This window comes from Pseudorca crassidens, chromosome 11 (assembly GCF_039906515.1).
Source record: "Pseudorca crassidens isolate mPseCra1 chromosome 11, mPseCra1.hap1, whole genome shotgun sequence".
Lineage (NCBI taxonomy): Eukaryota > Metazoa > Chordata > Mammalia > Artiodactyla > Delphinidae > Pseudorca > Pseudorca crassidens.
Window position 1 is genome coordinate 16,831,418 of NC_090306.1, and position 243,793 is coordinate 17,075,210.

Genomic DNA, 243,793 nt, shown 5'->3' on the forward strand with positions numbered 1-243,793 from the left:
CTCCTTGCAGTAGGAAAACTAAATTATTACAATTTGGTGGACCAATGCTTATGACGTAAACATAGTGGTCTAGAGACTGAGAACAGTCCAGCCTTTTCTAAAATTTTAGAACCAGAGAAGCAGTAACATCTATTTGTCAGCAGGACCACGACATCTTTTTTTCCGTTGAGCACAGACAACACAGAGCTCTGCTCATTCATTTTAGGTAAATAGCTAATCCTGAAAAATTCAGGATCATTATCACTGTGAGAATGGATTCATAGTATCCTGTTAAAAATTATAATTGATTTTAAATTAGTTTTCACTATATCGTCCTAGAAGCCAAGTAAGCAAGACTGAATGAACAATATAAAGCTAAGATGTATTTTTCTATTCCAAGTCATGAAAGATAATCACAAATTATGCTTTCTTAAGTAAATGAACTGATAAGGGAATTAAACCTGAGGTCAGTCACAATGTCAATTTACCAAACACCAAACTTGTCAAATTTACTAAAACTTTTTATAAGGAATGTTGTTTTTAAATATACATATACTTTCATTAACTACATTTTAAGGAATGTTCAACTTGTCGAAAGCTGAGTCCTAGGCTTATTTGGTGATTTTATGACTATTTTCAAATAAATTTTCTAATAAATATTAATATAAATATATTAAGAATAAGTTCTAATAAGGTAGTATTTTTTAACATCTTTATTGGAGTATAATTGCTTTACAATGGTGTGTTAGTTTCTGCTGCATAACAAAGTGAATCAGCTATATGTATACATATATCCCCATATGCCCTCCTTCTTGTGTCTCCCTCCCACCCTAAGGTAGTAATAAAAGCATAATAAAGATGACTAAATTCTCTGAAAATATTCTTAGTTGTGAAAAATATATTCATGAAGAATATAATTAGGGAGAATGCATTTATGAAGAATATATTTATGTAAAATGTTTTTCATTGGGTATTTGAATGTATTCAAAAAGAAAATATTCATATTCACTTAATATAGTCAATAAATTATGTTTATAGGAAGGCATATACAGAACCATTTAATATGCTTATGCTGATTATTCCTTAAAACAATATATCTGGTAAACTAGTAAATTTAGAAATAGGCTATTCCACAAATGAACTTCAGTACCTTGATCTTTGAAGAATTCACCTACTTCCATGAAATGATGGCAAGAGGGGAGTATATATTGAAGGGCCATCAAACACAGATACATTTTTGCTGAGCACAGGATGTAGATCAAGGATGAATTATTATGTTTAAGAGAATTTGCGTTGGTAGTCTGTACGGTCAAATCAAATTGTAACTGCCAACTATGTGACTTTGTATTGAGAAGATATGACCTCCAAAGAAAACATATGGGGAACATATGTGACAATTTATTTAATTTATTTTACTGAAGTATAGTTGATTTAAAATGTTGTATTAATTTCTGCTGTACAGAAAAGTGATTCAAATTTGGTAATTTGAATTGGAAAGAAGTTGACTGTTAAAAGGGAAACAACTTTGAAGAAAACTTGTATATATATATTCTTTTTCATATTCTTTTCCTTTATGGTTTATTATAAGATATTGAATATAGTTCCCTGTGCTATACAGTAGGACCTTGTTGTTTATCCATTCTATATAATAGTTTGCATCTGCTAACCCCAAAGTCCCAATCCATCCCTCCTCCACCACTCCCCTTCTTCTTGGCAACCACAAGTGTGTTCTCTATGTCTGTGAGTCTGTTTCTGTTTCATAGATAAGTTCATTTATGTCATATTTTAGATTCCACATATAAGTGATATCATATGGTATTTGCATATATGACTATTTTTTAACCCAGTTTCAGCAAAACCTTTGGTATAAACATCTTCCCAGCAATGATAAATATCTAGTTATTTTAAAAAACAAAGCAAAAAACTAGTTAGATTCCAAAGCAGTTTCCCTTTGCCTGGAATTTAGCCTGTTGTGTGACCCAAACTCCAATATCATCAGATACTGTATATTCTGAATCTGCAAAGATATAACCAAGGCTGTCTGCTCCACTCCACTGGAAAAGAAACACCCACGTTTTCCAATACACTTCATTTGGAAACAAGATGAGCTAGCAAGCCATAAACATGCCATTGTGACATTAATAGTAGGTTCATTGTATTTTATGGTAATTGCAATGTAAATCCACCTACGTAAGGTAGAGCATTTCCTTCACTCCTTGTGGGAAGCTCTTAGTAATATGACTGATCCCAAGTTCAGACTTATTTTGAACTACAGGGGGAAAAGCCACTATTTATAGCCCATCTGTCAAGACTGTTTCATTTTGAAAGATGAAGAGTGTTTTAAGGTACAGAGGAATTGTCATTCTTCTGGTAATTTGAATTGGAAAAACGTTGATTGTTAAAAAGGAAACAACTTTGAAGAAACCTTGCTTAAAACTTCATTGTTGGTACATAAGTTAGCCCAAATTGATCTGTTTCCTCAAGAGCAATTTATTTGGTACAAAGGGTGCAAAGCAGTGGGTTGGGTATTGAAGTGAATCAGTAACCTCAGACCAGTTCATGAGCTTTTCTACCTGCATTTGCAATAATTGTCTGTACTTCACCGTTAGAATGTAAGTACCATTCTTACTGATCAGAAACGTTCCTTGCTTCATGTAGGTATGTCTCAGGTGTTGCCCAGCCTATTGTTTTACCATATTTTTATACCCACAATTCCCAGCTGGTGCTAAATTTGGAACGTGTACTACCTACCTACTACTAGGCAGTTCAAAAATGTGGATTCAAGGGCTTTCCTGGTGGCTGACAGTCCGCCTGCCGATGCAGGGGACACGGGTTCGTGCCCCGGTCCGGGAAGATCCCACATGCCGCGGAGCGGCTGGGCCCGTGAGCCATGGCCGCTGAGCCTGCGCGTCCGGAGCCTGTGCTCCGCAATGGGAGAGGCCACGACAGTGAGAGGCCCGCGTACCGAAAAAAAAAAAAAAAAATTAAAGTTTAGAGCAACAACCACAAACAAAAAAATAAAGGCTATTAATAGCAAACAAGAATCTGGGAAAAACTGAAACACATATGACATCGCACTAAAATAACAAGGTGACTAAATGTGTCCAAGGCACTCTGCTAAGAGGCATTGGGTAATGAGAAGTTAGCAATCAGTAGCCCTCACTTTGAAGCACCTTAGAAGCCAATAGATAAGACATGTAGACAATTACATGACACAGTGAACCGTGCTCCATCCATAACATGAGAGGTACAAGCCCGGAGGTCACAGAGTTCAGGGTGTGGTGACAATGAAAAGCAAGTTGTTTTGTTTCATTTGTGCAGTTTCTCAAAGTGTGGTCTCTACCTACAACATATTCCTGGGCCTCAGACCTAAAGAAAACTCTCACCCAGCTCAGGAGAGTTCAAAGTGTCTCCACAAACAACACACATCTGGTGTCTTGCACTTCCTAAAATGCCTTACAATACTTATAAACATTACTGGAAAATGTTAAAAGTTTTGGAAGGAACCGTGAATCAAGGGACTATTTGAAGCACCAACATCAGGCTTTCTTATGTCCCCAAATAACTGAGATCAGACAAATGCCATGGAAGCCCACCAACATGCCCTTGGCCTTTGGGTCTTAGTTTGTACTGATTTGAACTTGGCCTTAGGAGCTTTTCTCCTGGGTTTCAAAGAAGTCTTGGCAGTCTGTGACTTAAAATCTTGGGACAAAATCTGTAGGACAGATTGAGAGGGATTCAAGATGCCCTCAGATCCCTCTATTGTTACGGAAAATGTCAGGTCTCCAATTGCCATCAGCCTCTTAATCGCTTGCTGGGGTTTTTGTTTGATTTGGTTTTGTCTTGGTTTTAACAGTCCACCTTTTATTTTTATTTTATTTTATTTCTGGTTTGCTTCGTTTTGTTTTTATTGTGGTAAGAACAATTGACATGAGATCTACCCTCTTAAATGTCTAAGGACACAGTACAGTATTGTTAATATAAGCACGATGTTATACAACAGATCTCTAGAATTTATTCTTCTTGTGTAACTGGAACCTTATACCTGTTGAACAGTAGCGCTCCATTTCCCGCTGCTCCCAGCCCCAGGAAACCACCATTCTGCTCTGTTTCTAGGAGTTAAACTATTTTAGGTGCCTCGTATAAGTAGAATCACGTCTTATTTGTCCTTCTGTGACTGGCGGGTTATTCCCTGTAGCATAACATCCTCCATTGCATGCGGAGCTACCAGACTAAAGCTCCTTAGGGTGTTAAAGACAAACCCCTTAGAATTTTGTCTAATTGGTATCATCCACCCCTCCTGGCCTTTCCTCCTTTTGCATTTCAGGATAGTCTCTAAAAGGAAGGTTTAATGTTTTATTTCAAAGATTGACAGCTTAGAATTGTACTTCACCAAGCACTTCAGTCCAGACCTACATCGTCAAAACGGAATTTATCTCTGGAAATGCAAAGAGAGGAAAGATTAGGAGGGGTGCATGGTAGCAACTAGATACAATTCTAAGCCCTAAGGGGCTTTAGTCTGGTGGCTCCATTTCCGTAGTGTCAGTAAAATCCCAACTAATCCTGTTCTATTTTCCCAGTAACTGGATCATTACCCTATATCTCTCCCTTCATCTGATTTCAGTTAGGTCATCTGACTGAGGGAATCTCTAAATTGAACATTTTGAGTCTTCCTATTAAGGGTGCTTTTATGGCTGAGTGTGTGTCCAAAACATCACTCACTCTCAATGAGCCCTTCGTGGCTGCCCACAGGTAAACACTCCTTTTTGTCTGTCATCTGCTGTTTACACATAACACTTTGTTGTGGTGGGGCCTCTGAAACTCACTGTATATTTCCAGAATACATAGATGTTGGCTTTTCCACCCACAGCCAAAAGTCTAGTGCAACAAATAGCTTCAATCCATTTATGCTGAGACACATTGAAATAAAAATACTCTTTCCCTGTTCCTCTGCTGTTTGGTTGGTTCATTGGTTGTTTGACTGTTTCCGTGGGAGTGGGGATGGGAGGGGTACGAGTGGATGTAGGTAAAAATATCTCAGTGAACTTGGCAATTTTGTCAACCAATCAATTTACACTTAGAGGGAAACCACTAATCTTTAAAGGAATTTTTGGCATAGGTTATTAAACTTTTTTAACAGTGAAAATAAAATAGCTAGATTTCAACCTTAACCATATGCCACTTCTCTGAGCAGTGTTACAACTTAATCACAGGGTATCACTCTTTAATTATTATCAGATCTGCTTAAATAATCAAATCTAAACCAGAGTTCTTTTGACTAGACACATTATCACTTAAAACTCATCTCTATAATTATATCCAACCACAGTATTCACAACAGCAGCAAAAAACTGACTATTTGGAACCAGTTAATTTCTATCACATATCAACTTAGCTTGGAAGTTACTTAGCTTTAGATCAAATTAAAATAACACTCAAATACAAACAACAAAAGTAATATTATTTGTGAAGTGTTCCTGAGTATAAAACAAAACAAAAAATGTAAATAAGGTTTCAAAGAGCTAATAATCTGCTGAACCAAGATAGACGGTAATATTGTACAGAGGGGAAAAAAGTTAGTCCTAAGCCTTCTACAACATGGACGATTCCACAGCTTCTTTCTGTACTCACTGGGTGGTCTTAGGAAAAAACAAACTAACAACAAAAATAAAATCAAAGCTGGGTGGCTTTGGTAAGAAATAACACGTGATTGCTCTGATGGATCTTTTATGTTCTTTTTGTTCTCCCTTTTCATTTAGCTCATATTTGAAAATCTCCTATGAACAACTTAGCTCTTTCCCAGAGGTTTGCGTCAATCCCAGCTTCCAATGCTGTCAGACCTGGAGGTGGGCAGGATGCAGGACCCAGGGGCTGCAGGACTGTGTGACATCCATCCAGACATCTAAGGGACAGTGCTGATAAGTCAGTAGAGAGGAGTAGGCCAGGCTACTGGTCATTCTCAGTGGATCATTCTGTCATTTTGTAAGCAGCCCTTTGCAGGAAGCAGCTCTTTGCAGGAGGCCCTTTTTGTTGCCACTTTAGCAAATCTGTATTTTAACTTAACCTTTATACCAGGTGCCTCCACGCTTCACCAATCCCCCACCCAAGCACACCTCTCAAACCTTTCGATCACATCATGCCTCGTCTAACCTGTTGATTTGTTTCTTAGATTGAAGAAGTAGGAATGAAGAATAAATAATTAATGGAGGACTAGATCTTTTCTCCAGCTTCCCCTTCAGTAACCCTGTGAGCTGACTGCATAAACAAGATAGCATCTAAAGAAAGATCACAAGAAGTCAACAAGCCTGCGCACTATGGAAGATGGTAAAGAATCTGACCCCCTACTTCAGTGATTAACTGAGACTTTTTCCCTCTTTTTTCTCTTTAAAATCTTTCATGGCCAAGCAGAATCTTCGAAGCTGGTTCTGGGACACAAGTCCACCTTCTCCCCAGGTTGCTGGCCTTCTGAATAAAGGAAGCTTTCCTTTTCTCACCAACACTTGTCTCTCATTTATTGACTTTCAACCTGCAAACAGCTGAGCCTGACTTTGGTAACAGGTTTTTTTTTTTTTTTCTTTGTTTTTTTTTTTGCGGTACACGGGCCTCTCACTGTTGTGGTCTCTCCCGTTGCGGAGCACAGACTCCGGACGCGCAGGCCGAGCGGCCATGGCTCACTGGCCCAGCCGCTCCGCTGCATGTGGGATCTTCCCGGACCGGGGCACAAACCCGTGTCCCCTGCATCGGCGGGCGGACTCTCAACCACTGTGCCACCAGGGAAGCCCTGGTAACAGTTTGACAATGAAAATAGAGACTCCAATTTCCCAAATTTCCCTCCCCTCCAAGTCCAATCTTAGCAATAGTAATTAATTCCTTAATTTCTGTATAACTGTACCAGGTGTGGCAGTTTTGTTGTGTGACACATGGAGGTTAGACTCTTCTCCTTGCCATTTTCTAACATGAATTTGAAAAAGTTATGTAATCTCTCTAAACATTCAAGTGCTCATCTGTAAAAGCTAACATTTCCTACTTCACAGGGTTGTTTAAAGATTGAGGTATTGTACAAACATGTTCTAACACAATGCCTGACACAAAGCAGTTTCTGAAAAACACACATTTCTAATGTCTGCTTCCCTCATCCCCATAAGACTAACCTCTCTACTATATTCACGATCCCATTGCCTCCCAATTCTCTGGGGACACTATACCAACAATTATCTTTTCCCTCTCCTGTCTTACCAAACTCTCCTATCCTGCTGAAAAGTCAATAAACATTTACTGAATATGTAGTTAGTAAGTGCCAGGCCTTTTTTTTACCTGTTATCTTAACCTAACGCTAACCTTTCCTGAAGCTATTGGTTTGTCTTTCTTCTTGCCTTTATGATCAAAAGTCTGCCATGAGGCTACAGTAGGGGAATCTATATAAAGGAGGTTGTCAGAGGGAATATGAATTTCTAGATATTGTGCTCAAAATTTAAATTACATGTTCAAATCCACATTTTCCAGAAAAACAGAGCTCATTTTCCCCATCAGAGTCTTAAAAGGATGCTTGATTCTCAATATGTTAAGATCCCGTGATCTATATCAGTAACATTTCAGGACTGTCACGCTATGCCATTATACTGTGTCTGCCCATACCAAGCACTGAATGCACCCCAGTTATAGTCAGCAGTGAACTTTTACTGGCTGACCTCAAATTTCTATTTTTTAGTCTTCATCCTATGTTATTTATCTGCATAATATGACATTCATACCAAGATTTTCCTTCTTGGACTTTCTCTTTCATTGATTTCTGACATCACTTTTTTCTCCCAATAAGTCATATTTGAGCACTCCCATCTCTTCCTCTGGCCCCTATTCCTCAAAATGACTCATAAATTTTGATGTTTCCTAAGATATACTTTGTCTTAATTTATTCTTGTTGTACATGCTCTCCTTGGATTATATAATCCATGTCTAAGACTTTCTATATCCAGATCAGACCTATTCTGATATCCAAATCCATATATCTAGGTGATTAAAAAATAAATTGCATAAATGACCCAAAGAAACAATTAAATTTTTTTAAACTTCACTAGTAATTTTTTAAAATTAAGTTAATATAATCTGAAAAAGAATAGATATATGTATAACTAAATCACTTTGCTGTACACCTAAAACTAACACAACATTGTAAATCAACTATACTCTAATATAAAATTTAAAAAATTTTTATGTTAATATAAAGATACTACTTTCCTTTTTCCTGTGATTTATGGGTATTTTTTTTCTAAATAATATCCTGTGTTACCAAACTTAAGAATAAAGTGTATCCTAGTGCACTGCTAATGGAGTATAAATTATCATAAGCTTTCTAGAGGGCAATTTGACTATATAGATTGGAAGTCCTTAAAATATACATACACACTTCTGCTTTTGTAGTATGAAGTTATACTGAAGGGCCCTCCCACTAAAAGACAACTAGAACCTGGACAAATTAAGACAAACATCTTTAAGGCATGGCTAAGCTCACAAGAAGGAAAGGAAATCTGAGTGTGATGGGGGAGGCAATGAAATGAAATCTGAGCAGAGAGCCGTGAGTAAACAGTACATGAAAGAAAGTCTCTCTGGGAACAAATAATAATAGGAGTCCTGAGATCCTGAAGTCCTAAGCTCTGGGTCTGTCTCAAGGTTGGAAGCTAATGTGAGTCTCCTGTATTACCTTGACCTTCTTTGGAGCTTAAGTTATCTCAGATGTCAGCAAATTCTGGACAGTGGCAAATAAACCATATCCTCTCTAAGGGAACATCCCCAATGTGGGCCCTCAGGATTCCCACAGATTTAGTTGAAGAACATATGATCTTGGACTTCCCTGGTGGCGCAGTGTTTAAGAATCCACCTGCCAATGCAGGGGACATAGGTTTGAGCCCTGGTCCAGGATGATCCCACAAGCTGTGGAGCAACTAAGCCCATGCACCACAACTACTGAGCCCACGTGCCGCAACTACTGAAGCCTGTGCACCTAGAGACCATGCTCCACAACAATGAGAAGCAATGAGAAGCCCGTGCACCACAACAAGAGTAGCCCCCGCTCACTGCAGCTAGAGAAAGCCTGTGTGCAGCAATGAAGACCCAATGCAGCCAAAAATAAATAAATTAATTTACAAAAAAGCATTTTAAAAAAAGAACATATGATCTTATAAAATTAAGCCACTGCCACTGAGAGTCATCAGAAACAAAATACAGACCAAATTTCCAAGGAAAATATATTGAGATAATCAGATAAACAATATTGACTGACCATCTATGAAATGATTAAAAACACAACAAATGCACTGTTTTCAAATCAACCTAAAATGACTATTAAAAATGACCAAGAAGTATTTAAAACTAAAACAACTTAATCTTTGATATTAAAAACACACAGAATGGGTATCAACATATCAGATACAGATGAAAGAGATAATTTGTGAATTGAAAAATCAATCTTAAGAAATTAATTACCCAGAGTTAGCATAAAAAGTAAAAAATAAAGAAGCTATATGATGCAGTCAATAAAAGACAAGATTCAGGAACTAGACTAAATTTGAATCCCAGCTCTACCACTAACTCCCTCTGTAGTCTTGGGTGTGTTACTATCCTCTCTGTACCTCAGTTTCATCATATATTTAAAAATGAGGGTTTGTGTAAGGATTAAATAATATATATAAAATGCTTGGATCAAAGTCTGATAAATTAAGCACTATAGAATAAATGTCATTATTAATATGACAAAACTAAGACCAAACATATCTATTATATCAAGAAATACATGAACTTAACTTACTTATTAAAAGAAAGTTTTTTTTCAGATAACTCACAAAACAAATCCCCACTTTATGCTGTGTATAAAAGACACACTAAATACAAAGTTATTCGGAAAGACTAAAAGAATGGGCAATGATATCCAAAAAAGAAAAGATAAAAAAAAAAGAAATAGCAGAAGTCATGATCATAATATCTGACAAGGTAAAATTCAGAGCAAAAGGCATTAAAATTCAGAGCAAAAAGCATGTTAAAGGTACTAAAAAGAACAACACACAGTGAAGATGTGTTATGTATTTCTATGCACCCAGTGGGAGTACGGCAATTTCATAAAGCAGGAAATTCAGGATATGCAAAGATAGATAGGCAGAGACATTCAGGGAGAGAAATAAATAATAGCAACTTATTTCTCCCCCCAGTCCAAGGCATAGCAAAATGAAAAGCATAAGAAAGGATTCAGAAGACTTAAATAATGTTTTCAATAAAGGAGGTGATATGGATATATATTGAATTTTGTACCTGAATTAGAAAATACAGCTTTTTCCAAGTGCTTATGGAAGCTTTACTAAAATTAACCATATATTAGATCACAAAAAAATTTAATAAAGTCTAAAATATAAATAACACAGAAAATACCACAAAACAATAAAAGAAACTCCTCCACTGAGAAAGACTAAACAAAGAAAGAAAGAAAACCATTGAGTTAGAGGAGAGAATTTAAAACAAACAAACATTTTTGCAGAATTTCTAGAAAACAATTGTTATGGGTTGAATTATTTCCCCTCCCTCCAAATTTATAAGTTGAAGTTCTAATAGTACCTCAGAATGTAACCATATTTGGAAATGGGATCACTGGAGTTGTAATTAGTTAAGACAGAGTCATACTGGAGTAGTTTGGTTCCCTAACCCAATACAACTGGTGTCTTAATAAAAAAAAAAAAAAAAAAAAGGGAAATTTGGAAACAGAGACGTACACACAGAGAATTCAAATGGAAATGAAGACTGTGATAAGAGTGACGCTTCTACAAGCCAAGGAACCCCAAAGGTTTGCCAGCAAACTACGAGAAGGTGGGGAAAGATATAGCATAGCCCTCAGAAGGAACCAATCCTGTCAACATCTTGATCTCAGACTTCCAGCCTCCAGAACAATGAGACAATAAATTTCTGATGTTTAAGTCAGTTTGTGGTATTTTTTCCAGCAGGTTGAAAACGTCATTGCTAGTGTTTATTTAGTTGCCCAAATTCCAAACTAGACTATACTTAAGAGTTTAGTACCCAATAGATGCTCCAAGTATTACTGAATGAATAATTCAAGCATTAAAGGAGAGTAAATTAAATTCTCCTGACAGTCTCTTCTAACTCAGAGATTGTTGTTCATTTGTTTGTGTGCTTATTTTGTTTTGATTTTGGGGGAACATCAGGCCTTTCAAAAGCTGCTGATCCATATGTCTGAATTAACAGGATCTTAGAAGTCCTTAAAAATGCATCATTTTTCAAACTATTAAAACAGGACGGAAAGTATGTCTTTTATACAGAGCATACAGTTGGGATTTCTTTTGTGGGTTACCTGAAATATCCTTCTTTTAGTAAGTAAGGTAAGCCCATGTATTTCTTAATATAATAGATATGTTTGGGATTAGTTCTGTTATATTAATAATAACATTTATTCTACACTGCTTAATATTACCAAAATTTGGTCCAAGCATTCATTAAGGTAGTTTCTTGAGACACTTTTAAAATATAAAGTTGCAAGCCATTAAACACGGAACTCACCACAAAAGCATAAAAATAAAACAAAGCTCTGAGTGAGAAGGCATTGTTCATACTCCCCTAAACTTCAGCAGGAATGGGGTTAGCTCCTGTCTCTTTTCAAAATACTACTCATGAGGGGGCAAGATCAAGATGACAGAGTAGGAAGACCCTGAGCTCCTATCCCCCCATGAACATATTAAAGCTACAACTACTTACAGAGCAACTCTTGCTGAGAACCACCTGAAGAACAGCTCTTTTACAACCAAGGCTGTAAGGACTAAACCACATGGAGTTCGGTAGGAAGGGAAGAGAAGAGATTTGGTCAAGACCTCCACCCTCTTGAAGAGTGCATAACAAACTTGCTTGCTCTCAGCCCCAGCACAGAGACATCAGATTGAAAACTGCCAGGGGCTTTGACCAGCCTGCCAGAACGGCCCCGTGTGTACTCCAGCCTGCCCTGAACTCCTGCTCCAGCCTGTTCTGCTCCAGCACTTCTCCCATTAGGGCAAAGATCACCATTGCAAATGCGTGTGCACACACCAGGGAAGAAGCAGAGCCAGCTCAGGGCCAGCGCTGCCTATAGCCAGGGCAGAAGCGTGGCTCAAATTCCTTGGGCCCTGACCCTGCCTCTGAGCAAGGCAGAGACCCAGAGCCAGCTAAGATGTGCAGCCTCAGTGCCTCAAGGCCCTGGACCCACCCACAATAGGGCAGTGACCAGCACTGAACCTAGGTGAAGCCCTGGCTTGCACCTGCCTTCAGCTCTAGCCCCTCTGACTCCAGCCTTACTTCCCACCAATGTGGTGGCTGTCAGCACAGCTCAGGAGAAGTCACAGCCTATGCTCACTTCAGATCCATCTCTCCCACCAAAGCCACTGGGCACAGATAGACTGCATAAGGACTCTCCCACACAAGGACACACCTTCAAGACCAGGATAGGTAACAGTTTCACCTAATTTCATAGAGACAGAGAAATATGAGAAGACAGAGGAATATGTTTCCAATGAATGAACAAGAAAAAAAAATGGGGAAAAAAACCCATATAACATGGAGATAAAGAATTTACCTGATAAAGAGTTCAAAGCAATAATAATAATGCTAACTGAACTTGAGAAAAGAATAGAAGAACACAATGAGAACTTCAACAAAGAACTGGAAGATATAAAAAAAGAACCAGTTAGAGTTGAAGAATACAATAACTGAAATGAAAAATACACTAGAAGAAATTAACAGCAGACTAGGTGATACAGAAGAATGTGTAAGTGACCTGGCAGAGACAATAGTGGAAATCCAATCAGAACAGTAAAAAGAAAAACAAAATTTTTTAAAAATGAGAATAGTTCAAGAGACCTCTGGAACATCAAGCATACTAACATTTGCACTAGAGGGGTCTTGGATGTAGAAGAGAGAGAAAAGAGGGCAGAAAATGAGTTTGATGAAACTATGGCTGAAAACATCCTGAACCTGAAGAGGAAAACAGATACCCAGGTCTCGGAAGAATAGTCCCAAACAAGATGAACCCAAAGAGACCCACACAAACATGTATCATAATTAAAATGGCAAAAGTCAAAGGTAAAGAGAATTTTAAAGGCAGTAAGAGATAAACAAAGAGTCACATACAAGGGAATCCCCAGAAGGATGTCAGCTGATTTTTCAGCAGAAACTTTGAAGGCCAGAAGGGAGTGGCATGATGTATTGAATGTGCTGAAAAGAAAAAACCTACAACCTAAGATACTCTACCCAGCAAGGTTACCATTCAGATTTGAAATTGAAAAAGAGATAGTTCTCTAGACAAGCTTTCTGCTAAAAGAGTTTATGACCACTAAATTGTTCTTACAAGAAATGTTAAGGGGTTTTCTTTAAGTGAAAAAGAAAATGTTATAACAAATAAGAAAATATAGGAAGAGAAAAATCTCACTGGTAACAGCAAAGGTATAGTAAGGGCAGTGGATCAACCACTTAAATGAGCTAGAACAGAGGTTAAAAGACAAAAATCGTAAACTCAACTATCACTACAACAAACAGTTAAGAGACAGACATAGAAGGTGTAAAATACGGCATCAAAAACACAAAATGTGGGAGGAAGGGGAAGCAAAAAATATATCTTTTAGAATGTGTTTGAATTTAAATGACTATCAACTTAAAACAGGTAGATATAAATGTTGACATATATGAAATTCATGGTAACTGCAAATCAAAAACCTACAACAGAAATAAAAAGGGAGAGAGAAAGGAATCCAAACATAACTCTTAAGAAAATCATCAAACCACAAGGGAAGCGACTAAAAAAAGAAGAGAAGAGAGAAGAACTACAAAAACAACCAGAAAACAACTTACAAAAAGGCAATAAGTACATACCTATCAATAATCACTTTAAATGTCAATGGATTAAATGCTCCAATCAAAAGTCATAGGGTGGCTGATTGGATTAAGAAAACACAACTCATCTATATTCTGTCTACAAGAGACTCATTTCAGAACTAAAGACACACACAGAGTGAAAGTGAGGGGATGAAAAGATATATTACAGGCAGATGGAAATCAGAAGAAAGCTGGGGTAGCAATACTTGTATCAGACTACTTAGTGTTTAAAACAAAGTCTATTAAAAAAAATAAAGCAGAGAAAGACATTATATAATGATAAAAGGGTCAATCCAAAAGAGGATATAACAGTCATAAACATATATGCACCTAATATAGGAGCACCTAAATTTATAAAGTAAATATTAACAGAGAAATTGACAGTAATACAATAATAGTAAGGGACTTTAATACCCCACTTACATCAACGGATAGATCATCCAAACAGAAAATCAATAAGGAGACAGTACCCTTAAATGACACATTAGGCCAAATGGATTTAATAGATATTCATACAACTTTCCATCCAAAAACAGCAGAATTTGCATTCTTTTCAGGTGCACATGGAACATACCCTACTATAGTCTATAAAAATATCGAATCACTATGTTGTAAACCTGAAACTAACATAAAATTGTAAGTTAACTATACTTTGATAAAAATAAAAATTAAATTAATTAAATTAATTAAACAAATATACTATTTATGCCTTTTGAATCTGGTAGGACATGTGAAGGGAATATTGGAAAAGGCATTTTTCACTTTAGGGACTTAAAAATTCCTATGCTGCATTTTAAAAGATGGCAGGAAAGAATGACTACGTGTGGTGTGAAAACAATGGCAATTCTAAATTACTTTCCAGCAAAGTGATTCTGTGGTACAAAGAGGTGAGAGAGTGTGTGTCAGAAAATCACCCAGCTTGCTAATTTGTAGCTTTTTTTTTCTTTTTTTTGCGGTACGCGGCCCTCTCACTGTTGTGGCCTCTCCCGTTGCGGAGCACAGGCTCTGGACGCGCAGGCTCAGTGGCCATGGCTCACGGGCCCAGCCGCTCCGCAGCATGTGGGATCTTCCCGGACCGGGGCACGAACCCATGTGCCCTGCATCCGCAGGCGGACTCTCAACCACTGCTCCACCAGGGAAGGCCTTAATTTGTAGCTTTTTGCGTAGAAAATAATCTTACTTATATCTTCATGGTGGAGTGGAATAATAGAAGAATTATTTGACACCATGTAACACGGATTTAAAACACATTTCTAAGAATGTTTAGAACACTGATACCATCTTCACAGTATATTTGGCAATCCATTAACGAGATAGTTTTAAAACTATGTAGCAACATAAAAAATACTTAGAGAAAAATCAGTCATAACCTGGAACTCTAACACAAAAACTGTTGCTGTGTTCTATTTTCATATGTAAATACTGTATATATTAACAATTTTGTATTTTTTGTTTTATTTGTCACTAGTTCATATCTTTCAATTTTTTATTCCTTTTTAAATTTTTATAATCAAAAATTAATTGTTAAGTTTGAAGCCTATAAACAGGGAATGAACAATATTTTTTAATGTAAAAAAATAAAAAGTAAAGCTTGTTAGGAAAGAATTCTAAATATCTTCCCAAGCCGTGGAATACTTCTTGAAGGAATCAACATGCAACGTTAGACTTCATTTAATCACGCCAATCTTAAAATGATAGCAAAGAGATAAAAAGAATATGAATCCACAAAGACAAAGAGAATGAGAGAGAAAAGTTACAGGCAGAAGACAGCTACACATCTATGCAAGATGGAAAAACAACTGAGGAGATATAATGACTTATGTTTCAGTCTCCATAAGGCTAAGAGAGCAATGTTAACAAGAAGCAGTACTCCTCAGCAATAAAAAGGAAAATTGTTGATATAGAAGGCAGATAAATCTCAAATTCATTATGCCGAGTGGAAAAAAAAAGCCAGGCAAAGAGTACATTCTGTACTATTCCATTCATAGAAAATTCTAGAAAATGCAAACAAATATACAAGAACAAAAAGCACATCAGTGGTTGCCCAGCGAGGGGGTAAAGGAATAGAGGAGAATGAAGGAGTGGAACAAGGGATAAACTGCAAAAGTACACAAGAGAACTTTTTGGAAGATGGAAACATCTGTACATCTGGTTGTGGCGATGGTTTGCAGTGATGGTTTCAGGGGTGTATAAATTTGTGAAAACCAATCAAATTGTCCACTTTACATATGTGCAGTTTATTTTATTTCTATAGTACCTAAATAAAGATGTAAAACAACAATATAAAAATAAATAAAGGGATAGCTAAGGATCATCAGATACTTAAAGAAAGCTCCAATAAGAAATACAGAGACCAAAACAAACATTCAAAGGTAAACAGAAAGGAACTGAAGGAAATAGAGACCACAAAGGGACAAGAATTTTAAAAAGAGAGAGAGAGAGAAAGCTGTAAATAGTATCCTCGTAGATAAGAATGGATTTTACATCAATGAAACAAAACCGAGGTGCTATTCAAAAGGCAAGAGATCTTGAAAATTAAAAAAAAATATGATTGTCAAAGTTGATTTTTTTTTTTTTTTTGCGGTACACGGTCCTCCCACTGCCGCGGCCTCTCTGGCCACGGAGTACAGGTTCCAGACGCGCAGGCCCAGTGGCCATGGCTCACGGGCCCAGCCGCTCCGCGGCATGTGGGATCTTCCCGGATCGAACCTGTGTCCCCTGCATTGGCAGGCGGACTCTCAACCACTGCACCACCAGGGAAGCCCCAAAGTTGATTTTTAAATAGAAAAGTTAGTCTGTCAAGTTTAGGATATTTCTAAGACGTTCAAAAAACTAAAGATATGGAAAACCAGTGAGAAAAAAATACATAAGATTAAACTAATAAATCTAATCCTCAAAAGACTTTTGGAGGAGCAGAGTGGAGCGGCCAGTGTTGCCTAATGCTCTGTTTTGAAGAACAGCCAGCGGTGCAATGGAGCAGACCAGGGACTGCTCACACCTGAAACGGACCACAGAACAGGCACATACCAGAGGTGGAAGTTCAAGTCACACGTAGAAGGACAACCTCACCAAGCGATCAAGAGTGTCCACTGTGCCCGCAGAGATCTCAGCAGCAGCAAGTACCCGTGGTAGATTTTAAGGCAAAATTGACGTGGACATTCTTAGCTGAGACACCAAGAGGTGGGTAAAGCTGTATTGGAATAGCCAGGTAGCTGATTGAAGCAAAAAAAAAAAAAAAAAGCTTTATCTAGTCTTTGAAGATTCTGCCCCAGCTTGCCTTGTTTGTAGGAGAACCTGCGTCATACCTCTAACTGTAGCCTTCCCTTAGGTCTCAAGGATCCTGAAACCTTCCAGGGGACATTAGATTTGGTGGAATGGCAACCATGACTGTGGAAAGAGCAACAAGATGCTGCAGTGCATTAACTGTAGATTGAGATGTATCTTGCAAGATGGCCAAGTCTTCATTGGCATCTTTAAGGCTTTTGACGAACATATGAACTTGATCCTCTGTGACAGGAATGAGATCAAGGAGATCAGGTTAAAGAATCCAAAGCAGCCAGAGCATGAAGAAAAGCAGGTTTGGGGTCTGGGGTTGCCACATAGAGAACTTGGTTTCTGTGACTGTGGAGGGTACACCCCCAAATATACTGGCATTGCTTGGGTACCACTTGCTGGAACTACAAGAGGTCCTGGTGTTGGCAAGGCAGCTGACTGAAGTGTACCAGCTAGTGTTCCAATTCCCCAGGCTCCTGCTGGATTACCAGGTCCTGTCCGAGGGGTTGGGAGGCCATCCCAACAGGTAATGACTCCAGGGAAGAGGCACTGTAGCTGCTGCTGCAGTGGCTGCTACTGCCAGCACTGCTGGAGCCCCAGCTCAGGACTCACCAAGGCAGGGGACTCCACCCACACCTGTTGGTCCAGCAACCCCAGCTCCAGGCCTTATGGCTTCCCCACCTGGTATGAGACCACCCATGGGCCCACCAATTGGGCTTCCCCCTGCTCAAAATTCAGAGGTAGGCAGAGGACTGCTGTTTTGATTGTAATACCGTTTGGGTGTTTTAAATTGTGAAAACACACATTTGGTCAAACTAGAAATTATTTTTTTAAAGACATTTTAAAAATCTTTTACTTTTTAAAAATTTTATACATAGACCATCCATTCATATTATTTATTATATCCTCACCTGAATCCTCAATTCCCTCTCATTTATTCCCCATACCTAATCCTTTCCACATCATGTCATGACCGCAAGTATGATTTGAACCCGTTTACTTCTCTAAGTATTCTGAAGTCCAAGGCTTCATCATCTCTCATCTGGAATACTGCCTAGTCTCCCAACAGATGTCCTGTTTTCACTCTTGCCACCTTCTGATCTATTCCACACACAGCAGTCAGGCTGATGTTTTAAAGATGCTGAGTACAAGTCACACCCCTGCTCGGACCCCTTCAATAGCTCCGGATTGTCCTCTGAATAAACCCAAAGTCAGCTCAGCCTCTGAGCTCCTGCATCTTCGGGCTCCTGCTTCTGTCTCCAGCATCATCTTTCTACCACTTTCTTGTTCCTCCACTTGCATTTGCACATGCTGCTTCTCTGGCCTCGAACATTTCCCCAGCACTCTGTCCTTGGTTTTCTCTCATGCTTTAGGATTCAAGTTGAGTGCTGCCATTTTTTTCTTTCTCTCACCACCATGTCAATTCTCTCCACAGTATGTATCATTTGTAATTGCGTATTTACTTATTCACTTGCTTATCTTTGTTTCCTCCACAGGCTCTAAGCTGCATGAGACCAGGAACTTTGCTTTGTTCACTGTTGTATCTCTAGTACCTAGAGTATCCCCTGTCACAGAGTAAGTCCTTAATCACTCCTGACTGAATCAATGGAATGGATTCAGTGAATGGAATATACAATAGGACAGTTTTTCCTCAAAAGTGTACATATAACCACTGAGGAGATCTGTTTTTTTTTTAATTTTATTAATTTATTTTTTTTAGGAGATCTGTTTTTAAATGCACATTCTGATTCAGAAGATGTGGGATGGGGCCTGAGATTCGGTGTTTCTGAAATGCTCCTGCGTGATGTCAAAGTTACCAGCACCTTATTCACACTTTTGACTAGCAAGGCTAGAGGGAATATAAAAATGAGCGATAGTGATGTTTGCCCTGTAGGGAGGAGCTTAGGATCTGATAATGGAGTTCCCTCATAAAGATGATCTAAATCACCACCACCATGATGACTTCCATTGCTATAGGAAGCAAGTAAGACCTAAAATTGTTTGAGATTGGGGTCGATGTTGACCTTACCCAAACGTTATACGAGACCAACATAAGGCCATGTCTAGCTATAACAAAATCATTCAAAGAGTTGTAATAAAATACAGAATTTACAAGAAGCAATTGGTAATTCAGTCTATAGGAATAGAGATCCTTTATAACAAAGCAATATATGTCGTGGGACAGACAGATGAGAATCTGAATTTCACTTTGTCCTTGGGTAGCTGTGCAACCTTAAGCAAGTAATTTATATTCTCTGAATCTCAGTTTCATCATTTATCAATTGGGGCAAATGATACCCACCTTAGAGGTGTGCAGATGAAGTGAGGTCTCACATATCAGTTAAATAACTGTGCCTGGCGTTTGGTAGTCCTTAAAAATATCAGGTCCACCTGTTCCTTTCTTAGGTAGAAGATTATTTTCCTTATAACATTTATTTTCCAGGTGGTGAAAGAATTAATATTTGAATGTATGTTTGTCATCTTTAACATCTCAGAGGGAAAACAATTAGGAAAATAAATAAATATGTAGGTTAAAATCAGGCATTTTGGTCTAAATGAAAACCAGACCATGGATCAGAAAACTGAGTTCTGGTCCAGGATCCAACTCAAATAAACATGTGACATAGGACATATTATTTAACATCTCTGGGTCTCTGTATTATTTCTATATCATTATATATACTTTGTTAAATACATTAATTATCTTCTTATGGGAAATCATTATTCTTCAAAAACATGTGATTTTATATTTCCCTTTGGAATATCAGTAATTTCCACAGAAATACTAAAATTTCAGAATCATTGTTAATTAAAACTAGGATTGGAAAACAGTTTTTTTCCTCCTAAAATCTCTACTAAACACCCTCAAACTATATTACTCAGTTTTAAAGAAATATATGAAGTCAGAGAACTTAAAATTTTACTTGGAGAACTTCCACCTTTTCTAGATTATACAGACATACACATTTTCACTGACAGTTGGAATTTGTTTTATCTGCTATATATGATCTTAAGTTGTCATAACTTAGAATATTAAATATGACTTAGAAATTCAGGAAAAAAAGAAAAATTTGGAAAAAATAAAAAATAAATTAAATCTTTTCCTTCAAAATAATTGTGATGTTTCTATGTAATAATAGAAAAAGTCAGTGAAAAAACTGCTTGGCTACAGTTCTCTATTTAAATGCTGACAAATGAATTTACGGGTTGAAAATTATTTTTATGCCTTTAACCCTCCTCTTCCCACTTCATTATAAATGGCTTTCAATTGTCTTCTGTATATTTTTTTTAATGTACTTTGCCCTTATATAGCAATCTGCTACTGAATGTTCATGGATTTAAGCCCCTAGCATTATTTGAATTTAGGTAGACACTTCAATGTCCCTAGCTTCATTCTTTGCATATAAACATATTGTTGATATTCTTAATCACTTCTTTTTACCAATTCCTTACTACAAACGTCTCTTTAATCCATGAAAATCCACTCTGGTACTTTACAAAGATGGCAAATTCAAGTTTCTGCTGTGTGTGACACACCATTAATTCCACCAAGATACTCTGTATCTACTACGTTAACATTCACTGATGTGTTAATGTAATAATGACCCATCTGCTTCTGCTGTCTATGAGGTACTTTCTATCTATAGGGATGGAAATTAATGACAGAGTCTCTCTGAACTGCCTGATGTCAGAGCTGGGAAAGGTGTGAAGGGTACATAAGAGCTGGATTACTGATTAGCAAGTCGGGAAGTAAATGCTCCAGTGGATGCAAGCCTGGTGTTTTTCATGAAGCTTCCTTGTTAACAAAGGTATTTTCTGATATTGCTGACACTGAGACATTAAAAGGTAAGGAATTTTTTGTTGCTGGGCTACTATTATTTATTTAACATTAGAACAAATTTGGGATTAAATATATGGTTTATTTCAAAGAAGGGCTAAAGCGATAATGTTTTATAATATTAATTTCCCAGATTGTTTCAAGAAGGAAATTGGGTAAAAGAAAATTTTGAAAATATTTGATAATTGTTAAGGGACTACATCAATAAAAGTTATACAGCAGAAACTAACACACCATTGTAAAGCGATTATACTCCAATAAAGATGTTAAAAAAATAATTAATTATTTTAAAAAGTAAATACAAAATAGAGAAAAAAAAGAATAGTACATTAAGCTGTTTAACTGTTCCTTAAATTCTGTGTTCTTTAAAGAATAATGTCAGTCTGATAAATCTCTCTGATGAAACTTCTGACAGACAGGAACGGATAGTTCCAGTTTTGTCAGAAATATGCTGCTGGAACTTAGAGGAGCAAAGCCAAAACATGAAGCAAGAAAACCCAAAAGGTAGTAACTTCTGCTATACTAACCAGATTCTCAAACAAACTAGAGAAATTTAAAGCATATATGTTATATGAGGTGGAATTTTACTGTATGTTTATATATATATATATTTTTTTTTTTTTTCTCAGCTCTGGCAATATCCAAAACTTTTACATCTCTTTCTGGAAATTTAAATATATAGAAATAATAAAGAGGCAAATTAAATTTGCTAAGAAGTTAAATTTAGAAGCTCTAGTTAAAAAGCCATTTGTTCTTAGGGGGATTCTTTCTATATTGTTAACTGTTGTTAATGAAACAGAATTATAATTAAAATATTATTTTTCATGAGACTACTTCCAAGATGCTCTAAATGTAAATTAATACCTCCGAAAATGTTTTCAATAGGTAGCATGTGCATCAGGATTTTTTCAAAAAGTTTATTTTGAAAGGTGTCATTTCATTTGAATGGTAATGTTAAGGAGGTCTAAAACCTATGTAGGGTGAAAACGTTTGCAGTATTTATAACTTTCAAATGAAAAGCCTTTAAAACTGTGATTCTCCATTTATTTAAAAGATCCTTAAGTTCAAATTCATGCATATGTCATAAATAATATAATGAGGATTCATTTGTGCCTAAATTGGTTTTGATTCCATATAGTTTTGTAGATCTGAATTTATACTCTCTTAAAGACCAAGGAGAATAAGGTTACTTTTGAAAAGACTTTGCCTTAAGTCGTATTAGAACTCTTCTCATAGAATTATCTGCATCTTTTCTATTTTCCTTCCAGGTGTTTTTTGTTGAGATGGAGATGTTTGGTGATATGGAAAGATTTCTAAAACCTAAGTATAATAAATAATAAGAATCATCGGAAGATTTTTTCTTTTCATTTCAGGGCTTATCTAGTTTACAGGATGTTCTTCTCAGAACTGACTGTAATTTTCAATTGGTTTTCTTCTGGATAAAAATAACTTTAAAACTGCCCTGAAGTTTCTGGTATACTAGCAGAACAATTGAATGATGACAGGAAAATTAGCAATATTACCTAGTATTTCTGTCTATATCTTGATCTTCTCTTTCATTAGATATACTCATTTGCTAAGTATTTTTACCCAGTATGTTTTTAAGGATATTCGTTTATTATGAGGTGAACTTTGCTCAGAAATAGAATAGTATGTAACATTATTTATTAACAAATTATATATTCATGTTAGTCGTACAATCTCTTACTTTAAATTATTATTAAAAATACTTATAAACCATTCATCAATTTTTTTCAGGAAACTGAATTTCCTGGCATCAGTATGGTGTGGTCATTTTTTTTTTTAAAGGGGAGGAAGAATTTTATATCTTGAGATGTTCAACCATGTAATATTCTATAAGGCTCAAAAAAAGCTGAGAAAGCATATGTAGGAAATATCTCAAATTTTAAACACCTTTAAAAAAATAAAGCTGATGAAGATTTATTACTCAATGTCACTTTTTTCACAAAGTCAATCATCTCACTCGAGATCTTTTTCAACTTTTATACACGTATGGTAAGGGATTAAGAGGTAACAGACTTTACAAACCATATCAAAACATAGTTATGTTACTTTACACTCATGAGTGAGACGAAAGGATCCCTACCAACTTTTTAAGACTCAGTAGTAACTATCTGCCTGGAGATAATCAGAGGGCCACCAAAAGTATAATTACATGGGTTTCATTCTGGAGTTACTAGGAGCTCCCTACAGGAGCTATAACTATTAAGACCTGGGATAAGGAATCCATTTAAAACCTCTTGAGGGAGTTCCCTGGTGGCCTACTGGTTAGGATTCCAGGCTTTCACTGCCATGGCCAGGTCTCAGTCCCTGGTGGGGGAACTGAGATCCTGCAAGCCACGCAGTGTGGCCAAAAAATAAAAACTCTTGACACTGAGATGTTTTTAAAGAGAGACAATTTAAGAGTTAACGTTTGGCCTATAGTCAACATCACTGTTTAAACTCTCTTAAAGCCAAGAAGTTCCATGTGTGTGTGCATGTGTGTAAGTGGTCAGTAGTTTTAAACTAGTATTTGTTACTAGCTGGTGGGTTGGCTGGCAGGCCGGGTCTGCCTTGTAGTCAATGAGGAAAAAACACATGAAAATAGGAGTATGGTGCTTTTCACTAACCATTTCAGCCAACTTTTTCCATCTTAATGATAGTTTTGGGTGGAATCTTATATATCCTGACTACCATATTTACACGAAAAGTCCTGTTGGGGAAAGCAGGTTCACAATTATGAAACCAACAAACATAAAAGCTCTTAGTTTTTCTTTACAGTAGAATGATGGCCCTCTTAGCTAACTCAAAGAAGGTAATATTTTATTTACAATAATTTTAAATCCTATTACAGACTTTGAGACCAATTATCAGACGTATCAATTATCAGACATTTAACACATAGAGTAGTATTTCACACTTTGCTCCAGGCATTTGCCAAACATATCCTGGAACAGAAATCCCTTTTTAAAAAAAATAGATTCACTTTTTATATTTATTTATTTATTTATTTTTGGCTGTGTTGGTTCTTCATCGCTGCGCACGGGCTTTCTCTAGTTGTGGCGAGCCGGGGCTACTCTTTGTTGCAGTGGGCGGGCTTCTCATTGCAGTGGCCTCTCTTGTTGTGTAACATGGGCTCTAGGCACGCGGGTTTCAGTAGTTGCAGTGTGCGGGCTCAGTAGTTGCGGTGCATGGGCTTAGTTGCTCCGCGGCATGTGGGATCTTCCCTGACCAGGGCTTGAACCCATGTCCCCTGAATTGGAAGGCAGATCCTTAACCACTGCACCACCAGGGAAGTCTCCAGAAATCCCTTTGAACCTTCTCAATTTGATCCATATTTCCTTTATTGCTTTAAATTTATCAGTTTGAAGTGTTTGGGTCAAATTCCAATTACTGCTGTTTTTCAGGAAAAGTTTACCATCTTTTAGAATTGAATGTTCAGTGTATGAGTTACTGGTTCAATCCTTTAAAGCATTAAATCATTCTTTGGACATGCACATTGGCCATGTGTACTATACATGCAAAAGAAATAATTGAAGAGATAATATGAATAAGACTGATATACAAACCAGGTAATTCAGCCCCAAAGTTGGTTTCCTTTGCCTGAATAATTGGTTTGTCAACATACACTCACATGCAACAGATACCAGTTCATTTAATGCTGAAAGAAAAATTTTCTGTGTGGGAGATCTGAGAGTAAAAACATAAAGTTTCACTTGCATTTTTAAAATATTTACTCTTAGGCTATCTCTATACAAACTATTAATGAAGTACTCTCCATACAAAATAAACACACTGAGATCAAAACCATTGCAATTTTGCCTCAAATTATGTATATCCACTGGCTTCTGGATATTGAGTTTTTAGCCTCATACATGTATCTCTCTCCCGCTCTACACTTAACGTAAGGTTAACCAATATTTTGGTTCCTGTGGAGCTGAGAACTAAAATATTTCCCTAGTGCTCCTAACAACCAGCAAAAAGCAATGTTAAAGTTGTGTCTATTTCCAGTACTGTTATGAGAACACATTAAAACAAAAGATGGTATAAAAATACAGAGTTGGGCTTCCCTGGTGGTGCAGTGGTTGAGAGTCCGCCTGCCAATGCAGGGGACACGGGTTCGTGCCCCGGTCCGGGAAGATCCCACATGCCGCGGAGCGGCTGGGCCCGCGAGCCATGGCCGCTGAGCCTGCGCGTCCGGAGCCTGTGCTCCGCAATGGGAGAGGCCACAACAGTGAGAGGCCCGCGTACCGCAAAAAAAAAAAAAAATATATATATATATATATGTATATGTATATATATACATATATATATATATATATAGAGAGAGAGAGTTGATGTAAACTCTGTAACTAGAAAGAGAAGTTAAAATTCAAACAAATTATTTACAGTTATAATTTCTGACTTATCCATAACATTATTATGCAGTTGTTCCAGGTGGCTGAAAGAATATGATGAATATTAATACCATTGACATAAAAAGCCTTTCTGTTTTAACATTTAAACCAATTCTATCATTAAAATTGTTGAATGCATAGGAACCTAGTAGGTGGCAGGAACATGGTAATCTCCATTTATTTAGGCTAATAGTCATAGAATTCCCACACTATAAAGGTCAAAGTGCCTGAACAGGTGATAAAATTGATTCCCTTGAGACTTTATAATATCTGACATTTCTCTTAACACTACTAATTCAATGATCCCAGGAAACCCAACAAAAATTAACTAACACTACTTAATTCTTATTGGAAAGATGCAGGAAATGAATGTATATATATTTTAAGTCTACATATTCCAGATTACATATATATTTTACTTTCTAAGTCCTTTTTTAAATTGGGAAATAGATTAGTCAGTATTTAAAAGCATATAAGACAAAGACATTATTATTATCATCTTGAATATATTCTGAATTTCCAAAGAAAGGATCACACTGGGAAATTCAATACTGACTATAATGGAGGGCTTGCTATATGATTTCCAAGCTGCATCTTCAAGGTGTCCAAAAGCTCTGTCAATCATCCAGATATTTGCAAATCAAAATATTGGATTATTAATGTGAAGATGTCTCCTCTACGTTTCATCACATACATAATAGCTGTACCCAATCCTGACTCCAGGTCTCTAACCTTTAATATTTGTTCAATGTCACCAGTCATCAAATGGAAAAGCGGAAATGCTACACCGCCACTTGTGCAACTCCAACGCCTGGAAAATTTTTTAGTTTGGTCCAGCAACAACCTTGGCGCCATTTTCTCACCTACCAAGGTAGGATCCAATACATACGGCAAGAGGAATACAGTTGAGATTTTAAAGAGAGAACCACTGAATTACTTACTCCCTTTAGAGGTCAGTGCACCTCACAGTTCTTATTGTATAAATACTCTAGTGATTTGCTGTAGACTTTAACAGTGCTTCTTCATTACTGGAGTGAATATATGAATGTGTCCCATGTTTGTTGCCAGGACATATAAATTGCCATGTTAAGAATTGTTTTAAATTTGATACAAATTAAGATCCCATAATAAAAAGACAGCCTTTAAAAATGAAATATTTTGGCTGTAGATTTTTATTTTTAAAACATTTTAAAAAGTCATTACTTTGGCCTGTATCTTTATGACCTGAGTTTGAGAACAAAGGAGAAAATGGTTCCTGGAAACTTGATAAATTGTAAACAAGTAATAGTAAATTTCTAATTATAAACATTAGAAAACCAGCAATTGTAAGTACACTTGTTAAGCAATTCCTTTTTGCATTAGATTTCTGAAATGAGATAAAGTGCTGCTTAAAACAATAAATTAAAACCTTCTCCTGATTCAGTCAAAATATTTTTGTTTAATTCTGTTTTTTTTTTTTTTTAATTCTGTTTTTTGTTGTACTTGCTGGTACTAAGATGTAACTTAAAAATTTAAAAAGCAATGTCCCTGAGGGTTTCATTGGGAGTTATCGTCAGTGAGATTTTATTAAATGTACATACCCTTTATTCTGAGTGGCTTTCAGCAAGTCTTAGTCATATTCTTATACAGGGTACTGAAAAAGCAATTTATGTTCCTATTAACTATGTATTCATTTAAAAGACTATAGACTTCTGGAAATTATGTACTCCATGGCAACTTATTTTCATAGTTTAATTAACTGGACATTTCTGGCAGAGGTTCTGTTTTTGATGCCCTTTGTTTGGAAGGAAGCTGAAGTACTGAACACGAAGTGAAATGTTTTGCTTTAAGTCAGATTCTTATGTGGTATCTGCTTTTCCCTGACTCTGAGTTTCATACTTTGGGAAGTAGCATTAACTCATATAAACTGCTATCATGCTGCATTATGCATTTCTAAAGGCACTCAGCTTTTATTTTAAAAAGAAAATAGAAAAAGGAAGCATCTCAATCTTAGTAAGAATCCGACTCATTGACTTGATTGCTACATTAAAATTTCCCCTTACGAAGTATGCCTTAGATCACCAGATTATAGACTTTGTTGTTGTTTTGTTTGTTTGTTGGGGTTTTTTGGAGTATATAGAGACAGAAGATGTTATTTAGAGTGATTTTATGTCATGAATTGCATACTGAAATAAATGAGTACATAAATTGCTATTTGTGATGTTCAACTGTTAGCCTCTTTCAAAATGGATATGAGCACGTTTTAAAGTGAGTAAGGTACAATTAAATTACAATCTCTTAAACTCACTTATTTAAAAATTTTCCCAGTCGTCTACATTAAGTAACACCTTATTGCATCTCACATCTATATCAACTCCCCAATCTATCTTTCAAGCATTAATGAGATCTTAATGAGTGCATATGATATTCAAGGACATTGTATACAGCAGTACACAATTCCCAGATATAAAACAAGAAGAATTAATGTATAGTAACCTAACGACTTCTAGTGCTAAGGAGTTGGATAGAGTTAGGGTTACTATGTCACTTATTCCAACCAGGAGACTTTTGAGAAGGAAAGAGGTTATTACATTGATACAAGAGACATTAAGAGTAGATGTTATTCTAAAGTTTACTCATTACATTTATTATCAAGGTGAAACATTTGAACAAATTCAGCATTATTTCCTTAGTTGGTATTCGTAGGCCAGTAGGAGTCTAAATATATAAAGGTTGGGAATGCCTTATGTACCAAATACATCCCCTGGTTCCTCATAATTAAATAGCTTGTGAAAATAATTATTAGTTTTTCTTTATTGATGTAACTGCAAATATAAACAGTAAGTTTTGGTGACTAAGTTTATCCCAACTCTTCTCATTGTGCCTGTGGTGCATGAAATCATAAGTACTCTTGAGTAAACTTCCAAATACTTATGTCCATGCTACAAATTATATTTTATTGAAGATTTAGAAATAAAAATGCTTCTTATATTGATCATGTTGCAATACAGAGTCATAACAAAGAATTTATTTATTAATACTGCATTTAGTACTTCTAGAAATTCTCTTTAATCATTGGGAGAGGACATTCTGCAATAAGCCTCTTACTTTTCTGAAGCCTGAATATCATTACCTGGTAATATTATGCTGAGATGAAATAACACCTTTTGGTTAACAGTAGAAAAGCCTGTGAGTCTAAAGCTCCTTTGGCTGAGTGCAGGGAGAGCTTTTTATATAATGTAGGAGAAAGTATTCTTTTTCTACCCATTATTTTCCCTTTCACATACACACTACCCAAAACTATGGAAAAATCCATCTTCCTTACACTCAGTGCATCTGTAGTAGACATTATTAGTGCTCAACGACATCCTCTCCTTCCCAAGCATACAAGGGAGTATAGTTCTCAGACACTTGCATTCAGGCGGTGCTATGTGGCTCATTCTGGCCAATGAAATATTAGCAGAAATGATGTGTGTCACATCTAGGTTGACACAATAGGTTAAAAAACCTATGTGAAAAATTTCAATCTTTCTCTACTCTGCTGCAGCCGTTGCTGGTGAGGCGTCCCTCTGGCTGGGGCCCTGAGTGACTTCATGGAGAAGAACTCTCCTACTGACCTGTCTTGGACATGGAGTATGACCAAGAAATAAACTTTTGTGACTTTTTATCTACAGCGTACCAAAACAAAATAACCAAAGTCAAACTTTCATCCTACCTAATGAACGTACTTCTCCTCCTGACTCTATTATATCTAATAGCAGCGTAACCATTCTTCCACAGTAATTCAGCCTTGATATCTTGAAATTATCACCGATCGCTCAAATTCCTTGCTCCCCACATTCCAATTAGTTACCAGGAATGAAATTCTCCATTTCACAAATTTCCTACTTCACAATCAAGAAGATTAAGCCTATCTACACATTCTGGAGAATGGTAGGCTACTTGGGCATTTTCCATCTTCTGTCCTTGATATTGTGCTGGCATAGAGCTTAACTGCTCTTATCTTCTGAAAATAACTTGATATTTATTTACCACCAGCATCTTTTGGTTGACAATGGATTCAGCCAGCCATCCCCAACCTTTTTGGCACCAGGGACCGGTTTCGTGGAAGACAATTTTTCCAGGGAGTTGGTGGGTGGAATGGTTCAGGCGGTAATGTGAGTGATGCGGAGCAGTGGGGAGCGGCAGATAAAGCTTTGCTCACTGGCCTGCTGCTCACTTTCTGCTGTGTGGCCCGGGTTGGGGGGTTTGGGGACCCCTGGATTACACAATTGTGCTTTCTAAACATATCATACAGCTTATGGAAGAAGCAAGTACTATCATTTTATCCCAGGGGTGTTTTACCATGTAACTAAAAATAATTGATAAATTGCTATGGAATGTATCTTCATCATACCAGAACATATTAATTATGGTTTTCTTGATTTGAATTACTAAACCCTTTGGGAAATGAATTCCACCTCCAAATAAACTAAATATAGTATTATACAATTAAATATTAAATTCCATAAAATAATAATTAAAATAAAAATTCTAAATTTTCATAACAAGTAAGATTGAGTAAATTCCATTAAAATGGTTTTTCTGGTGGAGTGGGACAGGAGCAAATGTTTCTCAATTTATCGAAAGAAAAGTGCTCTTTCATTTGAAAAATTATATATGCTAGCATATGCTCCTTCCCCCTTATTATTTATTGATTTATAACATACATTTCATTCATGAACAAATTTCATAAACAAAATTCAAATCTCTGCCTATTGCTAAAACTTTGGAAATTTTAAAATTTTGATCATTTTTGTGTAAACATAGTAATATGCATTGGCCATTCATCTCCATGCTGCTCTTTAACCTACATTATTTGGACACCATTTCCACCGACTAAAAAGTCTCTGCTTTGAGACATTTATTAATAGTGCACATTGAGATATCGAAGAACACAGTGAGTCAGAGTTCTGTGGAATTTCCAACAGAAGAAATAAAGACACAGAACACATTAGAAATTTATCTATGACGCTCAGACATGACAATCAAACTTGAGAGTTCTGGGCAGTCAGGAGAGAGATGGATTAAGTATTCGTGCTGAGTAGGTTTATCATTTTAGGAGCCAAACAGGAGCTTAGAGTTTACATATTAACAGCCAGTTGTTTTTCTGTGAGGCTACATGTGACTAAGTTAAAATAGCTATATCATTTGGCTTGCAATTAGTATCCTTAATGTTATAAAAATTGTCACACTTTATATTGTCTGGAATTAGGACAACTCTCAGTAATTTCTTAGAAAATTAAATTATGCTGTGACAGCTAGTCATATAGCATATAGCAGCTAATGTTTTTCTTGTTATACCTAGGGAGGAATCCTTTATAATACAGTGATTTTTTTTTTTTTTTTTTTTGGCTGCTAAAGAAATCACTGAGTAACAAAATCTAGTGGAAAATTTCATTGTGCTCCCAAGGCCCATTCTACTTCTGCGCATCTACTAATGACATGAAATACACCTGTGCTGGGTTGAAGTAAAAAATGGTAGCTTCTTTAAAAATTGCAATCAAATTCTTCATTGTATAGGTGGTGTCAATAACATCTCTGATAATTTCAATCCTCCTACTTATTCATGATGACAGTGTAGAAATGCTTATGAAGTGAAAAAAAATGAACAACAGTATGGACCAGAGATTTGAGTTTTGATGTATTGTTATTGATCCAAAGTCTTTTTTATGTCTTAGAAAAGATAAGATATATACATTTCTCCTGGGACATGGGTAGAAAATCCTTCTCTTTCTCAGAGGAGGGAACCACCATTTTGCTGCTGTTCACCATGCAGCCAAAGATGGGAGATTTGCATTTGTTCCACAGCAAAGCCCCTCGGGGGAAGTATGGGACAGCTAATGAAGGTGTATCCTCATTAGTGCCATGTGGTAGGAGGACTGTGTAGCCCGGAGTCACACAGACTTGGGTGACTACTCTGAACCTCTGTCTCCTCATGTGTGACATGACAAGAATAATAAATAACTCAGAGATAGGCAGTGAGGATGAAATGAGATCATGTCAGGGATGAAAACAGCTAAGACTTTGGCTGCAAATCTGCCCTGCAATAAACGCTGTTTCCTTCCGTTTTCCTTGTAGAGGAAGCTTCCACTTTCTCCCTCTGATGTGGCATTGGATCACACTTTGTACCTGCCCACTGTAGAGGTCAGAAAGGTGCTTGAGGGAGCAGTTAATATGCTTTTTTAATAACAGAGACTCTACCCTACCTCTGAATGTCCCTATCTGTTTATCTATCTCAGCTTGTACTTGGTATGATTTAATTGGTACCCATTAATTGCTAAGCCCCACTGCCTCCCCATTTAGAGCTTCACTTATAGCAGGCTCACTATGTGTCAGACACTATTTTAAACTCATTCACATGTATTTACTCCTCATAAAACCCTGTGAAATGAATACTGTTATTTCCAATTATAAAGTAAGCCTTGGGCATGTAATTAACTATAGGTAATAATAATGTACTGTATATTTGAAAGTTGATAAGAGAGTAGACTTTAAAAGTTCTCACCACAGGTAAATAATTTGTAACCATGTATGGTGATGGATGTCAACTAGACTTATGGTGGTCATCTTTCTTAATATTTACATGTATCGAATCATTATGTTGTGAAACTTGAAACCAGTTTAATGTTATATGCCAAGTATAGCTCAATAAAAATACTATTATTATTCTCTATCTTACAGATGAAGAAACTGAGGCTGTTTGACCTTGGGCAAATCACTTCACCTTCTTCTGCCTCGGTTTGTACCAAATACAAACCAAGTCTCATGGTGAAGCCAAGATATTAACCCAATTATTCACCATTCCATATGTTCGCTTAGCACCTGATATATGGCAGACACTCTGTAAAGTGCTGGCGATGCCTCAGTAAATCAGACAGACAAAATCCCCCATCCTCATGGAGTTTACATGCTAATTTGGGGGGGGGTGGTACCAGAACTTTTAGCCACTATGTTATACCACTTCCCCCAATCCGAGGCATCTGTAAAACCTCTTATCTTCCTTTCACAACACTGTGAGGAAAACAAGAAATCAGGACAGAATTAGTGTGGGGGAAAAGTCATTATTTTCTAAGTACCATCTACATGCGCTTTATATATATTGTATTGTTCATCGTCACAAAACTCCATCAGGCAGGTATCATTATACAATTTGCTGATAGAAACTAAGGAATAAAAAATGGGCTGATACAAAAACTTCATTCTGTAAGAATAGATAAGAATGACAGGGACTTCCCTGGTGGTCCAGTGGCTAAGACTCCATGCTCCCAATGCAGGGGGCCTGGGTTCGATCCCTGGTCAGGGAACTAGAGCCCACGTGCCAAAACGAAGATCCCGCATGCTGCAATGAAGATCCTGCGTGCCGCAGTTAGGACCCAGGACAGCCAAATAAATAAATATTATAAATAGATATTTTTAAAAAAAGAATGACAGGGATTTCTTTGCCGTCTCCTAACAAGCCATATCTGTCAAAATAAAGGATAGTATCTGTAAAAGAAAATGAGCTGACTTGTCTAAGATCACACAGTTAATAAGGGTCATTCCAAGACTGGAACCGAGGTTTATCAGACTCCAAAGCCCAGGCAATTTCTCTACTTCATGTCCAAACAAAAAAACATTTTTCCCTACTTCCACTGTGGCTTATTTTGTATAGTACTCTGCCAAAGCAGTTTGTCTGAGAACTGGACAAACAGGTCAGGCAAAAGAATAATGGTGCAAGAAATATGTGTTCAGAATATAAAGAACTTTTTGCTTTTGCTTTTGAGGATAACAGTCTTTACCCAGTATCAGATAGCTTTGTCTTACTTTATTGTGTATTTTGTTTCAAGTGAAAGAAAGTTTGAAAAGTCTAATACCCTTATTAAAAATTTCCAATACTGAAAGATCACTTGTAGCTTACCTTTATCCCCTCTCCCAAACCCAGCTGAGGTTTTCATATTGACTTTTCCTTTTCTTTTTTAATTGAACTATAGTTGATCTGTAATGTCGTGTTAGTTTCAGGTGTACAGCACAGTGATTCTTTTTTTTTTTGGCTGCGTTGAGCCTTCGTTGCTGCGTGCAGGCTTTCTCTAGTTGCGACGAGCGGGGGCTGCTCTTCGTTGTGGTGCACGGGCTTCTCATTTCTGCAGCTTCTCTTGTTGCGGAGCACGGGCTCTAGGCACACGGGTTTCAGTAGTTGTGGCACCCGGGCTCTAGAGCACAGGCTCAGTAGTTGTGGTGCTCGGGCATTCAATTTTGTATATATATATATATATATATATATATATATATATATATATATTCTTTTTCAGATTTTTTTCTCTCACAGGTTATTATAAAATATTGAGTAGAGTTCCCTGTGCTATACAGTAGGTCCTTGTTGGTTATCTATTTTGTATATGGTAGTGTGTATCTGTTAATTCCAACCTCTTAACATATTGACTTTTCTATTGAGACCCATTTCTTTGCTCTATATACAACTTGGAAAATTTTCTTTTATGGTTAAATGAAAATTCTGCCAAGTGAATAAGCCCAAATCCTGTAACCAGTCCATGAAGGTCCTTCCCACGGAACTTCAGATTACATTTCACACCTCACACTTGCCCACCTCCACACCCTTGCTCACAGAATTTGCTCACCTTTCGATATTCTCCCCTCACCCTCTGGGAGTCTACATCCAGGTTCTGTTCAAATGCCACAGTCTCCAAGGAGCTTCTCCTCTGAATTTACATAGACTTTTATCTGTATTACTCTGCTGATATCAGTTTATTGAAACATTCACTCAGTCACTCAACAAATATCCATTGAGCTCACATTGGTATTCAATACTATTTAGTGGCTGGGGGTTAGAGCATACCTTGAAGAAGTTTACAGATTTACCTTGTATTTTGGTTATGTATGCACAGGTATTATTTCCTCATCTAGCCTGAAATCTAGGACAAGGGTATGTGAGTTACTCCTGTAATCCGCACAATATTTAAATCCAGTCCTTGCACATAACACATACTCAATAAATACTGATTGAATGAGTGTGTTCCTTGAATAATGAACAAGCAAATGAATGAGTAAACTTTAATATAAAGTTCTGATATCACACAGTGATGAAGTTGATAGAGTGTGACTTCTTACACTCCCTTTGTAAAACAAAAATGATAATTGTAGGGTTTTATTAAAGACTAGGAATGAAATAACGCAAAGTATGTGGCACAGTTTTGGGGTTCAGTCAGTGGTAACTATTATAGCCATGATAACTGCACACAAACAAAAGAATGATATGGTTTCACAGTGGGTACTTTTGTTATTAATAGCAAACCAGAAGGATTTAAAAAGCGGGGGGGGGGAGATAAAGGTGGGTAATAAAAGTGGGCGCAAAATGATGTAGGGAAAGGTTCAAAGAAACAAAAACAGAAATAGGATAATGAGAATAATCTACCCAAATCCTAAATCGGATTTGTATCACCGGTTACCTTTCCTGCTCCAATGACCAATGATGCAAGACACTTGTTCTGTACAATTGCATCTAGAATTACGAAAATTTGACAGAACCATACAAGATGCAGGTTCTAGAAATCCATCCTCTTTCTTCCCTGTGGGAACATTCCTTGTTATTTAGAACAACAGTTATGATCAGTAAGAAGTGGCACACAAATCCTAAAAAGGAAATAGCAGACAATATAGAAACAGCACATCTGGTAGAGTTTACCTGTGCTGCAGGTAGATTATGAGTGAGAGAAAATTCTAAAATTTCTAAAAGGATAGAATTTAAGTAGCTGGAAATGTTACCACCTATATAACAAACTCTATATTAATAAATTCAATATTTTTTAAATTGAAATCATGGACAGGCATTATAAAAAGGAAAATTAAGTTTATCAAAAAATTGTAGGGCTTCCCTGGTGGCGCAGTGGTTAAGAATCCGCCTGCCAATGCAGGGGACACGGTTTGAGCCCTGGCCCGGGAAGATCCCACATGCCGCGGAGCAACTAAGCCTGCAAATCACAACTACTGAGCCTGCACGTCACAACTATTGAAGCCCGTGTGCCTAGAGCCCATGCTCTGCAACAAGAGAAGCCACCGCAATGAGAAGCCTGCGCACCACGACAAAGAATAGCCCCTGCTCGCCGCAACTAGAGAAAGCCCGCATGCAGCAACGAAGACACAACGCAGCCAAAAATAAAAATAAATTAAATTAATTAACTTAAAAAAAATGTAGACTTAAATTTTTAAAAATCTCTTCTTAAGCACCAAGGATTTATGGTAGAGTACAGGGAAATATATTCAATATGTTGTAATCACCTATAATGGAAGATAATCTGAAAAAAATATATATATGTAACTATATAATAAATATATATATAAAACTGAATCACTTTGCCATACACCTGAAACTAACACAATATTGTAAATCAACCATACTTGCATTAACAAAGAAAAAACTATCACGACTGTTTTAACTTAATTAAAATTTGGAGATTTTTAGATGAAGAAGACTCTTCTTCATCTTCATAGGCATAATGCCCTGATTATCCTATAAACATGTGAACATGGGGTCTATGTAACTGAAATGATGAAATAATTAGTGTGAGCTTACATGAAGGCTAGGAGGCTGTGGTCCCAGCTACAACTGTAACAAAAGTGTATTCTGGTTTCACTTCCTTTATTCACTTCCTTTATTGAATACATACTTCCACTTTCAAACTATGAATTATTTGAACAAGGAACCAGTCTGGAGCAGAACTCCTATCCCAAATTAACCTCCCAAACTTTCTACAATTTGAAATTTATTCTTTTGCATTTTGAAAACTTTTTACTTCAAGAGTCCCTCATTAAAAGACAAATAAATCTCTCTTGACAGGGAAATCCTTATCACTATCACTATTACCCTAGAAGAAGTTACTTAACAGCTAGCTGAGAACAAAGGCCTAGGAGAACGGGATAGGAAGCTGCAGACATGAAAAATGATGAGGGAAGAGGCAAGGTCAACTGTAAGGAAAAGAAAAAGGAGAAGGAAGAAGGGCGGGAAAAGGCATAAAGGAGTCTTGATTAGCTTACAATTTCTGTGTTTGGGCTTTGGGACCTACATACATTTGCAACCATTTGCCTGCAAACAGCTAGGCCTGAGTAGGATTTAAAGAACCAATTCTACTTTGGTTATAAAAATCTTAAATGTTAACCTGGGTCCACAAGGTAGAGAATGCTAGCAGGACAAAACAGAGAAAACCATTTGTTTCTCTGAAACGTCCTCAGGCTTCCTCAGACACTATTGGATCCTCAGGAACTCTCTTGTTCCAGAACCCCTGCTGCAGAAAAGGACACGGAAAATAAAAGAGGCTCTGAAACAGAACCAAATAATTTCTCCTTTGAGTTCCTAGAAATTCAAACTCAGTTTCTGGAGCTTTATTTGAATTTGAGTTTAGGATTAGTATCTGTCTGTACCAGGAGAGATTGTTTAAATGTGTTCAAATGTCATAATAGTAAAGTAAAATTAAGCTTTTAAAAAATCCCCTGTTGTGATGTTGAAGAGCAAAAAGTCAACAGGACACTGAAAACTACTATGGTAAGGCCACTGGTATAGTAGGAAGGGCAGGGTTTTGGGAATCAGGCTGACCGACCTTTGCTAGGATCACAGCTCTTTTTCGAAACACTGTATATATCTCTTAACTTCTTTTAGCCTCAATTCCCTCATTCTTGGCAGAGATATGAGGATAGATATAGTTCATGAAAAGCACTTAGAATATAATTATACCTGTCTCTACCACATTTAGCAAATATTAGCTGTGATTATTATTAATTAAATTCTAGGATATGGCATGACCAAAGCATGAGGCATTAAAAAAAATTATACTACTTCACTGCTTCACATTTGACCTCACCTTGATTCTAAGACTTCTGAGTAAAAGACAAGAAAAAAGTAAACCCAGGTCAAGACGTTTAGGAAAGTCTAATAGCTACAACTGTTAAAATCTGCAAGTGTAGGATTGGTCTTCTAGAGTGTATTCACACGTAGAAGAGGCCCTTTTGTACTTTATCATTGTAAACACCATAATACAACAATCTAACATACGCTTATATGTGGTTATCTTAAGACATGAGGTGCTGAGGCTCTTTAAAATCTTTTAAATCTCATATATCTCTAGTATATGTTGTCCTTTTGGTATTTTTGAATTTAGGAGCTAAATCACCTGAAATGGATAATGCACTGCTTTACCACGAGAAATGAGTTTGGTCTCTGTGACCAGTAATCTGAGGTAAATTGTTTTCCCATCTATAATACAGGAAGGCATTCGGAGATAATGTTTACCTGTATAAAAAATAGTTATAATCAATAGTTATATTTTACTATACATTTTCATCTGGAAATTTGCCCCAGAAAAGCTTAGGTATTGTTGCCACCTACACACATTTCCTTCTAGCCTTTTCTAGGAATATATATTTAAAACTTAATTTAACCTTAGAAAATCCACAAATGTGACCATAATTTCCAGATACAGTGAGACATTACCAGGCTAAGATCCAATCTAGCAAATGATCAGAGTCCCAACTGGAAAACAGACACTTCAAATAGAGTTTACCCTCTGCCCTCTTCCTTACATATATAAACAACTTATTCTGCCATGTAAATATGACAAAAGATAGAATAGCAGATTCAAAGATATAGTCAAGTGTATATTTCTGACATTTCTGAATTTACTTATTCTGAATAAACATCGGAATTCATATAGGTAGTCCTACCAACTGGCCTCATCTAGCATGGGTTTTTTGTTTGTTTGTTTGTTTGTTTGCGGTACGCGGGCCTCTCACTGTTGTGGCCTCTCCCGTTGCGGGGCACAGGCTCCGGACGCGCAGGCTCAGCGGCCATGGCTCACGGCCCCGGACGCTCCGCAGCATGTGGGATCTTCCCGGACCGGGGCCCGGACCCAAGTCCGCTGCATCGGCAGGCGGACTCTCAACCACTGCACCACCAGGGAAGCCCTAGCATGGGTTTTAACAACAAGATTTACAGCATAAAGAACAGGAACTTATGAACCAGAAATGCCGTAAGTGTCACTAGTCAATGAAGAAACACAAAATCTCACCTACACAGAGATAAAAGGAAGAAAGTGGACTTTTTTCAAAACAAAGTGCCTCCTATGGGTTTTCATAGTCCTGTTTCATATGTTGTTTCTCCACTTTAGAATGCAAATAAAAATACACTGTCTCACTCAATCACTATATTATATTATCATAAAATAGATGAAACTACAGATTATTACTATCAAAAAATTTCTAATTCGTAAGACAAAAATGTTGGTGAACCAAGCCAATGTAGAATCCAGTCTCCATTCTCCCATACTATTCCTGCACTGTCATTGACACTGTATATTTGGATGACAATTTGAAACACCCAAGCTGCTACTGCCACATCTGAATTAATTCTAACATTGAAATCCAAGCGACCTAAATATCTCTGAAGCTTCAGAAACCGCCAAGGGACCATCTAGGTAAATCTCCTTAGGCTTCCTAGAACCAACTAAAGAGGAGATAATGTAAATCTCTCGCTGGGCCCTAAAAAGATTAGACTTCCACCTGGCATATAATAAACAATGAGATAATTGACGTAAAGTGTCAGTCTGAGAGCCTGACATAGTGTAAGTTTCAGTAATTGGGAGCTCCTGCTGCCTCTGTTGCTTACAAAGTAACTGAACAACTCAAGTCCTCAAGCTTGAGTTTCATTTTGTCCTCATCCTGCCTCTAAGTATCTGTAGTAAGTAGTTCCTAAGACAATTTCTACTCTCTTCATTTCAAATACGGGACATGTAATCCTATTTATTTCCTGATTAATAAGGGAAAAAATGGCTATTTGGAAGATTTAAAATGCTATACACATGTCTGAAATTATGATCATCCCTATTTTCGATAATAAATTCTACTAAAAAAATCTCCTGTTATAGAGTGACCCAAATTTGACTCCTGTGCTTTGACCGTCCTTACCAATTTTCATCCTATGGAATTGATGACGTGCCTCTAAAGCTAAATATGTTAGGTTGAAAGGCAAATACGAAGTATCTGTAGAAAATATTTAAGTGGAAAAGCTAGCAACAGTATCCTGGAGTCTTTCCAAAGAGAAGGCCATCGTTTTCTCAAAAGGAGGTGTTATTGAAAAAAGACTTTAAAACTGAAGTAAGCCACTGTTGTGCTCCCAAACAATATTTATATTAGAAACAGATTGCAACTGCAAGAGCCTTGAACACATGAGATTTACATGGTGATAGCAGAAAATAACCTTAGTCTTCTCCCCTCCACTGCCTATCAAATTTCATTTCACTGGGCCAGTTCTCTTCCTGACACTAAGTGGAATCTGAGACAGGTCATGCTACTTTCTGTTAACTTTCAAAAGAAAAAAAATTAAAGCCCTCTTGTCATGTTCATTCCCATAAAAAGTCTCAGTTCCGGATTACTATCTTGTTCACTTGGAACTTCACTTAAATTCAGGCTTCTTTCCTTCCACTATAACCTGTTCAAATGCTGCGGTTGGGAGAAAGGTCCAGGTTGTTTCTGTTTTCTATCCGCTTCTGCCGTCTTCTCCCCACGCCCACACACCCATCTCTTCCCCCACAGTAGAACAAGGCTGCTTCTGTCTCCTGCAGAGTTGAAACTTGTATGGGAGGAGTTAATGAGACCAGAAATGTCATCCTTGCCTCCTTTGGCCAGGACGGATATTTAAAACTGACTCTCTCTTGGACACTATCGCAGGTCTTGGGGGATCCCACCCTCCATTCACCATCTCTCATCTGCAGTGTCCTTGGCAGCGTAAATGCATGTGCCCTGACTAGTCAGGCACAACTTCTCCTTCAAATTTTGATGTGCAGCCTACAAGTTTAGCCTCTTTCTACTGAGGTCTCATCAACGCCCCATATAATCCAATCAGTCCAGATCTAAGCCAGCCGCAGACTAGCTCTGGTTGACCCACCATTGACTGGGTCCTTTTTCAACGTAGCCCTCTCTTCTTTCCACCTCCTGGCCGGCGGATCCGCTCACAGCCTTTTGCCTTTTAAACTTCTTAAGCAGGAGTCCGACACCAGTCCCCTGTGTCCTCCAAACTGCAGAGGACAAATATAAAGCACTCGGAGCAAACTTCTTAAAGCCATGCTCTCTAGGCTTGAGGTTGAGAGAAAGACGGCCCCCGCCCTGCCCTGAAATTGAAAAGGATGGTAGGCACCTGCTTCAGGAGATGCTAAAACCTTCTGTAACACTAGTCTGATTAAAGCAGTGCATCATGGGCCAAAAAAACAGGCAAACAGGTCACGGGTACAAAACTGAGTCCATTACTAGAGCCAGTAAAAATGAAAATGTAGTATTTGATATGTACTCTAAGAATAGTTTTTCAAGAAAAATAGAGTTTATTTAACAAATGATATTGATATCATAATTTACTCTCTATTGGAAAAGAAAATAGAGTGCCAGCCCTGTCTAAATATCATGTTTAAAATTTAAAAAGCAATAGATCAAAGATTTTAATGTAAAAAAATTGTTTTTAAAAAGGAGAAAAATGTTAGGATTGAGAAAAACTTCTTCAAAAATACAAAAAAAAAAAACCTAAGAAACTATAATGGAAAAAAACTGCAAAGTTGACTTCATCAAAATACAAATTACACAAAGGTACAAAGGCAAAAAAATACCATAAATAAGGTTTAAAAGAGGGAGAGAGAGAGAGAAAGATGGAGGAAATGTTTGAAATATATATAAGAAGCAGGGGGTTATATCTTTGATGTAAAAAAAGAACTTCTACAGATTGATAAGAAAAGACAAACATGGGTATGAGCTGAGGTTCATAAAAGAAGAAATGCAAATAGACAAAAAAATTTATAGAAAGCTTCTGTAAAAAATGCTAAGTCTCACTAGTAGACAAGGAAATGCAATTCAAAACAACACAATACCTTCATTTTTTTTCATATAATAAATTTGCAAATTTTTAAAGATTTTAACATTCAATGGAATGGGGTAGAGAAATGGTAGGGTTGTGAATTGCAGTACATATTGTTTCTGTGATTTCACTTTGGGAAATCTATCCTATAGAAATAGACATATTTCTAAGAAAAAATAGGCCAAGAATGATTGAGGTACATGTGCTGACCCAGAGGAATATCTAGAGTACACAGTTTAAATGAATACAGCAACAGGTCAAGTTATGTGTATAATGATGATCCTATTCATGTGAATAAGAGTAGCGGGGAGCGTATGTATATAAATACATACAATTATATACATTCTGTATAATTTTTACATGAACATAGAAAGAACCGTAAAAGGATGTGCACCAGATTGATTTTGTCCTTTTACACTTTTGTGTTATTTGGCTTAAAAAAATAAATTTCTCATTTTTGAATTTTGAAAGAAAATGCCAATGAAGTGTGTGTGTGTGTGTGTGTGTGTGTGTGTGTGGTATAGACCTCTAATGCTCTAGGACTTCAGGGGAGGGAGAGAGGTATATGGAGAACATGCGGCTTGATCAAAACTTGAAGGATGGACTTGGAGGAACTGGATAAACAAAGGCGGAATTTTCAGACCTTGGAAAAAGCAGGAAGGAAACATTGTCTGGATCATTTAGACTCACTTCAAATATTCCAAACCACTGGTAACTACATATTGGAAAAAAATCAAAGTATATCTCCACATGCTTACCTGTGAACAAGCAATAGTGTTACTATTACACGGTCCTGCATTAAATAGAATTGTCACTATCAGGAAATTATAAACAAGGTAATTAGAAAACCCAAGGAGTCTTATATTTCCCAATACTAAGCCTACCTTATATTTTTTCCAAGCAGAAGTGACTGAATTGCAACCCACAACAACCCAAATAAATGAACTCCTTTTACCTTAGCATTCACCATCATCTTCATTCATTGCTGCCTCTATAGTGTAAGATCATCAGATTTTTTAAAATTACGTATTGAGTAACAATATAAATAAAGCTCTGCACACATTTGAGCTGGAGCTTCTTGCTCTCCAGAGAATCAGAGTTGGAAATAAAAGGATCTCTGTTTTACATAAGTTTTAATCCTTCGGTAAAGTTTCTTTGGTTCTAAGGGTTGCATAAAACAGGTTAGAGAAAAGATTAGTCAGTTGGAACCAGAGGCTCCTCCTTACTCTCTTGTTTTCTTTTTTCTTAACAGTTAACCCTTATGTGGCCAGGGCTCTGACTAAAATATCATGTTCAGAGACTACAGGAGAACTCAGTTAATGAGTTCATGTTACTTAGCTAGCTGACCCTCAGTTTTCTCAGTTTTTGCTTTTGTGCTTTAGCAAGTCTTTTGTAAATCAAAGAATGACTTACTGGTTTACTCATTCAGTAAAGTAAGGTGTTAATACATTGAGCATGAGTTCAGTTTCCTGTGTGACTGGAAGACATAAGAAAAGATGATATCAAAACAGGAATAAACTTGGAAGCACAGAATTGCTGTAGACAGGAACATTCATTTCTACAGGGTGCTACCAACATTTTTCAACAGCAGACTGATGTGAGAAAACCAACATTTACCAATGATTCTATCAGTAGCTTGCTAGCTGAATTGGATGAGTGAAATATTAGGGACTGTGTCAGGTGCTGAGGTGGTCATATTCAGGTGGAATTTGAGATGAAGGGCAGAACATAGTTTGGGTCGATATGTTAAAACAGGGAGACATAATACAAATGCTTTGGGATGCTTAAAAGCACCAGCTGGACCCAGCTCCAGCACTGATGAGTTGTGATCTTGGACAAGTTCATTAGCCTCAGTCTTTTCATCTGTGCTATGGGATAATTATAGCACTGACCACAAAGAATTGCTGAGATTATAGTTCTTTCTTCCAACAAATATTTGTTGAGTGCCTATTCTAGGCTGAATACTATTCTAGGTACTAAGGATATAAAAATAAGCAAAGTAGTTTAAATTTCTACTTTGTTAGCTCTGATTAAAGGAAAGAAGAAAATAACCAAGTCAACATAATAAGATTAAGAGGAACTCTTCCCTTTACTGGGCCTATTTCATAAGTATATTTTTAAAAGTGTAAATTGTATATAGTGTGTGTGTATGTGAATACTTAGCAACCAATTCAGTTAGAAAATGTTTTCCTACCCAAATAATATTTAGTAATTCTCAGATATTACTTGTACTGCTCTTCCGCCTCGAAAGGTGAGATTTCTGTCCTTGTTTTCAAGTGTGTAAGTATCCTGAGGAAAGGATGGACACAAAAATATTTGCCCATCCTGCAGCTCTATGGACAAAATCTGGGAACTGCTTCAAAAGTGGGAGGCAGTGGGGCAGGAAGTGCTCTGATCCCTCCGGCCACCTCATCCACAGTGGAAATGGAAATTCCAACCTTTCATTTCTCTTAAGAAGCCCCAAGAGGCAGGGCTGTTTTCTACTGTCTGATAATAATGATAGCTAACATTTACTTACTGTCCGTTATGTGCTACAGGCCATTCTCCGAAGTGTATTAACTCATTTAATCCTCTCAACAAATTCGTCAGGTCGCTGGGGCACAGGCAGGCTTTAATGTCCTCCAGATCAGACGGCTGGGAGACAGAAGAGCAGGGATTTAAACCCAGCAGCCAGGCTTCAGAACCCAGCACTCCACTGCCTCTCAAGAGGTGACATTAAGTTAGTAAACAGGTGGGAAAGAGCATTAAATAACATGGGTTTGTGCCCCGGTCCGGGAAGATCCCACCTGCCGCGGAGCGGCTGGGCCCGTGAGCCATGGCCGCTGAGCCTGCGCGTCCGGACCCTGTGCTCCGCAACAGGAGAGGCCACAACAGTGAGAGGCCCCCGTACCGCAAAAAGAAAAAAAAAAAAAAAAAAAAAGAAATCACATTCAGTATTGGGAGCCGAGCCTGGGTGATGGCAACAGCGCCAAGGACTCTGTTTCACCACTGCTGAGGAGGGGTAATGACCTTGGGTAGATACTCAAAAAAGAGATGTTGTTTCTTAATTTAAAAAAAGGTGGCTGATAGAGACAAGCAAAAGAAAACTACGTTTATGGCCAAGGGGGCAATTATTAGTGTTTTGAAAACCCTTTCTCTATTGTTATTTAAGTCCATTTGTTGTACAATCACAGTTATTTTTGAGGATGTTGGGCAAGACCATCTAAGTTAGGGGAAAGTTACTTTGCTTAAAAACTTACCAGAATAGTTAAGGTCCTGGAGAAAATAATCCTGATAAATAAATAAATAAAGCCCTAGCTACTGGGGGTCCTTGACAGGGAGTTGTCACAGAATTTTCTAAACATTTCCCTACAACACCTCCATCAGGGAATCCTTCAGGTTGTCTCCCAAACATTCTGAATGTTTGGAATGTGTAGACCCCTCCATGGCTGCTATCAGCGCCCTTATCCAAGACATTGAAGGTCTCGGGCAGGTCTCAGGCCTGGACTGTCACAATAGCCGTCTGGCTCCGCTCTTGCTTCCTGTGCCTAGCCCTTTCTCTAGGCTGTGGACAAATCGATCTTTTAGAGACACAGATCTGATCGAGTCATTTCTCTGCTCACATCCTCCGATGGCTTCCCATTTCCGACAGGAGACAGTCCTATCTCCTGTCTGCGCAGATAGCACTGGGTGAGGCCTGTCTCTGCTCAGTGCTCCGGCCCCCTCCCACCCACGTCTCTCTTCCGTGGTCAGAGCTCACCCTGCTCCCACTACCTCGGTCTCCTTGCCAGTCTTCCAATGCACCCTGCTAGCTGTCTTCCACCCTAGAGCTTTTGTACTTGCTCTTCTGGAGTGCCTGGGGGGCTCTGTCTTACATCTTTACACAGTTGCTCATCTTAATCTCTGAATTTACGCTCAAGCATTATTTCTTCAAGGGCTTTCCCAGACAATCCCTCCAAGCAGAGGCCTCTGGACACTCTCAAAACCCCATCCCTCTGTTTGCTTCTCTTCATGGCTTTTATACCCTCCAGAAATTACCTTGGGAAACTGTTCCATAAAACCTTTAGATGATCCTGCCAGAAGATGGAGGAGTAGAGATGGCAGGTGGGCCGGGGGTGAGGGTAAGGGTGTGGTTCAGGCAGGGGAAAGGGGTGTCTTGGGACATTAGCAATGGGATTATGTTTTCTTTTGAGAAAAGTGAAGATACATAAACTTGTATTATTTTTTTCAGAAGTGTAGTTCTCCAAGGCTTTGAACACTCTAGGAGATAGTTTATACATATTGCAACAAAAGAAGGAAAAAGAACACGCAATTCTCTGCAACATTATTTATTTATTTATTTATTTATTTATTTATTTATTTTCAGTACACGGGCCTCTCACTGTTGTGGGAGGGGATGCGCGGTCTCCCTGGCCTCCTCAGCACTTTGCTGGGGAATCCACTAGAGAGAACACTAGAACAATTCACTAAATTGTTCACAAAGCAAGTCACCGGTCCTTTCTCTGTGGGTGAAAGTCCAGTGTGGTCGCTATCATGTTGAAGACATTGGTCCCGTAAGTGGCCAAATAAAATCTCTAGGTGGGCAGATGAATTAGGAAAGCAGGCAATGAAGATGTTTTGGCTACCCTTTTATTGTGGGATTTGTTTTCTTTTTTGCAGATAAGACAGAGCTGCGTCACTGCAAAAAGTGAGCTTGCTATGCACTCTAAAAAGTAGGATGAAAAAATAATACGTCCAAAGAGCCTCAAAGATCCACAGAGCTGTCCTAAAACAGTGTCTGAATGGCTGGTAGAAGACAGCTTACTTTTGTTTTCAAACAGCTTCAAATGTATAAACACACTGGCAAAGAATATGTATACAGAATTTGTAGATCACCCCCAGAAAGGCACCTTGGGTTCTGATAGCATTGATAAGTCCCACTCCCCAGAGAAAACTGAGAAGCCTCCTTTCAACTCTGAAAAGTAGAGCTTGCTTTCCCTCAAATCCTTATCCCAAATTTGCAACAATGGAGATAGTGTTATTTGATAATAAGTCCACTGTAAAGATTTCTGTAGTGTGGACCACAGAGTTCTGTTTCTTCTCACGTTGGAAGATGTGGCGACTGTTGGGAGATAACTCATTAAACCCTAAGGTCTGGCCTAAATACCATCTTACCATGCTGGTAAGCATGCTGTAGGGATATCCCTCTACTATAAGATAAAGAGACTCATCATTGGATGGATAGTATAGAACAGGGGTTCAACAAACTATGCATGCCGGCCAAATGTGGCCTGCCACCTGTTTCAGTAATTTATTTTATTGGAACATAGCCGTACTCAATCACTTAAATATTATCTATGGCTGCTTTCATAAGTACAATGGCAAGCCTGAACAGTTGTAGCCAGCAGAGCCTAAAATATTTACTATTTAGCCCTCTGCAGAAGAAAGTTTGCTGACCCCTGGTATAGGACAATGCTTCCGGTAGTAGTCGTGCCAGTTTGGGGTAGCGTCAGCAGAAGTTCTGGTGAAAATTGGGACCTGCAACTAAACAGATAGCAGTGTGAAGTACTGGAATGGATTCATGTGTGGCTAGTGACCCACCACCATCCTTGCCTCTGAAAACAACCTTTGAGATCACAGTTATGCCTCTGAGTTGTACAGTACAGAAGCTTCCCTCAGATTCTGTACATTCAGTTTATGTCTCTCTGAACATCAAACACATTGTGTGTGTTCTTTTCACACCGTTGCACAAGTTCTTTCCTGGCCATGAACACTGATAAGTCAGGCATGGTCCCTCATAATTGTTTTCTGCTCTCTATTTTTAAAATGTGGAAAACGACACTTTTAGGAAATCCTTCATTTGGAAAAAAATTTGATTTTATGGACCTCTGAAACACAGAATTAGATTAATCATACTCCCTGCTTCACAACTTGGTCTCAACATTGTCCGTGCATGGTAAGCTCTTATTTGTAAAACCTAGAACCTTGAAATAAACTACATCTAACCATGTGGTTTCCCCCACCAACCCACCTCCTGTCTCATCCAGTCCAAGGTAACCGTCCGCCTGAGTCTTGTGCTCGTTGTGAATCTTTTGCTGATCGTTACCTTCTTTCATTTTTATATAGTTTTGCATTTATGTATAATTCTAAAGAGAGTGTGTGTGTGCTTTCGTACATGCATGAAGGTGTTTAATTGTTTTAAACTTTGTAAAGAGAGCTTCAGGCTGTAAGTAATTTGAGAGGACTCAATGTTTTCACTTATTGCTATGATTCTTCCATTTTGTTGCATACTATGTCATCAAAGTTAATTTGTTTTTATTGCTACATAAAACTCCATTGGGTGAATGTACCACAGTCAAGTAGTCATCTACTTTCCCTTTGATGAGCATGTGGGTTTGTGAGACAATAAAAAATATACATTGGTCCTGCCCCTGGTTCATGGCACAGAGCTCCTGAAACCCTTGCAAATTCCTAAGTGTTAAGAACACCAGGAGCCTCTTTTGTTCTTTTGAGGCAACTCTGGGAGGGTTCTTGGATGGCTCCTGGACAGGGACTGATCATGGGAAATACCAAGCCATGTTGAGAAGCTCAGAATTTTCAGCCCTACCTCTCATCCTCCAGAGTGGGGAGATGGGCTGGAAATGGACTTAATAATTGATCATGCCTACCTGAGGAATCCTCCATAAAATCCCAAGAGCAGTGGTCCCAAGAGCTTCCAGGTTGGGGAACACAGCACACCAGAAGAGTGACACCCCAACTCCATGGGGACAGAAGCTTCTATACTTGGCGACCCTCGCAGACCTCACCCTATGCATCTCTTGTTCCGGCTGTTCATCTGTGGCTTTTATCATATCCTTTAATATACCAGTAAGAGTAAGGAAGTCCCTGAGTTCTATGACACATTCTAGAAAATTACTCAGTCCTCAGGAGAGGTTGTGGGAACCTCCGATTTGTAGCCAAATGGACAGAAGTTGTGGGTGACGTGGGGATCTACTAGTTGTGATTGGCAGCTGAAGTAGGGAGGGAGAGTCTTGTGGGACTGAGCCCTGAGCCTGGGAGATCTGATGGTCTCTCCAGGCAAATAGTGTTAGAGTTCAGTGAAATTGTAGGGCTCCCAGCTGATGTCACAGAGAATTGCTGAGTGTGGGGGAAAAAATGCCACATATTTGGTGACCAGAAGTGTTAGAAGTGAGGTACTCTGTGTGAGTGTGGCAGAAGTTTGAAAGTAAAGGGGACACACAGGAGAGAAACACAGAAAGAAAGAACTAGGTTTTACCCTACATGTTCTTATTTTAGGGCCTTCCCATTTATTGCCTGCCACCTTGTCCCTGCCCCATTGTCTAGATGCTCTTCTCTCAGACATGCACCTAACTCTCTCACCTCCTTCGTGTCTTAGCTCAAATATCATCTTTTCAGTGAAACCTACCTATGGACCTTAATTAACGTTGTAAACAGCACATATTATTGATCTCACTTTCCTTGTTCTAATTGTTTTCCATACAGTTAGTGCTTTTTAACATACAGCCCCATTTATTTATTTATTCATTTTTAAAATTTTATTATCTGTCTTTTCCTGGTGGGGCAGAAATTTTTGTCTGTTTTATTCACTGATATATCCCAAGTGCCTGGAACAATGTCTGACACATAGCAGGTACTCAGTAAATATTTGCTGAATGAATAAATGTAACAATTAAAAACTTGCGAATGACGCTAGAATGGTCATACTGATTTGCATTTGCATAACCTAAATGTACTTCTCTTAAGTCATTTGATTATATTTTTCATTATAAAAGTAAAATATGCTTATCAAGCATATTTGACTAATTTCGGTTAATACAAATTTATGAAACTGAAGAAATATATTCAGATTTAGGAATTGACCATGTTAAATCATTAAATTGAATCCATGATAATTGGGAAGAAAACAAAGCCACTGTCTTGGAAACAGTTACATTTGTATAGCTATTTGATACCCCAATCAGATCTAGGCATAAATAGAAATATGCAGGTATAGATCTAAGAGTAGACACACAGGTAATATATATTATCAGATGGCCATGAGCAGTGGTCTGCTTCCTGCTCACTGCTAATCAGCCTCAGTGTAGAAAGGGTAACAAATCAAAATCTATGTCTGATAAAATATGTCATGCCCTCTCACAAAGTAACTTTACAGAAAGATTAATTAGACTGGATTTGCAGGAGTGATTAACACGAATTGACACCAGTGTGGTCAGGAATGGAGTATGGACGTCAAACTGTCAGCAAGGTCCCCAAATTATAAATCACACCATGCTTACAGCAAAATGTTGGAGATAAATCGCAGTGAGAAATGTCACAATAAATCAGTGAACCCCTTTGAACTAAAAGCCATTTATTTGGCTTTGCAAATGATTCAGAATGGTGCCTTCAGTTTTGTATACTTTCAAATAGCACATTGAAGAGAAATCAGAGATGAGTAATAGGAATAAATATGGCTTTAAAGATAGGATGTAATTGGAGTGACTCAAATGTTTCTGTCCTAAAGTAATTAAATAAATGGGGGCTAGGTGAGGATTATATTCAGCGATAAGCACAGAAAAACAGTAGTGGCTTAAACATATAGAAATTTATTTGTCTCAAGTAACAAGAGGCCTGGAGGTAGGCAAGCCAGAGTTTAAAAAGTGACTCAATAAAGCATTAAGAGAAGGATATTTCCATCTCTTCCTTCCATATAATTAGCAAATATATCTTCATCTTCATACTTTTTGTGTGTGTGTGTGTGTGTGGTACGCGGGCCTCTCACTGTTGTGGCCTCTCCCGTTGCAGAGCACAGGCTCCGGACGCGCAGACTCAGCGGCCATGGCTCATGGGCCCAGCCGCTCCGCGGCACGTGGGATCCTCCCGGACCGGGGCACGCACTCACGTCCCCTGCATCGACAGGCGGACCCCCAACCACTGCGCCACCAGGGAAGACCCATCTTCATACTTTTGATCTTGTGGTTACAAGATGGCTGCTCTATGCCTAATCTCACATCCACCTTCCACACAGGAAGAAGGAGGAAGGGAAAAGGAGAAACTAGTAGGACCTGTATCAGGAGAACAAAGGTTTTCCCCAAATCTTTGGATGACTCCCACTTACTCAGTATCATGTGGCCATCTCAGCTGCAAAAGAGTCTGGAAGGACAAATATTTTTAGGTAGCATATTGGCAATTCAAACAAAATTGGGTTTCTATTAGTAAGGAAGAAGGGAAGAATGTATATTCCAAAGGCAACCAGGAAGAGATGTGCTGATAAAGGCAATATAGAAAGGGAAGAGAACTTCATGGAGGATGGAGCTTTCAGAAACAGTGCTTGTAGGGTCAGGCGAAAGAAAATGGATCATCACAGGAAAGAGAGGAAAAGGACTGAGAGATGTAAAAGGAAAATAGGAATATTGTTAAAAGAGTTATTGGTGTTTTGCAAAACTATTAGGTTTGTAAAATGTTTTGACACATTTCTAAACTATCTTTGAATGTGAGGAAGGTAGTTACCTTATGATTCCATGAGTCATGGTCATCTGATAATTGACTTTAACATTCCTTTTCAATGGAAGCATTGATAAATACAGAAAAGGATAGTGTAGGTTCCTGGGGCAGATGGCTAGAGTCAAAGAAAAGAGGGAATAAATGGGCGTCCGATTCTCTACAAACACCAGATGCTGTAACTATTCTATAACTGATAAAACTTTAGATTACTTCAAAGATAACAAAAATGGATCATAGCACAGCCAACTGATACGTCTCTTTAAACAAATGCTGCATCTTCCTGAGAAAAATTTTCTCCCTCCATGACTACCTTTCACAGCCACAATAAGAACAAGATTTTTTGGTGTTATACAACATTTTTTTTATACAACTGTTCTTCAAAATGTCATTCATACAATAAGCGACCTGGCCTGAATCAAATCAAACATTGGTTAACTTGTATCTCCCAAGTCTTCTGATGAGAATTTCTTTCCACTTATAGCTTGATGTGTTTGGGCAAGCACGTTCAATGTGAATCATTGTTGCTAACTACGTATGAATTGTATTAAAGATCATTTTGACAGCTAAAATTCTAAAGTTTCATATAAACCTAAAAATAAGTTCAAGACTGGAGAAATTTACTTTAACTTCATATAAATCTGTCTTGGGTTAATGTAGTGAATGGATAATGCAGTATTTGCAGTATTATTTAAACAACAGAGGTTTATTTCTTTTCAAAACAGATAAAATTCACTGAGGTACAACCTAATTTCTAGTCTCAGTATTTAATATCGACTGAAGTAAATTAGCCACATTCATTTGATAGCATAATTGAACACTTTTTCTCATTTGGAGGGAAAAATATGCTTTACCTTCTTTATACCTTCATTTATTTTATGAGAAATATTAGTGATTTCAATAAACAAGTATAAATGCAGTGTTGTTTGTTTCTATTCCCTTAAAATAATAATTGGCTGTGGAAAGTATTTTATTTATTTTTGAGAAAACAATCAGAATTTCTCTATCTTCAGTGTGGCTGATATTAAAATGTTGCCTTACATACTAAAATGGAAAATAATTAATCATAAAAATAATTAAATAATAATTCCTTCAAGTGCTGTCACAGTAATTTTATACGTGGAAAGCATAGAGATTAACAAATGCTATGGAACTTAAGCAGAAACATTTTATTCAAAAATAGCATGAAACCTATAAGGCTGAAACCTAATATTTGCTATTTAGAGTATATGGAAAAGGACATGCAAGTTGTGTTATAATAACCTTTCACACTATAAAGGCATCTTTTAGAAGTTTTAATTGTGACTCAAAAAGTTTGAAAGGCTAAACAGAATTCCCAATTTTCTATAGTACAAAAGAGATGTGGATGATAAAAAAGAATTTACATTTGACTCTGGAATTGCCTTGTGGGCTTATAATTTAATAAGAGTGTCTTCTAGTGATAAGGATTGAAATTGAAATTGAAGTATGAAGCTTGGAAATTTTATAAACCTATCGCATAGAGCTGGAAACCAAAAGAGGAAGGCCGGCTATTGTAATAAAGGACCTGACTCCACCTGCAGTGTTTGGCTGCTTTCAAGCCTCACCCTTTCCCCTTCTGCTCCACAGAGGGGCAAGCTGAGGGAATTGCGTGTGCCCACCTTTGGCACTGGCAAGAAAGTTAAACCACAGCAAAACCTGGCCCACTTGTGCCGAACCTTCATCCAGGCCCAATCCCCTCACTGTAATAAAAGCAAAGTTGGTCTCCTTTCCTTGCCTCTCAAGGAAAGATCAGCTTGAGAGCCTGCCCAGCTCTCTCCAGAAAGTTCAGGAAACCTCATTATGTGAGTAATAAACCTTTCCATTTACTCATGGTTTGTATATATGTGTGTGTGTGATCATCAAATCTTGACATCCAAACCGAATTTTGAGCAGAGGTTCCATCCTGATACCATGGGGTGACCATAACACCTAACTACCCAGAACACTTGATCTAGAAATATCACAGCAAACTATTTAAGAAAGAACAGGAACATTTCATAAGGCGAATTCATACCTCACAACGGTGATCCACTGTGAGGTTAGAATCCACAGTGGTGGATCTAACCATTCTATGAGAACTCAGTCTTTGTAAGATCAGGCCTCCAGTGCTAAGTCTGACACCTCCAGAAACGGTTATTGAATATATGCTGCTTAAGTCACTATGCTAAGTGCTGGGATTAGAGGCACAGGCAAGAAAAATCGTACACGTTCAGGACATCCCTGGTGGTCCAGTTGTTAGGACTCTGTGCTTCCACTGCAGGGGGCATGGTTTCGATCCCTGGTTATGAGTCGGGGAACAAAGATGCCACATGCTGTGCAGCCAAAAAAGAAAAGAAAAGAAATAAAGAAAAAGAAAAAGATACGCTTTCCTCAAAGAGGAGCCCCATAGGGGCACACTCAGCTCTAACATGATAAACACTGTTAAATGTAATAAACTACTATAGACATTATTTCTGCCTGAGAATAGTGGGGAAGGTGGCATCTGAGCCTGCCATTCACAGACTCACAGATTCTATAAGTGGGACAAGGCAACCTGGAATAGAGAAAAGAAAATCTTGATGTGTTCAGGGAACTGGAAAAGTTCCAGAAGAAAAAGAGATGGGAAGGGAGAGCAACCACATTTCCCTTTTAGTAAGGTATCACTTATGGCAGCATGGAAGATAAATTAGAAGCAGAGCATGGAGGAAGAAAGACCCATGAGGAGCCTGTTCTAACAGTGGGAGAAGAAGGCCTAAGACAGAGCAGTCACAATCAAAACTGAAATGAGGAAGCAGAAACATTTCTGAGCCGGTAGGACTTGGTATATAGAATTTGGGGGCCGGGGGTAGAGTGTAAGAAATGCCTCCAGTTTTCTAAATGGCATGACTCTGATATTTATAAAACAAAAACAGTGTCTCACGGAGTTAAATGTGATGGGGGGGGGGGGTGCTAATTCAGCTCCCAAAGCTAAGGACAATATAATAGGTACCAAACATCCCAATGCCTTTAAGGTACTAGACCATGTTAAGGATTATAAAGTAGGGACCTGCTAAAAGGAAAAAATTGCCGGCATTAGTCCATCATATTCCTTGAGGCTATATACGAGAACGTAAAGAATGCTCTGATGACTAGAAGAAGGCTATAATAAGAATTCTTTTGAAGAGGGTTGTAGGTATGCTGTAGGAAACAACCTCTGCCCTTAACCCCACTAGCCCTAATGCATTCACAGTGCACACAGTTAAGGAGAAGGGAAGGGGATCCACCTCACCCTCCAGTCCCTGTGCCTAGCATAAGTGAGGAAGACTTCTATTTGGAGAGCTCTACAGGTATCCCCTGGAGTCTGGAGGACACAGGAAATGCCACTGCATTCAGCTGAAGGCATGGAGGTGTGGCTACCTACGTGGTCTGACGACAGAGAGAAGAGAGATGCTATGGTGTGTTAGTGTGCAATTTCAGGGTTTGCTGGGGAAAAAAAAAAGGATAAGTGAGTTTGCCAAGGGCCCATTGTGAACCCTATGTCATCTCAAGAGGGACTGAGTCTGGAGAAGGGCTGACCCAGAAACTGCAGGTGAAAGACCCCCAGTGATGGGGGGACTCTGCATGCCCATTCGAAAAGTAAAAGAATCAGCATTTTGTTTCATTTTGTTTTATTGAAGTAGAGTTGATTTACAATGTTGTGTTAATTACTGCTGTACAGCAAAGTGATTCAGTTATACATATATATACATTCTTTTTTTAATATTCTTTTCCATTACAGTTTATCATAGGATATTGTATATAGTTCCCTGTGCTATACAGTAGGACCTTGTTGTTTATCCATGCTATATGTAATAGTTTGCTTCTGCTAACCCCAAACTCCCAATCCATCCTTCCTCTAACCCCCTTCTCCTTGACAACCACCAGTCTGTTCTCATTGTCCAAGAATCAGTATTTATCAGTCACACCAGCAGGGCATCAATGGCCAGGAGTGTGCTGGTAAATGTTTAACAACTGGCTCTCTGGAAAAAAAATACACGCACACATATAAATACGTATCTGAAAAAGTACATATATATAAAGCAAATTTTACTGATATAAAGATGTATAGCACTTATTTTAAATTTTAATAATAATAATAAATATGCAATACTCTCTACTGTAAATTCCATATAGCCAACTGATTCTCTAACACTTTCATAGATTTTGCAGAATTCTTGTTCCCAAGTCAAACTATAATACCAATTGACTAATGAGTGTAATTTGAATGTTGGTTGATATTTCCATCTAAGGTAACTGGTAAGATGAAAATGAACAACAAAGACATAGGTCAAACTTCACTTGTTTATCTATGACAACTGTAATGTCTTTGCTGAATTGGATAGTTGCTTTTGAACGCTGAAATAATACTTCCTCGATTTTTTGTGCTATTCACAATGTGCCACAAAAATAACACACAACACAATTTTCATTTAATTGCATTATTAATACTTTCTCCATCACTTCCTGAAGTCTAGGCAATACAACAGAACAATCCCTGATTTGCATCATTTGCAGTTTTCCGTGGTGTAAATACACCCATCACGACCAGTTTCAAGCAATCAGCGTGACATCACTGAATGAGGCATAGGGAAGAAATGTGCGTTAGTACAACATGGTATGATATTTTCACCATATGGATAAAATAGATGTGAATAACCTCAAGAGTAGATAATGGTAAAATAATTAGGAAATGATGAGCTTGGAGTATTCATTACCTTTATTTTAATAGTTTAGTTAATTATATGTTTATATAATTTAATAGTTAACAATGGTTGCGTTAACAATCAATTTATACAATTCCTGAAATTTTAACAATCAGCTCTCACAGGACAGTGGTTCTAGCACACCACTGATTCATGGCTGTACAGTGAGGTGAGATCTTTCTTCCCCTTACTCTTTGCCCACCTTCCAATTTTAAAGCAGCTTAAAACATCAGCTATTAGATGGGAGAAGAGTTGGGACAAGAAAGCAAAAAGAAACCAACCTTGACTGCCTGCAGTTAGGTGAAACTTTAACTCGATGAGTCTGGAGTTTTGATACTAAGCAGCACTGGACTTTTTTTTTTTTTTTTGCGGTACGCGGGCCTCTCACTGTTGTGGCCTCTCCCGTTGCGGAGCACAGGCTCCGGACGCGCAGGCTCAGTGGCCATGGCTCACGGGCCCAGCCGCTCCGCGGCATGTGGGGTCTTCCCGGACCGGGGCACGAACCCGTGTCCCCTGCATCGGCAGGCGGACTCTCAACCACTACGCCACCAGGGAAGCCCAGCACTGGACTTTTTAATCACCCAAGAATGATCAGAAAAACTCTGAGGCCAGACAAGGATTTAATTTAGAGGATAAGAAAAATATGTTCACAGGAAAAGTGGTGGGAAAGAAGACTTTGCTTGTTCCCTAGAAAGTTCAACTTTTTCAATAAAACAAAAACAAAGAAAAGATCCTGAGAAGAAGATGAATCCAGTTTAGATTCATGCTGAATTTGAGGACACTGGGGTAACCTTGAGCAGATATCCAGGAGGTTTTAGAAATTTCAGGTTTGAAGATTCAGTGTAATGATATGAGAGATAGATATTTGAAAGTTAAAAGCATTTTAATCTCATTGAAGTTAAGAATGTCAATAAAATCTTTTGAGCAGAGATATAGACTGTTCAACCTCCTAAGGGCAGACAAGTTAACCATTGATCCTACTGTGCTAGAAAGTTTAAATATGTTATCCCATCTGTACCTCAAAACAACTCTACAAAGTAGATCTTTTATCTATTTTTTTAATTAAAGTATAGCTGATTTACAATATTGTTCCAATCTCTGCTGTACAGCAAAGTGACTCAATTTTATACATATATACATTCTCTTTTTAATATTCTTTTCCATTATGGTTTACCCCAGAAGACTGGATATAGTTCCCTGTGCTATACAGTAGGACCTTGTTGTTTATCCATTCAAAATGTAATAGTTTGCATCTACCAACCCCAAATTCCAAGTCCATCCCTCTCCATCCTCCCCTCCCCCTTGGCTACACAAGTCTATTCTCTATGGCTGTGAGTCTGTTTCTATTTTGTACACAGGTTCTTCTGTGCCATATTTTAGATTCCACATATAAGTGATATCATGTGGTATTTGTCTTTCTCTTTCTGACTTACTTCACTTAGTGTGATAATCTCTAGGTCCATCCATGTTGCTGCAAATGGCATTATTTTGTTCTTTCTTATGGCTGAGTAATAGTCCTTTGTATATATGTGCCACATCTTCTTTATCCATTCATCTATCAATGGACATTTAGGTTGTTCCCATGTCTTGGCTACTGTGAATAGTGCTGCTATGAACATAGGGGTGCCTGTATCTTTTGAATTTAGTTTTGTCCAGGTATATGCCTAGGAGTGGGATTGCTGGATCATATGATAATTCTATTTTTAGTTTTCTGAGGAACCTCCATACTGTTCTCCATAGTGGCTGTACCAACTTACATTCCCACCAACAGTGTAGGAGGCTTCCCTTTTCTCCACACCTGCTACAAAGTAGATCTTACACCCACTTTGCCAACAAGGAAACTAAGGCTCAGGTGGAGAAGTAACTCATTAAAGATCCCATGATTAAGAAAATGCTAGAGCCATATTTGATCCTAGGTCATCTGATTCAAAAGCTGTTAATCATTAGCTATTGCATGAAATTTCATTGTCCTTTCCCAGTTTTCAATGAGTCAGCTCAATAAATTAATCTAAACCCTCTTATTTTAGACATTTTTTTGGAATCAGCATGGTGAAGAATGGGAAGCTAGGTTTTTACTTAATACTTTATAAGTTAGAGATGAACTTTAAGAAAAGTTAAGGAAGTAGAAGTGAGATAAAGAGTGTTTTATCTCCTTCAGTTTTTCCAGATGAATCCTGGACTCCCCAACCACTGTTTTTCCCTTTCTTTTTACCATCTCCTATATTTCCCATGCTCACTTCAGCCATGAACCTTTTGGTACTCGAGATATTTCCCACTTGGGTTGCCAGATCGTTCCTTTCAACCTATCCAAATGCTTCTGGGCCTTTGAGGTTCGGTATAAACCCTACCTCCTCTGTGAAGTTGTCCTGGTCTACTCCAGGGCCCACTATTCTTTTCTACCTCTAAGCGGACACCAGAATATTTAGCGATAAACTGGTCTTTCTTTCACTCCTCCAAAACAACCACTAAGTTGGTGTACTGCTCACTCCTAAGCATCCCAGAAAGAGTTAAAAGGGAGCTGACGTTCTGGCTTCTCTGCTGCTCTCCTACCCCTCGGCATGAAGCCTCCCTCATTTCTAGACCAGCTTTCTCTGAAGTCATCTCTTCTCCAACCCCTACCCATTCCTGTCCTCCCTGAGGAATCCATGTTCCAAAGGTACCTATGTCTTAACTTATCTTAATTTAACCCATTCCACACCCAGAGTGCATTTTTATCTAAATCAATCAACACTATAAAGTGGGATGGATTGCTAGCTCTTTCTTAGTGCTCTTCCTTAACCATTAGAATCTCTAAAAGTTAAATATTCAAGCCAGTGAAGGAGGCAGCTAGGACTTATCACTATCCTTCCCTGACATAGGCCAGCTTTCAAAAGGAGAAATGTAGAGCTACCATTCCTTCTCCTTTGAGAGAGGAGCCTCCCCCTGCTTCGCTTCCTTTCCCAGGGCCACCCTCCCTCTCATCTACATCTGGTCTCTTTCCATTTCCTCTGGGAACTTGAGTTCCAGTCTGTTCTTCTCTTTGCCCTCCACAGAGAGGAAATAGCTGTCATAATATACCAGAGGATCTAATACATTTTTAAGGGACTTCAGGGAAGTCTCATGCTCCACCCACTTACTAATTCATTCAGCACATTTACATGGACACTCACGAATAATTGAAGATTCAAAGAGAGACAAGTAATCCCTGAGATGAAGGAGTTTATGACTGGGGTGTGGCGAGGGGGAATCAGACCTGCAATAGGTAAAATAAAGTGTTTTAAGTCAAGAGGTACCCGGCTCAGTCTGGAGGACATTAGATAAAGCTTCTTAGGGGAAGTGATGGCTAGTTAAACCAAAGGTCAGTGAGGATTTAGCTAGGGAAAATCACTGAGAAAGAGCATTACAGAAAGAGTTATGTGCAAATGCTCAGAAACTAAAGAATATGCCATATCCTGGAAGCTGCAAGTGTGGTTCAACCTAGCTAGAGCACAGTGAGATGAGGGAGATCGTGTGAAAAAAAAGAAGCAAGAGAAGTAAACAAGACTAGATCTATATGGGTTTAAAGTCCAATTTCCTCTTGCTAGAAATGCTTTGCTTGCTTGCTTGAGAGAGTAATTGGACTTAGAATCACTTATTAAAGTGCCTACTATTTAACTTAGTAAATCAAAACTCAATAATTATTAGAGCTATCAGTAAATATCTGTAATTAGATGTGTTAGGTTTTCTCGTTTATATAGGCTGGTTATTTCCAGAGTTTTAAAGAATTAAAGGGGGATTGATAACTGCCAGTTTTTGAGTGAGCCATTTAGAGAAATGGTACCTTCTTAATATTATAATACAACCCCCAGGGGAAATATTATATGAGACAGCAAAGGTAATAGTAAATAGTAAAACAATTAAATGGTGAATACTGTAATAATATGAATATGGTAAAAATAGTTTTAAAAAATTAGATTGGTAATATTTAATTCAGCCTTTACATGCTGCTATTTACTGAAAATTGGGGAAGAACGCTCTTTTATTTTGACAAAATGGCAAGTCTATATACTATGGGAACTTTTTGCTGAGGTCAAAATTGTAAATGGAAATAACTTCTTAGAAAACAATAGTAGTATTGCTTTTGTCTTGATTAATGTGTCTATGAAGAATGTGCTTCCAAAATATAAAATCTTAGCTTGCTAGGTTAAGGGTAGGGAAGGATTATGTTCCTTCTACCAGGAACAGTGTGAGCTGAGGCTGTGTTTAATTTCCCGCAGGAACGAACAGTGAGAGCTTCATTTATTCTAAGAACGGTCTGCCCCGTGAGAACACTGGTCTGTTTTTAGACAACCTGCCAAGCCTCTTTTGACAACCCATCTACTTTACTTTGGTTTTTGTCTTATCTTTATCAAATTTTCGTGGAAAAACTACATTCAGCTGTGGCGATGGTAACGCAAAACCCCGGAATTGCCAAGCCGCCTCTGCGCTTTAGGAAACGTAGCCCCGGCCGATACGCGAAGAGAGTAAGTATGAGCTCCCGGGTACCCGTAGCTCGGAGAAGCGCGAAGAGACTAAGTGTGAGTTCCCGGGCACCCGTAGCTCTGATTCTCAGGGGCAGGCGCCGAAAGGGGACTCCCCGCGCCACTCCCTCTCCCGGCCTGTAAACTTTTCCGGCTTCCGCACTGCAGTCCTAAAACCGCTGGAAGTTCGAGAGCATGGAGGCGGCGTGCTCGACCCCGACTGCGGGGAAGTTCGTGGTGGTCGGGGGTGGCATCGCGGGTGTCACCTGTGCGGAGCAGGTAAGGGGGGCGCGCAGGCGGCTCCGCCTCTCCTCCATCCCGGAGGCGGTGGCGCTTGAGGCTCCTTCCCCGCCAGCCTTTCCTAGTTTTTTTCCAGGTCGCTCTTTAGCCGCTTCCTTTTACCCCTCTCACTCCTTCTTGCTCCCAGGTATTAGAGACTGTGTCGTGGCCCCAGGTGATGTCCTTAGTACCTCGCAGGCTTCGCTTCCGCCTCAGGCAGGAGCGATGGCGAGCAAGTTATTAGGGGAAACGCAAAGCGGACTGAACCCGGCTCTGGTCCTAGTAATGTCAAAGCCGATGGGGAGGAGAGGGGGGGGGTTACGACTAGTAAGTCCTTGGTCAGAAAATTCAGCCCCCTTTCTTAATTAGCTGATTGAATCCCGCTTCCGCACGGCTGCCCAAGTCCTTAGTGCATCATAACTGAATGGTAAAGAAACCCTTACGTAAGTTTCCTATACTTTGGACTCCCAAGATAGAAGAGGTATCATCTCTAGTAATGTTTTTAAAAACAACCGGCAAGGGATTAAATGCAGTGAGGATATGCTTTTCTGATTTATAGTGAATAATCAGACCACGTATATACATGTACATGTATTCCAAAAGGGACTGGATTATTCTTTTGGTAAACAGTAAACAGATGTAATATTCTTATGACATCACTGATGTCATAAGAAATTGAAGACGTTTTTTCCCTTAACTTTTAATCTTTGGATGTGTAGTTTTCATTTATTCTCTGAGTAAACACCTATAATCCAGGCACTGTACTAAGGGCTGATCAGACTAATACAAACAGAGTATGGTACCTCCTTTTTAGAGACTCACAGCCTAGTGAGTCATGTAAATAAATAAATAAGTAAAAGTAAGTAAGTAAGTCATTTCATCGATGTGTTCACTACCTTAGGGATACCTGTGGAGTTGGTAAGGAGTGGATTAGGAAAAAAGTATCCTTTATTAAGGGAGTTGTCCTTTTGTCTTAGTACAGGCATACCTCATTTTATTGCCCTTCAATTTATTGTACTTTGAATATATTGCATTGTTTACAAATTGAAGGTTTGCGGCAACCCTCTCTAGCAAGCCTTATTGGCACCATTTTTCCAACAGCATTTGTTCACTTCGTGTCTCTGTGTCCTATTTTGATAATTCTCGCAGTATTTCAAGGTCTTAAATTATTATTCTATTTGTTATGGTGATCTGTGCTCAATGATCTTTGATGTTACTATTGCAAAAAGATTAGCACTCGCTGAAGATTCAGAGGATGGTTAGCATTTTTTAGCAGTAAAGTATTTTTTAATTAAGGCATTACATTTTTTAAGAACACATTTTTTTTTGCACACTTAATATTGGCAACTATAGCGTAAACATAACTTTTATTTATTTATTTTTGGCTGCGTTGGGTCTTCGTTGCTGCGTGCGGGCTTTCTCTAGTTGCGGCGAGCGGGGGCCACTCTTTGTTGCAGTGCGTGGTCTTCTCATTGCAGTGGCTTGTCTTTGCTGCGGAGCATGGGCTCTAGGCACGCGGGCTCAGTAGTTGTGGCTCACAGGCTCTAGAGCGCAGACTCAGTAGTTCTGTTGTATGCGCTTAGTTGCTCCGTGGCATGTGGGATCTTCCCGGACCAGGCCAACCCGTGTCCACTGCATTGGCAGGCGGATTCTTAACCACTGCACCACCAGGGAAGTCCCTAAACATAACTTTTATATGCACTTGGAAACCAAAAGTTTCATGCAACTCACTTTATCGAGATATTCATTTTATTGCGGTGGTCTGGAACCGAACCCACAATATCTCTGAGTTATGCCTATATAGAGGAATGAGTAAAAAGTTTACCAAGTAGACAAGAAAAGACAGACTTTCGAAAGGGAGGCAACAGTGTAATCTCAGGTGGAAAAGTGTGGCACCATCTGGAAGCAGCAAAGCTTAAAGCATATGGTTTAAGCTTTGCTGCTTGGGGAAGATGACCAGAGATGAAGCCAGAAAGCGGTAGAGACCTGATCATAAAGGATTTTATAAATCGTGCTAAGAATTTAACAAAGACTTATATAAGTAGTCAAATGATTTTGAGCAGGGTAGTAATATGATCAAATGAAAAATTTTGAAAGATGATTAGTTACAATGTGTTTGGAGCAGGGGAAGCTGGTTAATATGAAACTGGAAGGCTAACTTCAAGGTGATTTTAGTAGCATAATAGTGGAAACAGAAAGTGGGGAAATAAATTACAGAATATACAGAGGAAAGCAAGATGGAGAGAGTGATTATATTGTCAAATATTATAGAAGTACTTGGGAAAGGTGCTAAGCTTTTAAATGTTTTATTAAAGCTTTGCTTAATTTCATTCTACTAAAGGCAATTGAAATTATTATTTTATAATAAATAGAAGTTGGTTTAACTGTTAATTAAGAAGATAGTTTCTTCTCATCCTCTTCATGATAATTGTTGAGTTTAGTGTAAATGTATTTTTCATTTTAACAATATGAGAGGGGGACATTACTCACCACTACCCCATAAATATGACCAAGACCTTTAGAGGAAGAACAGTGAGTTTTTAGTTTCCTAAGTTAATAACATTATTAAAATTGCATTATCCCTGTCTCACCCCACCATGCCATATGTACTAATGCTTAGTTATTTATCATATTTTTCCTACTTGTTTTTTTAATAAGTTGGCAATTCACTTTCCATCAGAAGATATTCTCCTGATCACAGCTTCTCCTGTCATTAAAGCAGTTACAAATTTCAAGCAGGTAAGAACCTTTATATAACTTTCTTAGTATTACTCTTTAAAAAATACAATCACTCAAATAGCAGTTAGTGTAATTGTAGTATTTTAATTGTTTAAAATGACAAATGTTCTTTTGATACTCATTTTAAAATCATAGCTCAAAGTTTAAAATTGTTCAGGTTGAATACCAAAAGCACCTGGAATGGTACTGAATTTCTAGTTTTCTCTTCTTCTCTCCCATCTTTTCTGTCCCACTCAGAATTACTTTTCAGAAAATTTATCTTTTGAGGAAAGATGTTACAGACATATACATGTGTATCTTTATGCAAATATACTTGTGTATCTTTATTGTAAATGTGTGTGTATATATGTTTATGTGTTTACGAGTCAGAAGAAAAGTGCTTTTGAGGCAAGTTTACACTTGCAGATAAGTAATGTTTCAGATGTGTCATAAGCATCTCAGAACAGTTTGTAGTTTGTGAGTTTATTTTACACACTTTATAACATTATAATAGGAGTCTGAGAACATTTGGGTCATAGTATCAAAGAAAAGTGGTCTCCAAACATTTCTGATCCTGTACCTCACCTGTTAAAAACTTCTGAGCTCATATTTTAATATTATATTTATAAATTATATACATGTACTACAGTGCTACAATTGTGAATATTATAATGCCTATGCAAAAAATAAATGAATAAAAAGATGAAAAACATAAATCTTTTCTTCCCACACTGCAATGAAGACTATTAACATAGTCTTTGATTCATTAGAAGTTTTCCCTTATAATACTCTGATAATAGATTGTATCTTTTTTTCCTTTCAGCCTTTTGTCTAAGATTTATTATTTATTCATGTAAAGGTTAGAGACTTGATGTTAAAGAGGAAAAGCAACCTTCTCCTTACCCATCTCCCACAAACACACCTTTCCAATCTTGAAGTATGTTTTATAAAAGTTCTTTATATATTGTCTCCCAGGGAAGAGATCAATATACAGTTAACCTACCCCATTCTCATATATAAACCCCTAAGATTTACATAAGCCCCTAAGACCAAGGTTAATTTAGTGCCATATGTTGCTCTTTATAACCTGCCTAGAGATATGTAAGATATCTTAGAACCTTTGGTACAGCCAAAAGAACTATGGGATTGGGAGAACCAGAGAACTAATTATGGCTCTTAATTTCTAAAAGAAAAAAGTATATATTAAATTACGGCTAAGAGTACATACATGATAGAGAGATGTATAGCTGAGTCTTCTAATGTCTTTACAGAAGACTTAATTTGGTATAATGATCCCAGAGTTGTAAGACCTGAGTTTAGTTTTTGCCAATCTTTTTTTTTTTTAAGTGTTGTACAATAGAAGGAAAAGAACTTGGGTTCTAGGCCTAACTCTTATTTACTGGCTATGTAACCTTGGCAAATCTCTGTACCTGAGTTGCATCATTAGGATAATATCTTCCTTGCTTAACAAGATTGTGAGCTTAAGATGTACTAATCTATGTGAAAGTGAATTAAAATAAATATTGCAAATGTCAGTTATTCTTAGTGTTTAGAAGTCAGAAATTGCATTCTTGTTATCATTTTTTGAGCATCTAGATTATTTACCAACCAGTGTGCTAGGCACCCAGGCTATAGAGATTAAAAGTATAGAACATATGTCAAAAAGTCATTAGTGGTTATCCCTGGGGTAAAGGGAAAGTGAGATTTAAAGAGCGGTAAAGAAGGATTTTAATATTTAATCTTTATTATGTATTGTTTATTTGTTTAGTGTTAAAAAGAGCACATATTCATGACTTGTGTAATTTTTAAAGGAGAAAAAGGATTAATAATAATAATAATTCACATTTATGGAGTACTTATTATGCTGTACTTCTAAATGTTTTAAATATATTAATGTATTTAATTCTTAACCCTGTGAAGTAGGTCGTTATATTATCCCCATGTTACAGGTGAGGTAAATGGGTCACAGTGAGGTTAGGTAAATTTCTGAGGTGCATAAAGTCAGATTTTGAAACCAGGCACTTTGGCTGTAGGGCCCTCATGGTCAATTTCTCAGAATGATTACTTGCTACTGGGACAACAGATATGCAAGAAATAGTTGTCATACAATATGATCATTATCCTGATAGAGGCAAAAAAACTGAGGTAATATTCCAATACATGCATATTTATTTTTATACATAGAAAACATTGTAAAGGAGTGCCAAAGCCTGCCTTTGCGAATCAAGGAAGCCTTTACATTGGAAGTTGCATTGAAACTGAGCCTTGAAAAAAGTTTTCCAGTGTTTGTAAGAGAGCGAGTGGAGGTAGGCATGTGCCAAGGTCATGAAAATGTGTAGCTATGAAACATGCCCCAACAGGGACCAGTTCACTGCTGGCGTGTGGAGTGTGAGTCTGAACCAGTAGGCAGGGGCCAGATGGTGACGGGCTTGTGTGCCATGATGCGAAATTGCACTTTATCTAAATTTAGATATGCCAAACTGCTGGAGCATTTAGAGCAAGTGAAAAGACTGGGCTGGAGACGGTAATTTAGTATTCACCATTGTCTCAGTGTCAGTTGAAGCTACAGGCCTGGCTTGCACTTTCTCAGGAAGGACACATGCCGGGAGAAGAAGATGGGCCCAGTGGTGGTGTCCTTGGAACACTAAGCGGAGGTCAGAGAGAAAGGAGAACTTAAAAATGGCCATCCTTCTTCTTAGGCTTAGATCTAAGAGGAAAACTGTGAAAGAGCAGTAACCCTAAAGCCAGGAAGGCAAAAGTTTCAACTAAGAGGAGTGGTCAGTTGTGTCAGATCCTGGGGAATGGTCAGGTAAGATGATGGCTCTAAAGTAGCTATTTCTAGTATAAATCATTGGTGACTTTGAGACAGTTTATACTGTTTTGAGAAATTAATGGGAGGAAATTCTAAAGTGACGGTTAGCATAAACTTTTCTCTCTTGAAAAATTTGGCTGCAAAGGTAGAAAAGATAGAGTGGCAGCAAAAAGAGGACATAAGGTCTAGCGTTAAGTTGAGTTTTATTCTTTTACGGTGGGAAACACTTGAGCCTGTTCACCTGTTGAGATTAAGAAACCAGTGGGTGGGCTTCCCTGGTGGCGCAGTGGTTGAGAGTCCACCTGCCGATGCAGGGGACACGGGTTCGTGCCCCGGTCCGGGAGGATCCCACATGCCGCGGAGCGGCTGGGCCTGTGAGCCATGGCCGCTGAGCCTGGGCGTCCAGAACCTGTGCTCCACAACGGGAGAGGCCACAACAGTGAGAGGCCCACGTACCACAAAAAAAAAAAAGAAACCAGTGGGGAAGCCTGAAGATGAAGGAGAGCAAGGAATATATAACAAGGAAGGAGTCCTGAGAAGGTGAGAGGCGATGGGATATGGAGCGCAGAGCAATGGATTGACTCTGAAATAGTGGGAATGGGTCAGGGAAGGGTGGACACTAGCAAAGAAATGTCTAGATAGTGGGAAAGAAGTAGTCAGAGTTCTTAGTGGTCTCTTCATGCCTAGAAGTAAGGTGATTTACTGAGAATAAAGAGGATAGAGTAAGTTCAGGGAATATTAGAATGATGAAAGTTTGAAAAAGTCACTGACGGAATGGAATATGTTACTAAGATGTTATTGCTCTTCTCACTATGTTGACATTTGCACTGATGGTATAAAAGCAGTGGTGGCTACTTACATTGGTAGCCATTTTGTTCTTCACTGCCACACAGTTAGTGAAAAAAATAAAAGCCAGTAAAAAAACATGTTAGTTTTATTAAATCTTGACTCCTGAGTACACATCTTTTTAATATTCTGTATGATGCAATGCGATGTATGCATAAAGCTCTTCGGCATACAACGAGTACAACGTTGTCTCAAGGAAAAGCAGTTGTGCAATTGCTGAGTTGAAGATGAACTAGCTACTGTTTTCATGGAACATCAATTTTACTTGAAAGAACAGCTGACAAACTGGCTCTTCATGTTTGGAAAAATGAATGAAGTGAGCCTGTCACTTTAAGAAAACAACTGATGGTACTTGTTGCCATTATGACAAAACGAGAGCTTTCAAGCAAAAATTAGATTTTTGGAAAACTCATTCTTCACTGTGAGCCTTATAGTACTTAGACTTTTCTCATGAAATTGTTGATAATAATGAATGTGGTTTTTTATATTTATTGATATGAAATGTGTCAGTATTTGGAAGATCTCTGTTAACTTAATGAACCAGTATTGTCCAAACGACTGATGTGTGATGTTCCAAGATCCACTCAAAGTGCAGGATAAACTAATGGATTTCACAGTCACAGTATGAAAAGTTCTTGATATGGTTTCAAATTCTACATTTCATCTCTCTTTAAGAAACCATCACTTGTTGAGTTTTAGTGTGGCATCAAGAAGAATGTACAATTATCTGAAAGGGCTGCATATCTGTGTGAGACTGAACTCTCTTCATGTAGTGATACTTCAACCAAAACAACGTTGCAGTGGTTTAAAGGTAGAAGCAGTTTGAATGCAGAAGCAGATATGCAGCTATCTTCTATTAAGCCAGATATTAAACAAATTTGCAAAAATGTAAAACAGGGCTGTTCTTCTCACTTAATTTGTTTTGTTTTAGAAAAAAATATTTTTCATTAAAGGTATGTTATATCAGTGTAACATGTTTTTATTGTTACTTTTAAGTGAATTAAGAAATACTTAAATTTCTCAGTTTAATTGCTAATGCAGCAAATATTGCTAAGTGTAACTCAAAAAAACAAAAGCTCATCGGGGTCCTCAATCATTGGTAAGGGTGTGAAGGGGTCTTGAGACTAAAATGTTTGAGAACTGCTATAGCCATGCAGTAGCATTTCCATGCAGTGTTTAAGGCCAAATACCAGTCTGAAAGGTGTGTGGTACTTCTGTAGCAGACTGGGTATAGGACTAGAGAAAGCAAGTAATTTGGTCTGTGCTTGGGCGTTTTCAGGGTAATTAATGGTTAAGGATAAGAGAGCAAGGAAGGATTTGGGGAAAATCCTTCCCCAGATCCCTGGCACATCATTTGAAGTAAATGATCCACAATGGAGTCTTAGTGGGATAGGATGGAAAGTGAGTCCAAGAGGATGCTGATGACTTTGGAGAAGAGGAAAGAAGAGTCCAAAGACTAGATCACAATAAGGTTAGCTAGTAAATGGAGAGAGAGCGCTACAAGGATAAAGAAATAGATAAGCTGTTTGATTACACTATACAGAAGTAAGTAGCGTTAGCCCTAATTTTCCAGGCCAGGAAGCTGAGGCTCAGTGACTTTCTGAGTTGCCCAAGAGTGGTAGGACTAGTATTTGAATTTAGGTCTTAAAATGCAGAGTCTGGCCCTCTTTTCACTGTATATAGTGCAGTTGGCAGACTTTCTTGTTTTATGAATATGAAATAAATAGTGTATAAAAAGAAATGAAAGTTTTTTTTTAAATTCTTGAAAGGAAAAAAATTTTTAAGTATACATTTTTATTTCTTTTATCTAATACAGGTTTCTAAAGTGTTGGAAGAATTTGATGTTGAAGAACAACCAAGTACCATGTTAGAAAATCGCTTTCCCAACATTGAGGTTATAGAATCTGGAGTAAAGCAACTGAACAGCAAAGAACATGTAAGAGGGGTTTTTTCTTAATGACATTTGCCATTGTTAAATCTTGGTGAGGTTTTGCCTGCCTTCCTTTGACCCCCACCTGTTCCACCACCTCCCAAGTCTCTAGCATATAAATTTCAGTGACATTGATTTCTATTAGTATTACAAAAACTTACACTTTTTGTGAGTTTATTGGGTCATATAATTAGCTTAGCCTGGCATTTTAGGTTTTACATTCTAAATTAGCATTAACATTTATATAGTGTTCACTGTGTTTTGGGCACTGTGTTAATAAGTACTGGGATACAGTAGCAGTGATAGCAGGAACCTACTCCCGGTAGCTCTCAGTGTCATAGGGAGTACAGCCATGCGTACGTTTAATGTATGCCCATAGAAGAAAACAGTTGTTGAAATATTATCAAAGCTCTGATGGTAGGTATTCAGAAAGACTCCCAGATTGAGCAATATTTGAGCTATGTTTTAAAGATGGGTGAATTGAGTTCTCCAGGTGGAAAAGGACATTCCAGGAAGAAGAGATTACGTTACGGGTTCAGAGACCCAGAGAAAGGAAAGGGGCATGTGGAAGAGTGAGACTGTCAAAGGGGTTGGGGTGTGGATAAGTAAAGGAGATTGGCCGACTAGCCCAGAGAAATAAGTAAATAAGATTGTGAAGAGCTTTTTATGTCATGTTAATATTGAGTTTATTTTATAATCAGTGGAAAAAATAGTAAAGAGATTCTAAGTGGAGCCAGGAATGCTAAAATACTCTTTTAGGAAGATGGATCTGACAGCAGTGTCAAGGATGAACTGGGATAGAGCAGGTGGCCAGTAGCCAACAACCAAATTAGAAGGTGGTTGTAATAGTCCAAAATGATATAAGGCTCAAACTAAGACAGTCTCAGGAAAGGCAGTACCTCAGTCTCAGATGTCAGGAAGTCTCAGTGTCACATGATTAACAGTACCTTCAGATGAGCTTTAGGCAAGATAGGAAGTAGGGTTTGCAGTTGTTTCTCTAAAGCAGCTAACATTTGAGTTTTCCCTTAGGGAGAAAGCATACATGTCACATTTGAAACAAATAACTTGACAGGAAAAAAAAAAGTAAGAAAAAGTACTGAGTTTTATGAGAAAAATATTGCAAATCTGAATCCAAACACCACAGTTATTTCCTAATACTTGTAATGGTAGTACTTGTTCCATGAAACACCCATGTCAGTGAATCTGCTCACTGAGGTAGGCTCAAAAGTATACTAATGAATTGTGAGGGAACTTACATATTAGGGCATTTGAGTGAATCAGAGTGCCACACGTTTCATTTGAAAAGTGTTCTACATAACATACATGTCTGCATTCTGTCATCCATCCTTTGTATTCTTTAGTGAATTAGAAACGATGTGTTTTACCTTCGTCTCTACTTCCAAAAATTTAACAGTAGCCAATGAAAAGTTTTTGTGTTTCTTTTATAGTAGCTAAATGCAAATAATTTTTTAAATTTGGTCAGTGCCTATAACTAACTTCTGTTAGTTAAAATTCGAACCAAATTATCTAAAGGAAGACTTGTGTAACATTTCTGTATGGTTATACTGTGTTGCTTTATTGGTTTTATGTATTTGTTATGTAGCTGAAGAGTTAGAATGGGTAACAAATATTTCAGTGGGTATGTAAATGCTATTTGGCAAGTTTTATAAATCAGACACATGGCACAAGGTTAACCTTCGAAACCATTCCAGCAAAGTCTGACGTCTCTCATAGTAGCACATGCTTATGTATACCTGCTTTCTAAATGCTTCTACTTTTGTGTAGATATTCATTCAATATTAAGGAACAAAAACAATGGATCTCTGATATGTATTTTTAGATTCATCTAAATTCATTAATTCAAAATTAATATAAATTTACTTTAAAGCCAGTACATGCTAGGATTTAAGGTTAACATGTTTTTCACTTATATGAAAACATAATCCCCAAACAGCATGAAGTTTGCTGGTAAAGTGATTGTTATTTGTACTTAAGAATATAAATACTGTTTTTTAGCACTTCTGATTTTTCAGATTAAGAAGATGTATTGTGACCTCTTCTACCATTCACTACTCCCCTGTACCCATAACAGACATTAAGGTCTGATATGATTAGAATCACTAGATCTTCTTATAGTATCTTCTCATTGAGAGCAGAATGTTCATCAAGGAAATGTTCATCAGAATGCTCAATTTGAAATTTTCTAAATTTCTAATCTAAGGTCAACATACCTTTCCAAACATGAGATTCCCTTGGTTTTATCCAAAATTTTGTGGGAATGTACCTTTTTTCCCCATGGCAGAAGGACTAATTTTCATCAGATTTTTTAAATGGTTCATGCTTCTAAAGTGATTAGGAATCACTGGATTAGAGAATGCATTCTCATGCTTAGTTAGCTTTGTCATTGCTGTAACAAAGTATTGAGGGCCACCAAGAGGCAACCTTAATATATTTTTTGCTTTTGTCTTATTGAATGTTTAAAGTGCAGTTGTACCTATGTATAAATGTTCCCCCTCTCCTCTTTGTTGCTCTATGGTTTTACAGTGCATTTTAACTGAAGATGGCAATCAGCATATTTATAAGAAGCTCTGTTTGTGTGCTGGAGCTAAACCAAAGTTGATATGTGAAGGAAATCCTTATGTGTTAGGAATCCGTGATACAGACAGTGCTCAGGTAACATTTTGACATTGGGTCATGGGGAAGAAACATGAAGGTTTCTTAGACTTTTTCTACATTTGAATCAAAGTGTTCCACTTATAATGTCAATTCCTAAACTGTAGCAACAGAAGAAAGGTTTCATGACTCATAAACCAGAAAGTAGTTATAATGTTTTATTATTGCCAATTTGAGTTTAGTTTTAGTGGATAATTTATCTTGTTTTTTAATTCATGTTCTTTCCATTATGTGATATCCCAGAAGTAATGTCTATGCTGAAGGTTACAACTTACATTGCATACACATTCATTATTTTACTCTGATCGGGAGTATGTGATTTGCATCCTAAATGACGTAATGATCTTTTTCTCAAAAGATAAAGCATGTCCAAAATTTACTTCTCAGCAAAGAAATTAGTTAGTATTCAGAAGATCTTTGTCATACAGAATCATGACAGAATCCTAGAACTGAAAAAGACACTTGTTTGTTGTTCTGCTCAAGAACAGTGATAAACTATCCCAGTAAGGTGAAATTCTATCTTCAGAACCTTGTACAACTTCTTTTGGTAATTTATTTCAGGGTTCATTGACCCTTACTGCCAAAAACCTTCTTGTTTTCTAGTCACAATACTATTGTCTTACCTCAAGCTCATTGTTGTTGTTCTGTCCCATGAAGTGGTAATTGTACATTTACATAATAAGATTTTATAGTCTTGAAAACTGGTAGTATTTTCTTCTTAAATAATTAGGAATTTAGACAATATTAGAAGAACTGGATTATGTTCTTGTAAACATTTTAAGTTCATATTATCAAAGACTGAGTTCATAACTGTGTTACAGCGAGGCCCTCTACACATATGAATTCACTGAATCCTCATGATAATCCTGTGTGAGTCATTACTCCCACTCTACAGAGGCAGCTGAGATGGAGAGACTAAGAAATTTAGCTATACTAAAGTACTTATTATCAGAAGTATAATCTAAACTCATGACATTCATCTCCCTGTCCACTGCTCTTTACAGGTCTTTAATTACCTACTGTGTTCAGTGAAGGACAAAGTAGAATTAACTTCAGGTTTTTTCTTGTAAAATTTAAAGAAGTCAATTCAGTGGTTATGCATTGTACATTACAATAAGTTTTGGGGTCCATTAATAGAAATGGTGACCTGACATAGTAGGAGGTGGAATTTAGCTATTCAAGTGTCATCTTGAAGCAATGGGACTATTCTCTACTTTAGAAAGTACCATAAGAATGACTCCTGATATTTTTTTTTCTCTCCAAGTTCATTGTGATCTTTTTTGGGGGGAGGGAGGGAGGGATGGGAGGTGGAGGCATCAATTTGCTGTCTTATAACGTAATAACATTTTAAAATAAATATTAGACATTATGTGCTTCCTACTCCCAACAGCTTTATCTCTATCATCTTAATACTTATAGAGACCTTGAGATATACTCACCTCTTATTTCCATTTATAGTTGGGGAACCTGAGGTGCAGAGAGGTTAAGCAGTTTGCCCAAGGTCACCTGGTTAGTAACTGCTAGAGCCAGGGACTCTAGATCTGTGCCCTTAACCACTGTGCTGCTGTGCTTCTCGTTCCTGCAAGTTCCAAGTGCTGAGTAACTGCAAGGAAAGTGTCAACTGAGGGACTAGAAGGAAAGGAAGAATCCTGTTTCCAGGGTCTAGATCAATGTCATGTTGGTAATTGATTTGGTCAAATAGTTGGGAATGTGGTAAACTAAAGACAGGCTCTTGCTGCAATTCTGAATGTAGTGACATAAAAGGCAAGGAAAGTCAGGAAGAGGCCTTGCTATAAAGGCAGTTTGGGGTGAAACATGGAGGGAGCATTTATTATATTAATTGGGATGGTGTGTCCTGGCAGAGTGGGAAAGTGAGGTTTATTATCAGTGAAGCCTGTTGCTTCAGGCATTACCCACTATTACAAAACACTCTTTTCATTTTCTTTTTGATACAGGAATTTCAGAAACAGCTTACAAAAGCTAAGAGAATAATGATCATAGGAAATGGTGGTATTGCACTTGAATTAGTGTAAGTACCTGTATTTGAATATTATGTAAGAATTGCTCTGTGATTCATGTGATTAATTGACTAGAAGACATCTTGTTATCCTAAAATCAAAGATAAATATAATTGTTTTTCATACATTTTCAAGGGGGAAAATCCACTTTATTTTTTTAGCTTTCATGGAATTCATAGTTGCAAAATTGACCTTATAAAACATAGGAATTTCGGGAATGCTTTAGGTCTCAAAGGGTCTGACACTGATGACTGTCTAGATTTGACCCATACATGTGTTCTTATAAGCACGTACTGTACTGAAAAACAATTGAAAACGTGTACACCTTTAGAGGTTTCTGGTGATAGTCCCCGCGACTTTTTATTGCTTATACCCATCCTGCTTCACTCATGTATGGTACCTGTCTGGCCGATGAAACGCAAGTGTTTGTGAGTTCTATTTCAGGGTATGTGGTACTCCTAGCTCTTGGTTTTTGGAAGTTGGGGATTGTGAACACCTTAATGTGAAATACTGTCATCTTAAGATGATACTTCAAGTTTGGAGAACATTGAGGACCTGCTGTGGTCTGCAGAGCATTGATTCACTTTCTTTGTGATTTTATCTTTCAGCAGATGGCTGACATGGAACAGTCTAGATATTTTTCAGGCCAGAAAGTTGGGTCTGACTACAAAGAGGACAAATTTATATCAAAATAAGCAATCTGCCAAAGCCCTGTCTTTTCTCACTTTCATTCATTCCAACTCTGAGACTAGGTTTTTGCCCCTCCTTTTTAGAGGATGGTGAATCCCAGTGGAAACCTGTAAGAGTTGTTGGATTGCCTGAGTACTAGGTGTGGCAGTCATTGTTTTAATTATGAAGTTTGAGGCATTGTATGGAAAAATGCAGAGAAAAAACTAGGGAGTCAAGACCAAACTGGGCCAAGAGGAGGGAGGCATAGATTTATTGTAAGAGGGGCTTCAAATCCTTATGTACACATGACAGATTTTCTCCATCAGTTATCACCAAAAGTATGACTTAATACTATTATTATTACTATTATTCACATTGAAAAGCTTTCTCATTCAAAAATGTTCAGAGTTTCACAACATTTAAACCTATTCCTCACTTTCTTTAGGTCGCAGATTAAAGACCACATACTTGGATATAAAACACATAATTTTATATTCAGTAAACTCTGGTAGTTTAAGAAAGCTCCCATATAGTGTTATTCTCTCGGTTTAGGTTTACTGAATGATTAGGACTTTGTCTTCTCTTGATGAAAAATGACATATCCAGACTCTTTATGCTTTTTAATAGCCCCCGTGTCCCACTGAAGCTAATGTTGATTTCTTCAGTATACTTTTATTTCAGTTATTATCTCTTCTTTCCAAATGTAGGTTAATCCTTTGTTTTTCAAACATAGTTTTTCATAATTTCACAAAATTTAATACTTCTGTTTTTTAAGTGGTTTTAAAAATGAAAGCAGTATTTCCCCTATGGGTGATGACACCTTCATGCTTACACATCTTTCTGAGGACAGGTTCATAGGGTAAGAGGATTAGAGGGTGTCTCGTGAGGTACGGCACACCCAGGAGTCACTTGTGGTGACTACTTAGAGTAAATACGGCTCGCTAGTCTAGCATCAGTATTTTAAGCTATTCTGATATGTGTTATGTTGCTGTACTACTTTAAAATACAAAAAAAATGATAATTACAGAAATTTCTAGTTTATAAAAATTAAGGAAATCATTTCGTGGTAACTGTGTGCCTATATGTAAATTGACATAAAATTTATCACCAAATGTGTGTGTATTCTGCTTTCTGCTCATCAGCAATGCTGTATGACCTGAGCAGTGTTAAGATAAAATGTTCTCCAGATAATCTGACATTTAGTAACTATAAATACTCTTTGCTGGCATAGGAGAGGAGGAAAAATAAAGGCCCATTGGAGAAAGCAAGGGACTCCTTTACCATATGCCAGAAAGCATGAACATCAGGTGATCTGAAGTCAGATGTAGTAAACCTTCTTTCTTTTATCACCTGCTTATTGATCAGCCTCAAAAAGTCATATAACCTAACTTACATCAGTCTGAGATATAAAGATGGTAGTACTTTTTACCATAAATCAATGTTAAAAATTAATAACACTAATACACTCTTATTACCATTGTAATTTCAAATAAAAGTGTAGTTAGGATGACCATATATATTGTGTGTCCAGGATTGTCCCAATTCATTTGTATCAAAACAAGTAGTAATAGCAGATAAATTATAATGAACTGCAGGGACCTTGTGGAATGAATATTAAGAAAATTACATTCTCCGTGTCCAAACCTAGAGATAAAACTGCAGGTGCTCAGGAGCTCTGGCTACCTCCTGAACGGTAATGGAAGGTGGCTTCCTTGGCCATTCCTTTCTTCCTCTAAGATCCTTCATTTTTCTGTGAACTGGATCTTTCTTTGGCTAGATGGCTTGGAAACTTCTGAGGTGAAGGAAATTCACTGCAGGGTAATTATTCTGTTATAACAAAGTTAAGATTTTAGTTTCTATCTCTCATTTGCTCGTTTTTCTGTGTCCTTCCATAATGTGCTTTGAATACATAAAATATTTGTTAGCAAAGAAGTCAACTGTTCTCAATATTGTAGCTATATAACATCTATAACATCTATCCGTTCATTACTGATTACTCTATAACTAGGTAATAAGCAAGGCACTGCTCACTCCTGGGAACCCTGGCGGACATTCATATAACTATCCTGTAGAAATTGAACACTTTGAAGTGATGTTCATTGTAATGAAATTTTACCTGATATTCAGTACATATATTTGTCACGTTTTTTCAGTAAACTGGTTACATTTCTTGTATTATTCTACTTAGCACGTATTATCCTGAAAAAGTGTTACATTCCTCTTTATAATCATTCTTTCTCAGTTTGCCTTAAAATAGTTTATTTACATTTGCCTTAAGAGATAACTGTTATTTGTAGATACAAAGAGTTTTTCTTCCAACTAACTTTCATATTCCTTTAGGTATGAAATTGAAGGCTGTGAAGTAATTTGGGCCATTAAAGATAAAGCTATTGGGAATACTTTCTTCGATGCAGGAGCGGCTGAATTCTTGACTTCAAAGCTCATTGCTGAAAATCCAGAGGCTAAAATTGCACAAAAAAGAACAAGATATACAACTGAAGGTAAATATAGCATCTAGCTCATTCATTCACGGATGAAACTTTATTTTTTTAACCATATAGAAAAAGGCTATAAGAAAATTTAGCAAAAATATTTTATTTGGGGATAGGAATATAGATATTTATTTCTATTTCCTTTTGTGATATTTAAGATTTTATTTATATATATGTATAAAATATTTATAAGATAAATATATTTATATATGTGTATATATGTGTATGATGTATTTTATATGAAAAATATGTATAACTAAAACTGGCAATTTAAAGTAAATTAAGTAAACCAGCCCATCTGCATCTTTGTGGACAGATGCTCCAGTTGGACAAAACCTAAGGTAATTTTATTAAAAATGCAGTGAGTTTAAAAACAAATGCAGTTTTTTTTAGTTTAAAAGAGCTTTTTTATTTTTTTAAACTTTTGGCTTATAAAATTGAGCAAGAATTTTGTAAGTTTTGGGGGTACTAAAAATTGACAAAATTTTCAAAATTTGATGTCTAATTTTCTTACCTTTCATATTAACCAGTGTATATAACATCCATAAAACACTTTTGAGTGTTTATACACAACACTCGATTGAAAGATTACCCATTTTATAGCTCTACATCACAAAATATTAAAATTATGATTAAAATGATTAATATAGATAAGTTTAGTCCTGCTGTATGAATGTATGTGTGAAAATTATTACATTGCCTAAAAACTTCTGAACAAAAACGTAATTCTCTGCCTGGCAGTTTTTATATCATTTGGATTTTGAATTGAGTTTATCCCTTCAGGAAGGAAAAAGGAAGCACAAACCAAAGCTAATGCTGGTAATACAGGCAGTGCCTTGGGACCTGACTGGCATGAAGGGTTGGATCTTAAAGGAACAAAAGAGGTATGTTTTCATATACTGTTTAAACGTATCTAAATGCAGTTTTAAATTCTTGAACTGTTTGTTAAAGACTGGTTATAAGCCTATAGTCAAAGAATTGCTAGGTCACTTTCCTTAAAATCCATGGTTCTAGGAAAGGGCTTCAGTGCCACTTGGCCCCATTGAACTCTCCAGAGACAGAGATCTCCATACAGAGACGTTAGTGAATACACCTGTCCTATTTTAAATTAATCTTTTCTCAAAGGTCACTTTAGATGTAGTATAATATTTTAAAGGTTATTAGATAGATTCTAAATAAAATACACATTTAATATCCTAATTGCATAAGCAGATGACTTGCTTTTACTCATTTTATTTACTAGATATTTTAGTTTTTTAATAGCTGTTAAAAGGCTATGATATTTAAATATTGCAAGAAACATGCAGTCCTTATTACTGTGTATGATACCTTTTCAGCCTTCAGTAGGTTGGAAGGGGGCTGGCTTCACAGTGTATGTAATTTTTGTGATGGAAATTACACAAAGTAATTTATTCCTGCACCTTCAGGTCCTAAGATTAATGGTATTCTTAACCTGGGAACTTCAGTTTAGTTCAGTGAACATTTATTGAGTATCTCCTATCTAACTGGCATTTTACTAAGATTCTGGAATATAACAATCTGGGATATATCAACCTTTTTTTTTTAGTCTGTAACAGTTGTAATTTAAAAGAAATATACGTGTAATTATCAGGGAAGCTCATAGTAAAAAGTATGCCCTTGGTGCTACCTGCCAATTCAACTACTAGACCTCTTTAAGTACTGACTGAGTTTCTGCTTATTTCTTTCCAACAGAAACTGAGAGCCATGCTTGTGGGCATTCAGTGTGTTTTCTTTTATACTACAAGAATTATTTTTTCTGTATGTTTTTATAAGTGTATTATAAATTTTTTCTTCATCGTCAGTAACCCAGATCATTCTTTCTAGAAGTATTATAGTGACCAGTACTTCTTTTATTTTAGTTTTCTCATAAAATTCACATTGAAACTATGTGTGAAGTAAAGAAAATCTATCTTCAGGAAGAATTTAGAATTTCTAAGAAAAAGTCCTTGACTTTCCCAAGAGACCATCATAATCAGTTAGTTATAGCTGACAAAGGTAAGTGATGAAATAAGAAAAAAATAAACACTTATTTTAAAAGAAGACAACTTAATATCGCTTTATTATATTTAGAAAACAGCTTCATATTTCCATATAAAACTTAAATGTGAAAAGTAAAAATAAAACCATAATTTAATAACATAAGTCATTTTGTTTTCACTACCTAACTCTTTACATTTTCTAATAAATTGTAGAAAGCGTAACATCTTACGTAGGGCTCATGTTTTGACCGTCATAACGCGATGAGTTAATCAGAATATCTTGTGAATCAAGACAAAACATAAAAACTAAAAAAAATCTGATACTCACAAAGGTGAAGTGACACCCTCAAAATCAAACAGAATGAAATCTATAAATTTGAAACTAAGGCACAGATCTCTTAAAATTCCTATTCTACACTCCTGTGAGAATTACTCAGAAATACACTCACCCAAACCTACTGTATGGGATATCCCACTGCTCTGAATTCTTTGAATTTTTTCATAGGAAAAGAGAGTGTTAGAGTTTGAATGTGAATAATAAGGGAAAACATTGAAAAGTGAGTAACCTAGTTAGACTAAACTCTCAATGGAGTATAATCTATTAATAAAGATTTTTAAAGAAATAATTTATAAAGTATTATCAATTTAAATTTACTTTGTTAGAATTTCTATGTCTAAATTTGAAGGAAAAATGTTTAGAATGCCTGCCATAGTTTTGCGATTATACCCAAAATAAGAAGATGGCACTGACGACATTAAAAATTGTTTTAGCAGATGTACCTATAAATATTAAGAGGTGTTGTTTTAAAGTCATCTCCTGCCTTTTTCTTTCTTTCTTTCTTTCTTCTAGTCATTGTATTCACATAATGTTATAGACGGTGGTGATTACACTTGAGAATAATTTTTTTTTTTATTTTAAGAGATATGGCCCGTATATGTGGAATTGACCAATGAAAAGATATATGGCTGCGATTTCATTGTCAGTGCTACAGGAGTTACACCAAATACAGAACCTTTTCTCTGTGGCAACAATGTAAGGTGAAAATTTTTGTCCCAGTGTGAACACTTTTAAAGTATTGTTTATGAAGATCTCTAATTCTCAAGCATGAATAATTGTTCATTGTTTTGGCACAGAACTGTAATTTAAGATGACTGAAAACAGTTTAGTTTATATTCATGTCTTGATTTGCAATATTTTTTTTTACTGCTTCAAGTCCTTAAGCAGTTAACATCCCAGCCTAAGTGTCATTATTAAGGGGACATAATGCACAATTTATCTAAACGTTGGTAAGAAACTGATACCTCCTATGAATTCTTAAAAGTGATTCTTTTAGAGAAGCCAGCTTGTATTTTTTGCTTTTTAGCATCTGAAGTTTACAAAAACTAAGGAATATTTTTGTAACTATGGGTGGGGTCATCATATGGTTATTGGAAATTTTTGATGTTCTAAGAATTTTAAGAATTTGAAGTTCTAAGAATTTCATGGGTTCGTCTTAGTAGGAATTTGAGTGCCTGGAAATTCAGCTTAGTTGTCTAAACTTGGCAGTTTAGCCAACTTTTCTCATTAAAGATCAGCATATCAATGTGTAGAATTTGACTTGCTCTTTTACTTTAGAATGAAAAAGTCACGTTTCTTTTTCTTACCTCATATGCTTATGAGGAACATTGTTTAGTTTGATGTAGCAAAAGACGGTGGCCTGAAGGTGGATGATCACATGCACACGTCCCTTCCTGACATCTATGCTGCAGGTGACATCTGCACGGCCTCCTGGCAGCCCAGCCCAGTCTGGCAGCAGGTAAGCTGGCAGAGGTGGTCACAGGTTTTTATCAGAGATTCCATCTGAAAATAAAGGAACTGCTACCCGCATGTCCAGCTTTCTGGTTTTCCAACTTTTCTACTTTAAGTGGGAAGCTATCATAGAGTTTTTTTGTCACAAAAACAGCAAACAAAAAGAACACTAGAATTTTTCCCTTTTGGTAAGTGATTATATAGTGATGGAATAGACTGGGATGTCTTTTAATTTTAAAAGAATTATGATAGTTACTTTGTTTTTCATGCTCAGATGCTTATCAGCGGTGTCCAGTGGAACTTTCTGTGATGACAGAAATACTCTATATTTCGGCAGTGTCCAGTCAGGTAGCCACTAGCGATGTGTGTACTAAGCATTTGAAATGTGGCTAATGTGACTGAGGAACTGAATTTTAATTTTACTTTTAATTAAATAGTCATGTGGCTAGTGACTATGATTTGGGACAGCACAGCTTTGGATGAAAAAGTAGCAAACTGAGATTATAAACCGTACATTCTGTTTCTGATGACCTTATTCCTGTGGGAATTATTACTGAAAGACTGTTCCCATAGTAAGCAGAATTCCTCAGCCTAACAACCCCTTCTAACTGGATCTAGACCTCCTCCTGCCCCGACAGTGTTGCCTGCCTTGTAATGGTGGAGCAGAAGTGCTGGAGGAAGATACTCAGCGGCCAGAGGTGGGGTTGTTTTAGTAGGAGTAGAGACAGAGGTAGATGTTAACAGATGAAAGAACCAGTCAACGCTTATCTTGGTGAAAGACCAGCTCCACAGGTAGGCATGTTTATTCAGATTAACTGTGGAGTGTGAAGTAACTATGGAGTGTGAAGTAGTGGGAGAACCAGATGTATTCTAAGCAGCAGCTTTGTTATTTAGTATGTTTTAACATACATCAGAGATAGCATCAACAAGACAGTGATTTCAGCCATAATTCTAAAATGCTTCAAACTAGCTTGTTTTTTAGTTTTCTCTACAATGACATCCAGTGTTGTTTTTACGGCATATCTGTCCCAAACTCAATTCGGAATTGGAGTTCATGGGATTTTTTTTTTTTTTTTTTTTTAACATCCCAGCCCTCTAAGGGTTGAATCTAGGGAATATGTATATTATTATATCCTTCATGTGCCTCATACTCTGATACAGGAAGGTCCAAAAATAAACAGGGGTTTCTTACTTTGAGTGAATCTAATAAAACTTCATCTCTTAATTTGCAGAAGCAGTAAGTACACTAATTCATTTGTTTTATATAGTCCGAGACACAAACTAAAGGGACTCAGAGGCTAGAATACATTAGGTAACAGTGCAGCAGTGTAATATCGCAGGCCACTTCTGTTGGCCGTTCTCTAGTTGTTACTGTGCTCAGTTTACTCTGCTCCCTTACCGTAAGCTGCCTCTTACTTCATCAGACCCAACCTTGTTTAGAGAGGAGACTGAATTTTTTTTTAAAAAAACTATCACTTCTACGAGAAATGCTTAAAGCTCATATCCATGAGCATGGTTATTATTTTTTGCACACAAAAAGACATTCGTTACCACACATGAGGTATAAGAATGACCAACACCAGAATCAGTTGGTTAGTGTGGACTGCTGATTGCTTCTGTGGCAAAGATGATTCAATCAGTTACCTAACTAGCAAGATCTAACTGTTCTCAAGGACTGTCAAGCACTGAACCCCTTTAAGGAATTTTACTAGGTTAAGGTGATAACATTTTTCAAATGATGATAATAAAAAGTTAAATTGCATAACCTTTTTTTTTATTTCAGATGAGGCTGTGGACCCAGGCTAGACAGATGGGATGGTATGCAGCAAAGTGCATGGCCGCAGCTAGTGCAGGCGAGTCTACTGACATGGATTTCAGCTTTGAACTTTTCGCTCATGTAACAAAATTTTTTAACTACAAGGTAAGATAGATAAGCAGATTAGTGCCTTTTCTGCTCGTTAGTTTTTTGTGTTTTTTTTTTTGCGGTACGCGGCCCTCTCACTGTTGCGGCCTCTCCCATTGCGGAGCACAGGCTCAGCGGCCACGGCTCGCAGGCCTAGCCGCTCTGCGGCATGTGGGATCCTCCCGGACCGGGGCACAAACCCATGTCCCCTGCATCGGCAGGCGGACTCTCAGCCACTGCACCACCAGGGAAGCCCCTGCTTGTTAGTTTTGTAACTAATTATGATCATCTGATTTTCTCACATGAATAAACTTATATGGCTTTAATCACTTTACAAAAAATGACAAATTTCCTCATTTCTTGCAAATTTATACCTGGTTATTATTGCTGGGCTTAATCACTAATCATCTGATAATCATTACCTACCTTCTCACTATATTATTTTATAGTTCTGGGGGTTGGGGGGGAAATCTCCTCCAGATTTGTTCCCTGTTGGTGCATTTCTGAGTTTTAGTTGCAATTCACTCCTCCTTTTTGAAGAGAACTAACAGCTGTTCATACTCAAGAATGAGCAGGTACTTCCCCCTACATATTATCTTATTTAATCCTCTTTACATCACTCTGAGGCAGGATTTTTCCTCCTAATTTACCGATAAGGAGAAACACGTACAAATATATACATACGGTTCAGGGAGACTAAACAATTTGCCCAGGAAAGATCAAATTCAGCTTCTTACTAAATCTTTAAATTGTGACTCACGCCTAATGTAGTCTACCTCCTACATATTTGTATATTCGCTAGGTATTTTTAATGTTCATACAGGTTGTATGGTAGTGTCATCTGTAGAGTAAATGCATGCCATGCAAGTGTTTTCTTTGGGCTCCTCCGAATGGCACTTTTAGCTGTAAATTTTCGTGACTAGATTTGCCATTCTAGGAAAACACAAAATAACTGCATATTATGTTTCTTTTTCATAGTCATTAAAATAACTGTTTTGTCTTTCTCTATATAGGTTGTATTGCTGGGAAAATACAATGCACAGGGCTTAGGTTTAGACCATGAATTAATACTGAGGTGTACCAAAGGACAAGAGTACATCAAAGCCGTGCTGCAGAATGGGCGAATGATGGGAGCGGTCTTAATTGGTGAAACTGATTTAGAAGAAACATTTGAAAACTTAATTTTAAACCAGATGAATCTTTCAGCATATGGAGAAGATCTATTAGATCCAAATATTGATATAGAAGATTATTTTGACTAAAAAGAGCATTTCAAGAGCTACATCGAGTTCCAAATAAGACAAAAAAGTCACATGCCAATAAAACTGACTGCACTGATTTAAAGATGACCATCTGAAGTTAAAAATACGGAAATATGAAGATTTTAAAAATAAATAAAATTCTAAAGATGAAATCAGTTTAAATCATTTATTTATAGATATATTTTTTTCCTAACACAGAAGTGACCACTTAAGTCTTAAGTATTCACTTCTGTGTTTTTAAACTTAGACACATGCATTTGTGATTTAGATTTGGAGCAAATTTAACTATGTTGTTATCTACTTAGTCAACAGTGTGGTCTGGTTAATATACCAGAGCCATTCTCTGTGAAATGTCAAAGTAGGGCTGTGGTTTCAAGCAGCTTACAGTTTTATTTTACTTAAATAGAGGTGTAGCATACTTGCTAATATTATTTGTATGGATACCTTATTCCTTTTTTATTTAGTAAAATATTCAGTATAATAACATTGTTATCAAAAGACAGTTGTGTCAAAAGAAAAAAATACAACTAGTTATGGCAAGGCATAAAGAGCTTAAGATAGTTATATGAACTTACTCTCTTAAGTATTTTACATTTAAAGGGTTTTACATTAAAATGATTTATTTTTCCCTTGTTTCATACTGTAAATTTATACAGTTCATGATCTCAAAATTTCAAAAGGTCTCAAATTCTCAAGTCTTCAATACTTAAATAAATTCTGAAAATATAGCTCCATATGAATAAAATATTAATGAAATTGTCTTAAAATTAAACTTTTGATTAACTACAAAACTAATGGTGTATACATGCATAAACTTTTTCTTAGAAGATTTAGAAGCACTCAACTCATGCAGTATCAATTTTTCTTTTCTTAGCCCCTGTAATCTTACAATCAGGTTGCTGAAGCATGTTCACCGACTTCTTCTGGAAGTTACTTGGAGATTTTTCTTCCCTCTTTTTATCAGCTCCTTCGGAATGACAACTTTGAGGTGATTCAGCCTACAAAACAACAGCAAGACAAACACTGGTTAAAAATTCAGCTATTCCATTTTCTCAGGAGATTAATAATCTCAATAGTCCTTCTATATCACCTCTTTAATTAAGTGTCCAGTGGTCTTGTTTTTTATCTTCAAATTTCTTCTAGTATGCGCCCCATCTTAAATAGAAGGGGCTGTGCTGTCAAGACCGTAAAGAACACCTGACATGTCCTTAGACACACTGGTGCCGGGTGTGCTTTTGCAGGCTTGAGAGCAGTTAGTTTGTGACAGTGCTTTTCAACCTCTGCTGCACAGGCAGACTTCTCAGCCAATAGTGACCACAAGCAAGGGCAGGGTGCCTCATAACATCAGACATTAAATGGAGTCTTCACATCCCAAAAGGTTGGAAACCCCTAGTCTATATTCTTCTACTCAATACCTCTGCAGAACACAAAAGTAGGTTTTCTCTCTTCTATACCCAGATTCCAGGAAGAAAACTGACTTAATCTCTTCTTATGCTCCACTGGACCCAGGAGAGTACTAGTTAAAGAAAGGCATCCCATAGGCTTTAATGTCTCTTTCAAATATATAAAAACTAAAAATTAATAACTACCCTGAAACAGCTCTGCATGGGCTTCTTCACTTGCATTGTAATAACATGTTCCTCATTGTTCAGAAGATTAGCTTTAGGTCCTATTTTCAGATATGAGATGGTAGCATAAGCTGTAAAACTGTAGTCTTCTCTGCAGAAGATAAAGGCCAATGATCAGGTTTTGACAAATTGCAGAAAACAAACTGAAATTTATAAAAAAAAAATAAGTGCAATAATTTTAAGTAACATTGATATGAAATATAAAACTTTTAGTATAAAAATGTAGTTTACCTTTATAGAAAGTATTTTAGTTTTGTGCTTTTTTGACATACAGTAATCAAAGTTTGAATTTGTTTACTAGGTAAATTTTGCATAGCGTTTAAAAGTTCTTATGAAACAACCACAAAACCATTTGTTCTGCTGCAGTTATAAAAATGAGAATCATAAAGACAACATGAAAGGGCAAGAAATGGGTTTGTATATACTTGAGATACTGCCGTATAAGAAAGTGCGCAATAATTTTCTCCAGGGCTTCACGAGGAAGCGCGGGTGGAGCAACACCTGCTACTCTCAATTTCGCTGCACCCTTTCCCATCCAAGAGTCGATCAGTTTCAGTGGAGTGAGCTTTTCTTTCAGTTCCTCGGCCTGCTTCAGGATCTTGATTAGATCCCTGCAGTACGCTGTTATGTTCTTTCTTTCAGATGCTGTAATGAAAGCGGCATGGTTACAGGTGAATGGGATTTCAAAATTAGGGCAAGGATAGGCCGTCCTAAGTGGTTAGACTGGTTTAAAAAATAAGTCTTCACCCAGTGTGAGCCACCCTAAACACTGATTTGTTTCTATGTTCTGAGCTAAGACTACTGCTCAAGTCTCTTATCACTAGATTAAGCTACAGTCTCTGTAAGACACTGAGATTTAAGTGATGTAAAGAAAATAATCTGGTTATCAGAAGGCCTTTGGGTATGCTCTAGGAACCAAAGAGTGTCAGCCAAACATGATTATGACAAATACTTAGTGATGTTCACAGGCGAGTCAGTCTGTTCTTTATGTTACCTGATGCGTGTTCATTAAGCAATATTCTGACAACCGGTATGGCTTCCTAGGGACTCTAGTTTCATGACAAGAATGTCGTGGACAGTTATTCCCAATTACTGATACTAACACTCCGATCTATGTATCAGGCTTTTGTTAATTTGGGCAGTATAAAATAATCTAATAAACACAAATAATTTTCTCTGGCTGCAGAGTTAAAATTGTGACCTTCACTGATCAAGGCATCAGAACTCAACGAGGAACGGGTTAGTCCAGCTCTTCCAATAATACACATACACACAGGATTTTAAAAAGTGAAAAGACAGCACCAACACACTGCTAAATTAGTGTCTTATGAGTGGTTAGCCATTATCTGGATCAAAAATGATACACTATAGTCTCTATTTTGCACTATATTTCTCTTTCCAATCAGTAACTATAAAGCATCCAAGATTATCACAAGAAGTTAGCGTTCTCTTACTTAAAATAGTATTTCTATTCAGAAGGTTTTTAAACCTTTCCCTTCATTTCTTAAAAATTTAACACGTCCTCAGTGTAGCAACATAAAATAAATGCATACACGTATGGCTTTTAATTTTGCCTCTGTTTCAAAACTTTGTGTGGTCACTCTTGAATCTGGGAAATTCTATTCACACCTTGCTTATTCTTTTAATCCATTTTGGGTGTCTAATATTGCCCTCATGTATTCCTGCATATAAATATTAGCCTATAAGGATTTAAAAAACAACTCACAAATCTCTTTACAGCAATTATCACACATTTTGTTGCATGTTTCTGGGCTCCATACTTCATCAAAATGTTGAGCTATCAACACACGGCGACAGCTGCAAACATCAGAGATACAAATTATCAAATAATTAACAGTTTTAAGAACCCCTATTTTAAAATACAGAGTTATATACTGTATTAATTTCCTATTGCTGCCATAATATAACCACAAACTTGGTGGCTTAAAACAACACAAACTTATTATCTTACATTTTTGTAGGTTAGAAGGCTGACACGGGTCTCACTGGATTAAAATCAAGGTGTCAGCAGGGTTGGATTTCTCCTGGAGGCTCTTGGGGAGGATCTGTTTCCTTGCCCTTTCCAGACTCTAAAGACTGCCTGCATTCCTGGGCTCATGGCCCCCTTTCCTCTATCTTCAAAGCCAACAACAGTGGGTAAGTCTTCACATCACTCTGACATCTTATGCCTCCTTCCACATTTAAGAACCCTTGTGATTATAGTGGGTCCACCTAAATAATTCAGGATTATCTCCCTATTTTAAGATCAGCTGACTGCAACCTTAATTCCCTTTTGCCATGTAAAGTAGCACAGTCACAGATTCCAGGGATTCAGATGTGGACATCTTTGGGTGACCATTATTCTGCCCACCACGTATAATAATATTTTCCATATGTTGTTAATAGACATTGCTTTTAAAAAATTGTCTGAGATTCAGTATTTCACAACTACCGGCATACCTTGTTTTACTGCAATTTGCTTTACTGTGCTCTGCAGATACTGTGTTTTTTACAAACTGAAGGTTTGTGGCAACCCTGCATTGAGCAAGTCCATTGGCACCATTTTTCTAACAGCATTTGCTCACTTCATGTCTCTGTGTCACAATTTCATAATACTCGCAATGTTTCAAACTTTTCCAATATTATTCTATTATTATGGTGAGCTGTGATCAGTAGTCTGAATTACTACTTCAATTTGCTGAAGGCACAGATGATGGTTGGCATTTATTAGTAATAATTTTTAATTAAGTATAGTGAAAAGATAAACAGGATTGATAAACTTTTAGCCAGACTCATCAAGAAAAAAAGAGAGCCCAAATCAGTAAGATCAGAAATGAAAAAGAAGTTACAACCAATACTACAGAAATACAAAAGATCAAAGAGACTACTAGGAACACCTATTTGCCAATGAACAACCTAGATGAAATGGACAAATTCCTAGAAATGTACAATCTCCCAAGACTGAAGGAGGAAGAAATAAAAAATATGAACATACCAATTACCAGTAATGAAATTGAATCAGTAATTTTAAAACTCCCAAGAAACAAAGGACCAGGACTAGATGGTTTCACAGGTGAATGCTACCAAACATTTAGAAAAAAGTTAACAGCTATCCTTCCCAAACAGAGAATGACTTTTTTCTTTTTTTTAGACTTAAGATACTATTTATTTTTTTACTTTTATACAACTTTTAAAGGTTACTTTCCATTTACAGTTATTAAAAAATATTAGCTATATTCCCCATGTTGCAGTACCTCCCACACCCCCACCCCTATACTGCTCCTCCCCGACTCTCCCCACTGGTAACCACTACTTTGTTCTCTATATCTGAGAATATATTTTCTTAGATTCAGGCATCCTGCAGGTTCATGTACTGGTTCCCACCCTTCAGACATCTGCTTTTACTGGTTTGCACTTGATGTTTCACTAATGTGTTTACTCACTTGAGTAAGGACTCAAAGTAATGTCATGTGCTTTCATACTGTGCTTGTCTTTAATTGACAAAAGTGACAAAAAGGTGCGTGCTTACTTGCTTATATTTTGGCAGTATGACACCATCTCATAGAGCTTCTGTTGTCCCACATTCTCCATCACCACCATTGAACTTATCCTGAATATATCTCCAAAGCCATAATACAAAATACAGTCTGCTTTCATGTCATCTCGACCTGCAGTGGGAAGAATCTTGAGATTGCATAATTACTTTAAAAAAGTCAAACATGCAAAAATAATACATAAAATTTGCTGGCAATATTTCGTAGTCTAAATGTATATCTAGAAATTTCAGACAAAGCTGTGAAAGTTAATTTGTAACAGCTGCCGTCAAATTTTTTAAAAAATGACTAAAGAGATCTATCAATAATCAGCCTTACTAGCTTAAAAATGTGTCCATAAGTAATCCAGTTATTTAAATTATAGACTTGAAACCACTAATTAAAAACTCAGGAGGCAAAGATGGACATCAAATTATTTTAGCAAATATGAGAAGAAATAATTCATGACACTCCAATACAACATAAATAAAATTTCTCCATAGGCAAATATAAAACTACAAAAAAGATTTGTTTGTTATAAAAATACTAGCCAATAAAGAAGATTAAAAATACAGTATTATTAAACATCATTTATAGTGTTTTTAAAGCTCTTTAAAAATTATTTCTAGGGAACTTCCCTGGTGGTCCAGTGGTTAAGAATCCGCCTTCCATTGCAGGGGATGCGGGTTCAATCCCTGGTCAGGTAACTAAGATCCCATATGCTGTGGGGCAACTAAGCCCACGAGCTGCAATTACTGAGCCTGCGCACTCTGGAGACCACGTGCCACAACTAGAGAGAAGCCTGCGCACCATGAAAGAGCCCACACACTGCAACTAAGACCTGACGCAGCCAAATAAATAAGCATTAAAAAAAATTATTTCTGGATGTGAGTTACACGTACCTGCACGTCCACTCTCTTGGTAATAATTTTCCATGGATTTACTCATTGAATGATGAATAACAAACCTCACATCTGGTTTATCAATTCCCATACCAAATGCAACTGTTGCCACTACTACCTAAAATGTGTTAACATTTTACATATTAAGTCAAGTTAAAATACATTCAAAGGTGAATTAGGCTTCTATTGAAGATCTGTTACTTAACCTGAATTTCATTAGCTGACCATCTTCTATGAACCTTGGTCTTATCTTCTGGTTCCATATTGGCATGGTATGCCCCTGCAGGAATCCCCAGTTTCTGTAAACTAACTGTAACTTGCTCAGAGTCTTTCTGAGAAAAGCAATATATTATTCCTGTAGTAAAAGAAATGGTTAGATATATATAGTACATTCCTAGAAAATTTTTAACTCACACACTGAAGAGGCTGATAATTACAATGCATGGGGGAAAATAAGAATTATGAAAAATTCCAAGGCCCTGAACACATACTGATTTTTCAGTGTAGTTCAAGGTCTGATCACCAACTTGCTCCAGAGCAGTAGCAAGCCTGGAGCCACCAGTTTGGGTTCCCATTATCTCAGTTCTCTCTCCAACTTTATCTCCCACTACATAGTCTTTCTCAAACTGATGCCCCACAGCTCCACAAGATGTTAACAAGCATGCTATGAGAAAAGAGTTTCATGTGCAAATAAGTTTGGGAAGGTTAACAAAGTTAGACAAACACATGTGTCTCTGTTTGCAGGGCTGGTCGGAATTTCTTAGGTGCTGATACACCCTGTGACTCTGCAGGAGGAATAAACAGCTGCAGCCTTTCTCAAACTTATTTGACCCCGGAACTCCTTTTACCCATGGCCCCTATTAATATCTCCTGAAAATCCACAGAACAGTTTTGAAGTGCTACTTTAATACCAACTCTTGGCTTTAGTAACACTTGTCTCTACATTAATCCTGGAACACATGTTATACACACTCTCAACTCCATCTATACTTAGCTCATTCAGTATGTACTGTTTATTTCTTTAATGTGTCCTTTACTATAAGGAACTATAGTTTACATCCCTTTAGAAAATCACTGGTTAACCTTCAATCTTATACACAGTGGATACTTACTAAATATGTGCTGTTGATAATTAACATGTCATTAGGTCCACTCTTAACGCAATTAAGTGTAAATAAGCAAAAATAAATCAGTTTTATGACTCTTATAATCTGTGTAATTAGCAAATGCCACACCTGATTTCTAAGATCACCAAGCAAATTAATTTTATCATGATATTTTCAAGTTCTTCTGCCATGCATTAATATTTCTGGTGCTAATCTTTTTCTCAGTGTATTAGTGTAAATAACGTGCTACTTTTGGAAAGTTCTCTCTCAGTCTTCAAACTTGGTTTGTGTCTATATTACCTGATTGCCCCTTGTATCTTCCATTAATGAGCTTTACAATATCCTCAATAAAATCTTCAGTGTTTGAGGGCTTCTGCCGAACCTAAAAAAAAAGTTAACTTATTAAAAAGTAAATTAATGAGTACCATTCATGCGGTCGTTTACTTACAAATTTCAAGGCGCCGCTCTTTCTTGGGCATGGTGTTTTTTTCTATTACTCTCTCACTCGCCCATTTGACCCTATCACCTCCCAGATGCTTCTTGATCCTTATTTTTGAATTTACCAGAGATGAGGAGGCACAGAAGCAGTGAATAACTTGTAAAGACAGAGACTTAAAATTTTCTGATGCTACTTTTGTAAAAACATAAACCATGGCAAAAACAACTAGTCAGTAAGAGCTCAGAAGAATATTAAGTCTATCCTTAAAAGGACTGGAAAGTAAAAACAGCTGTGAGGTTATTTACCTTTCAAGGTTGTATATCAAATAAAATCTAAATAGGGAGTATTAGCAAATCTTTAATGGTATATTAATTTTTGCATTATTTCATAATTTCTATAGAGATGTCATTAGGGTCCTTAGTATCAATACACGCTTTCTCTCCATCCTTGCATAAGAAAGCGTGTACGCAAATTTAATGAGGCAGTGTTTTCTACTTAACCGAGCAAAGAATTAAACAGCACAGGAGATATACGAAGAAAGCATTCTTTAATAAGTCTGCTTATACTCACTTGATTTTTTTTAAACTTTTAAACATAATTAACTGTGACGTAAATAGACATAATGAAAAAGTAACCTTTCTTCTGAAATCCTTCACAAAATAAATTGACATAGGGCTTCCCTGGTGGCGCAGTGATTGCGAGTCCGCCTGCCGATGCAGGGGATGTGGGTTCGTGCCCCGGTCTGGGAAGATCCCACGTGCCGCGGAGCGGCTGGGCCCGTGAGCCATGGCCGCTGAGCCTGCGTGTCCGGAGCGTACCACAAAATAAATAAATAAATAAATAATAAATTGACATAAAAGTTACATACCTCATAATAGAGATTTGGCCGATTAAAAGAAGCTGTAAAAGTAAAACACTTTTCAACACACAGTATTTTCTGAGCATCCTTCAAGACATGGCTGGTCGCCGTTGCAGTCAGCCCAATTAGCGATGCATTGGGGAACTGCCGCTTCAAAATACCAAGGGCCTTATAATCTGTAAAAAAACCCAAAAAACAAAGTAGCCCTCTTGCTATCCTTTAAGGAGTAAATTACATCTTCTAACATGCTGCAGATAAAGATGACTGCAATTTTACTTCCACAGCCATCTATATCTAAGCTGTGGTTGCTGCCTAGCCTTGGTGATAAGACGGGCTTTACTCTACTTTTAACTGGTTCTTCAGAAACACTTCTTGGCCGTAGGTGTCTTCGATAGGGAATACCACAACATTTCCAATCAGCTGAGCACTGGTCTATACCTGCTGAACAGTGGATTCGAGAGGCAGAGTGGGAGGAGCCATAGTGTTTGAATCTATGGCAACTGACAAGAGACGAAAAGGCCATCAGTCGAAACCCTTCTACCACAGGTATCATCCAAGAATGGCAAACTCAGTAGACGCTTGGTGAGGGCATTGGTTTTTATATAACCCACTTCAGGAAAGCCGTTCTGGCCTCATATTTATTAGACACATCTAAGTCACTAGAGAAGTTGTCTATGAGTACACCCTTAAGTACTTAAACTATTTGGAGAAAAGTGAAAAAGAAATGTGGGAGAGATGGCTCAATGCTAAGGTAGAGGACTCGTATGAAAACAGAACAGAAAGTAACTGCTTGGGCAGTTGTGAAAGCTTCAAGGGAGGTAAGATCTGAGTTGGGTCTGGAAGAATCCAGCGGAAGCTCGGGAGGAAGGGAAGAAGAAGAAAACACCAGGCAGAGGAAGCAGCATGCACACATGCGGCAAACACACTGGCATGAAATCACTCGGCAGGTTCAGTTATCAGCAAGCAGTTCAGAGGGGCTAGACCACAGGGTGCTGTGCTAGATGGACCTACTGTCAACCCCAGTCGACTGGGAACTCTACTCTATTCCCTGGATGGTTCCAAGTTACAGCTGGACCAGAAGAGGAACCTGTGTAAGGCCTGGGAGGCAGGAGAGAAGCAGCTGCTACACTCTGAAGGGCCTTCCCGGCAGATAGGATGGTGGACAAATGCCAGCCTGTCCCAGTTCTTCCCCATTCCTCCTTCAGCTCTTCTTCCCAGCTGTAGGCTTCGCTGATCAACACCGGCCCCCTAGATGCCTGGCAGCAGACCCACGGAGGTGACGGCTACTCAGAGGAAACTAACCAGAGACTTCGCCTGAGCTCCCCCTTGCAGCCCCTCTGGCAATGGCCATGCCAGTTGCAGATTTCCCTACAAGCTCTGGGTGGTCCTCCCACACCAGTGCTCCAGGACTAGTCAGTGACTTTTCTCTGACTCTCCAACTCTCCCCCTCCAGACCTTCCTTCCCCAGCTCCTCCCACAATTGCGCAAAGTCTGCTTCCTAAAATAAATCCCTTATCCCTTAACATTCATAAGAGCTCGGCTTCCCTACCCAAACCCTGACTGATACTGTTACTCCAAAGAGTATAAAAAGGCAGGTTCAAGGGGCTTCCCTGGTGGCACAGTGGTTGAGAGTCTGCCTGCCGATGCAGGGGATGCGGGTTCGAGGCCCGCGTACCGCAAAATAAAAAAGAAAAGCAGGTTCAAGTAAAACTATGAACTGAACAGTTGGTTGATTCTAAGGAGCTAGAACTTTGCCCTATAGGAAATGAGGAGTCGTGTGATTTTTCAAGCAGATAAAGGACACAGTCTATGTTTCAGGAATCGTCTTTTGGTGGAAGTGTGAAGGATGGGCTGGAGTAAAGCAAAAGGCTGAAGAAAGGGAGACAAGTTAAAAGGTGGCAATGACAGACTGGAAAACTAAAAACAGTGAATATGAAATAAGGCATGACACTGAGGATAAATCAGAAAGAAAAGACTGAAATACATGAACTGGAACCCCATAGGTCCTAGTGACTATTGGGATATGGTGGGGGGAGGGTGGGGGAAGAGTCCAAGATTCATCCATTCATCACCTGGCATATGTTGAACACTTTTAACTATGTGCCAAGCACCTAGAGACGTAGGCACCAGAGATAAAGTGAGAACAAGGCAAAGGTGCTATGCAAACGGAACTACAATTCAAGCAAAGAAATCAGACAATGCAAGGAGTAAACCAGTAAGTATCTGATTATCAGGGCATGGTAAGTGGTCATCATGATAACCTTATTGTAGCTGGAGTATAACATGCGAGGGGAAATGGGGCAGAGACAAACGGGGGACAGATCACATATGGTCTTAGGGACCCCAGTTAAGAATGTAGATTTTATTCTAAGTACAAAGAGAATCTTCTGGGTAGTTTAGGGAGGGAAGTAACATGATTTGATTTGGTTGCTGGGTGAAGGATGAACTGTAAAAGGGTAAGACTGGAACAGAGACCAGCTAGGGAGCTAGTGTAGTAGACTGGTGGAAAGGAGCCCAGCTGGACTTAAGAAATAGCAGTACAGACAAAGAGAAGTGGACAAGCTTGAGATTCAACTTAGAGGTGGAGGCGACAGGACTTGGTGGTGGACCAGATCTGCAGAGGTAGGATAAGTCAGGGACAATGTGCCACCATGAAGTTACTCGTTCTCAGCTCCAACTCCACACTTCTAGACTCCGCTTTGTGGCGTTGGAGTGAGGAATCTCTGCTTTGCCAGCTGGCCCTGGAAGCACAAAGTGCAAGGCTGGGGGAGGAAGAAGAGTGCTGCTCCTTCCAGTTTGCCTCCTGTGTGTTTGCTGGTGTTCCCGGGAATGCCGCCCCAGCAAGGTTTATCCACCACTTAGCAGCAGCTGAGTACAGCTGGCAGTTTTCTAAGCTTTGGAGAACTGACTTCATCACAGGTCCACCCTATCTCTGCCTCCACAGACACCAGCACCAGGGAGCTGGGCCTCCCATAGGTCTGAGCATCAGCTCCACAAGGCCCCTCCTCTAGGTTTCTAAATCGCGTCAATCCCAACCTTTTCTTCCTGTTCCCCCAGCCCTAGGGATGGTAGTTGCTTCTTCTAGCTTCTACCTCCATGATACGTTAGTTTTCTTTTCCTTTTTTCAGTTAGCTGCTTATAATCACTTTTTACTTAGTTAACAATTCTTTACATAATGTAATGTAAATTCTCTGTGTTCAAATAACTGGTATGGCTTTTGTCTTCTGACTAGACCCTGACTAAACAGATTTGCTAAAACTGTGGCTTGAGTAAATGTGTGAGTGGTTATTAAGTGATTCTCTAAGATAGGGAAGACTGAAGGGGAAATTGCTTGGGAGAATGGGGAGGAAGAGGGAAAGACATGGAGAAGGGAAGCAAATCAAAAGTTTTTGATCAAGAAAAAAAAAAGTTTTTGATTGCACACAGCAACAGGACAAATAGTGATTCCCAGTTACAAGATAGAAGGAAAAAGAACAGGCCTTTTGGGAGGCATTTAGTTGTAGTCACGCTAGTTGAGATACACATGAAGAAAGAGAAATTTTACAATGTCTTGAGACAAGTGAAAGTGGAAATACAACATACCAAAACTTACAAGAAGCAGCAAGAGCAGTTCTAAGAGGGAAGTTCATAGCAAAAAACATCTACATTAAGAAACAAGAAAGATCTCAAATAAACAACCTAGCTTTACACCTCAAGGAACTAAAATAGGAAGAACAAACTAGGCCCAAAGTTAGCAGAAGGAAGAAAATAACAAAGATCAGAATGGAAATAAAAGAAATAGAGACTAAAAAGACAATAGAAAAGATCAATGAAACTAAGCGCTGGTTTTTTGAAAAGATAAACAAAATAGACCAACTTGTTAGCCATACTCAACAAGAAAAAAGAGAGAAGACGCATATAAATAAAATCAGAAATGAAAAAGGAGACATAACAACTGATACTATGAAAATACAATTATAAGACACTATTGTAAATAATTATATACCAACAAATTCGACAACTCAGAAGAAACAGATAAATTCCTACTAAAATCTATCAAAACTAAATCATAAAGAAATAGAAAATCTGAACAGAAAAACCACTAGTAAGGAGATTGAATCAGTAATCAAAAACCTCCCAACAAACAAAAGTCCAGGACCAGATGGCTTCACTGGTGAATTCTACCAAAAATTTAAAGAAGAATTAACACTAGTCTTTCTCAAACTCTTATAAAACATAGAAGAGAAGGGAACACTTCCAAACTCATTCTACGAGGCTAGCATTATCCTGATACCAAAACCAGGAAAGAACACTACAAGAAAAGTTATGGGCCAATATCCATGACAAACATAGATACAAAAATCCTCAACAAAATATTAACAAACTAAATTCAGCAATACATTAAAAGGATCATACACCATGATGAAGTGAGATTTATTCCAGGATTGCAAGGATGGTTCAATATCTGAAAATCAATCAATGTGATATATACCACAGTAACAAAATGAAAGCTAAAAATCACATGATCATCTCAGTAGGTGCAGAAAAAGCAAAATTCAACATGCATTCATGATAAAAACTCTCAACAAAGTAGGTTTAGAGGGGACAAATCTCACCATAATAAAGGCCATATGTGACAAGCCCACAGCTAACATCATACTCAATGGTGAAAAGCTGAAAACTATTCCTCTAAGGTCAGGAACAAGACAAGGATGCCTCCTTCTCACCACTTTTATTCAACATAGATTGGAAGTTCTAGTCAATAATTAGGTAAGAAAACAAAATAGAAGGCATCCAAATCAGAATGAAAGAAGTAAAACTCACTATTTGCTGATGATATATTATAAATAGAAAACCCTAAAGACTCCACCAAGAACCTGTAGAACTTATAAACAAATTCAGCGAAGTTGCAGGATACAAAATCAAAATACAAAAATCAGTTGTGTTTCTATACACTAATAACAACTATCAGAAAGAGAAATTAAACTAGATCAAAAAAGAATAAAATCCCCAGGAATAAATTTAACCAAGAAGGTGAAATATCTATACACTGAAAACTAAAAGACACTGATGAATGAAACTGAAGAAGACACAAACAAATGGAAAGATATTCTGTGCTCATGAACTGGAAAAATTAATATTGTTTAAATGTCCAAATGACCCAGTGCAATCTACAGATTCAGTGCAATTCCTATCAAAAGTCCAATGGTATTTTTCACAGAAATAGGAAAAACCACCCTGAAGTTTGTATGGACCACAAAGACCCCAAATAGCCAAAGCAATCCTGAGAAAGAACAAAGCCAGAGGTATTACGCTTCCTGATTTCAAACTATGTTTCAAAGCTACAGTAATAAAAGTATAAGAACATATAAATAAAAGCTATAGCTAAAGTAACAGGACAGAATAGAGAGCCCAGAAATAAACCCACGTATATATACAGTCAATAAAGTTACTACAAAGGAGCCAAGAACATATAATGGGGAAATGATAGTTTCTTCAATAAATGGTGTTGGGAACACTGGACAGCCACATGCAAAAGAATAAAACTGGACCCTTATCTTACACCACATACAAAAGTCAACTCAAGATGAATTAAAGACTCAAACGTAATATCTGGAACCATAAAACTCCTAGATGAAAACATATGAGATAAGCTCCTTGACATCAGTCTTGGCAATGATTTTTTGAATCTGAGGCCAAAAGCAATAGCGACAAAAGCAAAAAAACTCACACACAAAAAAACAAGTGGGGTTGCCTCAAATTAAAAAGCTTCTGTATAGTAAAGGAAACCATTAACATAATGAAAGGCAACCTATGGAATGGGAGAAAATATTTGCAAATCATATACCTGATAAGAGGTTAGTTAATATACAAAATATATAAAGAGCTCATACAACTCAATAGTAAAAAAACCCAAACAATTTAATTAATTTTCAGATTTTTTTGCACAGAACATGTCTGAGTAATCTGATTCAGGCTATGACTGTAGGATTCTGTTGGAGAAGCAAAGAATAAGGTTACTAAAATATACCATAGAACTGTAACACTGAGGAGTTAGTTGGGTGTAGATCCTGAAGTGGGTGCTAAAGACACCCAGAATGATGACTAAAAGAGACAAATCTGAAGCAGATGCAAATTCCTCAACAGATGTGAAGGAGAATCTGGAGGTCAGTAAACCTTTATGGCTAAAGATGGCAAGGTATAATATTTGCTAATAAGCACACATTTCAAAAGATAAAGGCAATTAGACTAATAAACACTACCATGGGGGTGAGGGGTAAAGAGATCAAAGATTCTGCCTCTTGACTCCCCTTATATTAAGGCAAGAAAAAAATGAGTAATAACTACCTAAGAAGATAATTTTAATGGAAGCAGGGATTTCCATCATGTAAAGCTGAGTAAGAAAAGCGTCCCTAGCATCAAGGGGTTTTCTAGATACAACATACATACCAGGTCTGAAATCATGTCCCCATTGACTACAGCAATGAACTTCGTCTACAGCAATTCGGGTAAATCTCCTTGCTTCATAGGCTTTTTCTAGTCTTGACATAAACATTTTGCTTTTTGCAATTTTCTCTGGAGTCACATAAATTAGCTTTAGCTTGGAGTTTTTATTTACCATTTCAGCATGAACCCATTTCACATGCTCCTGTTGAAAGGAAACACAGACACAATGATAGCAGAGCTAAGCTAGCAGACTGCAATACTCAGTGGTAAATGAAGACATTCATTACTCAGAAGCAACAGCCTTGGGGCTCTTTTAGCAACAGATGTTTACTTCATTAAAATCAAAGTAATGTCCCAGTACTAAACTTCATGGCAGCTGTGCAAACAGCATTTCAGTTACTTACTTACATCCAGACTGCTGATAAAAGAATAATCTCATTTGACAAAAAAGAGAACAAAAAAATGAATGTGAAGACACTCCAATAAGCAATTACTCCATAAAGGCATAATGCTAAATTTTTCACAATAAATGCCAAAATGTAAGCTCAATGCGATAGGTATGGTGATAAAGGTGGGTTTTATTAATTTTTTACATTATATTTGAAATCATTTCATGCATGTGTGAACTAGCTATTTTAATGATGTTATCAAATCTACTCATAATCTATTTAGGTTTTATGAAGTATCTTATTCATTAAATTTTTATAATGTGAAATACATATATTTATATATTATATATATCAGGGGTCCCCAACCCCCGGGCCACAGAACACTGCCTGTCCGTGGCCTGTTAGGAACCGGGCTGCACAGCAGATGAGCGGCAAGTGAGCAAAGCTTCATCTGTATTTACAGCCGCTCCCCGTCGCTCACATCACTGCCTGAGCTCACCTCCTGTCAGCACTATGGTGAGCTGTATAATTAGTTCATTATATATTACAATGTAATAATAATAGAAATAAAGTACACAATAAATGTAATGCACTTGAGTCATCCTGAAACCACCACCACCCCCAACCCCTGTCCGTGGAAAAACTGTCTTCCAAAAAACTGGTCCCTGGTGCCAAAAAGGTCAGGGACCGCTGACATATGTAATAAGAATAAATCTTAAGAACTAACAGCTATTAGGTTCTTAATGTTGTTGTTATTTTCTATAATATTTAGAACAGTGGATGTTGTATTTTCTCCCTCTAACCTAATTAGGACCAAAAGAAGTGGTGAATGCGATAGAAAGTCAAAATACTTTCAATCATCCCAGAAAAGCAGTCTGTTAACTCGAGATAGTCCTAGTTTTGTTAAGAAATGGCCAAAGTGTATTAAATATTTCAGCTGGTCCTAAATGTCCCAGAAATATTAGAGGAGCAAACGTAAGGCTATTTCCTCAGCAACTCTTCAAGCAGTAGTGACATGGCCTGAACTTGTAATTCTCACACCTTTCTAACTACAGTGGACCCTGGAACAACTCAAATTTGAATTGCATGGGTCCATTTATATGCAGATTGTTTTCAACAGTAAATACTACAGTACTGCGATCTGCAGTTGGTTGAATCCCTGAAATGAGGAGAGCTGACTACCAGTCACCCACAGATTTCTGACTGTGTGTACAGTTAGGGGCCCCCAACCCTCACGTTGTTTAAAGGTCAACTGTACTTTCCATTATTATTACTCTCTTTTTCAGTTTTAAAGAAGTGCAGTATGAGAAGGCAGTGTTCTCCACAGATTCATTTTGGTGAATGAGAAAGCAGTTATAATGACACAAGAGTTTAAATAAAACAAAATTATATGGGAAAAGACTAGGAGAACCAGGGCTTCCTGAAGACATAGCTGACTTTAGGGCTGGGAGGAAATATACAAAATGAGCACAGAATATCTTATAAAAGAAAGCAAAGACTCAAAAGCTATGAGCTACATTTAGGAGCCACCTTAGATAAGACTCTCACTACTCAAAGATGGGACTATTTCACCATAAAAAAAGAATAATAACTATGGATCAAAAGACATCAAACATGTTAAAAATCCGTAAATTTACAATGATACTTGGGAAAAAAAAAAAAAGAACTTATTGACCACCTTCGGAGAATGCTGGAAAACCAACTCTTTCTGAAAATTGGTAAAGAAAGGGAAAGAACTTTCAATCTGCAAAGAGTTAATAAGGAAAAAGTTCTTTTTTACAGAAAAAGTCTAGCTAATATAAGAAAAAGTGAGAATTAGAAATCACCATCTTGTAACCCCCTAATTAAATAATGCTCTAGGATAGGCAATAATCATCGGTGGCTGCTAAAAACCATTAGATGAAAAGGTGATAGAGAACTTGATAATTATAGAGCAGGCAGACATAAGCTGAACCCACTGATCAAGCTAATGTCACAAAAATATAACTGGGTTTTATATACCTTCTGAGTGATACCAGGGGAAAGTATACTCTTGCCAAAAAAAAGAAAAGAAAAGAAAGCCCAAATACAGTCAAGCTTTTAGATCTAACTAAAAGAAACAAGTGAAACAACATCACAAGAATACAGTCAGGAAGAGACGAAATATAGGAAAGTATAGGACAAAAAAACAAACAAAAAAAAACAACCTAAACAATAATTTGCGTGGGAAACAAACAAGAAATAAGGGAAACCTATGGATATATCAACCAATACAACATAATGCATGAACCTTATCTGGACCATGATTAAAAAAAATAACAACAACATTTGATGAGACAGAAATCTGACTCTTTTTATATGATGGTTTTAAAGAACTAATACTGAATTTTTTAGATGTGATAATGGCACTGCAGTTACCTTTTTAAAATGTTAGAGATACACACTGAAGAAGAAGCTACAATTGAAATGATATGATGTCTGGGACTTATCTCAAATAAATAAACCAAGGGTGGGCAGGAGGGGAAATTGGGGATATATAGACGAAAAAAATTGGTCATATGCTGATAACTGTTAAAGGTACTTAACGATACATGGCAGTTTTTATACTATTCTCTCTACTTTTGTATATTTTTAAAATTTTCAATAATATGCTTTTTAAAAAACAAACACCTTGGAAATGCTTTATTCTACAGATAAAGGTAAGAGAGTCCATTCCCAAACAGAAGAAATTCCACAGGGGTTGGGTACCTTGTTACTAATTCATTTTTTCTATTTAATTATATTGCATAATAAGAAATTCTTGCTCACTATTTTAGAATGGACACTATAAAACAGCAAATATTTCCTGTAAAGTGCCAGATAGAAAATATTAGGTGTTGTGGTCCATATCACAGCTACTCAACTCTGCTGTTACAGCAGGAAAACAGTCACAGACTACACATAAAAGAACCAGCGTGATTCTGTTCCAACAGAACATTATTTATGGCCACTGAAATCTGAATTTCATGTAACTTTCACACTTCACAACATACTATTCTTCTTTTGATTTTTTTTAACCAATTAAAAATATAAAAACTAATCTTAATTCACAGACCACACACAATAGGCAGTGGGCTAGAACTGACCTATGAGCAGTAATTTTCGACTCCAATGTAAACAGTTATCAGTTTTTTAATTTTATAAGCAACTCAATTGAACCTAAGGTTCCTATTTCAATGAAGAGTGTAAATTAAAAATAAAATACAATAAAAGCCACACACGCATACCTTAGAACTAGAAGCATTTAACATGGTAGCTGAAATTTCTAATTGTTTCAAAACCATTAATTGGTCTTCCATAAGGGAGATCAATGGGCAAATCACTAGTGTAAAACCTAAAAGAGAAAGAAATCTACTTTAAATTTTATATCACCACCAGAATGAGTTTACCTTCTTTACTGTAACTTCCGGCCCTGCCCATCAATTCAGACTGATTTTCAATGCAGCCTTAGCAATATACCAGCTATTTCTTACCCTCATTAATAAAGGAGGTAGATACGAATAAACAATAAGCCAAATAAGCAGATATAAGATAAACAGACATCTCTCACCCTATCAGTCTTACAGAAATATAGATAGATGTTATCATTTGGAATTTACTATCATTTTTAACATTTGGTATTGGTAATCTCAGTAAAATGATATAAATCAAGTCAAATACTATCCAGTTAGCTTTCCAAAGAAAACATAGCAACTTGTATCATCTAGAATGATAGTTACATAAGTATCCATTCACTTACTGCACCAGATTAATTTAGTCGGATCAGAAATCAGTGAACGGTTTTATTGACTGACAAGTTATCGTAATATATCCCCTTTCTCTGAGAACTGAAATTGTTTGCAGCAGCTACAAAAGCTATTCTACATTGTTAAAATCCTAAGTTCTTACGTTTCTGTAGTTTGTTCCTAAAAAGAACCTAGGGCAGAAAGCAGACCAGTTTAAAAAATATACTCAAGGTTACGACCTTATCAAGGATTTTACCCTCTCAATTAGTCCTCTCTCCTGTATTTTCACTTTCTCCCTCATTACTGGCACCTTCTCATTAGTATTTTATTTTATCTTATCATCTTATCTTATTTTATCTTACTTTATTTTTTGGCCACCCTATATGGCATGTAGGATCTTAGTTCCCCGACCGCGGATCAAACCCGTGCCCCCTGCAGTGGAAGTGCGGAGTCTTAACCACTGGACCACCAGGGAAGTCCCTTATTACATTTAAACACGGTCAAGTCTCTCTCAAATTTGAAGAAACCCTGAACACCTAATTCAGGGCCCCCTGTCTTTTTCCCTGCATAGCAATTCTTTCCCAGGAGTGTCCCTTTCACTGGTTCCACTTCCTCACTCCTACTCACTCCCAAACAATTGCTCTTTGGTTTCCACCCAACCATTTTACTGAAGCTGCTCTAGCCAAGGTCATATTTGAGTCCCTTGTCACTAAGTCCACTGGAACTTCCATGTCCTTATTTTATTTGACCTTTTGCCAACAGTCATCACTATTAACTACTCCCTGCTTGAAATACTCCCTTCTCCAGGCTTCTGATAACCCCATACTCTCCTGACTACCCTCCTACACTTTGCTTCTCTGTAAGGCCCTCTGTCTCTGTCTGTCCCTAAACTCTTGGTGTTCTGGTTTCTGTTCTGGGCGCCCTTCTCTTCTCACGCTGTTCTGGATGATATAATTCACTTCAATAGCCATCTGCATACTAACAGCCTCCAACCCAGCAACCTCAGGTCTCTCGAACCCAAGCTTTCCACTCAAACATCCTCCTACTCAGAGGACAATACTACCTGGATATCTTGCAGGCATCATAAATTCAACAGGCCCCACATTAAATTCATCACCTTCCCTCTCCATTCCCAAATAAGTTCTTTCTCCAATGTACCCTGTTTCAGTGAACAACTTCACCATCTGTCCCAGCCTCAAATCTGGGCAGCTAGACTATCTCTTCTCCTAGTCCTGTATCCAATGAATACCAAGTCCTACTGAACCTACCTCCTAAATATTTCTGGAATTCCTCCATCTGCTGGAATTATCCTTCTAAACCACAAATCTGACAAGTCTCTTACCTGTTTAAGACCCTTCAATAGCTTTCCACTCATCTAAGGAAAAGTTTTAAAAATATCTTTAAAGATTCTTTCCACATGTCTTGGCCTTCACTGCCTGCCACACTAAAATGATTCCAGGTTATTGAATACCCCACACCATGCACGTTCTCTCACTTTTAGGTGTGTACACACACACACACACACACACACACACAAACACACTATGGAATATTACTCGGCCATAAAAAAGAATGAAATAATGCCATTTGCAGCAACGTGGATGGACCTAGAGATTATCATACTAAGTGAAGTTAGCCAGACAGAGAAAGACAAATATCATATATCACTTATATGTGGAATCTTAAAAAAAAAAAAAAAAGAGATACAAATGAACTTATTTACAAAACAGAAACAGACCCATAGACACAGAAAACAAACTTATAGTTACCAAAGGGGAAAGGGTAAGGGAGGGATAAATTAGGAGTTTGGGATTAACATATACACACTACTATATATAAAACAGATAACCAACAGGGACCTGCTGTAGAGCACAGGAGACTCTACTGAATATTTTGTAGTAACCTATAAGGGAAAGGAATCTGAAAAAATATATATACATATATATGTATAATTGAATCACTTTGCTGTACACCTGAAACACAACACTGTAAATCAACTATACTTCAATTAAAAAAATATTAAAATAAAAAAAAAGCCACTTCCTCAGGCCTTCCCTAACAGCCCCTAGACCAGATCTTTGCACTGACTTAATTCCCTATTAAAACCTTTATCACAAAACCCTTAAAGCAATTGCTTGCAATTAAGCTGTATTCTCTAGACCAGGGGTCAACGAACTAAGGGCCGGTTGCTTGTTTTTGTAAATAAGGTTTTCCTGGAAAACAGCCACAGCCATCCCTTTACCTATCGTCTGTGGCTGCTTTCCTGCTACACTGGCAGCTGAGCAGTCGGCACAGACCTCACGGACCGCAAAGCCTCTCCCATTTACTGACTGGTTCTTCGAGGAAAAGTCTGCTGACCCTGCTCTATACCCCTGGTAGTCCCCAAACAGCAGCATCAGTGTCATCTGAGAGCCTGTCAGAAATGCAAGCTCTTGGGACTCACACTAAACTAGAATCTGCATGTTGATCAGATTACCAGCTGATTTTTATGCACGTTAAAGTTTGAGGAAGCACTGCTGGCCACTGAGCTCTGTGAAAACGAGGACCACGTACATCTGCTGACTCCAGTATCTCCAGGGCCTAACACCACAGCAGACACTCCACAAAGACCTGGGGCTCGACTCCAGGCCTACTGACTCCTTTTCTAGGGCTTTTTCTCCTACAACATGTTCTTTAATGATGTTTCAGGAACCAGATAAAAGAATGAATTACTCTCAGTCTTTTTTTTTTTTTTTTGCGGTACGCGGGCCTCTCACTGTTGTGCCCTCTCCCGTTGTGGAGCACAGGCTCCGGACACACAGGCTCAGAGGCCATGGCTCACGGGCCCAGCCGCTCCGCGGCATGTGGGATCTTCCTGGACCGGGGCACGAACCCGTGTCCCCTGCATCAGCAGGCGGACTCTCAACCACTGTGCCACCAGGGAAGCCCTACTCTCAGTCTTTAACATTCCCTCTCTAGGTGAATCCTTTAAATGTGTATTAGTGGAGAGATAAATCAAACAAAAATGCACTTGATTTTGGCAAATATAGGGCTAGACATTTTTTTTAAAGACTTAAAGATATATTCAGAGAAATAATGTTTCTTCACGTTAAATTAATGTTGATTAATACCCACCATCTGAACATAACGCTGGTAACTGGTAGCATAAGCTCTTTCCCCCACCTGTAGGCATAACGAGAAATACCTCCTTTCCAGACATTGTTACATTAATCGTTTCCAGCTGAAGTGACCTGAACTTCTGCAGTTTAAAGACATTTTGCAGAACATCTTTAACTTTACCAGACCATGGAAAATCTAGAAAGAGAAAAACAAACCAGATAGATTAGAACTATTCAGTATTATGAATGAGACACAAATGTGAATGGCTGTTTTTATAATAGAGAAGAATCAGATCAATATATAAGACTTTTAATACTATGGACAATTTAACTTTTATAATAATAATTTTGAGATCTGTTTAATTCACGATGCTAAGCAAAATCATACTTAATGATATATCATAAGAAAAAGTACATCAGAAAAAAATGACAACATTTGCCGGTGATAAATAACTTACAGAGGAGAAAGGTGTTTGGTCAGGTATTTGAAAAACAGTCTGCATGTCCATCAGGAAATTCATAGCATCATAGAAAACTCAACTATCATGAACAAAGTTAACGATTACCTGAAATTTTTGGTGTAAATATCTTGTTTAAAAATGGACACTGGAAAAAAAGGCCCACAAAAGCATTCAATTCTTTCAAGAGTTATAGTATTCCACAATTAATGATAAACAAGATGCTTGGCAAGACCCTGAATCAAGAAAGGTTTGTTCACTAGGGCAGGAGAATGCACTGCCCTTCAACGAGTTTGAATTTTTTTCTCAATTGTTTAATTTTTTCTAGTTAAAACCTAGAAAACTGAGTTAAATAAATATCTTATTTTTCCAAGCCCGATTAATGTTGCTAAAACCATATTTGGACAAAATAATACATTGTGAATAATAAAGGCTTCATTTAAAAAGAACATGGGTAAAGAATGGTCTGCTTCCAAGTTCCCCTGCCACTTAAGGAATGGCTAGTTTCAACTCTTAAGCTACTAGAAAGCACTGACCCAGGCACAATGATTTAATTCCAGTTCATAGAACTGAGAAGAAACAAAACTGGCAAAGATAAAAAGAAAAACAACAAAAAAAGAGCAAACCTTCTTTATTCCAAGAGGCAGGTGACGAATCACATTCGCTGCTCTCGCCAGCATCAGAATTCTCTAAACACTGCTTTAGTCTCTTTGTTAGGACATTTTTTTTCTGAATAAGCTCCTGTTGCCTTTCCAGAAGTTCTTGAATTTGAATGTCTACCACATGTAGCTCACTGGTTATAGAATCCAGTTCCTCACTTAGAGCTACGAGGGAGGAAAAAAGATATAATGACCAGACAGAGTTAATCACAACTTTAGGTTTCCTTATTATTGATTTTTACATATTCCTCACCATCAAAATTATATACTTACCGTAGTATAGCAGAGTGGTTAAGAGCATGTGTTTTGGAGCCACACAGACCCGAGTTAAATCTTAGGTCTTCCTCTTACTGGCTGAGTGACCTCAGGCTAAGTACCTTATACTTAACTGAGCCTCAATTTCCCTATCTGTAAAATGGGGATAATATTAATACCTAGCTTTCATAGAACTGCTATAACAAATTAAATGAGATAGCATATTGAAAGTTCTTAACACAGTACCTGGCACACAGTTAAGCATTTCATCAATAATAATTTTTTTTATTATGTTGTAGGGCAGTGGTCCAACCATCTCCTAAATCATTTCAGTAAAGTGACCAGACTTTGAAGCAAGAGGAAATTATTTAAAAGTCATACCCTAACTACTTAGCTATCATTTTACAAAAACATTCATATTTGGGTTCATACTGTGACATTGCAAGGAGTCGGTGATTATAACTACAATGATGTAACAGTAAAGAGAGAAATCAAGCATGCTACTGCAATTGGCATTACAAGGCCAGCATGCTAACTTATAAAGAAGCCTTAACTTATGACTCTAATCAGTCCAAATATTAAAGTCAAAGTGAGATTTCTTTTGATATCACATCACTGGAAGCTAGAAAAATTTTATAGATTGGTGTTTTCTAAAACATCTGCCTGCATTAATCAGTGTCCAGTTTTTGTTTTGTTTTTTTTGTTTGTTTTTTTTCTTGGCCATGCTGCATGGCTCGTGGGATCTTAGTTCCCTGACTGGGGATTGAACCCTGGCCCTCGGCAGTGAAAGCACAGAGTCCTAACCACCGGACCGCCAGGGAATTCCCAGTCAGTGTCCAGTCTTAATGCCTTTTCATGAGATGAAATCTTACAGTTATGATTTAAAATAGGATGCTCCGGTGGCTTTGTATTCTACCAACTGCCTGCATGATTCTTGGTTAGGGCTGGCCACCAAGGAAATCTGTAGGAATGAAACAGCAGCCAGGTTTACAGTCAGGAGGCTGGCATAAGGTCAGGTGTTGCTGCAGCTCACTCCCGTTGTCGCTGATCCGCTGGCTCACCTTGCTGACAGGGGGCAGAAGCAGGGGCAGGTTTACCCACAGCTTCTTCAGCTTCTTTGAATCCTTGGCTGGGTTCAAATGCAACTTTCTGCAGCAAGTGCACCAGCTCTTCTGCAGGGCACCAGCGTCCTGGAGGTCAGAGCCTTGGGGACAGTGACACATCACATGAGTCCCAATGACACACAGGTTCCACTTGGTCCTAATGCGTTTCAGCTCTTCCTTATCCTCCCACATGCCACATCCATCCTCCTGACCCTGCTGCTGGCTCTTGTGACTTCCAGACCAGCAACGGACTTCTTCACCAGTTCCCATGATCATGTAGAGACTAATCCCTGGCATAAATCCCTTATATCACTCATAATGATTCAGCTTCTCTGATGGAACCTGACCAATGTCAAATGTTGTCCCAGAGGAACAGAACCTTAATGGGTTCTCTGAATCGCTTCTGGGCCACCTGGAATTGAGTCTCTGATCTGATTAGATTTAAGGGTATTAATGACCCCTCTTTGCAGTAGTAGAAGCGATAATGGTATTCCACAGCATGCAGTAGACAAAGTTAAATTATCATCTATAGATACCAGTAATTAAGTACCTAGAGAAGGCAATGCTCTGGGTGACCAAGTGTTTGCTGTCACAGAACATTTTTGTAAGAATAATGGGGTCGGTTGGTTGCTTGTGAGTATGCTGGAGCACTTGATGAGAGAAACGCAGGGTGTCCATAAAGGGACCTCAAAGTTTCTATGACTGTCCTAAACAAAACCCTTATCTCCAGAGATTACTGAAAACAAACAAGTTTAAATTCTGCAGGTGGCTGAATTATGATACAAACTGAATTCCCAACCTCGCAGGGACTCTTCTGTTAAAGTTAGGACATTGATTTGGAAGGAGTGAGACCCTGAAATCGGGATGGGAACATATGGGCAGATTCCAATGAAGCAGGGGACCTTGAGCCACTAATTCTGCCAAGTCTTTTTTGCCCCCCCTCCCCTTTCTGAAACAGCCTCCTCCTGCCTGTTACGGTCTTTCCTGAGGTAGATGCCCTGCAAGAGCACGTTAATCACTCGAAGGATCCGCCCCCACCACCTTCCAGTGCTACAAGACCCACGAGGCCCCAGAGGATGAGATATAAAAATGTGAACTGTGAGAAAACATGACACACACCAAAAGAGTTGCATTTGCCAATATCCATCACCAGAAACTAGAGCGTATACGTGGGAACAGGTCCTAAGGCTACTAAATCAAGGTGGACAGCATACAATATTGAATGAAGCCAAATTTACTGGTGTGGACTCAATAAGAAATTCTGGATTTAGGGACTTCCCTGTTGGTGCAGTGGTTAAGAATCCGCCTTCCAATGCAGAAGACACGGGTTCGAGACCTGGTCCGGGAAGATCCCACAGGCCACAGAGCAACTAAGCCCATGCTACACAACTACAGAGCCTGTGCTCTAGAGCCCGCAAGCCACAACTACTGAGCCCGTGTGCCACAATTACTGAAGCCCGCACGCCTAGAGCTAGAAGCCACAGCAATGAGAAGCCCGCGTACCACAATGAAGAGTAGACCCTGCTCGCCACAACTAGAGAAAGCCCAGGCAGCAATGAAGACCCAACGCAGCCAAAAATAAATAAATAGATTTATTTTTTAAAAAGACAGGACACAGTCCAACAACAAAATTTAAAAAAAAAAAAAGAAAGAAATTAATTCTAGATTTAGTGTGCTAAATATAGTGGCCAGGAGTGGCTCTAATAATTTACTTAGCTAGTCCCAAAGATGAATATCAGAAAGTTGGGAGGGCTGGAGTGGCTGTTCTCTGTAAGCCAGGAATGACCATGGGAAGTACTGCCTTTGAACTAGACTACCTGAATCAACGAGAATGATGGATTCTAAGACATGGGGGCTAAATGCTGGGAATTCAGTTCACGACCAGAGGAAACGTAGATGTGGCTGCCATACCCGGCAATAGAGTAGAACAGTCTGACCCACAGAGATCTTCGGCAGTAGCTAGCTGATCGTGATGTCTGAAATGGAAACAGACGACTTGATCTGTACAGGCAGAATACAAAGGCCTGATTCTGGTAAACACAAGCCTGATTTGAATCACCGCAACGGAGACATAGTCCTTCAACCAGTTCCCAGAAATGGCCAGTTTATAGACCTAGAGTCCCTTGTATAAAGTGGAAGTTGGGGCCCTTTGAAAAAGGACTCTCCTACACAGCTAAAAATTTATGTGGTAAATCTTTCCACTATCCTTCTCCAGAGAAACTTATCAAGGTAATTGTGTACTGGGAAAAGGAAAATAACTTCTCAGAAATTATCAGACTTCAACCCTAAACTGATAATTCCTGGAGAACTAAAATGCCACGGAGATCCACCAGTCAGAGTAGGGACTGGACAAGCAAAGCCGATGATCAATGCAGTTTTGCTTGGGTGCATCATGCAGTGGGTGAGGAGGTCCTCCAACCTACTCTGTGGTTACTTCCCCAGTTCCAGCAGGCATAATTAGAACAGGTATATTCAGCAACTGGCTGAGTTCACATGTAGGTCTCCTGACCCAAGAGTAAGGACTATTATGGTAGGAAAGACCAAGTGGAAGGCAGATAAGTGTGCTTACCTATCCAAACAGTGAATAGTGCTCTTCCCACTGCCACTAGTGAAATGTTTGCTTCCCATCCCTGAAACTTTGGACTCTGCTGGTCTAGAGGTCTCAGTTAGCGAGGAAGAACTCTTCTACCAGGAGGAAAAGCAACGGTTCCATTTAACTGGAGTTGACTACCACTTGGCCAGTTTGCATTCCTCACGACAGGAAATCAACAGGCAAAGAAGGGGGTTACTGGACTGGCTGGGGGGAGTGATCCTGACCATTCAAGGGAACTGTATTGCTATGACACTGCAGAGGAAAGAAGTGTGTCTGGAATGGAGGGGATCCTCTAGGCTGTCTTTTGGTATTCCCATGTCCTCTGATTAGAGTTAATGGAAAACTACAAAAACTCATTACAAGCAAACCGCTAAGGCATATCCCACCAGGCAAGGCCCCATGACCAGGTGAGGTGCTTGCTGAGAACAAAAGGATATGGAATGAGAAGTTGAAAAGGCAGTTATAAAATAATAGCTATGACCACACGATCAGGTGAGAACCAAGAACTGCAATAGCTATAAGCATTTCTCCCTTATTTTGACATTCCTATATAAGCCAAATTTGGGTTTTTCTTGTTGCTGGTTGGTTGGTTGGTCAGTTGATGGATGGGTGGATGGCTTGATTGATGTTCCTGCTCGCGTTCCCCTAAATTCTAAAATAAAAAGTGTTAATAGTCTCTAACCTCGTATCTCAGGATTTAAGTTAGAAGATTATCAAGAAGGATGTGATTCAGCAAGAAGAGGAATGAGCGTCACGCAAAGATGAAGAAAAAGAACTCCTGTCCTCTTCGGAGGAGAGGATCAGTGTATATTTGGTTGGACCAGGGACAGCTGTATCATGTTGGGGAGCCAGAGATTTAGAAGGTGGAAGTGAAGCCGTCGCCATATCTTCCATATTTAAGAAGGTCAGTGCAAGGTCAGGCCTGGTGACCTCACTGGCATGGGGCAGCAACTGGGTCCATGATTCCAGCTGCTGCTAGATATCCTTAGGGAGATAGCAGGGCCTGCAGCTCCTCTAGATCCTGTTGGTTCTCCTCCCTTGGCTTCTCTGAACACTCAGCCAGGTCATATGCAACTCCACGGGGAAGGACGTGAGCATTTTGACAGGTCCTGCATCACCTACACTGGAGGCTCTGAGGCAATAAGAGACTGATCTAGGTTCCGGTAAGATTCATCTTCGTGGGGAGCAGTTTGTTTGGGCATTCCCCACTGCATATGCATCTTCTCTTCCTAACTGCTGGCTCCTCCAACTTTGGGCCCAGCTCCAGACACGCAGGCAACAGACAGAAAGAAAGAGCTTAACCACTTCCCATATTCACACCAAGTAGAATCCCTACAGTTAGTCCCTTCTATCTCTCATAGTGGCTCTGCTTCCTGATCAAATCCTACGTAACAGAGATGTTAATGTCAAACTACGCTACAAAGTCAGCATCATCGTACCTTAGATAAAGTCCTGATTGACTAAGAGTATAAGAAAATAGAGCTAGTTGTAATAAATCAGGGTCTTTTAATGTTTTTGTTCAAAATTATGTCACCTCTATTGCCAGCATGGACAACACATGACTTGTATTATTGGAGATGAGATTGAAAAGTGAAAGATTTCAATAATCCGTAACAAAGAGGGCTTATTACTATAATATATCTCAAGAGCACATAGTATTGAGCAGGAATCACACTCCAGAGTTCCTAAGCTTACAGCTGATGCAAGGGAGGTATCAGTCTTCAGAAACAGCACATTTTCTAGCAATATCCCATACTGAAATGAACAACGAAAGGAAAGGGATTTGCCACGAGGGAAGCCGTCAAATCCAAATCAATAAACTGCCTGAAGGCAACTTCAGAGGCATTTCAAATATAGTTCGACAAGTGGGTAGAACAATAGAAGAGGTGGGTTATTTGAAAGGGGCACAATATTGTAAAGGCAATGATTCAAAGTAAGCATCTCCTCTTAAATAAAATTTATTTATGTCATTACTCAGTTATTTTACAAGCATGGCCTACTGAGAAAGCTTAAAGTCTTGTTAAGTAGAATAACTCATTTATGCATTCCAAAAATAACTATACCCAACTGAGGCAAGGTTCCGTAACATCTCTGAAACCCTCACCTTTGTCTCTTAGTAAAGAACATTTGGATTAGCATTTAATATAACTTAAATTGTTACTATTTATTATTAACCCTTAAGCTGTGAGAATGAGTCATGAGACAAAGCCAAAATCTATGTCACTATTTTTTTCATATTTATATTTAAATAAATTGTAGTTTTTAGGGGTGGATGGGAGGATGCCATACTTAGGGAAACCATTTCTTTAAAGTTTGAAAAGAACCTAATCTTTTTACCCCACTGTTAGTGCTAGTATGTAGCAAAGGCCATATTCACTATATCCTACAAAGGACAGGAAAATACCATAGAATAAGTTCCTCACTCCTGCCATCCACTTCTTTACTGAATAGTCAGCAAGACCTCACTAATAAGCACAACAGAATCTAGCCAAGTTTATAAAAACAAGCAATGGATGGAAATATACCAAAATACCAAGAGTAGCTGCCTGGAAAAGGTCAAATGGAAGTTTTTCTTTTATACTTTAAAAACGTTTCAAATAGCTCCACTTACAGGAACTTATCTTAAGGAAATAATCAGAGACGGACACAAAGCTTTTGATTCAAAGATGTTCAATGCAACCTTTTTTACATTTTAAAAATGGAGACAGACTGAAAGTTCAACACCAACACCAAAAGTGTTAATTGTTTAATGTCACTTCAAAACAATAAAATACAGAACAGTATTAAAAATAGAATATTTACAACATAGAATTTACTTAACAATATGTCTATACTCTATATCTACATTATGTTTTTAAAAATCACATTACCAAACATTATGTACAAAACATTAAAAATTTTGTTGAAAAACAATACATCTAAATGTTACAGTATTAACCTGACTAGTGAGATTATAAATGATTTATATTGTCTACTTGATAAGTTCCCAAATGCTATCAAGAAACATATCATTCCTTGGAACTCTTTATGTATTGTTTTTTGGGAACGTAAAATGGGATCGTCACGATGGAAAACAGTACAGTAGTTCCTAAAATAATTAAACATAGAAACACCATGTTAACCAGCAATTCCACTTGTAGGTATATACCCCCAAAACTGGAAGCAGGGGCTCAAATGGATACTTGTACACAATGTTTGTACCAGCATTATTCACAAAAGCCAAAAAGTGAAATAACCCAATGTCCACTGACAGACAAATGGATAAAGAGAAGGTGGTATATACATACAATGGACTATGATTCAGCCTTAAAAAGATACATGTTACAAAACAGATGAACCTCAAAGACATGCTTAAGTGAAATAAGCCAGACACAAAAGGACAAATATTGTATGATTCCACTTAAATTAGGTACCTAGAATGGTCAAATTCACAGAGACAGAAAGCAGAATAGTGTTACCAGGGGCTGCAGGGAAGGGAGGACTGGGTTTAACTGGTACCGAGTTTCAGTTTGGAGGGATGAAAAAGTTCTGGAGGTGGATAATGGTGATGACTGCACAACAGTGCAAATGCACGTAATGCCATGCACGTAATGCCACTGAACTGTATGCTTACAAGCAGTTAAAATGGTAAATTTCATTAAGTACATTTTCCCACAATGAAAAAAAATCTGAAAAAACATCACTTCTATAATCAAAATTTTTAAAACAAGTATTTTTAAAATTTATTTTTTATTAATTTCTATTAAGACTTTTTTAGAGCAGTTTAAGGTTCACAGCAAAATTGAGGGGAAGGTACAGAGAAAAACATGCAATTAGAAAGAGAAGAGAATGAACTACAAAATGTAATCATCTCCACTAACCTGAAACGGATGCCATTCTAAAGTTGAATTGGAGAGCCAAGTTTCTTTCTAAAAGTGAAAGAAAAATCAGAGCAACAACTTTTTAAAAACAGTACTGTTGATGATGCTCAATGATAATGTCATTACTAAGCACAAAAAAATGTTAGAAAGTAAACTATATACTGCAGTGACCTTTCAATAAGGACTACATGCTTCTTCCCACTCTACATTTTTATGGAAAATTCTCTAGATTTCAGAGAAGTGTCCAAAGTCACATAAACATATAATAACAAGTATGACGTCAAGAACACTGAACAAATATCCACCAGACACAAAGCGATGTCACAAAAAAAGAGCAAAGCTTTGAGGTTAAACAGCTTTACCACTAAATTACTGTGTGATCTTAGCAAACCTAAACAACTTGTTCGTCTCAGCCCCTTTCCCTGTCTCTAAAATTGGGATGGTGTAGGCTATTTTACAAATAACAAGTTGGATAGATTCAAATATCCCAGATGAAGCAAAATCCATCAACATAATATTCAAATTAATAATTTAACATTTTACTGAATATGTGCTTTAAAGGGTTACAATTTAGACTCAATCTTAAAAGAGGAATTGGTATTCTACAGAGGGGTGAGATTTCAGAGGGAGAGAACATGAAAAGGTCAGAAGTGGGGAAAAAGCCTGGTTTGTATTAAGGAACTCAAAATATTTCTGAATGACTAAAACTTAAGAGTACACACGAGCAAGTGGAAGGAGGTCAGGTTGGAGGGTAGGAACTTTATTTAGATTGTCCATAATCTCCAGGAACACCTCCCCCAACTCTGATATGGAAAACCAATATTTTCCAAAACTAACTTAGAATGTTCTCCAAAGCTTCAGCATCACCCTACCCTTACTCAAACTGCTGACCTTATGCCCTTCCTCATGTAGAATTCTGTAGTCACCACTAGGCTGGAAAAATAAGTAGGGTCTTCTTTACCTTGCTAAGAAGTTTGGAAGGGCCACACCACTAAAAGATACTGAAGAAGGGGAGTAAACCAAGGACTTCTAATTCTTGATCGATATGAATATGTCTTCACCATTTTGTGGAAATATAATTCTCCTTCTCTAGACTGTAAGGTTCTCCAGGGGGGTAGGGATTGAGTCCCTTCACATCTGTATCCACATAGCCTAGCACAGTGCCTTGCATATAGTGCAGGCTCAGGTTTGCTGAGATTGAAAGCAGAGGGTTTTTCTATACTTATGAAACGATGTAATCTACAACCATTTTGCCCCACTATTTTAAACGACTCCTTTGATTATACTGTTAAAAAACTGCTCATAAACTCCTTTCCCAAAGGATGTGATTTAATAGCAAAAGCTATCTGAACATAAAATATGTTCAAAAATTAATGAGCTATCTATAGCATGTGTGTCAGAAGTATACCTAGGCACTGCTAAAATCCAAAACAAACGGAGACCAGTCTTGAAAATTTCCTGGGCAGACAAAACCAGCACAGACATACAAACAAAACTTAATTTAGCTTATTTTGAAAGACTAACTTGACCTGGGGCATTTTTTTGTTTCTGCCTCTGGAAATCAGAAGCAAAACTCCAACTGTTTCCCAAGGTTGCTAGGAGGTAACCACTAATCAATTCCCTATCCTTTAAGAAAATGTTAATATTATAACCAATCAGTGTGAAGAATAAACAGTCCTTACTAAACAAGCTGCTTTATAACAATATAGCCCTGAGCCTAATTCCGTGTTTCGATTTGAGTGCTCCCGGTTGGCAAACTGTCTTTTTGGTGTGTACACATGAACTTTTACTAATTACTACTTCCATGATTCAGTGGTTTTACTTGCTATATCTTAACTTTTGCAAGCATCCTCAGGAAATATTTTACAGGGTCTCAGGCAGTCATGCATGCTTGACACCAAGTACCAGGGGCTAAATCACACACACACATCCTCCAACTCCTCGCCCCCTGCGTTTAGACGCAACAGCAATTTAATAATACCCTCCCTTACCCTTAGTCGTTCCCAGTGGCGTTTCCCAGTAAACAGTGGTTGCAAATAAACAGGCTGTGGTACCCAAGCCTCCTGCACGGAAAAGGCTGGTGATAAAAAAAGACCGGTCGGCAGTGGAACGGGCCCCTAAAGGACCGAGTTCCATTAGAGCTGAGCGATGATAGAGAGTTCCATTAGAAGGGCGAGGGCCCCTGTTTCTCCCCAATGTATTGGTGGAAGGAAATGAGCCGGCCTCCCCATCAGCCAGGAAAAGGAATATTAGCTGTTTCAAAGCGGTAACGGGAGTTACCCCAGAACGTCTCCCCAGGGGGTTAAGGGACATCCTCCCCTCCTCGGTCTCCGACCCCAAAACGCCCCTGCCTCAGGTCCGCTACTCACCGCTTTCAGACGCGCTCCAACGAAAACTTCCCGCCACCAGGCTTTCCTTTCTTTCCAGCCAGGAGCATCCACCCTTCCGGGTCGGTCCTTTCAACCAATTGCAAGTAATACCCTTCTCTTATTGGTCGAGGGGTGTGGCCACCATGTGCGTCACTGAACAAAGCCACAGGTGATTGGTTGATGTTGGGAGCAGGCTTAGCCAATGGGGAACGGCTTTGAATTGGGGTGTGGGCGGCTGCGTGTTTCCGGAAGACGTGGCGGCTTTCGCCTGGGTTGTTTCCCGGCTTCGTTCTCTCGACTTTGCTTCACACCCTGGCCGCTCCGAGGTGCTATCGACGCCGCCCTCACCCCTGCAGCCATGATCTCCTTAACGGACACACAGAGTAAGTACCTGCTCCGAGGCCCCGCCTCGAGCCCCGGACACCCCTTCCTTGGGCTGGGTCTCGCCTGCCCGCCCCTCCGCCCTCCCGGGTCAATGAATGAAGCTCCGGAATGGGGGCGGCGGCCTGCGAGACAGAGCTAGGGCTGTGGGCGTCTGGAGGGCTGCCTGGAGGAAACAAGGGCTAGACTCGCGGTGGTGGACCTGGCCTGGGGGGAGAGTCGGGGTCTGGGGAGACGCCCTAGCTGGGGAGGGGGAGCTTTCGCCGAGCGTCTGTCTCGCACCGGGGTAGCGCAGCTCTCACTCCCGGGGAGATGGGCGCTTTGTTCCCGCGGGTGGCCACGAGAGAAAGTTTGATGCGCTGTGCCCGCAGCCCACTCTTGGGGACATTTCTGCACGTGACATGCTTGGGGTCCTCTACAAGTTACTGCTGGTTGTTTGGGAGGCCGAGTTTTAAATATCATCTATGATAGGCTGTTTTTGAAAATGTGCTTACGCTTAAATATTTTGAATATTTGCCTTTTGCCACTACTGGAAGCAACCTTTTAAAAGTCCCTTGAAACAACTTCACTTTTCTACCGGCTACTGTCTCCCCAATAGTAAACTCTGTGTTCAGTTAAACGATTTCTTTCGTTAATATTGTATATTGTGCTTTGGTGGCATGTTTTATTATTTTAGCATCTTTCTGCCTGCCACAGAGTTCTCCAGGCCTATCTTATCTCTAAGATTAACATTGCTGTCTGTTTTCTTTTTCTATCAATATAAAATTTCCACTTTTCTATCCCTTTTTGTCAATCTTAATAATTTTGTATTTACATTTCTTCCAGTGCTTCCTATCTTTTGATGGTCGTGATAGACTTTTTATCTCACTTTGTTTTATATGCCACGCCTTTGTTTTTCTTTTTTTAAATAACTTACTTGAATTTTAAAGATTTTAAGAACTAAACAGTCTGTTGAAATAAAAATAGAACTTCCTTTAAAAATGCCCTGTTTTAAAGTGGAGTCGTAAGGTTTGGATTCAAGTCATGGCTAACTTGAACTTCACCGAGCTAATAACTCCTGCACGCACTGCCACCCCAGTCAGGCTCCTTCCCTTCCTCAAATTGGACTGGGTCTGTACCTTGGATGCCCATTTTGGTCTGCCTATTCTGATCAGAGAAAATATAAGTATAGTCCTTTTTTGTTTGGGGTTTTTGTTTGTTTTTTGTGGGATGTTTTGGTTTACTGTTATAATAAAAGTAGCCATTGTATATAATTGTATAAAAGCATCTTATTTCAGTTTACCGTGGGCTTTTATATAAATTGTTATCCTTAATTCTTATAAGAGCCCTGTAGAGCAAAGAGGAGTATGTCTCTTATAAATTAAAGGAGGCTCAGAAGAAATTCAGTGTATAATCATGAGGAAAGTGACAGAAACAAGACTTGATCCCAAGTCTGCTGGCTCAAAAACCTTTGTTCTTTTCACGGTACCCTACTAGCATCTAAGAAGACTTGCTATAAAGCTTATTTGAAATCTACCTTAGAATGATGAAATTGTTCCATAGCAAAAAGAGTTTCAACAGTAGATATTTATCCTTTAGAATTGTGCATTGATTGTGTTTTGAGAGACTGTGTAGAATATTCAGAACCTATTTTCTTTATGATGCAGTGCTCTGTTGCTCTCAGTTGAAACCCAGAATTTAGCAGAATTGTATACATAAATTGCTAGGATTTATTTCTAATACTACTAATTACTCAGAGGAAGTACTTAATCTCTACATAGTTTTCCTATCTAACTTTCCTATCTTAGTCTGTGATTATTACATAGGTAAATATATGAACTGCTTATCCTGTGTGTAGAGATTCTTTTCTACTGAAGTCTTATAGGGACAAGTGCCTGATTTACATCCTTCCAAAAACCAAAACAAGGGGGTTGGGTTAGAATGTGGGCAGAATAAGAAGCATTCTCCTCACTTCATTAAATTGATGAGGAGGATGAAATTATACTCTTTGCTGCGCATTTGCCAAGCGTTTTAGATAAGACAGTGGATCAGAACACAAAATGATTAGTGAACCAAAAGCTCTTTGGATTTCAAATGGTGTTTGTGTGTGTGTTTAACTGTAGGAATCAGCCATCATTCAAGTGACTTGCCAAAATTATTCTGGGATCCTGATTCTGGAAGAGAAGTACCAGACCAAGTACTGATCATAGTAAATAGCAATTCATAATTGTTTTAAGGAATTCTATATTAGCACCCTCTACCTCACCCCACCCCCCAAAAACCCCACAAGATTTATTGAGGGGGCTGGAGTGGGGCAGTTCCTCTGCTGCCTCTAAATCTTTACTTCATTATGTCACATTGCCTGAAATTCTACCATGGTGTTCAATTGAGTTCTTTATTGTGATATTTTTACTTTTTGAAAGGAATGGGCATAGTAAGAAAGACAATGCTGCCTTAAAATGTCTTAAGACAATGCTGCCTTAAAATGTCTTAAATAAGATATCAGAATGCTAACAGTGATTGTCATTGGATTAAGAACAGCTCTCCTTATCAAATTTCTACAATAAGCTTTTGATTTTAGATACATTTGTTTTATTAGACTGCTTTTATCAGATTATGCTTTAAAAACACGCATGTGTGCACGTGTGTGTGTGTGTGCGTGCGTGCACGAGCGGGAATGAAGGTTTGATAGTGCACAGAGGAAGATGTTTATTTTACTGTGTATGATTCTGGTGGTGAGAGAGCAGCTCCAAGTAGGGCTTTAATAACCAGAGGGCTTGTGAATACATAGGCATAGGCAAGAATGGAATTCTGGAGGGGAGAAAATAACACAGCGAGGTCAGTTTGAGACTTTTGACCCATTCAGATCAGGGACTGTTGGGCAATAACATGCTAGTGTCCGTTTGGGCAAAAATGTTATAGGCAACCCTCTCTTTCTGTACGACACTGGATAAAGTAGTGGGAATGTTTTGGTTTCCCCTGTTATAGTTGTAAGATGTGGAGCCTAAAGACTGGATTTGAATTCTAGACGGACTCCACACCACACCCCCGTCCCTCCCTGCACCTGTCCCCCTCCACACGCACACTTGCTGATTCTGTGATCAAGGGTGAATTATTAATCTGAGTCTTCAGTTGCCCACATGAAACATGGGGCTGGTGCTACTTTTTAACACCCCAGTTTTGCTAAAGGAATTATGACATATTTGTATAAACATCTCATTAAATGTAAAACCATGTACAGACATTGTCCTTTTCCACTGCAGTCAATTTCATACTGACATCTCCTTAGTTATATTAGTAACAAACTAATTATATTAAACCTAAAGATGCTTCTCCCAGAAGTCCAGCCTACTCCAGTGCCCTTGAATTTCATTTAATCAAACATATTTAACCTGGCCAAAAAAAATCTCTAGAATAATGTAATGATGCCTACCTTGCAGTAGTATGGGGAGGATTAAGTTCTGTAAGATACGTAAAGCACCTCGTAATGGGCAATTCATGGAAAATTCTCAATACATAGTAGGCATATTGCCATATAGTTTCCTTTCTGGTGAACAAACATCTCAAAATGTGTACATAATCATTAGGACAATTTGTGAAAAGATAGAAATGAGTTGTATTTAAATAACTCAGCTGCCAGTGACTAAATCCTAACTACTAAATAGTTATTTAATGGAATTGTCCTTGCTGTTTTGTCCATATTTTCCTGTAGGAAATTATGTCCGACACCTGAACAGTTATTTGGTTAAATTCTCCTAAAGCATTTAAGCATGAAGGTATGAACCTCCAATTTTCATAAGAATTTGTGTCCGTGGAATACACTTACCAGTGTATTTATGGACAGGTACCCGAATTCTTTTAGACTAACTTTCGGAGAACAAGGCAGCTGGAATGGGAGGCAAGAGTTAACTGTAAATTGAGGTGAAGGATGTCGAAAAAGGCATAGGATGTAAATTTTCAACTCATCATAACATATTACATGGCTTAAATTTTTAAGTAGCTGTGACTTAGATTTTAGCTCTCTGGAGCCGAGGCAAAAAAGTTAAGTAACAGATCAGAAATCACTATTGTGTATTTAAAATTGTGTTTCCCAAAATGTGGCAGTTTCGGTCTGATTTATTATTTTATGCAGATAGTGCTGCTAGGTAAAATAAGGATTGGTGACTGTTTCCTGAAATCAAAACTGAAATGATCAAGGAACTAATTTCGTGGATTGTGCTTTGTAACGTTAACAGAATAGTACAACTGTAATCTTAGAAAGTTAAGACTCTTCAGACATAAAGATAAGTCTAGGGAGTGTAAAGGCAATAAAATATTAGTTTTGTATAAAGAGTAACCATAGACGTAAAAGCTTATACTTTGTCCATCACTCTATACTCAGTACCTAGAACAGTTGCTGGCATTTAGGAGTTGATCAACAATTCTTTGTTTTTGAATGAAAAAGTAAAAACCCAGAATATTAATATTAGGTAAAACAATGTTCTTTGAAATGTTAGAGAGGTTATTTTAGGACTCTTAGACTAAATATGTGAATGGATGCATAGTTGAGAGAGACTTGTAGAAGATAAATCCATAATAAGCCATGAAGAAGTTAAAAGTCTGAAAATTAACTTTGGAGGAGACGGCTTCTTGACTCAAAATGTCTCCTGTTGTCATTGTGAGAAGCAGTCTGTGCTGACCTCCCATAGCATTTCCAGTGGGTTAAGGAAGGAATTCGTTTTCAGAAGGGAAAGAAGGAACTGCAGATATTGTGCATTCAAATACTAGTCATGGAATATGAAAGGAGAAGAGGAGACAAAAGTGAACCCACATACTTATGTCTGATGCCAGAAGGGCTCTTGGCAGGGAAAAAATAATAAAACCAAAGGTTTAGATTCCTGATTTGTCTTTCTCTATTATGAATATGTTTGTGAGAAATGCTCTCTCTCATATAAGGATTAGAAATTCCCATTCATATTTTAAATTTTGGGAGTAATTTTCTGTTGTTAATTTAATTTGTTCTGGATCTTAACGAATGTCGTTATGTCAACCAGCAATGTTGGGGTCCTATTTCCTTATATCAGTCAAAAGAAAAACTGAAAATTTTTTCTTGCTTAGTTTATGAGGATCTTAATGTAACTTTACTTTTGCTGTACCCTTAACCATATAACTTATATTGCAGAAATTGGAATGGGATTAACAGGATTTGGAGTGTTTTTCCTGTTCTTTGGAATGATTCTCTTTTTTGACAAAGCACTACTGGCTATTGGAAATGTGAGTTTTTCAATATCTATTTTAACTAAATTCATAAGGAAGTTTTAACTACTAATGAATTATTGCCTGCTATGAAATCGGGGGGAAATAATTCACTGTTGCTCATGTGAAGACTCCTGTTACATCCTCTGATTTCATCAGGGGTGGAACCTGTCAGCTTTCTGTTTAAATAAAAGATAAATGCTTAATGAAGTTTTCTAATTCCATAACTGCTCTGTTAAGTGTTTGCTATGTGATTTACAATAGATTAAATCAAGACTGCCTCAAATAGTTCAAAATAGATGACTTGATAGCCCCATGTCTTGGTAAATTTGTTAATGTTTTGACTTTACACATCTGAGATTTAACATTTGCTTAAATAGCATAAAATGAACAGATTTTTAAAAACCACTTAAACCTTTAAAAAATATATCTATATTAATAATTGACCTGCTAAGAAAAGTGTGTATATTGTTTATTTGGAATGTGTACTCTGTTGTCCATGTGTGAAGGCTGTGCAAGAGTTCTAGAAATAAATAATAACCCTTCTAAGAGGGCAATAAACTCACTGAATAACGATAAAATATTTTTGAAGTGTATGTTAACATTGGGCTTTTAATTGGACATTGGAAAATATAAAGGGTAACAATTGTTCAAAATTAATGTTTTAATAAACAATAATATAAACAGCATTGGTATCTCAGAATGTGAAGCTTAACCATTAGGCTTAATAAATACTTTTGTGAAATATTTTTCGCTGAAGAATGGTTATGAAGAAAGGCAAGTATTTGGGAATAAAACCTGGGAAAACGCAGGCTTTTAGTCAATCACCATCTCTTGTCCATTGTCTGAAAACATACAAACTATAAGTATATTTGACAATGCATGGCTGTATTTCATTTCTGCTGCTCCCAGATTTCCGGAATTAATAAAACTAGGATCTTCTTGCTGGCTTTGCGTGGTTTCTTCTACTACCAACTGGGCCATGTCAGGTTTTCTCCCATCCATAGGAACTCCTATCACCCCTGATCAAGTTTTCAGAACCAGGAGTACCTTCGGTTGACATATTTACGGGCACCTTCCCTCTCTTGCCTTGCCGCTCATCTGCTTGACTAAGCCATCGCCATCTAGCTAAAGCTGGGGAAACCACTACAGAAGCAGATGCTGCTGGGTGACACCTAATCTTTCTTTGTTTCTCTTTTCTTCATCTAATCAAGATAGAAGAGGACTGAACAGAGTGGGATACAACTACAGCTTTAACGTGGTTCTGCCTCTTGGTGTGCATTGTAGTTTTCTCTGGCCAGTTGCTCACATTAAAAGCCACATGACTTTTTTTTATCATATTTAGCTTTGACCTTACCCCTTCAAACACATGCAGTGCATTTAACTGCTTTTTCTGTGTTACGTTTTCCTCCTCTTCTAGGTTTTGTTTGTGGCTGGCTTGGCTTTTGTAATTGGTTTAGAAAGAACATTCAGATTCTTCTTCCAAAAACATAAAATGAAAGCTACAGGATTTTTCCTGGGTGGTGTATTTGTAGTCCTGATTGGTTGGCCTTTGATAGGCATGATTTTCGAAATTTATGGATTCTTTCTCTTGTTCAGGTAAGGCAACCATTTTATTTTATTGTTTCTCTTTAGGTAAACCATAATGTCATATAATTATTACAGAAACCCAGATGTGTTTATCAGATGCAGATGATTGCTTATGTCAGGGTATAAATTATTTTATAAAGTATTTTCAATGCAATAAGATTTATTTTGTTGGCATTTTACGGCACTCTGTTTATGTTTGGTATTTTCATCAACCAGACAGTGATAGATAGATAGATAGATAGATAGATAGATAGATAGATAGATAGATAGATAGATCGATCGATCCAGCATTTTAATATGTAGACCTGATGCTGTACAGTTACTGTCACTTGATGACACTTTCTTTAATGCATGTAGATATTAGAAAATTTTGGACCAAATACATTATGGGAGGTTTTGATCAGTTAATATTTTACAAATGCCACTTACCCAGTAAATAATAGTATGCAGTGTGAGAAAATACTTTCAAGTAAGTTGGTTTAATTATTTATTCAAGAAAGGTGTATCATTTGTCTTCTATCTGCCAAGCACCATATTGCCCACAGGAAACACACATTATTAAGTGCCAAATCTGCTTTAGAGAATCTCTCATTTCTAATATGGGAAATAGACTGTAAAGGTACCAGTAGGATGTAATAGTAATGCCATTATAGATGTTTATATCTATATAAACAGAATGTTATGAGCACAACTAAGGAAGGGATCAAATCCAGGGAGAGGTAAGGAATAACTGAATTTTGAAGTCTCTTAAAACATTCAAAACTTTAACAGGATCCTTTCTTTTTACATGGCTAACTGTTCATTTTGGTAATAGAGAATGTGTTCATTCTAAGAACTTTCTTCGCCTCTCCCAGGGGCTTCTTTCCTGTGGTTGTTGGATTTATTAGAAGAGTGCCAGTCCTTGGATCACTCTTGAATTTACCTGGAATTAGATCAGTAAGTAATCATATATTTAACAATATGTTTTTTAAACCATTAAAATAAATGTTATCTGGGGAGAGGGACAGCTTGGGAGTTTGGGGTTAGCAGATGCAAACTATTATATATAGAATGAGTAAACAACAATGTCCTACTGTATAGCACAGGGAATTATATTCAATATCAGGTGATAAACCATAATGAAAAAGAATATAAAAAAGAATGTGTATGTGTGTGTGTATACACACACACATATAACTGAATAACTTTGCTGTATAGCAGAAATTAATACAACATTGTAAATCAACTATACTTCAATAATTTTTAAAAGTTTTTTAAATAAAATAAAAATTTTAAAGATAAATGCTGTCTGATGCTCTTTGTAGAAATTTGAGGAATTGATACATGATTGATAAGTTTTTTATTATGATATGAGTGGTTGCATCGCATAGATCGTGGTTACCATGAATACCAGAGAAAATAATCATTGCTAAACCTATAGAACCTGAAATTTGGTTTCACTGTATCCATTTTTAATGTTGTTCTCTCTTTTTTCATGTAACTTGGATTGATATGCTATGCTGCCTTTCTCTTTGAGAGTTCAAGGCACTTTTCAATTAACTTTTATATGATCTCTAATTTTAGAAGCGATAATATAAAAGGACACCATTATTTCTTACAAATGTTTTCTCTCTTAGACTGTATCACCAAATGGAGTGCTTTAAGACAATTAAATAAAGCACTGTGATACTGGGAGTCAGATGATAAAATTCCGTTCCTAGCTCTGTCCACGGTTAGAACAGTCTTGTCAAATCTGTTTCTCCAGGGCGGGCAGTCAACTTCTTAAAGTTGTTTGCAGGCTTTTGTAGATGCTTCTAGAGAGGTAGTTCATAGCATTTATTGAATTCTCAAAGAGCTAAAGGTTGGCTTACCCACTAAAAATAGGTACCACTATAAGCCTAATCTCATTTCCATCCTCAAATCAGAACCTTGCAGCCCAGATAACCTAGACATTTTTTGAAGTTACCTTTGGAGAGACAATGTTGTGCTTTCTCTCCACCTAAATTTACTGTAAAATTCTAATGAATCCATGAGTGCTTTGAGAGCAACTTTTAGTTTCAGTGTGCCAATTGATCTATTTGCGATTATATAAAATGCTAGAACCTAGGCTTGTAGGGGTATATCCTGATTCATTTGCATTAATCCCCAAACTCATACAGTAGTCAATGTTGTTTATACCTAGAATGTCTTTTGAATGTACTAAAACTACTAGTTATAGAGCTGTAATCATTAATCATGTCCTTAATTTAAGGATTCTTCAGTATTTGCATAAATGGACATCCAATATTATAAATTGTGTTTCCTATTATTATTACTTCATTATAATAAATGCTTAAGTAAAAATGTGAATAATGAAATGAAAGAAAGGGTTAGATGATTGCTAGATTTTGGTAGTGTTATACAGTCACTTGGGTTATGTAACTTTTAATATCTTCACTAATTACTGTTTCAACATCTGTTTGCATCACCATCTGGAATGCTGAAGAAAGCCCAGTTGCTTTATATTTGGGGTGGAGTAACCAAAGTAAATAACCACTTACATTAATGTGTGTTAAAACTTATGTTCCATAATTATCGATTTATGCTTGCATCATTAAGTCTCTTTTTAATGTCATTGCCACTTTCAGTCTGAAGTCCAGAATACACATTTAAAGTATTTTTAGTCAGTAGCTGTTGTTAATTATTGAACTTAATGGAGCTAAATCTGTTTGTTCAAAGACTACATAGGCCCAGAAGAGATCCACAATAATGGTCAGTTGAAATACCTTATTGGGTTCATTAATGCATGAATGGCTGACATTTCAGCTTTTTATTTTTTTACTTTTTTTGTTGAGCTAGCAGCGTTAGCTTCATCTTATCCAATTTTTTATTAATTGCATTGTGTTTCTTGTATTGCACCCTTAAAGTCATATGTGTAACATGTCATGCAGAAACAACTTATAGAAAAAAAATTTTTTTTATATACATTTATGTGTCAGAAGATGGTGGTGAGTAGTACTGGATTAATCGTTGTCAGTCATACCTTAAATTTCCACAAATCTTATAAAGCTGGGTTTTTTAATCAACATTTGAAGTGTTGATGTAATATTTTATAGTGCCCTAGGCTTTCATTTAATTATCTGTTTTTCTTCTTGCAGTTTGTAGATAAAGTCGGAGAAAGCAACAATATGGTATAACAACAAGTGAATTGAAGACTCATTTAAAATATTGTATTATTTATAAAATCCTTTGAAGAATATTCAGCACAAAATTAAATTACATGAAATAGCTTGTAATGTTCCTTACAGAAGTTTAAAACGTATAGCCTACAGAGTAGCAACAGCAGTTAACAAAGAAGCAGTGAAAACAGACTTCTAACCAAGTCATCTAAGAAGTCAGCAAGCAAACCGAAGGAAATGAAATCTATGTTACAATGCATATTGAAACTCTTGAAGGGGATTTTTACTGTTTTTCCACAATGTGTGAAACACAGCCATCCTTAGAGAACTGTAGTGCCTGTTTCTTTTCTTTTTATTTTGAAGATGCAAGCACACCCATAGGCATTTGCTTTTTAGAACTGTAATGTCCTCTGCAGCAGCGAAAATATTTCCAGTTGCACTGTGTCTCTGAAAGTGGTGCATGAGTTAGATTGGATTATGTCATCGTGATATATTAAAACCAGGAAAACCCAGTGTTGATGTATGAATCACTTTTTTTCTTTTTCTTTTTTTTTTTTTTGGTAAACGTATGGTTAAAATAAAACTTTTGTGGTTCTTCTGAATCTGAATATTTTAAAGCCAGATGAAAATCTGAACTAGATATTCTTTGTTGGAATATGCAAAGGTCATTCTTTACTAGCTTGTAGTTTCTAAGTTATAGCTGACTCAGCACTTTTTCTTTCAGGAACACATTCTGGAAGTCCTCATACTTCTTGGGACTCTCACGTGAGCATCTGTATCTTTCATGACATGTAAGCATTTAACAAAAAAAGCATTCTTGGTGATGTAGGAGTCTGTTACCTAGCTCATTTCATTGAATAGTTTGTTATTTAAGATACTACATGATGCAGCCCAAATGGATATTTCCATGTTGTGATCCAGTTTTTCTTTTTCTTTTATTTTTTACAATTTAGCAGTGATTTATTATTTTGCTTTTCATAAAATTACTACTGGTAATATTTACTTTAAGATGTACCATGTTAAAAGGTTAAACTTACAGCTGTTTTTTAAGGGCTATTTACATAAGCCAAGTTTTCCCTTCTTTTCAGCTTTTTTCATAACAAAAATCAATATGCATAATGTGTGTTTCATATGATCACTCTTCATTTGAGTTCATGGAGAGAATATCTGAGTTCACATACTAAATTATTTTACTGTAATTAAACTGGCTATAGTTCTGAAAAACATGACACTACAAAAATGATGTGTTGTCTTTTCTACTGTTGCTGCTTGACAGGCAGTAGGAAACAGTAGTTGTTTCTTCATTAGTAGTTTTCCAAGGTGGCACCCTTTTGATAGATGTAGGAAGACATTTCAAGAGTCATAGTACTATTTGTTTTACCACTAATGATTATACTATTTACTCTTTTTTTAACAATTGCAAAGCTTTTTAATGTATAAAATCATAATTGAAATTTGTGATTTTTATTGACAAATGTGTCTACAAAATATATTACAGCCTATGTTATTTTTAGTTAAATATCTTGATGCACAGAGAAGTTCCAACCTTGCTCATCTAAAGAAGGAAGGACTTGGTAGATAGTCTAATGGTTCAGCCTTGTGGATTACTGTCTTTTTGGTACTGGCATTTGACTTATAATCTGTGAAAACAGATGACATTGACAAAATGAGACTCCTACCTCAATAGTTCATGGAATAATAAGAAACCTAGTGTTGTGTCTAATGTTCTTCAAAAAAGTAATATCCTTACTTGGAGAGTGTCAAATATATACATATTTTGGGGATTGACTTATACAAGTTGCCCTGTAGGACTCTGTTATACATATTTTTGACTGACCCGTATTATTTACAGTGGCTAGATAATTCTACCTTTTTAAAGCAAGAACAGTATCTGTTAATGTATGGAACATCTGTATTATTTAGCTCCTTTGTAGACATGAATTTCTATCAAAATATTCTTTGCACTGTAACAGAGATCTCTTTTTCAGCAATCTTATTTCAGAAAGCATTATTAGACATGTGTAAAGGATGTGATAATCTCCCAGTCCTTAGTAAGAGTCAGAGGCTTGGAGCAGTTTTCAGCTTTAAATGAGTCCACAGTTTATCTCAGATGTGAGTTTGGGACTGCTTGGCAGCATTGTATGTTTCTTATTCAGAACCATTGATGAGGCTCTACTTTTAAACATACTTGTCTTCTGACAGAAAGGACTGTACATCATATTGTTTCTTCCTTTCCAAAATTAGCCTTCTGTCTTTGTGACAAAAAACATTCTCTGATTATTGCTATAAAGACGGAGGAGAAGGTCTAATACTACTTAGCCTTAAGTGTTTCTGGCATTGTTCAAATGTATTTTCTGTAAACAGAAACCTATTTGGAATGTTTTCCTTTTCCCCTTATAAATTGTAATTCCTGGAATACTGCTGCTTTTAAAAGTCTCACAGATTATATGATCTAACAGTTGAATATTGTAAATACACTTGTCTTACTTCTCAATAAAAGGGTACTTTTCTATTAACTGGTGGTTGTCTCAACTTGGGCTGCTATAACAAAATTCCATAGACTGGCTTACACAACAGGTGTTTATTTCTCACGGTTCTGCATCCTGGGAAGTCCAAAATGAAGGTGCTGGCAGATTCAGTTCCTGGAGAGGGCCCTCTTCCTGGCTTGCAGACAGCTGCCTTCTCACTGTGTCCTCACATGGCAGAGAAAAAGAGAAGGAACAAGTTCTCATCTCTCTCCTAATAAGGACACGAATCCCTTAATGAGGAGCCCCATCTTGATAACCTCATCTAAACCTAATTACCTCCCAAAGGCCCACTCTCAAATACCATGATGTTGGGGGTTAGGGTTTCAACATGTGAATTTGGAGGGAACACATTCAATCCATAACAATGGTCAGATGTATTTTTATTAAGAAATTCTAAAACTTTAGCATTGCAAAATAACCCATCTCGTGTTTTGTTTTAACATCTTTATTGGAGTATAATTGCTTTACAATGGTGTGTTAGCTTCTGCTTTATAACAAAGTGAATCAACTATACATATACATATATCCCCATATCCCCTCCCTCTTGCATCTCCCTCCCACCCTCCCGATCCCACTCCTCTAGGTGGTCACAAAGTACCGAGCTGATCTCCCTGTGCTATGCGGCTGCTTCCCACTAGCTATTTTACATTTGGTAATATATATATGTCCATGCCACTCTCTCACTTTGCCCCAGCTTACCCTTCCCCCTCCCCTTGTCCTCAAGCCCATTCTCTATGTCTGCATCTTTATTCCTGTCCTGCCCCTAGGTTCTTCAGAACCATTTTTTTTTTCAGATTCTATATATATATGTGTTAGCATATGGTATTTGTTTTTCTCTTTCTGACTTACTTCACTCTGTTTGACAGTCTCTAAGTCCATCCATCTCACTACAGATGACTCAATTTCGTTTCTTTATATGGCTGAGTAATATTCCATTGTATATATGTGCCAAATCTTTATCCATTCATCTGTCGATGGACACTTAGGTTGCTTCCATGTCCTGCAATGAACATGTGGTACATGACTCTTTGGATTATGGTTTTCTCAGGGTATATGCCCAGTGGGATATAGTAGTGGGATTGCTGGGTCATAACCTCGTGTTTTTTAAATTAGCCTTATATGCAGTTTTCTTTTTTACATAATGGTCACATCTTCCATATCCAAACTGTTTAAATGTAATCATAAATAGAAATAGACTTCAGGTAAAAAAGTGAGCAGTGAATTTAGAAATTAGTGGAGAAATGCTTAATGTTTTTTTCTCTACATGGAAGGAATATATAATACTTAAGTATTTGTGACTTAAATAAAATTACTTAACGTCTGCAATGTTTTGATCTTATACTTTAGTAAGGCTGAAAACCACTGGCCAAATCTACCAGTTAAGGTACCCAATAAGAATTTGTTGAATCCAATCATTAAACTGTAAGTCTTGACTATTGTCTGGTGAATCTGTTTTTAAATACAGTATCCAGCACATCTTTCTAACATTGTCCTCTGGGCTGAAAGCTTCCAACTTCTGCTCTTCTGCTACTTGTATCCATATAGGAGGTTGGACATAGAAATGGCGTCCCCAAATCCTTCATCGACTGACACATTTTCATGGTCTTACCTTTACCAACTCTAAGACCTATTAAAAGGTCACCTCTGTTTGACTGACTAGGCCAAAACAGCTGGCCCTTCCTGTCCTCTCCTAGAACCTGCCAATTGTTTTGTGGTATTTACATGGTTTGCGAAAAGACATTCTTAAAGTTCAAAGCCTTAAGTAAAGGACAGTAAAGACACTGGCCAATGAGTGGAGAGCTTTATTTTGGATAGCAGGCCTTCTCAGTGTCCCTAAATCTCCTCCTAAAACTGCTAGCCCTTTGGGGAAATTACTTCTTCCACCCCTTTGTGAGACAACTGGCCTATGGGGCTGACTGGCCTTCAGAGAATAAAGCCAAAGTAGGACTTGAACCCAATGACCTCATCATCCTGTACCAAAACCCTCTATTCTGTTATCAGAGAGTAATTTGGATACTTGAGTATCTCAATAGCCATATTGTCCAGGTAATCTTACCCAAGATAGGAGCTGTTTGAGAAAGACGAACATCATGTGATAGCACTTACGTGTGATTTCTAAAAAACGGATAGAAACAAAACAGAAATAGACTCACAGACATCGAAAACAAACTTACGGTTACCAAAGCAGAAGGGGGGGGGGGTAGGTAAACTAGGAATTTTGGATTAACGGATACATACTACTATGTATAAAATAGATAAACAACAAAGACCTACTGTATAGCACAGGGAACTATAGTCAATATCTTGAAATATAATGGAAAAGAATCTGAAAAAATGTTTTATATATATATAACTGAAATACTTTGCTGTGTACCTGAAACTAACACAACATTGTAAATCAACTATACTTCGATTTAAAAATGTATAAATAAAGTTTAAAAATAATTTTTTAAAAAGATAGCTGTTTTCTGTGTGAACACAATAATCACTGACCTTGTAAGAATGCAGTTTAAACTGTGACAGTATTTTTTAAATGGGGCTTGGGCACGCTCCAGTCAACTAGAAGAATTCAGATAACATCAGTGATGCAGGCAAAATGATCTCCATTAAATATGCCTTTAAAAAAGGTTTTGGATCCAATTTGTACAGTACCCACTGCCGGGTCATCATATCAGCAGAATAAAATTTACTGGTTTTATGCAACAACTTTTTTTCTCAAATAAGTAACTTTTCTTAGCCAATCTCTAGGTTTAGACCTGTAAAAATCTTAAAATATTGTGAATTTAACAAAAACATTTGATTGGGAGTCAATGCCCTTTTAGAACAAACACATTCTGGCATGTTACTTTTGATAAGACTACAATATTGATAATATGTCAAAGCCATTCTGCTCACTTGTGCATATTATGCTGAAAATGGCAGCTTTGACGTAAATAATCTGTTTGTGAATTCGTTAGCGAAACTGTTACAGACAAATCACGTTCATTATATTTTCCTTAAGATGGTAAATGCAAATCACAGTTTGGCAATTTATTTTCCCGTCCCTCTTTCTAAAACCTTTGTGTGTTTTCGGTATGGAGAGGGGGAAAAGACATTTTAGTTGTTTGTTAGGGCTAACCTAATAACTGGGTTTCACTTATGAATTGTTTTAAAATATAAACACATGCATAATCTTTCTTCTGTGGCTTTTTTTTTTTTGGAAGTTGTTACAATCCTTTGAAATTAAATTCTAAACTCCTAAAACGTAATATTTAAAGGAATATTGATTTTCTTTAGATATGGTGAAAACCTTTTAGTCCTTAGTTTTTATCTTCCTCCTCTCCTAAAACAGTGGAAAACACTACATTCATGGTTCTGGCTCCTTCTTCCTGTACTTATTCTTTAAAAGGAGTAAATATTCCTCAAGTTTCTACCTACAAACTACTTTCTATATTTCATTCTCATTTACTAACCAGATCTCAGTTTTCTTGGCCGCACATGATCGACAATTCCAAACATCAAATGCCCAAACCCCAGTCTCTCTTAGACAAGTATTTACTGGTAGATAGCATCACCCCTCAAACTTAAGTCCCAAACTAAACTCATCTAGTCCCTCTCCATTATCCCTGATGTTTCTATTGTTAACCATTCTCCCAGCCATGTAGACTCTAAGCGTTAGTGTTTTTTTTTATCACTTTTTATATCCTGTAAGCTTTACTACTCAAAATGTCCAAGGATTAGTAGACTAGCATTCATTAGCATCACTTGGGAGTTTAGTACAAATGCAGACTCTCAGGTCCCACCCCAGCTATAATGAATCAGAATGTGCATTTTAACAAGATTCCCAGGTGATTCAAAAGCGCATTAATACCTGCGGAGCACTGCTCTAACGTTCCGAAGAAAGTGACCATCTCTCTCATCCATGGTACTTTAGCATATGGTGGCCACTCTGGTCCTTGTTCACTGTCTGCCTGTGTATAGAACTGTTTCAACTGGATATTGACAAATTTGGGTCCTATTTTTCTTGCCTTCCACAAACTCCCTTTTTTGCAGTTCTCTTTCCACATCATCAATTTCTCCTTCTCTGCTGATCATCCCCATCAGCACACATGTTCTGCAAATGGTCATCAAAAGAAACCAACAGACCTGGTTGATTTAAGCAAAAGAGGACTTTATTAAAAGGACAGTGCGGTTAGTATCACTCTTCCTCTAGCACTGGATGCTGGTGTCTGTCACTAGCATTGTAGCCAGGATTGCCCCCACAAACTCAAGCATCCTACAACCAGTGCTGCACTAGAAAGTATTTCTCCTACTCCCCACTTTCTTCCCTCCCCAGCTCCAGACGAGTGGGTACGTCTGATTGGTGAAGCCTGCCTCATGCCCACACTCTACCCGATAGGGAGGCTGGTAAAGAGTGTCTAGCATTTTCAGCTTCTACAATACAAGGAAGATGCTGCCTCCCACCAAGAATCATAATTTATAGTTTAGGGAATTTCCAAAGTTCCCTAAAATTGAAAGGATTCAGATTTGCTGCAAGGCTAAAAAAAAAAAAAAATAGCCCGCTTCCACCACACTCACATATCTTTTTTAAAAGTTCATTTTCCTTTCCCCCTTTTGGTGAAATTTCTCAAAAAGGTTGTCCACACTTGTCCTTATTTCCTCATATCCTATTCAACCCATCCCAGTCTAGCTTCTGTTCTCAAAAGCCATCATATTCTCAAATCCAGCAGACACTTCTTAGCTCACATCAGTTTAACCTTTCAATGTTATTGGATAGTCTCCCAGCTGCCATGGCCTCGTTCTCCTGGAATTTCTTTCTTTCCGACTGCTTCCGTTCAGCTTCCTTTGCTGACTTTCCCTCTGCTCAATCTCTGTAGGTTTGTTCTCAGAACTCTATCTCTTCCTCTCTTTAACTCCGTTCACTCCCTAAGTATTTTTTCAATCCCAATTTTTTCCTGCCTTAAAATTCTCAAGATTCTTAAATCTGATAATTCCTGTCTTTAGAAAAAAAAATCTATAGGCTGGTGACCTGTTTGCTGAGCTCTAGAGTTTACATCTGCAACTGCCTACTTCACATTTCTCCTTGGATGTCTAATATACATTTTAATTTTAATGTGTCCAAAGGCAACTCTTTATTTCCCTCTCTTAACTGCTTCTTTATGAAGTCTCTCCAATTTCAATAAAGAGTTTCATCATTCACCCATTGATTAAACCAAAAATCTAAGAGTCATCCTTGATTTATTTTTCTTAAACTCTCATATACGGTTTATCCACAAGTCCATGTTTTCTGCCTCCCAAATTCATTACAGCTCTCCATTCCTTGCAAGGACTCCCCTAGTCTAAGCCATCATCATCTTTTGCTTACAACCAAGTTGCCATTTCTTACTCTCCAACCTCAATTTACAGTGTCCTCCCCTGACACCCACACAGCTTTGGCTCCATTGGTCTCCTTCCTGTTCTTCAAACAAGCCAAGCTACTTGCCATCCCAAGATTTTGTATTTTTCTTCTGCCTGACAATGTCAGCAATACTGATTCCCACCCCAGTTTATCCCATGTCTGACTCCAGCTTATCTTTCCAGACCCCCTTTTATTCTTACCTTCCCTAAAGTAGCCCACCACTTACCTTATCACATCATTTTGCTTACTTTTCCTTTATAAAGCATTTTAAAATTCTGTAATTACCTTATTTACCGGTTTGGAGTGTTTCCCCCCTGACTAGAAGATAAGCATGATCAAAGCAGAGACTTGTCTTTTTAACACATGGCTGTGTCCCTTGAACTAAAAGGAAGGATGTCTGTTACATAGTAGGCATTCCATAAATATTTGTTAAATAATTGAATGGATAATTAAGTGAATGACTGATGTCAAAATCCATTGAGATTCCCTGACCTTTTCATTTCTACCCAAATGATTCATCTTTACTCACCGGTGTTAGCTTGATAGCTAGTTAGTTACCCAAGACAAGTTTTCTTACTTTGTTCATTTACTTTTGATTCTGCCTGGGGTTATTAATCATTTTCAATAATAATAATAATACTGCCTTGGGAAGCTAATAGGAAAATCAAAGGTCATGATGCTGATATTTTCAGAATATCTCCTGGCTGATGTGGACAGTAAATGATATTCACCCATCAATCATTCCTCTGCTTCCTGCAACTGAATCTCCCTGGAGGAGTCATCAGATCCTCTCAATCTTGAAGACTGACAGGAAGTCCCTGTGGACACTAGCTCTATGCAAAATCAGGAGGGATCCTTGACCCTAAGATTTAAAAGCCCCACCTTCAGAACAAAATTAGAAAACTCAGAGGTTAAGTTATAGTTATTGCAGCTTCTGGAAAGGGGTAGAACATGAAGGTAAGTAAAGGTTTTATATACCTGAGTTTTTTTAGCTATTTTATAAAAAAGCTGTATAGCTTTTTACCTCTTTTATGTTTAATAAGTGTTTCAGAGGCTAAAGGATAGTTAAACGTTATGCCTTTAAAATATCAGAATCATTTGATTTTACAAAGAAAAAGTTTCACTAATTCACCCAAATCCTCATTTGGGTTAAATAATAAAAATAATATATTTCTAATTAATTGTTTTTAAAAAGGAACTCTTTGTGGATTAACTAGACGATAAACTGGGGAACCCCCTTCTGCCCCACCCTCTGAGCGCTAAAACAGAACATAGCAAAAAGTAAGGGATTTGTAATTGTCCAGGCGCCAGGGAAGGAAGCAGAAGATCCTATAGAGGCACAGAAACGACTTCTTTGATCTTTTCATACAGGGATTCACAAGTCTGGTGGTAACAACCTTGACTCTTTTCCTGGTGTTTTCTTTCATGGGAAATTCGAACAGTGCTCCGCAGGTAATCAAACGCAAAAATTGGGACTCCGCGTGCTGTGTGCCTGCCTGCCTGCCTTCCTTCCTTCCTCCCTCTCTCTTTCTCTCAATTTCTTCCCCACTTTTCCTAATATCTTCTCCCTCCTTCCTTCCCTTCCCTTTCTTTCTTTCCCTCCCCTCCCTTCTTTTTTCCCCTAATAGTGGGCTGGGCAGCAACGCCTTACTAACTGCTTTCCTCTTCTCCCCTGGTTATAGAGACTCTTTGAGAGAAGGAATTGGACTCCACAAGCTATGCTCTACCTGAAGGGTGCACGTACGTTCCAAATACTTTGCTCTTCCGACAGCAATAGAGGGAGATCCGTAGGGGTGCATGAATCGGTGGGATAGATGTAGAGCTGTGGGGAGAGAATCCTATCGAGTTTGTTCCCATAAATAATCGAGGTCATCCTGGTCTCAGTTAATCAAGGAGAAAGGTTGGGGGGCGGGGGTAGATTACCAGAAATCCTCCACCCTAAACCGGAGGGTTGCTGGCTCTTGCCCAAAGGGAGACTGGGATTTCCGGGGACACACCGCCCCACCCTGGCAGGTGAGCGAGATCGCCGCCCCCTCCGAAGCTCACTCGGGGGCCCGGGGGCGGGGGGCGTGCGGACTTTTCCCTTATCCGCGCCGGCGCCCCAACCCGGGCAGTTCCGCGCTCACCGGGCCCCGCCCGCTGCCGGCCCCGGAACCCCGATCGATCGGGCCGGGTAGGCGCTGAGCCCGTGTCTCGCCTTGGCAGAGGGGCGCCGCTTCATCTCCGACCAGAGCCGGAGGAAGGACCTCGCCGACCGGCCGCCGCCCGGTGAGTGCGCGGGGGTGAGGGAGCCGCGGGCTACGGAGGACCGCGCAGGACCGGAGGGGCGCGCTCCGCCTCCAAGACTGGCCCGTGGGCCTTCCCGGGGGAGAGCCGGCCCCGCCCGGCGCCGCTGGCAGCGGCGGAGCTGGAGATCGCAAGGCCCCGCCAGTATGGAGGTGGGCGGCGGGGGCCGGGGTTCCGCTCCCGGGCGTCAGGATGGATATGAGAGCTGTGCGCCTACCCCGTCCGAGAAATGGGCCTCCCGTTTAGGGAATGATCTTTACAAGATTTCTCTTAAACGCTGTTGTTGTTGCCAATGTTGGTATGATCATCATCATCATTATTAAAATAGTGATTTGCCTAAAAACTTCAAAGAGCTCTATTATATTACTAAAAAGAACTATCAAAAGGTTCAAAACCAGAAATAGTGAAGAAGTGGGAGCCTTTAAGGATGGAGCCAAAGACTGTTTCATGATAAACCTTTCCATGCCATTGGATTTAAAAATAACAATACCATTCATTTTGATAAACGTTCAAGATTGTTAAAAATACCAAGTAGACTCATTTTGAAAAATACCAAACACTGTGTTGAGCACATAGGTGCTTATCAAATTTTTGTTTACCTTCTTCAAGCCTGCAGTGTAATTAACCTTTTTTTTTTTTTTTTTGCTGTAGGAGGGTAAGTTTTGTTTTCCCACTTCAGCAGCTCCCAAATTAAAAATCACGGTTTGTGTTGAATCAGGACCGTTTGTCTTCTGTCAGCTTAGATTTGAAATAGTTTTGAATATTTTGCAGTTTCTCCTTCAGTCAAATAATTGACTTAACATGTGGCCAAGAAGGTAGATTATTTTCTCAAACTGCTTTGGAAGGAACAAGAGAGAAGATAGTCCAGGCTCCAGGCAGGGTCCCATCTAAACCTTTCAGCCCAGACATCCCATTTTAAGCTCTGAGGGGGAAATTTCTCATGAGTTCTTTATCTTAATCCTCCTTGCTTTCATGAAATTCTGTGTAGTATATAGTTTAACTTTTCTTCCATTCCCTGTAATACACAACATAACCAGTTGTAAGCAATGCCTAAAGGAAGTGTGAAATGTTTCAACTTGTAAAAATCATTCTGTGTAAGGGGCTCTTTGCTGAGGGATCACAGAGGTATTTCACAGAGATTTTCTAGTATTATAGCATACTGGAATAGGATTTATCTATATGAATATTTAAATGCTAATAGAATCTGTATTTATTTTTTCATTTCTCCAGAAAGACGAAGCCCAAATCCCCAACTACTAACTCTTCCAGAGGCAGCAGCTGTGCTATTGGCTTCCTTGCAGAAACTGCAAGAAGGTATAATTATAGTGACCTCTTTTAACTGCAGGACAGGGAAGCTTTGAGTGCTTTGGGCATTCTGTGTTGAGTACAATGAAGTTGCTTTTATTTATTCAGATTTTTAAAAATAACGGTTGCCCACACCACCAGAAATTCACAGAGATGTTTATTATTTTAATACTAGCATGCTGCTCATTAAAGTGTTTCCCAAGAATGTAAAAACATTTCCTTGATGAGACTGGGGGATTTCATGTTAATTCCATAATCCATAGCCTATTGGAGCTTTTATTTCTGTTAGAACTCCAGAAAGTCCAACTTCATTATTTTATATTTGAAAAAACTGAGGCCAAAAGAGGTTTAAATAATCGCAAATCCAGTTACTCGCTATTAAAGTTTGAACCAAATGAAATAGCTGAAAATCACTGATTTTTTACTTACAAACACAGCAGTTTCTTATGGTTCACCCTAAGAGATTGGGCTAGTTCTGATTCTAAGCCTGTGTGATTTGCATTATACTATATAGCTTCTTCCATACCAGGATTAGGTGTGTTCTTCAAAGAGAGGCTCTCTGTCCATGTAGCATTAAAACCACTAATTGCATTAAGGCATCTTGTTGCACATTAGCCAGGGCTGTGGAGTGTAACAGGACTGGGTTCAAATCTTGGCCTTGTTGCTTTACTAGCTGGGTGACCCTGAGCCTTAGTGTCATTACGGGTAAAATGAGATAATGACATCCATGGGCAGGTTGCTCTAAGAGCCAAATGAAACAAAGTACGTACTTCCTATTAGCATTAACAATAGAGGTCATCAAAGCATATTCAACAGATCTAGATTTTTCCCTCTCAAAAATTGTAATGATGCCATATTTATGACATAATTTAAATGTTAAAATGTATTTAACAAAATACAGTGAGTTGTCTAGTAGTCAAAGCATAGGCTGCTGGCCTTGGGCTCTGACACTTGTGCTAGCGGAGAAAGCCTGTGTGCTCCCTGCCTGTTATTGGACGGGCCCCATCAGGGAGGGGAAGAGAGCAGGGGGCTCTTTCTGGCTTCTAGTTTATGGCTTTGTTGTGAAAAAACAAAAAACAAAAAAACCTATGAGAAGCAAATGGAAGAGAGTGGGATAAAGAGGTTTTTTTTGTTTGTTGTTTTTTTTTTTGCGGTACGCGGGCCTCTCACTGTTGTGGCCTCTCCCGTTGCGGAGCACAGGCTCCGGACGTGCAGGCTCAGTGGCCATGGCTCACGGGCCCAGCCGCTCCGCGGCATGTGGGATCTTCCCGGACCGGGGCACGAACCCGCGTCCCCTGCATCGGCAGGCGGACTCTCAATCACTGCGCCACCAGGGAAGCCCTAGAGAGGTCTTCTGAAATCAGAGAAAGTCTGCGGCTGACTTGGTTGGGTGGAGGGGATTATAATACTGAATTCAGCAAATCTGCATTTATGCCTGCTAGGTGCCAGGCACTGTGACAGGTAGAGAAGAAAATGGATTAAACAAAAGCGAGAATGAGAATGGCCTTTGCGGTGAAAAGGCAGGGTGTGAACAGTCAGTAGGACAGTAGACTGTGAGAGTCATGGCCATAGTATAGCTATGACTACAACTACTGTTACTACTCCCTCTAGCTAATAATTATTGAGGGTTTTACTATAATGCAGTGGGTCAGGCACTGTTCCAAGCACTTGATACGGATTAATACATTTATTAATAATTCATTAGTCCATAACAAGTGAATTACCTCCTAGGATTACCCACTGTCATTATCTACACTTTACAGATGAGGAAATAGAAGCACAGAAAGATTGAGTAGCTTGCCCACTATCACATTGCAGGTACATACTAGTACTAGGATAGAAGAACAGGGGGTAACTTATTCTTTATCTGAGAATCAATCAGATGGTCCATGGATTTTTACCAGAAAGAGGACATGATGAAGGAAGATGAAACTGGTTCTTGCTTATAGGGTAACCATAAGAGCAGTTACAATAGCTACAATATGGGAACATCTACTGTGTGTCAGATATTAATGCTAATCTTTATAGCCCAGAAAACTGACCCTTCCTGAGCTGTATATACTTTCCTAAGGTCCACATAGAGTGGAAGTGATATGGGGAGTTTAACTCAGGGCTGTGGGATGCTGTAGCTCTTTCAGCTATGCCCTGCCACCTCTCAGATGGATGGTGTTGAAGAGAAAAGGCCAGAGTGATGATGTCAGTGAGAAACTAAGGCAGTCATTCAGGAGTGGAGTGATGAGGTCAGTGGGAATGGAGGCTCAACCCTGAGGCATACCGGAAGGAAGAGCAGATAAAAATCAAGGTCCTCGTGTAGAGCACAGGGAACTATATTTAATAACGTGTAATAAATCATAATGGAAAAGGCTATGAAAAAAATATATGTATAACTGAGTCACTTTGCTGTACAGAAGAAATTAACACAACACTGTAAGATCAACTATACTTCAATAAAATTTTAAAACGAAAGAGAGAATCCAGAGTCAAGCACATTTTTAAAGTGTTTTTGTGAGTTTAAAATGGTGATACTGACAAATGAAAATGCCTGTGGATATAATTAAGGTTCAGTTTGAGGTGACGGAGCCTTTCCAGTGGATAAAGGTGTATAGGTCACTGGTTCTCTGCTCTCCATATGTGGACTGGTTCCATCAGAGTTCTCTGTAGAACTTGCTGAAAATACAGATTTCTTGGCCTTAGGTCCAGAGAGTCTGATTCCATACTACTTGAGTGAGGTCCCAGAATCTGTATCCTTAAGAAGTTCACTCACATTATTCTGATGATGTCAGGTTTGGGAACAACTGGAAATTCAGAGCCAGTTAATAAAGGTTGGAAACATGAAAATGGAACTCTCTCCTAGGCCTCAGATGTAGTGGGAAAAGGGCAGATAATAAAGGATTTGCCCTGGAGAATACCCAGAGATCAAGGGAAAGGGGGAAAATCGTATCAGTGAAGGGACTTCAAAAGGAGCAGGCAGAAAGGTAGGAGGAGAGCCAGAATAACAGAGAATCTAAGAAGTCGAGGATGGAAAGTTTCAAGAAAGGAGTGATGAGAAGCATCAAATACAGCAGAATGCTTAGGAAGAGTACAGAAATCAAAGGAGAAGGAAGATTGTGTTGGGTAGGAAGGGTCATTAAATCACGGTTCACAAGTCTTCTCCTCAGCCCCTGCCCAGTGGTATGATTTGCTGCTGCCTTGCCCGTCTGAAACCTTGTTTCAAGGGAATTTAGGAAAAGAAGGTAAACTGCAGAGTTAAGAGATTAAGTGGATGCTTACTGTCATGGCTTTCAGAATTCTTGTGATGAAAAGGTGAGAAAGAGTTGACTCATGGGTAGAAGATGCTGCATCCAAGGTGGTCTTTTCCAAATTCAGCATTTGGCACTCTGATTTTATTTTTTTCCAGCTGCGCAGCGAGGCATGCGGGATCTTAGCTCCCTGACCAGGGATGGAACCCATGCCCCCTGCAGTGGAAGGGTAGAGTCGTAACCACTGGAATGCCAGGGAAGTCCCTCTTACTGATTTTTGAAGTCAGTAGGAGGACAGTGAGGTTGGAGATGGATTGCTAGTGAAGTCTGAGATTTAATTGCTGGGAGGATGTGCAGAGCCAGAAAGGAAAGTGAGCTGGAATGGAGAAGGTAGAGCTAATTTTAAAGAGGAGGAGAGGGATCTTCATTAGAAACTTTACAGAAGAATGTGACTGTAGGTCTCCATTTCAAGTCTTTGTTGGAGAATAAATTCAAGTTTTTAATTATTGAAGTTTCCGAAGTGGCTTGTCTCTGATGATGAAATGGGGAAACAAAATTTTATTAGTCTAAATGGATGGGAAAGTTTTGGATTCCCATATGATAGATTAATCACTAGTCACCTTTAATATTTTTATTCTGAAGTCCCTAGGTATTATTTGGACTTATTTTATGCAGTGGATTATTATTTTAAGTAGTGGATTGTTACTTAATGGAGGATATACAGGGATGATTCCTTTCTTTTTTATTTTTTTCCTTTCCTTTAAATACTAGTATATTTAAAATAGATAACTAATAAGGAGCTACTGTATAGCACAGGGAACTCTACTCAATACTCTGAAATGACCTATATGTGAAAAGAATCTAAAAAGAGTGGATATTTGTATATGTATAACTGATTCACTTTGCTGTACAGTAGAAACTAACACAACACTGTAAATCAACTATACTCCAATAAAAATTTTTAAAAATAGAAAAATAAAATTTTTTTAAAAAATAGAGTAGCTGATAATCTGCAGTATTTTGAAGTTTGCTACCAGTTCAGGTTAAACTATGACTCAGATATTCCAACCATATTGTAACTAACTAGGGGAAAGTGGTTTTCTCTAGAGATGACCTTACATAAAATGAGGAACAGAATTTTGCCTCTGGCAGCTTCCTCTCCCTTCCCCATCCTCAGTTTCAGCCCTTCAACCCATTTTTAGTCCCAGGAATCTGCTGTCATCTCAGTCCACTGTCCCCACCCCAGAGGTGATTCTTCCTGCTCTGAAGTTGTGCAGTCCTGCCCAGCTAACAAGTGTCCCTTCTTTTTGTCTTACTTCCACCCCAGACATCTAGTTCAACTTGTAAGAGAATATGTGCAAATGTGTTCCTCTGTCATCTTTCCCAGCTAAAATGCATTTTAACAGGAAATACAGAAACAGTACCTTGATGCAAGTGAATGGTTCTACTGGTGGGTATTTTAGACATGAGGCATATTTAGAGCAAGACATGTGGCCTTTTCAGATTTCTACCAAACACACCATGTAATAGTTAAATTCACTGTAGAGATTCACATGTCAGATGTGAATTCCTCAATGCATACCAAGCTGAGGGGGAAATTTTTGAAACAAAATCAATCAAAATCCAATTTGGGGGTGGTTTCCATAGCAGAGTGCCTGAGTTGACATAATGTAGGGGGGCAAATGTTTATCTCCTGAGGTTCTCTTCATCTTATACTTTCTTCTTATAAAACACAGGGTACGTGTTTATGTTATGTATTTTTTTATCCTTACAGCTGGAGAAGAAAACTTTGATCAAACCAGATTCCTAGAAGATAGTCTGCTAAACTGGTGAAAATATACCAGATTCCATTCAATTATAGTTCTGTTCTTGTTGAAAACATGAACCATGTGAATAGAGCCTGTGGACCCTTTTTATCTTCATTTGTAATCTTAGGAACATGTGCAGCCAGTTTTATTCTTTCAGAAGCTAAAGTGATGTTGAGTTCTTAGTGAGAACATCATTGCTTTCTTCCATTGCTTCAGGTCCTGTTTAGATCGCCTTGTGTCTTACTCTTGAATTTTTTAGCCCATTTATAATTATTAGGTTGAAGACTCTTTAGAGTGTTCTTTCGTTTTGTGACAACAAATACCCATCTTGATCTAATCATTCTTAGTTGCTTTTTTTCATTCTGTTACCCACTTGCACTGTCTTACCACTCAGCAGAGAATCTCCTCTCCTTTTCCCCCTTTTCTCACCTCCAAGGAGGGTGAGGCAGGGAAGCATGGCAAGATGGGAAAGAGTAGAGTGTGATTCTTTTAGTATCCAGGAGAGGTAAGTTGTCAGGAAGGGAAGAGGGAAGGGATGACTGGGAAGAAGCCCTGTGATCAGACACTGCAGTGTGGTTGCTGAGAGAGGGGACCCTTGGTGAGACTGAAGCCAGTGGAAGGTTCTACAGCTGGAAGCTCCCCCTTGTGCTCTCCGGGGATCTCCCCGAATTCAGTTTAGAAACAAGGATCTAAAAGTTACTGGGAAATAAGCAGATGGAAACACACGCTGCTCTTGTACAAAAGAAACAAACCAGTTTTTTAGAGGTAACCCATTTTCCATGGCTAAACAGACTCAAACACTACTTACTCTAATTGACTAGAACTCTAGGCTTTATTTGACATAAAAACATAACATAAAGGCACGCTGATACAAAGTGCATGGTAATATGCCTAATTTATTCATTTTTTTAACTCAACTAGGGTTCAGTACTATCTGAAAAATAAAATACACACATACCTACAGCAAGCATATAGTATATTTATTTGGAATTACAATACGACCATCATGTTCATTATTTTTGACTTAATTACTTGAGAGTTGTTATTGATAAATGTCACAAGTAGAAAGTATTGTCCATTCTTATTGTCATCAGTATATAGCTATTAGTCAGTAGCTAAAGAATATCATTATGTGAATGTCTCTGTAACTTGGAATTACAATTTTACTGTGTTAAGTAATCAAAACCCTGCTTATAAGATTTGTCTGTATCTCATTTCATAATTGAATAATGAAACTGTATTCAAGTTAATGTAACTTTGATGTCTGCCAAAAAAATAATATGTTAGCAATAAAAAAAATCTATGTGGCATTATAATAGGTGCCTGTCATTAATTATTGTTTGATTTTAAAGTGGATTTTCTAGACAGTGTATATGTCCAGTTTATTGAGAATTATGTACTCACCTGGCATAGACTTGTACATATGGACTACTTAAATACTATGTCTAGTCCCAGAATACATTTAAAGTCTATCTTACAAAGTAATTCTTCTACAACTAGAACAATCTCAAGTATTTCCCACTAAAACAGAGTTTGTAAAAGCTGTCTAAATGACCAACGGCTGTTATAATATCAGCTACAATATTACAAGTACTTGAATTTCCTGAACGTTGTTCTGCCGTACAGATGTGCACATTAACCCAGTAGTTGCATATGCCCGGTTTGCAGTAACTTTCTATCTCTCCGGGGGTGTCTTTGCAATTCTCTTTGTTTCTATCTTGTTCAAAACTGAAATGAATAAGTGATCAGTGCTCAAAACTTTTCACGTTGTATGGCTTGTCTAAAATTGGAAACTATATGCCTCCTGTGCATGTCCATGTACTAGAATACCCCACCTCCAGATAGGACTTGCAGCCACTTTCACCCCGTTCCAGTTGCTCTTCCCCTCTTTGCCTCTATAGCCTTCTTCCCCTGTGGCTACGTGGCCTCCAGGGTGGGCTCTCAATTACTCTCTATTCCCCTGGTTTTCCCCAGTGGATGACTCCTCTCCCCCACCATAGTGATCCTAAGCAAGGAGAGAAGGTGAGAGGTTAAAATCAGCCTCCAACTAGCATTTCTTCTTTACCTGCTGATGAGAAATAAAAGTCTATATCCTACCAACCCTGAGTTACATTATTTTACCTTGGCCTCAGGAGAAAGAGGAGTTGGGAATGTAACCTGTTGGTCTCCTCCTACTGGACTATAAATCCCTTAAGGAAATGTTCACGTCTAATTTGATTTTATCCTTGCAACCACAATGTGAGGTGGGCAGTTGTATCTCCCACATTACTTCACAGAAATTTAGGATCATCCTAGGAAGTCACTTTCAATCTCCTCAAGTACACTTAACCAATCCCTCTTCTGAGACCTCCTTGTGTCCAGGAAAGCTACTAGTAGAGCACTTGTAATATTTTATATTCCCATCTGTATATGTAAAGCCAGCTCTGTTCACTCTAGCCCTTACCATGGAAGGAAGGGTGGTACAATGCATAAAAAAAGTCTTGCTGTCAGCTGGTCAGGCACACACAATTTTCCATATTTCCTGTCCTCCAATTTATGGATACATACATTATTTATTATTTTTTCTTTTTTTATACATACTTTAAGAGCATCAATTTTTTGTATCTATGTTTCTCCCAGTAAGACCATTCATTTATGCAACTACTGTGTATAAGGTGCTGTGCTAGACACACAGTCACCTAACAATCCTATTGGTTGTTCCTCACCGAGCTTTGTCAATATTGGGGAAAGAGCAACTAGACACCAGGCTTTGTCAGTCTTGGGGAAAGGACAACTAAGTGACTGGAGCAAGGGGTTGGAGTCAGGTGGCAGCAGCTGTCTGAATAGAGGACCAAGTGCAGGGTAGAAACTGATTCTTACACATGCCACTCGAAGCCAGATGTTTGCAAATCAGTCATTTCCATGTGTCCTATACCATTTGTACTCATTTCTAATCAAAGAACTAGTCTTTCATTTAAAAAAAAAAAACTTGGGCTTCCCTGGTGGCGCAGTGGTTGAGAGTCCGCCTGCCGGTGCAGGGGACACGGGTTCGTGCCCCGGCCCGGGAGGATCCCACATGCCGCGGAGCGGCTGTGCCCGTGAGCCATGGCCGCTGGGCCTGCGCGTCCGGACGGAGCCTGTTGCTCCGCAACGGGAGAGGCCACAGCGGTGAGAGGCCCGCGTACCGCAAAAACAAAAACAAAACAAAAAAACTTGAACTTTAAAGTTTTTTATTAAGAAGTTATAGCTTCTGTATAGCTCATGCTTTCAGTAGCCGTGGATCAACCAGTTACCAATCAAGAGTATCACCTGAATGCACACATTGCACCACTTTATTAGGGATCTATTTTCATGGTTATTGCAAAAGTGAAACCCATTTTATCATGAGAGCTTTCTGGCACTTAAGCAAATGAGTATTTGGATTGTAATACAAATCTAGTTCATATTTTTTTCTGATCTCCTCTGCAGAGCTTGGAGAGTTGGGTTAATTGGTATCCATTGGGCATTTTTTAAGGATTAGGCTTTAGGTAATTTATTTTCCTTCCTTACAAACCTCTAAATTAGGGGAGTTTGCAACCATTTTCCATTTTGACCTGAGTTGTTGCTTGTATCTGCCATTCTTCTACTCTCCCCTAACAACGGGGTGACAGAGCTGGAGTGCAGTTTTCCACTGGTCCTGCACCATCTGACGCACTGTCATTGTTTCTCTTCCCTTATTGCCATCAACAACCCAGCACTGAGAAGACCTAAATTTTTTTAGAGCCCCTACAGACCTGGGCCAACCAAGGTATTCACTGTGATCTAAATGTAACAACATTCAGTTGTGGAAAAAACAATCCATGAGTGAATGTGGGGTTGGGGTTTTGTTTTGTTTTGTTTTTTGCTGATTTATGTTTAACTACATTTAAAGCATTAATATGTTTAACTACACTCATTCAACAATGTCTCAGAGACATTGTCCTTATTATAATTAAGTAGACTCTCTATTTTCTTTTGGCTACTTTTTTTAAAAGATAGTTTTAAATGTTATCCTTCATAAGGCACTATTTTATAGTAGGTGTTTTTGCACATATTATCTTATTTAAATGTCTAAAAGAATTTTAAACATTATCAATGCAGTTAAATCTTTAAATACTGATATATTTATTCATATGGCTTTAACAATTTATCACCTATGGAAGACTGACCAAGTTTTCAAAAAGGCTTTCCTTTTAAACAACAGAAAAAAACTGTTACAGTCAGATGGTACAGTACAATGGTAACATCTCCTGATCATTATTTGAGAAGTGACCTTGTACATATGCATTAATATGTATCAACATCTGGATTTAGGGTAGCTATTGTCCTATGGAGTTTGACTGTCTGCAAAGCTAGGTATAAATTCATGGTTCTGCCTCATGTGAAAAATAAAAATAATCACTAAAGACCAAATTACTTGAAATATAAAGGTAGACCACATTCATAGCTAAGATCAGGATCCTTTGTGGGGGAAATGGCAGATTGCTTTAGCAGGTATAGAAGCTGTATAAACACTAAGCTAAGGGCTTCCCTGGTGGCGCAGTGGTTGAGAGTCTGCCTGCCGATGCAGGGGACACGGGTTCGTGCCCCGGTCCGGGGAGATCCCACATGCCGCAGAGTGGCTGGGCCTGTGAGCCATGGCCGCTGAGCCTGCGCGTCTAGAGCCTGTGCTCCACAACGGGAGAGGCCACAACAGTGAAAGGCCCGCGTACCGCAAAAAACAAACAAACAAACAAAAACACTAAGCTAAGGATTATGGTGATGATAACTAAAAAATCAGCATTAGGAAATGAAAATTCTTATTGCTTAAAATAACCATTTAAAAAACACTTCCAGTCTTCCTCCTTTAATTAACACTCTTCCTAGAGCCGGAACTGACAGGGGTAAAAGGAGTTGGATTTTATTATAAATTACAAAATTGCCATTCACTTAATCTCCTCCACTTTTTAGGCAGAGAATAAATCCCATTGTTATACTGAGCAGAAGAGAATGAACCATGTGACATTTTCATTTCTTTCAATAATCATTCTTACTATGTTCTCACTGAATTAGCCTGTTCGACCAGAGTGGAATTCAGTTCTTGTATTCACCGTGCAGCTTCTTCTTCCCGCGAGGAACGTGATTCAGAGACAATGGCGACTTGATATTTAACCGATCCCTTTCAGCCTCCTCTTCCTCATCGTATCTTTCATCCTCATTCTCATCCTCCACATCGCTGCTCTGAGGACTAGAGACCTGAGATCCTGAAGGAGAAGGTGGTACTGAGGAAGGCCTGGGATATTTAAACCCTTCTGTCTGCCAAAGACAAAAATAAGACACAAAACATTAGAATGGCTTTTTGATTTCTCAATGATGTACACACTTGGCATGTGCATTTAATAAAAAACACAGTTGGATTTTTTGGTCTGTTCAGGGGCTATTAACTTTGATTTATCTTGATTCTGGTCCAACCACGCTCAAGAGAGACTCCTTAAATAAATAGCTTTCTTTTATCAAGCACTGAAATGTGCCAGGTGCTATATACATATGACCTTATTTTTTTTTTTTTAATTTTTTTATTTTTTGCGGTACGCGGGCCTCTCACTGTTGTGGCCTCTCCTGTTGCAGAGCACAGGCTCCGGACATGCAGGCTCAGCAGCCATGGCTCACGGGACTAGCCGCTCCGCGGCATGTGGGATCCTCCCGGACCGGGGCACGAACCCGTGTCCCCTGCATCGGCAGGCGGACTCTCAACCACTGCGCCACCAGGGAAGCCCCATGTGATCTTATTTAATCTCTGACCAATTTGTTCTTTCCGCTGACAGAAGAAAATTGAGGGTCCAAGAGGCCAATGATTTGCCCAAGGTCAAAAGGCATGTAAGTGGTAGAGCGAAGAGTGGTTCCAGGGCTGTGATCGTCCCAGAGCCTTTAATATCAACTGCCATGATACACTGTTGAGATTATCAGTGTCTATGTCATCCTTCAGATTTGCTCAATCCAATTCCAGAACGTGAGCAGCCTGGATATTCCATGGACAACACCCACTAGAAAGGTTCCTGGAAGTCAGGCCACTTCACTGACCTTAAAATTCCACCCGTTCCTTTTATTTCAGTTAATGAGCAAACATCACTAGGTTTTAATCAATTGCCCTTCTACGTAAGATGCTCTGAGATAACTCATTTGATAAACACATACTAAGCACCACCTATGGGGCAGGAGGAAACAAAGATGAAAAATATGATCCTGCTCTCCAGGAGTGCAGACGCTTCATCAATCAGGAAGACAAATGAGTAAAATTGTTACAGCACTTATCGCTCTGGATTTCAACTATTTTTAGACATTATTATGTCATACACGTACGCTCATTTCAAGGCTCAGATACTTTACCTGAAAGCAATACCAAAAAAAAAAAAAAAAGAGCTGAGTCCTACACTTAGGGAGCATAGGAGCTCAATACTTATTATTTGAATTAGTTGAATAAATGAATGAATATAGCTGAATTATCATCAAGAGCAGTGAACACCTCTAAATAAGCTAAGCAAGTCACTCTGTTAGAATCATGGACATGGGAAGTGGAATTTGTATACTGAGGGATTTACAAAACTCTTTCACTTTCTCTATGAGCAAATTTTCCCTTGGGTTAACCTTCTAGATCTGGTCCCCAGACACCAAATACAGGTGGAATATAAGGTATTAGGCAAAATTGTTTATAGTGAAAGTGACTCCTGATTGGAAAATTACATCTGCTTTTGGAGGATCTATAAATACTTGATGAAGGTCTCTAGTGTCTGGAAATCCTTGAGTTTGATGACTCTTGTAATTGCTCACATTCCTTGTGGAGACCATAGAAGCTTATCTGTGAGGATTTACATGAGATGTTGGGTCCTGTGGGGTGTGGAACTGCTAAGCTAGAATGGATCTCATAGTCAATGATATGGGTTTCATCTTTTACACCTAAGTTTTCACCTGGTGGGTCGGGAACAGAGAAGTTTAGCTCTTGGACCGCTGTGTAGACTCCTGTAAGGACTAATTCCACTGAAGAGAAATGCCTGATACTGCCCTACTTCAAGCTGTGTTTCCTTCTAAGTGAATGTGATGACAAGTAATCTGCTCTAGCCTCAAGAATATAAATGTCTAAGGGAATATTAGAGGAAGACTCCCTGGTGGGCACTGCTGAATTTCCATGCATAAATGTTCATCTAGTCCAATTTCTCCTGTGGTGTTCGAATTCACTATTACCCTTGCCAAGTCGTCACCCTACATTTCAACATCTCCTTGGATACCAAATTCACTTCCAATGAGAGCAGGCCAGTTTATTTTTTGACAACCCTCAAAAGAATGGATGTCTAACAGAGGTTTCAGGCACTCAGGCAAGGAGAGGTTTCATATGAAAGTGCTTCTCCAGTGACATGAATTGGCTGACTGCTCAGCCTGTGTATATAAGCTAACTCTGAACTGAGGGCTTAGAGCTGGTCTGATTTGTCAGTTTCTCTATTTGCTTTGTAGCAACACTATGAAAAAGTACAATAGTTTGTGAATTTAGCTACTTCAAAATAAAAGGTATTGTTAGGACTTACCATATGTAAGACATTTAGCTTTCAAAACAAATAAACAATACATAAAATATTTACCATTGGTGGTGATGTGGTTTCCGTGTGGAATTTATCTGGAAAAGCTCTGCTTAATGTCAGGTGTCTGGCATGCTGGTAATACTATGATAGAAAACCAACCCATGGGTTAAAAAAGATGTATATTTATATATTTATATCTCAATAACCAAGTTGTTATATAAAATCTTTTTCTCCTACTTATAAATATATATTTTTTAAAGTGGCAGATTTTATTCATCCTAAATTTAAGAATCAGAAAAAAATATGACAGTTTATAGCTTTATCATTTTTCAGGGAATAAGTAAAGAAATACTATCAAAAATTGGAGGGGAAGGACACACTGGCTTTACTGAACTCTGAATTGAGCACTAAGGTGACTGAAAACACTGGTTTTACTCTATAGAGAAGCAGTGTGGCACGGAGAAAAAGACGGGGCCTGAATAATCAGACACACTGGCTTTAAATCCTGCTTCCGACCTTACGTAAGAAACATAGCTTCTAAGGGGCTTATCATCCTGCTTTCATTATAAAATGAAGACAGCAAAATTAATCTTCCTGGGTGGAAATGAGCGTGACTACTGGCATTAGTGTGTGTAGATACTCAGCTGATGGCCGTATCTGTCATTTGTCAGCCAGAGTTGAGCAGTATCTAAGCAGATACATTATGTGAAGGCAAAGTCAATTTAGTTTTTATTAAATCATCCACTGCTAAGACATATGAACGTCTGAGTATTTATAAACTAATGGCAGGATTGAAAGGAGGTATTTCCTGTACCTGTCATTTTGAGAAACAAGATTATTTCCACTCCCCACTGTAGTTGAGGAATGTGATCATATTATCTCTTAGAGTGAAACAAACTAGAGACTTTTCTCTTGATTTCCTCATCTTCATGAAACCTGTAAAGCATCAAGTTAAGCCCAGGTGATAGAATAATTAGTAAGATCATGGCTAGATGCTGCTAGACTGGCTGTTCTGGTCTCAAACTAAATATGAAAAATTGGGGTTGGGACTTTGCGAATTCACATGAAGCTCAAAGGTATTCATATTAAGTATGTGAAAACATCACTGAGATCTTAACGATGATACAGACTTGACCTTGCAGATTACACCTCGAATCAATTCTTTTATCGTCCAGTGGGATTTTTAAAGGGGTCCTCTGTGTGTTATCATAAACTTGCTTACTCTGCCTAAGTATCTCCAATCCAGAAGGTCTGAAAGCCTCTCGGTTCGGTTCCTCTGAATAATCCTCTGGCGGCGTGACTGTTTGCAAAATCCATAGAGAAACTGAGTCAGCTGATTGCAAGAATCATCCAGTGAGCGGAATCGCCTGTCAACGATGTAAATACCTGAGGCACACAAAAGCCAGAACACAAGTCAAGATAAGGCTAACCTTAAAGCATTTCTACTGTTGCTTAGGGTCTATCGCGAACTGCGTGATTATCCACTCCCTGACTCCCCTACTGCCTCTGCTTTATCTTTTCCCTTCTGAGACTGTATTTCTCCTGTGATTTCCTTCCAATGGCTCAAAATTGTCACCAACACACAGCCAACAAAACACATCTTGCTAAAGAAAATCTGGCAGTACAGGGATACCTCGGATCAGTGATCATCCTTGGGGCTGCTCACTGACCAGAATCCCCGGGGTGAGACCTGGGTCTCAGTGCTTTTTAGGTTCCCCAGTGTCCCCACCATGCAGCCACGGGTGAGGACCAGAGCTGTCAGCCAAGGAAAGACAACAGTGCTAATGCAATTCTAAAAGACCAGAGAATCGGCAATGTCCAGGCAGAGCACCCAGCCCATTCTAACTTTTCTTGCTGCTAGGCAGCCTGGACATATAGATGGTGATACCATCTGCCATCTTATATGTGAATTTTGATAACTTGGCATGGAACTTATAAAATAATTATGCTGATCGATACATGTACTCTAAAGCCATGGTTATTGTGCTTGTCACTTCTAGGTAATCGAGGACCGAATCAGTTCAGAAAAATAAAAAGGTGAAAAGGCAATGTTTGTTCAAGTTTAGCACTCCTTTTGTAGTTTGTCGTTTGAGTAATATGTTCAATATTAATATCATTCTAATCTTTTCTATGGACCATCTAATGAAATCTACTTTTAATTAAACAAGAAGTATAAAAAGGTTAATCCTCAAGATAGCGTTAGAGTCGGGCTCTGTGAAGACCCCGTGCTTTGTTTGGTTAGAGGTCCCTTCTCCCCCAGTTGGGTTCATGATGAAAATCCTCACCATATGCAGTGGGATCAGCCACGTGCTCCTCCATGAAACAGCCAAAGCCAGAGAGGTTGGTGGTCACACTGGGGATACCCATCACAGTGCATTCGGCTGCCAGGGGAAATAGACAAAGGCTTGGCTTCAAACCAGCAACAACATCCTCTTACACACGCAGAGAAGGAAAAGCCCCAGTCCACCTAAATAGCAACATTTATTTTATGCCAGGCACGGTACTAAGCTCCTTACATGCATGAACTAATTTAATCTTCTCAACCACCCTAGGAAGTGAGGCTACCATTATCCCCATCTTACACATGAAGACATTGAGGCACAGAGAGATTAAATAGCTTCCTCAACTTCACCAAGCCAGGCAACGTGGTAGAGCTGGGATTTGAAGCCAGGTGCCCAGCTCCACAGCCCTTGCTCAGAACTGCTACCCTACACTGCCTCTCTCATTCCAGCTGACTTTGTTTTTTGCTCTGTTCTAAGGTTGTGTCACTAAGTATTTGGCAAGTTTACGGGGTAAGTAAATATGTTTTGGAAAGAACCAGCTCCTCCAACATTTTCACCTCTCTTGCCACCAACCCCTTCTGCTTTCTCGGGTGCTCAGCCAGCCCATGGTTTCTTTCAATTCTCTGCCACCTTTTAGTCAAAACCCTTTTTTTAGACAATATCAGATGTGTCTTAAGACATGTTAACACACTGAAGGACGTTTGAATTGTTAACATGAAATTTATATTTTATTATGGAATTTCTCTTGGTTGGCTAGTGGGGATGGGTAGATAAAAAGAGATTTCCTCATGACCCAGGTACTCCTATTCTGCAAGTATTGCCTCTTGGTTTAGCTCTAGAGAACAGTGGTTTCCGAATTTGGGGGAAGACGGTAGAGGAGAGGAAGGTGGGACGGGGATTATTGACCCATTTGAGAATCAGATGAAAACTCTGGAACTCCTCCCCAGAAAAATTTTGCCTACAATTCTATGGAAATTCACAGATCCTTATTTCTATTAAATGCTCATTGACACCCATATAATAAAATGCCAGGGACCCATGTAAGCTCAGTACATGTTCACTGAGTGAATTTAATGAAGTCAGCATTTATCTTCACTGGGTTTTCTCAAAACACGAAACACAGATTTTAACACTTTCTGGAGTGAGAGTTAGTACAGCATAAAACAATTATGTAAAAAAAGTTAGAGACGTATCTAATATGCTAATGCCAAATGTATACCACCAGAGGTTTTGCTGTTTCTATAAATAAGGAGGGACCAACTTCTTTTGGTTAATTTATTATTTATTTATTTATTTTGGCCACACCATGAGGCTTGTGGGATTTTAGTTCCCCAACCAGGGATCAAACCTGGGCCCTCGGCAGTGAGAGCATGGAGCCCTAACCACTGGACAACCAGGGAATTCCCCTTTGGTTAATTTAAAACAGAGAATGACTCATTCACTATAGGGTACATATTTCTCACATACTTTTTTCCATCTACTTATTTTTCACAACACATTTGCTGGCCTTTATCTTAACACACTAAATATATTTCCTCTGTCATTTCATGTTAAGTTTAACTTTGTCCTATAAAATGATATTCTGGCAGAAAGACTGCTGTAAGTTAGATACATTCTCTTTTAATATAAATGACTTCCCACATTCCCTTGGTCACTCATGCTTTGGTTTTGTACTTCTTTGCTCTCAATATTTCCAATCGTAAATTATGTTACTTCCTAGAAATAATAGGAATAAGAGCCTATAACAAAGTTTTAAGTTCATCAAGTGAATTGTTTTCGTGTATCTCAAAAGATAGATACTCTATTATAAGCAATTTAAGATAACTATGCGGGCATTTCATAGGTAAGAAGACACTGCCTTGAGGGAGACGCAAGAGGGAAGACATATGGGAACATATGTATATGTATAACTGATTCCCTTTGTTATAAAGCAGAAACTAACACACCATTGTAAAGCAATTATACCCCAATAAAGATGTTAAAAAACATATATACGGATATATACATCTATATATATATGCACACTAAGTGAAACATTTCATTAGAAAAATAAAAACAATTATAAAATAAAAAAAAAGAAGACACTGCCTTCACAAAAGTGGAATTTGTGCCGAGAACAATTTTTAGAACTACAAGAGAGGTAGCTGGGTGAAGATGACTTCTCACTGTTCATCTCTGTACTATTTGTGTCTAAAACTATATGAATGTGTTATCTAATTAAAAGATACATATATCCTTTCACTTAAAAAAGAATTCTGAAATAAATTTTAGAACAATTTTAGAAACAAAAATTGTTTCTCATATTAACCTCCTTGCAGTTAATTTCACCTTCATACTAATGGGTAGGACTGGTGAAGATATAATCTTTATAAAACATTCTTTTTCTTTGGAATGCGATGAGGCAACAATTCAGATACCCCCTAAAATATGCCCAACCACAACCTCCTATACTTACATAAAAGATTATGCATTATGTCCTTGCTCTTAGGTCAGGAGCTACAAAACATAAAATGGACCCCTGGGATAGATCCAACCATTTCTACTAAGGTTTTTGTTTTGTAGTTTTAAATGACATATCATTTAGAAATGACATATTGAATATTACATACATGTGCATAAAATAATATACTAATAAAATCTGAAACACTTCACAATCTATACATGTCACATACCTGGAGTATAACCCCAGGGTTCATAGTATGATGGAAATACTCCGAGATGACAACCTCGGACAAACTCTTCATAATCCATGGGTAACAAGGGGCTGGTGGAAGATAGGAACTCTGGGTGCAAAATCACCTGAAAAGGAAAAATTCTAATGAGAAAAAAGAGAAAAGAAAGAAGAAATTGAAGCAAAAAATCTCCTACAGTTTTGTTATTTCAATATTTCAATACTGTAGAATCCTTGTGTTCTAGATTCTGGGGAAAGAAAGAGAGAGATAAGAAAAAAGAAAAAGGAAAACGTCCGGGTGTTTTTTTCTCCTCTCTCCATTCTCTGTAAATATCTATTCTGAGTACTAACTTTCCCTCAGTTTCCCAGGCCTAGATCAGAGGATAGGGAGTTATTGTATCCATTTTTGTTCTCATGCTAAACTCCTCCAACCCAGACTTTACTGACAACAAAGATTTTACTTGGTTCTCTGACTGCTGGCCCTTGTCTTGTTTCTCAATTTACTCCCACCTTGAGCAGGAAGAAGGGCAGCTACCCTCATATGCCCCAGGCATAAGTTAGCCAAGTGAAATGTAACTAAGGGCTAATTGCAAGCTACCAATGTGATGTCACTGAACTGGAGATGGGAAGAGCAGCAGTACCTCCTTATAGAATATTTCCGCCATGTGAGTACAATAGTCATAAATAACCTCAAGAGCATAGGTAATAGGAAAACGCAATAAACAACTAGGATGCAGTGAGTTTTGAGCATTACCTTTCTTTTTAGCATAATTGATTTTTTTTTAAGTTTATGTAATTTAATTTTACACACTGGTTGTGTTTAAAACTGGCCTACAGCATTTCTGAAAATTCAGCAATTGGCTCTCGTGCACTGGTATGAGTCCTTTCTTGGAATGCACAGCCTGTAATTTTCTGCAAAGGTGGAGCCCAGATACAGCCAGCTATACTTGGAAAGTTGTGAATAGAATAGCTATTTAACTGGTCACCTAGATGAATGAGTTCTATATCTCCTATTTATTAAAATGATTAATTATAAATTATAATATAATTATAATGTATAAATTATATTATTAGCCCAGTACTTTAAAATCTGATTTTAAAAATTTATTAGAAATTATTTTTAATAACTTACTTAGCTTTGGGAGGAGGCTGACAGATAACAGAAAACTGGTTTGGTGAGAACTTTCATAAAATGGGGAAATAGGAGAATTATATATATGTTTATGTATAAATTATATATTTTTAAAATTCTATTAAAATTTAATTTTATATGAATTATATATATAATTATATATAAATACATGTATATATGTATATATATATATATAATTTGAAAAAATCCCAAATTTACAGAAAAGTTGCAAGTACAATGTAAAGAGAATTAATATTTTTTCAAGAACCATTTGTGTATAAATTGCTGACTGGATGCCCATCATCCACAAATACTTAACATGTATTTTCTACAAACAAGAACATTCTCCCTTAAAAAACTAAACATAGAGTTACTATATGATCATGCAATTCCACTCCTGGGCATATATCTGGAGAAAACTCTAATTTGAAAAGATAATTTGAAAAGCACCCCAATGTTCATAGCAGCACTATTTACAATAGACAAGACATGGAAGCAACCTAAATGTCCATCAACAGGTGAATGGATAAAGAAGATATATATATATACATACCATATATATATTAATATACAGGTACATACATACTCACATATAATGGAATATTACTCAGCCATAAAAAAAGAATGAAATAATGCCATTTGCAGCAACATGAGTGGACCTAGAGATTATCGTATTAAGTGAAGTAAGTCAGATAAAGACAAACATGATATCACTTATGTGTGGAATCTAAAAAAATGATACAAATGACCTTATATACAAAATAGAAATAGACTCATAGACATAGAAAGCAAATTTATGGTTACTAAAGGAGATAGTGGTGGGGGGAAGAAAGATAAATTAGGAGTTTTGGATTAACATATACACACTACTATATAGAAAATAGATAAACAACAAGGACCTACTGTATAGCACAGAGAACTAGACTCAATATCTTGTAATAACCTATAATGGAAAAGAATCCAAAAAGAATATACATATATATATATATATATATATATAACTGAATCACTTTGCTATACAGATGAAACTAACACAACATTGTAAATTAACTATACTTCAATTAAAAAAAGAACAATCTCTTACATAACCACACTATAAGCATCAAAATCAGAAAATTAACATTGATACATCACTACCATCTAATCCTTAAATCCCATTCAACTTTCTCCAGTGGTTCAAATACTGTCCTTTAAACCAAACAACCCAGTTCACAGTCACATGTCACATTTAGTTGTCACTTCTCTCTAGTCTCCTTTAGTTTGGAAGAGTTTGAGGACTTTCTTGGGCTTTCATGACCTTAACACTTTTGAAGACTACAGTCTAGTTATTTTGAAATTTGATCTTCAGTTTGGGCTTGTCCTCTGCTTCCTCATGGTTAGAGTAAGTTATGCATCTTTGGTAGATACAGCACAGAGGCGATACTCTGTTCTTCTCACTGCATTGCATCAGGTGGCAAGGGATTTACACTTTATTCATTACTTCTGATGTTTACTTTGATCTCTTGATTAAAGTCATGTCTTTTTGGCTTCTCCACTGTAAAATCTTCTTCTGTTTCTCCTTTGTTATTAGTAAGTATATGGGGGGGAGTTATTTTGAAACTATATAAATACCCCATTCCTCAATAAACTTGTATTGGATTCATGGTTCCTTGTGTTATTCAATGGATTCTAATTCATTGCTATCTTTATTTATTTTGATACTTAAATTGTGCCTAATTTGGCCAGTGGGAGCCCCTTCAGACTGGTTTCTGTAAACTTTTGACAGATCTCCATCATTCTTTGAGCATTTCTTTGCTTTTTTGACACAAGAAGAAGTTCTAGACTCATCTTTTACTTTTCCTGCCACAGCCCTAGAAGTAACAATTTCTTCAGTGAGTCCTGGTTCCTTTTAGTGTAGAATGATATAAAGACCTGGGTGTTAGATGTGCTCATTGTTATTGGGGTGTTACAGGTCCTCTCAGCAGTCAGAGAGACACAATATACAACACACACACACACACACACACACACACACACACACGTCTATACTTAGTTTCATTATCTTTCATACTTATTGGGTCAATCCCTGATATGATCTGAATGTTATGTTCCCTCCAAAGTTCATATACTGAAATCATAAACCCCCAAAGACGGATGGTATTTGGAGGTGGGGCCTTCAAGAGGTACTTAGGTCATGAGGATGGAGCCCTCATGAATGGGATTAGTGCTCTTATGAAAGAGGCTCCAGGAAATTCTCTGGCCCCTTCAACCATGTGAGGACATAGTGAGAAGCTGCCATCTATGAACCAGGAAGAGGGCCCTCACCAGAGCATGACCAGGCTGGCAACTTGATCTTGGACTTTCCCAGCCCCTAGAACTGTGAGAAATAAATGTCTGTTGTTTAGAAGACAACCAGTCTGTGGTATTTTGTTACAGCAGCCGGAAGAGACTCAGACAATCCCCCTCCTTAACTAGTCTCTCCACAGCCTCTCTCTCACTCCACCCTCGCTCTGACACCTGCTGTGAGTGTCTCTCCCCAGTGCGTGGACCTTCCCCACCTTGCCTGGGCTCTGACTCCTTTCTATGGACTAGCCCAGCATGCCCCCCCTGCCAGTGTAGATGCCTACCTTGTGCTGACCCACCTAATGGCTTTAGAACTGAACTGTTTGGGAAGGAGAAAGAGAAACAGGGAGAGGAAAAGGAAGAGGAAAAAAAAACTTTTTTTTTAACAACAACAACAAAAGTATTAGACAACAACAGTTGTCTAATACTTTATATAAGTCACTTTCATGCGTATTACCTGATTTAATCTTAGCAACATTGTGTGATGGGGACTGTAGACATTCTCATTGTCCTAATTTTAGAAATAAGGAAGCTAAGACTTTAGAAGCATTGGTTATATCTCAGCAGATCCATAAATAGCAGACATGTTAAACTCAAGAAGGAATAAAATGGTAAAAATGTCCAAAACCAGTACCTACAAATGATGGTTTATTCAATCACAAGAATCACAAATTGGCAAAGCAAAAATGGATAAAATATTTTCCTCCACAAAACATAATTTTAATTCCTATTACATATAAAATATTGCAGTAGGAAAAGAGACCAAAGACATAGACAGTTGACGGAGTCTGGGCAACCATCAAGTCAGAAGCCCATTGTACTCTGTTGGTAAATATATCAGCAAAGGGGGATTTAAAAGACATTGTGCCTACTTTGGCATTTCCAAACTTAGGAAAATTTGTACTCTCCAAAGCCCATTTTGGAACATGAAAATATCATGGCTCGTTCGTTTTGTTCCCAGCCAAAGAGAATGACAGCACGAGTAAAATAAGAAAACAGCTGCCCTGGGTCCTAGAACAGCCAATGGCAGAAGCTCAGGGCAGACAGGGGGATTAAATGAGATCCTGTATGCAAAGCCCCCCAGCAGAGCACCTGGTTCACAGCAGTACCTGGATCAGTGGGGATAAAACAAATAAACAAAAACTTGTCGGACTGTATTTATCCTGGGAGGGAAGTAAGGTCCCAGGAAGTTAGTTTACTTTCACAGCACGGCAGCACAGGGTCCAGACCTGAAATCTGCCATCTAGAGTTTTCTCACTATACCTTGCAACTGAGGCAGGATGGATGATAAATTCAAGTTTAAATCTGAATCAAATGGTCACATTCACATAAAACACTTGTCAATCCAGTCGGAGAGTTAAGAACCACTCTGTAGCCATCTATAAATATGCAGATGATCAAATAAGTACTTATATTAACACAGGCCCTGAATTACTGTCAAGCTTTTAAAGGATGCTATTAATAAAATGAAATACCTAATTCTGAATCGACCAAAGTCTATCTCAGTGCTTTTGAGTGTATATTGTTAGAAAGGGGCTATTCTTTTATTTCTTTTGTGTGCGTTTGCTTTATGATATTAATCAGTGAATATCTGAAAATGTTCATGAGTTTAACTGCATAAACACAATTTGTATGAGACCAACTTTTTTCTCCATTCACTCTACGTAAGTCATGGACTTTTTTATATTTCTGTGCCTTTTCATCTACTTCTTTGGCCTGATGAGCCCACCCCTCTGTTATTTGCTGATGAACTTGTGCTCATCTATCAAGATGTAGCTGACATATCATCTCTTTAATAAAACATTTTATCAAACCCTGCAGGTAAAAATCAATCCTCTGTCTTCTACTCTAATCAAACTCCATTCACACTTCTAAAAATAAATGGAGTATGATGTACCAGGGACTGGACAAGTACTAATAAAAGCTAACATTTATTATGCATTTACTCTGTGCCAAGGACTGTGTTAAACATGGTACCTATGGTTTATTTAATCCTCCCAACAATTCTATGAGTGGGGCTATATGATCACCACTTTACAGAGAAGGCTGCGGTACAGGTAGATTAAGTAAACTTACACATTGAATAAGTGGCAGAGACTTAAAACCAGGCAGTGTGAGTACAGTCGTAAAGGACTTCACATACCTTTATAGATGTGCGTGGCAGCCCTGAACTTGCCACTTGGGATTTCCTTCAAGAGATCCTGGCCTGGGGATCTTGACTGACGGCCCTAAGTGCCTCACCTGTGCCTCCATCACAGTGGCTACTCCTAGCCTGTAAGACCAGCCGGGATGGGTACTGGCGCCAGCCCATTTCTGCCCACTGGGTGATTCCTTTAATGGGCAACTTTTACTTGGGGAATCTCTATCCCTATTAATGGAAATCCCTATTAAAACCGTTGCATTGAATTGTTCACAGAGTAAGGCACCCATCTGCCTGCCAACCTGAAACTTCTGGTAGGTAGAAAGGACACATGAAGATGAAACACAAAGAAAAAGTTGTTCAATAAAGGAAAATGTATGTAAGAACACTAAGATACTTAAAATAAGTCAACAGTAAACCAAAACACACACACACACCCAAATAAGAATCTTTAGTATTAAGAAAGGAAGCACTTGTAGGGACTTCCCTGGTGGCCCAGTGGTTAAGACTTCGCTTTCCAATGCAGGCGGTGCGGGTTCAGTCCCTGGTTGGGGAGTTACGATCCCACATGCCTCACGGCCAAAAAACCAAAACATAGAAAGCAGAAGCAATATTGTAACAAATTCAATAAAGACTCTAAAAATGACCCACAGCAAAAAAAAATCTTAAAAAAAAAAGAAAGGAAGCACTGTATAATAATTCTGAAATTGTGTTAGGTCTAGTTTGAGTGTACTGTTGAAAACTGTTTTTGTGGGTGCATAAGCACGCACGTGTGGTGTGTGTGTGTCTGTGTGTGTGTGTTTCCTTCCATTAACTGACAAGCCATATTAGGTGGTTTTGGACCATTGCTTTTCCCCTTTATGAGTCACTATATATAGTGTGGTTATGTGCGTACAGTTTTTGTGTAGTTGCTAATTTTTATGAATTCTAGTGTTTTGTTAATTACAGTTGACTTTTCTTTCTGCCAAAAAAAAAAAAGATAATAAGGCTGAGACTTTTTAAAAACTGGGCTGCAATCTAAGGCTCTTCCCATCTCATCCTTCCTTTTTGCTCTCTCTTCCTTGTGTCTGGCTGCACCTCCCTGCCTGTTCTTGCTTTCAACCTCTTTACCCTTCACAAGCATTTCTGCCAATAAGTGTTTTCATATCTACTCCTGTCTCCGTGTCTGCTTCTCAGAGGAAAAAATCTTAGAAAATAGGTGAGACATGATCACTGCCTCGAAGAACCCACAGTGTCTGGTGAAAGGGACACATAAATTAAAATATATAGAATTCAATGTGGTAATTCCTATAATTGCAGAAGATAGAAAGTGTCTTGAGAATACAGGTAAGGCAACAATTGTTCTGTCTGGAGTAGACAAATGTATATTGAGGAAAAGTGTAAGGAAGAGATGACTTTTAGGTTGGATCCCAAAAGAATTGTTAAAATAACAGAGACAAGGTTGTTTCAGAAGGAGAAAGTAATATCAGCAAGTACACAGAAGTATGAAAGTGTTTAATATGTTTAGGAAATAAGTTACTCGTCCATTCCTAGGAAATTGCTTCACTGTTATCACACTTTTTTAAACATCAATCTGTATTTATTTCCCTTTCTTTTCCTGAACTTTCATTTTTTTAATCCCCTCTTAACTCTTTTTTCTTTAATTTTTAATTTTATTTAGTTTTGGCTGTTTTGGGTCTTCGTTCCTGCACACGGACTTTCTCTAGTTGCAGCGAGCGGGGGCTATCTTCGTTGTGGTGTGTGGGCTTCTTATTGTGGTGGCTTCTCTTGTTGCGGAACACGGGCCCTAGGCGCACGGGCTTCAGTAGTTGTGGCTCGCGGGCTCAGTAGTTGTGGCTCGCGGGCTCTAGAGAGCAGGCTCAGTGGTTGTGGCACACGGGCTTGGTTGCCCCGCAGCACGTGGGATCGAACTCGTGTCCCCTGCATTGGCAGGTGGATTCTTAACCACTGCGCTACCAGGGAAGTCCCCCCTCTTAACTCTTGAGGTTCCCTTGGGTCAACACTTTTCTTCATTCATTCCACCTGATCTTCTAGCATGGCAGGGTCATCATTCCTTGGTCTCCACTACTGCCCACACGCCAATAGCTCCCCTCACACTGTCCTTATAAACCCCAGACCTATGATTTCTAAGTACATATTAAGCATCTCAACTTGAATATCTCACACATAACTCAATCTATCAAAAACTGAACTCCATTCGTGACATGACCCTCAAACCAACTTCTTTTGAAGGCTTTCCTTAGTTTTTAGAAAGTGTGGGTTACATACTGAAGCCCTGCCTTCTCCCTCTTTCTCACTCTCAGTGTCCACTGGTCACTGAAGTATGGTCCGTTCTGCAGGCAACCATTTCTCCCATCATTCCATTCTCTCCAGCACTTCTGATAAGGCCTTTGGAAGAGGCCCTCAGCATCCCTCACCTGTACTGTTGCAGCAGGTTCTTAATTTGTCTCCATTATATCCACTTATACCTACATTAACAAGTGAGTGCAGGATGAGAAATACATTTAAGAATAGACTATATTTTCCCAAGAAACTTTGCAGAGAAGAGTAGAAAAACATTTAGAAACATCAAGAGGAGACAGGGTTAAGGCAAAGTTTGTTTTTTCATGTGGAAAAATTTAAGAAATATTTGTAGACAGCAAGGGAAGGAGCTAGTAAGCCTACAGTATGAAGAAGGGTAAACAGGGCACATTTTCTCAGAATGTGGGAGGAAATAAGGTCCCAGAAAAACCCTTAGAATCTGAAGGAAAAGAAGTAAGAATGGTCAAAATCTATATTCGAGGCCAGTATGAAGGGACTCATATGATCTGCTAAAGGTGAAAGAAAGAAGGGACAGTGAGACCTTTCCCTTTGAAAAGATTGGTAAAACTTGTGACAACTTGATCTTGAATGCTGGTGAATGGAAGTGAGTAAGGATAAGCAATTATCTATTGCCATGTTCACTCATGTCTCCCATGTCTAGCACCATGCCTAGAACATGACACGCCCTCAGTAAACATCACAGAGATTAAACTCCACGGTGGCAGAAACCAAGTCTTATTCATGTACCTAACCCTGTCCCTCGTCATCAAAGAAACACAAGAGTCAAAAGAATGAATCGGTCAGTAGAAAATTACATAAAGCCATCATTAGCCACATTCTCTGAAACTGGAAGCTCCTCATAACTCTGCTTTTAAGTTGAACTTTATCAAGAAGAAACAAAGACAGTTCATGTTAATCTCAGAGATTCATTAATTAAAGCAATTCTTAGACTATATGTGTTTCATTAAAAATGAGGCCATTTCCTGATGCTTACTGACAGTATTGTACAATGCAAATGAAAGCTAAATTACAACTCAAAGCCATAAATAGTCTTCATTTTTTAAGAATGATACCAAAATAGTCATTCATTAATTGCTCAAGACAGGAAACAAAATAATATTTACAATATTTCTGATAGACGTTACAACCAAAAAGGGATGCTTCTAATAAATTCTCAAAAATCTATTCTGTATGATTTTGAAGTGCTCCACGTAAACAATTAGCTGTACCTTGACTCTGTCTGTACGGCTGTTGAAAAGCCCGATCCTTCTAATGGTGCTGAGGATGGGATCGGTGGAGTCATCAATCATGTTGTGAGTCGTCACCGGGGGCAAAGATTGCCGCTGAAGGAACAGAGAGAAGAAAATGTCAGTTTGTGAGAAGAATTAACAAGTGTGACTAATTTCAACAATAAGTCATTGGCGACATGATATCCAACCTTTATGCCTTCTGGTCTGAGATGCCACTAAGGGGAGGATAACAGGGTAAAGAACTTCCTTCCCATACTGTGAACACATGGTACTTGTGTTTTTCACCTGCAGCCACTCTATGAAAAGCCTAGAATTCTTGAGCGCTCCTGGGACTTCATTGGAGTAAGTGTCCTGGAAGTTTGACTCCAGATGAGCTACTCTGCTGGTTCCCACTAGGGGGCTGTCCTCTGATGCCTCGCTGTTATTGACAAGATTCCCGTGCAAGCCTAACACATTTATCTCTCCTTTTTAATAATAATTCCACTCGACTGAGAAACATTCACCTTTTCTCTATAGTGACTCCGAATTCTATGCTTTTTGAAAACTTTCGGAGGTATTTTTGGTGTCATTGTAATATACATCGTTTTTCAATTGGACATATTGGTTCCAAATGAATTTTTTAAATAGATACAAAGACAAGTTCCATGAGATTTTTTTAAAGGAGCACTGAAAATGCACTGAAGAAAGAGAACTTACAAAGGTGTCATTTAGGTAAATACCTAAGAATGACTTTTCCAGCTCTCAGGTTTAAAAATTTCCCAAATCAGCCCACTCCAATGCATTAAGATATTGATCTAAATGGACTTTAACAACTATGGGAAGTGATGGGCACTTTTTCCTTTATTACCTGAGTTGAAAAGATGGCTCTTTTCATAATTGTCAGATCGTCTCGATCCAAAATATTGTTCATGTCAGGAATTTCTCCTCTGTGGGGAAAACAGTTTTAATAATAAAAATGAAAACAGCTGGCACTAATTGAGTGCTTCCTATGTGTTAGACACCGTTTCAAGCAATTTAAAAAGAAATGTTAAGTAAACAAATGTTCCTGATGAAGCTCATAAATTCCTAAAGTTTGAGGAAGTTTGATAAAAGAACACCTTTGCTAGCATAAAAGAAAATTGAAATTAATTTTTAAAGCATTCATGTTGATGATCAGGAGGACATTCTCATTGTATTTTGCCCACCCTTAAGTACTGTGTTCTACAGTGGCCATAACTTGTCCACCTATAAGTTGGTATTTTTACCAATAACAAGAAATGATGCACACCTGCCACCATGCATCAGGAGACAACACAGCTTTCTCTTCATATTGTAACAAAATCCATATATTTTGTACATATTATTATTTTATAATACATTTTAATTTTATTTAGATTTTATTTTACTTATACATTTTATATATTTTATTTATTATTTATTTAAATACTATATATTACTTATTAAGTAAATGTGTTAGTTAACATTAATTAATATGTTAATTAATAAATATACGTTAATCTAATATATAAGTAAATATATATTTAATATACATGAAGTCAGTATATATTTTGACTTAAAATCTCATGAAGGACTTCCCTGGTGGCTCTGTGTTTAAGAATCCGCCTGCAAATGCAGGGGACACGGGTTCTAGCCCTGGTCCGGGAAGATCCCACATACCACGGAGCAACTAAGTTCGTGTGCCACAACTACTGAGCCTGTGCTCTAGAGCCCGTGAGCCACAACTACTGAGCCCACGCGCTTAGAGCCCGTGCTCCGCAACAAGAGAAGCCACCGCAATGAGAAACCCGTGCACCACAAAGAAGAGTAGTCCCCACTCGCTGCAACTAGAGAAAGCCCTGACTCAGCAATGAACACCCAGTGCAGCCAAACATAAATAAATAAATAATTTTAAAAACCCTCATGAAATCTCCCTCAGCTTCAGACTGACATATTAACCCTTAACCAGATTTCCATGGAACTAGAACCTATCTGTATATATAAATATGTTCTCATTTGTGCAAACTGTTTACAAATATTTGTCAGATGAAGGATGAAACAAAATCTGCTCACATGATGTAAAACATCTTCAAAGGCTATTAATTCTTTTATAGTTGGAACAAAATAAATACAATGTCTAAATGGTTAAGTGTGAATAGTGAAGCCCTAAACGTTTGAAGTGTTCAGTGTTCCAAGCACCTACCTTAATAATGCATCATACAGTTTCTTTCCAAACTTTTCCTTCACAGAATGTGCAGTGTCCCTGTATGAGCAGAAAGATTCACAACTTAAACAATGTCACCATTTTAAGTCTTTCTTTGCCGTGACAGTGCTGTTGTTCTGTCAGTGCAGACTTTGAAATTACAGGTCCCTTTTGTATCACCTCTTCTGTTCTCTTCCTATTGGCCAGTTTAGCCTGAGTTAAAACCTCCAGAGCTGAGGCAGCTGAACACCCTGACCAGTGCAGAGAATGTAACATTTGTTTGCTTGATGATAATCAGGAGAGGGTGGGGGGAAGGGAAGGGGAGTGGATGGAGGTATCGATGTAATATCAGGAATACGCTGATAATTGTTGAATCTGGGCTGTGGGCAGGTAGGGGAGCATTATACTAATCTCATTACTTTGACATATGTTTTAGCATTCCATAATAAAATTTTGTTTTAAATTCAACCCATCTTTAAAAATAGCTATAGAGGACTTATCCTTCCATGGTAGCTCATTCCAATGTTTCTATATTAACACAGTTTTATAGGCATGACATAATCTAACATTTAGTAGCCCAATGAGAAGAGAACCAAGTAGTATGTGTGCTATAATAATCTTAATGAAAAATAACAGGTTAAGGAAATAGATCAGAAATCATGCACTTAAAAAAATCCCTTTAGGTCTATTGCTTGAGAACATGTACAAGATGTGAGGTTACCATAGCTGTTTTCGCACTGCCTGGCCTTTCAGGGTTTCCACGTTGAAATTATTTGTCTTGGCAGGCATAATGAAAAACACCACCACGGTGACGTCACTTTTATGCATCTAATGAAGGATTAGAAAACACAACAGATCAACTATCAAAGATAAAATAAACCATGTGACAGATGGACCTTAAACTGTGAAAAAGAGTGCTTTGAATATCTTGAGATAAAAAGAATACTTATTTATGACTGACAAAAAAATTACACCCACTGTCTTGAGGCTTTTTCAGAAATTTTAATTTAAATATGGCATTCAATCAAGATTTGTCAATTAACAATTTAAAAATCCACACAGAATATTTTCATGACATCGATCATCTAAAATATAGAGCAATTGCTATTGATATCACTGTGCTTTTCTGTGGTTAAAAAAATAACATAAATATGAGCTAATATTCTTTAAAATTTCAGGTTGGAAAGTTAATGAGGATTTCGTTTGGGTTTATTCTATTTCTTACAGCTAATTTACATGGATTTGCACAAATAGATTATTTACAATTTTCTGTTAAATGTCTTCATTCTCATGATGCTGCATTTTGGTTTTTTTAGCCCTAAAGTAAGGGAACGAGCATATGCCCAGAACTTTTGGTGTGGCGGGCACTGTGTTGGGTGCTTTAAATGCATAACTTAACCCTAGCCTGGTAATATCTGCACAATAGCTATCACTCTCCTCATTAATTTCAAAAGAGAGGCTGTGACAGGGTGAGAGAGAGTCATGGGCATATACACACTAACAAACGTAGTAAGGTAGATAGCTAGTGGGAAGCAGCCGCATGGCACAGGGATATTGGCTCGGTGCTTTGTGACAGCCTGGAGGGGTGGGATAGGGAGGGTGGGAGGGAGGGAGACGCAAGAGGGAAGACATATGGGAACATATGTTTATGTATGACTGATTCACTTTGTTATAAAGCAGAAACTAACACACCATTGTAAAGCAATTATACCCCAATAAAGATGTTACAAAAAAAAAAAAAAAAGAGAGAGGCACAAGAGTTTCAAAATGTTGTCTGAGCTCCTATCAGAGGTTATTGGCAAAACTGGGGTCAACCGGTGTTTTTTTGACTCTACAATCTGCTTACTTTTCCTATTCCAATAAATACCATTGACCTGGAATTTCTCAGGAGGAAATGACATGCCAAACAGCTGTGGGAATGAAAGCATAGACTTAAAACTGTGAACAGATGAATGCTTTTGTATTCTGAAATGACTCACTCCTGAATGTGGGACACTTCACCATCTAATCTGTGGTCTCTGTCCTCTAGGACCTGATATCCTATTTGAACATTTACAGGAATAGAATAGAATAGAATAGGAAACATCCCACAAGTAGCCAATGTGCCATTAAAGAATAAATGTACTATATGGAAAGAGAATGCCTTCTTTTAATTTCTCCAAAGACTGTAATTGTCTTTGATGTCTAGAAAAAGAGAAACTGGCTTTTTCTTGACATCTAAGAATAAAGTGAATAATTAATAAAGGTATGGATAAATTGATTAATAATGTCTCTAAGCACAATACATATTTGATATAGCTGTGAGTCCATCTGTAAAGCTTGTTGAATAGATACGTATCAGGAAATACTGTGAAATAAGATTATTGCAGTTTATTCTTGAATAATCTTTCTGACCTTCAATCCTATTTTACAGGCTTGGGTTTTTATTAATGTGGTTTTAGTAAATCTTTTAGCATACTTGGTACAATGTCTGCTCTAAGGCAAGGCTAAATCTATGTCCAAGAAATAAAAACTGAACTGGAGAGCAGTACGGAGCTCAGGAAAGTTTATGTTGTCTCAGTATCTCAATAAGATTGGAATTCTACACTAGTCTCCCCTATTTTCCTGTTACTTATTCTATATTTTTATGTGATGGGATTTGAATATAAGCCAATAGCTTTCATCAGTAGCTATGACACGGTACTTCTATTTGCACAGATTTTATTGCTGGATTAGTTTGGAACCTATAAAGCCCCATCCTCCTGAGCAAAAAATGATTCCACCTTGTTGGGATGGGAATCTCCTTTCCCTCCTTCATGTTTCTTTGTGGTGGGACCTCTCCTAGTTTCACAGTTCAAGACTTTCAATCTCAAGGAAGAGGCATGGCAAGTGAGTTGGGATAGGAATAGATTTTGTAAGTGTCTTCCCCGTTCTACAGAGGAAAACTGCTTGGCTGTCAGCCGTGTTGCACATGTTCTTCTGAAGACATGCTCTGGTTGGGGAGGATGGCAATAGCCAGAGCTGCCTGTGATTGGATGTCTAATACTCAGAAGTTTAATACCAAGGTCCAATATTAGGAAGCCTATTGATGCCATACACCCAAGCCATATCTTCCATTATAGTTTTTATTGGTTTTAAAAAAGGTGAGGTTTTGTTCTCTTTGTTCTCTGTTTACTTGATTTCTCTATATTTATCTTTCAATTGTTTACAAATTCTTTGGGGACAGGTGGGAAAAGGGATGCTATATGGTCATCTTAAAAATAGCACATATAGGGGCTTCCCTGGTGGCGCAGTGGTTGAGAGTCCGCCTGCCGATGCAGGGGACACGGGTTCGTGTCCCAGTCCGGGAGGATCCCACATGCCGCGGAGCGGCTGGGCCCGTGAGCCATGGCCGCTGAGCCTGAGCGTCCAGAGCCTGTGCTCCGCAGCAGGAGAGGCCACAACAGTGAGAGCCCCGCGTACCGCAAAAAAAAAAAAAGAAAGAAAAAAATAGCACATATATAACCTATAATGGAAGAGAATGTAAAAAAAAGAATATATATATTTATATATGTGTATAACTGAATCACTTTGCTGTATAACTGAAACATGGTAATCAACTATATTTCAATAAAAATGGAAAAAGTTAAAATTAACATAAAAATATTCTTTTAGAAGCATTTCTAATAAGATTTTGCTCCTATGATTCTTGAAAACAAAATAGCACATATGTGATAAGTTTGTGGCTCTCTTTAAAATATACCTGATATCATAGACAAATACACAAGCGAACGGTGTGGCAATCCTAATATGTTAATTGAAAGACCAAAGTCACTTTTAGAGTAAGGCTGTCATTTTAAGTCTTCAAAATCATATATTCTTTTGAAATCTATTTAAGAAGCCAGAAAGTTCTTTACTTCCCACAGAATAAAGTTCTCCTATAAAAATATACTGTATGGCGTTCTAGATCATTCTTACCCTCAGCAGGAAATTTAGCCTGGATAAGGATTCTAGGAAGATGTCAGCTCCTTTGTTTGAAAACTCATACCTCCCAGCAATGAAGAGGAACAACGTTTTTTCGAGATCAAAGTCCAGATGACTAAAACAAAACAAAACAGATTCCAATGAAATAAAGCAACAGCAACAAAATGTACACATGAGTTCTGGTAAAGTACAAAGGGGACTAGGAAAGATAAACATTTACTTTAGTAACCCTGTTTTCTCTATACCCCAGATCCCTAACATCACACGCTAATTTTATTTCAGTGAAGAAAAAAAAGCATACCCATAGAAATGACCTCGAACAAAATCTTGGATCCTGGCCTTGTACGTGGCATGGAGATTTTGAAACTCATGTACTGCTGAAAATTTCTTAACATTCAATCCATTTGGAGTAATTACATCTGGAAAAGCAAAGTAAAATCATCATGAAAAAACTCTTTTGAGAGAGGGTAGCATTGTAAAAAACAAAAAAAAACAGTAGTTTTAAATCTATCAAGTTAGGTGTCTATTAACATTTCTAGTCTCTGACTATCAAAGAATTGAAAATTCATAAAAGTTTATAATAAATTGCTGACATAGAAAATCAGGACTATCTGACTGAAATAACATTGAGTGATGGGTATTATGAAATACACGAATAGCAAAAATAGTCATTGTTAGAGTTTTCATTTATTGATCACTTGCTGTGTACCAGGCACTGCTCTAAACACCTTGCAAGTAACTCATCTAATCCCTGCAACAACCAATAAAGCCAGGGTGCCTATCTGCATTTTCAGAGGCAGAAACTGAGGCACAGAGCTGTCAATAGAATCTGTTCCAGAGCACACGTGTCAGGAGGACCAGCAGCGTCCGTGCGGTCTGCTTCCACCTGTTGTAGCTTTAACTGTGCTGTGCACTAAACTACCTCTTGTCATTTTATTTTGGTCAAATGTGTGGGAAGTGTTCTGTCCATATGGAACATTGGAAAAGTAGCCCTTTAGATCTAATACATAACTGAGTCTTTCTACCTAGAAGATTTTGTTGCTTGGGCAGGGAGACATTTTTGGTTTTCCAGAATATTGGTCTGTGGTAAGAAAGAGAGACACTGCTCAGAGTATATGGTGGAAATCACCTACTGAGTTGAATTCATGGGTTATTGTATTTAGTAGCAGTAAAAACAAAAGGAATAAAAAAATTAGCACATGGCAATGAAGATTTGGGCAGTGGAGATTTGAGCTAGAAGTATAAGTATGCTATCATTCTGAAGGATATTTTACAGTTAACAGGCTATTCCCTTGAAATGCTTCCACAAAATCAACCCAGGCTTCTTGGTCATTTGTTGTGAAAAAAAAATTTAAAAAGAACTGCTGTTCTTATGATTGTTTACTAAGTAATTGGACATTTGCTACTGATCAGGATAGTGGACAAACCCCTCTTACAATGTATCTCTTTCTATAACATTTATCTCAGGCTTACTTTGAGCCAGACTTTTTTGTAGACCCTATTAATTTAATTTTCATTAAACCATATGAAGTAAGTTCTTTTCACTGTCCCCATTTTGCAGATGAAGAAACTATGGAGAGGTTATCTGCTAAGGTCAAGTAAGTACAGAGTAACAGAAGTAGGATATAAAGCCAAGGCAGCCTAGCTCCGGTGTCTACATCCTTATTCTCTATGTCAGGCAGCTGTACTGTCCACAAAGATGGAGAAGGCAAGACTGTATATGAATACCACATTATTATGACTTTAATTCCTCTGGAATTTTCTCATTGCTTCACAAACAATTAAAAATAAAAGGTGTGTCTTGACAAATATTTTGTGATATCACTTATATGTGGAATGTAAAATATGACATAAATGAACTCATCCACGAAACAGAAACAGACTCACAGACATAGAGAACAGAATTGTGGTTGCCAAGGGAGTGGAGGGTGGGGGAAGGATGGATTGGGAGTTTGGGATTAGCAGACGCAAACTATTATATATAGAATGGATAAACAACAAGGTCCTACTGTGAAGCACAGGAACTATATTCAATATCCTATAATACACCACAATGGAAAAGACTGTGAAAAAGAAGATATATATATATATATATATATATATATATATATATATATATATATATATATATATATATATATATGAATAACTTCGCCATACAGCAGAAACTAACAACAATACTTCAAGAAAATAAGTTTAAAAAAAAGGATGTGTCTTGAAATTAATTGTCTCAGTTTATTAGCCTAAAGAATTAGGTCAATGAGGTCTTTTAACATCCGTATTTCTAGTGAAGAATAACCTCCCACATAGAGGCCTACATGCAGTGGTATCCAGCACTCCAGGAAAAAGAGAGAGAGAGAGAGAGAAAGATGTTTTATTAGTAGTATTTGCCCATCTCCATGGCGTAAATACTCCCACCATGACTGATTTCAAGCTACTAATGTGAATACAGAATCAGAAAGAGATACAAAGTAACACCATTACATACTATTTCCACTGTACAAATGCAATAGACATAAACGAGAGTATTGATCACGGTAAAATGTACTAAAATAACTAGGAATTGATATTTTTTGAGTACTAATTTTGCTTTTAGTATAATATTTAATTGTAAGTTTACATAATTTAATTTTTTTCTTTTATTTATTTTTTTATACATCAGGTTCTTGCTAGTCATCCATTTTATCTACATCAGTGGATACATTCAATCCCAATCTCCCAATTCATCCCACCACCACCACCAGCCCCCCTGCCACTTTCCCCCCTTGGTGTCCATACATTTGTTCTCTACATCTGTGCCTCTATTTCTGCCCTGCAAACCAGTTCATCTGTACCGTGTTTCTAGGTTCCACATATATGCGTTAATATACGATATTTGTTTTTCTCTTTCTCACTTACTTCACTCTGCATGACACTCTTTGGATCCATCCACGTATCTACAAATGACCTAATTTCGTTCCTTTTTATGGCTGAGTAATATTCCATTATATATATGTACCACATCTCCTTTATCCATTCGTCTGTCAATGGGCATTTAGGTTGCTTCCATGACCTGGCTATTGTAAATAGTGCTGCAATGAACATTGGGGTGCATGTGTCTTTTTGAATTATGGTTTTCTCTGGGTATATGCCCAGTAGTGGGATTGCTGGGTCATATGGTAATTCTATTTTTCGTTTTCTTAAGGAACCTCCATACTGTTCTCCATAGTGGCTGTATCAATTTACATTCCTACCAACAGTGCAAGAGGGTTCCCTTTTCTCCACACCCTCTCCAGCATTTGTTGTTTGTAGATTTTCTGATGATGCCCATTTGGACTGGTATGAGGTGATACCTCATTGTAGTTTTGATTTGCATTTCTCTAATGATTAGTGACGTTGAGCAGCTTTTCATGTGCTTCTTGGCCATCTGTATGTCTTCTTTGGAGAAAAGTCTATTTACATCTTCTGCCCATTTTTGGATTAGGTTGTTTGTTTTTTTAATATTGAGCTGCATGAGCTGTTTATATATTCTGGAGATTAATCTTTTGTCCGTTGATTTGTTTGCAAATATTTTCTCCCATTCTGAAGATTGTCTTTTCATCTTGTTTGTAGTTTCCTTTGCTTTGCAAAAGCTTTTGAGTTTCATTAGGTCTTATTTGTTTATTTTTGTTTTTATTTCCATTACTCTAGGAGGTGGATCAAAAAAGATCTTGCTGTGATTTATGTCAAAGAATGATCTTCCTATGTTTTCCTCTAAGAGTTTTATAGTGTCCAGTCTTACATTTAGGTCTTTAATCCATTTTGAGTTTATTTTTGTGTTTGGTGTTAGGGAGTGTTCCAATTTCATTCTTTTACATGTAGCTATCCAGTTTTCCCAGCACCACTTATTGAAGAGACTGTCTTTTCTCCATTGTATATCCTTGCAACCTTTGTCATAGATTAGTTGACCATAGGTGCGTGGGTTATCTCTGGGCCTTCTATCTTGTTCCATTGATCTATATTTCTGTTTTTGTGCCAGTACCATATTGTCTTGATTACCGTAGCTTTGTAATATAGTCTTAAGCCAGGGAGTCTGATTCCTCCAGCTCCGTTTTTTTCCTTCAAGACTGCTTTGGCTATTCAGGGTCTTTTGTGTCTCCATACAAATTTTAAGATTTTTTGTTCTACTTCTGTAAAAAAATGCCTTTGCTAATTTGATAGGATTGCATTGAATCTGTAGATTGCTTTGGGTAGTAGAGTCATTTTCACAATGTTGATTCTTCCAATCCAAGAACATGGTATGTCTCTCCATCTGTTTGTATCATCTTTAATTTCTTTCATCAGTGTCTTATAGTTTTCTGCATAAAGGTCTTTTGTCTCCCTAGGTAGGTTTATTCCTAGGTATTTTATTCTTTTTGTTGCAATGGTAAATGGTAGTGTTTCCTTAATTTCTCTTTCAGATTTTTCATCATTAGTGTATAGGAATGCAAGAGATTTCTGTGCATTAATTTTGTATCCTGCATCTTTACCAGATTCATTGATTAGCTCTAGTAGTTTTCTGGTAGCATCTTTAGGATTCTCTATGTATAGTATCATGACATCTGCAAAGAGCAACAGTTTTACTTCTTCTTTTCCAATTTGTATTCCTTTTATTTCTTTTTCTTCTCTGATTGCCGTGGCTAGGACTTCCAAAACTAGGTTGAATAATAGTAGAGAGAATGGACATCCTTGTCTTGTTCCTGATCTTAGAGGAAATGCTTTCAGTTTTTCACCATTGAGAATGATGTTTGCTGTGGGTTTGTCATATATGACCTTTATTATGTTGAGGTAGGTTCCCTCTATGCCCACTTTCTGGAGAGTTTTTATCATAAATGGGTGTTGAATTTTGTCAAAAGCTTTTTCTGCATCTACTGAGATGGTCATATGGTTTTTATTCTTCAATTTGTTAATATGGTTTATCACATTGATTGATTAGCGTATATTGAAGAATCCTTCCATCCCTGGGATAAATCCCACATGATCATGGTGTATGAATCTTTTAATGTTTTGTTGGATTCTGTTTGCTAGTATTTTGTTGAGGATGTCTGCATCTATATTCATGAGTGATGTTGGTCTGCAATTTTCTTTTTTTGTAGTATCTTTGTCTGGTTTTGGTATCAGGGTGATGGTGACCTCATAGAATGGGTTTGGGAGTGGTCCTTCCTCTGCAATTTTTTGCAGGAGTTTGAGAAGTGTGGGTGTTAGCTCTTCTCTAAATGTTTGATAGAATCCACTTGTGAAGCCATCTGGTCTTGGACTTTTGTTTGTTGGAAGATTTTTAATCACAGTTCCAATTTCATTACTTGTGATTGGTCTGTTCATATTTTATATTTCTTCCTGGTTCAGTCTTGGAAGGTTATACCTTTCTAAGAATTTGTCCATTTCTTCCAGGTTGTCCAATTTATTGGCATAGAGTTTCTTGTAGTAGTCTCTTAGGATGCTGTGTATTTCTGAGGTGTCTGTTGTAACTTCTCCTTTTTCATTTCTAATGTTATTGATTTGAGTCCTCTCCCTCTTTTTCTTGATGAATCTGGCTAATGATTTATCAATTTTGTTTATCTTCTCAAAGAACCAGCTTTTTGTTTTATTGATCTTTGCTCTTGTTTTTTTGTTTCTATTTCATTTATTCTGCTCTGATCTTTATGATTTCTTTCCTTCTAATAACTTTGGGTTTTGTTTTTTCTTCTTTCTCTAGTTCCTTTAGGTGTAAGGTTAGATTGTTTATTTGAGATTTTTCTTGTTTCTTGAGGTAGGCTTGTATACCTATAAACTTCCCTCTTAGAACTGCTTTTGCTACATCCCGTAGGTTTTGGATGATTGTGTTTTCATTGTCATTTGTCTCTAGGTATGTTTTGATTTCCTCTTTGATTTCTTCAGTGATTTCTTGGTTATTTAGTAAGGTACTGTTTAGCCTCCATGTGTTTCTGTTTTTTACGTTTTTTTCCCTGTAATTGACTTCTAATCTCATAACATTGTGGTCAGAAAAGACGCTTGATATGATTTCAGTTTTTCTTAAATTTACTGAGGCTTGATTTGTGACCCAAGATGTGATCTATCCTGGAGAATGTTCTGTTCACACTTGAGAAGAAAGTGTAATCTGCTGTTTTTGGATGGAATGTCCTATAAATATCAATTAAGTCTATCTGGTCTATTGTTTCATTTAAAGCTTGTGTTTCCTTATTAATTTTCTGTTTGGATGATTTGTCCATTGGTGAAAGTGAGGTGTTAAAGCCCCCCACTATTATTGTGTTACTGTCGATTTCCTCTTTTATAGCTGTTAGCAGCTGCCTTATGTATTGAGGTGCTCCTATGTTGGGTGCATATATATTTATAATTGTTATATCTTCTTCTTGGATTGATCCCTTGATCATTATGTAGTGTCCTTCCTTGTCTCTTGTAACATTCTTTATTTTAAAGTCTATTTTATCTGATATGGGAATTGCTACTCCAGCTTTCTTTTGATTTCCATTTGCATGGACTATCTTTTTCCATCCCCTCACTTTCAGTCTAGGTCTGAACTGGTCTCTTGTAGACAGCATATATATGGGTCTTGTTTTTGTATCCATTCAGCCAGTCTACGTCTTTTGGTTGGAGCATTTAATCCATTCATGTTTAAGGTAATTATCGATATGTATGTTCCTATGACCATTTTCTTAATTGTTTTGTGTTTGTTTTTGTAGGTCCTTTTCTTCTCTTGTGTTTCCCACTTAGAGAAGTTCCTTTAGCATTTGTTGTAGAGCTGGTTTGGTGGTGCTGAATTCTCTTAGCTTTTGCTTGTCTGTAAAGCTTTTGATTTCTCCATCGAATCTGAATGAAATCCTTGCTGGGTAGGGTAATCTTGGTTGTAAGTTCTTCCCTTTCATCACTTTAAGTATATCTTCTCACCCAAATTCTGAATTTATTGTTTTTTTAAAAAAAATACAAAACAAAACAGAATAAATTCAGAATTTGGGTGGACAAAAAGTCTCTTACCACATGGATGCCTTTGAAATAAGGAAAATGAAAAGAAATTTGATATTCTTAATTACATATAACTAATCCAGCTCCCTGGATCCTCTCTTTTTTCTCTAGGTAGTAAAGCAACTGAGTAAAAATAGGATTTTGTAAATGAAAAACATTGTAGAAACTGAAGAACAACTGTATTGTGGAAACCAGAACTACTCTAGTCTAAAATCTCTTGCTTGGACTCACAGATGTAGAGAACAAATTAGTGTTTACCAGTGGGGAGGTGGGAGGGCAATATAGGGGTGGATGATTGGGAGGTACAAACTCTTGGGTGTAAGAGAGGCTCAAGGATGTGTTATACAATATGAGGAATATAGCTAGTATTTTGTAATAACTGTAAGTGGAAAGTAACCTTTAAAATTATATAAATTTTTTAAAAATATTAAAAGAATAAAAATAAATAAAATATCTTGCTTGGTTTTTGGAGCAGGCAAAATATTAGATTGCAAGCAACTTATCTTGGCTATGCACAGAGCTCACAGAATTGTTGTAACAGTCCAAGAAAATAACTTCTTATTTCATTCCTTTTTTGCCCTCTTGGGTATATAGGCATCTCCTGTATAGATGAAGCCTTGAGTCTTATCTGTTGTTCCCTTAAATTTTACCTAATCAAAGAGGACTTCTCAGCTTTCCTGGTGGCGCAGTGGTTGAGAATCTGCCTGCCGATGCAGGGGACATGGGTTCGTGCCCCGGTCTGGGAAGATCCCACATGCCGCGGAGCGGCTGGGCCCGTGAGCCATGGCCGCTGAGCCTGTGCGTCCGGAGCCTGTGCTCCACAACGGAGGAGGCCACAACAGTGAGAGGCCCGCATACCGCAAAAAATAAAAATAAATAAATAAAAGAGGACTTCTCTGAAACGCTACATAAAGAAAAAATCAAAAACAAAACATGCCCACCACCTCCACCTCCACTCCCTATTCCCTTACCTGATTTACTTTTCTCCACGGCATTTATTAACCCAAACATATCGTGCATTTATTTGATAATCTGGTCCATTGCCTGTCTCCTCCCTTCAGAATGTAAGCTCTATGAAGGTAGGTACGTGCGTTTATCCACTTACCCTTTCCTATTGCTTGAAGCAGTGTTTAATAATTAATTGTTGGATGAATGAATAATTTCCATATTACTTTATTGAAATGTTGCTCCATACTTAGAATTTTGGGAAATAGAATCGCCATCAGTTTGAAAGTCTAATTGTTCAGGAATTCTGAACCAAGGGTGAGTTATGATTCCTTGGGCATCTAAAATAGTACTATGGAAACAACAAGGTCCTACTGCATGGCACAGGGAACTATAGTCAATATTCTGTGATAAAACATAATGGAAAAGAATATGAAAAAGAAAGTATATATATATAACTGAATCACTTGGATATACAGCAGAAATTAACACAACATTGTAAATCAACTATACTTCAATAAACTAAATTTAAAAAAATAACAGGTCTGGCTGGACAGCATCCAGATGGCAGCACTTACAAGCTGTTTGGCTTTGGAATAGTCACTTGACCTCTCTGTGCCTTGGGTTCCTCATCCATAGCAAGGAGGGTTAATAATAGTTCTTATCTCATTAGTCTACTGTGATGATGAAATGAGATTATTCATGTGAACAAAATACTAGAATGGGGCCTGACACATGACAAGCATTCAATAAATATTATTTATCATGGAAAAATAAAAATAAAAAATAAAATAGTATTATTGGCTACCAGTCGTTGACAGCACAAAAACAAAACAAAACAAGAAAAAACAACAACAACAAAACCCCTAAAGAGCTTGCCACCAAAAAGGAATTGAATGCTGCCTCGGTGTCTTACTTAGAGTGCATATGTTGTCATCACAGTACCGTATCCTGTTTTATCATCAGGTTTTAGTACTGGCACAGCATGTACACCTCACTACAGATGTGTAGCTAGTTTAAGGAGTATTTGCTCATACTTTTATTCCAATTTTTTTCCTTAGGAAGGGCTCAGGTCTTAGTTCTAAGCTGGAAGTATATTGCAGCAATGATTAAATCCAAAAGAGCTGACACTGATGCTTCTTCGTACTTTTTTAATTTCTGAGAGATCACCATGGGAAGTCTGTTTCTTGTTGCAAGTTTATTCTACTTGTTTGAGGGTTACTGGGACTCCTTTCCAAGGGGATTTTGGATCATTCTTTGCTTTGATAAGTGGAAGTGACTTTGAGAGAAGCAATTCAGAATATAGCTTTCAGTGATATCACGTATGCGATGACTCACTATAATCATGAAGAAGGAATATGATTCTAACAACCTTGGCCAAGGGCCACCTGAAAAAGTGCTTATTATATCATAACTGAACACTCCATACCCGCCTTGTCCATATGGTATTATACAGATGCACTGTCAAAATATTCTACAGGATTTTGAGCCATTTTACTGAATGTTCTGAATGCAGTAGACACTCCTGGGATTCATTGTCTTGTGAATAATTCACATCATCACACATCACATAAGGGGACTGCTAGAAATTCCCTAAACTCCATATAATAGATTTTGAGAGTCATACCAGTTCAAGATGAATATTCTTGCAAAACACCCTCTCTGCAGCCTGGCATCTATACACTGAGTTGGGGTATAAAGCTGTGCTTAGTGTGTTTGAAAAAAGTCTGCAGGAGCTTTGGACCCCAATGACCTTTCTGGCAAAATGGCATGAAATCACTCACTGGCTAGAGTATTTTGTTTGGTTGACATTACAATGTCAAATTTAGTTCATTTATATGACACCTCTTTAAGATGACATCACAAACCCTACATATTCTAAGAAATATCCAAATTGTGAAGTTCGGGCAGATGGTAGAGTTCTACAACAAAATCAAAAAATTCTTACAGGGACATTGATTCTCTTTGTAAAATTTACATCTCTGAACAAAATCAGATGGTTTTGAATAGAACTGTGCCTTCGAGTTTTTCACAAATCCAAACCACCAAACATTAGGTGAAAGGAGGACAATGAGTGATTTTATAGTAAATGTGGGAATACATGACCTGCCGGATGTATTGGCATTCTTCAACTGGAGATAATTCGTTTGGGAGTTTTTTGCTTCAACACAGAATAAAAACTTTTCAATATATAATCCATTAGGGCAATCTTTTTTTTTTTTTTTTTTTTTTTTTGCGGTACGCAGGCCTCTCACTGTTGTGGCCTCTCCCGCTGCGGAACACAGGCTCCGGATGCGCAGGCTCAGCGGCCATGGCTCACGGGCCCAGCTGCTCTGCGGCCCATGGGATCTTCCCAGGCCGGGGCACCAACCCGTGTCCCCTGCATCGGCAGGCGGACTCTCAACCACTGAGCCACCAGGGAAGCCCGAGGGCAATCATTTTGATGTACATTATTCTCAAGTTTCAAAGCAGATATATTCAATTGCATATTTGTAATTAGTAAATTTATAATGTTGCCCTCTCTCCAATATTTTTAAAAAATCATCTTTTCAACATCAGATGTTACTTTTAATGGAATTTATGGTCAAAGTATAATAATGGGGCTTCCCTGGTGGCGCAGTGGTTGAGAGTCCGCCTGCCGATGCAGGGGACACAGGTTCGTGCCCCAGTCCAGGAAGATCCCACATGCCGCGGAGCAGCTGGGCCCATGAGCCATGCGTGTCCGGAGCCTGTGCTCTGCAACGGGAGAGGCCACAACAGTGAGAGGCCCGAGTACCGCAAAAAAAAAAAAAAAAGTATAATAATGCAGTAATAAATAAGGCTTTGCCAATTAGCATATGATAATATTATTAAAAATATCTGGCCCTATATAAGCTTTTGATCCAGCCAACATTTCCCTCTTGCTCTGGAGCTACACCCACACCTTTTAGCTGTGGTTATACTTTTAACTGGGGAAGACTTCAAGGAAAAAGAAAAAATACAAAGTAATGATGTGCTATATGATGCTTTTTCTCAGAATGCTCTTGGGAAAAGTTTTGTGCTTAATAATCCATTGGAAGTCTGTGGACCTTCTTGAACCACAAAGCATCAGGGATCTCACAATTTCTATCAGAGCCACCACGTGATCATTTTACTAGTCAGAAATGGAGTAGCTTATGGGGTTTATAGTTCTAGTAGAACCTCCAAGTGAAGTTAGCAGAAGAAGAGATGAGAGCTTGGGAAAAGTCTGATCCATACAAAATAATAATCGTTGTCATTTTCTGAACCTTTACAATGAACCAGGCACTGATCTGCATTCTTCCCGTGTAGTAACTTATTTAATCATTGCAACAATTCTAGATAAGAGATAGTATTATCATCTCCATTATGCAATTAGGGCAAAGAGAGCTTAAGCAACTTTCACAGTGTCGTACAGCTAGTGACATATATTCAACACAAAGGCATTTTTGATACTGAATTCAGGCAGTTCGGCAACAAGTCCACAGTTTTCACCCCTATCCTACAGCAATCTCCTTAAGAAAACAGGAAGTTAAGAAAATAGTATGTAGAGAAAGCAGGATCCAGAATCTGAGCACGGAGAATGTCTGCTTTTAAAAGATGGAAGATAGAAGAGGAACTATGAGAGACACTAGAAAAGAATCATATTTGAGAAAACTTAGAATATGTAATGTCATGAAAAGTAAGGGATGATAGAGGTATCTGCCACCTTTAACTTCTAAAGAATGTCAAGGAACATAAAGAAAATTACAGAATTCTGAACTTGGTGACTTTTGAAAAAGCAATTTTAGACCAAGTGTTGGAGGTTGGAAATTAGAGTTGAAGGGGCTGTGAGTAAGTGGAAGAACTATGGATTATTTTTCTAAAATATTTAACAAAAGGAGGGAGGATGGGATTGTATAGACATCTGACAGAGTAGTGGCTTCAAGAGAAACTTTTATTTTAGAATAGGAAAAAATAAAGCATTTTCGTAAGCACAGAAAAGGATACTGAAGATAGGGGAAAAAAGGAATCCAAGAAACAAGTGAGCATATTGATGTAGCAAACTCCTGTAAGAGACATGAGAGTGAGAACCCAAGTGAATCCAAGAGAACCCTTGGAAAGAAAAAAGAATAGCATAGGGTCTTGAGGCTGTCACTACTCAAATTACTTGGATTCTTCTTTTTTAATTATCTAGCGCTTTGAAATGCTTTCTCTGATATTCAACTGGTATCTGAAAGAAAGACAACTAGAGACAAGACCACAGCAATCAAGCAAGGAGGATGTATTAATTAGGACTGTTTGGTTGCAAGTAACAGAAACCTATTAACACTAAGTATAATAAGGAGGGATTTATTAATAAGATGCTGGAGTGTCTCATAGCAAAGACTTAGCTGGGCCTCAGGAATTAGTTTAAACCATGGTCTAAATCACTGTGGAAAGTATAGAGTTCTCTCTCTCTCAAACTGTTTCTGCTTCTTATTGTACTTCACTGTAGTTTAACTTTCTTTGCATCTCATGCAACATAATGGGAAAATGGGCACTGCTAACAGCTTCCAAGGTGACATTTCTGTTATACAAGAGTGCATTCAAACAGACTCATTTGTTTAGACTCCTTCGTATGAGAGCATTCTGATTGGTCCAGCTTATGTCAGATGTCTACCTCTGGACCAATCAGCTGTGGTCAGATGACAGTGTCATGTTTTAGGAACATGCCTCTTGGCATTGCAACCTCTGGATGGGTCTGGGGATAGTTCCCAGAAAAACTTACAAGAAAATCTTGGGAGAAGTAAAACAACAGGTTTCTACTAAACAGGACCAATAAGGCGATGTTCTAGGATGTAGGACTAGGGTAGTATCACTCACATTTCTGATATTTTCTGGACTTTCATTTTCTTAAAATAGAAAAATCAACTCAGCTTGCTTACGCACAGGAAGTCATTATGACAACCCAGTTCAGAACTAGGTCATTTTAAGCATAGACTATACGACAAGCACAGATTGTACACTAGTATGTTCCAGATATAGCTTAGTGTTCAACAAAGCTACTGAAAATATGTGTAAAGATTTGAGTGGTAATAGTGAATGCAATTTTTCCTCTTATTATTATTTTACGCATTTTTGTTTCAAACAAAATTCTCATAGGTCGGTGACAAACTCAGGGATAATAATTACCAGGCTTTCTCTTCAGCATGTGTTCTGCCTCTATTGCTGTTATTTCAGAAACAGTGGTGAATACATGAGCACAATGGACTGAGGCACGCTCCATGCAATACCGGTGATAAATCTGCCTTTCCCCAGCCTCTTTGTCTATGTTAAACTGTGAACACAAAACAAAACACACGCACATACACATTTGCTTACACCGATTCTTCTACACAAGCAAAACAAAATCACATATTTCTCATATTGTTTTTCTTCAAGGCTGTGTGAAATTTTATGACCACAAAAGAAATAATGATAAATTTCTGTTAAACCCATTACTAAAGCACATAGTTACTTAATGCTTACAAAAAGTGCTGTTTAGTTCATCTGTGCTTCTAAACTGTCATTTAACCCTCTATGTAAATGATATTTCCCCTTTGCTATAATCATAGAGAATTCTTGATTTTTTTGGCATTTTAATTAACCTTTTACTTATTTTATAAATGTTGAGCTAATTCCTTTCCCCAAGGTCTTTATCATATTTTTTCCATAAGCAATGAAACAAAGCTGACATTAAACTTGATACTGAAAGTAAGGATAAGTATTATCCTTCCTATTCACTAAAGGAAAGAAACCTGACAAAGAGAAAAGACAAATGCTTTTCCATGCTATATAACTCCCAACACTGTGAAACTTCAAGGAGTGTACAGTTACTTTAATTAGATGGTGTGTTAGATTGTGTAATCATCCATTATTCTGGGCATCTTAACTTTAAAAAAAAAAAGCCAAACTCCCAACAGTTACTTAACACAGTTAGCAACCGTTGCGGGCTTTTGCCATTTTGCTTAGTTACTGAATGTTATGTCTCTATAGCTGCATATGAAACTAGCAGTGTCTAAGACAAAAAAGTATATAAAGTTTCTGGCATTGTATTAGTGGGGTGCTTTTTGTAATAAAGATTATTAGAAGCTGAAGTCTATGTATCAGACCCTTCTAAGAGCGATATCGTATTTAATCCTCATAAACCAGAGACACATTTTTTGTCTTCATCTTACGTAGGGGGAAATTGAAACTTTTAGGGGTTAAGAAACTGGCCCAAGGTCACATTCCTATTAAGTATCTTAGCAGAGCCCTAAATTGATCCCAAATCAGTTTGACTCCACACCTGGGCTCCTGCCTGCTTTTGTATCAAGTAGATTCCAGCTCAATCAACATGGCAATCCCAGTAACGACTGCACCATGTAGAGGAACGTACTAAAAGAGTCTCATTACATGATTCTAGAGATTGCAACAGGGACATACCTAGAGCATTCTTTCTTGACTGTAATATTTGCAACCATCTCTCTGAAAATGTCTGAATCAAGGCTCTATATGGCATGCTTAGATCAGCTCTGTATGGCTGGTCTCATTCATTCAACCAAATCTCTCATTCAGCCTACATTTGTTTAGTAATTTACATACTTTTGTTGCTTTCGAAGAGCTTATGAATGAGAAAGCAGGTAAAAGTTGGGCAGAAATGAGTAAGTGTCTGAGTAAGGTGCAGGATCAGAGAGGGTCTGATTCATCCTGGCTGAGGAGAGAGAAAAGTATGTCATATTTATGCAATTGTTCATATTGTCAATATCACCTCTAGAATGTACGATTTTCAAGGGCAAGGAACATGACTTATTAATCTTTGTATTTCTAAGTTGATTAGATAAATAAAATGACATTTGGACTGAGGCATGAAGTTTAATTTGGGGAAAGGTTATTTTGGACTGAGAAATTTAGTTGCCCCAAAGAACAAATATATAAAGTCAAACTGTATGTGCAGAAAATAGCAAGACATCTGATGTGACTATAGCATTGGGTGTAGAATGTAGGACACGTAATAGAGAAACATCCTGGTAATAGGACCAGATCCCAGAAGTCCCTGAAGACAAGGCTAGAAATTCAGCCTTTGTCCTGAATACAATGGCAAGCACTGAAAGGGCTCAGCTAGAGGTATGGTAAAGACATAGTCTGTGTTTGAGAAAAATAACTCTGGAATGAAATGTTTCCTATTTCATTAAGTTTGGGGGAAATTAAATGAGTTAACACATATCAAATGTTTAGGAAAGTGTCTGGCATATGGAAAGGGCTTGATAATTTCAGCTATTGTTATTATTTAGTAGTAGTGTTGTTGTTATTGTAGAGAATAGTAAGATTTCACATAGGGGTAGCACTTAACATTTGAATACTATTTAGAGGTGAGAAGATAGGATTCCTAAATGAGGAAACCAAGTATGCAAAAATACAGGGAGAGGATAGCAGAGGCCTTGCGATTCCCTATAATTGAACTTGACCAGCTCAACACTTGGTCAGAGGAAAGAGTTAAAATCCACCAAACAATTGTCTATGGCTTTCTTCACCATTTTCTAATCCCAAACAGCCCTGTCCTCACTTTCCCATCTAGGAAATCCCATTGCTATCAAGAAAAGAGAGGCCTAAACATAAGAAAACTAATGCCCATCCCCTTTTTATTTAAAGCATTAGGTATCTAGTCATTATCATTGAGGAGACGATTGACCAATGGCAGGACCGATAAGAATGAATTTTGAAACATCTTCATGGAGAGTCTCAGAAAATTCATAGGCTGGCTGAAAATAGTTGCAATGCTATTTTAACTAATACATTTAAGCCAAAACATAAACAAACATCAAGGTCCTTATGAATCGGCTATTAACCAGAAATGTTTTCAGTTAATGTCTTTGAGTAGAATAGTTCTAATCTTTCTGCTTTTATCAAAGTTAAATGCTTTTATCCTTGTTCTCATTTTCCCCCGATGTCTACTTGCCTGAGTCAGAGCTCACTGAAACTGACTGGATCCTGTACCAAAGACTAATTTATGACTCATTTCTTATGTTGAACTTTTAAAAACTTTTCATATATATAATTTGGTGTTTTGCTGTTTCACTGAATTTCTAAACCTACTGTGAGCATTGGAAGGTCTGCTGTAGAAATTGATATGGGGGCCTTTCCTGTGAATAATGATTATGAGTTTTTAACTTAAAACCTAGTTCTTAATTACTTGTTATTGATTTACTAGTCACTCTGCTGAGCAGGACTTTTTACTAGAGAGATGGGCTAGGGTCTGGCTAAGCTTCCATATTTCAACAAGTGAGGGGGTTAAGCTAGGGAGATATATACTCATATTTGAAAACAGTGTGATATAAACACTGACCTTTTACTGAACAGATACAGTTATAATATATAACTATATGTTATAATAGTTTTGTTCCTTAAAAACGATTAATAAAATCTGATGAATATTATTAGTTGTTTTCAGTAATTGTTTATCCAATGCTCTTAAGTATTCTCCTGTGAAATATTTGATATGCCTCTGTAATATTTTCTCTTTCACAAAAATCAAAGTCTGCTCTTCTCCAGGAAATATGGTGGTTGAGTTTATCACAGATCGCTGGTTTGCCCTCATTAGTCTACCATTAGGAAATCTCCCTGATCTCCTGACTTTTTGAATTCCTTGGTGACTTTATTTTAAATATACATCTAATGTTTACAAATTGACCTTCAGGTTTAGCTGACCTTTTTATAGGCAAGCTCTCCTTAGGACCATTCATTGCTTTGCAAATGTTAAAGTTTGTCTGAAAGAACTTTCCTGTGCTCAAAATGTCTCTGAGATGATAGTATAATTTTCTGCCCTCATTACCTGAGTAGTATTATTCATATGTTACAAACACACACAAACATACACACACTCACACAAGCATGCATTCTGTTTCATAGAATTCTAGAGATTTTTTAAACTGGGGGAGTCTTTAGAAATCAACTTTCCAACTTCCTAATGTTCCTGATAGTGGAACAGAACCCTAAAATACTAAATTGACTTAATTGGCAACATAGATACCAAATCTGCAAAACTCCTGGCTTTATGTTACTCAGATGCTTGATCACTGTTACTGACAGGATGATGTGAGAAACATATTTTATTAACCTGATTGAACTGATGGAAAATAGAAGAAGTCAAAACTGAATGACTTTGGGTCATAGAATAAGGCAGTCTTCTAAGATAGGCAAACCCAACTGTTTAGTCAGCAAGGATCCACATCCCTGTTTTTTCTTTTCTTCAGAGATGTATTTCTTACTCGTAGATCTTTTCATTCATCTTTTTTTCATTATCTTGTACTAATTTCATCTTAATACTCTCCGAATTTATTTTGTTTCATTTATTCTTTTATTTTCATTTAAGAAATTTTTTTTAAAATTAATTTATTTTTGGCTGTGCTGGGTCTTCGTTGCTGCGCACGGGCTTTCTCTAGTTGGGACAAGCGGGGGCTACTCTTCGTTGCGGGGTGCGGGCTTCTCATTGCGGTGGCTTCTCTTGTTGCGGAGCACGGGCTCTAGGCCAGCGGGCTTCAGTAGTTGTATCACGCAGGCTCAGTAGTTGTGGCTCGCGGGCTCTAAAGCGCAGGCTCAGTAGTTGTGGTGCACGGACTTAGTTGCTCCGCGGCATGTGGGATTTTCCCGGACCAGGGCGCGAACCTGTGTCCCCTGCATTGGCAGGTGGATTCTTAACCACGGTGCCACCAGGGAAGCCCCACATCCCTGTCTTTGATAACTCTGTTTTACTAGACCCCCACAAAGCTCCACCTATAACTCACTGCAGAGTCACAGCAGAAATCTGACCTTTGCTCACTTGAAGGATGGAGGAAGTAAGGCTCATAGAACAAGTTGATGGCTAGATTCCCTGCCATGCACCTGTCACCCAGATCTGTGTGTGGATCCAGAGTCCTCACAGCATTTCCCAAGCTTCAGAGTAGACAGCAGCCCGACCTCACATCCTCAGTGTCTGACTCCCACCAGATGCCTTTGGACCTTGGGTCTATTGCTCCAAAGTGGACAGCCATCTGGCCTCTCCCTGCTACACTCTACTGCACTCTGAACAAAGTTAAACTATATGAGCTCTCAGTCACTCAGGGGAGGCTTTGTCATGAATACTGATTGGTTGAAAGGGCATTTCTGCCATCTGGATGACAGATGAAAGACGAAGGTCAATATTTCCCATCCTTCAGCTTCAAGGATCAGAGAGAAAGGTGATGAGGGGGGAAGGTGGAAGGACTAATTACCTTATCGAGGTGGTTGTAGAAATCGATGTTTGCTGCACAGAGATACCTCCCAAGCAGTGTGGCGTGAGTGGTAAAGACTGTAGCAATCGGAAGTTTCCGAGCTCGAGAAAGAATCAGTCCAGTCCCAGCCTGCCATTCATGGAATTGGACAATGACGTGTTTCCCATCGGCATGATCTGTCACCTACACCGGAAAAGAAGCTTTTAGAAAAGTTGGTGGTGTAGTTGGATCTTGCTCGTGGCCCACAGCATAAGGAACGTGATCATGCCTGTAAATTTTAGCACAATTTAAAGGGATCTAAAGACAAAGCAGGCAGATTTAGCAAATATAACGGTTTTATAGAATTTAGCTGCATGTTCATAAAGCCCATATATGTTTATGGCATAATCCTCTCTTTCAATATGGATCAAATTTATTTTTGTATCCACAGAGGGGACTCCTGAATAAATGCACAGTAGGCACTCAATAACTATTCATTAAATGGATGAATGGATAATAGCAATATTATCCTTGAAGGTTCACTGAGCTGCTGAATTAGTTGGGACCACCCACTTACAAGCTTCTATTTAATAAACAATAAATGACTTCATGTTTTAAGTCAGTCTTATTTGGACTTTCTGTTCCTTGAAGCCAAAAACATTTTAAATGATATACTATTATTTTAAGAATTTGGAACTAGGGAAAGAGATTAATAACTTGCTTAGAATCAAATAGAAATTTAATAACACACTGAGGACCCAGGTCTAATTCCAGGTCTCATTCTAACACTAGTCAGGGCACCAGTTTCTTAACCTAAAAGTTACTTTGTTTCACTAAAAATATAGCTACCATATGATCCAGCAATCCCACTCCTGGGCATATATCCAGAGAAAACCATAATTCGAAAAGATACACGCACCCCAATGTTCATTGCAGCACTATTTACAGTAGCCAAGGAATGGAAGCAACCTAAACGTCCATCGACAGAGGAATGGATAAAGAAGATGTGGTATACATATACAATGGAATAATACTCAGCTATAAAAAAGAATGAAATATTTCCATTTGCAGCAACATGGATTGACCTAGAGAATATCATACTAAGTGAAGTAAGTCAAAGAGAGAAAGACAAATATTATATGATATCACTTATAGGTGGAATATGGAAAATAATACAAATGAATTTATTTCCAAAACAGAAACAGACTCACAGACATAGAAAACAAAGTTATGGTTACCAAAGGGTTGGAAGGAGGGATAAATTAGGAATATGGAATTAACAGATACACACTACCATATATAAAATAGATAAACAATAAGGATTTACTGTGTAGCACAGGGAACTATATTAGCATCTTATAATAACCTATAATGGAAAAAATATATATATATATATTACTGAATCACTTCGCTGTACACCTAAAACTAACACAATATTTAAATCAACTGCACTTCAATAGAAAATGTTACTTTGTTTCACCCTTACAAAAAATTAATATTTACATTCCACTCCCCTTAATGACTGTTTCCCTAGTGGGGGAGTAGCATCAATAATGAAAAACACCTGTGTTCAAGGAGCCTGCCCAGAGAATTGGGAAGTCTGAAGAGTTAACCTAAGACAGCGGTTCTCATACCTAGGGTACATCAGAATCACCTGGAAGGCTTGACATGCACAGATGTGTGGCATGTGTGGGTGCTCGTGGAGGCTGGCCTCAGCCCTGGGGCAGTTGGCAGAGGAAGAGTTGGTTTCAGCAACTGATGCTAAGCCTGCATCTATCTGTCATTAGGCCAGATCCTGTCAGCAGCCTCACTCTTCTCCTACGGTGTCACCAAGACAAAGCAATAGGACCACCCCTTCACTTCCCCTTCACCTCAAAGCAGCCCTTGATGGCTGTTGGAGTTAATTCATCAGAAAGAAGTTATACTGGTCAGGGGGACACACTCCCAACATAGAGTTCTGTGATTTGTCCTTCGACCACAGTCCCACTTTTCTAGGGATGCTCTTCATTCTCCGATTTTTAAGTGAGGCATAACCATCTTGAGGTAATGAAAGGAAGAGGAAGAAATCCTACTGCCATCCTTTCAGGAATTGAGTACAGGCTTGGCTCATTCAACAAGGACTGATTTCCAATGCTTTTGGTTTTTTTTTTACATCTATGGACTATTTCACTGCTGTAGACTCCTTAGCAACTTCTGAGACCACTTCAGCCTTTAGCAAATGATTAAAAGATCTAAGAGCCATTGAAGTCGCACAAGCACTCACACATAAACAAAATCAAAGATTTCAGGCCATTTTCTACTCCCATGACGCTAGAAATCAAGTACATAGTGCATGATGTATACTGTTTTTTCTTGCATATATGTTGAATATTATCTATGTAACAGGGAATATAATTGGGTGTTTTATCCACACCATTCTAGTTGAACCTGACATGAGGTAAATACGAATAAGCATTATCATCACCCTGTTCCAACAGCTGGTATTTAGTTACGGGAAGGCTGAATGCTTTCTCAGATTCCTTTGAAATGTTTTAGGACAATTAATAATGGCATCCTCTCAAAATGGGCTTAAAGTTTAGAGGATCGTTGCTGGCCGTGGAGAGCAACTGGGCTTCTCCTCTGTTGTACGACTCTACAGTAAACAGTACCTCTTTCAAGAACCAGGCGGTTAGCGATCCAAATATCAGCATATCGTTGGCTTCCTGGTCGTGATAAGGGATACCAACATTGCATGCTTCCCAGAGGTCACCTTTCCACGCGTCCAGGTTCCGAGCCGAATAGCTTATGTCAAAGAGCACCACGTAAGGACTCCCTTCTATCAGCCACCTTCCAAAGTGCACCTGCCATGAAAGAACACACAGCCATGGAGTAATACTAGGCAACGCAAGGGAGAACAATGCATTTGGGTTTAGAAGCTATAAACTGTATTTAGAACTCAAAAGCAGATTACACAAGCCGTATAGGAAACCATAGTGATAACAGAGCATCTGATGTTTGAGCCCGAAGAGGGAATGGGCCAGCATCCATTCATCTAGAATCTCCAAGTTCCTGCACTTCATTAAATTTGGTTATTTTAAAATGAAGTATTTAGATCATGTCATCTCTGTTCTTCTGTCCTTCATTATCCTCCTGTGACCTTGAGCCCATGGTTTTAGGATTTAATATTATGGTCTACGTTTTTATGATAGAGTCATAAGGTGAACTGCTCTGTCTTTAACAACCTGGAGTCGGATATGTCTACCGTGTCACTTATTTTCCTTTATGCAACAGGACTTACAACATTTCCTGCCAGAAAAAAAGTTATTTCTCTAGACAAATGTGTATAATTTCCCTTATTCCTCCTATCAAGGAAAATGTGACACCAAGTGTTTCCCAATATGGTTGCTGTCAGAGGTTGTAACTAAATGTATTGCCCAAGATGCATTTTCTCTTTAATCTAGCAGCTCAAGGTCTAATTCTATTACCTTCATCAAATTGATTCTTTTATTCCTAAATGTTTTACCTTGTGCAAGTTTTAATGCAGTAGCTATTTCAAATTTTTTCCAATTGTAATTATTTAGTCACTTGTATATCCAAGTTTTAACTTCCCCTTTGGTCTCTATTTTTCTATAGTAATTTACTCATGCTCTTTATTTTATGTTTATTCTCAGATTACATGCAAGGCAATACCATAAATCACTTCAAACCCTTCTTGAAGTTGGCAGAAGCTAAGAGCTTCTCTCTTTGGTTATCCAGACCTCTCTAGTAAACTGAATGTGTCTACACTGCTTACATTGATGTTATGACTCCACCCAAGGCTGAATTTTACAGAACATGAAAGCCCGTTTGATCATCATTCCCTTGCCTGGGACTCAGGAATGTATGGTGATGTCTCTTTCCCAGCCATGCCTCAGTCAACATTGAAAGACCCTCATTATGTGTCAGTCGCTTCCACTGTAATTCAGTATTTATTGCTCTTTCAGATTGAGTTTTCCTGAGCCCCAAACAACCTTTCAATCGTTTTCTCTTTGGGACACTCATTGCTTTATGCATTCAGTTAACAAGTAGCTACTGGCTGCCTAATATGTGACATATGATACAGTGAGCGCTGAACAGAGAACGTAAGCTAGCTTGTCTTGACGTGCAGTGCATTCTCAGCCCTGACATGGAGACATCCTTACATCAGAAATCCATTTAGAATCTTGAGACCAGTCAGTTCCACCATGGTTTTCACCTCCCTCTTTTATCGCAAGTGCTTCAAATGTGAACCCCTTCTAACATCTCACTCATTTCATCCCAACAGCACAACATGCAACCTTCCTTACTCTCCTAATTCTCCATGTTACTCTCACGGTGATATGCTTCCATGGTGCCCTCTGGGACCTCAAGTTCCCTTTTAAACTAAATATTCTGCACCTTAAACCTTGTATATATCTCCTAGACAACACCACTGACATGGACATCTCAGTAAGAACTTCTCATTTTTTCACCCCCAGAAACTATATTCCTGGGGTGAGTAGGAAGGAAAGTTAGGAGTTTTTAAATTACACTGAAACTTTTAAAACCTTATTCTTTATTCGTATATAAAGACACCTGTGAAATTTTCCTTATGCAAATACGTTACGTTCCTTGTCCGACAAATCTCTTGGTTACTTTTCTACCTTATTCTGGGCAACTTTAAAATCCAGGATTATATCCTACACACTTACATCATAGCTATTGGACGTTACTGACTTCAAAGAACTTCATGGCAATCTTACCCTTGTCAAACTCCAAACTGTTCCTCCTCTGAAATGTTCAACCTTAGCTTTGTATCCCTTGACCACAACTACCATACTTCCACTTCTCTCACTATATTTCTCCCAGTGTATGCCTCCCTTCAAGACCTCCAGTTTCTGGAACCTCCCATTTTCTCCTGCATCATCCCCATCTTTCTCCTTTCATCCTTCCCTTCCTATCCATTTCAGACCTAACAATTCATCAACACAACAATTAATTCAGTCAATCATACAGTTACCGCTAAGACTTGTGCCACCTGGCCCCACTGCACAAATGCTGGAATTAAACGACACCAAATCTCCAACTATTTACTTCCTTCACTTCCACTCTAGCTGCTGGAGAAAGTCACAGTCGTGTATATTTGTGCCATTAAAAAGTCACGACTGGGCTTCCCTGGTGGCGCAGTGGTTGGGAGTCCGCCTGCCAATGCAGGGGAGACGGGTTCGTGCCCCGGTCCGGGAGGATCCCACATGCCGCGGAGCGGCTGGGCCCGTGAGCCATGGCCGCTGAGCCTGCGCGTCCGGAGCCTGTGCTCCGCAACGGGAGAGGCCACAACAGTGAGAGGCCCGCGTACAGCAAAAAAAAAAAAACAAAAAAAAAAAACAAGAAAGTCACGACTGTACCTTAAAAATGTCTAGAAATTCTTTTCCCTATTCCTTGAACACTTTCTGAACGTTTTTTGTCATATTCTCTTATTTTAACACTTGCCTCCTCTCAGAAGATGACCTTTAGCTCTTAAGATCATCAGAAACACTGAGTGAGACCATCCTGAATTCTTCATCAGCTTATCTCTGTTTGCATTCATCCTTTGTTTCCAGTTTGAGTGAGGAGTGAAGAACGATCCTTTTAGTAGTGCTTTGGATCTCGTTCCCTCTCCTGTCCTCAGTGATCTTAGTCTCTTCAATCATCCATTCCTTCTGAACTTTCAGCTTCTCTCTGCTCCCCCTAGATATTTCCTTTTGTCATATAAATGTGCTCACTCATATTTAAGAAAATACCAACTCTCAAAACCATGTCACTCTGAAACAACTTATTATCTTTCCTCTTCACAGAAAAATCTCATAGCCACACTTCTGTATCCTTCATCTCACCACTCATTCATTCCTCAAGATACTGCAATCTGATTTAACCCTCCTTTTTCCCCTGAAGCTGTAGTTAGCAGGCTGACCACAAATGGCCTGAATATTGCTAAACCAAGCTGACCCTGGTTCAATCCTTTGTTGATTCAGTCCCTCCTCTATACTTGAAACTCTTTCCTTCCTTGTCTTGACATCTCTATTCCTGTTGTGATGGCAGCAAATTACTGCCTTCCTAGTAGTTTAAAACAACGCAAATCTGTTATCTGTAAGATTTGGGAGCAAGTCCTCTGAAATGGGTCTTATGGGTTAAAACCGACATGTCAGCAGAGTTGCATTCCACTTGCAGTCCCTAGGGGAGAATCTGTTCTTTAGCCTTTCCCAGCTTCTAGAGGCCACCTGCATTTCTTGGCTTGTGGCCCCTTCCTTCCTCCATCTCAAAGCTCTCATCACTCCAATTTCTGCTTCCATTGTCATATCTCATCTCTGATTCTAATTCTACTGCCTCCTTTTTTTTTTTTTTTTCGGTACGTGGGCCTCTCACTGTTGTGGCCTCTCCCGTTGCGGAGCACAGGCTCCGGACATGCAGGCTCAGTGGCCATGGCTCATGGGCCCAGCCGCTCCGCGGCATGTGGGATCTTCCTGGACCGGGGCACGAACCCGTGTGCCCTGCATCAGCAGGCAGACTCTCAACCACTGCGCCACCAGGGAAGCCCTACTGCCTCCTTCTTATAAGGACCCTTGTAATTACATTGGACCCACCCAGATAATCCAGGATAATCTTCCCATCTCAAGAACCTTAACATAGTCACAACTACAAAGTTCTTCTGCTTTATAAGGTAACATATTCACAGGTTCTGAGGATTAGCACTTAGACATCCTTGGTTCTAATCACCAGCTGAACTTCTACTTTTGCAGTCTCTGACTTCTTTTTGTGTAGATATTCTAACATGTTCACATTGCCCAAGATTTGGCTCAAAACCTTTGCTCTTAGTCTATAATCTTCCACTGAATAATGCTATCAATACCCATATTGTCAACTACAATTTAGACACAAATCACTTTTCCCCAAACATCTCTATTCTATACTCTCTGCTGAGTTCCAAACCTAGTATACTTCTAGATGGATATATTATGGTTTTCACAAAGTACCTCAAATGTAACCTATTTAAAATCAAGTTCATCATCTTTTTCTAAACCAACTCCTTTCCCCTAAGAAGATGAGTGGCCTTTTCTTGTGAGTTTGTGTACATTGTGGTGTTTTCCCACAACAGTTTACTAAGGCTTGCTTAATGAAGTGTCAGACAGTATCCTTTACCTGGCAGCCATGTTTGTTCATCACGTCCACTGCTCTTCCCACAGCATCATTTACAGGTTCACATTGTTCCACCTGAGTCTTCATATTATGCTCAAAATATGGACCAAGCAGAAAGTAATTGTCTCCCCATTCATCTGCTGTTGTTTTGGCCTTTGTCTGAATCACAGTATAGATGCCACCAACTGTTAAAAAGAAAAGGTCCCATTATCATTCAGGTTAGTAGTTCATTTTAAGTGATGAAGGGATGGACACGAGTCTTCATTTTTTTCTATGTTACTTAAGCCAACATTTTTTTATTGAAGTATAGTTGATATATAATATTGGGTTAGTACTCATTTTTAAGTTAGCATTTGGGATCCATCAAACGCAAGGGTTTATTTAACTTTCTAAAAGAAAATTTTTAAGGGACATAATCAAAGAGTTACTATTTTGTTCAATTTCATGCTGGGTGCTTGTCAGAAAGCAACAGGTTGGCAGCAGCAGAGAAGTACAAATATTTCAAGGAAACCTGAAGAGACAATTGGAATAAAGCAGTACTTGGCTTAAACCTCTATCCACATGGAAGTGTCAAAGGTGAGACAAACAGCTATTGTCATGACACATGCCCTCAGCAGCAGTAATCACATTTCACCCCTTCTCCAACCGTGGTCCAAGGGGATAAAATACGACCAAGTAACAGCCACTGCTCAAATTGTAAGTCTCCCAGGATAAAGAGCCTCTTCCCTTCTAGGGACCAAGCAAGTACCTTTTGACAAGGAGAAGCTGATGGATTTTGAGGGGGGGGATGCTTGGCCCAATCCTCATGTCAAACCCAATGAAACAAATACAAGTTTTCATATGGTATTTCATTTTGCCTCTCTGGCATTGCTGCTACCACTATTAAAACACAAAGCCAAAAAATATGTATACTCTTGGAAAATATGCAGACTGTTATACCCAGCATGTTTACCTCTGGAAAACTGTCCTGGGGGAAAAATAAGAAGATGTGTGTATAAGGATATTTATTAAAGAATTATGGTGGTGAAAAATTGTAACCAACTTTAATTGAACTAGTTAACTCACGTAACCTGTCTAAGGCTCAATTGGCTCACCTGTTCAAGGGGGCTAAAACAGTACATCACTTGGGGAGGAAGGGCAGGTTGGAGCAGCAGTATTAAAAATTAGGCCTCATTGAAAAGGTGATATTTGGAGTGAGTACTTAAAAGGGTAAGGAAATCAGGCAAGTGGATATCATGGGGAAGAAATTTTTAGGCAGAGAGAACAGTCAGAGGCAAGGCTCTATTTTGGGAGCAGAGAGTCCTAGGCATTCAAAAGGAGGGGTTCAGTAAACAGGGGGGAGGAATAGAGAGGACCGAGGGGAAAAAGGCCTTCAGTAAACTAGACAGAATATTTCCCGTGCCAGCTCAAGGCAATCACCTCATATGAGAATATGAAAACAATGTGAATCAATTTCTTGAGCGATCTTTGTCCATGAACCACAGGCAAAGGAACGACTCAAGAAATCCTGTATAAAATTCCCAAGCCAATACAGATTCTGGCACCAATCATCAACCCCACTTCCAAGGACAATTTTGTTACTTGTATATTAAGAAGGAAAAGTCTTATTTTTCATCATGGTTTTTCATAAGGTATTTCAATTCTTCAGGATGTAGGGTCTGATAGCTACTGCATCTCTTAAATTTCTTATTTCAATAAAGTAGACCTTTAATAATAAATCTTACTGATAGTCATAACTGAGAGCCAAAAGGTAGAATTGCCATTTGCCTATTTTTTTAAAAGTCTGAATCACTCAAAATACACACTTTGGTAAATTGCCTTTTGAGAGGTGAGACACAAAAGGCAAATGTTAATAGTATTACATGATACAACTGGGTTCATTAATTTATAAAAGAAAAGAGCTAATGTAACTCCCAACATATAAATATTACATGTAATTTTCATATAAGCCTACATAAATGTATTGTCCTTAGAAACTTGATCTTTAAGAAAAAACTTTTTGACCATACCTAAAAGAAACTTAAACTGTCACTTGAGCAGAATCTGATAATAAGGACACTATCAATCTCAGCTCAGGTGGGGACAGCGTGTCCTCAGATGAGGACCGCGTGGGACCAGAAAGAGGCTCTGCAAACCTGCAAGCAGAGCCTTTCAGACTGCACCAGGACAGGATTCACTTAACCATTCAACCACGAATCTGAGTCTACATAAATTGATGCCAACCTCAAGGATGCCTAAATATTTCCCCAAATTCCAGAAAAATTTAGGAACCGTCAAAACCACTTGTTGAGGAAAAAAAAAATTAGAGAAATAGTTCGCAAGAGCAACTAAAAAGAAGAACTTTTCTCTAACGTCTTGGAGTCACATCTTAGCAGCATATTTAAAGGTATATATATTTATATAAGCTTTATTCAAGCCCACTGTCAATAAAAATTGAAAATCTCCAAATAATTCCTCCTCTTTGTAGACTATTTTCCTTCATGTTTATATTATCCAGGGGACTATGTTATCGGGTTCTGATGGCATACACTTATTAAATGTCTTATTCACATTTCAGGTCTTGAAAACTCTCTTTTATTTGCAACTGTGTACCTTGCCCAGAGACCTTTGAACATCCTTGCTTGTTAGATTATGTGTTGCAAATTAAAATACACTCGGGTTAATGCAAACATATTTTTATTTACTAAAGGATGTAAGGGAGAAGAGAAATTTTTCATTTCAAAAAAAATACATGGTTAGATTTGAGAATTGAAATGCAAAGATAGACACAATCAATCTGCTGCTTCTTTTTCCCATTTGAGGACTTCAACCTTGAGATAAATAGTCCCCAAATAGCCTTAGAGTGTTTACAAATACTATGGCTATGTTCTTTCAGTCTATCAGGAATAAAAACATAAAATTTTAAAAAATTTCATCCCCTATTGGTTGAGACTTGATTGTAAATAAAACTTCCCTCCTCCCAGGCTTCTCCCCGTACAGTCTTTCTATGGGGAGGTCCTCTTACTGCTATTTCACAGGTTCAAGCTCCATTTCAGGCCCTCCCTGTCCTTCCCAGATTTATATGCCAACGACTTTCCTTAATTTTCACTCTATTTACCACCTTATACCCCAAACTCCTCTCTTGGCATGCTCATGAAAGATGAGTATGATAGCTGAGAAATAGGGTCATTCCTATTTTCAAATCTGGAGTACAAACCAAAGGTTCACCAACACACATTTTTTAATGAATTGTTTTACCACAGTGTAGGTCATTGAATTTGGACTTACCCTTCACTTTCAAACATGTACTTTGTCTGTTATTGATCTATACTTTCCTGAAACAACATGGAAGCTGTCTGTAGTGTGAGGGCAAAGTATCAAGCCTTTCGTCAGAAAGAAAAGATGAGCTATCATAGCATATATGTCAATGAAGTAGCTAAAACCTCAAGTTTTTATCTAGAAACACTGCTGATATTGTTAAAAGCAGAATTCCAAGGCAGTATGGAAGGTGGACACCAACCATAAAAAGGAGATATATGTTATAATATATAAATGTAAGTATATATATATATAGACTCTTCACTGTATTTAAATGGTTAAAAGAGAATTTAGAAGTCTATGATTTCAGTGTGGATAGCTACTAATCTGACCCTCCTGTCCCAAGACACAGTTACAGAAGCAGGGGTAGTCATTACACAGTTAGACATCATTCTCTGAGGCAGCAGGTCTTGGTAGGAAAGAGATTAAATGCTACTGGTGACGATGGCCACCAAATGTTCGTGTACCTAGCAGTCAGCTGGGTCTGTGGTTCAAATCAAAGCAGCCGCAGTCCTGGGCAGTGGGAGATGATACACTAAGAGCATGCCCACAAGCACGCCCCACCCTGATTACATCCACAGCGGCAGCTCTGAATATTTTATACAGGAAGGGCTTAGTCATGGCAATCTGGATGAAAGGGAAGTGGAGAGACAGTACTCATCTTGAACGTATGTGTGTGATAAGCGTGGTTCTTACAGAGACTGTGTGTTTCATGTGGTGTGGTTCAGGATGCTTTTGACATGACATGGCCACTGCATATCCACACCAGGCAAAGAAACCCCAACCTCTAATTACAGCGTTGCCCATGATTGTAGTAACTTTGATCCATGTATTGTTTTTCTCTTTCTTCTTCTGCATTTAAAAATAGAAACATGCAATTGCTCAAAGTGAGAGCTAGTGTGAAAATGAATGTCCCCATTTTATGAATAAACTTTATAAGAGATAACAATAAGGTAACAGAGTGTTAATAGCTGCTAAGCACAGTTCTAAGTGATTTACAGTTGGTGTTTCTTCTAGTTTTCACAACACTATTAAGGAAGGTGCTATTATTATCTTTATTTTTAGATGGGGAAACTGAGACACAGAGAGGCTATGAGATGGATCCAATATTACAAAGGTAATGATGGAGTTGGGATTACAATCCAGGCAGTCTGACTCCAGAGCCCACAAATTTTAGATAGCAGTATTGTAAGTATAATTGTCCCTTGGTACCCACAGCAGGTTGGTTTTGGGGACACCACTCCCCAACCACCACTGTGGATACCAAAATCCAAGGATGCTCAAATCCCTTACATAAAATGGCATAGTATTTGCATATAACCTATGCCTATCCTCCTATATACTTTAAATCATCTCTAGGTTACTTATAACACCTAACACAATGTAAATGGGGGTGTAACTAGTTTGCTGGTACGTGGTAAATTCAAGGTTTGCTTTTTGGAGCTTTCTGGAATTTTATTTCGACTATTTTTGATCCAGAGTTGGTTGAATCCGCAGATGTGGAACCGTGGATACGGACAGCCAACTGTAACTCTATTGAACAACATACTGATGAATCTTTGAAAATGGTGGTGGGAGGGGCAGAGGGAGAAAGTGAGCAGTATCACACATCTTTAAGTCTTGGGGAAGGTGGAATCCTTTCTACTCTGCTCTCGAGAAAGGCCATTTGGAAAACAGCACTTAGGGGAAATAGCTTTTTTATTTTGGCTCTAAACATTCTGAGTTAATAAAAAGGAACCCAAGGTTAAGGGAACTTTAGAGCAGTGGTTCTCACATCAATCGCAGGGACCTTTGGAAATCTGATGAAATCATTCAGTCCTTGTCTCTGACAAAGCACGTACACGTATGAGCACACAATATACACATATGAGCACACAATATTCACATACAATTTTGGAAGGTTTGCAAACTCCTGGAAGTTCACTTTCATCAAGGTCTCCACCTTTAGAACTCCTGCCTCAGATTGCAGTAGTGGACTTGATCATAATGTTTCTACAACATCTTTCTGACTGTAGTTTTCTGAATTATTCCATGTGCCTTTTGTACCATGTAACCCAGAACTGAACTATGGTGTCCAGTTTGAGGAGGGAGCAGGGAGAAATATTATGTCAGGCAATAAGCTGGTGTGGACAAAGAATGTCACCTGCCATTTCAGTAAACAAAGGATGTTTTGTGCATGAAGTTATCAGCCACCACCTGCCCCGATGGTACACCCTGAGGGGAATTCAGGATGGAGAAAAACAGGATACTGGCCCTAGATAGTTAAGAATCATATCAAAGGAATATTTCAATCATTGAAATCAATGATTTCAATGATTTCTGCAAGCCCAGTCTCTTGCATCTTTCCAAACATAGAAAATACTTAAAGTCATTAACTTGAGATGTCTGTCTTTGTAATTAGCAGTAACCTTTTGATGTCTGACTACATGTTCATGTTTTTTTTTTTTTTCCAGCAAAAATTGCTATATATCCTGGCCCTTGCCTTACCTCTTTGGAACACTCCCTCAGAGTGAACTGAGAGGCTATAGTCTTCAGAAAGTCTGCTGAATAAAACACAGTTCTCAACTTTTAGGTTGTGCAATCTTTTTTTCAGTTGACACTGGCTTGGTGCTAAAACAAATTGCTTTTAGTCAACTTTTAGAGGAAAGCATCCATTTATTGACTAAATTTCCGAAGTGTTCACATTTATTAGATTAGCATACGTTATTTTTGACAACATTCATTAAACTCTTTTTAATGACCCTAAATATCCTCCACATGGTCATTGGTCCACAATCTACAATGATTTGGGCAAGTTTGTATAGAAGAAATGATTGTAGCAAAGAAGTTGAGAGTAAAGCTTATCTCCAATATTGGGGCAAAACTCTCCATCCTAGACCATGGCACAGTTACTTTCCTGCTAGCCTGTCCCGCAACTAGTAATAGTGCTTTTTGTGGTGTATATATACAATGGAATGCTACTCAACCATGAAAAAAGAATGAAATTGTGCCATTTGCAGCAACATGGATGGACTTGGAAGGCATTATGTTAAGTGAAATTCGTGAGAGAGAGAAAGACAAATCCTGTATGATATCGCTTATGTGTGGAATCTAAAAGATACAACAAATTAGTGAATAAAACCAAAAGGAAGCAGACACAAAGACATAGAGAACAAATGAGTGGTTACCAGTGGGGAGATGGAAGGGGGGAGGAGCAATGTAGGGGTCGGGGGAAAAAGTTATTACGGGATTATATGAAATCATGTGTGTGAAAGTTGCAAACTGTAAAGCACTATAGAATTTAAAGAATTTTTCATTCAGTTAAAAAAAAATTTAAAAAAACCACATCTGACTCCTTAACACTTCCCATTATCTAGAACTTCAATGGCTTCTCATCCTTCGTGGATTGGAAATGTAACTCCTTAAGGCTCTTAACTCACCATACACTCCACAGTCCAGCCCTTGCTGGTCTCTCTTGTCTCCTCTCATGCTCCACTCCTTTTCCGCAACTGAGTTTCCCTCAGATCATTGAACAGAGTATACTTCCTCACCTCTGCACCTTGGCATGTACAGTTCCCACGCATAGAACTCTGTCCCCTCTTTATCACCACCTCATCTCTACCCAACAGCTATTCATCCTTCAGGTGTCAGCTCAAATGTCTTTTCATCAAAGGTTCTTCCCAAGCCTCCAACTAGGTAAAAATCTCCCCCATCCCCAATAAATTACAGGCAGACCTCAGAGGTAATTGTAGGCTGTGCTCCAGGCCAGCTCAATAGAGCGAGTGTTGCAATAAAGAGAATCATGAATTTTTTGGTTTCCCTGTGCCTATAAAAGGTATGTTTACACTATACCACAATCTGTTAAGCATGCAATAGCATTTGTCTAAAAAAAATAATGTACATACCTTAATTTAAAAATACCTTATTACTAAAAAAGACTGCCCATCATCTGAGCCTTCAGTGAGTGGTAATCTTTTTGCAGTAGTAACATCAAAGATCACTGATCACCATAACAAATACATTAATAATGAAAAATTTGATATATTGTGAGGATTACTAGACTGTGACACAGAGACACGAAATTTGATGCAGGGGTGCCACAAACCTTCAATTTGTAAGAAAAATGCAACATTGGCTAAGTACAAGAAAGCGAAACAGTAAAATGAGGTCTGCCTTTATAGTCCTAGAGCACCTTGTTCTCACTCTTACACTCATTACATTTGACTACAATTGCATGTTCAATGTCCATCTTCCTACAAGTTCATAAATTCTGGAAGATTGGGAATCAATTCTGTATTGTCAAATTCTAAGCCCCTTGTTTTCCAGTGTCTGATACCCAGTAGACACTTGATGAATCTTTACTGAATGAGAGCAATAAATTTCAAGGTTAATGTGAACAAGTAGAAAAGGTTATTTTGACGTCTGAGAATTAACACCCAATAATTTAACTATGACTCTCCTGTTTGTTATATTTTACACATTTCCATTGTTTATGGGCAAAATTCTGGCAGTTAGGAATCTTTTTCCCCTAAGAAATCTTTTGTCTTCTTGGATATGAATACATTTTGTTGTTTCCACAAAACATTGTAAGATGGCTGGAGCATACTACATTCATTTTATCATGAATAAACTGATATTCAGACAGTTTAAGGGATTTTTTTCTAAGTCTTAGAAAACCCTGACCTTTTTGACTAAAGTCCTGTGTCCTTTCACCTACAGGGCACTTCCTTAGAAACTGGACATTTTAATTTTTAATGCTTGTGTGGTAATAAAAAAGAGAAGTGGACCCGGAGGAGACCTAAATGCTAGTCCCAACCCTGCCATTTGCTTGATCATTTAATACCTTGTAGGCATCCTTTTCATCTATGAAGTGGGGGAGTTGGAGTCATGATCTCAGAGATGCTTCCTATCACTGCCATGAACTGCAGGGAAGTAAAAGTTCAAAGTAAAGTTTTTCAAAGAGACTGTAGTGTCAATGTCTTGTCAGGGATGGACACAATAATTGTCCATTTATATAAAAATTTCTTAAAAATATGACCATGGGGGCTTCCCTGGTGGCGCAGTGGTTGAGAGTCCGCCTGCCGATGCAGGGGACACGGGTTTGTGTCCCGGTCCGGGAAGATCCCACATGCCGCGGAGCGGCTGGGCCCGTGAGCCATGGCCGCTGAGCCTGCACGTCCGGAGCCTGTGCTCTGCAACGGGAGAGGCCACAACAGTGAGAGGCTCGCATACCGAAAAAAAAAAATGACCATGATAAATATTAAAGGTATGTTGGAAATGATATCAATTTGGGTAAGTCACTCTGTGGGTCCCATCTTGACAAGAAAATTCCCTTCCTCTTGCATGGGAAATGAAAGAAAATAAGTATCGAAGGCAACTTGGAGGTTGAAAAATAAATGTATTCATTCCTTCATGCAAAAGAAAAAACCCATTGAGCATTTTCTATGCGCCAGGCACTGTTCTAGGCCCTGAGAGCTGCATACATGTAGTCAGGATACAAGATCTGTGGGATAGACAGTTTCACCCGTGTGTGCCCAGCACCGGGAGACAATGCCCCAGCAATGTTTGCTAGAAGGAAGGAGAGGGGCTCTGCTCAGGAGAACCCACACAGAGGTCTTCTGAACTGATTCTTGGTGCAAAAGAGTACCCGCCAGTTTTTTCCACCAATAAGCTATATCCTTGAGTTCCTGCTTACTCTGAAGAAAACGACCTCTATTTCAAGGCACAGTCTGGGATTCATATGTAGTAGAGATGGCTCTGTTCCCAGGAGCTTTGGGCATATTTAAAAACCTTGGACTGGAAAAAGAACAGTAGGAACAGCTATTGGTATAATACTTCATGCTTCCATATTAAGGTTTCTGTCCCCTTCTTCCTCAGTAAACTGCAAAGAGGAAGACTGTGATTTGTTCTCTGACATTCATTCCGTGCATTTCTAAATAAGAAGAATTCATTTTTAATTTTTAGTTTATGATTTTATGAATTTTATGAATGCATACACATGAGAGCTTTGAGCATAAGGTAAAAATCAGATTCTAAATACAATTTCTCTGATTTTGAGGTTTTGCTGGCTCTGATTAGCTAAAAGGAAGAAGTAATGTATCACATTCATGTTTATTTCAGATCCTTTAGACTACTGCAATAAACATGTCATAAAAAAAAAACAAAAAAATAAATTTCAAAAAGATGAACATGTAATAGATCACATCACATGTTATCATTTCAGATCCTTTAAATTCCACAAGTTATCACTGCCTTACCCATCAATCTTTTGGCCTGGTTTTTCATGACCTTGAAGAACTCAACCTTCAGAACGGTTCCTTTTTCTTTACCAATATTCCTTCAGTATTAGTGGTAATAGTCTTGACACTTTTAAACTAGACAATATCAATCCACGAGGAACTGTTTTTTAATAATTTTACAGATACCTTTATCATAAAAATCATTTAGGTCACAGTTCTCTGCCTTGCCATCTCCAATCCAGTGTAAGTGATACTATACCTTATTAGGAAATTGTTTTAGATTTGGCAATTTGATTTCCTTTCTTATTTTATAATTTCTATGTTTATATAGTATTGAAGAAAAAATTACATGCATTCTTCTTAATAGGAGCTCAATATTATGCCTTCTGAACTGGTTCTAAGTTAAAACTTTAATTCCAAGCTAATCTTGAATTATTAGAAATATTGTTAAATATTTCATATAATCGCTAACGGAGTGTGGGGTTAAAGTTTCTAATTGGTCCTGATCAGGCACAGTTCTTCCTAAAATAAAGTACAAAAGTGTGCTTTTCTTTGCTGAGAAAAATCATAAGACCAGAAAGGTAAATATTAACTCTATAGTCCTGTCTTGTCATAACACGGATTTCAAATTTTAATTTAAATACACATTCTCTGGCCATGACTAATATTTTCAGTTTTCTCTTCCTTCCACACATCCACCAGTTTAAGGTTTCATTGCCTTTCATTTCAACCTTGTCGAAATAGACAAGGTTACACATGATCTAAACATACTCGGTTTGAATACTTTCCTCACTCACTGGCAATTCATCCTTACTAGAGAGCATTCTGTGAAATCCTAATCTACATTCTTCAGCAATCTGTCAAATAACCACCTCAGGGGCAGTACCAACCTTTATTGGTCACTTCCCAAGCGACTTCAAAGAGCAGTAAATCCTCCACAGGGAGTCCGGCTTCCCACCGGGGAAGCCCACCCAGGGATGTCACAGATAGGGATCGGCCTCGGAGCATTCTTCCTTCAGTTCTCTGGCACTTTTGAATCCCTCTTTCAATGAACTGTAATCCTAGGAGCGGTGCACGTTGGGGACTCAGAGGTTCAGAGCTAGTAGATCACAGGCTTTGGTAGCTTCTCAGAGGAATAAACCAGCAGAAAGAAATCTCATGGCCTTCCCAGAGAATTTCCAATGGAAGGCAGAATTCTCGGCTCCTTTTACAGTCTTTCTGGGACGGTCCAGTGAGGACACTATCTCTGATCAATATCTACCCAAACAACCCAGAGCAATCACAAGTAAAACCCTCCAGTTTGGGGCTTAGGTAAGCACCCCCTGGGATAATGGAATCTTCACAGGCCGATCATGACGCGAGTCCGGACATTTAGCCCTTGTCCTCTTGACCAAACTCCTAGACTCACACAGTCATCAGTACTTATTTCATCACTTCCAATGTGATCCAGGAGTAGCAGTTCCCCTTATAAATTTTGCAGACCGCTGTACGTTACACGTAGAATTGACTGGGATGTATTTCTAAGCTCTAAATCTCTTTAGATTTCCTAAGTAAGTATTATTTTTTCTCTTGATTCCCATTTCTAGATCACTAAGAAAAATTATTTCTACTTATTTTATTCTACATTGACAAATCTAATTTTGATGAGAGGCATCGATCTTGGTTCCCCTTTCCTTAATTACTTTTCTTAAAAATTTCCCTATGAAAATGCCAGGATGTCTTTGAGTATAACAAAGAACGTAATTTTGACTGACCCATTATCATCAGACCATCATTTTAATGAGGTTGTAGAAATTAATTTTAGTCATATTTGTATAATTACCTCAAATATTATCAAATTGATAAAAAATAATTCAATGGATGTAAAAGTGTTCAAATATGGGAAGAAAATTGCAAAAGACATTAAGTTCTGAAATATGACCAGGATCTGCCTGTCAATAAATGCTATAAATATATATTTTTTCCCATGTGTTTGTATGTATATAAGCATGTATGTGCTAATTTATTTACACACACAACTACACTCTATATTGCTCCTAAAGGGAGTAAAGACATTCACAAAATGAATGTTTTGAAACCTCTTACTTTACAGTTTTAGCCTACAATCGATACGTTTACATTATTATTCCATATAGCGGCAGAATTGAAATTCACGCAAAATATCCTTCACGTTAGAACATGAGCAGAATTCTCATAGAATAGTTTGTTACTTGTTAGTACTTTTACTATTTTAATTTTTTACTATTTATTGTAACTAATCTTATTTGTTACTTCTTAGTACTAAAACTTAATGAAAGATTCTAACATTTTAGAGTTAGAAAGGTTAGAATCTTTAATAAGGTCTTTAGCCATTTTCTGTACAGGGGGCCTTACCTACTTAGGCATATTTTAATGACTCGAGATAGAGAAAACCATATTTCATTATCTGATATTAATAAATCAATGTGAATCAAGTAGATTAAAAATCTCTTCCATGATTCAGTGACGTATTTGATTCTTATCTTTGTAAATTTAAGTATATAGTTTATTATCCATTCATTCAAGTGGTGGGAAAAAAGTTAAGTGGCTAATCAAAAAATTCAAGTACTAGAATAATAAAAATAGGAGCCCAAATGATCGAAAATGACTTTCCGCTTCACAAAATGACTTGCTTGTGTTAACATAAGCCCTGTGAGTCCTGCAAATAAAAATTCCAATAAAACCAAACAGAAGGACATGTTGACAGGAAGTGAGAACAGGGTGACAGGGTTGTGATAGAGCTTGAAGTCTGCAGTGTCTAGTCTCAGCAACCCTGAGAGTGGTTCCTCCAGGATTGAACAAGCCCCAGGATAGCTGGTCCACATTATCCAAATTACACTGTGAGACTTTATTCATTCACAGTATGTGCCAGGTATCACGTGCTTGGTTGTAAGGTCATCACTTGTGAGGGCAAGTCCAATCTGCCACTTATCAGCTCTGTAACCTCAAGCCAATTGCTTAACTAAGTTTTGATATTCTTACTAAAGTGAGGATGAGATCATTTGTGTAAGAGACTTAGTACAGTGCCTGGCACTATATTGACCTCTTTAATAACTTCCAGCCTTATTTATAAGACATATAGTGGTCACCTAAAAGCTTCCCCTAAGAGCAGTGGTTACTATTGGAGAGAAGAGGAGTAAAAAGGAAGCTTACTTTTCTTGAATTTTTTTTTTTTTTTTTTTGCGGTACGCAGGCCTCTCACTGTTGTGGCCTCTCCCATTGCAGAGCACAGGCTCCGGACGCGCAGGCTCAATGGCCATGGCTCACAGGCCCAGCCGCTCTGCGGCATGTGGGATCTTCCCGGACCGGGGCACGAACCCGTGTCCCCTGCATCAGCAGGCGGACTCTCAACCACTGTGCCACCAGGGAAACCCTTCTTGGCTGATTTTAATCTCTATCTTTTCCCTGTAATAAACCATAACTGTGAGAATAACAAAAAAATAGTGAGAAGGAAATTAAGAAAAAAATGAAAATTCATATTTGGTTTCCTTGGTAAATATTCCAGCAGAGGTCACCAGATACATTTAGAAAACCACATATTTGCTTTGCTATTTGGCAATCTTCTTGGAGGTCTTTAGGATTTCAAAGGCTTGTTTAGCCTGCACCTGCATATCCAGAAAGATTCTGTTAACGTATATAGGGAGCACCTACTGTGTACTGCTATTATAGGAGCTGAAGTGATTTTCAATAATCAGTAGACAAGTTGCTGCCCTTGTGTGAACAGATAGACATTAACCATGTAAGCCAATAAACAAATTATATTATTTCCGGGGCAGCTAAGTTTCTGAAGAAGAAAAAACACAGTGGTAGAGAATGCTACTTGATAGAAATGGGTGCTTTAGCTGGGGAGGGCAAGAAAGATGACTCTGAGGAAGTATTATTTGAATTGAGACAGAAATAATGAAAAAGAGGCAACACTTGAAGATCTGGGAGAAAAGAGAGAAATGCCTTTAACTCACACAGGAACAGAAAGACCAATGTGCTTAGGGCCCAGAGCACAACTAATAAGAAGTCTGGAGGGGAGAAAGTCAGAGACAAAAGCAGAGAACAAATCATAGAAAACCTGGTTGAGAACTTGCATTTTATCCTGGTTACATTGGAAAGTCATTGAATGGTTTTATGCAGGGTAGTAATGTGATCTTATTTATGCTCTGAAAAGATTTCTCAGTTTGCTCTATGAAAAATGGAATATTGAGAAGGGCAAGAGAGGAGGAATGGAATCTGAGGTTTTGAAGCCTGCCTATCAGTCACAAATTCTAGAATGTAAGACTTTATCCCTTCCATAGATAATCTCCGGTTTTCTTCTCAATGCTATTAGAGCAGCAATGAACATGTTATTAACATTTGATCTTTTTCTTCTTAAGGTAAAGAGAATGCCTTTCCCTATATAGTTCATTTCTATGCTCTCACTTGTCCATTGTCTGTAGTGTATTATGCATGGGTTGTTGTTGTGACTACAGAAACAGGATTAAAATGGAGAATTAAATGCAGTATGTCAGGTACTGTGATCAGAATTCTTGACTTTGTGAAGTTTACATTCTAGCAGGGAAAGTCACTATGAAACAAGTAATTAAAGGACTTTGAGAGTGATGAATTAAATACATGTAATGATAGAATGAACACAACTAGATATAGAGAATGATCTCCCAAGAAAAAGAAATAAGAGGAAATCAGAAAGGAAGAAGTAAAACTGTCACTATTTTCAGATGACATGACATTATATATAGAAAATCCTAAAAACTCCACCAAAAAACTGTTAGAACTAATAAATGAATTCAGTAAAGCTAAAGGATAAAAAAATCAATATAAAGAATAAAATACTAGGAATCAATTTAACCAAGGAGGTAAGAGACATATCCACTGAAAACTGTAAGATATTAATGAAAGAAATTGAAGAAGACACAAAGAAATGGAAAGATAGTCTGTGTTCATGGATTGGAAGAATTAATATTGTTAAAATGTCCATACTACCCAAAGCAATCTACAGATTCAATGTAATCCCTATCAAAACTCTAATGGCATTTTCACAGAAATAGAACAAACAATCCTAAAATTTGAATGGAACAACAAAAGACCCCAAACAGCCAAAGAAATCTTGAGAAAGAGCAAAGCAGGGGGCTCACACATTTTGATTTCAAATTATGTTACAAAGCTATAGTAATCAAAATGTATGGTATTGGCATAAAAACAGACACATAGATCAATGGAACAGAATAGAGAGCCCAGAAATACATGCATACTGATATGGTCAATTAATTTATGACAAAGGAGCCAAGAATATACAATGGGGATAGGACAGTCTTGTTAATGAATTGTGTTGAGAAAACTGGACGACCACATGCAAAAGAATGAAATGAAACCACTCTCTCATATCATACACAAAAATTAACTCAAAATGGATTAAAGATTAAACATAAGACCTGAAACCATAAAACTCCTAGAAGAAAACATAGGAAACAAACTTCTCGACATCAGTCTTGGCAACGTTTTTTTTGGATTTAACAACAAAAGCAAAAGCAGCAAAAGCAAAAATAAACAAGTGGGACTACTTCAAACTAAAGAGCTCCTGCACAGAAATGGAAACCATCAACAAAATAAAAAGGCAACCTATGAATGGGAGAAAATATTTGCAAATCATATATGTGATAATATATAAGAAACATATAACTCAATAGCAAAAAAAAACAAAACAAAACAATCTGATTTAAAAATTGGCAGAGGATTGGAATAGACATTTTTCCAAAGAAGACATACAGGTGGCCAACAGGTACATGAAAAGGTATTTAACATCACTAATCATCGGGGAAATGCAAATCAAAACCACCAAAAGATATCACATCACACCTGTTAGAATGGCTATTATCAAAAAGACAAAAAATAACCAGTGTTGGTGAGGATGTGGAGAAAAGAGAATCTTTGAACACTAAATTGATGTAGTCACTATGGAAAACAATCCAAAAAATAAAAAATAAAACTATCATATGATTCAGCAATTGCACTTCTGGGTATTTATCTGAAGGAAATAGAAATGCTAACTGAAAAAGGTAACTGTACTTCCATGTTCATTGGAGCATTATTTATAATAGCCAAGTTGTGGAAACAACCTTAGTATCCACTGATGGATGAATAGATAAAGAAAATGTGGTATACGTATGCCCAATGGAATATTACTCAATCATGAGAAAGAAGGGATGAGACTAAAGATGATGTGTTTACAGTTTTTGGATATGCATCATATGAACATTTAAGTTCTGAAAATTAAATTATATCTGCTAGACAAAGAGAAGGTAGAACAAGAGAGAAAAATTTAAATAGCTTGAGAGGATCCACTCAGTGAGAAGAGAGGATGCCTTAGAATGAGAAGGAACTAGAGGACTGCATTTCCTACAATTGGTCTTTCCATAGTCTGAGTATCTCACTGTGAATGTGCATGAGGGTTGACACATACATTTTGACCAAGATTTTCCACTTATATGCTGGCTATAAAACCCAACCTCAGTTAAAAAAAAAAAAGCGACTCCAATGTAATCTATGCAAGAGATGGTGGCAATTTGCATTAGAGTGATAGCAATGGGATTAGAGAGAAGTGGGTAGTGAGATGTGTTTAAGAGTTGACAAAGAAGATGTGGTACATATATACAATGGAGTATTACTCAGCCATAAAAAAGAATGAAATAATGCCATTTACAGCAACATGGATAAACCTGGAGATTATCATACTAAGTGAAGTAAGCCAGAGAGAGAGACAAATATCATATGATATGGCTTATATATGGAATCTAAAAACAAAAAAAAGATACAAATGAACTTATTTACAAAACAGAAAGAGACCCACAGACATAGAAAACAAATTTACCGTTACCAAAGGGGAAAGTGGAGGGAGGGATAAACTGGGAGTTTGGGATTAATATATACATACTACTATATATAAAATAGATAACCACCAAGGACCTATTGTATTGTATACTTAATATTTTGTAATAATATATAGGGGAAAAGAATCTGGGAAAGAATATATACATATATATATATATATAACTGAATCACTGTGCTGTATACCAGAAACTAACACAACATTGCAAATCAACTATACTTCAATAAAAATAAATAAATACAATTGGCAAAAAAAAAAAAAAGACTTCACAGGACCTGGAGTTGATTGGGAGTGGAGAACTTGAAGTTTATTGGGTGTGGAGAAGAGTAGTTTTGGTACCTAGTTTGGGCACCTAGGCAGATGGTCATGCAGTGTACTAAAATCAGAAACACTGCGTGAAAGAATAGATTTACTTGAAAGATTAGGTAATAACTTCAATTTTAGACATGGTGAGTTTGAGATACCAGCCAGATGTCCAGGTTAGATATTCTCCAGGTTAGATATTCTCCCTACTCAGAACCTCAGAGGAGAGATCTGGGACATAGCTGGTAACTGAGGCCACAGGAGTAGTAAGATCCCAGGAAGAGGGAGTGCAGGGTGCAGAAACAGAGCTCCAGAAAATTCAGCTTTTATAGCAGAGGTCACAATATGGTCACCTGAATTTTACTTGGTACATATAGTGCTTAATATTTACAAAAGGTGCAATGATTTCTCAAAAAAGGGAGATTTCATATAAAACTTTGGGTTTCTATTTTCTCCTGAAAAATCTAGATCCTATTTGCATACCTTCACAATAACAGTCAGCTGGAGCTGGAGAAAGCTGTCTTCTTAACAGTCACCATAGTTACCTTAGTCTCTGCAGGGCTATTTTACTCATTTAGGTTAACTGTAAATGACTCCCTAAAAACACAGGAATCTTAAGCTTCTGATTTAATTTTTTACTGCGCACATTTGGAGTTGCTGATCGGGAAATGGCCAAAGAAAGAAGTAGCTATTCTAAAATTAACCTTGTAGTCTAAGTTGACAATTCCCACCCATGGCATTGATGATAATGAGAAAGATTTTTGACTTTGACCATTGAGATTATTTTAGTGGCAGCATAAATGGAGTCTTGTTCAGACACCCAGAACTTGTTTTTGGAATAGAGATTTTGTTTTGCTGTGCTCTCTTCCCTGGCTTTATTTTAAAAAGAGTAGCTTTAGGGCTTCCCTGGTGGCGCAGTGGTTGAGAGTCCACCTGCCGATTCAGGGGACACGTGTTCGTGCCCCGGTCCGGCAAGATCCCACATGCCGCGGAGCGGCTGGGCCCGTGAGCCATGGCCGCTGAGCCTGCGTGTCAAAGAGTACCTTTAGCCCCTGTGGATGAAGAGCTGAAAGAATAGGATTTGGGGGAAGAGAGAAGGCAGAGAGATGATCTCTCTCTGGGGAGAGAGTAAGTCACTCTGAGAAGTTCAATCAAATTTTATGATGCTTTTGTCAATGTATACCCCTCCTCCTTTTTCCCATTAAAACTTCAACAGAATCAATAGGACCACTTTTTAAAAATGTATCAGTTAAAATAATCAGAGTCCAGAGCAAAGGTGTGTGGAGTTGAGAACAAAATCTGCCAAGAGCAGAAGCCAAAGCCTGATGATACTGTGTGTTTACCAGACTGCTGGAGAGGTAGCATAGTGAAATGGTTTCAGAAAAGGGCTTTGGAGTCAGGCTAGTCTCAGTTAGAACTGGACTACGCACTAGCCTGTGACATGGGGGTGATAGTACTGACCTCATGAGGTTGTTGCAAGGATTAGTTAAGAGAGTGAATGCACGTCCCTGGTACAGTGTCTGCCAAATCCTGCTTTGGCTCAGACTCCAGGGATTGCAATCAGGATGCATGAAGTTGACTCATGGCAGGCCAGCTCGAGCTACGAAGCCGCCTCTGCCTGGTCTCCACCCAGGAAACCATTGGCTCGTTGCCACTGAGACTCCTTTTTCTCTGAGCTCTACTTGGATGCAGGGACAGTGGTGTGGAGGTTAGAAATATCAAGTTACAGGCTTACTTTTCTGACATTCTCCACCAAAATCAGGATGTAAAAGGTGGCCAAATCTTTTTACACAGGGATTTTATACTAAATATATATATATATGTGTATTTATATATATATGCAGACACTTATAAAATACAAATATATGACAAGGAGAACAAGTTACATATGTGATGTTAACTAATTTTCTTCCAAAACAGTGTTATGAAAATAGTCGATGTAGTAATATTTATTTCTTTGTTGAATAAAATGACATTCGTTGGGCTTCCCTGGTGGCGCAGTGGTTGGGAGTCCGCCTGCCGATGCAGGGGACACGGGTTCGTGCCCTGGTCCGGGAAGATCCCACATGCCGCGGAGCGGCTGGGCCCGTGAGCCGTGGCCGCTGAGCCTGCGCATCCGGAGCCTGTGCTCCGCAACGGGCGAGGCCACAGCAGTGAGAGGCGTACCGCAAAAAAAAAAAAAAAAAAAAAATGACATTAGTATGGCCGTTGTACTAAAGTGATTTCTGCCACGGGGAGTGGCTGTCGGTAATTGCCTATTTTACCTTCTAAGTCAATGCTCTGGGTAGTTAGGTGAACCAGGGAATCTGTCCTATCCAACCTTGACCATTGAGATTATTTTAGTGGCAGCATAAATGGAGTCTTGCTCAGACACCCAGAACTTGTTTTTGGAATAGCGATTTTGTTTTGCTGTGCTCTCTTCCCTGGCTTTATTTTAAAAAGAGTAGCTTTAAGGCTTCCCTGGTGGGCTTCCCGTACTTCCTCTGGGGCAAATAATTACTTCTCTGGAGTCAATACAGCATACAGAAATTGGACCTGGTAAAATAAAACTCTATGAGAAATACTGCTCACCTAGTTTCCTTACTCTGGATAGCAGAAGCTTAAGTGCAATTCAGGTAGCATTCACCTGGTTGAGATATTTAATGCATATCAGTTTCTGGAGGATTTCATTATTTAGGATTTTATGAAGACATAGGGTTAGGTAAGCATGACTGAATTCACATTATGCCATTTGTAACAGGAACAATATTTAAACACTTAAGTGTAATCTATGCAGCAAAATACAAATGAAAATTCCGATGCTAACTTCTAGTTTCTTCTTTGCAAGGAGCTGCTGAAAGCTTTTAGCTAGATGTGCATGAGAGCAAAGTCTTCCTTCTCATCATTTCTGAATCTTTTTGAGATGTCCGGGGTTTCTTGAAGCTTTCTCTAATACTTCCTAGCAATCTGTCTGTTTCATGTCACTCCCTACTAGAAATCACTATCTCGTGTCAGGGTCCGTAGTAATACTTCCAAATTTTTCATTCTGCATCTGGAAATGTTCATAGTTTAAGCCCTGAGTCCTATCACTTATTTTTCTCTTAACTATATCTCAAAGGAGTCTATTTCTCTCCTCTGCCTCTGCCACCACCATGGTCCAGGTCGCCCTCAGCTGTAACCCTTTAACTGCCGTAGCCTCCTTACTCCTCCTAACTAGACTCTCCACATTTCCTTAGCTCTCCTTCCTGCCACAGACACAAATAGTCCATTTTCCATGCAGCAGTTAGAGTGAGCATTTAAATATAAAACTACGACCATATTACTATCATACTTTAAATATCTGATTCCATTGCACTTGGATAAATCCACCACCACCAAAACAGTCAAAAACAAAAGCATCAATTCATTCGGATTCTGCTTGGAATTCAAGTAATTTTATATTGGGAAGGATGTATATCTTTATGATATTGTTTTCCCACCCAGAAATTAAAATATCTCTGTATATAAATGCTTTAGTTAGTAAATTTCATAATATATAAAATTATTTTATTATGATTTATCATTAGTCGTTTTGTAATTTTCTTCATGTAAGATTTTACTTCATTTTACTTTAATTTATTCAAGGTATTTTAAATCCTTTATCATTAGTGTGATATGTGAAATGAGATAGGTTTTCCATTTCAAGTTTAAATTTCTTCTAGTATAAAGGAAAGTGGTTGATGTTTACGGTTCTCTTGTATCTGCCATATTACATTGTCCATGGATATGCCTTTAACTCAGTGAGAGCCCATAGGATGCAATGAGATATTTTCTGGAGTTTCTAGGAAAGCAGTAGGTAGTTTTCTACTAGACCTGAGTATGAGAGGATGTGAGACTGGAGTTTTACCACCACACAGAACCTGAAAATCAAATAAATATACTAAGGAGAGAAAAGTTAGAGAGTTGGAGAAAATCTTGATAATTCTGGTAACATTTTTTTTGTTCCTGAATACAATCTTGCTTAATGTCATTTCCACTTCTAGGCTTTTCAGTTAGGTGCATCAATAAATCCTCCCTCCTTTTTGTTTTGTTTTAGCTAATTTGAAGGACTACTAACCAATAGATCAGCTCTATAAACTAGCTTGGTTGCATTTAGGTAAATCAGATTAGCACTTAGTGGCTCTTCTGCAGAATAGCTTGAGCCAAGGTCATTTCCAATGTTAAAATTATATGAGACAAAATTAGCTTTATGGATAAACGATCTATGTCAGTCCCAAACAGTCCATGAGTGTTGTATTTTGGATACTGATCTATGGAATACCTGAACCCATGAATTAACTAGTTAGGTGTTACCGGTCATCTCCTCTATTCCTAGGGAATCTTAGCGTTCCATTTTTCATGTTTCCCCAGAGAACAAAAAGACAACTGCAGTGCCGCAACTGAGTATGTGAAGACTCAGGGTTTTTTTTCTAAGGTGATTTCACAGCACCTTATTTTGCGATTTATCATTCATGTCTGTCTCCTTGATTAGATGAAAAGTTATTTGCTAACAGGTGTTTTGCCTTATGGTTTTCCCAATAAAGTCTTACAGAATATGTTACTAAATTGGGCTGCTGAGACACATACCCATAATAACATCAATAGGCGTTTATTTCCTCCTAAGGCAAAAGCAGCTTGAACGTAGGCAGTCTGTGTAGCTGGTAGAGCAGCTCCATGAAAACCAAGAGCCCAGACTTCTTCCAGCTCTTGGCTCTTCCAGACAAGGGTTTTGCTTTTCTGCTCTTGGTCCAGGACGGATGATAAATTTGAGATTATGGTATTCTCCTTCTTTTGGCATTAAAATATCTGTTCTTCTGGGCTTCCCTGGTGGCGCAGTGGTTGAGAGTCCGCCTGCCGATGCAGGGGACACGGGTTCGTGCCCCGGTCCGGGAAGATCCCACATGCCGCGGAGCGGCTGGGCCCGTGAGCCATGGCCGCTGAGCCTGCACGTCCGGAGCCTGTGCTCCGCAACGGGAGAGGCCACAACAGTGAGAGGCCCGCGTACCGCAAAAAAAAAAAAAAAAAAAAAAAATCTGTTCTTCTGTATAATGGTAAGAATATACGTTCTTTTTCCCTCCATGTCTTTATTTGGCAATATTAAAAGATGGCAAGGCTATGCTGAGGCCCCCTATCTCTTTCCACACAAGGACTCATTCCCTATCCCTGACAAAGTTTAAAAACTTTTAAACTGGTCTATGAAATTCAAGCTTGGAAATCACTGGCTTGTTGTAAATTCAGTATTCACAAATAAATTAGAACAGTGAATTACAGACATAAATTAAAATAACCTTTCTCCTTACATCTAGCTAGATGTATGATTATCATCCCAAAAGATTTTCATATTTTTAAATTGACGTATAGTTGATTTACAATATTGTTAGTTTCATGTATTGGGTTGGCCAAAAACTTCGTTTGGGTTTTCCATAAGATCTTATGGAAAAACCCGAACAAACTTTTTGGCCAACCCAATATCTAGCACCAGTGATTCAGATATACATTCTTTTTCAGATTCTTTCCCTTATAGGATATTACAAAATATTGAGTATAGTTCTCTGTGCTGTGCAGTAGGTAAGATTGAGTCATTTTGGAAATGTGACCTGAGAAACATATTTATGACCTCTGGTTTAGTCTGCCTTTCTGTAATACAATAATAATATCCTCATAATATGCTGGAGCATTAAATGAGAATGATTTTGATATTATTTTATAAATGCTAAAGATACAGAAATTTAACGATAACTAATATTTACAGCAATAGCAGCACACTGTGCTTCAGAGCGCAGGTTAAGGAGCTACAGTGCTTGGGTTGAACCCCAAGTCTGCTACTTAGTAGCTGTGTGACCTCTGTGTGTTTCAGTTTCATCTGTAAAGTGAGGAGTCAAATACTTTAGAGCAGTGATTCTCAACCAGGGGTGATTTTGCTCCCCAGGACGCATTTTGGGGTTGACACAACTGGGGAGAGGGGTGTGACAGGCATCTAGTGGGTAGATGTTAGGGATGCTACCAAACATCCCATGATGCACCATGCAGTCCCCACAGTACAGAATATTCCAGCCCCAAATAATACTGCCAAGGTGGAGAAACACTTCCTTATAGTTAGGATGACTTAGATGAGTTAATATATATGTAAATCACTTAGAACAGTAAGCACTACTTGCTTACTATCAGAACCAAGCATTGTGCTGAGTTTTACATTTTCTCATTTAATTCATACACCATATTGAAGAGGTGCCATTATTACCACTACTTCATAGGTTAAGAAAATTGAGGCTTAGGAGTGGTTAAGTACGTAACTTGCCCCAAATTGCAGTTAATCAATGAAACCCAGGTTTACGTGATAACAAAGTCCATGTTTTTAACACTACCTAAAAAACTGACCCTCAGATATTACATGTAAAGTAGAAACTCTTTGTTAAAGTAAGTCGGCTATAAGTCCCCCTCTTAACCCCCCATTATGCTGTCTCCCAGTAGCCTGGATCTGGATAATTCAGTCCAAACTTTCGTTTTTCTTCATTATCAAACAGAACCAACTCTAACAAAGTTAATCCCTACTTTAGTAAGCTGTTTTAGAGGTTCTTCCTTTTAGAGAAATAAAATGGACTTCCTTGTAAATCTCATCCATTGGTTCTAGTTCTTTCTTCAGTGGTGGTAACCTTAAAATGGTAAGGCCCATAGAATGCACAAGCCCATAGAATGCACAACACCAAGAGTGAACTGTAAAGCAGATGACGGGCTTTGGATGATGTCGTGTCAATGCTGGTTCACTGACTGTAACAAACATACCACTCCAGTGAGTGATGTCGGTAACGGGAGACTATGCATGTATGGAAGCAAGTGTTATGGGAAATCTCTGTATCTTCCTCTCAATTTGGCTGTGAAACTAAACCTGCTCCCCAAAAAATAAAGTCCTCAAAAAAAAATGGTAACCACATTCCCAGGACAACAACAAAATCATAGTACATGTTGTGACAAAGAATTGTAGTGCTGTTTGGCAAAAGAAGATGATGGAATGTAGATGATAGAATTTAGGGAAATTTATGATGTGGGGGGGGAAGAATTATTTGAAAAAACAGACTGAAATCTTTCAGAAACCATTAAAGAAGGAATTCCAGAGACAGAAGCACACTATGATAGTTAATTTTATTTGTTCAAGGACTCATCTTGCAAGCATTAAACCAAGCTTGGGCTTTGATTCTGGGAGCCCAGATTCACATACTTTGGAAGATAAGAGCAGACTGTGCTCCATGTACAGGGATGAAAACTAAAGGTTCGTGGTTAATCACACTGTAGTTTTAAGTTTCTACAGCCTAGCAGCCACAAGTCACAGGTCCTTTAGGTCCTTCTGGATGTCCCAGAGGGTGTCTGCACTTTTCTTGAGTTGCGCAACCTCATCATCCTTCAGCTTCTGGCTGATAACACTGGTTAACCCCCGAGCATTCAGGATACACGGAAGGCTCAAGAAGACTTCATTCTCAATGCCATACATCCCCTGCCACAACAAGAAAAGCAATGAGATGAGGAAATGAAACCACAGGTAAGAATGATCACAGGTACTGAGTTCGAACAGGAAGAACTGCAGGAAATTTGATAAGCATAAACTCATTCTTTAGTTTTTATCACTTACAGGCCTATATATCCCTAATACTTGTGTTTCTAATTAGATTTTATACATAGAATATACAAATACACACTATGATAAAACTAGAATTTTATGTACTTTATTGAACTTACTGATACCTCTCTGCTTCAATACACTTTAATAAAATTTGATTATGTCTTCAAATTCAAATCACATTCAAATGTGGTTCTCACTGGGCTTCTTTTCATGAAATTTTAAGTTTCTTAAAATTCTTTAGTTAAGGAGAGAATTTCAGGTAGTAGCCAACCTACAAGGTCCAGGAAAGTAGCTGGATGCCACTCAAAGGCAAGATTCTCGCAACACCCAAGAGTTGCTGAAAAAAAATCATACAATTCCCAAAACACTTTACCGGTTTGTATGAAGTCAATTACTCAGAGGGTCAATTTAACTACATAATTAATTAAATTATTTTAGTATATTAATCAAGTCAGTTTAATATTTTTTTAAATTAACTTCGAAAGTTTTTGTATATACACCAAAGTGTAGGGAATAAACAAACTCCTATATATATGCACTCTAAGACTCAGCAATTATCCAATTCTTGCCATACTTGCTTTTAATTTTTTTGCCATAGTATCAAAAACACCCCCAAAACAACAACAAAACCCCCAAAACATCTGACACTTGTGTTCTACCCCCCCAACAGTTCTATATTTACCTCTTAGTTTCTTTGAATCTACTGCAGTTCCCCCCTTACATTTTCACCCCTGCTGTTGACTTGTAGAAAATAAGTCCACTATCTTAGACAATGTTTTAATACAATTTTAATTTTATTTAAAAATAATCAATTTCTACTTAACTGTTCCATAGCTTTTGAATTAAACTAAATTTGTTAAGGTATCGAATGCTACATACATCAGAGCCAATCTATAGTTTAATATACCAACTTGAAATGAAACTATTAAACTTATTCAGATGATCATCTGAGAATATGCTGAATAAGATTCAGAGTTAATATTTAATTTGCCACATCATACAAGGGAGAAATGTAAAAATGCATTCAATGTCTGTATAAATTTTTGCTCTTATTGTCCTAAACTTCTGTTGGAAAGGAGAAAGGTTTCCATAAAACTTTGAGATGAAAAAATAACTGTGGACTGAGACATTATCTCATCCTTCTTAAAATGAATCTACATATAGAATACTCGACTAGAAATCATAATATTTTATAACAGTTTACCTTCACCATTGTTGACACTGGGTGAATCCTGGATAGATTTTTCAACATAGATTCAATAAGATCAGCCACACTTAATCCAATAGCCCAGTTGGTGTATCCTTTTAGCTTGATGACTTCATAGGCACTAAGGAAAAAAAAAATTCATAAAAGAGATAATTGACACCAGACTCTTTGGGTTTGACTCCTGCTGTCTCTTAACTGTGTAATCTTGAGTAAATTATTTGATCTACCTGTCTCAGTGTCTGCTTCTGTAAAATAAGGATAACAATGGTATCTACTTCATAAGTTTGTTAAATGGGTTAATATATATGTAAAATGTTTAAAATTTTAAAACTTCATGGTAGGTGCTATGTAAATGCTTTGACAAATTTAAGTAGTTTATTGTATAAATGACTATAAAGTCACAGAGGTAAAATGTACATTTTCCAACCAATCTTCTTATTCATAAACATCAATATTTCCAAAGATATTAATGAAATCAGGGAACAATGAAAATAAAAGAACCTTCACATTCAAAGGACAAAATATACTTTGATTTTCAGGTCCATTTGAGGCCACTAACCATTGTCACCTAAAATACCATGACCAACTAACTTAAGAGAAAAGTATTGGCAACACCTTGCCCGGCAACTTTCTGAGCACAAATTATACCCTTTGAAACCCACAAAGGCACTTGCACTTGAGAATTAGGTAGGAGGAGTTAACTGGGTATTAAAAAATTGGGATTTAATGCAATCTATCACCGATTAAAAGAACTTGGGCAAGTTATATTACCTGGGTGAGCCCTAGTTTTCTCGTTTATAAAATAAAGGGTTGGACTTCCCTGGTGGCGCAGTGGTTAAGAATCCACTTGCCAATGCAGGGGACATGGGTTCAAGCCCTGGTCCAGGAAGATCCCATATGCCGCGGAGCAACTAAGCCTGTGTGCTGCAACTACTGAGCCTGCACTCTACAGCGCACAAGCCACAGCTACTGAAGCCCGCGAGCCTAGAGCCCGAGCTCCGCAACAAGAGAAGCCACCACAGTGAGAAGCCTGCACACCGCAACGAAGAGTAGCCCCCGGGGCTTCCCTGGTGGCGCAGTGGTTGAGAGTCCGCCTGCCGATGCAGGGGACACGGGTTCGTGCCCCGGTCTGGAAAGATCCCATATGCCGCGGAGCGGCTAGGCCCGTGAGCCATGGCCGCTGAGCCTGCGTGTCCGGAGCCTGTGCTCCTCAATGGGAGAGGCCACAACAGTGAGAGGCCCGCGTACCGCAAAAAAAAAAAAAAAAAAAGAATAGTAAAAAAAAAAAGAGTAGCCCCCGATCGCCGCAACCAGAGAAAGCCTGCGCACAGCAACAAAGACCCAACACAGCCAAAAATAAAATAAAGTTGAACTAAACAAAATGATTCCTTATTTGAGATATCAGTTAGTCTTATAACAACAATTCTCTGAAAATAGAAGCTAATGTTTCTTGAACGCTTATCAATGATAAGTATGTGTGATTTAACTCAATTTTTACAATAACTTAAATACCTTATGACTTTACAGAGGAGAAAACTGAGATTCAGCTTAAGGGTTAAATGGCTTCCCAAGACTAAACAGTTAGTTAGTGTCAGTGCTAGAATTTCAGTCTAAGCCCACATTCTTTACTCTGGTCCAAAATGACACCTTACTACTTAGGATAAACATGAAGGTCATAGAAAGAGAAGACAGTTAGTAACAAAAGGCAGTTTCAAAGAGGGAGAGGAGGACATCCTTGGTTGGGTGTGGAAAGATAAATACAGCACAGCTTAAACACTATCAGCAATCAGTCAGTAAGTATTATTTAACGCAATTATGACACTAATAGTGTCTAGGTTTACTTTTCTAAATAAGCCAAACTTATGTGTCAACAGTAGGTATTTTGAAAGCCTTTCTCACTTGTTAATTCCATGTCCCACTCCTGTTACTTCTACAATAGAATTTCTCTAGAAAAATATTTGCTTTCCCTAGGGGGACCAGCATAGCAAATTTGACCAGTATAAGTGAGTCTTGCCTGTTTCAGAAGATAATAGCTGCATAGTTACTATTATATATTGAGTTTATCTAAAAGATAAGAAAAAATAGAAAGAAAAATATAACAGAAAAAATAGAAAGAAAAAATAATAAAAAGAAAAAACCACCCCCCCAAAACAAAGAGTAATTTAAAAAAAGAAAAACAGGAAAAAAAGCAAGAACAAAAAACAAACAAACAAAAAACTTTTAAGTTTATCTGAACAGGCAGCCATGGGAAGCGTTCACAATTTTGTCTAACATGATACTAATTGTCTTAAATCAAGCTCCCTCCTACGTACCTTTCAACCACCATCTTGTGCACTTCCTTCCAATTTTCACTATCATCGTCCATTCCCATTTCTGGATTCAGTTCCTGGAGAGAAACACCTGCCACATTCACCCCACTCCACACAGCCACTGTGGGGGAAAAAATAAATACACAAACATTTTATCTATCTCTGACCTTATTTTTAAAAAATCTTTTCTTCTCTTAGTTCAGATTTCACCCCCGTTGCAAGTTACCCACTTACTGCTCCAGTGACAACTGACTCCAATATACTTCCCTGCAAAGGCTGACATTTGCCCTCAAATCTGACCTTTTAACTTTCAACCATTTTGGCGCAAACAGAATTGCTGGGTAAAGCTTACAGACATTATGAAATTCTTGCCTTTCCCTAGGTTTGTGAACTCCTAAGGGATTCTAGTTTGGGACTATTCTCAACTTTGGGTTTGAGGAATTCTTAACTTTTTGCCTACGTATTTTTCAAATATAAGCCTCCTTTATTCCTAGAGTGAAGTAAAAAACAAAAGAATTCTTGGAAAAAACCCAAGTATCGTCTAATTTTCTCTTATCATGCTCTAAGTTCAGTCCATTTCTGGAAAGAAACTCCATGTAACCACAATGAATTGCTCTGGTCTTAACTGCACCAAATATTTCCTTCCAAGAATGCCCCCAAAGGCAGAGCAGACAAAGGTGTTATCATTGACTATATCTTTTGGAGGCTTTGACGCACCAAAACACCCCGTTACCTATTCTGAACACCTCTTGCCCAGCCAAAAGGCATATAAAGATGGATTAAAATACGCTCTGTACCATGGACAAGTTGAGAATTTACTAGGAGAAACAGTTAGTAAAGGACACTAAAGCAATGGGATATGTTCTTACGGAGGGATGAAGAAAGTGTAATAAAACATAAATAAGGGTCTACTTAATGTAGGGGAAAATCAAATGTCAGAAAGCACTACAAAAAATATGTGTTTGAACCGGACCTTGAAAAATAAGTATGTGTTCCTTAGGAACCTTTGAAGGAAAACACTTAGATTCAGAAAATAAGAGCAGAGCCCTGGGGTAAAGGCCAGAACCAACTGTGAAGGGCAAAGCTGCCCATGGCCAAACAAGACCATGTTTCAGTCCACAACGTTTGCTAATTCAGGGTAACTGTTGAGAAAACTACAGCATTTTCCTGGTTTTTGTTGAAGACTATGAAATCTACATAATCATGCCTAAGTGAGCATAGTTTAATTCTCTTTCATTTTATGTACACAGTATAGATCAATACGGAAATGGGGGGGGGAGATGTTTTGGAAAAAATGACACAGTAATGAGTAAATAAAACATTGGACAGGAATCAGAAGACATGATTCTAGCTACAGTTATGCCACTAGCCAGCTAGAGGATCTTCAACATGTAAGGTCACTTCCAGATCTGTGTTTCTAGCAACTGTGATAACTAGCGCTGAGTTTTTACTGTACACCAGACACTGTACTACTTTATATAGCATATAAATTCAGGAAAATCGTTGGACATGAGAAACTCTTGAATGGAGTGGTACAATGTGTCAGAAAAAAAAAAGTCAGCATCACCATATAAGAAAGCACCAATGCAATAATTTTAAGACCAAATTCTTTCAGTACCAAAGTAAACTCTACCAAAATCACAGTACTAACTCTCACTAAATTCAAAGGAAAATTTACACCTTAACCTTTGAGGGAGAAAATAGCCCCTTGCATATTGGGCAAAACTGAATTTAGTAAAACAAAGATTATCATTATGTTTTGGATTATGACAGTTTTACACCATAAGCCTATTCAATGTATAAAATTCAATGTTTAAGATGAAATGATGGAATTAGAATATCATGTTTGACAACCATCATAATTTATTTAGGCAAGAATCATAAGTGGATACTAAACTTAGAAGGCAAAAAGTTGATGAGGAATCAGATATTTACCTAGTCAGTATCAAAGTAACCTCCCACAATTACTTACTAGTAATGTGAAGTACGTGAAAATATAATGTAGAAACAAACAAAACAGTCAGAATGGCAAGAACACCACATTAAGTACACAGTAAATATTGTCCTTTTTTTTTACCACTTGAGTCGCCATGTTCTCCCAAAATCCATCCGTGGCAGCTGCTGGGATGAATGCCAAGTTTTTCAGCCATAAGATAGCGAAATCTAGCAGAATCCAGATTACATCCACTTCCAATCACACGGTGTTTGGGTAATCCACTTAGTTTCCAGGTAACATATGTGAGAATGTCCACTAACAATTTAAAAAATAATATATGTAAGTACATCAAAACTGATTTCAACTGCTATGTCAATTAATGGGTTCCCTGGTTTACTCCTTTCACACTGCCCCATCCTCCAAATAAGACGTGGCCAGAAAGATGTAAATACTTGACTTTTCATTACGAGAGATAATGGGAGTTAGAAAGACAGGGAAAAAACTTAAGTGTTATAGTAAGAGAGATTGTAAAACATGGGAAATGCAATATTGCGGTTTTTATTTACATTATTACTTGAAACAAGAATAATAAGAGTCTTGCAGACTAATTTACTATATATGGAAAGAAAAAGGGTTGAGTTAGTTCATCACTTAAGTTTCTTCCAATGCTAACATTCCATGATTATAACAACTGTCATCAGAAACCAAAAGCTATCAGTTACTAAACTACCAAGGCATGCTGCTATAAATTTCCCTGGGAACAAGATACTATTCAGTAAACAGCTGTGATAATACAGGGTATTAACATTTTCTACTATTTATTGAAAGGAATTCTATGACACAGCCTTTATTCTTGTGTGGCACAGAGACTGCAAAGCTAAAACCTGCTGGGCTAGAGGGGATCACAGCACTTACAAGGAAGGCAAGTCTCCACCTCCACTCTCACATATAGACACCGGCTGAGATATTTTAAGGTCATTTTGGCCTGGATATTATAAACTCTTCCTTGGCAACTTTGACTCAGTAGGAGTGACTCCCTGGAGGGTTAAGACTTTGAAGCTATACCTGGAAAAGCTGTATAACCAGCTAGTACTGTCTGCCTTAAGCACAGGATGTGGCACAAGTTCATCTGTGTCTCCTGTTTGTCATTCATGTTCCACATCTATCCGCCACCCTTCATTTATGAGAAGTTTTACAGGCAAGGTTGAACTATTTAGGAAACTCTTAATCCAGGATTACAGAGAATAATACTAAAATAATATCTGGTCTTGCTGGCTCCCAGCTCTCAATATCCCATAAATTAGGGAATTCCATGGCGGTCCAATGGTTAGGACTCTGTGCTTTCATTGCTGAGGGCTGGGGTTCAATCCCTGGTCTGGGACCAAGATCCCATCAGCCACACGGTGCGGCTAAAACAAGCAAACAAACAACAACAAACCCCCCATAAATTATAAGGATTTTCTTGGCTCTTATTCACAATTTTTCTCAATGTGAAGAGTCAGAGATAATTAGTAGCTTTACCATTTTATCACCGTATCTGCTGTGCTCACCAGTAAATAGTAAGCTTGATGGCAAAGTGCAGGCAAAAGAAGTGTGAAACAGAGAGTGAATTTTGACTGTTTGGGTTGAAAAAATGCAATTCTTTCTAACCAGAAGTTTTCAAGTTACAACATTTGATGTTAAGCATGTATTTGTCCATCAATACAGTCTATTTCTATCTTTAAACCGAGACTAATTAATGGCTTTCTTAAACTCTTCAAATTCAATCAACTCAATTTTCAAGAATTTTAGAAATAAATAAGAAGACTAAAAAGCATTTTCTGGAAAACAGAAGGTCAAATATGCTAAAATATTTCACCCAAATTGGAGTCACATTCAAATGCTTCATTATGCATCCCAGGATAATCTTGATAGAAAAGTTTAAAAGCCAGATAAAACAAGCAGATGAAATTGCTTTACATAAAACTCTTCTCACATTCTTAAGCATGTGGCCTGGGACGGTGTCATTGGTTTTGCAAACACCACTCTTTTGTGGCCAAAAACAGAAGACACGTGAATTGTTCCTGCCAGCAGACGCCAGAACAGACTTTAAGTTAAAAAAAAAAAATCCAAAATGTTGAATTTAACAGAACTGAACCTTAAGGCATTATAGTAATACCTGGGTTAGAAACCACAATTATGATGCAGTCAGGACTGTACTTGACGATCTGAGGAATGATAAACTTGAAGACATTAACATTCCTCTGCACCAGATTCAGACGACTTTCTCCCTCTTGCTGGCGAACTCCTGCAGTTACCACCACGATCTTGGAATTGGCGGTCACAGAGTAATCTTGAAGGAGAGGGAAAAAAGTACTTTACATACAACTCTTCATCAAAACATGTTGTATAATATGCTCTAGGAATCTATACATAAGCTCCCAGAACGTACGTGAGAATTACATTTTCTGTATAAGGTGTTGAGTTGCAACACCAATGTTCTGTGGCTTCTTCCTCCTTGAGTGATGTGGAAACATTCCAACCGTAACACTGGCTCAGGAAATGGACCCGGGAAGTAAGCATGGCCCTAAATTATGTTTCTGGCTAACAAATGCAAAATGCTATTGGCTTTAGAGAAGATTATACTGTCAGTAATAATACAAAGCATAAACACAGTGAGTCCAAAGTTCAACAGGCAGCCCTCCAACAAAAAAGCAATTTAAAGGTAACTGCAGACTTGTAATGTTAATTCAATCTATGAAGGGAAGGACGGCACTCCAGTGTTCTTGGCTAGAATTTAATTTCTAACACTCAATATTTTAAAGAAGCTTATTCATTTTTTTTTTTTTTTTGCGGTACGCGGGCCTCTCACTGCTGTGGCCTCTCCCGTTGCGGAGCACAGGCTCCGGACACACAGGCTCAGCGGCCATGGCTCACAGGCCCAGCCGCTCCGCGGCACGCGGTATCCTCCCGGACCGGGGCACAAACCCGTGTCCCCCGCATCGGCAGGTGGACTCCCAACCACTGTGCCACCAGGGAAGCCCAAGAAGCTTGTTCATTTTTAGCAGTGAGTTTCTCTAGAAAATATTTTATTTTTTCCTCAAGCAAGTGCACCCTTTCCCAAATTATGGACATTTTGATTTGATGTGGTCATTAGACTCAATAGCTATGGATGATTCAAACCATGTCCCTATGTGACTTTTCAGTTACTAATACTTTATCAGCTTCCTCTTCCATAAAATGGAGGTAATACTATCCATCTCTCATAGGGTTGCTGTGAAGATGAGATATGCAAAGTTTCACATTAGCATACCCAAAATGCTAATACTTCAATGAATAACAACTATTATTAGTAGTATTGTTAGGAATTATTTTGGGCCCACATTTCTACATCTGTAGGCACAGCTGTGTTGTGGTGACAGTGTCACAGCATAAATCCATTAATGCAGGACAAAGATGGCTAGAATATGAATTCAGTTAGTTTCTTCAAGGCCCTCAAATTACCTTGTGCAGTATTTGTTTCAGATCTAAAACATCCCCGTTCTCAGGTATGTGTAAACAAGCACTAGGATCCAATTTCCTAAAATGTCATATGTACCAAATGTGTGGAAGGCAGTGGGAGAGGGACTACAGAGGCAACAATTATGTTTGTTTTTGAGGATGAATTGGACCCAGAAGGAAAGGAGAAACTACCAACACTAGATGCACCAGGATGGGAAAACAGATCTTCTATAAAGGAGTGAGGATATCAATTTATTATTTGATCACTTTGGGCACGAAATGAGACTACCTTTGTCTGCCACGATTTTTGGTGTCTGAAGGAATAAGCTCCCATGCTGCAGGTCCATCATTTCTCCTTTGAGTTTATCTTCCAAAACATCCACAAGAGCAAGCTCATCAGTCAGAGACTACAAACACAAAAACAGCTGTTAGGACGGGAAGCCGCTCTAGGATACCTCAGCTGCCGGTACAAGCCAGAGACTGTTGAAATGGCAAAGTAACCAATGTCTAAAAACCTAGACAAGAATTTTACCATGGAGTTAGGTGTGCTCTTTAAACAATTTCATGATAAAATGTCTTAAATAACAAACTATTAATAATTAAGATTCCAATTTTTCAGAATTTCACCTTCTGGCACCCAACTGGCATTCGATGAGCATGATACAAATTGCTTTAAGAATCTGCAGACATGTTTGGATTGGGTTGTTTGTTTTTTTGTTATTGAGCTGCATGAGCTGCTTATAAATTTTGGAGATTAATCCTCTGTCAGTTGCTTCATTTGCAAATATTTTCTCCCATTCTGAGAGTTATCTTTTGGTCTTGTTTATGGTTTCCTTTGCTGTGCAAAAGCTTTGAAGTTTCATTAGGTCCCATTTGTTTATTTTTGTTTTTAGGGGTAAGACAGGAATAAAGACACAGACCTACTAGAGAACGGACTTGAGGATATGGCGCGGGAGAAGGGTAAGCTGTGACAAAGTGAGAGAGAGGCATGGACATATATACACTACCAAACATAAGGTAGATAGCTAGTGGGAAGCAGCAGCATAGCACAGGGAGATCAGCTCGGTGCTTTGTGACCGCCTGGAGGGGTGGGAGGGAGGGAGACGCAAGAGGGAAGAGATACCGGAACATATGTACATGTGTAACTGATTCACTTTGTTATAAAGCAGAAACTAACACACCATTGTAAAGCAATTATACCCCAATAAAGATGTAAAAAAAAAAAAAAAAGAATCTGCAGACATGAAACCAGCGGGGCTCAACAGTGGCCTCAGGGTACACAAGTTTTCATATTCATGGGGGATGGTGGTGGAAAAGAGACAAAGACCTAGAAACAGCCTTGGGCAGTGTGTCCATCCCAAAGGTCACCTCCCAGTTTGGAGGGGTTTTTGAGAGGGCAGATTTAGTTTCAAACCATCAAGAGGTTGAGTTCACTTTAGAGCTGGCTTTGAAGCCCTGGTTGAAGCTGGGAATCCTCAGGTTGGCTCTGACCAACTCGAATATCCTGGTGGGGAAAGGAAGGAGTCATGGACACAGGGGTCCAGGGCTAGTAAGTTCTCGATGCATGACCAACCCAAACTTGCCCAGTCTCAGAGTTCTCTTGTTTTCTATTCCAACCGTCACCTGTGCCACCCAACCCAAGAAAAACCGTAAATCAATAATCATGTCCATTCTTCAGCAAGTCAACCTTTTCTTCTCAGAAAAATGAAGGGGGGAGGGTGTCAATCTAATTGCATCTCAATAACCTTTCAGCTTTTAAAGTTGGCTGTCTTGTGAAAACTCATAATTTACAAACTCCTTAAAAAGTAGTTATCCTTCCCATTGAAACATCACCCGAGTCGTGGCCTTTACTGGTTTTAGCAAAAAACCGGGGTGTTAGCAAAATAATTAGCTTAATATGATATATGACACTTAACAGTGCAAATACCTCTTTGAAGGATAGTGAGATCAGCTAGGTAAAGGGTAAAGGGTGTTGATGGGAAAAAAGCATTAAGTAACTGGGGTTCAGGAAGCACTTTGAAGGCTACGATAGAATAATCCAGGGTGGAACTGGAGGGGTCAGTAAGGCATTGAGCAGCAGAGGGAGAAGCAAAGAGAGGTGAGGCAGCCATTAAGAAAACTTGACCAGGCTAAGATGCCAACAAAGCAGGTTCCGCTCTCCACAGGAGCCAAGGAATGAACACTGTCCCGTTTCTAGAAGTCCAGCGGCAGCTGGCCTCAAGCAGTGAGCCGCAGTAGGCCTGCTTGTGAGGGTTTCCCTGAGACTCAAGCCTCCCTGTGACTGAATGTGTTCTTAGTTCCAAGCAAGTGATTCGCTTGCAAGCTTCTGAAATGACCCTTTTATGAGCTGGGTGGGGGTTACTTGGTAAATATTTTCTCATTTCCATGTATGTCAAAGACTGGCATTAATGTTCACCCATTTTCACTTCAACTCATGTTTCAACACTTTAAAAATGGTTTCGTTCCTCTGCAGCCTCTGACAAGACCACGCAAAACCCTCATTTGTGTTTTGGAAGCCCTAAAACCATACAAGAGCATGTAGTAACCGTCCCGTCAAGGTCCTGAGCACCAGGAATGCCACTCTTATTTTGGGAGCATCACATGGGTGCTGTGAAAGTCAACAGGGCACAACAATTTGGGGCTTAAGTGGAAAAGGATGTCACAGGATCTCAGATCCTGTGTTTTGTTTCTGTGGGTAGAGAACTGTCTGCGAAGTACATAGTCAGCTGGCAAGGAAGGAAGAGATCCAACACTTTGAGAAAATAATTGCAGCGCTGAATTTAGCTGCATCTGGGACTAAATATCCTCCCAGTGGGAGGCAGGCAAATAGAAGATGTGTGACTAAGTACTGACACTTTGGCTTAAAGAAATCTCCTTCTGCATTCACATAGTGTATATCAGCCATATGCATATTCCACTTACGCTGCAAATATACTTTAAAATGTTTGATACATCAAGGGTTAGATTCATCGCAAAAGCAGTACCTTATTAAGGAACGAGATCAGTTAGAAGCCAAGAACATTGCTGCTGGAACCTTGTTTAACATACTACAAAAATTGTCTCTTAATCTAAAGCTCCATGTGGACAAGACACAGCCATCATCTACCTCTTGGCCCTCTTAGCTGGTAAATTACTGCTGCCAGTGGCTTAATATTTGATGGCTGCATTTTTATATTCAACTGTTTAGCTTGCATGACATTTTGTGGGAGGAAAAGGTATAACTTTTCCCAAATAATTAGCTAAATGGACAAACACCATTTATTCAATAATTTGTTTTTCTTCTGCTCTGGAATTGCCACTTTTCATTAAATACTCTTTGGTCCTGTTTCTGGGCTTTGAGTCTGTTACATTAACCTGTCTATTCTTGTACAGACACCAAATTCTAATTAAGTCTCACTTTTAGGCCAAGTCTTGCACGGCAAAAACTACTTTGCAGTATGTAATTACATTGCTCCTTCTAAGAGACTCCTTATGCTGGGTTTGTACCACAAGAATGTGGCTACAGTTGACTGAATCAAGAACAGACACTCAAACCAAAAACAGCTGCACAGAGGCTAAGGGTGGAATAACTGCATGGAACCTCTGTATGACCTTGACAACATGATGGGATCTTCGCAGCCAAAACACAGAGCTTGTGATTGGTAGGGGTGGCAGAAGAAGCCGTGAAAAAGGAAAAGCTATGATCAAAATCTGACCAGCTGTAAGTGCAGTTTCTTCGTAATAGCGGGAATATCCATTTATTTAATACATATTTACTACTGAATGTGCCCGGCATTATTCTACGAATGAGGAATACAGTCATGGACAAACCTGGCAGAGTGCTTGCCCTCATGGAATGTACCAGGAAGGGAACAGGCGTGAAGCATACAGTTTAAGATGACTCTGATAATGGAAGTGCTATAAACAGGGCAAGGCAGGGTGAAGTTAAAGGGAAGGGAAGGACGCTTACTTGGTATTGGACAGTCAGGGAAGGCCCGCCCACAAAAGCGTGACGTGAATGATGGGAGGGAGTGAACTCTGATGGTCTAGAGCAGTCATTCCAGGGGAAGGGAAATCAAGTACTGAAAGGGTTTAAGCAGCCATGAGCTTGGTGTTTTGAAGAAAGAGGGCAGAAGGTAAGAGATGAAAAGTCAGAGACAGCACCACCACACTGCACCGGAAAGGCGCTCCTGACCCTCTGAATGGCGCCCCCCGGAGGTGTGCACCCCGCCTTGCTCTGAGAGACAGGCAGGGAAAGAGCCTTGACGCCTCATTGCGTATTATGTATGCGTGTAGCTGACGTGCACTGTTACACTATCAGAAAGTTCCAAGCAGGGAAGCTATTTTTATAAAAGCTCACGATGGTTTCCATGTTGGCAATGAGGCTGGGGAGAGTGTGCAAGAGAAGCAGAGAACGCCGGTGTCTTTGTGATGGTGGACGTTGTACTCGGGAGCCTCAGCTGCCTCCACGGGCCCGGTTAAGGCGTGGGCCTTCTCAACCTCTGTCCCTGGTGCCCCAGCTTTGTTCACTTTCTGGGCCAAAGCAGTGTGTGTCCTCTGCAAAGCACACTGGTGATGGACTCAGAGACTGGATCCGGCACTTAGGATCTCTGAGATCTTAATCAAGGGGCTTAATCTTTCTGAGTTTGTCCTTTTCCAACAGTAATATAGAGATGACAATATCCCCTAGAACTTTTCTAGAGGAATAAGGTAACATGCAGACACCTGACACAATAGCACTGTTAGTTCCCTTTCTTATTGAACCAGTGGGGTTTATAATCCTTACCAAAGAGTCATAACAACTTTGACTCTAATTCTTCCCCATTAAAAGAAGATTTAAACACTTCTGAGTAATAAAATGGTCTTTCAACAAGGCAGTCCTTCCTTCACAGCAGCTCAATGGGAAGATTCCTACTGGTGTTAGGGGCCCAGTCTGTTCTCTTGATCACTAGAATTGGGCCAAAGTATTATATAACTGCAAAGAGGAGAGTCTCAACTAAATTATTCACCCAAGAGGATTTTAGATTTACACTTAAAACAATCAGCGAGGTACTCCTTATAGAATCATGACAGCTCAGATATAGTTTCCTGAAAATCCAAATTCTGAGATTAGCAGGAGGAATGAAAAATCTTTAGCTAGTGTTTTAGTAATACATTTATGTCTGGGGGGATGGGAGAGATAAAATAGGAGCTTGGGATTAACATATACACACTACTATACATAAAATAGGTAAACAAGGACCTACTGTATTATACAGGGAACTATACTCAATACTTTGTAATAACCTATAATGGAAAAGAATCTGAAAAAGATATATCTGAATAATCACTTTGCTGTACACTTGAAACTAACACAACACTGTAAATCAACTATACTTCAATTAAAATGAAAATACACGTCTTTAATTGCCCCAATACTAGCATAGAATGAAAAGAAACTGCAGAGTCACTACGGTTAAGCGTTCAGAGTCCTGGGCTCAAAATACAGCTCTACCATTACCAGCTGTGTGACAATAGGCAGGCCACTTAATGTAATGAAGCCACAGCTACCTCATCTGGAAACAGGATATGAACAGTTCCCGTTTCTTGAGATTGTTGTTTAAAATGAAGCATTTTAGTCAAAGCACTTCAAACATGGTACGTATTTTAAAAGAAAGGTAAGCTGGAATACTTTTCATTTTTACTGGTATGAAGGATGAACACTAAATTGTGATTACTTAAAATTCCTGTAATTTGGGAAGCAGCTCTCCTAAATCAGGGCAACCCAGCCAATGAAAACTAGCAAGAAAAAAATGCCAAAGAATAAAACTTTCATTGGTGTGCACTACATATTTTAGTTGATTTCTTTGATGACTTTTTCCTCAGTGAAGATTCAGCATTTGTTGCTTTAGAAGTTAAATCTTGTAAATAGAAATACGATTGGCTAGGAGCTATTCAAGCAGTCTTTACATACAATACAAATGGACAGTGTGCTCTACTGAAGGCCAGGCAGCATTTAGGGGAGGGGTTCCCCTAAAAAACATTTAAGACAGCCTTCAGAAAGAACAAGGATCAATTCAACGAGGTAAGTAAGGATACAGGAAGCAAACTAAAAGTCTATGGAGGTATCTGGGGAAAATATAATCTGGAGGAGTAGAGGGTGCTCGTAGCATGTTGTCCGTGTGAAATCTGATGTTGATAATTGAACTATGTGAGAATGTCCTATCTTGAGGAAATGTACTCTGACAGACAGAAGGAAAGGAAGGGCACATTTGCATTTATTCTCTAATGGTTCAGAAAAAAGTCCATACATGTGTGTGCACGTGTGTGCACCCACACCTACACACACACACACACACAAATATGTTAAGAATTGGTAAACATGGGTGAAGTGAATATGGAAGTTTTATTTTTTTTATAGTCTTGCCAATTTTTCTGTAAATTTGAAATCATTTCAAAATAAAATGACTGGGTGGGGGTCTGAGGGGAGTAACAGGATCTTTCCATGACCTCAAAAAGCGACTGTGCAGATTATTTATTAACTATAGAGGGTTAAGGGACCTTTGCAGTGGAGAAATCTGACAGTTACCACTTCAACCAGAGGACTCTTGGGCACCACCAGTCATGAGACAAAATTGTGATGCATTGTGAAGGACGTGCCACCACCCCACCTCCCAAACCTAACCTGAACCCAATTACAAGGAAACATCAGACCAACATAAATTGAGGGGCATTCTACAGAACCGATGGGGACTCTACAAACGTATCAATGACATGACAGACAAAGAATGGCTCCGTTCCAGATTAAAGAAGAAGAAAGAGACATGACAAGTATATAAAAATATGATCTTGGATTAGGGGAGAAAAGGCAGGATTTTGATAGTTGGAGAACGTTTAATGTGGGTACTATATATTAGATAATAGCATTTTATCAGTATTAAATTTCCTGAGCACAGTAACTCTATTGTGTCAGATAGGAAGAATGTCATTCTCTCAGGAAATACATGCTAATGTGTTTAAAGGTGAAGTATCACGATGCCTACAACTTATCTTTTGAAGATACAGTCAAATTCTCAGATACCTAAAGAGACTGTATACACATGCTGAAATTATCTATCACATATGGTGTTGTTTTGTTTTTGTTTTTTAATTAATTTTTATTGGAGTATAGTTGCTTTACAATGTTGTGTTAGTTTCTGCTGTACAGCAAAGTGAATCAGCTATACGTATACATATATACCCTCTTTTTTGGATTTCCTTCCCATTTAGGTCACCACAGAGCACTGAGTAGAGTTCCCTGTGCTATACAGTAGTTTCTCATTAGTATGTATGGTGTTCTTGAAAGTACGTACCTTTCCCAGAATGCTAATGGCACACGCCATACCAACTTGTCCAACACCCACTACAGTGATCTTATTGTTTGGGACCGTTGCCTCTTCTTCTGCAACTGGTGCGATCAGTTTTTCCTTAAGAGTTGCCATTGTGCCCTGAAAGAAAATAATCAAAATATTATACATGTGTCCACATGAGAAACCTGTGTGGGAATTTGTAATGTTACTATTGCAAGTTTGAACTAAAATACATTTTAAAAGGAGCATAATGGTATTCTAGAGCACAGAATATATTTTTAAAAAACAATGTGATCAACCATATTAACAAATTGAAGGAGAAAAAACATGTGATCATCTCAATAGATGAAGAAAAAGGTTTCAACAAAATTCAACACCCATTTATGATAAAAAACCCTCAAGAAACTAGGCATAGAGAGAACTTACCTCAACATAATAAAGGCCATATATGACAAACCCACAGCCAAAATCATTCTCAATGGTGAAAAACTGAAACCATTTCCTCTAAGATCAGGAACAAGACAAGGTTGTCCACTCTCACCACTATTATTCAACATAGTTTTGGAAGTTTTAGTCATAGCAATCAGAGAAGAAAACAAAATAAAAGGAATCCAAATCGGAAAAGAAGAAATAAAGCTGTCACTGTTTGCAGATGACATGATACTCTACATAGAGAATCCTAAAGATGCTACAAGAAAACTACTAGAGCTAATCAATGAATTTGGGAAAGTAGCAAGATACAAAATTAATGCACAGAAATTTCTTGCATACCTATACACTGATGATGAAAAAACTGAAAGAGAAATTAAGGGAACACTCCCATTTACCACTGCAACAAAAAGAATAAAATACCTAGGAATAAACCTACCTAGGGAGACAAAAGACCTGTATGCAGAAAACTATAAGACACTGATGAAAGAAATTAAAGATGATACAAACAGATGGAGAGACATACCATGTTCTTGGATTGGAAGAATCAACATTGTGAAAATGACTATACTACCCAAAGCAATCTACAGATTCAATGCAATCCCTATCAAACTACCACTGGCATTTTTCACAGAGCTAGCACAAAAAAATTCACACTTTGTATGGAAACACAAAAGACCCCAAATAGCCAAAGCGATCTTGAGAAAGAAAAACGGAGCTGGAGGAATCAGGCTCCCGGACTTCAGACTATACTACAAAGCTACAGGAAGGTACTGGAAAAAAAACAGAAATATAGATCAATGGAACAGGATACAAAGCCCAGAGATAAACCCACACACATATGGTCACCTTATTTTTGATAAAGGAGGCAAGAATATACAATGGAGAAGAGATAGCCTCTTCAATAAGCGGTGCTGGGAAAACTGGACAGCCACATGTAAAAGGATGAAATTAGAACACTCTGTAACAACATACACAAAAATAAACTCAAAATGGATCCAAGACCTAAATGTAAGGCCAGACACTATAAAACTCTTAGAGGAAAACATAGGCAGAACACTCTATGACATAAATCATAGCAAGATCCTTTTTTACCCACCTCCTAGAGAAATGGAAATAAAAACAAAAATAAACAAATGGGACCTACTGAAACTTCAAAGGTTTTGCACAGCAAAGGAGACCATAAACAAGATGAAAAGACAACCCTCAGAATGGGAGAAAAGATTTGCAAATGAAGCAACTGACAAAGGATTAATCTCCAAAATTTACAAGCAGGTCAATATAAAAAAAAACCCCAAACAACCCAATCGAAAAATGGGCAGAAGACCTAAATAGACATTTCTCCAAAGAAGATATACAGATTGCCAACAAACACATGAAAGCATGCTCAACATCACTAATCATTAGAGAAGTGCAAATCAAAACTACAATGAGGTATCACCTCACACCAGGCAGAATGGGCATCATCAAAAAATCTACAAACAATAAATGCTGGAGAGGATGTGGAGAAAAGGGAACTCTCTTGCACTGTTGGTGGGAATGTAATTTGATACAGCCACTATGGGGAACAGTATGGAGGTTCCTTAAAAAACTAAAAATAGCATACAACCCAGCAATCCCACTACTGGGCATATACCCTGAGAAAACCATAACTCAAAAAGAGTCATGTACCACGATGTTCATTGCAGCTCTATTTACAATAGCCAGGACATGGAAGCAACCTAAGTGTCCATCGACAGATGAATGGATAAAGAAGATGTGGCACATATATACAACGGAATATTACTTAGCCATAAAAAGAAACAAAATTGAGTTATTTGTAGTGAGGTGGATGGACCTAGAGTCTGTCATACAGAGTGAAGTTAAGTCAGAAAGAGAAAAACAAATACCGTATGCTAACATATATATATGGAAATCTAAAAACAAAACAAACAAACAAAAAAACCAAACAGATTCTGAAGAACCTAGGGGCAGGACAGGAATAAAGACATAGATGTAGAGAATGGACACAGGGAGGGGGAAGGGTAAGCTGGGACGAAATGAGAGAGTGGCATGGACATATATACACTACCAAATGTAAAATAGATAGCTAGTGGGAAGCAGCCGCATAGCACAGGGAGATCAGCTCCGATGCTTTGTGAGGACCTAAAGGGGTGGGATAGGAAGGGAGGGAGATGCAAGAGAGAGGCGATATGGGGATATATGTATACATATAGCTGATTCACTTTGTTATACAACAGAAACTAACACAATGTTGTAAAGCAATTATACTCCAATAAAGATGTTTAAAAAAAAAAAACAACCATGTTAACCCATTAACAAAAAACAAGACAAAAACCTCCTTGAAGCCCGTTAAATTTGGGTCCGTCTCTTCAGCCTGTGCTTGCTTTTCTAATAGTATTTAACAAAGTTGTAACAATTTTGTCTTGTGGCCATTCATTTACTGGCTAAACAATATGAATAATATTTATATTTAGATTAGTGGATTTGTTTCTATGACCCCTATAAAGTATTTATTTGTAACTATTTAAGTTAGAGCCCAGTATTAACCCATATTTAAGCTTGGGCTAAAAGAATGGCCAGTTATGAATATAATTTCTACTACCAGTGGTTATTATCACTCTTAGAAGATAGGGACCAATTGGGTCTTCTATTTTCTTCTTCTATTGAAGTCTCACATAAAATTTGTCACAGTGTACTGGACATACTATGTGTGCTTAAATACAGTGACAATAGTCACGAATAATGTTTATGCAAAATCTGCAGAAAATATCACTCTGAATTCCTTTTGGTGCACCTTGGGAGCTTATTGGACGGTGGGTACTCATTAAATTTTTTTTTCAGGGGGTCACATTAGGAGAATATCAGCCTTTGAGTGAGTTTCTTTCCAGCCATTAAGAAAAAGCCAAAAAAGAAAAGTTAAAAAAATGGAAACTGTTGGAAAACATTTATACAGTAACACCAATTTCATCTGTGCCACCAGCTGAGTGTTCTGGATAACTAAAAAAGGCAAAATTTATTGTATCAACCTGCTTTCTTAAACAAAGAGGGTACAGATCATAAAAAAAGCCCTTTCTTCAGAATTAAGTATCATTTATAATTGTAACCCGTTATATAGTATTTGTGTTTGCCTTTTACTTTTAATGCTAAACTGCTAACTTAGAGGACAATGTCCCTGTTTCAAACTGTACCCGTTTCCCTCTCGTTTTTTGTTTCTCATCTGCAAAGGACTAAGTAACAAAACCTAGTTTAGTAATTGTATATGTTAAGTAAGAGTTGGTAAGGCTCCAAGTTGGAATAAAGTACTTGATTTGGAGATAACTTTAACAACTATTTCATTCTATAGCTATTTTTTTCCCAAAAAACTGTCTTCCCCCAAACGTGAGGGACTAAACTCAAAGATTATTTTGCCTTTACAAAGCCTATTTGCAGTTTTCTCCTGGGTGCTAGAGAAAAAAGAAATATACAATGGTGTACAACTGTCTCCACAAATAGATGACCTTAACAAGGAAATTCACATGTCCTGCATATTATGCAGAATCAGAAGGATGCGCCTCTTTTGGTGAACAGATACGCACAGATTTTCTTTATTATGTTATTTTCACTAGCTGGTTTGTTTAAGATCCTTTAGGTATACAGAAGATCCAGTAAAGCAGTGGAAAACAAAACTCCAGAAAGACTGCTATAGAAATACAGATTAGTTGTCCAGATAGACCTTTTGAACTATTTGGAGAATTTCAGAAATGACAGTGTAGAAGCTTGAGGAAGTACAGATTTTCTCTCAGATCTTTCTAGAGAAAAAGCAATTTAATTTTGTTTTTCCCCCTCTTAACAGGGGTTCTAACAGGAGTTGTAAGAAATTAGAAGAAAATGTTTTATGTTATACACAGGACTGCCTCAAGACCAGAGTGGTGGCTTGTAAGGGAAAAGAATGCTAAACAGGGTAAAAATTACCTCGTGTTTGGTCCTTTACCTTCCCACCCTCCTGCCCCTTCTGTGGATATAAATCATTAGAAATGAACCCGGGCTTTAAGTTCAGCAACAAAGCTCCACTTTGCAGACTAACCTTTTTTTTTTAAAATAGGCTCAGCGGCCACGGCTCACGGGCCCAGCCGCTCTGCGGCATGTGGGATCCTCCCGGACCGGGGCACGAACCCACGTCCCCTGCATCGGCAGGCGGACTCTCAACCACTGCGCCACCAGGGAAGCCCCCAGACTAACCTTTTAAAGAGCCCAGTTTTGCCGTGCGATACCTTCACTAGTAAGCGCCGGCTCTTCCCCTCCTCCTATCCCCGCAGGCCCCAGCTGCAGCGGCTGTGCAGGCCACCCACGGGCCACCTCTTCCTCTTGTCGCCCGCAGAGCAGAGCGCAGGTCACAAGGGGAGGCAGCAACTACGGATCTCCCCGGACAAGGTCTCTAGGGCGAAAAAGTCTAGGCCTTCCTCACGCTCAACACCCAAAGCTGGCAAATAAAGCACCAAGAAAAGAGGCCAGAAACGAGCCGGCCCATCGCTCCGGGAAGGGCTGCGTGTGCCGCAGCCTGGGAGAGGCTAGAGGGCAGGGCCAAGATCGTCCTTCACCCTCAACCCCGAAAAGCCGGGCATTTCTCCATTCCCGTGGTAATGGACGCCAATCCCCAGGCTCACGATCCGCCAGCCTAACGGGTCAACTGGCCCCTTCTCCCTCCCCCAGCTCCTCAAGCACGTGTCCGGGCTCCCGCCAGCAGGCACCGCGGGTGATGCGGCCGCCATGAACACATCAAGGACACGCAGGGCCCGGGATTACCTGCAAATGCAACAAGTCTGTCCCCCGGGGGAGCACGGGCTGGTGGCGAGCCCCGAAGCGTGGCGGACAAAGCCCGGGGCTCGGTCGCAGCCCCTCCGCCCAGCCCCCTAGCCCAGGGCACGGCCCCCGCCCCAACCCGAGTCCGGATGCTCAGGGCTACAGGCCCGGGAGCGCAGATGTCCTTCCTGGTCCTTCCCCCAGTCTTGCTACACAAGGATTCCCTTCCACGTCCCACCCAGTCTGCTCGAGAGCCAGGATTCAGGGTCCCGAGCAGAAACCTACCGGGGAGAGAAAGTTCTCGAGACGGCGGTAAGGGTCGCACGGAGAAGACAAAGTCAGCACCGTCCGTCTCCTTCAGCGCAGGATCCGCAAGGAGGGAGGAGGAGGCGGGGCCCGCCCCTCGGCCGCCTCTGAGCTTCCTCTATTGTGATTGGAAATCCGAGCCCCGCCCACCCCTCCCCTTGGCTCGCTCAGTGCCCTTCAAGGACAAGGGCTCAAATGTGCCCGCGCCCTCCCTCGGCCCAGTTGAGAGGGTCACCTTCTGGCGGCTAAGGCGGGCTACCTCTCAGCCAGTCTCATGGCGGCTTACAGACTTTTCCACACAGAGGCTGCGTTATTTCTAAACCCTGACCACCTTTGACCGTTTCGGACTCTCACGCTCTTGTTTGGATAAGTTTAGTCCCAATAGAAGTAAATTTCTGTTTTGCATTCCAAGTCAACTTCAGGGGACCACTGTTCTGAGCTGAGACGCTGGTGGTGTGTGTTCGTTCCCCTGGAATAAAACTGCTGCTTCTGGATGTTTTCTAAAAATAAAATTAGATGTTCATTTCTCGTCATCTTCGATATAAAATTTATTTGATGCAAGGGTTTTTCCCACCTTAACTCAGCAAATATGCAACAACTACCTACTAGTTGCCTGCGAAACCAGTGAGGCCTAGGGCCTGCCTTCTGAAGTTCTCTACCAATCTGTACGGTCTCAGGGGCAGATAATGGGGCCACCAGTAAAATGCAGTTTCTCTTTTAGTCCCTGAGCGACTCTGAAGCTGCGTGTTGCCATTCGTCTCTGTGTCTCCAGCACCCAGCCCAGTGCCTCGTACCTCAGTACGGTGTCGGTGAATGAGTGAATGAATAAATGAATGATGAATGAATGACTAAGCAGGTGAAGGTATCTTAAAGATTCGGCTTCAGTTGTGTGTGTCTTTATTAAAATGCTTTCAGGTACAGCAATCTCACAAACGCCCTGTATTTGAAAGGGTTTTTTTTGCTAGTGTATTTATTTATTTATTTTTGGTAAATGGCCATCAATCCTATGCCTTAATTTCATCTCAGTGTCAAGCATGGAAGGTACACAAATGGATATATCACTATGCCTATTGAGATGCTC

The 243,793-nt window shown here is 38.2% G+C and overlaps 6 protein-coding genes, 1 long non-coding RNA gene and 2 pseudogenes across 9 annotated transcripts; 5 read left to right on the plus strand and 4 right to left on the minus strand.

Moving 5' to 3' along the window:
* Positions 1-16,840: 16,840 nt before the first annotated feature.
* Positions 16,841-17,057, plus strand: LOC137202784 (SNRPN upstream reading frame protein-like; annotated as a pseudogene).
* Positions 17,058-17,266: 209 nt separating this feature from the next.
* Positions 17,267-17,906, plus strand: LOC137202716 (small nuclear ribonucleoprotein-associated protein N pseudogene; annotated as a pseudogene).
* A 42,106-nt stretch (positions 17,907-60,012) lies between these two features.
* PYROXD1 (pyridine nucleotide-disulphide oxidoreductase domain 1) lies at positions 60,013-83,479 on the plus strand. 2 transcript variants are annotated; one of them, XM_067695866.1, is made up of 12 exons: positions 60,013-60,215; positions 62,874-62,954; positions 68,408-68,527; positions 71,066-71,194; positions 73,150-73,223; positions 76,222-76,382; positions 77,157-77,257; positions 78,254-78,389; positions 79,294-79,406; positions 80,047-80,169; positions 81,946-82,083; positions 83,079-83,479. In XM_067695866.1, exons 1-12 carry the CDS (start codon positions 60,132-60,134, stop codon positions 83,325-83,327), a joined length of 1,509 nt encoding a protein of 502 aa, XP_067551967.1. In that variant the 5' UTR covers positions 60,013-60,131; the 3' UTR covers positions 83,328-83,479. The 2 variants fall into 2 exon arrangements, with proteins under 2 accessions (XP_067551967.1, XP_067551968.1); XM_067695867.1 differs by having other exon boundaries at positions 62,896-62,954.
* On the minus strand, positions 83,480-116,859 carry RECQL (RecQ like helicase). Its single transcript, XM_067695864.1, has 15 exons — positions 116,748-116,859; positions 114,379-114,426; positions 106,535-106,732; positions 105,467-105,646; positions 101,855-101,961; positions 98,224-98,422; positions 91,804-91,970; positions 90,797-90,878; positions 89,597-89,745; positions 89,391-89,508; positions 88,485-88,623; positions 86,682-86,773; positions 85,381-85,600; positions 84,917-85,046; positions 83,480-84,325 (listed from the first exon to the last, which is right to left on the minus strand). Exons 2-15 carry the CDS (start codon positions 114,392-114,394, stop codon positions 84,173-84,175), a joined length of 1,950 nt encoding a protein of 649 aa, XP_067551965.1. The 5' UTR covers positions 114,395-114,426; positions 116,748-116,859; the 3' UTR covers positions 83,480-84,172.
* A 102-nt stretch (positions 116,860-116,961) lies between these two features.
* On the plus strand, positions 116,962-129,585 carry GOLT1B (golgi transport 1B). The gene is made up of 5 exons (XM_067695868.1): positions 116,962-117,130; positions 122,269-122,360; positions 123,763-123,941; positions 124,787-124,868; positions 127,049-129,585. Exons 1-5 carry the CDS (start codon positions 117,106-117,108, stop codon positions 127,085-127,087), a joined length of 417 nt encoding a protein of 138 aa, XP_067551969.1. The 5' UTR covers positions 116,962-117,105; the 3' UTR covers positions 127,088-129,585.
* A 50-nt stretch (positions 129,586-129,635) lies between these two features.
* On the minus strand, positions 129,636-136,950 carry LOC137201704 (uncharacterized). 2 transcript variants are annotated; one of them, XR_010932285.1, is made up of 4 exons: positions 136,702-136,950; positions 133,448-133,722; positions 132,091-132,156; positions 129,636-129,808 (listed from the first exon to the last, which is right to left on the minus strand). It is a non-coding gene; the product is annotated as an uncharacterized lncRNA (long non-coding RNA). The 2 variants fall into 2 exon arrangements; XR_010932284.1 differs by lacking the exon at positions 133,448-133,722.
* SPX (spexin hormone) lies at positions 129,728-144,956 on the plus strand. Its single transcript, XM_067695869.1, has 6 exons — positions 129,728-135,931; positions 136,346-136,426; positions 136,657-136,714; positions 137,180-137,242; positions 138,491-138,574; positions 143,579-144,956. The coding sequence occupies exons 1-6, from the start codon at positions 135,926-135,928 to the stop codon at positions 143,635-143,637; spliced, it is 351 nt and encodes a 116-aa protein (XP_067551970.1). The 5' UTR covers positions 129,728-135,925; the 3' UTR covers positions 143,638-144,956.
* A 1,884-nt stretch (positions 144,957-146,840) lies between these two features.
* On the minus strand, positions 146,841-207,358 carry GYS2 (glycogen synthase 2). Its single transcript, XM_067695870.1, has 16 exons — positions 207,040-207,358; positions 196,638-196,819; positions 192,134-192,325; positions 189,507-189,689; positions 184,432-184,576; positions 171,680-171,797; positions 171,373-171,493; positions 168,158-168,264; positions 167,437-167,496; positions 166,105-166,183; positions 165,237-165,350; positions 156,114-156,240; positions 153,445-153,540; positions 152,382-152,545; positions 151,220-151,300; positions 146,841-148,904 (listed from the first exon to the last, which is right to left on the minus strand). The coding sequence occupies exons 1-16, from the start codon at positions 207,155-207,157 to the stop codon at positions 148,683-148,685; spliced, it is 2,109 nt and encodes a 702-aa protein (XP_067551971.1). The 5' UTR covers positions 207,158-207,358; the 3' UTR covers positions 146,841-148,682.
* A 13,104-nt stretch (positions 207,359-220,462) lies between these two features.
* On the minus strand, positions 220,463-242,848 carry LDHB (lactate dehydrogenase B). The gene is made up of 8 exons (XM_067695871.1): positions 242,692-242,848; positions 237,199-237,333; positions 230,178-230,295; positions 228,567-228,740; positions 226,550-226,723; positions 224,476-224,593; positions 222,161-222,284; positions 220,463-220,830 (listed from the first exon to the last, which is right to left on the minus strand). The coding sequence occupies exons 2-8, from the start codon at positions 237,325-237,327 to the stop codon at positions 220,663-220,665; spliced, it is 1,005 nt and encodes a 334-aa protein (XP_067551972.1). The 5' UTR covers positions 237,328-237,333; positions 242,692-242,848; the 3' UTR covers positions 220,463-220,662.
* Positions 242,849-243,793: the final 945 nt, after the last annotated feature.

Bases quoted from the DNA above. Each gene is read 5' to 3' on its own strand.
- RECQL (XM_067695864.1), bottom strand. The intron at 89,509-89,596 runs GTTAAGTAACAG...AACACATTTTAG, and splicing joins GGTCAGCTAATGAAATTCAG to GTAGTAGTGGCAACAGTTGC. The intron at 85,047-85,380 runs GTATATACAAAC...TATCTTCTGCAG, and splicing joins CTTATACGGCAGTATCTCAA to AGAAGACTACAGTTTTACAG.
- SPX (XM_067695869.1), top strand. The intron at 136,715-137,179 runs GTACGTTCCAAA...TCGCCTTGGCAG, and splicing joins GCTCTACCTGAAGGGTGCAC to AGGGGCGCCGCTTCATCTCC. The intron at 137,243-138,490 runs GTGAGTGCGCGG...TCATTTCTCCAG, and splicing joins CGCCGACCGGCCGCCGCCCG to AAAGACGAAGCCCAAATCCC.
- LDHB (XM_067695871.1), bottom strand. From the start codon at position 237,327: ATGGCAACTCTTAAGGAAAAACTGATCGCACCAGTTGCAGAAGAAGAG. The intron at 224,594-226,549 runs GTAAAAAAAAAG...TTTCCCCCACAG, and splicing joins AGAACATGGCGACTCAAGTG to TGGCTGTGTGGAGTGGGGTG. The intron at 222,285-224,475 runs GTACGTAGGAGG...TTTTTTCCTTAG, and splicing joins CACAAGATGGTGGTTGAAAG to TGCCTATGAAGTCATCAAGC.
- GYS2 (XM_067695870.1), bottom strand. From the start codon at position 207,157: ATGCTCCGAGGCCGATCCCTATCTGTGACATCCCTGGGTGGGCTTCCC. The intron at 184,577-189,506 runs GTAATTAGTCCT...TTGTGTTCACAG, and splicing joins TCTACAACCACCTCGATAAG to TTTAACATAGACAAAGAGGC. The intron at 153,541-156,113 runs GTATGTGACATG...TTCCCCTGGCAG, and splicing joins ACCCTGGGGTTATACTCCAG to CCGAATGCACTGTGATGGGT.
- GOLT1B (XM_067695868.1), top strand. From the start codon at position 117,106: ATGATCTCCTTAACGGACACACAGA. The intron at 122,361-123,762 runs GTGAGTTTTTCA...CTCCTCTTCTAG, and splicing joins CACTACTGGCTATTGGAAAT to GTTTTGTTTGTGGCTGGCTT. The intron at 123,942-124,786 runs GTAAGGCAACCA...CGCCTCTCCCAG, and splicing joins GGATTCTTTCTCTTGTTCAG to GGGCTTCTTTCCTGTGGTTG.
- PYROXD1 (XM_067695866.1), top strand. From the start codon at position 60,132: ATGGAGGCGGCGTGCTCGACCCCGACTGCGGGGAAGTTCGTGGTGGTC. The intron at 62,955-68,407 runs GTAAGAACCTTT...TATCTAATACAG, and splicing joins CAGTTACAAATTTCAAGCAG to GTTTCTAAAGTGTTGGAAGA. The intron at 71,195-73,149 runs GTAACATTTTGA...TTTTTGATACAG, and splicing joins GTGATACAGACAGTGCTCAG to GAATTTCAGAAACAGCTTAC.